The 279,419-nt window shown below is 46.1% G+C and overlaps 2 protein-coding genes, 1 long non-coding RNA gene and 1 other non-coding gene across 4 annotated transcripts; 1 reads left to right on the plus strand and 3 right to left on the minus strand.

Moving 5' to 3' along the window:
* Positions 1 to 1,205: 1,205 nt before the first annotated feature.
* Kif13a (kinesin family member 13A) lies at positions 1,206 to 174,942 on the minus strand. Its single transcript, XM_026402179.2, is given in 41 exon segments — positions 1,206 to 3,957; positions 3,959 to 4,741; positions 10,199 to 10,240; positions 10,615 to 10,713; positions 11,233 to 11,384; positions 13,055 to 13,160; positions 13,809 to 13,856; positions 17,710 to 17,787; positions 19,236 to 19,388; positions 19,718 to 19,810; positions 20,486 to 20,662; positions 20,880 to 21,004; positions 23,619 to 23,674; positions 25,451 to 25,577; positions 27,030 to 27,129; positions 28,706 to 28,744; positions 32,422 to 32,568; positions 32,738 to 32,870; positions 34,157 to 34,308; positions 36,655 to 36,828; positions 37,641 to 37,802; positions 40,268 to 40,417; positions 41,125 to 41,265; positions 42,820 to 42,982; positions 46,905 to 47,118; positions 51,821 to 51,987; positions 52,084 to 52,170; positions 53,006 to 53,136; positions 56,102 to 56,236; positions 58,174 to 58,284; positions 60,407 to 60,619; positions 61,419 to 61,530; positions 72,485 to 72,597; positions 73,214 to 73,348; positions 74,922 to 75,009; positions 77,048 to 77,228; positions 78,422 to 78,514; positions 93,612 to 93,672; positions 107,969 to 107,981; positions 174,480 to 174,570; positions 174,827 to 174,942. Coding segments are annotated over 41 exon segments (5,439 nt in total). The 5' UTR covers positions 174,882 to 174,942; the 3' UTR covers positions 1,206 to 3,918.
* Positions 49,624 to 49,752, minus strand: LOC113192164 (small nucleolar RNA SNORA42/SNORA80 family). The gene has a single exon (XR_003301985.2). It is a non-coding gene; the product is annotated as a small nucleolar RNA SNORA42/SNORA80 family (small nucleolar RNA).
* LOC113192149 (uncharacterized) lies at positions 174,746 to 183,013 on the plus strand. The gene is made up of 3 exons (XR_003301980.2): positions 174,746 to 174,870; positions 177,247 to 177,394; positions 180,568 to 183,013. It is a non-coding gene; the product is annotated as an uncharacterized LOC113192149 (long non-coding RNA).
* A 90,110-nt stretch (positions 183,014 to 273,123) lies between these two features.
* Nhlrc1 (NHL repeat containing E3 ubiquitin protein ligase 1) lies at positions 273,124 to 274,460 on the minus strand. Its single transcript, XM_026402195.2, has one exon. The coding sequence runs from the start codon at positions 274,447 to 274,449 to the stop codon at positions 273,262 to 273,264; it is 1,188 nt and encodes a 395-aa protein (XP_026257980.2). The 5' UTR covers positions 274,450 to 274,460; the 3' UTR covers positions 273,124 to 273,261.
* Positions 274,461 to 279,419: the final 4,959 nt, after the last annotated feature.

The following is a 279,419-nucleotide window of genomic DNA, read 5'->3' on the forward strand; positions in this document are numbered from 1 at the left end:
CAACATCATCTCCATTTGCAGGAGAGTTTTACAAGTGAAGACACGACAGCAGGGTCGTCCGTATTCAGCCGTCTGCTGCAGACACAGTGTCACGTGAACCGGTGAAATTCATATAGAGCTCAGTCTGCCTCTTCAGCATTTTTCAGAATCAAACAAAACAGCAGCAGCAAAACCACACCACAATGAAATCTACCAATCCCCGACCAACCCGCAAAACCCCACATCAGCACCCTTCCCCAGCACCCACCCCAACTCGAAGTCCGCCCTTTGTTGGCTCACATGAACACTGCTCTCTGCATCCCACCTGCCACCGTAGGAGGCTGGGCTGGAGCCAGGCCCCAGGTCTCCTCAAGGTTATCATACAATGTCAGGTCAGCAGGTGTCAGGCCGGTGGAAGACCAAAGAATACAGCTGTGAGACTCCTCAGTGTGCTTGTGAAACAGAGGACAGAGAAGGGCAGCACGGTGGCTTGGTAGCCAAGGGAAATATGGCACCAAACTTGCAGTCAAACGTATACGCTCACACAAAACAAGAGGGGACAGCAAAGACGTGCTGTCCCGGGTAGGTTCTTTGGTTATAAAGAACAGCGATCTGCAACCTTTTCTGTAAAGAGGGATTTGCAACCTCTTTCTTAGGCAATAAAATCTTTTTCATCTGCTCATGGAGAAGCGATGGCCGAGTTGCTTTGTAACAAGGTCCAGTACCTTTCGATTTTCTGGATCTGCCTTTTACTGTGCAGCCTTGTCCGTCTCTGAACAGACATACTATAGATACACATTTCATATACATAATATATATTATTTATAAAACAAAACACATTAGAGCTTGACTCCAGATTCTACCTTAAGAACCGATTAAAACTGTACAAGAATACAGTCTGTTTGACTCTGTAGAGGTTCTACACAGCAGGATGTGTAGGAAGTGCAAACAAAAATACTGTCACTTAGTTAATCCAGGAGTTCAGTTCTCTTGCTCTCTGGAGAAAGCAGAGGCGAGGATTCACCCGAGGGACAAAGTGCTGATTCTCCTGCTGGGGAGGGGAAAGCACGAGGGTCCCGACGCTGGTCTGAAGTCGGCCGCGCTGCAGCGGGTCTTAAGATGGGCTGGTGCTTTCCTGGCCACCAGGTGAGCAGAGCTGCCCAGCTGGAGCCAGCAGAGGATGCGCTGGCTGCCTCTCACCGTGCAGCCCCGGTGCCCTGGAATGCAGAGGCTGGTGAGTCCAGGCTCCTTGTCCCCACTTGTCCACCTCCCTACAGGGCCCATCCGTAAGGGATTTTAAATTTTGGGTTTTTTTGGTAGTTGTTGATGGAAATCATGCCTTTGTTTTGTTTATTTTTTATGTGGTGCTAAGGATCCAACCCAGTGCCTCACACATGCTAGGTAAGCGCTCTGCCACTGAGCTACAACCCCAGCCCTGGGTTGGGTTTCTTATGGAACCCATTTCTGGAATTCACACCATGCAAGGCAGAAGCCAAACCTTGAGGTAAAACCTCAAGGCAAAGCAAAGTCAGCAAAAAAATAAATAAAAATTTAAAAAGTTGCCTCTGATCCACATTCTAAGTCATTTCGGGGTTAGAAATGAAGTAGAATTTTAACACAGAAAAAGTTCTCAAATACACACTAAAACTTCCTAAACAACTTACTGAAACCAACATGGGCTGGAGGTGCAGCTGAGCGGTACAGCGCTTGCTCAGCGCCCCACCCAGAGGCCCTGCGTTTAATCTTCACCCCTGCAAACAACAGCCAGAAGAGACCTTCTGAGCGCTAAGGCAAATGCCTAGGGGAGAAGAATCTCCATCCTCCCATTATTCGGAGGCAGCAAACATTTCTGTATATTCAACTTTTTTTTTCCTTTTTTCTTTTCAAAGAAAGGGAGTGGAATCCAGGGCCTTGCACACACGAAGCAAGCATTCTGCCACTTGCTATTCCGGGACCTTTCGCAAGTGAGACCTTTCCTGTTTGTCAGGTTCTAAATAATCTAGGCAACAAGCCCTTGAGGGGGCTGTAGGCCCCTCCCTTTTGTTTTAGGGCCACCCTGACCGCCTCTCAAGTGACCTCTACCACTCGGAAGCAAAGTCTTGGTGCTGAGGGACTCCTGGGATTTGAAAGGCTCTGACCCGGCCTTCTGAATGCAAAGGTGAAGCAGGTCATCCATGCTGATCCGGCTTCAAGGTCAGCTTGCAGGAAGTGGAGGATTTTTCAACAAATGCTCGGTTTGGTGGCAAGAACAGATACCAGCAAGGAGGGACTCTGTTCTCTTGGAGCTGGGGATGGAACCAGGGCCCCATGCACATGAAGCACCCACTCCACCACTGAGCCAAGGCCCCTATTATTCTCATATGGGGGAAAGAAGCCTTTTTCTTATTGCAAAAGGTCACTTTTGCAGTTTATTTATGGAAAATGACCCCACACTGAAATGCAAAGGGCTGGTACAGAAAGCAGGGGGAAGACTGGGGAGAAGAGCCGCCTCGTTGGAACGGCACCTTCTCCCCAGGCTTCTGAGGGTGTGAGTGACTCTGTGTACCACCAGGGCTCCTTCATAGCTCACAGGGGTATGGGGCCAAAAATGTCATGAGAATAAACCTGGCGTGGTGGCACATGCCTATAATCCCAGCAATTTGGGAGACTAAAACGGGAGGATCATAGTTTGAGATGAGCCTCAGCAACTTAGCAAGATCTTTTCTCAAACTAAAAAAAATAAAAAGGGCTGGGATGTAGCTCAGTGGTCAAGTTCAAGTACCCCCGAGTTCAATCCCCAGTGGCCCTCCTACCCAAAGTTATGTGAATGGGAAGAAGGGGTGGTACTTGGGAATACAACACTTAAAGGCTGATGATCTCTTGTTTATGTGATTTGTTATGTTTTCCTTAGCAAAGATCTATTTTGTTTCAATCTGGGTAACATCCAAACTTTAATTGCTCAGGAAGTCTGCCTGTATTTCCCCATGAAGCACAGTCCCGTAAGGGTACAAGATTACTGTACTTTATCAACTCTTCACCACCTATGTTTCCCCTTCCACTGTAACATGTCTAAAACTGGGGTGTGTCTTGCAATTGCTGATAGTCATTTCTTTTTTTTTTGTGATGCCGGAGATGGAAATAGGCATGTTAAATAGGCATCTTCAACTTATCTACATCCCTTGCCCTTTTCATTTTATTTTGAGACAAATTGCTCAGGCTGGCCTCAAACTTGTGATTTTCCATATTTAGCATCCCAAGTAGCAGGGATTACAGGTATCCACCTTGGCACCTGGCTGTTTCTTTCTTTCTTTCTTTTTTTGATACCGGGGATTGAACCCAGGAGTATTTAACCGCTGAGCCACATCTGCAGCCTTTTTAAATATTTTATTTAGAGACTGAGTTGCTAAGTGCTGAGTTGTTTTGCTCAAACTAAAATTAAGTCTTGCTGAGTTGCTAAGTGCCCCACTAAGTTCCTGAGGCTGGATTTGAACTTTCGATCCTCCTGCCTCAGCCTCCCAAGCTGCTGGGATTATAGGTTAAGTGCCACTGCACTTGGCTATTTTCCCTTCTTAATGATATATAAAATAATAGATCATATAATAATCAAAGGAATCATAAATTTGATGAAATAGGATAGATGCTACCAGATGACTTTGAAGAGCTAATAGCTAAACATCTCAGAGAAAGATTATGAGGTGAATTGATCCTGATCCACCTGGGTGCTCAATTAACACCAACTCATATGCTAGTTAAATAAAATAAAAACCCACCGGTCCTATGTATTTCATGGTTTCACTGTGGTTCCCAAAGCCAACCTGCTCTGACACACAGAGTGAGCGGGACAGGTTGAGAGCCTGCTCCCCGGTGGGCATCTCCCCTGTTGGAAATATCAGGACGACTCTTTCCCACCCGGTCCCTGCAAGGAAGGGCCTCTGGAGCTCTGGGTACAATCCGCCCTGCTCACCGACAGCACAGGACCCAAAAGGCTGCCTCTGGAATGTGTTACCTGGTCATTCTCTAACTTGGAATTCAGCTGGCCAGTGTCCCGTGGCCCCTCTGGGACACTCTTACTGTCTGTTTTATTTGGTAGGTTCCTCCTGTTGGAGGCCTCTGCAGCAGAAGAATGTGTCGGACCGTCAAAGTCTCTTCCATCGGACGCACCCATGAACTCTGTGAAAGAATGATCCTCGAGGATGTTCGTGGTGTGTTCAACTGTCACCTCCCTTGGGCAGAACTCCTTGGCTGCTTGGCCGTTTTTGCTGGGACAGGCATCCGGCTCGGACCATGAACCAGTCCTACACAGCAGTCTGGAGCTTTTCTCGGGGGCGCTCGCTTTGGCTAAGGCACTGTGTTCCTTGAGTGGCACCGTGTTCGTCTTCTCCTTTCCCAAGCCTCCTTCTCCTTCTGGCAACTCTCTGTTTGAGGGTAGTCTGGAATCGTGCCCAAGTGACGGTCCGGAATGTTCGCTGGAGTCTGGATCCTTCGTCTGAACGGCTAGCTGGTCTGAGCTGTCACTAGTAGGGACCACCATGTCCGACAGGGTGGCATTGGAGGCACTGTGGGAGAAGTAGCCACTGGTAATACTGCTGGTGGTAGGGCTGCGAGACACCTCTTTCTCCAGGACCCGGGAGTTGGTCAGATCTCCTTTAGAAGAAAACCATTCCCGGTTCTCCAAGCTGGCGTTGTAAACACTGAAGTCGGCAAACTCCACAGGGACGTAAGGCTGGGAGTTCATCAGCTGCCTGCTCATAGCTTCCAGCTCGTTCTCCTCCTCCTCGGAGTCCTGCAGAAACGAGAGTCAGCAGCTCACCCCGCAGCTCTGCGGCATCGAGACAAGCTCAGCACTACTAAAGGCCCCCCGTCCCATTTTCAGTTCTGTTTTATATTTTCTTCCTTCTTTCCAAGTGGGTCAAATCTTATCACTTATTGTATACAAAAGTATATTATTCTTCTCAGAGACCTGTGAACCCATGATCACCTAGTAGGAAGCCATTTATTTTTTTCCTACTCACCCAATGCTACTTGGAGATCTTTCCTTCCCTGGATTAAGGGATGGGACCGAGGGCAGTGGACCCTTAATTAGTTACTCGTGATTAACAGCAGATGTGATGTTTCCTCTTTTTCTCATTAAACCAGCAGAGGGAAAGCTAGAGGGAAGAGCTGCTCCTTGCTTTGGTCTTAGAATCTTACCTTGAGAAGCCAGGTACAGGTGGCTCAAGTCATTTGTGAAAATCTGAGCTATTTTATAGGGAGAGAGGGCAGTAAAATAGAGACCCCCCCAAGAGCAAAAACATGCAGTATTCCACTAAATAGTATAATATCCACTAAATAATATAATATTCCACAATATGAACAATCAATTACAGTTTTCTAGGATCACTGAGAAGCCCAGATGGAGGATTGGGCTAGAAAACAAGGAGGATAGATACTGAGGTTTAGATGAAAATCTCTTTCATTAAGTAGTTTTAATGAAGATTTGGTTTGCAAATATGGAAAAGTGGTGTTATCATCTCCCCAGACTCTCTCCAGATGAATGACTTTTAATTTTTGGATGGTGCTGGGGATGAAACCCAGGACCTCACACATGGGAACTATACTCCCAAGTCATAAATGCATAATTTCATAATTATGCATAATTTGATAGAAAATGTTGTAAAACACATTCTAATTTCATATTCAAATGAAATAATATATTATCTAGTCCTTTTTGATTAACCTCATAAGCAATTGATGCCACTACAAATAGTGCTTTCAAAAAGTCATTTTCATTCAAGAAGTATTCATTGAGCACCCCTATGTGCCCGTCATTGTCCTGAGGATCTGGGAGCACCAGTGGTGTTCCCTGCTTCAGGGAGCAATGACTTTGGTCCTTGCCCTTGGAACAACCCTGAACTCTGCTTGGATGAATGAAAACTTCATTCAAAATAGAACTTATAAACCTTAAAAAGAGGTAGCTTTTTTACATTGGTCATCTGGTTTAACAAGATATTTATTTTTTTAAATATATATTTTTAGTTGTATATGGACACAATGCCTTTATTTATTTATTTATTTTTTATGTGGTGCTGAGAATTGAACCCAGTGCCTCATACATGCGAGGTAAGCACTCTACCATTGAGCTACAACTCTAGCCCTAATAAGAGATCTTAAATGTCTGACTGCCAGGTGTCGTGGCACAAATTTATAATCCCAGCAACTCAGGAGGCTGAGGCAGGATTATAAGTTCAAGGCCAGCCTCAACCACTTACGGAGACCTTGAGCAACCTGGTGAGACCCTGTCTCAAAATAAAAAATAAAGAGGACTGGGGATGTGGCTCAATGGTATAATGCACCTGGGTTCAATCCCCAGTAATAAAAAAGAAAAAAAAAAAAAGAGACCTCTGTTATAACAACAGGGTGACTGTAAAAACCTACAACCAAATATCAGCTTTAATCATTAAGGTTACATTTTAAGAGAGAGATCAAGAGAGAGACAGAGGCAGAGAAAAAGGCTTATCTAAGAATGTGCAAGAAAGATAGACCATTGTACCGTGGCAGGTGGTTCACAAATGAACGGAAATTTCCTCTGTTGAATTTCATGGTAATATTTTCTTTTGTATCACAGAAGATGCTAGACACTTCAAAAATAGTTCAGTACTCTTCAATGCTCTTAGTTTAAAAAATAATTTAGTTTTTATTTATTCATTTTTATGTTATTTTACTTTATTGCAGTGCTGGGGATTGAACCCAGGGGCTGCACACATGCTAGGCAAGTGCTCTACCACTGAACTACACCCTCAGCCTTCATTTAGCTTTTAGAACAGTATTTAAAATGTATTTGAGGGCTGGGGATGAGGCTTAGTGGTAGAGCATGTGCTTAGATGTACAAGGCCCGAAGTTCAATCTCTAGCACCAAAAAAGGAAAAAAAAAAAAAAAGAAGAAGAAAATGAAAAGTTTTTTGACTATAAATTAGCTAAAGAAATCAGTAGCCTTAATTCCTTGGCCATTAAAAAGTAAATATCAAACAGCAGTCATAAAGTTCCTGAAATCAGCAAAACAAAAACCTTGCCAACACTAACTTCTCAGCATCTTATCTTTAGCTGCTTTCTAAGTTAAATAGCACTGGTAAAGTGAGTGGATTGGAGAATTATTTAGGGGGAATATTGGCAAAGGAATATTGGACGGAATCGTGTAATTCAGTAGGGCCTGCCTGTATTTTCTTTTTTGCTTTTTTTTTTTTTATTAGTTGCTCATGACAATACAATGATCTTGACATCTCTGCTTGTCATGTTTAGACTCAAAATTGAATTTCAAGTGTTTGTATCTTATACCTCCTTTAATCTTAGCTGGCACAGAAACACAATCCTCCAAGCCCTAAAGTACCTGATGCAACTAATTACTAAAAAGATTACCTCTTGCAAAGAAAAACTAATTTGTAGATGAGAATGAGTAACTTGGGGCCCGTTTTATGCCTGGAGGTTATTTCTTCTCAAGACTAGGAAAGGCACGTTATCCTAAAATACAACTCTGCTGAATGAAATATGCAACCATGAGTTTAACAAGTAGAAATAGGTATCAATTTATCAGACTCACAAAGATGAAAATCTCTTCCTAAAGGATCTTGCATGATCTTAGTAAAATCAAAGAATCTAAAGAGATTTAAGTTCAAATAGGAAGCAGTCTGCAGTGATATACTTAGGGAGGGAAAGGGCCTCAGGGGCCCACAGGGACAAGCTAAAGGAGCAGGGACAACTTATTCCAGGAAAAGAAAGCGGAGTAGAGATCAGACACTTTCTAAACATAGAGGAGACTGAAAGGTTATGGAATTATTGTCTTCAAGGAAGGAAAAAAAAAAATAAGAGGACTTCAATAGCTTAAAATGAATGTTTTGAGGGAGTTTGGTTAAATAGACTTTTCATACCAGAAGACTCATTGTTATCATTCTATCTTACAGGAGACTACACTAAGCACCTTCCTACAGTGTCTTTAGGCAAAAAGGATGAAAACCCTACCTAAAAGTGGAGCATGAAGTCAAGTTCTCAAGCTTCTCTATAGCTACAGTCTTCCATGATTTGATTTTTGCGATTTAACTTAGGCAGCTCATATTTACCTATAGACAAAACACCTTGATTTTAAAAAGGGGTCACAACCCACATTAAAACAGTGACTCTCTGCAACGAGTCTCACTCGATGAGTGTGACTTCCACTCCGACTATAATCAAGCCTGTGCAGGCCTCCAGACAGTCGGCTTTCAGGATTGTATCTGCCAAGGGCTCTCGGTACTTCTGTCCATGGTACTGTGGGCTGGCCGGCTGGCTATCACACTGCACTCTGGGGAGCATGCGGAATCAGTACAGTCAGCCCAATCTTGCTGAAGGATGAGGGGTTGTTTGTCTTACACTATCATTAGCTGTAGACCTTGGGCAAGTCGGTTAATAATTCTAGACCTTTGTTTCTTCTTATAAATGAAAGAAATAAACCACACCTTGTCCATACAAGGCCTCAGAGATGGGTCATATGGTCACTCTATTGCCTTTATCTTAATTTACACAAAATAGGAAAAACACCTGTATATCTTCCCAAATTATGAGACAACAAAGTGTGGCTTTAAATGTAAAGCACAGCAATATATGCCATAGTTTCATTATATTTTCTGTAATTACAGAAATTCCTTTGGTAATTCAGTGGGTTTAAAAAAAATAACAGGAATAGTGTTTTGATAGTACTTTTCAAGAATAACTGCAATTTTCCTCCATCAGTCTGAACCATGATTCATGCTCTGATTTTTCAAGAGTGGAAGAGAAAAGAAAGTGAAGTAGGATCAAAGGCAGATAAGAGAAGGAATAGTTTCCTAAAGAGAAACTGAAACCTCTGATCAAACAAGCCACATACTGAAGTTCTATCAAAATATCCTGGAAAACTACTATCTGGAAAAAACTGGGCAGGAGCCTCAAGGGATGACAATGGAGTAGCTGTCATCAGAACCTGGCAGGAAAATGGCCCCATTCGACCCACGTGGCACACTTCAGGCTGCATTCGGTCGGAGTCTAATCGCTGCTTGAGATTTCCTGGGTGGAGAGAATCTGGTTCTGTCCCACGCTCTCCCAGCCGAGTGGTTTTAAGATATTTAAAACAAAGTGAAGAAAACAACTGAGGCAAGCCATCAATAGCAAAACCGCCCGTGGGGCAGTTCTAGAGACTCACTCAACAGTCACTTGATGGTATTGTACCACAGCAGAGCATCACCATAGGTTTGAATCGTGTGCCTGTGCAGTCCAGTGATGTCCACAAAGATCCATGCAGACAGGGCGCCAGAGAGTCCGAGGGGAAACGGCACAGCCATGTGGCCCTTTTAGCCCTTGTTAATTAGGCAGGGGGTGGCCAGGAAAGTGGCTGGAGAGTTCATTAAAATTCGCAGAGATGAAGGAGCAGCTGCTGCTATGTGTCCTTTTCTCCATAAGGAACTAAGATAGGGTCTTTGGGATAGAGGGACAGAGGAGGCCAACAGAAATGAAGGGAAAAGGGTGCATTTCTTCTTTATGTGAGGAATGAGGAAGTCATTTCCTAAGATCCAAGCAAGCAAGGAGTGGCCTGCTGCACGCCCGGGTCAAGCTGGGGTTACTTCTGCAGGGTGCGATAGCAGCATATTTTGGAACTATTAAAGGATCACACTAATGAAGCTTTGGAATGGGCCTGAAGTGGAATAGCTGGGAGAGGAGACCCCCTGCCCCCCGACTCGGCCCCGCAAAGCGGATCACAGGCAGCCATCAGCAGCACAGCCTCCTCCTGCCCCCAGCTGGCTTTACTCCTCTCAAGTCTGGGAAGCCACAGGAGAGAGGAAGCTGGGACAGGATTAGGGAATTCTTTCCAGACTTCAGAATATATGGGTTTTCAAATATTTTTAATTGAGGTAGTAATTTAGAATCTGAAGTGTCTGGTAGGACACCACTTAAAAAAAATTCTCTCAAATGCATAATTTTAAAATCAATGGCTGGGGAATGAGGTTCGGTAGCAAGAGTTTCAACCTACCTGTGTAAACATAGGTAAGCCATCTTGAAAGCAAGGCTGAGAACAAGGGAGTTAGACCATATTCTGCCAGCTAATTAACAAAGGCTACTTGCACAAGAGCGATGAGGATGATGCGTACGGGAGGATGAGGGACCACAGAGCAGCTACAAACTACAGAATCACCTTGGCAGGAGCTCAGGCCACACAAAGAGGCTTCCAAACACACCCATGGCTAAATGCATGGTTACTTACTCCAAGTAAGTGCAATTCCTCTAGGTAGATTAACTTCAGGATCTGGGTAATACGTACAGGCACATTAAAAAGGTTTCGGTTTTAATTAAAGTGATCACTATTACTTTGTGGGTTTTTTTTTTTTTTTTTAAGTAAAGACCAGAATCATCAAAGGCGTCTTTCTCCCATTTTTAAAGCAAACCTATCCAAAGCAAAAAGAAATAAATAAAATAGAAGGAAAACTTAGAAAAAAAAGAATAGGTCATGTCCACAAGTACACAAAATTTCATTACCAAGGACCACTTTAAAAAAAAAAAAAGGAAAAAAAACAAAGATTTATCACGTCTTAATTTCTTGGAAAGCTTTTGTAAGACGATCTGTGAAAGGGCTTTACACCCACCACCAGGCAATATGACAGAAATGGTTCCAGAACTTACAATCTTCTTCTTGCTATGGTGATCTACGGGCATGCTGCTGCCATTGCTTCCAGGGGGGACAATGCAGCCAGGGTTAAGTGCCTGAGATGGAGGCATGCTCTGCAAAGGTTAAGACACACAGACGCATCACACACAAAGGACGACGACAGCGAAATACATAGTGAGTACATGCACGTTAGAAAAGCAATGCCAATGCCTAGATTACACGTGAGCAACGCAGCAGCCGATTCTGCAGAGTTAAACTACTGGTGAAATCTGACAGGACTACACAGATTCAGTGGCAGAAAGCACCATTAGTTTTATTAAAAACTGAATAAGTAAAAGCTTTTAATATTTTCAAAAGGCCTAGGGGACATCTTTTTCTCACTTGAAAGAAGAAAATTACTTGGAAAAGCCATCAACACAGAGATGTAAAACCACAACAATTAACAATTGAAAAAAAAATAGCCTACCACAGCCCTGTGTGTTTGAGGAAAGAGGTACCTAAGAACAGAACCACTGAGAAATAACCCATAAGTGTCCACATGCAGCGTCCGACTTGTGAATGCAAACTGCTGTTTCCCCGAGACGGGGTGACACCACTCTGATTTGCAGGGTTCAGACAAGTCAAGCATTTACCTCTTGGCTTAGAAGAGGTCTTGCTTCAAGAGCCGTCCTTTTTTTATGCTCCTCTTTGACAGGCATCAGGGGCTTGAAAAACTTTGGTGGTTGAGGAGAGAATGCTTTAAAAGGGCTCACTGTTAAGGCATGAGGATTCTCCGAGGCACAACCTGCGGAAGACAAATGGCATGAGTTTACAGCCACAGGGTGTGTTCACAGGCACCCAGGAAGGGAGGCGAAAACCTCGCCAGAGGACCACGTGGTGTAATGACGACACGAAGACATGACTATCTGGTTGAGCATTAACATGGACATAGGCAAGAACAGGGATAAATCTATAAAATCACAGAGTTACCAAAGGGCTGGGCAGTGCGAGAGAAATTGGAAACAAAATGTTCTACCTTCTTTCCATGACCCAGCTTTAAGTACCACTGAGCAGAACAATCTCAGCTCATGGACTTCCCACCTCTGAGTCCTCAGGCCCTTGTCATCTCTACATGCACATTTGCACTTTAACACTGAATGTTTTGTTATATATCTTATTTCCATGGTTACATTTTTAAAATATCTTTATTTTGTTTATTTTTATTTTCATGTGGTGCTGAGAATTGAACCCAGAGCCTCACTCCTAGGCAAGCGCTCTGCCACTGGGCCCCAGCCCCAGCCCCATGGTTATATTTTTAGAGAGCAAATAGAGGTTCAATAAGTATGCTCAATGAATGACTGTGCTCAGTGAAGGTGGACTGCCTGTGCCTTTCTGCCCCAGGCTACCCAGCCCCATACCGCTAAAGAAAGGTAACTCTTGCTTGTTCTCTCATGTTACCTTGTTCGCAGCCTCTTTCCCCCTTCCATAATTTCTTCCCTATTCTTAGCACAATGACACTTAGTAAGTAAAATATAAACTATAAAGTAACAGATGATTGATACTTCCTAGAGAACACTGTTTTCTTTAAGGCACTGGGAGGACTAAAAGTGAAGGTAATATATTGCCACTGATCAAATTGACTTTTGATCATTTTTGGACTTTAGGAATCAGTCATAATCCACGCCCCTTCTTTTGTGCTGGGGATTGAATCCAGGGCCTCAAGCATGCTAGGTAAGTGTCCTATGACTGAGCTACACACATCCCCAGAACTTCTTTTTTTTTTTTTTAAATTTTATTTTGAAACAGGGTCTTATTAAGTTACCAAGGCCTCTCAAGGATTAGAGGCATTGTGCCCAGCCCAATCGTATTCTCTTAAAAAACTCCTTTAAGCTGGGAATGGAGCTCAGTGGTAGAAAACTTGCCTAGAATGTGTGAAGTCCAGGGTTTGAGCCCAGCCCTGGAAAATACATACATACATACATACAATAAAATAAAAACAAGAACTCCTTTGATTCAAGCATAGTGGTATACACCTGTAACCTCAGTTATTCAGGAGGCTTAGGCAGGAGGATGACAACCTTGAGGCCAACCCAAGCAACTTAGCAAGCTCTTATCTAAAAATAAAAATGGCTGGGGATGTAGTTCAGTAGTAGAGTGCCACTGGGTTCAGTCCCCAGTAACACATATACACAATCCCTTTAGGAACACCAAAAAGAAAGAAGAGATTTGAAAAATCTGAAGTGATATGCAATACACAAAAAGCATGCTACTATTATTATTTGGATATGGTGAATGGAAAGCAAAATGGAAATCCAGTAAGAGGACAGATGGCTTCCATCCACGAGCATACTTTGGTTCATCTAGCCAACAAGAATCTAAGCTTTGTAGGTCATTAGGTGATAGCCGTGGAAGACGGTGTATGCTGTTCCCAAGTAATTAAAAAGAAGCGTCACCGCAAAACCATGCGACCACTACCTTCTTTGCTCCTCCGAGGTGAATCCCTGGGTAAGGTTCCGTAGCACGCCACATCTTGGTAACTGGAGCTGTAGTCAGACATGTCTAACTGGCTCTCTGGCCAACCCTACAAGGTAAAAGTACAGGCTCACTGTGAGGCAGTCACTCCAAAAGGAGGAGAAAGAAGCCTAGATTTGAGTTTCTCCTATGTTTAAAGGCAGTTATGTGCTCTTTTATTATGACGTATTTCAAACAGAGATAAAAGCGCTCGATATAACAAACACCATCAAACCCAAGGTATCATACCCCAGAGTAAAACATGTTGATTTTATTGTATTTCCGTAGGACTTACAAACACAGTGACATCCACTTGTGAACCCCTTTCACAGGCAGCCCTTTCTATCAGTCTGGCCTACATCTGTGGTGACTGGATGGTGCAAGGACGAGCCCTACACACTTGAGAGTAAAACGGTTCCATTGACAATTCTGCCTGGTAGTAGCCCAAGTTAGCACTGAACCCGGCAAACTAGGTGGTGTGCTGACTTCATGTATACCTGAGACTCAAGGTGCACTAAGTGTACTAAGTGGTGTACTAAGGGAGAAAACTTACATGTTGTTTGAGCTTATCTACCCGATTTCAACTTCTTAGGAGTGGGCTACCTCTGAGGAATAGACTCTGGATTTCTTGAGGACATAATCAGAAAGTATGAATACCAGTTATGTTCTCAAGAGCTTGGATCCTGCTACTGACCCAGCAACGCCCACAGATGCATACCTTGTCATCTTCATCGAAGCCAGAAAGGTCTGGTCGACTAGAGGAGACCTATAAGAGATAAGTAGTTTTTATAAACGTGGCTCATATAGTTAACATAATTGTCTATTTTTACATACATATATTTTTTTAAAAATAATATTTTTAAAATAAATAAATAAATTAGAATTATGTGCCAGGAATTGAATCCAGGGGAACTTAACCACTGAGCTACATCCCCAGCCCTTTTTATTTTTTATTTCCAGATAGGGTTTGCTAAGTTGCTCAGGGTCTCAAAAAGTGAAGCTGGCTTAGAACTTGCAATCCTTCTGCTCCTGAATTGCTGGGATTACAGGTGTTAGTCACCATGCCCAGGTATAATCTTTTTGTTGTTGTTGTTTTTCTTTTTGTCAACAGGAATTGAACTCAGGGGCATTTAACCACTGAGCTACATCCCCAGCCCCTGCCACCCCCCACCCCCCTTTTTTAAAAATTTTGAGACAGGGTCTTGCTAAGTTGTTAGGATCTCACTAAGTTACTGAGGCTGGCTTCGAACTTGAACTTGTGATCCTCCTACCTCAGCCTCCTGAGCCATTGGGATACAGGCATATACCACCATGCCCACCTATAATTGTCTTTTTATAGAAAGAAATGTCACACCACGGATGTCCTGAATGCTGTGTGACCTCTCTCTTCTTTCATTTCCCTCTCCAGGAATAATGACTACACTCAATAAGAAGTTACTTCCACACCTATGTTGTGTAATTACATGTGCATACACAGATAAACAATGAATAGCAGCCAGGTGCAGTGGCACAAAACTGTAATGCCACCAACTCAGGGAACCGAGGGAGGAGGATTGCAAGTTCGAGGCCAGCCTCAGGATCTTAGTGAGACCCCTCAGAAACGTAGTACTCAAGATAAAAAGTAAAAAGGGCTGAGGATGTAACTCAGTGGTGCAGTGCTCTTGGGTTCAATTCCTAGTAAAGATAAAGGGGGAAAAAAGCAATAATCAGTATCTCTGTAGTCCCCACCCCAGCCCCCCACTGCTGGAGATGGAACCCAGGGCCTCCTGTGTGCCAGGCAAGTGCTCTACCACGCCCATTTTCCATATTTTTGTACTTCATGTAAGTGTTGTCTTACTACACTTGGTCTTACACAGCGTGATGGATTATTTTGTTCCATTCTCCTGTTAACGGATATTGAGGCTGCTTCTAACTTTTTTCTATTAGAACTCTGATGAAAACACCCCATAGCCAGGCATGGTGGTGCATGCTTATAATCTCAGCTACTCAGGAGGATGAGACAGGAGGATTGCAAATTTGAGGCCCACCTGGGCAACTTAGTGAGACCCTGCCTCAAAATAAAAAATAAAAAGGGCTGGGGATGTAGTTCGGTGGTAGAACACTTCTGGGTTCAATTCCCAATACTGACTGAAAAACAAAAATCCATCTTCTCATTTCTAATATTTGTATCTTTTCTCATATTTTCTTTTCCTCCCCAATGAATCTTTTTTAAAAAGCCAGTCCATGTGACCAGACTTTTTAAACAACCTGCTTTTCAGTTTTGCTGATTCTTTATTTTTCTTAAGTTTGTTCTAATATTATTTGAATATGTTATTTTTCTGTTCTCATATTTATTTCCTTCCTTACTTAAATGATTCTGGTTTTCTTTTTTCTAACTTAAAATAAACTGTATCTATAACTCTTTGCCTATTATTTTTATTTTTTGCAGGACGGGGTATTGAACCCAGGGGTGCTTTACTATGGAGCTACTTTACCAGCCCTTTTCAATTTAATATTATTATTTTTATTTTGTGATACTGGGGAATGAACCCCAGGGCACTCTACCACTGACTTACATCCCCAGTCCTTTTTATTTTTTGAGATAGGGCCTCGCTAAGTTGTCCAGGCTGGATTTGAAGTTGTGATCCTCCTCCCTCGGGCTGGGATTATAGGTGTGTGCCACTGCACCTGTCTTATCTATAAATCTGTAGAATATAAGGAACTCTTCCCCTCGCCTTTTTAAAAAACCATAACCACAATACATTATCATTTCTATACAACTTAGGTGATTCATAGATACTATCAAATATACAGTCATGTTCAAATGTCTCGTAAACATTTTCACAATTAATTTATTTTGGATCTGAACCAAAGTAATTCATACATTGCAATTGACTGATATATTTCAGTGTCTTTAAATCTACGAGTTCTCCCTTTTCCTAAAATTAATTTTTTTTGGAGTTTTATCTGTTTTTAAAACAATTTAATTTGTTTAAAAAAATTAGGTCATTTCCCCTGTAGTTTCCCATAGTCCGGATTTTGCTAATTGAATTTCTGTGGTGGTATTTAACACTTTCATCTGTGTTCTTTGAAAGTTAGTAGCTAGACCTGGAGTCTTTTTTTTTTGGGGGGGGGGGGTTGGGCCGTGGGGGGGGCAGGGATTGAACTCAAGGGCACTCAACCACTGAGCCCATCCCCAGCCCTATTTTGTATTTTATTTAGAGACAGGGTCTCACTGAGTTGCTTAGTGCCTTTGCCGTTGCTGAGGCTGGCTTTGAATTCTCGATTCTCCTGTCTCAGCCTCCCAGGCTGCTGGGATTATAGGCATGCACCACTGTGCCTGGTTAGACCTGGAGTCTTGATTAGGTTAAGGTGTAAAGAAAAAAAGAAAGAAAGACATTTAGATTATTTCGTGTTTTTTGTTTTGTTTTGGTGTTAGAGACTGAATCCTGAACCTTACACATGTCAATCACACACTCTATCACTGAGCTACATCCCCCAGCCCGTTTACCCCCCTTCCCCCTTTCTGAAATAGGGCTTAATATGTTGCTGGTCCCGAACTCTTGGGCTTAAGAGACCCCCTCCCCCCACTTCAGCCTCCTGAGTAGGTGGGACTTCAGGTACACACTACCATACCAACCTCCCCCTCCCCGCTCCTCCAGTTTTAACGTAAGAACCATAAATTTCCTAATAACTCTCACTCTTTCATTTTATCTATTGTCTAGTATTTTTTAAAATATTTCTTTTTTTAGTTGTCGATGGACCTTTATTTTATTCATTTATTTATGTGTGGCGCTGAGAATCAAACCCAGTGCCTCACATAAGCGAGGCGAGCATTCTATCACTGAGCCACAATCCCAGCCCTACTGTCTAGTATTTTATGTATAAATAAGAAGAACAGGGAATTTAGGGCTCATCATTTCCATTTAAATACCACTTGAACTGCATCCTATAATATCAACATATGCCTGTTTTTATTATCATTTAGTTGTAAATACTTCCTGATTTCTATCCTGATTTCTTCTCGGGTTCATTATGCAGCAGGACCGAGTTTCCTCTATTACAGCTGTCTGAGTCTTATTATCTGTCCTAGGGCCTGCACTGTGGTCAGAGGCAACGCCTGGGACAGAGCTTACTGCTCTCTGTTGTGATTTCCTCTGTGTGCTGTAAGACAACTTTGCAAACCTTCACCATGGTTTAATAGTTTTCTGGTAATTCTGGAGAGAGGGAAGGCAAATAATCCTGTGCTTTTCCTTGGGAGGCTCTCACTTCTACTCTGCTGCTTCTGGGAAGAGAAAGCTTTGAAACTGGTCCATGCACTCATCTGTCCTTTATTCCCATGACAGTGTCCCCTCTGCCAGAGGCAATTTCTGTCGACTGAATTTTCTAGGGGAATTGGTTGAGAAAGATGATCAAAACAGTCAAAAGAAAGACTAGGAACTGAGAAGCAAGGATACGTTGAGCCTGGCTCTCTGCTGTGTCCCTGGTACAGAGAAGCAGGCTCAGCACTCTGGGGGAGGTGCTCCCATGCCAGGAGTGACAGTCCCACTGTGCCAGCCCCAGCCTCCCATCCCTGAGGCCCCCACCCAAATCCTGAGGCAGGTCATGCAGGAAGCCGGTCCCCGCCAGGGCGAGCTTACATTGTGAACATTCGGTGTGCTGAGGCTCCTCCGGATGTGCCGGGCTCTGGTGGAAAGTGCCTCTTTGACCGTGACGGCCTGTCGACGTATAATTTAAAGACAACGTTCACGAATGTCTCATCTCATTATTAAAGGAACACATGTATTTGTAGAAGATTTAGAAAACACAGATGAAAAGATCACTTTGCTAATATGGATCACACATGCGCACAAATCCACATTTACAAAACTGCAATTTTGCTATGCCCGCTTTTTTCTTTATTGGCACAGTTTCGTTGAAAACATTAAAAAAAAAAAAAACAGAAAAAATGCTGGGCAAAATACATTTCAACTGTGAATGTTTTCACACAAGTGACAGAGGAGTGCGCAGAGAAAATGAGGAAATGAGAAGATATCTTTAGCTGTATGTTTCACTTGCAAAACAACAAAGAAGTTTTATGCTATTTATGTTTCACTCAGGTAGCAATTAGGTTTCTACTAAAGGAAGATGATCCTGACAGGTGCCAGTGTGGTTTCTCCTGCTGCTTTGCTCAACACAGACTTTCCATATTGCCAACCACTTGCTCCTGTGCGGTCAACACAGGACATACACCTGGTTTTACAGTTCCAATACAGAGTGAACCACTTTTGCTTGAATGTCTCCGCTGTTACCTCAAAAATTAACTTGGGTCTCAGAATTAGGCAGAGAGTGGCAGCATGTGGTTAAACATATGGACTCTGGAATCCAGCTGCTTGGGGTTTACATCTGACTTTGTGCCCTTTCCTAAGTCGCTGTGAAATCTGTGGCAAGGAAGCTGACTTTTCTCAGACTCGATTTCTTCATTTAAAAATGGGAATTACAACAGTTTTACCTTTGACAATGAAACAACGTATCCCTAATGGTTTAGATATGAGGTGATCCCTAAAAGCTCATGTGTGGAGCATGCAAAAAAGTTTAGAGGTGAAATGACTGGGTTAGGAGAACCTTAAGCGAATCACTGCATCAAACCACTTGAATGGATTAACTAGTGGTAACTGTAGGCGGGTTAGGTGTGGGTGGAGGAGGTGGTGGGTGGGGTGTGCCTTTGGGATTTACATTTGTCTCTGGCAAACCAGAGTACCACGTCCTGAGCTGCTTACCTCCTCCACACCCTTCCGCTATGATGTGCTGCTTTACTGTGGGCCCAGCACAATGGAGTTGGCCATCTGAGGACGGAGACCTTTGAAACCATGAGCTCCTCAAATAAAGGTTTTCCTCCTCTAAAATTGTTCTTGTCAGGATTTTGGTCACAGTGATGAAAAAGCCACCAGAGAACAGTATCTAAATTATATTCCGGCACAGTGCTTGGCAGATTGGAAGTATTCGATGAAAGTTCGCATTATCTTTACTTGGGACACTATTTTGTCCAAGTCCTTTCAGTAAGGACATTTGCCACATGACTGCTCCTTCTCTGATAGATTTAGACAGGTGCTTGGTTACAAATTGGTCCCTGCTCCCTGGGGTGAAGGCTAGTGACTTCCTGCAGTCCAGCTATTCAGATACTCGCCTGCCGAAGCCGTTCAAGGCTCAGAATGTTCTCCACCTGCAGAACGCCCCGTGTGTACTTCTCGATGTATGTCTCTCCATCGGACGTGCCCTCATTTTCACTCCGGGCTGCCAGGAGAGCCAAGGTTTCCCGGTCCTCGATCTCCTCGGTTGCCTAAGGAGAGAGGAAAGAAAAGACAGTACTCACGTGGACAACGTTTTCATCAAAAGTGTGGTGAGACCAACTGCGGTACTCCCAGAAGCTCAGGAGGCTGAGGCAGGAGGATCTCAAGTTCAAAGCCAGCCTCAGCAATAGTAAGGTGCTAAGCAACTCACTGAGACCCTGTCTCTAAATAAAATACAAAATAGGGCTGAGGATGTGGCTCAGTGACAGAGTTCTTGCTTAGTTACTATGTACTAGGCCCTGAGATGGATCCCCAGCATTGCAAAAATAAATAATAATAATAATAATAATAAATTGTTTTTAAATAATATAAATTGTACCTTTGGTATGTTGGAGACTATTTCATAGGTTACACCACAGGAATAAAATATATTTTTCAATGATATTCTCCTCTTCAAACTCTGTGTAAAACTCTGGCGGAAAAGAAAAGGATAGATTAAACTGTGTAACAAATACAGGTTCAATATTTTACCAACTGTAAATGCATTATGAATACGTACGTTTCTGATATATACACACAATATTCCGAAAAACAGGAAAAAAGGAAAACCCTATAAACTTAAATATCCTGTCTATACTTCTGAGGGACAACAACATCCCGGAGTGACTTGGAGACTGCATTGCGGAGGGTGCAGCACAGAGTCTCTGTGGTGGTATTCCCCTCCCCTCTGCTAACTCCATGTAGCCTCTCCCTTTCATCAGACTTTCCAGAACCCCAGGGGGGTGAGTTTTGCCAGCAGCCAAGTGATTGCACAGGGACTCATTTGCAGTCTGTTTTGTCCTGGTTTTGTTACTAACCTGACTGGGCCTGAGACTTAACCTCTTAGTCTATGTTTCTACTTTTCAAACCATACAATGTCATTGCCAGGATGACGGGTTTCCTCTCAGCCAAGGTGGCCAAGTGTTCTGGGGAGGACATTGACCTCTGAGGGCCTGGCGCCCAGTGATCCTGGAGAAATGACAGTCAGGCTCTAACCTGGCCAGGGTGGCCACATTCTGCACTTTCCCTGTATTCACACCGTGAGACAGGACTGGGACAGAAGGAAGACTGGGACCTGGGAGACACAGCAGAGTGCCTCTGTTGCTACCTGTTTGTTGTAAATGTTGGCTGCAATCCGTTTCCTTAATACCAACTCCATGGCAGCCGGGTGGCTGAGCTGGACAGTGGTCTTCACAATCAGGTAAATCCTCTCATTCTGCGGTGTGACCCTGTTCAAGTGAACAGAGTCGTGTACTGAGGAGTCCCAAGAGGCAGTAGCGGAGACCTAGGAGGGAGGGAAAACATGGCGAGATGGGAATAAGTTCAACTCGACCTAGTCAGACAGACTTCTTTCCTCACCTATTGGGAACAACACAAATGGTCTATTTTTTGAAGTCCCTGCTCCTCCTCCCCAAAGCAGACCAGAAGGGCTTATCAGGAAGACCCCCCGTCCCCCACTGAGTGCTAATCAGAGGCCTCCAACAGACCTGGGGATAAATTACCTCATCATCGCTGTGCTTTATAATGGGCAGGTAGAAAAACTGGCTGCCATGCTCCTTGGGCAGGATGGAGTTCACGCCCGATGCGTGTGGACCCACGAGCTGCTCGTTGGCACTGAGGTCATCCGCTAACCAAGTTCAAGATTAAGGCACAGGATAAAGAGGTAGGGGAAAGATAGTTTTTAAGCAATCACCAAAATTCAAAAACATATATATATTTTTTTCTTTTTGAGGTGCTGGAGATTGAACCCAAGGCCGGTGCATACTAGGCAAGTACGCTACCACTGAGCTACACTCCCAGCCCCAAAATACACTTATTATAGAAAATGTTAACATGTGACATATTTTTTTTTCTTTCATTCTCTAGCCTCAAATTGAAATAGATACTCTAAGATCACAATGGCTTTAATTCCTTAAAAATACAACTCTAGCCAGGCAGGGTGGTGCATGCCTGGAATCCCAGAACCTTGGGAGGCTGAGGTGGGAGGATTGAGAGTTCAGAGCCAGCCTCAGCAAAAGTGAGGTGCTAAGCAAGTCAGAGAGACCCTGTCTCTAAACAAAATTAAAAAAAAAAGTAGGGCTGGGGATGTGGCTCGCGGAGTGAGGAGCGCGCACCTCAGCCATCTGGCCGTCTGGCCCGTGGGTCTGGGGCAGGTGGACCTCGGCAGGCTGATTGCATCTGCTGGACCATGTGAGGATCCTTATCACACAGGAAGAACATTTTCATGACATTTAGGTGCTTTTATATTCATCTCAAAACAAAATTCTGAACTGGGGACGTGGCAGGTACCTCTGAGCAGATTCCTAGAGCAGGTACCACTGCCTCTTCCATCAGCCACTTTCCCCACTGAAATGCGGATATCTTTCTACGGGCCACCTCTGTGGTTTGGAAAAGCCTGCTTTTGGTTTGTTCCAGCTTCCAGATCAACCAGAAACTCTTAGGATGCAGTTATCTGCTGACTTCTCCAGGAGGGGGAAAAAAAAAAAAACTGACATAGGTCTTCTGTTGCAAATTGCTTAATTATCAAAAAATTATTTTGCAAGCTGAAGGCTGATTTTAATTTGAAACAGGTGCTTAGGTCGTGGTATTTGTGAATTCTTTGCCTATTGTTCCAACAAGACTAAATACATGGCAAGAATGGATGACCTTCAGGGTTTTTCAAAACGTCTTCCAGTTTCGGCCACTATTATGATAAGCACATACTAGACCACAGCAGTAAATTCCAAACATTTGTTGAAACTTGAAAAGAAAAAAAGGGTGAAAGTCATATATATCTCAAAATCCTGGTTCGTCTTATAGCTTCATAGAACAGAAACACAAATCCAGTTTTGTAGCTAACCCTTTGATGTGATAAAGAAGCATAAAGACATGAAGATGGATTTCATATTGGGATAAACCATCAGTTTCTTTACAAATACACATTTTTATAAGTGTAAATTCATATTTTTGGATGAAAGGAGGGATTTTTCTCCTGGAGAAGGAAGCTGTTATTGACTTTCTCAAAAGTCTTGTGACATTTGCTATTTTAAGATTTTTTTTTTTTATTCTTCTACAAAAGGAGCAGATTATGCAGCAGCTGACCCTGTGAATGCACACCTACATTTGGTTGAAAGAATGGTAAAAGCAAACAGCATAGTCTGAGCCCAGTGATGGAATCCTATTCACCTCCCTGAGATGAGAGGCGGCTGTATTACATACAGTCTTAGTCATCTATTTGTGGAGTCATATAGCACATAAGACTGTTTTCCATGTGACCAAGGTTGGAAGAAAAGTAGCATGAGTGGTTTTAAGTTATTAAGAAGATATGATGGGGGATTGGGGTTGTAGCTCCGTGGTAGAGCGCTTGCCCAGCATGAGTGAGGCACTGGGTTCAGTCCTCAGCACCACATAAAAATAAATAAATAGGGGCTGGGGTTGTAGCTCAGTGGTAGAGCCCTTGCCTGGCACGTGTGACATGCTCAGTTTGATCTTCAGCACCAATAAAAATAAATAAATAAAATAAAGGTACTGTGTCCATCTACAACTAAAAAAAATTTAAAAATTAAATAAAATAAAGATATTGTATTCATCTATAACAAGCAAACAAATACATGATGGATCCTAATCTGTCTTTAACTTCAAGAAGTTTCCATATAATTCCTTTTTCCTAAGAAAAACAAAAATGTCTTATGTAGCACCATTTGACTTTTTATTGGGGGGGGGAGTTTTACATTTCATAGTTCCATTTTTTTTAATAAAATAAAAGTAACTCCCGTCAACTCCAATGGGTACTTGAATTTATTTATCTAGAGACAGGAATAACGTTCAGCTGGAAGCGCTGGGACTCAGGTAACTCTCCCCACTTGGAAATGAACTTTCTCACCAGCAAATGGGTCTTTCTCAGAAACCATCCTACGCTTCAGAAGTAATATCAACGTTTCAGAACAACTGCTTTAATATTCTTGTACATAATTCTCAATATCCCTAAAGTGGGGTGTGTGTGTGTGTGTGTGTGTTGCTAAGGATCAAGTGCTTTACCACTGAGCCACGTCTCCAGTCCCTAACTGTTCTTATTTTTTAAATTAAATATCTACATCTTTCCGTCGGTGATACTATCTGTCATGCTTACATACGTTTGAATGGACCACAATGTCACCAAGACACGGCATATGAGCAATGACAAAAGTGATATACAGATCGAAGTAATGTGAGTCTGAATACATGACAAATTTTAATTAAATGTGGCGGCTCCTGGAACTTACCATTCAAATCAAGGAAGAGAACTGGTATGTGGGTTTCCATTCCAGAAGGTGGAATCCTAAATTTAATAACAAAATTTAACAATAAGGTATCTGTCTGCTATCTTGCTGGTTTATAAAACAGGGTCATGGAAGCAGAAGAGAAGCCCTGTGGAGAGGCAGGTTCTGTGGCTGGCCTAGTTTTACACGCTCACCTCCCTACAACCCAATCCTGGGGACTACAGGATTTATGTGCAGGAGACGCCAGATATTGAAACAAAGGTTATTTGAAGACTTTCTAAAACTCATTCTAGTGATGGGGAGAAGGAACAGGGGTGTAGGTGGTGGTAATGAGATAGATCAGAGCTAGAGGAACTAGAGGACGTGAACAAAAGGGCCAACAGCTAAGAGCCTGGAGGACCACGCGAGACGTGTGAAGGAGGCGGCCTCGGTGCAGGACAAAGCCTCTCCTAGAACACGAGGGACACAATCCAGGACCACAGTTTGCAGATACTCAAGTGGCTCTGAAGTTTGAAAACATGTGAAATGGGGAAGACCCTGCCAGGGTGGAGGATGGTCTAGAGAGGGCTCTGAGAAACAATCAGGTCGGGAAGGAGCTGGTTCCCCCAAGGGGCCAGCAGAGACGGCGGGGAACGGGATTCCAGCACCAGGCGGAACCCAAGGGAGAGACGACCAGTCACAAGTCATGCACTTGCAGACTCAGTTCTCCAGTCGCATAAAACAAACCATGGAACTGGTTACAGCTCCATGCATCCACAGACACGCAGACGATATCACGAGGGTTGCTAAGTGTGTCCAAATTAAACTATCTGGGCATGCGCATTTTGCATTCAAAGGGAATCAGTCTCAAGGGCATATTTTTGTAATTAGAGAATGAGAGCAAGCAGCAGCCCTACCATGTACCGAATGGTGGTGCAGCTATTTTATGTACATCGTAATCTACAAGGAAGGCTATGTGAAGATAAGCAAGGTGTTTAACGTGCCTTCTCCCAACACCACACACACCCACACACCCACACACACACACACACACACTGAAGAGCTAAAACCAAGAACTAAATCCCAAACTATTTCACTCCAGAGCTTTGGGTACCAGGCTGTTTCTCAGGAGCATACCAAGCATTGATTATCAATCAAGTGATTGACTGACGACGTAGGCTTAAGTGCTTACTCTTTGCTAGTTACCAAAATAACACATACTAGGGAAAATAAGAACAAACAGGGTCGTGGATGTCACTCAGTGTCAGAGATCTTGCCTAACATGCACCAGGCCCCGGGTTCAATCCTCAGCACCCCAAAAACCAAACCAAACCAACAAAAAAGGCTGGGTACAGTGGCACACCTGGGTAATCTCAGCCAATGACTCAGAGAGGCTGAGGCAGGAGGATCGCAAATTTGAGGCCAGCCTGAGAAAATTAGCAAGATCCTATTTCAAAAATAAAATTCACAAAATGGGCCAGGGATATAGCTCAGGGGTAAACTGATCTGGATCTGATTCCCAGCACTACCACCAACAACAAAACCCAAAAAACTACCCTCTACACTCTGGGAATATTCTCTTTAGCCAACATGATAGGATTCCTAGAGAACAGAGTCCAAGTTCTCCTTCAGAGGAATACAGGAGTGGCACTGGATTCTTGGAGGGTCAGCAATCTCTCTGGCTTCCTGCAGGAGGAGGCTGGCTGCAGTGGGAGAGAGCACTAGGGTTGGGTGGCCCTTCCCTGACAGCTCAGTTCCTTGCCATTCACTGTGATAATCCTAGAAAGCCGTGGACATGGCTCTTGCCACAGGCAGTGGACACCCACCCCCAGGGCACAGAAGGCAGGGGGCCTCACCAGTCAGCCGGGGCGCCGGGGATCCCACTGCCCGGGGCAGGCACCAGCACAGCGTTCCTTTCCTCCGTCAGCCCCACCCACTGCTCCACCAGCCGAGCTTCCCTCTCCACATCGTCCTCTGTCTTGTCTGCAGAAGAAAAGGATAGGATGGGTGCCCAGGAGAGGGAAGAACAGCGTCCACACTGAAGACGGATGTGCACTCAGTGACACCCACATGGCTGACACATCACTAGGTCCCAAAAAAGGGTTTGAGGCTTTGAAGGTCAGGCCTGAGCATCGAGGCTGGGAGAGGCTGGACCAGCCCCGGTACCCACCACATGCCAGGAAAAGGAGGAGGCAGCGAGAGGACTTAGGTTCCTGGCACTGAAATATGGGAACGCCTTCAAAAGACAAGTCTTAGCTTCCTAATCTGTCAAACAGTGGTGACTCAGGTCAGTGTGTGTCATGACCTTGCTGAAGTGATCAAATGAAATAATGGATGTGGCATATAAAGCTAGATACCATCTTATAAAGACAGTCAATTTAAGGACATCATAAACTATGCTTTGTAAAATTGTGTATGTTTGTGCGTGTGTGTGTGTATGCGCACGTGCATGCGCGCACTGGATATTGGATTGAACTTGGGGGCGTTCACCACTTAGCAACATCCCCAGCCCCTTTTATTTTGAGACAAGGCCTCGCTAAGTTGCTGAGGGTAAAACTTTTTTCTCTTCCTTCCTGCTTATTATGAAAAGGGATTTTATTTGCTCTACTTTGGAACGCTTTTGCCATGATTCAATTCTGGGGCTCCCCAGGTGTAGTCAACGTGAGTTTTCACAAGTGGGCTGAGCACATTCCCCACCAGACACCACGAGCTGAGCCAAGATGTCTCCTGAGAGAACTTTGGCTGACTTCTGTATAAAATGGATTAACATTCAAGATGTGTGCGTTGGTGCTGGGTCAACCTCAACACGTAGACCATGAAGTCGGAGGGAGAGACTAAGGATTTTAGGAGCATATTTCTATTCCAGAATCCAAGTGGTGTGGTCAGCCAAAGCAAGCTGCAGGGAGCACCGTGACCCAGCTGAGGTCAAGGCTACTGCCCACCAGGAGCCTGGTGCCAACCAGCATGGTCTCAGAACCTTCAAGCTGCTGTGAACCCTTGACTCTGGCACCTGGCACACCTCATTCTGCTATATTGAGATCCATCACATTTTTGTTCATCGAAGCCAGATGCGAGGGGCTGGGGTTGTGGCTCAGTGGTAGAGCACTTTCCTAATGTGTGAGGCACTGGGTTCGATCCTCAGCACTGCAGATAAATAAATAAAATAAAGGTCCATCAACAACTTAAAAAGACCCCAATGTGAGTTTGACCTTTAATGTGACAATTTTATGACAAAGCTCAGAGATTTATGAAAACATCTTACTTTCAGATTCAGAGCCTTTGTAAACCAACAACATATAATGAGATTCACAAGGATCTGTGTGTCTGTTTCAAGTTCAGAAAACAAAGATTCTTCTGTCTAATCAAGGGAAGAACACAACCTGCTGCCGCTGCTCACAAGCACAGAAGCTCGTCCCGGGAGTTAATCGCACGTACCTTTCTTATTGCTGACTTTTTTAATCTGCTCATCTAAGTATTCTCGTCGTTTGATGAGTGCATCTGACCACCTCTCTCGGACGCAGTTTAAGTCTTCTTCCTGATAAGACGGAGGAAAGTATCTCCTATACAGTGCGTAGAACACCGTTTCTTTCTTTTTAAAAAGATGTTCAAATTGATCAGGAAACTTTTCATTAGGAAAAGGTCATTGAACATCGCTGGGCGATTAATAGGCAAGAAAGCAAAGAGGCCTCAGTAACACCGCATGCGGATCAAGGATGTCGGGATACAGAAATCAGAGCCCTGGATCTCCAAGAGGATAATGGTATAGAAAGCAAGATAAGCTCAAACCATACCAGCCGCTGAATGATTTTTATACTATGTGTGTGTGTGTGTGTGTGTGTGTGCATTTAAATGGTAGCTATTCACTGACAGATGTGCAATTGAAAGCAGAAGGATACCATGAACAGAGCTCAAATCACATAACACCAAGTGGAAAGGAAAATGTCAGGCATTTTCATAGTTCATAGTTCCATGGTCTAATAACATTTGTTTTCTGAAATGCAAACAGGGAACCTTTTGAAGTTGCTGCACAGACCTCATGTCCAACCTCCACCATGAGTCTAACCAAGGTTCTTCCATGCAAAAACCCAACATGCATTCAGCCATGCTTGAAGAAATCCCCGAAGCGGCTGTCGGCCTTCGCTGGGACCAACGCGGCAGGAAGCGCGGAAAAAGCCACAAGACGTTAGTCAACGGCACTGCTGAGGTCCAAGGGGACACTGACATTGCCCGAAAAGTTTGCTTTGCCTTTTTTTCTTTCTTTATGAAATTAAGAGTAGGGGGAAAAACCCATCAATTCTATTTAAAATGCTATTGGACTGGCCTGTTTTAATATAACTCTTAAGATATTACATTAGGAGGAGACTCTTGGGGTCTCCGAAGCTTTTCCCACAATGCACCCATAATTGACATACAGAAAGGCACACTGCATAAATACCCTCTTAACTTGTGTAGAAAAGTACAAACTGGGAATCAATCCCCAAAACCTTCACCTAGGTGTGCTACTTTGATCCTGACCACACTAACTGACTTTTCTGATATGGAGCCAGTTAGTGCTTGCTTTGCATGTGAATATATTTTTTGTGCATTTCCAAAAGAAAAAGCTGAGATTCAAATCCTATAGGTTGTGAAAAAACTAAGCTTAACCCTAATATGAAGAGAAAACTGGCTAAACAAAATGAAATGCATGAATGTCTCCCATTTTTCTAGCCAGTGAAGTCTTTTTAAAAGTAAAGTGGCTTATTAGAAAAATGCTGGTTCCTTGGATGTGGGAAGCACAGTGCATTTCAGCCTAGGAAAGACTACACTATGGATGGAGAACTGCAGGTCTTTTTAAGTGATAATGGTCTTGCCTAGCAGGGCTTTATAAGCTAGTGATTCCAGATGGCAGAGCACCAAATACAGTATTGGGTTTCAAATTTTGAATTAACAGGGAAAATAAGAGGAAACAGGACCGCACCCCTGATTACATAGAAAGCAAATATAAAGCAAGTGAAAAACTGCAATTTCTGGCTCCCTGGTCCTCCTTCCTCCTCCCTGGCTTCCACTTTGCAAATGCTGGCAATTAGCAATAGCTGTGCCCCATGCCACAGGATTGACAGCAGTAGCAATACCTGGTAACTATCCATATCATCACCATCCTCATCATCTCTCTGGTAGGAAAAAAATAAACACAAAGGACATGCATTTTGTTTCTCAAACAGCACACAGGGAAAATAATTCTTAGAGCTTAACATACATATTATAATGGACAGCTCACACAACGTCAGCACAACAGAACATTTCATTGAATCTCAAAAAGGGTTATGGATTTAATTCACTTGTCTAAAATTTGAAGGATTCTCCCCGCCACCTCCCGAAGTCCTGGGGATGGAACCCAGGGCCTCACACATGCTAGGGAAGCACTGAGCGACATCACTAGTCCTTTTTAAAAATTTGAAACAGATTCTCACTAAATTGACCAGGCTGGCCTCCAACTTGCAGTCTTCCTGCCTCAGCCTCCCAGGTAACTGGGATTATAGGTGTGTGCTATCACACCTGGCTTCTAGAGAGTTTTTAAAATATAGAGCAGTTATTTAAAAACAGAACTCTCTCTGATGGAGATGGAAGCCAACACCATTGGGCCAGGCCTCATACCAAAGGACAGGTAATATGTATTTACGGCTAGGCTAACCGAGATCTGGGGGGGGCGGAGGGAGACGGAATTGAAAATCCGTGAGGGACTTGAGAGATTCTTTGTGCCAATCTTGGTTTTGGTCAGGAAGAAACTAAGACCTGTAGGATGAGATGAATTAATCCTGGAAGCCAGGCTGGAAGCTGGGCCTGTCTCCAACCTCAGTGGTCTTTCCTGCACCCACCCTTACATGGATAAAAACAAAGTACCAAGGTACAAACACAGGTTTTTGTTTGTTTTATTTTATTTTGGTGCTGGGCATTGAACCCAGAGACACTTTACCACTAAGCTACAACTCTAGCCCTTCTTGATTTTTTTTTATTTTGAGACAGAATCTTGCTAAATTGCTAAAGCTGGCCTTGAACTTGTGACCCTCCTGCCTCAGCCTCCCAAGCAGCTGGGATAACAGGTGTCCACCACCATGTCCAGCAACAAAGAAGTTTTGATTAAGACAATTTTCCTGAGAAACAAGATCATAAAAACCCAATTTATAACGAAATGCTTTTCATTAATAGAAGAGATATTAACCTAAAAGTGTTTTTAAAAAGTTAGAATGATATTCACATTTATACTTCAAAATACACTACACTTTTTTTTTGAAGGTCTAGTAACCATCATTACCAGTTATATGACTACCTTATTAAATGTAAGCCTAATCTTGAAAAAATTTACCTTAAACTGATGTTGTGTTTGTGTGAGTGTGTGTGGTGTTGGGGATTGAACTCTGAGCCCTGCCCACACTAGGCAAGCATTCCACCATTGTGCCACATTCCAACCCTTTTTTAAAATTTTTGCTTTCAGACAAGGCCTCACTAAGTTGCCCAGGATGACCTTGAACTTGCACTCATTGGGCCTTAGTCTCCCCGAGTCAATGGGGTGACAGGAGCACTCCACCACACTTGGGGAGTGTAAGCTAAGGAGGGACTTCCCTCATCTGAAAACAGGCCAGAGTTTTCGTGATGTGACGCCACTGGGAAATGAGTACACTCTGTACTGGCTCCTGGCTCCTGAATAAGAATTATGAAATACTATGTCCACAAAAGTTAGTAGCCATGACCTTGAACATGGCAGCAAAGGGAAAAATAGCCTGCAAAGTGACTACACTTTTCATTAATAGAAGAGATATTCACCTAAACATCATGACAGTTTGGCTGGGTGCAGTGGTGAACAACTATAAACTTGACTAGGGAGGCTGAGGCAAGAGGATCACAAGTTCAAGGCCAGCCTCAGCAACTTGGTGAGACCCTAAGCAACTTACTGACAGCCTGCTTCAAAATAAATAACAAAAGGGCTGGGGATGTGGCTCAGTGGATTCAATCCTTGGTATCAAAAAAAAAAAAAAAAAAAAAATTTAAAACCAGTCACCAGCATAGCTGGTGCTATGCTTTTTGTGTGTGTGAATATGTGTTTCTGGGGAAGGAACACAGGGCCCCAGACAGGCTAAGCACACACTGCATCATTGAGGTATACCCCAGCCCTGGTATTATATTCTTCAAGAGAATACAGCTGAGTGTGGTGGGTGTATGTCTGTAAATCCCAGCAGCTTGGGAGGCTGAGGCAGGAGGATCACAAGTTCAAAGCCAGCCTCAGCAAAAGTGAGGTGTTAGGCATCTCAATAAGACCCTGTCTCTAAATTAAAAAATACAAAATAGGGCTAGGGATGTGGCTCAGAGGTTAGGTGTCCCCGAGTTTAATCACTAGTACCTACCCTCCACCACCTCCCCCCCAAAAAGAGAACAGAGCACTGAGAAAAGGCTAATGGTTTAGAGTTCACATTTTGATTAAAAAAAAAAAAAAGTCAGTTTTAACTCAAGAGGTTGAGCCATTCTAAAACATGCAGATAACCAATCCTTACAATCTCCCTGAAATGGGGACACTCAGCCAGTTGAAGATCCATGTTTTGTAAGGTCACAGTTTAAGACACACAAACTCAAGGGTTCATCTAATATCTGAGATTTATTAAGCCACAAAGTTTTACTGCGGAAACAGACCTCAGAGAGTTATCGTCTTCACCATCTGGAACAAGGGGGAAAAAACCCTCAGTTTTAAATTATCTGGCGAAGGCGACGACTTGGCAGAGCTGGAGAGATGACCAGCCTGGTCTCCTGACCCCCAGGTCTCTGCTCACCTCTACCAAGCCCTGCAGTGGCCCCCGGAGTTGACGACCAGCTGAGGGACTGAGCTGGGATGAGGCTCCTTCAGTCCACCTCCCTGCCCAGGCCAGCGGAGGTCGGGGGAAGCCGCCCCACAGAGCCTCACCCTCTACCCTGGAGCAGCACATCGCACTCGGGACTGGAAGGACGAGGGAAGGCGGGGTCTGGAGACGCCATCCCTTCTTAAAGCCCCAGAGTCTGTGCCCTGATTTTGGGCTTTCAGAAAAATCTGTCTAAATGCCACGAAGCCAAAAGGGTCTGAGAGGGGAGATGAAGCATTCGCAGGCGGCAGGGCTCCGGCTCCGGCTCCAGACAGACGATGAGCCGGGAGCACACGCCCTCCGTCAGGCCACACAGGGGCAAGTCCCCCTTTGAAACTTATTCTTGGGGATGAACGAAGAGGGTTTGCCTGGCAACATGAAGACCGATTCTTTGAAGTTTTCATCTTTTTTATTTTTAAGTGAGAGCATAAGATTTGGGAAATGGAGATTTAATGGACAAAAATGGTCACGAGGACAGCTTTATAATTTAAAAAAAGGAGTAAAGCTTTAAAAGAACTGGCTCATTCTGAAAGTGCACGGTGGCAAATATGCCATTAAAGTGGATCAGGCCAGGCAGTGACCTCAAATGTCCAACATATTTTGGGCCAGATATGAAATAAACCTGCCTAAAGTAAATGACTACTATAGCATTCATATGTGTGTTTATAAATAGGTTATTATTAATTAGCAATAAGCAAACACAGTATTTTAAATCTAGGGAAACAGGCAAGGGGTGGAAATGTGAATTGGGAGAAGATATGTGATTAACAAGTTCCATTAGATTCCCAAGCAGGTCCTCATCAGAGAGCATTAACTTCTTTACTTCTGCACAATCTAAGTCCTTTGCCTCAGTGCTGGGGATCCAAACTCGGTCTCATGCATAGGGGGCAAGCACTCTGCCACTGAGCCACAACCCCTACCCCGATCTTTGTTAAATACCATTTCACATCTGTGTGTCTTACCTGGTAACTGTCCAGCCCTCTTTGGAGTTTGGTGGACCTGGCAGTTACGCAGCCAATGGATACCGACAAGATGGCTTCAACCATGAGCGGCAATGTCCCCGAATGCTGAACGGGTTTCACTGTGACTTGCACTCTCCGGGAGTGACCCTGCAGAGGTGTGGTGGTGGTGGGGGGGGGAAGACAGGCATGGGGATGGGGAGGCACAGGAGAAGGAATAAGGGAAGGGAAAGTATTGGAGAACAGAGAGATGAATAATTAGAAAGTTCCCAGAAACCGTGGGAGAGTGGAAACCCGGATCGAGCAACACGCTTAGTACCTGTCTGAGCTGGAAGACGCCCCCCGTGTTGACATCTTTAGCCTGATGAAGCTCCACGGCAGCATATTCCCCTAACTCATTCAGTTCTAATATGGAGATCCACATCTCTATTCTTCGAGTTACTTCATTCCACCTGCAAAACGACCCAACAAGAAACAGTGCCATTGACCAGTATTAGTCACGGAGCAAGCCACCAGTCACTGTGCACGCCCCACGTGCTGGGCACCGTGCCACGGCCATCACATAGGTGATCTCCTATGGGCTTGCATGTAATGAGACAGAACTTACCTTCAGTGACACGCCCAGATCTCCAGCACAGAGCTGAAGAGTTTGGGCAAATGCACACACCTGTGGACCCCTCCCACCACTACCTTAGAGTTTGCTCATGTTGCTCCCCGTTCAGTCCCCTGAACCTGTGGCATGAGGCCACCCTCTCAGCTGAGTTCTTCCAATTCCAGAACTTCACATAAACGAGATCACACCACATGGACTCTTTTGGGTCTGGCTTCTCTGGTTTCATAAAATGATTTTTGATATCCAAATGGATATAAATAGTTCTTTCCTTAATGCTGAGTAAGACTCTATTGTATTTGTTTACCAATTCACCCACTGAAGGACATCTGGGTTGTTTGAAACTTCCCCAAGTTTTTTATCCACTATGGATAAAGCTGAAATGAACATTTGTATACACCTCTGTTTATGGACATAGGTTTTCATTTCTCTTGGTTAAATATCTAAATACTTAGTGGTGGGATTGTTGGGTCATAGAAGGAATTGCCAGTTTTCTCCCAGATGGTGGCTTACCTATTAATTTTCATAGTGATATGTTTAGATTGGCACAGCTCTTTTTTTCAAAAATTTTTTAGTTGTTGGTGAACCACTATTTTATTTATTCATTTATATATGGTGCTGAGACTCAAACCCAGTGCCTCCCACATGCCAGGCAAGCACTCTACCACTGAGCCAAATCCAGCCCTTGATGGGCACAGCTTTTAATTTTGATTAAGATCAATGTAAAAAATTTATTCTTCTCTGATTAGCATTTTCTGTGGCCTGAGAATTTGCGACCAACTCAAAATTGTGAAGATGCCCTCCTGCTTTCTTCCATTAGCTTTATAGTCTTGCTTTTGCATTTAAAGCTAGGGATCTATCTCATATTAATCTTTGTGTCCAGTGTGAAGTAAACTCAAGGCTGACTCCTTTTTTGCAGCTGTTGTAGTTGTATCTGTTGAAATAACCACCTTCCCCCTGTGTCTCTCTAGTGCCTGGCTGCTCCTTCAATTATTCTCACGGAGGAAGCAGGCACCGAGACTTTGAGTAACTTGTCCAAGGTGACAACTACAGTCCAGGGGTCACCGTCTGGCTTCTCTCTCACTCATGAAGTGACCCTGTGCTTCCAGCTCACAGCTGACGACGCACCTGTCGTGCAATGTTCTTGTCTTAGCGTGAAGAGAGTCCACTTCCCAGACGGAGCTGCCATTGCCAGCACACCGGTGGCCCCAGACCTCAATTGCCAGCGCTCCATCTGATATGAACTCTAGGAACTCCTCGGTGACAGTCACCACATAGTCCTGGGTAAGAAAGGAGAGCAAGACGGGAGCCATGCATAAGCAGACTGCGAAATCCCTTAGCCTTCAACTGCACACCGATTCAGGCTGGAGGCGTCTATCCTGTTTCTCCCTTATACCCCTCCCTTCTATTTTCTGGGGAAATGATAAAGAAGCACAGAATATTGGATCTGGCAGGAAACTGTGAGGCTATTTAATTCAACTGCTTTCTTTTCTAAGTGAGGAAGCTGAAGAGAAGGACTTATCCAAAGTCAAACTGCTAGCTGGTTTTTGCAGAGCTCAATCTGCATTCTCTTCCTCTTGGTTCCTTCTTGGTTCTGCAGGGCCACTCTGACTTCCAGCTGGCACGGACTCAATCAAAGGATTGCTCCTCACCATGGCTTGGGAGAGTAATAATGGAATTCAATTTTCTACAGTTATCTTCATGACTTATGTATGCTCTTGCCCTTAAGCCCTGCCACCTCGGGTCTGCATTCTAAAGCACACACAGATGACGGTGTGGAAATGGATAGGGAATTGGCTGAGAGATGTGGCAGATCACCCCGAATTATGCAGCAGGCAAAGGAACAGAGCCAATTTTCTCTCCATTAGCATCTCAGAGGAATCCCAAGTGGATACTCTCAGGTGGAGTCACTGTGTGACTGTAATTTATAGAAACAATGTGTTACACTGAGTTATACTATGTTTTCATTTTATTTGGAGACAGACCCAGAATTTTAGAAGGAAAAAAAACTTAAGGTTTCATAGTGCACCTAGGGCTGTGGACATAGTTTATATTAAATAGTCTTTAACCAGGATGCACCTAAAATTCAGACATCATCCTTTTCTACTTCTAAAGAAACCACTTGGTAGATCCAAAGAAACATGAGGAATATTTAAAAGAATGAATGTTCAGAGGGCTGGAGTTGTGGCTCAGCAGTAGAGCATTCGTCTAGCATGTGCGAAGCCCTGGGTTCGATCCTCAGCACCACATAAAGATGAATAAATAAAATAAAGGTATTGTGTCCAACCACAACTAAAAAATAAATATTAAAAAAAAAAGAATATTCAGAGAACAGGCTGAGTATGATGCACACACCTGTAATCCTAATTACTTGAGAGGCTGAGGCAGGAGGATTGCAAGTTAGAGGCCAACCTGGGCACCTTAGTGAGACTCTGTCTCAAAAAATAAATAAATAAAAAGGACTGGGGATGTAGCTTAGTGGTGAAGCATCTCTGGGTTCAATCTCTAGTACAAAAGAAAAAGAATATTCAGAGAATAATAACAAAAGAATGATTGATAAAGATTTGGAGAACAGACTTGCTAAATACCAGTAAAGACATGAAGGCTACATTTAGAAAAAGACTTGACAATCTTTCCCTATGTGAAATTTGATAGGTGGTGATATGCATGTGTTTCCCGAGTGTGGAGCCGGAAAGAACAAGCACAATTATATTGAAAAAGAAAGGGTCTTGAATATCTATTGTCCAGGAAAAGGACGATTTCAGAGAGCATAGAGTTGGTCTTTCAGAAAAAGACCACTGCTGGCAGTGCCTCCCCAAGGTCAGTCACCTGCACTCACCATGAGCTCCCCTGTTCCATTTTATATTTTCTTTAAAAATTCACACAGAACGCTGTGCTTAGAATATCATGCCACATTCAAAAGAATGAGAAGTATCTACAACAACTCACACATCAAGAGGCTCACAATTCTGCAGGGTCTAGTGTGATTCCCATTTTGTAAAATATTTTTAAACCAAATTACATGGGCATGATGTAAAAGTGTACATCTATGTCCATTTATGTGTATATGCACATGTTCATCCTACACAGACGAGAGTTGCAAGGCATAGAAAATATTTTACTAAAATACATTGCAAGGTGCAGTGGCATACATCTGCAGTCTTAGCTACTCGGGAGGCTGATGCAGGAGGATCTCTTGAGCCCAGGAGTTCACGGCTGGCATGGGCAACACAGTGAGACCCTGGCTCAAAAAACCAACATAGAAAACTGCTACGGTAGAAGCAGTAGTCTGTAGAATAAGACTGCAAGTTGAAGTCTTTCAGATTTTGTTTTAAATATTTCTAAATTATTCAAATTTGTAAAAAGTTCATTTTGAAGTTAAAAAGTCCAATAAGATGTTACGTTTAATGAAAACTCTTACAGGGAAACCCTGGAAGTTATGATTGGATTTTATAGCTGCACCTGACTCCATTGCCCAGACATAGTTTGCTTTGTTACTTTGTTTTTCTGCAGTGCTCAACGCTGACCCCAGGGCCTGGAACGCATACAGTGTACAGGTGTACAGCGAGGGCTCTAGCTCCGAGTCACGCCCAGCCCTGGAGCTCATTTTGCAATGGCATCTGTACCTTACAGTGAGAGAAGGTCACTGTGTACTGGGCATCCTTGGACTGTGGGGAAGGCACATCGGGGTCCACCACCGGGGCAGCCACGGCAGACTCACACTGGTCCCAGAAGGTGTACTGACAGAAGACGAAATTGGACAGGCTTAAGGGCAGCCCAGTTGCCTCTTTGATTTTGACCTGAGGAGATTAAAAGATGCAAATATGACTCCTTTAAAGAGAACATTAAGTCACACACTATTGTCTCCAAGTGAAGAGAAGGTGACGAAATGAAGCAGTCATCCATTTGTCATCTGAGAACATTTGACGCTATTTCACTAAGGGTTCTATGTAGAGTGAAATCTGTACCAGAGTTCTCTATCCACAGTGGAAAACCTGGTAACAAGTACACACATCCCTGCAAACCTTCCTACTGACCAAGTTTCTGATACAGATGTGACCTGACTCACTAAGCAGCACACACTCCCCATGAGCCCAACACAGGTGAGCCAACCACACCTGTGGGCTAAACCGACAGAGGACTGAAAATGTTTGAAAAAATACCAAGCCTGTGCAGAACCCCTGGAGATTTCTTTTCTTGTCATCAATTCCTAAACAACACAGTAGAATAGCTCCTTATGTAGCATTTTGCTGTATTACTCAGTGTATGTGATCCAGAGATTAAAGTCTATGAGGGTGCACAGATTATATGCAAATCCTCCTCCATGGTAGATAAGGAGCTGGAGCCTGCGTGGACTTTGGTATCTGTAGTAGTGTGTCCTGGAACCAACTCCCCAGGGGTAGTGAGGGAGGAATACGTGTGCTTTTGGAATTTTATCCAACTGTCTTCAGAAAGCGTGCTATGCTTCTGGAGAAGATGTCGCTCACGGTCCCATCTGTTTTCAGACAATTTAAACTTTATGACTCTGGGTGAAAAATTCTCATAAACTTCTCGACCCTTTGCCCGCACCCCAAAGGTCATCTGTGTGTGCCTCCTGGGCTGCCCCGCTCACCCGGCACGTCAGCTTCTTGACGCGGTGAATGATCTCTCCGCTGCCATCCACGACTTCCAGGCTCCCGCTTTCGCTCGAGTTCTCTGAAGAGTCATCCTCCACCACGCGCTCGGGAACAGCCCCTGTCACCCGCATCACCTCCACATGCAGGCGCCCTGCAACCTGGGGACCGAGTACCGTGAAGTTACAAAGCTTGCCACCGGCTCACTGACATGACTCAGAAACCCACCTACCAATGCCCGGGAACATCTCTGCGGCCCCCACCTGGCCATGTCCAGCGATGGGAAACCCACCATGCCCAGAGCCCGGCGCCTGCAACGTCCTGCCTTACTTTGAGCTAAATTTGCCTCCTCGCGATTTGCCTTTTGGAAACATCCTCAGTCTTACCTTTTTTACTTCAGGTCCACCCAGGAACAACTGGAACTCTCTATGCCCCACGTCTGTTTATACATTTGTGCAGGCATTTATTTGACCAAATGCTTCCAGAACTTGTTTATTTCAAACACCTAAGCTCATGGGACACCAAGATAGAGATACAGGCCCTGCCATGAGGGAACTCCCAGTCACGTGGGAAGAGACAGTGAGAAGTCAAAACCCAATAAGAATACACAGATAGAGGGTAAATATGTCCATTCATGGACTCCACAAGTATTCACTAAGAATGGATGGTGCCAGGGAAGGTGCTAAGCCGTGCTCACAGCCGTAAACCAAAGAGACGTGGCTCCCACACTCGTGGAGCAGAGAACTGTGCAGCTCAGACTGGCCCGAGGGGTGCTGATCCCAGATACACCTGTGTCGGGAAGAACAGCCTGAAGAAAGCCACGCAGATATAAGAACCAGCTCCATTACAGCTGTTTCTCATTCCCCCAGGTGGTGGTAGTTCTTGGATAGGGGCCGGTTCAACAGCGTTCCCCCTGAAGTCGCTGGTAGGGAACTGAACTAGAGCACAAGGAGGATGCTCAAGGGGTGTTCTCAGCGCCCTTCTGCAGCCGGTCACCCTCCAGCGCACAGGTCAGGTCAGAAGGACTGCCCAGGAGGGGGCCATGTCTTCCGTGCTGCCACCTGGGCAGGGAGGGTTATTTGGAAAGGTGGCTCAGACTCAGCTTCAACACGGCCACTGGCACCGAGAATCTGAGAGAAGCTAATTGATGATATTTGACAAGTGAGACAAACAGAAGTGGTCAGGAGGAGGAGACAGGAAACATGATAAATCAGCCAGAAGATAGTGGGTCAGATGGTATTCTTTGATTTTTTTGGGGGGGGGGGAATCTAATACATTTGTAATGTAATTTAAGGGGGATTCATGAAGTATCACAGCCTACCTCAGACCCCAATTTAAGAACCCCTGAGCAAGGGTCTCAGCTATTAGATTCCTTTGCCACATGAGCTGTATAATTTTGGGGTGGGGTGGGGTACTGGGGTGGGAGCCCAGGGCTATTTTACACTGGGCTACATCCTAACCTTTTTATTTTTCATTTTGAGACAAGTTCTTACCATGTTACTGAGGCTGACTTTGAACCTGCCACCTTCCTGCCTCAGACTCTCGAGCCTCTGGGATTATAGGCATGAGCCACTGTGCCCGGAGAGCTATGTATTTTTTTTCCGCCCCCCCCCCAATACAAGGAATTGAACGCAGGGGTGCTTAATAACCGAGCCACATCTCCAGCACTTTTAATTTTTGATTTTTAGACAGGGTCTCTCTAAATTGCTTAGTGCCTCCCTTTTGCTGAGGCTCTTTGACCTCTCAATCCTCCCTCCTCCACCTCTCACGCAGCTGGGATGACAGGTGTGTACCACCACGCCTGGATGGGCTATGCATTTTTTAACATGGGAAAAAAGCAACTCTGGCTATTGGTCCAGAGCCGAATAGGTGGGGGGTTACTACACACAGACGTGGGCCGTGGACCTGCAGCCCACCAGGGCACTCGGGTCTGTTTCCCAGCATGGCTCTGGGAGAACGGCATCTTATCCCCAAGCTGCTCTGAGTCACAACACAACTTGGTACTTCAAATTTGTAGTTATGAAGGACAAGCTAGATAGTAAGGACATTGCTAAGCTAAAAATAAAAAACATCAGCTGATGAAATGATCTTAAAAAAGAAAAGGTTTGAACTTGAACATTTTCCAAAATGTCTTAGGCCTCTAGCAAGCCACTGTATCTAAATAACTGAAATAGGAGGATTCCAAAGGGGGTAACAATGGGTTATTTAAATCTGTTATTTTGAGTATTTTGGGCTTCATAATAATCCTCCTAAGTTATATCATCTTATAATCATCATTTAGGGGTCATGAAGGAACTACAGATATGAGATTGCCTTTTAAAAGGGGAAGTAATACGGGGCATGGAACTGAATCTTGTTGCCAAAAGATTTCCAGTTTAGTTAAACATACACACCACACACACACACACACACACACACACACACACACAGACTTGTGAACCACAAACATCAACTGTGTTATAATTACCTTTTAAGACCATGACGTAATCTTGAGAGTTTCTACTAGTGCCAGCGATTAGCCGAGGAAAGAGCAGGCAGATGGTGTCCTCCTGCCCTGGTTTCTTTATCTACCTCAAGATGGCTTTAGAAGAAGTCAGACCTCTATTTTGAGGCGACCCGTCCTTACCTCCCCCTGCTGGCTGATGATGGGGACTGCGTACTGCAGCTTCACGTCACAGAACAGGCACTCCAGGAACACGTTGGCCACGCCGATCAGGTTGTGGTTCTCCTGGGCTTCGTAAAAAGGGTCCCCTCGCTTCCCGTAGAGCCTCTTGGCCTGAGCAGTAGGGAGGGCAGGCGGTGGGTGGGCAGGAGACAAGACATCAGCTTTGTGTTATTTAAAAACAGCATTGGAAAAAAAAATCATGCTTTAAGGAAGTTTTAGTGGAAACAAAGAAGTAAAAGAAGAATCATGTTCACGTCATACAACAGCATCAGCATGTGAGATGGGCTTCCTTGTTGGGAACTAAGGACCGCATGGAGGATTCTCAGCTGCTGCTCATCTTCTCCTTCACAGCCACCTGCAGGTTCTCCACCCCACACCTCTGCTTTGCCCGTGGTCTTTGCCACGCCTTCTCTTCTATTACTAACCTCCAACACAATGGATTACGTGCACAAAAGTCACTCTCCCAAGCCCACCCAGCCAAGGCCACCCCTAGGGGCACATGCACACACAATGAATGCAAAACCCGTGCTGCCTCTAGACAAACCAATTTTCAGGACACCGAGGCGACAGCACAGGTCCAATTCCGTCCCGTTCACGAGACTTGAAAAGAGACAGTGCCCATCCTGCCATGCTACTGCCGCTACTAAAACTCTTTCAAAATCACTTTTGTTTTTCCCTAGTGTCACGGGTGTGCGTGCCTGTGTGCTTGTGAGCACGTGTATGTGCATGTGTGCACGCAGGTGGGTTTCTGGTGATGACGTCATCTGTGGTCTTGGCGTTTGATGTGACCCAATTTCCTTTATGTGTTGTCCTTTTACCTCAGGGACATTCTCCTTCCATTCTTGATAGAGGTCTCTCATGTCAATTAACTTGTTCTCCAGCTTCTCAATGGTCCACACTTGGGTGCTCTTCCCCTTTCTCCTCACCTGAATAGCAGGCTCACTCACTATCGCACCTCTCTGCAGGACGAAGAAAATCAACAAAATGAACATTGCAGCTTTTTAAAATTGTTAAATCCTACACACACACACACACACACACACACACACACACTCACACTAAAGTAAAGAGTTTGCAGAACACATAAAATGTATACAAAAAAAGATAATATTCTCATCATGCTAAGTGAAATAAGCCAATCCCCCCAAACCAAAAGCCCCATGTTTGCTATGCAGATTCTAATTCACAATTGGGGAGGGGTGCGGTGGGAAAAATAGAGTTACTTTAGGAGTGAGGGGAGGGGAGGGAGTATGGTGGTAGGAAGGACAGTGGACTATGTAACTATATGACTGGTGGGATTCTACATCATGTATAACAAGAACGAGAAATTATACTCCATTACATATGATATATCAAAGTGCATTTTACTGTCATGTATAACTAATTAAAACAAATAAAAAATTTTTTAAAAGCTAACATTCTCTTACCTAGGAAATACTGCAGTTTATTTTCTATCTTCTATGCACACCCATGCACACACTTGTCATTTATCTTTTTGTTATTTATTTGGCACTAGGGATTAAACCCTGGGGTGGTTAACCATGAGCCATATTCCCACCTCTTTTTATTTTTTCATTTTGAGACAGAGTCTTGCTAAGTTACCTAGCAACTCACTTAGTTGCTGAGGCTGGTCTTGAACTTGTGATCTTCCTACCTCAGGCTCCCCAATCACTGTGATTACAGGCGTGTGCAACCACACCTGGCTATACTTTTCATTTTTATTATAACCAGGATCAAACAAAATATCTCATATCCCAATTCTCTCCTTGTTTTTACATTGTTATTATTTTCTTAATATTCTTCACAAACGTGATTTTTAATGGCAACAGCAGACCACCATTTGGACTTACCACACATGACTGATTATTCTGTTGTTGAGCATCAAGGCTGTTTCAAGTTTTCACTACTACAAAGGCCGCCGGACACAGCAACCGTGTATACGAAGGACATAAAACTACATACCCTTCTAGGCCTATGTACTCAGAACTACTGGGTCAAAAAACTACAACCTCGAAAGACCGATGAGGTGCTCCCTGACTCCCTTCCTCACTAGCTTCCTGGATTGAAAACAAATGGATGCAGGGCTGTTTTCTTCCCAGTTTCCCCTTACAGGAAGAATTCTCCAAGTTGAAATGACAGGAAACCTCCCTTCCTCCTAGGATTCACTCTTTAAAAGGTATTGTAACAAAATACAGATGGCCCCCATTTCAGGAGGGGACGTTTCTGTGCAAGGGGAACGCAGGCTTGATCACTTAAGTATGCTTCTGTCAGTAGGAAAGTATTTAAATTGGCAATTCCTTCAGCCGCCCAAACCCTGCAGATCCAGCTTAGAGCATATCTAAAGGGTTTGTTTAAGGAGCATTCTTACCTGGAGAGGGATACAAAGGAAGGCTTAAAAAGGAATGAACACCTTGGGTCACATCAGGATCTCCCGAAGGTGATCTGCGGATTTTAGCTCACGGTGCTGCTGACCACCGTACGACCCGCTCTCCTTCTTTCGGGGACATCCTTACCTTTCTGTTGGCACTGAGGTTTGCAGCAGGGATCTGGAGAGTCACTTGGTAATCAGTGAGTTTGCTCATTTCTTCAGCTAAGAAGTTTGCTTCCCGCACCAGGGTATTAGCTTTGACCAGCTGCTCTCGTAGTTTGGCCAGGCTCTGCCGGAAGAGCTCATCCCTGTGGGGTCACAGACAAGGAAATGAGCTCATCTCAAACAAAACCATAAACCTGTTTGTAAGTGAGTGGACTCATTGGAAAATGGAGAAAACTTCTTTTAGACAAAATTTTCCAACCTGTTTGACCAAGTCCCCTCTGACCCCTCCAGCCCATGCCTGGGTCATCTCCTGGAATCACCGCTGGGGTCACAGCTGCAGGAACACAGAAGTAAAACCCAGGTTTGGGGGCTGGGGTGGTCGCTCAGTGGTCGAGCGTTTGCTTAGCAGGAGTGAGTAAGGTCCTGGGTTCAACCCATAGCAGCAAAAAAATGAAAGTTATGTTTAAAAAACTACCCGATTTTGACATGAGGATTTAATTTTTTTTTTTTTTAGTAAAGAAAAAGAAATGACGGTTATGACTTTTGTGTGCTGCAGGCTGGCAGAGGCGGGGGTGTTGGGTTGGGAGGTGAGAGACCTGGAGTTAGAAGAAGAAAGAAACTGAGGATTTCTTCAGCTGGTGAAGGTCACCGTCTCTGCAGCAGCAGGGATTCTTTTTTCAACTACACACAATAGCACTTGGTGATAAAAAGCTTCTCCAGCCACCTGACTCGGTCAGAACCTCATGACTGGCTCTCACAGCTCCACATCTTTACCTCCACATCTGTCACAGTCAGGACTTTTCATTTACCTGCATCAATTACTTGATTAGGCTGTAAGCGCCCCTCGGGCAGGGACCATGTCCTTTTTGTTTCCGCTACACTTAGTTCCTGGCCAAGTGCAGGGCCCAGCAGAAGACACTTAAAAAGCCCCACTGCATGGAAGAAACGCACACTCCTGGATTTCACTTTTGAATCTGGGTTCAAAGATAAACCAGATGCACGACGGCTCTGTGCCTGCCCAGCGTGGAGGGCTTCTTTTCTACCCTTCACATGCCCCATCCTTCCTGGGAGAAGATGAGCTCAGAACACACCGTCCTGCTCCTTTCTCGCCCCCTGGCAGGCGACATAGGAGGCACACTGGAGAGTGTGCACATCCCCAGGATGGTTCCAGAAGGGCATGTCCATTTCCAGGCGCCCACCCTGGCTCTCGCAGGAAGCTTGGTCTCTTCTCTTTCCCACAACATCCCGAGCCCTGTTGATGCTTCTCTGAAGCATTCCTAAGCCCCTCTCGGCTTCTTCAGTTCCCTTCTCTACAGGGCATTCTCCTGCCTCTGCCAGGCCACTCTCTGGCTCAAAATCTAGCTGGGATGCTCTTCTCCCAGGGGATAAATCTCAGACATTCACGTCTGTAGGTCTCCCACAGGTTGTAAGAGTGTTAAAATTAATTCTCCATGCTTCTCTATAAATCACCATCTGGACTAAACAAAACAGTGCCGCCTTCCCCAAACATCTCCATTGCTTCCTATCTGTTCATGCCAACCCACACCTGCCCAGGGACCTCCGACAGGGACGAGGGCTATAGCTAAGTGAGAGTGGACATGCTTAGCAGGGGGATTGAACCCAGAGCCTCCCACTGCTTAAAAAAAAAATAAAGGAAGGAAGGAAGGAAGGAAGGAAGGAAGGGAGGGAAGGAAAGAAAATAAGAGAGGGAGATGAGGAAGGAAAAGATATGCCCTTCTCTGTTTTCTACCTGTTCAAACTCCATGTTCCAAACTCACTTGAAATCTTGCTTTCTCCATGAAAATCTCTGCAGAAGACTCCACATGGCTGGGGTCTCATCCTCCACCAAAGGACCATCACCCTTACCATGCCCTTGCCCACAGGGTGACCACACACCTCCTAGCCACGTCAACAAACTCACACGACCAACACAAACAGTATCTACTGGTTCCCTACCAAGGGACAGGGTTCGACGCACTAGAGACACTTCCATGAACAGAACAGATTCCCTGTCCGCAGGACGCATTTTCCAGTGGAGAAGACAGAAAGCAGATAAATCAATAAATATAAAGTCACTGCCTTTCCCACTGTGGAATGAAACCGTTCCGTAGCCTCCAGTTATGATTCCAGTTTTCCTATCACTGTCTGGCTCCACGTTACATCCCACGTGTACAGAGAGCATCTGAAGCTTTCTCTGCAGCTCTCTGCAGCTCTGGAACATACTTGATCCTCTGCTACAACATGGATGTGGACAGGAGGCTCAGCCTCTCATCACCAGCCACACTTCTTCACCTGGTGAAACCCCATGAAAGCGAGACGACAATCCTGCTTATCATTCTGAACGACATTCCCCAGATATCTGCTTCTCCAGTCTTTCTTAAGAATCTAAGCCTCCAAGAAGACCCACTCTCTCCCTCGAGAGTCTCCCCCTTCCCTTTCTCATCCCTTCTAATAAACTCAGGCCTGTTACTCTGGAGGGAAAAAAAAAATTAAGGGAAGTGAAAAAATTTAGATAATTAACTGAAGGATGCTATAATTAAAGGCAGATCCACTTTCTCTATCAGGTACCTTTCTTGTCTTTAATACTCTTGACTGAACAGAAAGGGCATCAATGGGAATAATTACACCCAAACCTTCAAAAGCTGGTGACCTGCTCACAGTAGACGCGGGAAAGGTGGCTCTTGGGAACGCGCCACTGGGTCACTTGTGTCAGCTTCTCCCAGGGACAGTAAAATAAAGAGTAACATTGACCCTTGATGAGCCTTCACAGCCGGGCATCGGGACAGATGAGTCAGCAGCCCCTGGGAAGACGCAACCGACTCCTTTCTCCTGGCTCGGCACAGCCCGGCACCAGAGCACGAGGTGCAGGGCGCGCTCCCCTTCTCTGGGCCCAGCTCCCTGGATGGGGCTCCTGTCCAGCCTGTCACTACCAGGGACAGATGCGGAACGTGTGGGCCAGAGTCAAGGCTCCTGAGTCAGACTGCCCTGGCTCCAACCCCACGGCTCAGTTTACCAGCTAATTGACCTTGGGCAAGCCCGAGCCTCAGTTTCCTCCTGTGTAAGAGGGTGAGCACAGCCAAAGACAATGGCAGGTGACGATGACAGGAGGGAAGGTAGAGCACTTGGTGCCCAGAGCACAGTAAATACTCTGCAAAACCTCTGTTGTTAATTGTAACACAGGATTCGTCCAGGAGTGTAGACAGACCTGGATTTAAGCTCTGGCTTTTCTACTTACTAGGTGATGGGAGTTTATAAAGCAGGAATAAGCTGGGTGTGGTGGCACACGCCTGTAATCCCAGAGGCACAGGAGGCTGAGGCAGGAGGATCTTAAGTTTGAGGTCAGCTTCATCAATTTAGCAAGGCCCTAAGCAACTTAGCAAGACCCTGTCTCTAAATTAAAAAATTAGAAGGACTAGGAATGTGGCTCAGTGGTAAAGTACCCCAGGGCTCAATTTCTGGTAAAAAAAAAAATAATAATAAATTTTAAAAAAAGGCAGGAATAATAGTTCCTATGCACAGTGCTGTTGGGAGTGTTGAGTAAAATTAGCGCCATGCCTAGACTGTGCTGTGAACACAACGGAAATCGGTGTCAATTCACTGTCTCACTGTGGTGGCCGTCATTATTGTCATTTCTTCCACCATTGCCTCCTTGGAGAGGTCTGATATAATCATTTTAAATCTTACGTCCTGAAAATTCACGTTTAGATTTCTCTACCCTGAAGTTAAATTTCAATAGAATCAAAAGCTTCTCTACCTTGAGGTTAAATTTGAATAGAATTAAAAGTAAAAGAAATAAAAAAGAAGAATCTGCTTTTTGTTAAAGGCTTATTCCCACTCATCCTCTTTCAACACCAAGCAGCGTGGGCCTCCTACGCTGGCTCCTTGTCCAGAAGGGTAAAGTGTGGGGTCTTTCTCAGGGCGTGCTGCGGCCCACACCCCCGACACATCTGGGGTGGACGGTGTCTCTGAAAGGAAAAGCCACTGCCCAGCAAACTAGGTGCCCCTTGGGCAGGCCTCACGAGCCCCTGGCGCCTGGCCCTGGGCCGCCCGCCCGCCAGCTCTTACCTCTCCTCTGCCCACTGGGTCACCTTCTGCTGGGCGGTCTGGCTGCTGTAGGACAGGCGGTCGGGGCCGCTGCTCGGGGGCTGCCGCTCGGGGGAGAGCTGTTGGCGCAGCTGCTCCAGCTCCCGCTCGTACATGAGCCGCTGCTCCTCCAGGGCGCTTCTCTTCTCTTCCAGGTACTGCTTCTCCAAGACCTGGACCACGTTTTGCACTGGGTCTGGGGAGTCAAGAGACAAGGCAAGCGTCTTGAGTGGAGGCCGAGGCAACACCCAGGCAGCCTGCCGGGGCTGCTGCGGCTAGGGCGGTCACCCGCCCAGGTCCTCGCCCCCAGGCCCCTTCGGTGAGATGCCTACGGGCTCACAGGTCAACTCCTCTCCGTTTCCTTTTTAACAGCATTTTGGATAAATGCCTCTTAGGTACACATTCTTCACATCCACCCCGTGACTGCCTTCAGGTTCGGACAGATCACCCATCTCCTTGAGAACAACGTCATGAAACCCAGGACAGCGCCACAGATAACGGGATCTTTGCTGACTTGGTTTCTAGGCACCTCTAACTTCGATGTGAGTATGTCAGAGGGTTTATGATTTCTACTACATACCTCATTACTCTTGAATTTCTCTAAGAGGAGAGGAAACCGAAAGATCACAGCATATGTCTGAAAATATGGATTGAGTGTATGGTCTGGCCGTTTCTGAGGTGGCAACAGCTAATACGGTCATTAATTTGCAAAGCTAACAAAACCTGCACCTGCCATCATGCCGATCCAGGTCTGAGCTCCCACGACATACGTGTGCACAAGGGTAGACACACAGATGGACTGCTCAAAGGGGCCATGTGATGACTAGTGGTGGCTGTGGTGTAGGTAGGATTTGAGCCCAATGAGATGACTGGCTGAGCAGGACATGAGCAGGCAATGACCACGGAGCTGGGTGCCATGGAGACAGATGAAGGCGCTGACCACATGCACCAAGGTACAGGCATCCCACGGGGACAGAGTGGCCTACAGGGGAGTGTGCCAGACCACCTCATGGGAGAGCAAGACCTCACCACTGTGGTGAACGCCTCCGGAAAGGACACGGAAGCAAGAGGAGATCACTTCTAGACCTGCCTGGAACGTAGTTCCCCCCTGTGCATCTACGCCCTGGCCTGTACTCAGCGCACTATGTTGTATACCACACTTTAGTTCTCAGTTCAATTTACCAGAAAGAAGCTGGAAGTTAAAGTGATGCAGGAGGGAGCTTTGTATCATCTGATTATGGCACCGACTGACTTTTCCAAAATTCCCCATCAGGTTGTGAAATAAACACTTAAATTGTACCAATTTTTTATATGAGCGTTAGGAGAAAAGGTGACATGCTAACTTTAAAAAAATGAGGTTAAGTAATACAAAACAGAAAGAAGCAATTTTTTTTTTTAAAAGTCACAAGATACACTCAGTATGGTGAGTTGTTTTAATGAAACACAGTGGCAAAATTAACTCTACCCGCTACATCTCAAGCAGAGGACTCCTGCCCAGCATGCGGCCATCTCTTGAAAGCCTTACAAAAGCCCCCAGGTGGACTTCATCCTGGTTTAAAGATGAAGAAGTCGGGACTCACAAAGTTTAAGTAGCTACCTAACATCACAGAGCTAATAACTGATAGATAGGTTTGAAGTTCAGGGAACTAACTGGCGGATTGGCTGGGTATTAACTTGGTAAATAAAATGTCTTATTCTTACCCCCAATGTTTTGCTTAGAATCAAGCACTCTGTTAAAAAGCACACTCTTGAAAAAGAGAAAAAAATATATACCATTCTTTCCTGACATAAAATTCACCACCTTCTTAAGCAGCAGAATAGTTTCATAGAGAAATTGCACTATTAGGGTTTCCACTGCTGCTCAGGGGCCACACGACTCTGCACTCCTCCCTCTGAGCCTCAGTGGCTGGCCTTAGAGGCCTTGCCCCAGGGAAGGGCTTTTGTGGAAACCCCTTTCTCGCAGACATTTGTGATAACTCCCTCTCCCCAAAGCGTCCTGTATCAAGCCTCTGCCACAATTCTGCACCTTCTTAAGTCAATCATCTTGACCAACAAGGCCATCGACTCTATGATATGGCCCCGAACAGAAGCCAAAGACCATGTGGCCTGTTCTCCAGTGGCTGGATTGAATATTAGAAGATTATCCAGTTTATGTTTTCCTGTCATTTTCCTCCTTTTAAATTTTCTCTGTGATGGTGAAGTTGTCACCCGGTGTCCTGTGCATGCTGGGCAAGCACTCTGCCACTGAGCCCTCTCTGTGGCTCTTGAATGAACTGTTTTAAAATTCAGTGAGCCTAGTGCCTCAGGCCAAGATACCAGAGAGCTAAGTCTTTGAGGAAGAGAGAAGGACCACAGTGATTGGGGGGATATAGAGCCCTCTCTTCCTCACAAGTCTGTGATTTCCCTGGTAGGAAATACAAAATGAGCCCAGACCAATCAGTCCTGCAGAGAGTGGGAGAGAGGATGATAGTAGTGTCGGCAGAAACCCTTCTTATGTATTCACCTAAGAAAAAGTATTAGGATTAACTTGCACCAACATGGCCGGAGCACTGATGGGAGGGGAGTAACCCTATAGAAGAGTGAAACCTTTGAGTCTTAGGTGGAATGATTGGCTCCTGACCCCTGCTGGCCCCTTAACAGTTCTTTACTTTAGAACTAGCTAGAAATTAGGAAAAGAGGTATTTTTTTTGTTTTTTTGTCCTACTGTGCAACTCGCTTCTGTGCCAGGAGCCTACAGGCCCAGAGGCCAGGTTCAGGGCCACAGGATGCTCTGGCATGGGACACCATGAGAGGCCCAGGGGATGCGGCTGCCGTTAATCCAAATCCATGTGTAAGATGAGTGTTAATTCCTATTGGAACCCTTGGGCAGAAGGCACCATTATTGATGGGAATTAGATTTTTCTTTTACTTTAAATTCTAAAGGACTGGGTTTTAGATCAGTTTTTCCTCTGGAGACCCAGACGCCTTACTCTCCTGTATCACCAGGATAGTGGAGGGGAGCGCACTTCTGGAAGCATCACGGCCCTGCTGTATTGATCCTGGGCACCACCAGTCACCTTTGTCGGTGCTCTTGGACCTGGGGACAAGAGTGTCAAGGAACTTTAACCACTGATGAGGGAGTGGAGCCGGGACAGGGAGGGGCAGGACAAAACGGAAAAGAACATTTTCCAGTCAAGAACAGAGTACATAGCCAGTCCTGGTTGGGAACACCCAGGGTCCCAGCAGCTCAGGAGGCTGAGGCAGGTTCAAGGCCAGACTCAGCAACTTAGTGAGCCTCTTGTCTCCAAGTAAAAACTTTAAAAAGGGGCTGGGGATATAGAGCTCAGAGGTAGAGTGCTTGCCTAGCATGGGGCAGGCCCTAGGCTTGATCCCCTAAACCACGAGGGGGCAGGGAGAGAGAACACAGAGCACCTCTGCCAGGCAGAAAGCTCCAGCTTCTTGCTGATGTCAATCAGATTCGGCCAAAGCGGCAGCACAAGCACCAGACAGCAGCCCTGCGGAACAGCAGCCAAGCCCCGCATGCTGAGGCCAACCGGCTAGGAACCTCTGTCCCATTGTTTGTGGAGGAGCTTCGTCTGGAACCACAGGAGAGGGAAGAGAATCTTCAAATAGGACCACCAGGGGGAGGACCACCAGGCAGACAGGCTTACCATCGGGAAGCCACCTAGCAGCAGAGCGGAAGGCGGTGAATGCCATGGGGCCACCAGCCCTGTGGCACGTGCACCAGGGTGTGCTGGTGTGCCCTGGAGGCAAGTGCCACTGACCAGTGGATCTGGACACTGGAATAAAGACTGTGACTTTTTTATTCATCTCTCTTTACTTGATGCACCCCCAGTTCTATATGCAGAACCCCCAATTCCATATGCCAGAGGTCCAGCCATGCCAACCTCCTCCGGAGGCTTCTTCCAAGCGGGAGCGAGAAAGTCACTCTCTCAGGGAAGAGCTCCACTGTGAATCACAGGGCTGCCCAGGGTCCTGGGAGGCAAGTGGGAGAGTGAGCTTGGCCACACCCACAGAGGACCTTCTCGGGTGCTCCTGAGTGTAGCCCTGAGCTCCGGCTTGGAAACAATTCTAGTCCCTGCGGTGCTTCTGACGCCAGGCCACAGGAAAACTGTCCTGTCTGCTGTCCCAGGCCCCACGTCTGGGGACTGGAAAACTGGGGACAGGAAGAAGGGGCAGTAAATCAGCAGACAAGGGAAGCCAACTGCAGTGGTTTACTAGACACACACAGGTGTGCACAGCCCAGAGGGAGAGAAAAGGAATCTGTCCCTTGGGACATGGAGGAGGAACTTGACATGAACATTGAAAACCTTCTGCAAAGAGGGTCCCGGCAATACTGCTGCCAGGAGAGAGCCTTCTTCAGAGATCCGAGGCAGACGGGGACGCAGGTCAACAGGACCCACGAAACGCTTCATTGTCACTATCATTTGTAATGAGGTTACTTGGGCTTATTTATCAAATAAGTCTTTTGGGGACTTATGGTTTTCAACTGAGTTTATGGTAAAAGGCGATAACTTCTATCTCCCCATTAGATTCTATTAAAAACTCCTGGATTCCCAACGTTTTCTTGGGAGATTTTCACACTCTCGTGAGTTCAGAAATGAAAGTCTCAGTCGCGGGCAATTGTGATAAGAAAGGCTGTCGAGGTCATTCAGTAAGAACCCGAGGACCAGGGGAAGTTATCGCGGTCTGCTCGGGAACAGCGCCTGCTGGCTTTCTGGTTCTACCCGAGGCAGAAGACCATCCCCAAACCCGCGCACCACGGCCGGCCTCACGCGTCAGGACTAGCCATTTTGTGGGTCTAAATTTGAGAAAGACACTTCCCACTTCCCGACTCCTCCCTGAACCCCCGGGGGAAGGCCGGGCCCAGGAGGCTGGAGGCTGGAGTCGGGCCTCACCGTTGCTGTTGAGGGTTTTCATGATGACCTCCATCTGGGCGAACTCGTAGTTGTAGTCGGGCTCCGAGGAAGCCTCGCTGGCCGCGTCCAGGTCATGCTCTGCCGGGCTCGTCTCCTTCTCCAAGTCTTTCAACCAATCTCGCCGCTTCCTCTTCGGTAAGTTGATCCTGTGGGGTTTTCACCGTTGGAGAAAGTCAACTCCTTGGATACTTAAACAGATAACAGCGGGAATCTGAAAATACTAGAGAACGGGAAGACGTTACCTAAAAAAGTGGTTATTTCCCCACAGGATTCTGTCACCGTGCCACAGCTGGGTGGCAGTGCACACAAGAGCACCGTTCACACAGGACCTGAAGAGGCAGAAGGACAAGGTCAGGGGAGCAGAGAAGAAAATGAAAACCAGTGCAGTACTCAAGAGAGATAACTGGGGGAACCGTCTTAGAAAGTGTATTTCAAGTAACAAGGGAAGAAGGAACCAAAGAATTTGTTGTAGAAAAGCACAATCCAGTAATGAAGACCCAGGGCTGCCAGCATCCCCCAGAGAGTGAGTCTCACGTGGCGTGCTCCCAACCAAGACGGAAGCGTACCTGATGGAATATTCGGTCATCATTTGCAAAAACCAAAAATGTGTGGGGCTGGGGTTGTGGCTCAGTGGTAGAGCGCTCACCTAGCAAGTGTGAGGCCCTGGGTTCGATCCTCAGCACCACATTAAAAAAATAAATAAAATAAAGGTATTGTGTCCAACTACAACTAAAAAAAAAATATTTAAAAAAACCTAAAAATGTGTATTAAAGGAACAGCTCAAAACAAAAAGTTTTCATGGTAATTTAAAAACCTTAGGGGAAGGTATAAATAATTAAAGACCAGTCTGTTAAGGGCTGTCAAGTCTGATAAAGGAAAATAATGGACATTATTTTGAGTTTTAATTTTCCAATAAGTTACTTCTCACATATAATCTCATTGTCTGAGTCCTGTTCTTTCTAGACTTCTAAGGCTCAGAGGGAAATAAGCAGAACTGGAGTTCACACATGCCAGGAATCACCACTCCCCTTCATAGGAATATTTCAACTCTGGTTTTTTGACCATGACAGAGCTGGTGCTCTTCAGTGATACTGTGCCAATTCCCACAAACGGTGGCCTTCCCCTGAAAGCAGGCCCCAGGGAAGCGTCATCATCACTTCTTACCTCGCGTTTTCTTTTGGAGTCAGAGTGACCTCTCCGTCGGAGGCGATATCGATCTCACAGTGCTCAGGCTGAATCCCTATCCCGAAGAGCTGGATATCCTGAGAGGTGTCTGCACCCACCCTGGTGTGATCCTGGTGGGGTACATCACAGGAGAATGAAAGCCCCGCTTTATAAAGTGGCTCAGTTAAAATTCATCACCACCAGTCTGAATAACGCAGCAGCCTATGTAGGACGTTACGTGAACGACGCCAGGTACCTGGAGTGTCAGGGGTCAAAGCTCACCTGAGCACACTATAGTTAAAAAACGTTGAAACGTTATAAAAAAACTTCTGGTCGGCAGTGATCGTGTACTGTTTTAAAACACGAGGAAACTGGACTTGAAAGCAGAATAAGGTGAGTCCCAATGATAGCCTATTTATTACCGTCCGAGTGACCATGAGCCATTTCTCCCTCTGAGCGTAGGTTTCTTTCCCTTTTTATTAGGGTGGGGAAGAGCCGGGATAATATCTATTTGATCTACTTAACTATTGGATAAAATTCTGTTTAGAATTATCTGAATTACCAGTGGGAGTGTTTTGAAAACAGCTAAGTAAATTTTAAAACCACTAAAAAGCAGTGTTAAGGAAAGTTATGTCTGTCTGTCTACATAAAACTTTTGCTCTTTCATGGGTGCTGGGATGGAACCCAGGTAAGCACGGGCTCTACCGCTGGGCGACACCCCAGCCATGTGTATACATAACATTTAAAATGATGCACGTAGCTGTTTTTCTAATATGTATATGATACAGAGTACCGAAGGTCACGAGTGACACGTGGTACAGGTGAGCTGATTTTAAGGTCCCTGAACCTCAGACACACCAAAACTGTAACTCCTGGTGATTCAGTCGCTGTTCATTCGGATGGTAATTTTTTCAACTGCTCTACCACTGATTTAATCCTTATGATAATTATCCTAGTATGGATCCAGTCTTCCCCCAAAGGCTCCTTTGTTGAGACCCTTGGTCCTCAGCTGGTGACACTCTGGGAGGTGGTGGGAACTTCAGGAGTGGGGTCTAGTTGGAGGAAGGATGTGACTGGGCACATGCCCTTGAAGGGTATGACCCTGCCCCTGGTTCTGTTTCTAGGTCACCAGGAGCTGAGCAGCTTCGCTCCCCGCCATGATGCTCTTGCCTCAACACAGGCCCAGAAGCAACGGGGCCAAGTGACCAGGGGCCCAAATAAAGGTCCCTTCTCTAAGTTGCTTTCCTCAGGTATTCTGTCACAGTGGTGGAAAGCTGACTACCACAATGAGACTTCCCTAGGCATCAGAAGAAGGGTTAGGTCTTGGTTCTTCAAAATTAAAATACCAGAAGTAATTCCTCATCTCTTAATCATTTCCTTAATAAACAGACCTTAAATCTGTTAGCAGATTCAGAGGCAGAGGCTATTGTACCATATTTATATCTCCGGAAAAAAGAGAAAGCAAAAGGGTCACAGACGATTGAGCTCCTTGCTTCAATTCTAGCTTATTGTCCACTGTATTTTATCAGTTTACTAGGCAGACCAGAACCCGTAACCAGTATCCATCTTCACCCTTCACAAGCAGGGAATTCCTCTACACTTGGAAATTCAGGCATGTGGACAGTGCAGTGAGTTGCCTTCCAGGCCCAGGTGCTCAAGCCCGACAGTTACGTCAGTACTCCACATATATATATATATATTTTTTTTCTTTTTTCTTTTTTGGCACGGGGTGTTACTGGAGATTGAACTCAGGGGCACTAAACCACTAAATCTCATCCCCAGCCCTATTTTGTGTTTTACTTAGAGACAGGGTCTCACTGAGTTGCTTAGCTCCTCGCTTTTTGCTGAAGCTGGCTTTGAACTCGCGAACCTCCTGTCTCAGCCTCCTGAGCTGCTGGGATTACAGGTGTGCATCACTGTGCCCAGCCTACACATATATTTATATACTAACATAATTCAGAGTTTGTGTGCATGATTAAGTGTGCTCCAATGGTCAGCTGAATGTCCTAGGTCAGCTGGGGTGCCCCATGTCAATGTTAGGGGCCTGTTTCAGATTTCTTATTTCTTACTGAGCAGAATAAGCCAGCAGTTCTAAAAGCATGTTCATGACAACGGGTACGGAGGCCCAGGAGCTGAAAATCACTTCAATAAAGATATTACTGGGACTGGGGATGTGGCTCAACTGGTAGCGCTCTCGCCTGGAGTGCGTGCGGCCCAGGTTCGATCCTCAGCACCACATACCAACAAAGATGTTGTGTCCGCCGAGAACTAAAAAATAAATATTAAAAATAAAAATTCAAAAAAATATATTAAAAAAAAAAAAAGATATTACTGATTTCCTCTGCTTTCTCATTCATCACCACGGACAGTAGAGTCTTTGAAGGCCATTGATGGGTGATGAGGCAGCTCTGGAGAGGAACTGCTGTTATGTTTTTTAATGTTCGACTTTTAAGATGTCTTCAGTCTTAATGTCTAATGCAACACACACAGATAAAACCTACAGAGTCCTTGATACTTTTAAACATTATCATTGGGTTCCAAAGCCAGGGAGTTTGAGAACCACCATCATAACTTAACAAACACGGTCAGTGAACACTCTGAGGTCAAGGTGCCAACGGGCTGATTAGAGGACCAAGAGTCTCTTCCTGAGGATAAAGGCTGAGAGACGACAGACCCGGAAGACCCTTGCTATCTCATCTAGAACGACTGCAGGTGGATCTTGAGATCTCCTTAGAATGATTCAGAAGCATAACAGAGTCTCCAGGGCCTCTCAGGATCTTTGTGGCACGATCTAATATTCTTAGTCATCTCACTGTGGAGTCTTCCCATAGGTGGGGCTCGCCTGGACACCCTCAGGTGCCCACTCGTGGTCCCTGACAGCTGCCTAAGGAGGGGATCCTCACCCCCGCTGCCCAGCCCCAGGTGAAACCAAGGAGATGCTTCTCTTCTCCATGGAGATGAGATTGCATGCTCTAGTGTCTTATTCCTAATGAGAGTTTAGCTGGATACAAAAGCAAAATCACAGAGACAGGCATCCAGGTCAACTGGGAGCCGTCCGTGGACGACTCAGGAGCTCAACTCTTCAAACACTCTCACCTTTAAATAATACACCAGAAGCTCGTTGAGAGCGGGGTCTGCGTTCAGGTTGACCAAGTAGCACTTGTCATCCCCCACCTTGATGCCGGACGTCTCCAGAGAAATGCCCATGCTCTCCAGCTGTCGTTGTCTCTCCTGGGCACACACAAAAAGACAAAAGCAGGAACACCATTTGTTGCTGTATTCACAGGATGTATCCATGGAAAGAGTAAGTCACCGTTTCTGGGGGTGATGCCAATGAGATGACACATTCTTCTCCACTGAACCACGTTTATGGACAGCCTGCCACGGCGTGACATCTCGGGTCAGTGTCACAGGGGCACCAAGGGTGAACCAGACACATCTCAGCCAGGAAGGAGGTAAAGTCCTGGCAGAGGAGACAAAAGCACATAACTGAATCCAGAAGAGGAGAGCCCTGTGCCCCGGGGTACTGAGAGCTGTAGGAGTCACAGGAGGGAGACGGCTGTAGGAAGAGGCTCAGGGAAAGTCTGTAGGGGGAAGGCACGCTTGAGAGGGTTCCCCAGCATGAGAAGAATTTCAACAGGAACAAATGAGGGAGCAGCAAGACCAAGGAGGGTGTAGGGAAGCCCAGGACAGACCCTGGCACAGTGGCTGGCCTCGGGGACCGAGAGACCCCAGGGAATAGGGAAAGGCCCTGGAGACAGGTGGAACAGCAGGGTGAGGCCTTAGATTCCAGGCCTTGAATTCACTGGTGCACTAATTCAAATGACAGTTATCCTATTCAGAGTCTCAAAGTGGCAGGTATTGATGGAGGGCTGGGAATGCAGTAGTGAGTGTGACAAAGTCCCTCCTTTCTCTTCTAGTGGAGGAGACAGGCTATAAAAACCAGACAAGTTATTGACAGACTTCGCAGTGGAGTTAAGTGCTCTGGGGACCCATGAAGTAGTGTGGGAGGGATAGGGAGGGGTGTGTGAGCGAGTGTGTGTGTGTGTGTGTGTGTGTGCATGCATGTGAATTTTTTCTATAAGAAGCATTAGCGTACGAATATTTTCTTTGATATAAGGAGGCTGATTCATAGTGGAATGGGGACAGGGAGCATGGGAGGAATAGATGAACTCTAGGTAGGGCAGGGGGTGGGAGGGGAAGGGAGGGGGCAGGGGGTAATTAGTGATGGTTGAATGTGATGATCATTATTATCCAAAGTACATGTATGAGGATATGAATCGGTGTGTGTATACTATATATACAACAAGAGATATGAAAAATTGAGCTCTATATATGTAATAAGAGTTGTAATGCATTCCCCTGTTTTATATATGCATCAGCACAGGATGGACTGGGTTCTAGTGATTGTTTTTAAACTACTGGATTGGCATAGTCCAATATTTCCATGTGGTCAGTAGGATTAAAAATGTTCATGAGGGGCTGGGGATATAGCTCAGTTGGTAAAGTGCTTGCCTTGCATGCAAAGGCCCTGGGTTCAATCCCCAGCATAAAAAAACAAAAAACAAAAAACAAAAAAAACTTCATGAAATGCACAGTGTAGAGAGACTCACAGCATACATACTCTGTAGAATTAGTCCTTGCTTTATTTTATTTCAGCATCTTCTTTCTTTCTTTTTGGTGGTACTAGGGATTTAACTAAGGGGATTTAACCACTGAGTCAAACCCCCAGCCCTGTGTCAAATTTTTATGTTGAGACAGGGTCTTGCTAAGTTGCCCAGGCTGGCCTTAAACTTGCCATCCTCCTGTCTCAGCCTCCCAAATTGCAGGGGTTAGAGCCCAGAGAATCAAACACACTGAACAAATCATTGTTATATGTGTTATAAATTCGGGGCCTATCGAGGCTCTCAACCTCGTGCTTTGCCAGGTGACCTAAAAAGCACAGGACAGGCTGTGGACGAGGGCCAAGCATGAGGGCACCTCCCGAAGCCCAGCCTGCTCAGGGGCAGCACCTGACACTGCAGACAGGTATGGACCAAGCTGAATCAATGAAAGACTCGAAGCTGGTGTCTAAAGCTGAGCTCAAAGCCTCAAGCTGGGCAGGGACCCTGAGGACAGCAGATCTACGTGAGAAGAACCCCCGTCCCCCGGCCTCAGTCAGCGGCTACCTGCGCGATCTCTTCCGTCTTCCTCAGCTTCTCTTCCCACGTCACTGTCAGTTCTTTTATCAGCTTCTCAGACTCTTCGAGCTTCTCCTTCAGTTCAGGAGCCTTCATGGCCTTTAAAATGAAAGCAGAGACGTGTGACTTTCAGAATTCTCCCAGCATTAGGTACAAGACCCATACGATGGTGTCCTCATGTCCTTCCGAAGCAGGCACCGATGTCTGCTGGAAGCAATTAAGTCACGTACTGTCAGGGTGGGGTTTAGACCTCTACCAATCACACGGAACGGAAGAGGGTGTGGCTGCTCCTGCTTCAAGGAAAAGAAAAGACACCAGAGCCCTGAATGAAAGCGGGGCAGGTCACAAGAGTCATCTCAGGGCAGAGGGTGAGTGCAGTGGTAGGGTGCCTGCCTGGCATGCACGAGGCCCTGGGTTCCATTTCCAAAATCACTTCAGCTATCATGCTCAGAATTTCACACCTAAAGACCTAAACGCTAATATTTATCTTTGAAACGTTAAAGTGGGAAAAAAGGTCACTGAAATTCCTTGTTCATTAAGACAAAGAGAGCAGCTCGTACCACCAGTAAACAGACGAACTACATCAACTGACCAAGAAAGGTGATGATTCCTTTCATTTATTTAAAAAATCTGACTCTGGGCCCTCTCAACAACTTTTCTCCGTGGAGGGTAATGGACATTTTGCCAAGTTATGATTCACTTGGAACCAGGACGTCTGAGAAGTTCCCCTCTGAGTTTGTTCAGTAAGAATAATTAAGGGGTCCGAACAGAGATACCTGCAACTTAAAAACTTGGGGGGCTGTGCTTGGCATGGATGGCTCTGATACTCTGCAGCATCATGAGCCTCTGAAGACCAAAGCGCTGTGAACTGTTGCGATGGCGGAGCCCGGTCTGGCAGCGGGGCTGGTGATGGCCTGCTGGCTGAGCAAGCCAGGTCTCCAGGTGCCACCAGAGGCTTGGGGACGTTCATTGCTGGATACAGAGTGATTGCCAGGAAACTCCAGCTGCACCAGGGGGCTCATCTTCTCTCCCCCGACCAGGCACTGCTCCGGCTATCTGGTCTGGATCATACGGTCACAGTGGGAAGGCAAATCCAGAAACTCTGCCTCTGAACAAATTGCAGAACAAATACACGTTCCTCCTGGGATCCTGACTCTTTTAAAACTTCATCAATGTTTCGATTTTCCTGGTGTTTTGCTAACCCTTCTTGGCATCAATAAAGAGATTCTGCTTTATGGTAAAACACAAACCAGCAGCACTTCCCGGGCCGGCTGGGTGAGGAGTTAAGGATAAAAAAAAATGAATAAAACAAAGGCTTCCTGCACTTTAAGAGCCCACAGTCTGGAAGAAGACAAGGCAGTAAAGAAAGAGTTACCCCGCAAGGCCACGGTCGCCAACATCGGTGTCTGTTCTGTCTCTTGCCGATTACTTTTTAATTAAATAATGTTGACAGATAAAGAGTATGAAAAGATGCCCGGCACATAAGCAATCAATAAAGATGGCTATCGCCCTCCTCCTTCATTTCCGACTAAAGTGGGGTCAGAAGACAGCAGCAGGAAGAAACGTGAACGCAAGTGTCAGGTGCACACTTGAGCCCTGCCGTGAGGAAGCTGATGGCTGCAGCTATGGCCTTTGGCCTCCATCTCTGTCCCCTCACCTAAGCCAAATGAGGTGGTGCCACGCCCAGCAATCTGCAAAGACCAGCACTTGTCTATGAGAGCACATGGTTATTAAAGTTTCAGAAAAGCCAAGGAAGATGGTAACAATGTGAAAATACTGATTTGTTGCCTGATGGAGGCTGATGTAAATGAAAAAGGAAAAAAAAATTTCTGAATCATTCCTAATGCTTCATTACCCATGCTCACAGCATGTGCAAGACTCGACATGGAGATGATACCCAGCTTCTTTGAAAACTGCAAGGCCCTGTGGAAATCCAGTCTACGATATTGGTAAAACACCACACTAGATTCTCAGGATTTCACACGGAAGTACAAGGGCCAACCTGTTGACTGGAGGGAACAATCAAGAAGTCCCAGGAATGTCCTTGTTGACTGCACTGCTAGGACAGAAGTCATGGAGGTCCTCACGATGCTCGGCACAGAGAAGACCCCAACCAAAACTGCAACGTCGAGTCACAGGGAGCTAGACCCAGAGCTGCAAGCAAGCACGTCCTCACCCCGTGAGGGAAGAACTCGAAAACGGAGCATCTCCCCGACTTTACCTCGGCCTGGGAGAGCTGCTCCCGCAGCTTCTCCACTTCCTCCCGCAGTTCTCGGATGACTTTGGCATTGGGGTCCTCGTTCACCACGGCATGGTTCACAATCCGCTTGGCTCGGTCTGCGTATCTTAACGTGGACAGAGTCTCCTCGTAGTTGTCTGCTGCGGGGCTGATGGTGGCAATCATGGAGGTCTGGCTATTGCCCCCCAAATTGTCCTGCAAAGCATTTCAAATAGCATCTCAGGGAAGCCCACTTCAGACACAACACATTTGATGAAAGCAGTAAATATGCATCTGTGACATTACTCTGTTTTTCATATGGTACCAGGGATTGAGCCCTGGGCCTGGTGCCTACTACGTAAGCACTGTTCTACAAAGTCACACCCCCAGCCCTTTTTATTTTGAGACGAACGCTCGCTAAATTGCCCAGGCTGTCCTCAAGCTTGGAATCCTCCTATCTCAGCCTCCCAAGTAGATGGAGTCAGAAGCATCAGCCATCAAGTATGGCCATGACATGACTCTGGATAAAAATGCTATGGGGAGACGTGTTTGCATTTCACAAATAATTTTTATGACAAGATAAAATGTGACCTCCTTATAATCACAGCAGCAAATAATGCCTGTCAAACAAGGTTATAATAGAATAAAAAGCAACAGAGAGACCTGGCCCTGCCTTCCTGGGACCTTGGACGACAGTGTTGCCAGCACAGATCCCTGTGCATTTGGTTGGTTCTGCACACATTTTCCAACTGTCACATCTGATATCTCCAATTTTATTTTCCTTTTAACTTTTGGGAGGACTGGGGACTAAACCCAGGGGTGCTCTACCACTGAGTTACATCTCCAGCCCTTTTTATTTTTTGAGACAGGGTCTCACTAAATTGCTGAGACTGGCCTCAAATTTGTGATCCTTCTGCCTTAGCCTCCTGAGCCACTGGGATCATAGCGTGCACCAGTGCACCCTGCTGAAATGGCCAACTTTTAGGAGGAAGAGAGCACCAGAGCCACGGGTTACCTTAAGAAGCCAAGTGAGGACCGAGTCTCGATAAGGCACAAACTTGTTTTTACCCTTGCCTGCAGCCTGGTCAGCCAGCGATGATATAACAAGCCCTAAGGTTGTCAATGATCTGCCGAGAAAAAAAGAAAAGTTACTTCACAAAACATGCACTTTGCTTTCACAAAATGATTTTCTTCTGTGTATGAAATTTGCAGAACAGGCAGAACAACAAGACCTTAAGGTCAATGCAATCAACTTGCCATTAATTTGCCAAGAATCAAAGAAAAACAAAATGTAACTCCATTAGTTTTTGTTTTTTTCTTTCTTTCTTTTGTTTTGTTACTGAAGATTGAACCCAGGAGTACTCTACCACTGAGTTACAGCCCCAGCCCTTTTTATTTTGAGACAGGGTCTCACTAAGTTGTTTAGGGCCTCGCTAAGTTGCTAAGTTTGGTCTTGAATTTGTGATCCTTCTGCCTCAGCCTCCCAAGTCGCTAGGATTACAGATGTGTGCCACCGTCCCCAGCGTAACTCCATTAATTAAAAATAAATAAATAAATTTAGAATCCCAAATAAGAAAATACTGTATTCAATCTTAGGACCTATGTGTGAAACACAGGTATTTTAAAACTTGGAGACATCTGTTTAAAAGATCACATCAGTCAATTTTAACTTACTGCAAATATTACAGTTAAAACTCTGAAGCATTTATTTACTTATTCATTTATTATTAGTAGTGGTGCCGGGGATTGAATGCAGGGGCGCTTTACCACTGAGCTACATCCCAGCCCTTTTTATTTTGAAACAGGGCATTGTTAAGTTGCTTGGGGTCTCACTAAATTGCTAAGGCTGGCCTCAAACTTGTGATCCCCCTGCCTCAGATTCCTGAGTCATTAGGATTATAGGCCTACGCCAGTGTGCTCAGCTTTATGCATTTATTTTGGACCATATGGTTGTACAAAAACAAAGAACTACCCAAGTAGAGAAGAGCATATGACTCCCTTTTTTGTATGTGGTGCTGAGAATCCAACCCAGGGCCTTCTCCATGCCACCAAGTGCTCCACCACTGAGCTATACCCCAGTTCCACGCCTTGTCTTTCACGCCCTGCTACTCAGAGGCCATGGCATGACCTGGGAGCTACTCAGATCCTCTCAGAAGCGTTCCCCAGCCAACCGAATCAGACCAGCACATTAAACTTTGAGAAGTTCTAGCTGAACAATAATCCAGGAAACACACTTTAGTTGTCCAGGCTTATCATTCTCAAAGTGTGGACCTGCAACCAGCAGTAACCCCATCACTTGGGAACTAGTTAGAAGTGCAGATTCTTGAAGCCAACCCCAGATCTTCGGGCTGAGAAACTTCATTTACACCCAGCAGTGTGCATTCTGACAAGTCCTCCAAGTGACTGTGATGCAGGCTATAGTTTGAAAATTACTAGCCTCGGCTCACAAGCTTTCTTCTTTGGTGGCCAACACACCTTCTCTGCACCTGAAGAAAAAAGTGCTCCAAAAACAACAGACCCCTGACTCTGGTGGATGAAGGGATCCTCTTGGGTCACAGGTGAGTACCCATTACTCCTCTGAAAGGAAATCGATTGGATCATGAGTTGAGCACCCAGAAAACAGCAACCTGAGCTGATCTCAAAGGACTACAGGGAGGGTCACATGATCCCACAAAAGGAAAGTGCTTTGTAAACGGCTAAAAGAGCTAAATGATACTGTTTATTTATAACAAAGAAGGGCACAAACCAGCAAGTGAAAGACCGCAGCTTTCTTTCTACTGTTAGCAAGAGATTTCCACTGAATACGATGAAAGAAAGCAGAGTTCCCGCAAAACATAGCTAAGTCCCAAAAGGAAAGTCACCGAAACGTCACTAAAAGATAAAGCAACTTCAAGAGGCAGAAAATGAGCCAGAGCTCATTCAAAGAGAATGGCAGTAACTACCACCCATTACCTACCACAAAACGGCACAAACATACACACCATACTTGGCAGATTAAAAACGTTAAGCAAGTTTAACACAGGAGAAATGAAAGCATATATCCACGCAAAAAACTGATACATGCATTTTCAAAGCAGTATTATTAACAAAAGCCCAAAATGCAGAAACAATCCTAGTGTCCATCAAATACTAAAGGGATGAATAAAGACCTAAATACACACAGTGGAATATTAGTTGGTCACGAAAAGGAGGAAGTTTGGGATGTAGTTCAGTGGTAGAGTCCTGCCAGAGCATGTGCAGGACCTGAGTTTGATTCCTATCCCAACACAAAGTCCCAAAAGAAAATGAATGAAACTACAATGTGGATGAACCCTAACACCGTACGGTAAGAAGCCAATTAGGCAAGGCCACTATCCTGGATCAAATAAGCATTTCACAAAAATCCACACAACCAGAGCCTCAGAAATAAAGGCAAGTATATACTGCTTACATTCAGTATACACATTGCTGCCTTAACATAGAATATAGGACATTTTTTTTTCACATTTTGCAATCATTGAAATGAAAACATCAGTTGGAAATGGCTCTTCAAATAATTGAAGACTTATTCCATATATTTTACTAGCAAGTGCAGAAGAATTTTTTTCTTTTTCTTTTTTTTTTCCCCTTTTTTTTGGGGGGGGGGCAGGGCAGGGGGGAGAGACTCAAGTCTTATGCATGCCAGGCAAGTGCTAAACCACGGAACAGCATCCCCCACCCAGAAATCTTTTTAATTAATAAAAACTCTAAACAGCTCTGTGACTCAGGAGTCACCATGGCAACGTTATGGTTGACAGTAACCTTATAACAAGGACACGGGTTCCTCATCTCTGAGGATTAAAGCCTTGGCATCTCTGCCTCCATTTTGCATCCATGTGCTTTGCTCTAAGTGACCTTGGATTCCAGGAACAAGGTCTGAGTTGATCAACATCTTGTGATGGGCGGAAGCCACCCCCCACCCCCACCCCAGGAAACAGCAAGTTTCTTATCTGGGACAAGCTCTGCCGGAGACAGATGGACAGAGATCACCTGTGAAAAGCCTCCAGCTCTGCAAACCCCCAACCCCTGCCCTCATCCTCCTATCTAGAAAATCTCCAAGTTCCCTTCACTCCTGGAAGGCAGGGCTAAGGACCCGTCCTCTTGTCTTCCTGTGCAGCTGCGCTGACCAAGGTTCCTGTCCTGCTTTCTACCATCACCTTTGCTGTTTGCCTTTTGGGGTGAACGGCCAGGTCTGGTTTGTTGGCTCCCTGAAGTCAGGCCTCTAGCCTGGGACTCCAGTAAACCACTCTCACATGAAAACACGTCTGGGGCACGACACGGATTTGTCATTGCCGAGGAGAGATTCTACTCTGTCTTGTGGCAACTGCTTCTATTTTTCTAATTTGACAGTGTGGGGAGACAAAAAGGAAAGTTCTGGGTACCCCTAAACAAAGAAACAAAATCCAGTTAGGACTTTGAGAGAAAAAGGAAAGGATGACGCAGCGTTATCGAAGGGTACCAGAACAGGCCACTCCAAGACGCTGTACTGGGCAGAGGGGTCATCTGGGGCTAAAGGACTAAGGGAAAGTCTTAAGAACTGGGCACTTTTGTCTTTCTGCACCAGGAAAAATCCCATTTCTCACCAATGGAGAAGTCAAGGCTGTAAATCTGCATAACGAACCTACTAAGCCCAGGCTCACTGCTTTCCCTCCTCATCTGCCCCCAGGAGCTCCCAAGCCTCTCCTTCGCCTTAGTCTGTACCCCAATTCTAACCGCCCCCCAGCCGGGGGGGTTACTGTCCCTGGGAGCTTACTTGTATAAACAAGACGCCTGGGCTAATAACCAACCCAGTGCAGCGTTTCCGCAAATGTGTCTTTGACCGGTTTAATTTCCAGGGGAACCTAAGAGGGCAGAAGCGGGTCTCACCTACAACAATGCTCAGTACAGCGCTGTCAGAGGACGAGATGGAAGGGATTGAAAGATCTTACTTTGCTTAATCTCTGATTCTAGATGCAGGCGACACTTCATTCCACAGAATAGAATGAAGGTTCCAGGAAGCTGAGCACAAGAGGATGGTTTTCTTAACAGAAAAAGTGGCTGAAGAAAGGGGGTCAGAGGGATCGATAAAGAGGACTACTGCCATTTCAAAGTCGGTTTCCTTAGAAGACAGGGAGAGCCAGAAAGAACTACAGGAAGAAAACCGATTGACACAGGCTACTTTTTTTGTGTGTAAGGTTCAGGGAGAGCAAACGTCATCATCAGGACAATTCACACTGGCCTGTTGGGGAAAGCGGGCTCTCTCCATGGCTGCCCATCTCCAGAGGTCACGTGAACTGCTGAGCTTCAGGGTGGTGAGGTGCAATTCCAGGGATTTCATTTTGATCTCTAGCCTACTCTGTTGGGGTCCAGGGCAGGAGCTTAGTCCAAAACAAGGGCTTCCCTATAATTTATGTTTAACAGCCTGTAGGCATTAGAGGTATATGGAAATGGTTATCGGGCTCCAGTTTCCAGGGTATCCATGAGAGATGGATTTCAGGATGCCCCCTGCCATGGGTACCAAAATCTGCAGATGCTCAAGTCCCTTATATAAAAGGCATGGTGTTTGAATACAATCTACACGTATGCTCTGACACATTCTAATTTTTAGGTGTGTGTGGGAGAAACTCAGGGGGCTTTGACCACTAAGCCAAATTCCAGAGCCCTTTTACTTTGATTGATGTACGTACACACCTATCTACCAGGGATTGAACCCAAGGACGCTTAACCACTGGGTCACATCCCCACCCCTTTTAACTTGTTATTTTGAGACAGGGTCTCACTGAGTTATGAGGCTGTCCCTGAACTTGAGATCCTCCTGCCTCAGCCTCCTGAGTTGCTGGGATTCCAGATGTGCACTACCACACTGGACTCACTCATATGCTTCAAATCTCTTTTATACTGTCTTGTTTAGAAAATAAAGACAAGAGAAAGTCTTGTAAGTGTTCAGCACAGATGGAACTTTTTTCTATAGTATTTCCGACCCGCCACTGGCTGGATCCGTGGTCGTGGAAGCCCTGGATACAGAGGGCTTCTGGTTTGCTCTGTAACACATCCAGCCCAGGAGGTGCATTATCAGTGGAAGCCACACCCTTCTACCCAACAGCCTTTGCACACTCAGTCCAAGAACTCCTCTACACCCACTAGGATCACCATGGAGCAAAATGGAAGTGCAGGGCGAGTGGGACTCCCTGTGACCAGTGACGGGTCACCCAGCCTTCCCGCCCTCTCAGGTTCCACCCAGGGGCGGCTAGAATCCCCCAAACCCAGGATTCGTGGTCTGAAAGTTGACAGGCAGACTTACATACTTAAATACGAAAGGTTTCCCAGGGAGTTTGGTGACTTAACAAGACCACTCATCTACGGGTCCTGCTGTCATCTTCGCAGACCGGAAGCCAGAGGCCAGCTGTCGGCCCTCACAGGGTCCAGAAAAGGGTGGCAGCTGTTTGCCAATTTTAGAGGCAGAAAAAGTTATATCAGGAATCTCTCTAATTCTACCAAAGTGCTGCTCCACCCTGGAACCGCGGGAGTCAGACGCAGTCAGGAAGTCCCTGATCTCTCAATCTCACAAGTTCTTGAGAAGGGAGGGGAGGCAGGAGAGGCTGCCTGCCTGCCGAGGAAGAAAGAGCTGGGCTAGGGGACAGCATTTATAAACAGATGGTTTTCTTTCTTTGGTACTGGAAATTGCAGAGGCACTTCACCACAGAGCTACATCCCAGGTCCTTTCTTTTTATTTTGAGACAGGGTCTCACTAAGTGGCTGAGGTTGGTCTCAAAACTGCAATCCTCCTGCCTGAGCCTCTCAAGTCACTGGGATCACAGGTGTGTGCCGCAATGCCTGGCTCTAAACTAGGAAATAAATAGGGGGAAATAAGCAAAAGAGATGAAAACTAGTCACGAAGGAAAAAGAGAGGATCGAGTCACTCAAACTGTAAGAAGTATCAAGCTTATACATTATTGTAACAAATGATATGGCACAGTTTCAGAAATGCCATAGGTGTACATCCGTGAGACAAGTGTTCAACAGAACCCATTTTGGGGTGATATAGACTTTATTCCTACCACAGTCATTAAATGGAAATGCGACGGGAACGATCCTCATCGGTAACGGGTGCTTCCCTTTAGTGCCAGGCTACTACTGCCGAGAGGAGGGCATCAGAGGGTGCTGCGGGGTCTCAGTGGGTTCGTGGAGAAGCAGGAGCAGCCAGACTCCATGAAGAGGAGCAGCAGGCTAGTGTCACCCGCAGCCCCCATGAAGACCCCGTGCACAAGGCCCGCACCCTCGCTCTGCAGGATCACGGCCAGACGGCACCTCGGCTCTTCCAATGAAGGGCTCAGAGTGCTCCGATGCTCTGAGGAGGTGGAGGTTTTAAATCCACGGCCGTCAGGCAGACGCGGGCTTGGGTGAGGTCCTGGGGGGTCCGAAAGAGGGCTGCTTAGACTCCACCCAGAGACGCCAAGAAGAGACAGAGACGCTTAGGGAATGCATCAGAGACCTCTTTGAGTTCTAACACTCCACCGGCCGCCGCTCATGAGGCTCAGAGAGCCCCGTGTGGGGCCGTGGGGCAGGAGCGCCAGGCTGCTTATTAGCACACACTCATCCCCACAGTCCTGAGGGTCCAGGCGCTTTACAAAAAGCAACTCATTTGATCCTCAGGATGACTACTCACCGAGGAGTCCCCTCGGCCACACGTTACAGACGAGGAAAGTGAGACCCAGGGAGGTCACGAGGCTGGTTCATATGACCAAGAACTGGGGAGTACCTGCCGTGGGAGCCTTTCCGGTGCATCCGCGGTTACACACCCGGGCACCCACTGCCACCCCGTGTCCCTGGCACTCAGCGCTCTAACACAGCCACCCAGGTACCCTCCTTCCTGAGGCCAGTCTTACTGCACGTCTTGCCGCGGCTCGTCAGTGTTCACCAAGATGGAATTTAAAGGTGCGTGTCTGTATCTCTTTTCTGAAATCCCTGGGTCTACATGTGTCTTGAAGTTCAGAATACTTGGGATTTTAGGAGTGACCCCAGTGTGGGCATTACCGGACCTCCCAAGAGGGCTCTGAGACAACACCCATAATAAAACACAATAAAAAGTGAGTAGAGACTGAAAATGCACAGAAAGACAGAGGCAGCCTCAGAGGGAAGTGACCCTGACCTCCGTCCAGTCAAGGAGACCCTCCTAACTTCTTAATCCTGCAGTCCTTGATCCTGGGTGTCCAAAATATCCCGTGTTGGGGGGTCCACACTCCTACTGGAGGCTTCAAGGGAGGACGAGAATGCTGACCTGCTCCAGCTCCTCCAGGCTGCCCTCATCCTTCCGTCTTCCAGCTAACAATGCTGTCGAGTCGCTCCCACCCCGTGTCACTCTGCCTCTTTTTATTTGTAAGGACACGTGCAGCTACGCGGGGCCTACCTCAATAATCTCCCCGAGCCAGCAGCCTTACCTTGATCACACCTGCAAAGGCTCTCGTTGAAGGTAACATGGATACGGGTTCTGGGGGTCAGAAGGAGGACAGGTTTGGGGTGGAGGTATTCTGCTACCTACCACAACGTCCAAATTCCTTCTGCATCCTCGCACCTACTGCAGTGCCAGACACGTAGGAGAGGCACAGCTAATGTCCGATGGGCCTGCATTTATGATATTTGATGTCTCCAAGTTTCAATTTTCTCATCTCTAAAAAACTCTTATGTTAACAGAGATAAAAATACCTGCTGGGAGCTCTGTATCAAATAATGCCTGTGAAAGTGCTCTGAGCACTATTAGGAGCTCTCAAAAGAAAGGGCCGATCTCATAAACTAGGAGGAAGGAATACTCACATACATTTGTAAAAGATCCAAGATGTACATTAGGAAAGACTTTTGATGCTAAGAGATTTATATTAATTGAACAACTCCTTAACTGAAAGAGCCAGTTGCTGGAGGAGTAAATCATGTTATTACGAGGCCTTGAGGTCATCTAGTTAGGGACAATACATCTTTTTCTTTTGTAGCAGGGCTGGGGACTGAACCCAGGACCTCCCACATGCTAGGCAAGTGCTCTACTACTGAGCCTCACAGATAGCCCTCTTCAGCTGGTTGTTGAGACAGGGTCTCACTGAGTTGCCCAGGCTGGCCTCTGTCATCCTCCTGCCTAAGCCTCCCAAGTAGCTGGGATTATAAATGTGCACCAATGCACCTGGCTAGAGACACTATAAAACAAAGGTTCCAAATTTAAAGGGACACCATTGCTATTTACTATGGAACAAAAATTTCAAGTAGCCTCTTCCAGGTAACAATAATGCCTGGGCACCCCAATGCAGCACAGTGGGTAAGTCTGGGCCCCGGAGCCTGCATATAATCTAATCCAACTCTCGCACTTGGAGCTTGGGGACCCAAGACATATCACCATCTTTATTCTTTGGTACAAAGGACTGAACCCTGGGGTACTCTACCACTGAGCTACACCCCCAGCCCTTTTTATTTATTTATTTTTTAAATTTTAAAACAGGGTGTCTCTAGGTTGCCCAGGCTGGCTTTGAACTTGTGAGCGTCCTGCCTCAGTCATTGGGATTACAGGTGTGTCCTAGGGCTTCCGGCTCCTGAGACAGTATTAAAGTGCTCTCTGCCTTGATTGTACATCTGTACACTGGGTTGATAGGACCCATTTCACAATGCCAGTGGGAAAACCACATGTACCACTACACAAGGAGCATTCAGAATAGCACCTGGCACTAGAGAGAGTCTGATAAGTCAGCTGTACATACACGCTCAAAATTTTCATGAGCTGACAGCAAGAGCTTCCTGTGTTGGCCCCCTAGCCCTCCAGCGGACAAAGGGTTGGCCGAGCTCAGTACCAGAAAATGAAGCTCCAGGACAGGTGACTTTCTCTCCTCCCTCCCGCCCCTGGCTGCACATTCCCAGAGTACATGGTGGAACAGAGCTGCGGTGCCCGACTGGGATCCGGCCACGCTTTGTCATGAGACACAGGGAAATCCCTTGTTGTCAGAGCAGGAGACAGGATGCCTGGAAGATTAACTCCTAAAGCAGCAGTCTGTCCAGCAACTGCAGCTCTGTCTGTCTGATAGAGGACGTAATAATGCTTTACGTTTAATTTTTTAAACTTTCGTATACTCAAATCACAGCAAAATACAATGCCAACATCACCGTAAAATGAAAGCTGTATGATCATTCCTGAATATATTTCCTCTTGTCCCATTTTGTCCTAGACAAAACCCCATAAAAAGTTTTGATGGCTCAACAGAAACAGATTACAAGTATAGACGAATCTCCTTTGTGTAGAACTTGGAAGAATGATAGTGATTGTGCTTATTATGAAATTAAAACCAGAACAGCTGGGTGCAGTCATGCAGACCTGTAATCTCAGAGACTGAGGAGGCTAAAGGAGGAGGATCACAAGTTCAAGGTCAGCCTTCATAGTTTAGTGAGATTCTCAGCAACTTAGTGAGAGCCCACCTCAAATTTAAAAATATATAAAAAGAACTGGGACAGCAGCTCAATGGTAAAGCACCTGGGGTTTAATCCCCAGTACCAAAAAACAAGACAAAAAGCCAAAGCTAGAACAATTCATCCTTCCTCCTGTAGTATTCATACATGCTAGACATTTTCCCAAGTGCATTACAGGCATTTCATCTTCAATAATTCTATGAAATAGACACCATTGTTATTCTCGTTTTACAGATGATGAGAAAAGTAAGGCAGACTGGCAAAAATCACTGGCTCAAGATGCACCTACCCAGTAAGTGGTGGGGGGTGGGATTAAACACAGGCATTTTTAGATACAAACTCAGGCCCACCTCAAGTTGGAAAGCAAAGACTCCTCCCTGCTTGCCCAGAGCTGCCTGGGACCCTGCCCCCACAGAGCCCTCTGCGTTGAAGGCCTGCATCTCCTCCATCTCCCTGACAAACCCCCACTGCTCGGCACCCTTTCAGCCTTTACTGCAGCCCCAGGCTCTCTGCAGGCACTCGAGGCAAACAGCAAGATTCCAGTCTGGCCACAGTTCAGCTGTTGTTAAACTTTTCCATGATATTTAAACAGTGTTAGCCTCACTAAGGGATGCAAAGCAGATTTTCAGAACAAGCCAAGTTTGATTTAAGATGTGATGTGATTGATTGATTAATTTTTTTAGTGCTGGGGATTGAATCCAGGGATGCTTAACAATCCACGTTCTTGTTTATTTTTCGAGACAATAAACACCATGTACTCTGTGGGAATGCTCATTAAGTTGTTCAGGGCCTTGCTAAACTGTTGAGGCTGGCTTTGAATTTGTGATCCTCCTGCCTCAGCCTCCCAAATTGCTGGGATGACAGACGGGCACCACCACCACCACCACCACCACTGGCATGATTTGATTTATAAAATTGTGATCTACACTTTACCCAAGACTGTTACAGATGCTCCTTGACTTAGGACAGGGACTAGGTCTCAATAGGCCCTAAATTGAAAACAATGTGAGTCAAAAATGCATTTAATCCAGCCAGGTACAGTGGTGTACACCTACAATCTCAGCGACTCAGGAGGCTGAGGAAGGAGGATTGCAAGTTGGAGACCAGCCTCAGCAACTTAGTGAGATCCTCAACCACCTAGGGAGACACTGTCTCAAAATAAAAGAATAAAATATGTATCCATTCACCTCATTCACAGTGGTAGGTAATTTGTGGCTCACTGGTAGGTAAATTGCCCCTGGGTTCAATCTCTAGTACAGTCCTGACAGACTCTCAATTACGGACCCCCTGCCCCATGCCCCCTCATCAGTGTGATCAAGCCACTGGGCTCTGTGGTTGCCACTGTCCACTGTTCCGAGAAGATGAGACCAAATGTTGCTAGCCTAGAAAGAGATGCAAATTCAAAATCTGATGTAGGTTCCCCTTGAAGATGAAAATGCCCAGGGGAACCACCCTAAGCCGGATCTTCGCCTGTGTAGATGACACATCAGCCCTGGAGCATCTCTGTGCACCTTCCTAGGGCACGCATTGACTTTCCCCACCCCAGGGTACTAAAGCTTGGAGCCGCCTTGCCTGGGAACCTTCGCACCCTTAAAACACAACAAACCCGAGACAGGATGACCCTCGGCCGCCAACTCGCGTCCCTACTTGTTGATGTTGCTGCCCTCCTTCAGTCGCTCGCCAGCAGCTCCGGTCTTGGACACTCTTTCGCTGCCCGCCAGGTCTACCAGGCTGACCTTACTGACTTTCTCTCCCGAGTTCTGGGGTGGGGAACAAGAGAGAAACAGCACGTTAGTGCAGAAACCACAGGGCTGCGCAGGACCCAGGGCCACTGCGCAGGCACCCAGCGCTCCACCCCACAGCGAGGTCTCGGGACCATGGGAGGGTCCCAGAGTCAGGGGAACCAGCATTAAACGTCACAGCCCAAATGTGAATTGCTGGGGAAACGCAGCTGGACAGCTCCCACCCAGCTTCCCAGAATCTAGTGAGAAGTTGGAGACGCTATGTGCCATGAAGGAATTGGGGGACACAAGGATCCCTGCATACCTGGGTCAAATCTCTCCTCTCCCGAGTGTGACCCATCGGCCAAACGTCATGGCTTTCACTTTAACGCCCCTCAAGGACTCTGAGTAGACTGGTTGTTTGGGGGTAATTCCGGGGTGAATGGATACATATTAGAAACTACATGGCGATGGCCTCGTGTTCTTTAGGGAGTTTACGCACAAAATCCAACTTTTAAAAAAACGAGGGTATGAAAGGAACCCCAGACTAAAATGCTTTAAGAACAGCAGCTTGTTGAGTAAGCAAAAGAGCCAATGAACAAATTCCCAGCCGCTGGATCCACCCAGACCCCCGTCCCACGTGGACACCGCTCACCCCGGACTGCAGGTCGTACAGCGTCTGGGTGATGATGATGTTGAACACGGCGTGGGAGCGGCTGCTCTCCTCGTTCATGTTGGTGGCGGCGACGGTTCTCGACTTATTTCCCTCAGACATCAAGGACTCGATATCCTGGAGGCAAGCACGGGGGACACACTGTGAGCAGAAGCCCCTGCGCCCAGGACGTGCGCTCACCAGGGTCCCTCTGGCCTCCCCACGCCCTCCGTGGAGACCGCTGCCTTGGGGGCAGCACCGTGAGCTCCTACCCCCTCAGAACCTTCTAGTATATTAAACGCTTCCCCCGTCTTCTTGGCCTTTATCAGGAGTCTCTTTTTCCTGTTAGGACCCCCATTTCTCCTTTGGAGGTTCCAAAGAGAACCCCCCTTAATGGAGTTCTCAGATACTAAGTAACCGTGCGACTGAGCCCTAAGTCTCCTGCCCTCCGCAGCCTGCTAGCGGCCCACCTCCCGCTTCTCGCTCCCTCCTCCAACCTGAGGGGACAGTGGGTCCCTGCGTCTTCTCTACACGTGTACGCGCCCGGAAACCAGGAGGTCTTAGCCAGTGTTGGCTGAATGAACCTTACGAAGCCAGCACTTTCCTGATTTGATATACAGAGAAGCTGAAATTCATGGAGGTCAAATTACTTTCCCCACATGTCCCAAGAGGCAGAGCTGGGATGCAAGTCAAGAGCTCCTGGCTCTTACAGGATGACAGCCACACTGACGTCACACTGAGCTATTGGATGTCACCTTACTGATGGTGCAGGATGAGCATCTTTACATCAGGGAAGTTCCTGCTCCTTTCAGAATCCTACTATGTTCAAAGAGAGGACTGCGCCCTCTAACCTGAGAGACACCATTTGTATCTTCATTCAAATACCTAGAGTCAGCTCCCAGGTCAATTTCAGTCATACCAAGTCTGAAGTGACAGCAGGTCAGCCACGTCCCTCAAATAGCACAAGTATAGGGATTCATTTATTCACTCATTCATTCATCCACTCACTCACTATTCATCCACTCATTTATTCATTCACTCACTCATTCATTCATTCATCCACTCACTCATTCACCATTCATTCATTCATTCATTCATCTACTCATTCACCATTCATTCATTCATTCATTCATTCATCTACTCATTCATCCATTCATTCATTCATCCATTCATTCATTCATCTACTCATTCACCATTCATTCATTCATTCATTCATTTGCATTCTTCAGCAATAGAGACAGGAGTTTGTTATATGAGATTTTCAAAATAATGATTATAGTAATAAGGACAGACTATTGAGTCCAGGGATAAAAGTCAAGAAGCAGGAAAAGGAGAACAGGTCAGTCAATGGAGGAGTGAGTCAGACAAAGGGGCCACAAGTAAAAGGAGAAAGAAACCAAGACAGGAGACCCTCCTAACAAGATGGGGCTGAGTGACCACCAAGTACAGCCGAGACTGCTGGGTCTGTCTGGAAGGACCCCCCGAGGAATCGAGGGAGAACCGTTTCCACAGCGTGGTACGAGTGGACCTCAAACTGCGGGGCCCCTGGCCACACTGTGAAACCTTGGGCACAGGGCAGCCTGGTGCTGTGTTCTGGGGCCAGGAACGGTATCTCTGTACTGTAAAGGATCCGTGTGAAAACACTCCCCACATCCCAGTCCCTGATTCACTGCCAGTTTTTGTTGTGACATTTTTAAGAAATGGCACTCACCTCAAAACTGGTGACGGCCAGTTGAGATAAACCATCTACATAGGGTCCCAAGACTTTATGTTCTCGAACTTTGAGAGACTGTCTACTCCTGCAGAAGGGGAAAAAAAAGGAATGAAAGAATTTGACTAATCTTGGAAGCTTTTTCTTCCCAAGTACTCAGAACTAAGATTACAATTTCAAGACTTTAATGATTAAAAAAAAAAAAAAAGTATCCTAAAAGCTACTTTATTTGGATTAGTGGAACAGCATTCCGTATGAGGAATGTCTCTTATGCTCTGATTTCTATTTAAAGTAACATTATTTTAAAAATCCTATTTCTAGTCCTAAACGAAACAGCTGGGGCATAGAACTCAAGCGACCTTGTTTCAGTAGATGGACTTCAGTTTCACATAAGGGAAAACAAGACCAAAACAAAAACAAACAAAAAAAAAGGAAGCAAAGAATGCTCCAGGTCAAATCTAACTACGGCTATTTTGTAAGATAGCACATCCTCTGAAATGTCTAGAAGTTCTCTAACAAATTTTGAACAATGCTAAAACATTTTTAACCTCAGTTTACTTTTTCAGGTTGCATTGGATCACGCTGCTTCTATGCTAGTAATTTTATATAGAAAGTGAGATTACAGTACAGAGATTATAGTCATTGATATTTATCCCATATTTAGACTGGCTCTGCTGGGGAAGATCTGTGGGCTCTTTTGCATCTTTAAATAACAGCTGTGGTTAGGGATCCCTTTGAAGAGCTTATCAACAGGTGATTGAGCTTAAAAGCAAAACTGTATCTGTTTTGACTGTATTGTGTATGTCATCTTTTTCATGATACTGGCTATTAATCATCTTTCATATTAAGAGTCAAAGGTTGTAGTTGGGAGTACTAGCATACACCTATAATCCCAGCAACTTGGGAGGCTGAGGCAGGAGGATCATAATTTTGAGGCCAGCCTCAGCAACTTAGCAAGGCCCTAAGCAACCATTTCAGACTGAAAAATGTTAAAAACGCCCAAGAATGTAGAACCCAGCACCTTTGCGTCTAACTCCTGGTACCAAAGGGAAAAAAAAAGTCAATGGTTAGCTTCATTTCAAGTGTGAAAAAAAGAAATTCAGATTAATGACTGCTTCCAGGGTCTGGGCATTGCTCCCTAAGCACTTTTCAGCCCTCCCATTCAATCTTACAACATGTACACAGCAGGTTGGCTGTTTGGATTCTGCAGCATGGCGGACAGAAGGTGGCCCTTGAGCGTGCCAGGCAAGCACTCTGCAACTGAACTACATCCCCAGCCCCCTAGTAGGTTTTACTACACGTAAGGATGAAAAATTCAATGTGACAATGAACAATTCGGCTGCACTGTGCAGGGACCCATCACGGTGCCTAGCCTTAGTCACTGAATGCTCATGAGCAGCACACTGGATCCTCCATACAACCAGAGATTCTACGATGCTGCTATTCAGTAGCACAGAGCTGGGGACTGAACCTAGGTGTGCTCTACCACTGAGTTGTCCTGAGCCCTCTTTATCATGCAAGTGATCGGGGAAGGGATAAATTTACCGTGTATTCATACATTGAAATACTAAATAGCAGTGAAAGGTAATGCATTATTACTTTAAAAATGACAGTGAATGAATTATTGCATGTGTGTTGGAGGGCAGATCACCAAAGAACATATGTTCTATGATGTTGTTCACAGAAAGTAAAAACTTGTGTCAAATTATGTACAAATGCTCAGTAAGAAGAATGACAAACACAAAGTTTCTGCTAGCAGTTATCTTAGGGAGGGGGAGGCAATGGAATGGATCCAGGAGACACACAGGAGGTGTGGCTTTACAGTATGAACACAGTGAGCAATGTGTCAATAGTAACTCAACTTCCATGAATGGCTCAAGGAGTCCTGGATACGATATCAACAGTACTTTAAATGGCATATCTGAGCAACTCTATATGAACGCAGGAAAAACCAAATGCAAACTAGGTATACCCATATACAGGTGTTGTGAAGCCACTGAATTCTCGGTAAATGAACTAACCCCAGAGTCGTGACCCAGGGCTGAAACACACATACCCCCTTGTGTATCTTCTGACACCATTTAAAATAATTACTCCTATTTGCAAATTTAATTTCAATGACTTACCCCTTGGGGTCTAAAAGATCCCGAACTTTCTCATTATAAATTTCCATATAGGATACTTCGACCTTAAAAGTCTGTGACTCATTTTGCTCCAAAGAGATCCTTTTAAATAACGCACAGCACAGCCTTGGAATGAGGCCCAGCTGCTCAGCATGGCCCATCATGGAGAAGGACTTTCCCGAACCTGGAGAAGGACAAGCAAAGGGACGAAGGCAATAGGGGGTGACAAGGACACGTCGACCCACAAGTTCTCGCCATATTCCAGCCACCGCTGTAGAGAGAAAAGGGATCAACCTGGTCCTCAAGAGCAGACCCTGGGTGTCACAGTTACTCTCCTTTCCATCACACCTGCACCTGAGTCTGCCTCTCACTGTGAGATCCAAAGAGCCCCCGTCGGGGGTGGATGTTACAAACGCAACCACGACAAAGGCTCAGGGAGCCGGGCACAGTGCTGCACACCTGCAATCCCAGTGGCTAGGGAGGCTGAGCAGGAGAATCACAAGTTCAAGGCCAGCCTCAGCAACTTAGTGAGGCCCCAAGCAACTTAGTGAGGCCCCAAGCAACTTAGTGAGACCCTGTCTCTAAATAAAATATAAAAAAATGGCTGGGGATGTGGCTCCAGGATAAGCACCCTGGGGTTCAATCCCTGGTACCAAAAAATAAAAAAATAAAAGTAAATTTCCACCTGTACATTAAGTAACAGGAGCAGTACTTTACTGTTATGCCTACCATACGTTATATCAGACAGCTGCTCCCACTGGGTTCTCCTAGTTATCATGAGATGGGAGGCCCCCGCTCTGGTGATTTACTTATTTATTTCCATCTTATAACTGAAATCATCAGGGCTCAGGGGTCACGGCGGAGCTATGAGTATGTCTGGTTTTGTCTGTTTCGACCCCTGCTCCACCAGCCCTGGCTGCATGCCCCAGCGCCAGTTTTGTATCCTAGGAAAAGGCCTCCGTGGGAGAGGGCTCCATGGGGTTTTCTGTAGTTTTCACTGAAACATTTATTTCAAGAAACTGGTCATTTATTTTTCTAGTTCAGATTCAGGTTAACACTATAATTTAGGAAAATGACACTTAATGGTTTGAAACTAGCTTTGCTCATTAACACTGAAATTACTCCATTTCCAGATCTGTGGCACCTTCAAAAAGGGGTTTCTTTGGATCATCTGATTCAGCTAAAATCCATGAAGTCAAAGCATTTTTCTGTTGCTTCTCAAACTTTTCTTCCAGTTTTTTTAAATGTTAAAAAAAATACATATTTAGGGCTGGGGGTGAAGCTCCTCAGTGGTAGAACTTACATTTAGCATACATAAGGCCCTGGGTTCAATCCCCAGCACCACCACCCCCCAAAAAAATAAGAACAACTTCTTACCTGTCTGTCCATATGCAAAAATACAAGCATTATACCCTTGAAAGGCTTTTTCAAGAATTCCTTCCCCAAGGCACTTGAAAACCACTTCTTGTCCTAGAAAACAAGACACACAAAAATTAAAACCAGAATGCTTATTTCCTGACGTATGTGTGCTAACATTCTCTCGGTGCCCTCTCCCGTGTTGAAAGTGTACCCAATGCCAGAGACTCGTAGGGCTCAGTTTTAAGGGACCGATCAGTTCGATTTCTTCCTTTCCACCTGGACGACTGGGTCTCGCTATGTTGCCTCGGCAGGTCTTGAGCTCCTGGGCTTGAGTGATCCTCCTGCCTCAGTGTCCCCAGCTGCTGGGACCACAGCCCGTGCTACTGCGCCCGGCTTGCAATTTCATCTTTGCTTCTAGAGTCAGTGCCTGGATAAACTTACGACCCCATAGTTTCCCTCTTTGGCATTTCTCTGGGCATTGAAATTTCTTTCCCATTGTAAGCGGGCAAGATGAGAGCACCGTTCAGATTTGGTCATTTCTTCTTAGGACTTAGCCTCCAAGGCATCATGAAATATGACCTGTCTGGTCTCCCCATCTGGATTCAGAGCTTCCGATGATGTCGTACACATGATGTGAGCCCCCGCAGCACCAAGCCCTGTGCTGAAAACTGCTGCTCGCTGCCCACTGCCCACGGTGGAGTGAGTTGCTGCTGCCAGCAGGACCCCTCACCCCCATTCCCACAGGGGCACGAGGACAGTTCCCTCATCCAGGGGGCCTCGTCACGCACTATACCGTGGTAGAGTGAAGGTGTGACAAGCTTCTTAAACACATAGGGGAACATTTACTACCCTTTGAAATGGACTCCTTTATAGCATCCATTTCCCATCGTTAAGAGAATTAAAATTATTCTCTCTTTCCTCTTGCTCCCAAGTGCTTAGAAGAGTCACTACTAGGCACCTGCAGAAACTACTGGCTTTAACCCCGGCTTCCCCCACTGGATTGAGAGTCCCTGATGACAGAGACTATAATCTCTTTATCTTTGTAATCCTGGTTTCTAGTGCAAAATACTTAGTAAATGTTGGTTGAAGGAGTCAGTTTAATCGTTTTATCCTGCATGACATTTGGAAATCCTTTTGCGTTAGAAAATAATGTAACATACCAATAAGCTTCTTTTTTTTAAACCAATAAGCTTTTGGTTGTATATTTTTTATTTATACAATGCTGAACCCAGTTTTAATGTTCCCTTATACATCGTGATTGCAAAACAAACTCTTTAAGTGTGTTGACATGAAACAAGAGTTAATATTTTCAATCAATCAGTATGTGTGCAGAATTTTTTTTTCCCCTTTGGGTACTAGGGATTGAATCCAGGATGCTTAACCTCTAAGTCACAACCCCAGCCCCTGGTTTTTGGAATTTTTAATTTAGAGACAAGGTCTCGCTAAGTTGCTTAGGCCCTCACTAAGTGGTTGGGGCTGGTCTCAAACTTGTGATCCTCCTATCTGTGACTCCTGAGTCACTGGGATTACAGGCATGTACCACCAAGCCCAGTGTGGCATATCAATACATTAAGTGGTTGTAATCCTAAGAGCCTTTTGTAAACACACAGTGGAGTGTGAAGATTGCCCCCAGATATGTGAAGGCACTCACATATGCTCTAAGAATAAGGTACTATCCACATTATCATCTACTATATATACACTTTAGAAGTTGCTTTTATGCTACAGTCAAATACAAGAGTTTTGTGTTCACTGAAAAACTAATCTCTGCGGTACTTAATTTTTTTTTTTTTTTTTTTTTTGGTGGTACTAAGGATTGAACCCTGAAGTGCTCTACTACTATTACATCCCAAATCCTTTATTTTTTATTTTAAGGCAAGGTCTTGCTAACTTGCCTAAGCTGGCCTCAAAACTGTGATCCTCCTGCATAAGCCTCCTGAATCATTGGGATTACAGGTGTGAGCCACCACAACTGGCTAGTGCATGATCTTTCATACACATCAGTATTTCTTCTTCTGTTTTCTCAAAGGACCTTTCCTAGTCAACATGTATTCCCAAGTCCTGTGCCAAAGGCAAGCTTTACATTGGAGATGAGCCCTATTTCAGACGTGATTCAGAATCAAACTCAGCCTGTTCCTGGGCTCGTTAGAATTGCTTGTGCTCCTCAGCCAGACTGAGATGCCACTCTAACATGTTCCAAAGGCCCAGGCTTTGCTGGCACAAGTGGCTGAGTGGAGCAGTCCTGTTTGATCCGGCATGCTGGTCAACCAGTCCCCAGGAAAGAGTGAGGTCAGGGTGGACAAAGCTAGGTCAAGCGTCCTGACCACAGTTCATGAGTTCAGTTCTGGGCAGCTTGTGAACAAGCAAGAGCGCAGAGAAGCACTGGGGTGGAGATTTTATCACGACTTCATAGAGCCTGTGGTTGTTAACCCATCAGACTTCCACCTATCTGTTTCCTATCAGGCAGGAAACGCAGTCACTAACCAATCAAAGAATTTCTATCTGTTCCCACAGCGGATAGGAAATGTGATACTACTGACTTCAGCTCCTGATGCTACGAGTAGACTGGAGTTAGGAGGGATTATTTTCTCTACGTTCTTTCAGAAGTAAATCATAATATATCTTTTTCCTTGTCAGGAAATGACCCTTTAAAATAATTTTCCAATTATTAGTTGGAAAGAGCAAGAAAGTCAAAACGAACCAAGATGTGTATGCTAAAACTGCATGGAAAAAGATAAATGATCAAAGAATTCCCCGGCACGCATACAAATGAGAATAAATTTCAGTTTAGCCTATGTCCAAATTAATTCAAACACTAAGAAGGACATGAGCTGACCTATTTAACCTGGATTTATGATACTAAGGAGCAGAAAGAGAATTAACTTTTATCCACTGGACACTGGTAATGCACCTTTCATATTTTATATCATCAAACCCTCATAATACCCAGGAAGGGCAGGTATAAATTATGGTCAATAAGGTGATTGGGGCTCTGAAAGGTTAAGTCACTTGCCCAAGATCTCTTGCTAGTGAGTGGCCAGCCTGGCTCACCTGACTGATGCCACCATCGGCAGTCATGCTGTGGGACACTGAGCACAGTGACTCCCAGCCTGTCCCCTAGGTACTTTCTACAGATGCCAGAACTTATCCCCTGCACCGTGTGCCTGTGTGTATGTATGTCAGTGTGTGTGTGTGTGTGTGTGTGTGTACACACGCGCGTGCACACCTCGACCACTGGGCTGTGAGCTCCTGCACCCGGGGATGTTGAGCCTTCCCAGAGTGCATGGTCTACACCAGGAGTCGATATTTTCTGGATTATCCTTGTAACTGACACTACTGTTCTCAGACTAAAGGATTTTTAATTGAGGACCCGTTTTCTCTTGACTGATGATTAAGTCATCAAAAGACTGCTCTTTGAATATAAAGAGGAATGCTCAGGTATAGTACTTTATACTTTGGTCAAAGCATGAACTTCTAGTGACCCCCTAAAAACCAGAGCAGGCCTTTGTCAAGATGCCAGTGGGCAGAGGGGCCAACCTGATATGCCAGGCTACCTGGGCAATCCTGATAAAAAATTATAAATCACTCTTCCTGATACCCACAGTCACCTCTTAGGCATTAATAACTTTATATGACAAATAAATGACTACCACTAAATACACACACACACTCACTCTCTCTCTCTCTCTCTCTCTCTCTCTCTCTCTCACACACACACACACACACACACACACATATATATATATATACACACACACATATGATTTCAGAAATAATCATTAAGTATAATCATGTTTGAATATAATTCAGACTTACATTTAATAAAGTTTTATATATAACTGATAAAAGAAAAATTTGAGAAAAATGGTATTTTTAAAAAAGAAAGAAAAGGGGCTGAGTTTGTGGCTCAGTGGTAAAACGCTGGCTTCCCACATGTGAGGCCCTGGGTTCAAGCCTCGGCATCACATAAAAATAAATGAACAAAATAAAGGTATTGTGTCCATCTACAACTAAATATATATAAAGGAAGGATGGGAGAGAGGGAGAAAGAGAGGGAGAGAAAGAGGGAGGGAGGGAGGGAGGGAGGGAGGGAGGGAGGAAGGAAGGAAATTAGCCTGGTACCGTGGTGGACTCCTATAATCCCAGTGATTTGGGAGGCCGGGGCAGGAGAACTGCAAGTTCAAGGACAGCCTGGAAAATTAGTAAGACCCTGTTTGAAAATAAAAGAATTAAAAGGTCTGGGGGTGCAGCTCAATGGTAAAAGTGTTCCAGGTTTTAATCAATGAAGGGAGGGAGGGAAAGACACAGTTGAAGTTCCACAAGGCACAATTTATAAAAAGATAAAATGTAAAAAACTATTGTGAAGTTCATGTAATCTTACTAACCTAAGCAAGACAGAGTGGAGAAGGACTGGAACACACTCTATTACCACGGCATCATGTGCTAAAGGAGATTTTCTCTTAGACAAGACACGATCAGCACTTTCCCTTCTCATCCGTCAGCATTTTAAACAGCTGACTAGCTTTCCATTCTGAGTAACTGAGACAGCCAGCTCCCTGCTGTAGATGACTTCCTTTTATTTTTCTGAAATATTTATCCATACCTGTTCGTCCCTGTGCATGTCCCTCTGGGCTGCAGCCTGCAGGACCCGAAACACCAAGCGGCTGGGCTCACAGGCCCCGCACCAGCGCCTGTCCCAACAGCCACCCGGCACTGCTGTTAGCACTCTCGGTTTTGACCAAGTCAAGAGCGGAAAAAGTCTCTTGTTTCATTAAACCAATTTTCCTTGATTGGTTATCGTTCATCTGTATTTAACCTTTAGTAAATGGGCTACCTTTTAAATAATTTAATTTTTAATTAATTAGATGGTGCAGACACTGCTTGTCTTATTTTAAAACATTAGTCATATATTAATGAGATGAACCTTTGGTCTGTCACCCCTATGGCTAATCCCATCCCCCCCCACACACTGTCATTTGCCTTTCAAGTCTTGCGTCACTCTTTGTCACAGAAAAGCATCTGGCCTTTCATGAAACTTTTTCCCTTTTCCTTTATGATTTTTGCTCCTGGTTCATGTTAGGCTTCCAAATGCTTTTCTAAGCCCAAATTTTGCAGAAGATTCACCTACATGTTCTTCTAGTTTTGTGGTTTCGAGGTTTTTAAAATTTCAACCCTAAGCTCTTCCTCTTCCCAGTCAAGTCACCCTGGCAAGTTCCCTTTTCTTCGTTAGTAAGGCAGGAGCCATGGCTGCCCTTCCTGGGGGCTGGGATGGTTCCCCTGTCAGCCCGCAGCCCAGGGAAAGGGCTTCCTCGGTGCTCCCCAGGGAAGTCAGAGCACACTAAACTCTTATGGGTTATCACCACGTCCTTTAGGCCTCCAGCTATCAAACCTTGGTGCAAAGAAGGAAGTCCTCATCTGATTACCTTCCTTTGGACAGTGCCTCCATCTTTTCAAGAATTCTGCGGCCAGACCCAATTTCAAGATAAGAAAGAAAAAAAGAGAAGACCTTTGTTTTTAGGAACTTTCCCTAGTACCAGGGATGAGACCCAAGCCTCGTCCTTGCCAGGGAAATGCTCTACCGCTGAGCTGCGCCCCAGGGCCTTTTTTTATTTTTTATTTTGAGACAGGGTCTCACTAACCTGCCCAGGCTGTCCCTGAACTCGTGATCCTCCTGCCTCAGCCTCCTGAGCAGCTGGGATGACAGGTGTGCGCCACTGCGCCCGGCAGGAAGATTTTTGAAAGTCATCGTTTACTGGTATTTTTCTGACTCACCCAGAAGTCTTACTTTTAAAGCACCACCAAATATAACAATGGTGACTCTTAGAAATGATGGCGAGAGATGAGACAAGCCTGTGCAGTGGGTGGTGTGTGTGTGTGCTTAAGCGTGTTAGCACATGGGTGTGTGTGTGCCCAAGTATGCTTGGGGAGGATGAGAAGGAAAAAAGAGTACTGCTATTTGGCCCAGGGTATACTGCCCAGTAAAGGAAGAGTATCTCCTGTTCTTTTGAGATACTGAGAAGAAAGTCCTAGGGGGAGGGGAGGGGACAGTTTAATAAATCACAACAATAAAACTGGGAATGGGACAGGTCCCACCAAGTGTCCACTCTTTTCCAGTGTGTGGCAGGGTGGTTGTAGCTGTACGAACCCCTGGCTGGGGTTCTTTCACCTGATGTCCTTGTGGGCACCAACATTATAGTAAGAAAAGCTACAAAGAAGTCACACTGTCAACCAAATCCTGAAAATGTACTGTGGACTCATAATACAGCCTCTGCCTCTTCATCAACCAGCCGTCTGCGAAACACACTCGGCTGTGCTGCACGCAGCCTCAGAACACAGGAAGTATCAAAGACCCCCACGTGGTCTCTTAAGGACCCCAGGTTACCCAAGAGCATGGAGGCTTTCTAACATTTTGATTGGTTCGCTTCTATTTTTAAAAGTCCCCGTTCTCAGCAGAGGAAAAAATGACCTGCCCATTGCCCTCTGAACCTCAGTTTACAAGAAGAGAAGCTGCTCATGCTGGTGGTGGGAATCAGAATCCACACAGTGCATGGGTGGGCCCCCTAAAATTTGCAATCTCCTCACCCTAAATGTTTCCCAACTACAGTTTATACTCAGAACAAAGTGCTGTTTTTCTAGGGGAAAGCCCTCGGGGAACATTCAGAAGTCCTGTGGGAATGGGAGGACCTATGAGCATTTGTCCCCATCCTAGACAAGCCAAGCAAAGCCGCCACATTGCCAAACCCAAGAGCCCTGTGGCTTTTTAGTTAGGACCAACGCCAGAGGGGAGGTGGCCCTCTGCAGCCAAGCCTGCTATTGGGTGAATACACAGGGCGAGCGAGCCTGACCTCACTGTTAATGGCCATGACTGTGAGGCCAATTTCCTCTGGGGTTTATGATCAGACCTCCTATAACCATGCGGGCAAGCCTTAGAACACAGACATGCCCAGAGAGACTCATTACAGTGTCAGAACCGTCAAGAGAGCACCTGTGTAAAATTTCTACAAGCAAAATCACAGACATGAGTCACCCAGCCCTGAATCACATATGACACAGATCTGTGGAGAGAGAACAGCCTTGGGCTCCTGGTCTCACACAGTCTGCCCTCTGGGAGCAGCAACAGACTCCAAGGTGCCAGGCTGTGTCCTGGGAGCTGGGTAACCAAGGCCATCCTCCCTGCACAGCACAGCCCCAAGAGCAGGGCTCCAAAGGACAGGAACCAGGGCGAAGGGAAAGCGCATCTACCATTCATCTGATGAGTGATGAAGGGAGTGTGTCCTAGGAAGAGGGAGAAGGAAGTGGGTGGTGGGCCCCCCTGTGCGGCTGGCGATCTGCTCTGAACGCAGCAGACACGTAGACAGCGTGGCCGGATGAAATACCACGCAGAGGACGCACCAGCTCAACTACACACAGAACAGTTCTGGTTGTCTAAAGTCACTGCTGGGTAGAGGGGCTGAGGTTTGAACACTGCTGTAGTGTGGATTTCCATTCCCCCACACTCCCATGTGTGAAAGGCTGGTGCTACTGGGAGGTGGTAGACTCTTTACCAGGGCGGGCCTAGCAGGGGTTCCTGAGCTCACTGTGGGCACGTCCCTGAGGGCACTGAAGGACCACAGTCTCCTCCTCCTCCACAACTCCTGCCATGATGCATGGCCTCACCACAGGCCCAGAGCACTGGGGCCAACCCACATGGAGAACCACCAGAACTGAAAGCCAAAATAAACCTTTTCTCTTTACAAGCCAATTATCTCAGGTATTTTGCTACAATAACAGAAAGCTGACTAATACAATCAATCAATAATTGTATCAATTTAAACAGAACTCCTAATTTTCCTTCTGTCCCCGCTACCTTTGGAATGAGACGAGAAAAAGACTAGGCTCAACATCTGTGATTCAGAAATCCTGAGCCTCCTATCCTTCTGTGAAGGTGTTTTTCCACTTCTAAACCAGGCTGACAGCCACAGAGATTTTGATGAGTCTGGACTTGGCAGGTGGCCCAGCTCCAAATCAAAGCACCTGGACAGTGCAAGAGCAGACAGGCTCTGCACACATACCTCGGGGGGTGAAGAGTGCTGGAGAAGTGGATAAGGCTGACATAAATTCCTTTCTCAAACATTTTTGGTGTGTGGAAGTGTAGCTCTCAAAAATTCACATCTATGACTTCAGACCAGGTTTATACCAGATGCCCCAACCTACAGAATTCAGATAAAGAAAGGCACTGAGGCGTGGCGTGGTGACGCAGGATGCGACTTTTAATCACCTGCAGAGGAGCCTGGAAACGGGGCCCCGGGGCCCCGGTGTGGCGGCAAATCACGGGGTCATTTTCCACAGCGGTTTCCCTGTGGGTCTCACTGCGGCTTGCCTGGTGTTTGTACCCCAGGGACAGCACTGGGCTGGCAGGAGCGCACCTGGCGTTCTGTTGCTGGATGAGGTAGTGGCTCACCGAGGACAGGGCCGTGCCACCGCTGCCCTGGCCACTGGTGCCAAGGACAAAAGAAGAAAACAAAGCCTCCTTGTCCCCGAAGACGGCCCTGGAGCTCATGGTGGGGTCCCCGGGAGGGGGCTCTGCTCCTCGCCCCCGGGCCCAGGCCGCTCGGCTCAACGAGTCTCCCACAGTGCGTGCCCGCGTGGTGCGCAGCCTTCACAGCCCTCGAGGGGGTTAGAACAAAGCCGGGCCCAAACGCAGCATGCCCCACTCCAGAGGGAGAAGGCTGTCCTGGCTGGGTTCCACGCGGGAGCACTCCCACGCGACCCCCTTCACACCACCTCTCTCTCGTGAGAGAGGAGAGAGGCGCCCGGGAGGAGGTGACTCCACGCTCTTCACTGGCACACAGCAAAGTCACTGCTACCCCGGGGTCCCACTGCCTTCAGCTCTCACCCATGACATGGGGACAATAGCAGTTCCCAGCTAACACGGTGCTTTGATGATGATATTATGTCCTGCGGGTAGTGGGATCAGCACGGGGCTGGGCGTCTATTTTGTGCTGTGGTTACTGTTCCCTACTCCCCCAAATACACTGAATCAGCTGAAGTGTTGTCTCTGGAGCCAACAAGTAGTCTAAGGAAAGTGAAAGAAGGGTTGGGTAGGAGGAAGCACGGGAGTGGAGGTGAGAACAAACATATCTATGCCATGAAAACATCACACATGTGTACGATACACATACAAACACTCTTTTTTAAAAAGCTGATGAGATGAGATTAGCTCATTTATTTTGGACATCTTTGAAGACAAAAAAACTTTTTTTCTTGGTACTGGAGATTGAACCCAGGGTGCTTACCTCTGAGCTACATCCCAGCCGTTTTTATCCTGTCTCACTGAGACTGCCCTTGAACTTGTGATTCTCCTGCCTCAGCCTCCCAAGTTGCTGGGATTACAGGTGTGTGCCACTACAACCTGTGGAGTTACGTTTTTGTAAAGGGTCAGTTGAGTCTGCTCCCGAACTGGTTTATGTCCACTGTGCTCTGTGATGATATAATTTAATTAACAAATGCAAAAAGAGAGTTGCTGATTCTAAGAAAACTTAGTTGAATGCTTAGGAACGATTTGATAAAGATGAGTCATGAAGGAATTGTCAAATCAGGTATAGGTGAGACAATTTATAACAGGCTGTAAAAGGGCCAGATGTGGTGGTGCATGCTTACGATCCCAGAAACTTGCGAGGCTGAGGCAGGAGGTTCACAAGTTGGAGGTCAGCCTGAGCAACTTAGTGAGAAACTGTCTCAAAATAAAAACAAAAAGGGCTGGGGATGTGGCTCATGGTAGAGCTCCCCTGGATTCAGTCCCCAGTACTGGGGGGTGGGAGGGAAGACTGTAAAAGAAAAATAAAAATCTAGAAGGATTCTATATTCAGATTTTTTTTCACAAACATCTTTTAGGATAACATTTATCATTTATAATGAATTGTTCTTTTAAAATAATGTTCAAACAGCCAACTACTAAATTTTGGTTTAAACGGAAGGGCTAACAATTCTCCATGTGTCCTCTGTGCAGGAACCTTGCTGAGCACCTCAGACACATACTCGGGTCCCGTCTGCCCCCGTCAGACTTCTAACAAGGAGAACTACTCTTGGTGCTTCCGGCCACACCGCTGGGAGGTGCCAGGGCCAAGACATGAGCCCAGGATGTCTGACGCCAGTGCCTCTGCCCTTCACCCTAGAACCCAGGACAACACCTTATGGTCTAACCAATTAATGTTGCGGAATGAACTCCACTGAGAACCAGTTCCTCCTGACTTTGTTGATTTCTGGAATGTCAACTCTGATAGACATGTGTCGTCTCCTTACTAGTCCTGCTTTGGTTAAGCAACAGAAACAAATCATTTCACCTCTGATCATAAAAAACTCCCCATCGTGGGGACACAAAAACCCATGGCTGCCCGCACAGCCCTGGGCCTAGAGGCGCTCACCCATCCTCCCCAGCAGAATGCAATGTGAGCACAGTAGGAATCCGACAGGCGACCTTCCTCCCGAGTCGCAGGGTATTAACAATGCCGGAAAACACATGGCTTCGGCCACGCTGAGCCCCATACCATATGGCAAGAATTGTTACGTAATTTCTAAGTCCACAGTTCAGACTCTCTGGGGCCAGAGAAGGTTCACATCCACCCTGACCCCAGCTACGCTGTGGCACAGGCTTTTGTATCTGGTGTGAAGATTTATAGAAAACCAGGAAGGAAATGAAAACCGAGGTTACTGGATGTCACCGTCATCTACCAACATGGAACAACATTTTAGGAATTTTTTTTTATATACATGTAATTGATTCGTTGTCCAGAATGTGGTGATTGCAATCTGCAGTGATGGAAACATTTACGAAAAGCACTTGGGGTTTATTAGCACTGACTCTCACATGGTAACTTCATCACCTCTGACTCGGACCTCGCCACGTGCGCAGGCACACGCGAGGATGCGGGCTCATGGGGCGATGCCACGCTTGGGGCCCAGCGCTGCCGGCTGCTCAGGATCTTCTCAGTCCAAGCACGAGTATTTCTGCTTCAGACGCAGGCTTATCTGCCAGACTCGCTCAGAACTACCTAGTCAAAGGGCAATACAGGGAAGAGGTAATACATTTAAATGAAAAATGCCCCAAAGCATGGTTCAGTGCGAGGCGGAGCGCCTAACAAAAAAGGCTTTGATTTTCTTCTGAGAAGTCCGCTGGCGCAGCTGGACAGTCTGCATAAAATGTCCCCCCTCCACCCCGTGCCTTTTTTTGGTACTGGGATTGAACTCAGGAGTACGTTACCACCGAGCTACATCCCCAGCCCTTTATTTATTTATTTATTTTTTATTTTGCAACAGAGTCTTTCTAAATTGCTGAGGTAGGCCTTGAATTTGTGATCCTCCCGAGTCACTGGGATGACAGGCATGTGCCACTGGGCCCATTTCTAATGTGTTTCTTTCTTTCTTTCTTTCTTTTCTTTTTTTTAAATCAGAGAGCTGGAAGGGATCTAAGATCATACCAGACCAGTATCTTCTCTGGTCACAGATGAAGAAAGAGACCCACAAAGGTTATCTTGCCCAAAGTCTAGCAGCTTGTGATAAAACCAGGTCTCATTAAATCCCAGTATAATGCCCTTTCTTTCCAAAGTACAGATGCGACGACTACCCTGGTTACTGTCACAACGAGATGACAATAATGCACATCAAGGGAGGGTGACCGTGCGCTGGAGACTGCCTTATCACCTCCAGTTACTGCGTGGGGAAGCAGAGGTCAGCGAGAGGCAGTGCCTCACACTGACAGAGGGCGTGGGGCCGGGACTGACCCAGACAGTCTGGTGTAAAAGCCCATTTCCTTGGCGGCTCCACGCAGTCGGGGATTGTGTGCTTCTGCATGGAGAAGACCGGAGGAGAGGCTCTTGCTCTAGCTTTTAACCAACAGCGGAGCATGATCGGGAACACAGCATTTTCACACACCACGTGAACGTGGAGAGCTCTCGCCTCCCCTGGCCTCCCCTGGCCCTCCCAGTCCACTCGCTCATCCTCTCCCTCCCCAGTTCTGAGAGCGGCTTTGAGAGGCCGGGTTGGGTATCAATGATGCCATTATCCAGGGAGCCTGACAAATAGGTTGGTTTCAGGAAATGTGGGCTCCCCCTTCCGTTTCCTCCGTTTCCCACCAGAGAATGGAAGCTTCTATCTTAATGTGTCTATTCACTGCTAAAAACTGAATTCTTTTTAAATGAAGAAAAAAGGAAAATCGAATTAGTATGAAAACCCAGCAACTAACCTACTATTAATGCATTTACTAGACGGATTATTTATGGCGGATGAAAACTTGAGAGACACGCAACCAAGAATCTCACGTTTTTGGTAAATATACAAAGGGTCTCTCTCTCTCTCTATGAGCCAAGAGACCCTCGTTCAGGTTTAACTGAAACATAATCTTGATGTGATCCTATAGTTAAAAATGTAGTAAGATGTAGCCTATCAGCCCATTAGAAATCACTTCTGTCTTTTGACGTATTCCCAAACATGCTATTTGTAATGAGGCGCTACAGAAATCTCTTAAGTCCCACCATTGAATTTTATCAGCTGTACTTAATAAAGTTACATCTAGTTTGAAAAAAAAAGAAAAAGAAAAGGTTTGTCCTCTATGCTGGCACATGAATGACCCATTGCAGAAGGCTGAAGTGGCCTCTGTGGGCCACGGTGGAAGATGTGATTCCAGCAGGTGCAGAAAAGAAAGAGGACTATCTTCCCGAAGCATGATTCTAACCACATGGCTCCAACAGCCCTTGTTTTTTTACCTTATCAGTACCATCTTCTTAGTTTAGCTTCCAGGACTTCCTGTTATCTGGCCTCGATCAACACGTACAAATAGGTCTCCCACGGCATCCCCCCACATGCAGCTTCTGCTCAGCCCATTTTTGCATCTTCCCTTATGGAAAAGTGAGATGAAGTATCATTTATGGGTACCTCCACTAAGCAGCAAGCAAAGCCACCCATTTACCACGACCACAACCATATGACACAGGTGCAGTCATTTTCATCTTACAGAAAAGAAATGGTAGCTCCAAGAAATTCATCGTCCAAGAGAATCAAAGCACAAGCCCTGAGATGCAAACCGGGTCTGACCTCCAAGTCGCCGAGCCTGCCTTGATCCCACGTCATTTCCTCACCTGGTGCCTTCTGTACCCGCCTTTGACTGAGCTTTATGTTTCACTTTTCCTTTTTAAAATGATAAGTAAAAATTGTACATATGTATGGTGCACAACACAATGTTTTGATAGATGCATGCCTTATTTTACCACGTGATCATTGAAGATTTTTATGCCCAATTTTTTGCAAAAAAAAAAAAAAAAAAAAAGTGGAGAGTAATCATTAGGTGAAGCTTTTCCAAAATAGAAATCATGTCAGTATTATTTAAAAATCAGCTATAACTAAACTGTCTTGGGTGCAACATTAGGACGCACGGACACTTGTGACTGAACATCATACGATGCCGATGATTATGCAGAGAAGCAGAGTACAGGGTGGAAGGGCTAAATCAGGCTGACGTCACAGCCCCTCAGATACTCCTCAGTTTTCCTCCTCAGCTTGGCCTTTATGCTCAGTGTCAGTCCCCTCACGATGGTTTCCCTGTAAACTTCAGCCTGTCCATATTTAATCTCTCTTTGGACTTTCCATAGTACTTAAAACCTATAAAGTGAAATGCTGTTTGATAATGCACTGCTATTGCTTCCACGTATATTTTTAGACTTCTCCAGGGCTCCCTGGGCTCCATGCACAGCAGGGGTTTCATGAATCCTTCAGGGATTATTCTGAGGTGTTCTGGTTTCCTGGTGGTATGAGGGGAACTGACGTGAGAGGCCAGGCTGAGGCACAGACTGGCGGTGGGAGGTCACAAACCAGAGCGTGGGAGGGCAGGCTGGGCCTATCTGACCAAGGAGTGCAGTCCAAGGAGTACAGATCCCCAGGTGATGAGCGTCCCTGGAAAGTATGTGGGGACTGCACAGGAGAAGCTCCAGCCGAGGCAGAGGTATCTGGCTGCATTGTGGACAACCGCAACTGGACAGGGAGAGACACTGGGCTTTGAGTGGCTAGAGCACTTGTCCCCATTCGTCTCTGCAACTGTAGGAGATATTTTATTTGTGTCGATTTAAATCTAAAAGCACGCATCCAGAACAAAAATACACATAGTGCTACCAGTCAAGACAAACGACTCCACACTCTGTAGAATTCATGATCTAAAATCCCAAAAGGATGATTTAAAAAAAAAAAAAAAAAGAAAGACAATTACAACCAACATTAAGCACTAGTTACCCGTTTTAATAAAATACTTTGCTGAAGTTGCAGGAATGATGTTTTGGACAGGCTGATTTTACCTAATGTGAGCAATAGAAGGAATCTTCCTGGTTCATGATGATTAAGATTGGAAAAGATTATACGTCAAATAATTTTTTAACAAGTTTGCTTTAGGTAGAAAGGAAAATATGTGAGATAATTATAGTCACCTTGATTTAGGTGTTCACTACATATATATATATTTTTGATATATATATATCAAATATATATATATATCAAAACATCATGCTGTTTGTGATAAATATATGCAAACTCTGTCAATTAAAAGTTACTTAAAAATATTTAGGGACACAATTAGAAGGAAAGGAACCAATGACTTTCTTCACCAAAACAAATGCTTCCCTCCCTAATTAAAGCAAACGTGACGGATGCCTAGCAGGGCCAAGATTCACCAGGGTCACCAGTTGTGTAACACAGCAGCAGGCAGGAGTGCCACGTGGAATGGGGTGAACACGTCAATGGCTGTGAAAGTGGGGTTGGGGCAGCCTTTCCCTGAGGAGCATGGAATTCTGTCCCTGTGACCAGGGACTGCATTGCTTGGGACCCCAGTGGGTCTAGGAAACCGGCAGCCCCTGTGCTTTGCCCACACACGTAGAGAGAGCAGGAGCTGCTGAAAGCCAGCGTCGGGGAAACCCACCGTGGAGGACCCAGTGTGGCTCCCTGTTATCCCCAATGCTGAAGACAGTGCTGCCCCTTTACAGGTGATGAACTGGACGTCCACCTCCAAGGCTGCTAGGCAAGTGCGGGGCAAAGCCAGGGCTTGAAAACAGATCTACTGCCTTCTAAGCCCAAGTGCTGGAATTCGAAAGATGGGTGTGAATCATGTGGGGGCACAAAATTCCAGACATCATTAGAGAAAACAGAGAGGAGGCAAGAAAGGCCAGAGGACCAGGGGCAAGGGCCAACTTACCGGCATATTTTGAGGTGTTAGACTCATCCATGGACCAAAAGCAATAATCAAAGGCAAATACCTGAATGGGAGAAAAAAACATCAAACTTGAAAATTAACTCTTTATGAGTGAATCTGGCTTCAAATAATAATAATGATGATGACAATAATAATGCACTATTGAAGATGAGCAGGTGCCCGCTGCATCTCCTGGACACTGCAGCGGGTGAAGTGCCGCTCAACATCCCTTCCCACAGGAGAGTAGCTGGTATGTGAATATAACTGCATGTCCAGAATCCAAAACCCAGACACCTTAGCCAGATTTAAATACACACACACACACACACACACACACACACACACACACACACTAAAAAACACAAAAACCTCCAATAACTCTCTTCCAAATATAGTCCTAGTGTCTGCTAAAACCTTTGGCTGGATATTTCCAGGCTTCTCAAGTAAGACTATAATGATAAACGTTCATTTAAACCAATTGTTTCTCCATAGTGAAGCTGAAAACTCCCCACACCCCCCGTCCTGGATAATTCACCTTTGCATGTGTTAACTTTCCAAATAGCTACTGAGCGCCTACTATACACCAGGGCAACTGATGCTTCTCCCTCCAACCACCATTTCCATGCACAGTACCACCACCTGGGTTCCAGCATCATTATCAAATGCTCACAGCACTGTTGCCCAAAGTGTGTTCCAAGGAGTGGTCGTTTCATGGGATAGTCCATGGGAAAAAACATCAACTCATCGGAAATGGTGCACATGTTACTCTGTTGGAGATTCTCAATGCAGTTCTTAACATTAACAGCTCTGAAAAGTTCTCCAGTAAAGAAACTCATTTGATGGTTGGGCTGTTTTGATTTCCCTGATTTGGTGAAGGTACGCTTTTTGGGGAATACCTATTACATGCCTTGAAACTAGTGTTTCTCAGTACGGCCCTTATGGGGGCAGGAGCCATATCTAACTCATCTTTGAAATCTGCACTGTTCATAGTAGTTGCTTTAGAATTATTACTTGTCTAATGATCAATGGCACCAAAACTTTGCAAGGAAGCAAAGTGTTTTACGTCACAAAAGACTGAGTTACACTCCCACAATTTCACCACTCCACCTACTTTATTTTAATGCTTTTACAACTGACTTGATTATAAAACTGCATCCCATTTACATCATGAACCCCAGATTCAAATTCAGTTTGGATACGTACACAAACATTCACTCTGGCCTTATGATAGCCAAGTTCAAATGAACAGTCTGAAACAACCGTTTGGCCAATGGACTGCGGAACATTGACTACATTCCTGACTTCTCTACCACCCAGGCATAGTCCAACTAAACTTCCTGGCCCTGAGCAGGACTGAGCTTCAACCCTTCTCCCAGGGGATGCAACATTGTGAGAACACATTTTTTCTTTTTAAACATCTATCCTTTAGTTGTAGGTGGACACAACACCTTTACCTAGTTTTTATGTGGTGCCTAGCATGGAACCCAGTGCCTCACACAAGCTAGGCGAGAGCTTTTGCTCTGAGCCCCAGCCCCAGCAGCCCCACCACCACCCTAGAACACTTTCTGTAAAGGGCTTCCCACCTCCCCAACTAGCAAAAGAGCCAGAGCTACAGCTGTTCTCCAGTCCTCCTTACAACCTGAGAGCCACTGTTGTCCTTGTTTTCATCAAAATTCCACCCACCATCCCAGAACCCCGCTGCTGCCTCCACTCAGGTGAAGGCTCTGGCCAGTGTTTAATTCCCGGGAGCTTGCCACACACCTGCTGCACCTCCATCTGCCTCTTAACCACGTGAGCTTTGCATCTCTGTGAACCGCTGAACATCTAGTAAAGTTACCAAAACGGCATTTAATAAGACACGTGTTGAGTGACACTCTGTGGCAATGGAGCCCCAGCACTCGCAAGCAGGATGCACCTGGGTCAAATTCCATTCTTTTCAGCAAAATTCAATTTACAGTTTAAATAGATGGAAGCAGTATCTTCTATGTTTCCTGGAGGAGTAGCAGGCACGGGCATTCTAAGGAACATCACCTATAACTGTTTTTCTGGTCCCTAAAAAACAAAAGTGAAGGCACTTCCAATGGTGTCACCTCTGTGCCCTTCCAAGAATCCCTTCCCAGCTCTGTGCTTTCCTGTGTTCTCCACCTGCAAAATGCTTCTTCTAGAAAGCAATCTGCAAATACCTGCTTGCCACCTCTTTTTTTTTTTTTTTGCTAGAGGGAACTCAGAGATGTTCCTAGGTATGTGTCGTGTCCTCTAGTTGCTGAGGATCTAGCGAGGAAGACAAAACAGCAAAGCATCGTTCCTGAAGATGCACATGTTGTTTCTAAAGCCACGTCAATACCTCCCGTCTCCTTCCCAGGCACAGTGTGGTTAAGCTAATACTCAGGTCCACATAGCTTCATCTGATGTGAAGAAACACTTTGAATAGACACATCAGATTTCTGCAGTGAGTCAAAGCCCACCCTATGTCAACTGCTTTCTTCATTAAACTCTTCCAATGTCCTCTCAAATGTCACTCCCTTATGAAAGCTTCACTTAAGGATACTGCTTCTGATGACTCTGGATCCCACACCTGCCTGACAAGATTTCATGTGTGTGTGAACGTGTGTGTGTACGCACACATCTGCGTAAGATTCCCTTTGTTCTATGTTATTAGTTCTTAGAGGACTACGTCTTGGTTTTCCCTAATCTTTCACTATTATGCCAAACAAAAGTACTCTGAGAATTTACACCTTGGAGGAACTTGCTGATGAATTACCTCTGAATTAATCCTGAATTAAAACTGCATTTTCACATATAATCACTGCTTCAAATCACAGCACAGAGCAGTGAGTGCAAATCCTCAGGAGTCTGGCCAGACTTGAAGAGGTCAAGACTGGTGTCCCCTGGAGTGTCTGTGTTCACTGGGTCTCAGTGCTTTCCCGAAAACACGGGCACAAGCCACCCATTCATCTGTATATGTGTCTCTCGTCGGCCACCCCCACAGGTCGCTGGGCCCCACCACTGACCACGAACTCCTCCAGGTATACTGAGCGCCGTGAGACGCTGAAGGAGAAAATGAGAAACTGGAGAACTGTGCAACCCCTTTCTTCTACCCATCACCTCCCTGGCCAGCGAGGCGTACCTCACTCTTGTACCTTGTTCCTAGAGGTCAAAGTCTTGGTTTTCCAAACGCCACCTCCTCCAACACTCTTTGACTTCCGCTGTCGGGTAATTCTCCCCTTCTCTGTGCTACCTTGGCCAACAGCTGCACCACCCAATACACACTTACCGACCCAGATAAGTGCACGCAGTACATGAGGAGGGGATTGCGGGAACTTAAGCAAAACGCCTAATACAATCCTCCGCACGGAGCTCAGCTCGGGGGGCACCTGCACCCCAACCCACACTAACATCAACCTCCGGGCGTTCCTTAGGCACCACCCGTCTGAGGGCTTTGCCCGCTCACCCAGCTAGCTGGGAGGTTTCCTGAGCCAGAGACTGTGCAGGACACAGGAGGTAGGTGCTCTGTATTTACTGGATTAAATACACAGAGAAAAGTGAACTGGCAAAGAAAAAAGAAGAGTTGTTACAGACTGTTTAGTTCTGCATCAAAATATCCATGCAACACATGCACTTCCCGGCTCCCGAATCCAAAATCCAAGGGGCTTCCCCCAGGGGCTTCCCTGGGGGATGCGTCTGCCCTGAGGACTCGCCCTGCTCTGTGTCTCTCTCCTCTACGCTGTCTCCATCCTCTTTGAACAAGGGGCCCACTGTCCCCATCTGCGGACCCAGCTGCTGCTTGCTGCTCGCTCTCCCACTCTTGGAAAGCTCTGCGGAGATCTTCCAGCAAATCCCCCTTTCTCCAGTTGTAGGGATACTGGTTCGTCAATGTCCTGTTTTGTGGTTACTTCTCCACTGCCGATTTGCAAGACTACACTTACAAGACAATGAACGCACTATGTTTCATTTCCTGTTGAAATTTCCCTTCTCATGCCATGCTTCAGTCCTCCGCTCATTTTCATCTCTTTCCCCTAACATCCGAGACGTGAAGAGTCATTTAACAATGAAGAGCTGCACTTCACTCACCATGGAAAAGCTGGACTGAAATCACACAGGAAGCCCCGCACCAAAAGCCTGCCCATCGCGGGACTGTCTGACCCGCGGCTGTTGGCAAATGTCACTCAGCCAGCACAGACTCTGGCCTGTGGGAACGTGTCTGCCAAGGGCCACAGAGAAGGAGAGCCGGGGCCATCACCCTTGCTGCTAGTTAGCTCTATTGACAGACCTACCTTCCTGTTGACAGATCTGTCAAGTAACTGCTGTCTTTCTGTGATGTCATTAATCATTTCCTTTCTCTATGTCTCTGTCTACATACCAAACAATGAACTGGGTTACACAGTCGACACTGCCCGGCTGCGAAGGTGTCGATGCATCTCAGAGATTCACAGCAAGCTGGCGTCATCCTGAACTCGGTGAATTCACAACAGCTTCAGCAGGCAACGATGCTGTGAAATTACTGCACCGGAATGTGGTTCAAAGTCCTCAAAGTGCAGAGAAAATTCCCTTCAAAGAACGCTTCCATGCTTGTATTCATTTATAAATTTGAAAACAGGAAAGAGTTCTCTCAGAGTCTAGACCAACATTATAAAAACAGAGCTTCCATTTAACACTACGCACATGTAAACTCATGGTGCTTCAGCAACGGAGCACTGACTCAGTTTTGACTCTTTCAAATACCGTACGCCTTTCATGTTTAATCCTTCATGGAGCATTTGCATTATCTGTCTCTCTGGTAGCTGAGGGCTGTCACAAATGCACAATCTGTGGTTATTTCTCATTCTTCCATGCTCTGATTACTTCTCCAAAATCTAGCCCCTCAAAGAACTTCTCCACCAGCACATTCCAAAGGTAATGTGAATATCTTCAAACACAGAATATCCCTTCTTCAACAAACAGCCGACAAGGTAAGCGGCAAGTGTCTAAGCAAGTACTATATTATCCTACCCACCGTCGCTGACAAACGGCTACTGAGGCTCATGACAAAAGAAAAAAAGAAAACTCAGGCACCCAGCCATCACCTGCCATGAAGGATACCTGGGTCGGTTCAGGGCATGCGCTCAAGACCTTCGTCATGAGCTGTCACCCCTGCTGGACCAGGTCAGCACACCCAGCCAGAGAGAAGGAGGCTGGGCTGATCCAAGGTCCCAGGTCCCCAGGGCCTAAAGAAGGCAGCTCAGGGGCTGTGAATACTGACTCTCAGCAGCTCACACTAGGAGCTGTCACAGAGGTCACTCTGCAGCGGATGATTCCAGGACTCTACAGGGTCCAGGAGGCTTGCGCTGTTCTGGACAGGGAGATGGAAATCTGTTCCTTTTGGGACCCATGACCCGAGAACCTGGTACCCCACTGGCTGGACCTAGAGGCATCCATAGGCATAAAGCCATGAAGGGGACATGGGCTCTGACACAGCCAGGCACAAGGAAAGCAGAGGGAGGGAAGTCCGGAGAAATACCGAATATAGAAACAGCACTACGGTGCGCTGTTTCTGAACATTTTTATATTTAAAAAATAAATAAAACCTTGGGAAATGTTTTGAAATGTGGTTCAGGACAAAGCGTGATAAATTATGTCCTCCCGTAGAGGACCACCTGTTCCCACCTATTGCCATGTGACCTGTAGGGCCTGCAGTAGAGAGGGGGAATAGAATTCCTGACCCTACTCGTCAGAGGCTTGGTCGTATGACTTGCTCTGGCCCATTAGTTGCAAAGTCTGACTGGCAGTTCTGAGCAACAGCTTTACCTTCAGCCACCACCTGGTGTGCCCCCACCCCGCCCCCCACCACCTCCATCATATAGCAAGTCCTGGACAGGGGCTGTCCTTGAGATTGAAGCCCAGACTAAAGTCACATGGTGCACAGTCATAGCCAACCTCAGCTGACATGTGACAACAGAGAATAGACTTCTGTGGTCTCAAGCCACTGAATATTTAAGGCTGTTACTGCTGCATCACCTAGCATAAGCTGGCTCGTGCAAAGCAGCTACTGTAAGGTGGGTCCAGAATGTTGTCTACCCAATTTCCACTCGGCAGTCTATCCTGCATCCTGCAGCCAGGCGAATTTCTTGCATGTGCGGTTTTGATCACGTAACTTTTCAATACAAAATTCCTAAATGATCTTCCTAGCCCACCAGCTGAAAGTCTGACTCCAAAATCCTCCATAAGCTACTGCTGTCTCAGTTTTTAAGACACTACTGTCCCCTTCACCTGCCTTGTACTCTAACCAGAGTGCGCAGTGCGTTACTTCCCGACACATCAATTACTGGCTTGTTTCTGTCCCTTACTACCATCTTGATTCCTGTCCCAAATTCGGCTCTTGGAAACCTTGCCTGTGCTTGGAAGGCTTCCTGAAGTTCCCAAGTTGCTACGAATTCCTTCTTCCTCTGAAGTCGCAACGGACTGAAGCTGTGCCCAGGGACATCTACCATAATCTGTCCTCTGTTCCTTGGACCTCGCTGTGAGATCATTCTCACTGCATTAGGAGTTCTGGAGAGCAGAAACTCCTCATGGAGCTGCCTCTCGAGCCCCAGGACCTCCCCGACACCTCTCGCAAGAAGTCCTCATTTACTGTTTGCCTAGTCGACGAATCTCAAATGGATCCGTAAAAATGATGCCGCGGGAAGCGAGATCAGGAAGGCTATGGCGCCACGCAGTTCACGGGCTGCGGCCCTCCTGGGCGGACACAGAGGCGCAGGGGCGAGGGAACAGCAGAGCTGAAGGCCAGATGCTGGCACAACCTCTGATCCCAGCCCTGGGTTTGCTCTCGAGTAGCTGAACGATAGATAGGAAGATGATGCAAACCACAAGTCATTCAAAATGTCCCCCCACACACATTGAAAGTAAAGAGATAGAATGATTTTAATAACATTCCATAATGACACAGGCATATAACACAAAACATTTATACAAAATGTTTTAAGTCTAACTTTTAAAAGCCCACACAACAGTTAGGAAAAAATCTCTCTCAGGATCAAAAGAATCCTAACTTGGAGAGAAGGGTAAGGATTCTCAACCCAGCCACCTTACAGAGAAATATCCAAAATATTTCTCTGACATGCGATGTTTCTCCCCTGTAGGAAGTTCTAGAAATCTGGCGTGGGCTTCACGTTCACCACACATCTCAGTTCTCACCAGCCACGTATCACAGGCCTCAGAGCCACATGGGGCTAAACGGCTGCCGCACTGAATGGTGCACGTCCAGAATTTGCTTCCTGAGAGGCCTGGTGCTTTGTTGTCGGAAATTTAATCAGCAAAACAGAGGAGGCAACAGAGAGGGAGGGCAGTCACGACGGAGAGCAGACGGAACCCACCACAGCTCAGCAGTCAGAGCTGGGCCGGGCTTCCCTTGCTCTCTGAGCAAGTTTTGCAAAGGCAGGTTTCTGGTGGACAGGGTGAATCTCCTTAAAGGATACGGCCTTCGGGAGGATGAGGCCTTCGGGAAAGAGCAAGTTTATTTTGCTCCGTTGTCAATATCTTCAGCTCCCAATGGTATCAACAAAGTAGACACATAAAAGCAGGATCAAACACCTGGAGGTGGAGCAGGTCCTAACCCACTTATAATTAAAATAAAAGGAAAAGCCTGCTGGAGCACACGGGAGTCCTGGGCATCTCTCATGATCTGTCCTCTGTCCCTTGGACCCCGATGTGTGATCATCCTCACGGCGTTAAGAGTTCTGACGAGCAGAATCTCCTGGGGACTGGGGAGGCGGTGGCAGCAGGACCACAGGCTCAGGGTCGGCCTGGGCAACTGTCAAGACCCTGTCTCAAAATAAAAACAAAAAGGACTAGGGGCGTTGTTTAGTGGTAAAGAGTCTTGGGTTCAATCCCCCAGTATGGAAAAAAACAAAAATTGAATTCACAAGATTGAATAAAAATCATGAGTTTAAAAATGAATAAACTGGGTTACAATGATTCTAAACAAAGTGCTTTTGCAGATATTTACATTTTCCTCAAAACTCCACCTTCTCACCCCCTAACTTACCCTTTACACCCAACAAAGAAACTCCCCTGCTCCCCGTGTGCCACTTCCTGCCAAAATCCCCAGCTGATCTGAAGGTAGCTCAACTGAGCAGCCATTTCCCTCTCTCTCTTGGGCCTCTAGGACAGAAAGCTTAGATCACTTCTGCAGTCACAAGGAGCAGGAAGGACACACCTACTTCAACTCTGACAATGACGTGACAAAGGTTCCTTATTGTCTTTAACTACAGGAGAGGAATGGAGCAGGTGTCTCCAGGTTTGGCCCAAAACCTTTTCTTTCTCTTCTTAAGGGAAGCAGAACTCGTTCCCAGAAACACTGCAGGACGTGCACCTGGCCCAAGTATCCAAAGGTCTGCACACTGCCTGAAATACATGTTCCCCAGGCAGGAGCCCAACCTCATAAAATGGAATACTTATCCAAGAGAAAAGTCCAGGGATATGGCGAACACGACCTATACCGACACACCTTTGTATAAATTTCCCTTTTCATTTTGGCATGCAATATTACACAGGCATATTACACAAAACGTTAAACAAAATGTTGTAAGTCTACCTTTAAAAAGCCAACACAATAGTTAGAAAAAATCTCTCTCAGGAACAAAAGAATCCTAACTTGGAGAGAAGTGTAAGGATTCTCAACCCGGCCATAGTAGCAGCAGGATTTTTCTTTTCTTTTTCTTTTTTTTTTTTTGTGGTAGTGGGGATTGAACCCAGAGATGCTAAACAACTGAGCTACATCCCCAGGCTCTTACTAAGCCCAGCTGAGGCTGGACTCGAATTTGTGATCCTCCAGCCTCAGCCTCCCCAGCTGCTGGGATTACACGTGTGTGGGAGACGAACCTTGCATGTGACTGAGTCACACTCCCCGACTGGGCCGTGAGGCGCTTAGTCACAGAAATGTGGCAGAGCTTTCCCCACCCTTCCTGGGTCCAAGGGTCAGTGTCTCGTGCATGGGTGTGTCTTGCTACAGCCCCAGGGGTGAAGCTACACTCGCCTGTTCCTTTGTAATATCACCCCTTGCCCTGTTTAGGATAGTATATTCCATGGAAGTGCCTTGTGTGTGTCCCCTCCTCTTACTGTGCCCCTGGGTGTGGCCTACCCAGGTGTCAGTCAACCTGCTGACAGTGGACATCATGAAGATAGACTCAGCCCCCTGAAACCTGACTCCTTGCCTCATTTGAATACTTCTCCTCAATAAAAGAGGTCAGCGCGTGCTCTCGCCCTCTCTCTTCCTGAGGACCCTTAAGGTCAGAGGAGCCGTCACAGCGACCCCAAAGAGAAGGGTATTTGTGTCTCTTGTGTGGTTATCTTGTGCAGCCCAGTCAGCCCAGTTCAACTGGAGTGACCCCTGAGCCTTTTAGTCGCGGGAACGGAACCTGGCAGGTGTGCACCACCACGCCCGGTCGGCAGCCCCACTGTTAACTAGCAGATCTGTCTTCATCTTCAGTGGCTCTCCCTCCTTTTGCCCCTGCCACAGCGGGATGAGTCCCATCAGCACTTAGAACAGCTGTGAGATAACTGCTGAATCCCTACCCATCACAGGACGTAAGTGCACATCACAGCTCGGTGATGGTTACTATCTGCCACCGTCGCACGATGATCGACACAATTTCAACCACTGTTCCAACAGATTATGTGAATATTCCTGGGAAAGATCACAAATCAACCACAAGAGGATCTCAATGGTGAGTCTGCCCCTTCCAGGCCAGGCCAGGGTGACGTGCACAGAGGGATCCTCAGGGCCCAGGCCAGCCAGGCGGCTGGGTCCTCCCGAGGATGGACTCAGCCCAGCAGGCTTTCTCCAGCCCACTCTCTGGCAAAGTGGCTCCGTCCATCGCCGAGGGACTTGAACCTTCTTTCTCCTGTGCTGGTGGGAGTCCTCCTGCCCCAGCCGGCCCAGCTGCCTCCCTGCCTTTCGTCCTCTTCCTCTTCCTCCGTTGGTTCAACAGTCCTGGAGCAGCTCCCGTGAGCTGCGGGTACTGACTTTGGGGACCCAGTGGTCTTTTTAATGAGTGTATAGTTTTTCCTTTTCCAGAATATCACAGAGATGGAACTGCACAACGTACAGCCTTTTCAGACTGGCTCTTTCACTTAGCCACACGGGTTTAAGGCCCTTCCATGTCTGTTCATGGATGGAGAGCTCATTTCCTTTTTATCACCGAGTAATATTCCACCGCATGGAAGTTCTAGCGTTGGCTTACCCTTCACCTGCTGAAGGACATCTTGGTTGCTTCCAGGCTTTAAAAAATAGGAGTGAAGCTGTTGTGTGGGATTTTGAACAGACATGCCTCATCTCATCTGGGTAAATAACTCAAGTGACGTTGGGTTGTATGGAAAGAACACGGCTGGCTCTGTAAGAAACTGCAGCCGCTGTGTCACTTGTCACTTGCACCAGAGTTCCCGAGGCTCCATACCCTTCCAGCTTGGATGCTGTCAGATTTTTCGATTTCAGTCATTTTAATAGGCAGGCAGTGACATCTCATTGTTTTAATGTGCATTTCTCTCTCTGATGTTGAACATACGGTTACACATTTATGTGCCACCTGTAAGTCGTCTTTGGGGAGATGTCTATTCAGATCTTTGGCTCATTTTTAAATCAAGTTGTTGTTTTCTTACGGCTGAGCTTTGAAAGTTCATTGTATATAAGTCCTTTATCAGGTGTGTTTTACAAATATTTTTTAGTTTGAAGATTTTTTTTCACTCTCTTACCATCTTTGGCAGAGGAGTGTTTACTTTCAATCAAGTTCCACTTATTAGTTTTGCCCCCATGGGTCATGCTTTTGACATTCTGTCTAAATGATGATCACCAAACCCAGGATCAACTAAATTTTCTCTTCTGCTTATCTTCTAAAAGTGTTATAATTTTTGCATTTTATATTTAGGTCTATGATCCACTTTGAGTTAATTTTTATGAAGAATGTAAGGTTTGTGTTTACTTCTTTTTATGTGGATATCTAGTTGTTCCCACACCACTTGTTTTAACATTTTAATATTTTCTGCCAACTTACCTTCCAATTATTTGATTCTCTCTTCAGCTGGATTTACTTGCCGTTAAACTCTAATACTAAGTCCTTAATTTTGAGTTTTTCAGATTGAGAATTTCTATTGGGTTGTTTTCCAAATGTTTGTATAAATTTTAGTTCTCTTGAACATTCTTCAATCTATTGTTTTATCTCCTTAAACATAGTAAGTATATTTATTTTAAAGTCTGTGTCTATTCATTTGAACACCCGAGGCATTTGTGGTAAAGTATAAAAAATATCTCTACTTTTTATTTTTCTGCTAGCTCTTGTTTTATGTCACATTATTTTGTCATACATCTTCTTTATCTTTGGTTCTGTGCTGGATATTGCTCTTTGTGTGTGTGTGTGTGTGTTGCTGGGGAATGAACTCAGCGTCTCATGTATGCTATGCAAGTGCTCTACCACTGAGCAAAACCCTCAGCCCCAGACATTAGACTTTTTTTTTAATATGTTTTTTTTTAGTTGTAGTTAGACACGATACTTTTATTTTTTTTTTTACTTATTTTCATGTGGTGCTGAGGATTGAACCCAGGGCCTCGCATGTGCTAGGCAAGCACTCTACCACTGAGCCACAACCCCAGCCCCAGATATTGTACTTTTAAAAATGTCTGTGGAATCCTGAATGACTTAGGGTTACACCTGCTTCCCTCAGTACTTGTGGGCACCTGCATCTGGTAGTGAAGAATTACTAGATGAAGTTCTAGAAGGAAGTGAAAATTTAGATGAACTTTGATCCAATTTTATAGCGTGAGATTTCCTGGATCACACAGATAACTTACAGCTCCTTGGCAATCCATGTGAGGGCTGATTTACTTTTATTTCTCATTCATAACCCAAGTCTGAATCTCAATCCATTTTGCCAACCAAAAGAACAAGAAGATTACCAAGGACCCCACTCTGGCAGGACAAGGACTCTAACACTTCTGTCCCCCGTGGGTCTCACATAACTGTTGGCAACACTACTGTGGCTAGAGATCATTTATTCCTTTGAAAAGTACTTCCCAAAATACTATTTTAATCCAAATTTTTACTTCCTTTTAGAACTTCATCTAGTAATTCTTCACTAAATTTAGAAAATCTCCAATGCCATTAAGCACAGGTTCTTAAACAATTTCTCTACTTCTAACAATCCTTCCAGTGGGAGAGGTAACACTGATTACCTAATCTGTCATTTCTTTTTTTTTTTTGTATTGGGGATTGAACCCAAGGGTGCTTACCCACTGAGCAACACCACCAGCCCTTTTATTATTTTGAGACAGGGTCTTGCTAAATTGCTCAGGGCTGCACTAAGCTACTGAGGCTGATCTAGAACTTGCGATCCTCCTGCTTCAGCCTCCCAAACTGCCGGGATTACAGATGTGTACCACTGTGACTGGCTCCTAATTTGTCATTTCTGACTGCAAAAGTCAGAACAAGAACTTTTATCCTATGAATTTCACACATATTTTGTCTCTGTGGCTTTTAATACAATTGATTTTATATTATCGTGGGCATGTATTCCCTACTGGCCTGCACCACCAGCACCAGCACAAATTCCATTCTTCTATAAGCATCGTCAAAAGCATCATTCCTTTTCCTGTTTGTTTGCAACATCCTGTGTCATTGTAAATGTTATTCTATTGCATCGTGTATTTGAATTCAAATCGATCTTTATTCTTTCCAGATGTGCCTTATAGTGCATGTCTACAAGACATACTTAAAATACCCATTTTTTGTATGTATTAAATATTTAAAAGCTATATTAACATGACAACGGAACATTCATTTCATCTTGAAAATTTTGTGACACTTCTTAGAAACTCTCGTCAAGAACACTTGGCAAAAACGGAGGTTGCCAGCCACAGGCTAGAAAGTCACCAGAACACTTCTGTGTGTAACGTGATAGTGATCTCGCAAAAACATTTTTGTGCCTCTTTTCAATTTCAGTTCTTTTTCTTCACTAAGCAGCAGTACATGGAATTGTTCAGTATTTTCCTGCTCCCCCGCCCCGCCGGCCCCCGTGGGGAAAGAAGTCAATATATCATGAGATTGACGGTATGTTTTGAAATTTCTGGGAACCAGTGGTAAGGGAAAGAAGGGCTACATAAGGGGCATGCATCTATCAGAAATAAAGATATTCTCTAGGTTGCAAATTTCATGGATAATATTCATATCAACTCAGGAAGAATTTATACTGGTCCCCAGACTTGGACAGCATGCCTGCCTGGTGCATACTTCTATAACAACATATTTCCTCTTTCTTAATGCATCTCAGAGCATTTGTTCAAGGCATACCTTCCTTGTTGGAGTTGAAAGTCTCAATGCCAAAGGTAATTCCCCTAAGTTGCCTTTAGTAAGTACAAAGCATGAAATAGCATTTTAGTGGGTTTCCATAATCCAAGAGCTATAAACTGGATTCTCCTTCCTAACCCAAGGGAAAGTAAGCCTGGCCTGTCTGGATCCCAGGCCCTCACCCAGCATCTTAGACTCTGACCACTCATCATGTGTAGGAATAGCCTGTCCTAAGCTCATCTCAAGAACTGTGGCCCTCATCAGCATCACGGGCTGGACTCTGGTCACACTTCTTATTTTTGGTGCCAAGTCTCCCTCTGAAACTCAACAGAATGCTCACTGGCAACAAAATCAACCTTCAATCACTCAGACGCTGGTCACCTCTGAAGATATTAGCTGTTCTTAGCAGGGCACAGAAAGGAAAGCCTGCCCCATCCATATCACCATTAACACGCTCTCATTCTGAGATGCAGTTTCTGTCCTTCTGCCTTCTGGTCCCCACCCACTCACCCTGGGAATCTTGCTGACCCTGTGTCCTCATCAACAAAACAGAACAAGCACCTGAGAGGCCAGTCTGAGGACTAGGGCCCTCCTGCCGAGAACGGATGTGTGGGAAAGTCTCCATAGAGGCACTCCAGCTGGGCGCTATTATCAACATGAGTTGCCTGCTCATGGCTTTAGTTTTAATTAGAATGCTACTTTTTTTCTTCCTAAGAAGACAGGTAGATAGCATATGTTGATTTTTGTTTTGGGGTTTTTTTTTTGTTTGTTTGTGTGTTTGGTTGGAACTAGGGATTGAACCGAGGGGCACTTAACCACTGAGACACATCCTCAGTCCTTCTATATTTTATTTTGAGACAGGGCCTCACTAAGTTCCTTAGGGCTTAGGCTGGTCTTGAATGGGTGACCCTCTTGCCTCGGCCTCCAAAGGGATTACAGGAGGGCGCCAGGGCACCAGGCTCTTACATGTAGATTACTGCAGCGAGTTAAAGACCCTCCATTTCTGCACACCAAGCCAGTACACATGCCCAATTTCACATCCGAGCTTACCTTGGGAGGTTTCCTTAATGATGGAAAGAAAACATTTCAGCGGCAGAGATACAGAGGGTGGTCAACACAGCAGCCACATCGGGGGAAACAATGAAAGAGAAAAAACAGAAGGTGAATTCAGCACCGTGGTCACAGATCTGCAAAACACTCCACTTCCTGAGGCGCAGGGGCCCATCCAAACACATCCCTGCCTGAAGGAAAGGACTGCCTGAAAGGAAAGGCCCACACGTCATGAACTTCCCCTGTCCTGGCTTAACAGAGCAGACCCAGACTGTCACAGCGACGCGTTTTTAATGATTCTAAGAAACGGCAATGGATGAGCATTGCGTATTGTCCAGCGCTTTTAAATCAGTTTTCACATTTAACATTTTTCTTAAAATTGGCATTGATATATATGCATTTTTCCTTAACAAACTATTATGTATTAGGGCATTTCTCATTTGAAAAGCATGGTTCTAAATGATAATAGAATAGAAACTTAAAAGCCAGTTATCCCCTTTCACTGTCAACAAGCACACATACACACTCTTTGTATGATGACCATTTTTCCCTGTTAATAACTCCACAAGCACTGAAAACACACCGGGAGGGAACTCGGATGAGGATCAGGTTTTCAAAGACACAGAATATTAGGTTGCCTTGCTTTGTAAGTATTTTCCCATGCGCGAAGAAACCAAGGAGCTGGTCTTAGATTTCTAAGGTGGGGGTTCCTACGGCAGTTCTTGGCCCTCCCGATGTCATTCTTGGTCAACCTGTGATCATCACCGTTCATCAACTGAAATGACTATTTCCCAGGGCTTTACTCCACCCTCACAGGGACAGCGTCACAGGGACATGACAATAGATTTCCCAGGCAGAAGGCATGGGATAGAAAGGCCCCTGCATGGCACCTTTACTCATCCTTGGTCTGGACAATCCCGCAGAGCTCAGCAGCAGGGGAAATGCCCTCTGACACCACAGTCAGGTGGACATCCTCCATCTCTAAATGCAGAGAAAAATCACAAAATTCCTATTGTGGCAGAGCTGAAAAGCCATTTTCTTGGAATTCCACGAGTTAGCCAAGAGGAAACGGGTTGTTGGGCCTTACGTCATTATCTTGGACAAGCACAATGGGAACGCAATTTTTGTCTTCAGGTTTTTTTGGTCTAGAATAACTGGTATCCAGCAAGTCTCAACATATTCGTGTGTCTATCCCTTAAAACGAGATAAATATTTATAGATGTTGGAGTAAAAAATGCATGAGTGTTTTTAATTCTAAAAAGGTCAGGAATTTTCATTCTGTATACAAAGTCTGAGGTTTTTGCCAAGAAAATTTCCTTAAGTGGAACACTGCTCTGGCAGGCATCTGCTCAGAGCAGGTAGGAGGATAATGAACACCTCACACACTACACGCTTTGTCCCTGGGATGGGGACTGAACCCAGGACCTTGTGCTTGGGAGTCAAATGCTCTACCACCAAGCTACACCCCAGCCTCGGCACTGTATTTTTGACTAGGACTTTTCTCATTTTGCTTGCTTTATGTAACAAAGGAAGGAAATGTCACTTGGGTTACAACAAAGCAATCACCTGAAACGGCATGCACCACGTCAGTAAGACACAGTCGTTCCTAGGTATCTATGAGGGGTTGATACAAAATCCACAGATGCTCAACTACTTTACACATAATGGTGTAACATCTGCATGTAACCTGTATGCATCCTGTATAATTAAAATCATCTCTAGCTTTCCTAATATAATCTAAATGCTCTGAAAATAGCTGTTATGCTGTATTGTTTAGCAAATGATGACAAGATTTTTTTTAAAAAGGCACACTTTCTTCCTGAATATTTTTGTTCTGTTGGTGGTTGAATCTGAGAATGCAGAACCCACAGGTGTGGAGGACTGATTGTCTAGTTTCCTTTTAAGGTTTCCTGATAAACCATGTAACCCAACAGAGGTGGGACAGGCTAGCTAGATCCCAGGGAGCTCTCCAGAGTTCCTGTGTGTGTCCTTTACACTAGAGCCACACAGTACTTGCCCCCAGCAGCCAGGAAGCGGGGCTGGTTGGCAGCCAGTATCAGCACATTGATCTTGTTAGCTGCCAATAAAAAAATGATCCTTTCTTCCCCGACATTCTAATAGGCTTTTTTCATTCTTCCTAGAAAACCTAATCCTATTTCAGCCTTCTAAGTAGTTTAAAAGGGTACTCCTTTCACGCCGAAAGCACAACATATGCTAATAACACCACAATTCCGCCAGGGTCCTTTGTGTTGCTTATAACCAACGGGTGGGGGCTGGGTAGCAGGGAAAATGGAAACCGCGAGGCTCATCTGCTTCTCCCCACACGCAGTCATCATTTCGCTTAGAACCAGGAGTCCCATTAAAGAAGAGAGAGCCGCGGAGGGCCTCACAACTGTGCTTTATTAACTGGCCCACCTTTCTTAAGATGTCAATCAGGTGATGAGCAGAAGTGGACTGTGGTTCTAAGGCAGAACCAGAGTCCACTGCCCAAATCCCTGGAGGTTGCACGTCAATCTTTGGTAATTGTGAAAAAAAAAAAAATTTCCCAGTGTGAGTAGTATTGACTCATGTGATATTATAATGTAAAAATAAAAGGTTTCAAGGTTTCATGTATATGCAGGTAAACTATAAAAAGAACAGGAGGCCACTAGGAGGAGATGGTGCCAGTGCTCTGGGGCTTCTACATTTAGAAAATGAACCAAGTCCAGACAATCGAAAGAGGCTGAGCATTAGTTATTTAACCAGGAACATTCCAACCAGGACAGTTCAAATAAGGCAACTCCTCCAACTTGAACCAAGCAAGTAATTCCTCTGCTCAGCCTCAAGTTCACCCTGCAAATGCTTTCCCTTGGTGTTTCTTTGGTGGAGCCCCAAGCCACTTCCCCTGTGGAGCCGCACAATTCATGAAGCATTATCTGCATAAGTAAACTCTTAAAAACTTTAATGTGCCCATGTTCACCTCTTAACGATATGGAAAAGAAAGAGATGCAGAAGATTCATGTAAACACCTATGTGATTCCATACCATCGATATTAAATACAGTCATATACCAGAGTGACAGTTAAGTCCATGACAGACACACAGACAATGCTGGCCCCATAAGATAATGCTGCCCAGGAACACCACAGCTGCCTAATTTGTGGAAGCACACTCTATGGTGTTCAAACGAAAATGAACTCGCTACCAAGGCCTCCCTCAGAACTTCCACTCTCTCAGCCTGTGCTCCTGCTGTGGAGTGGCCCTGCCTGGGTGTAGATTTAAGGTTGTGGCCCTTTGCTGATGACATCAGTCAAAGCCATGTCCCTATGGTTGAGAAACCTGTGTGGCTCTGTTGCGGAAGGAGGCAGTGTTTCTGCTAACCAACTGTCTAGTGAATCAAGAAGAGCATTCCTTCAAACAGACCTCAATGAATGACCCCAAGACGCAGGTGTGGTTGCCGACTCCTTAGCAAACATTTGACTGCCACTTGCTTGAAAAAGTGTAACTCCCAAGCCTTCTCGGCTGCCTGCTCTCATTCATTCTCCAAAAAGCCCTTGTTTTTAATTGCACAAACCTCTGGAAGGGGAAGTAGATTTTTCTGTGTATGCCAAAGAAATAAACTGAAAACAACTGGAGGTTTTCAAAGCCAGCCAAGTAATCTTGTTTGCAGGTCTCGGGATTTGGAGAGAAAACGAGCAGATGTGGCTCTACCCTGACTGTGGCACTACTTGTGCAAGACACTGAAGCTCCTCCCCGCTCCCAGGACAGGAGGGTTGATCTCTCTGCACCAGGTGTATTTACCACACAGCTCATGCAACTTGCATGCCCCTGACCCTCTTCTGTCCCCCAGCTCTGCCTGACCCCTCAGGCGACTCGTCAAGACCAGTTCAAGGCTCAACTCGGTCAATTCCTCAGCACTTGGCCCTCACTGCCTCTAACGCTCCAGGGTTCCTATGTCCCACAAAACAGCTTAGCGCCTGCTGGCACACACAGCTGGGGAGCCTTGTAGTCAAGTCTTCTGTATCTTTAAAATTTAAACCCCTTGAAAACGAGGCCATGCTACACTGCTTTCATCACCCCCGTCCCCCACTCCATCTCACCCTCTCAGCACAAGAACTCAGAAATAATATTTTGCCTTAGAGAATTAAACGTAATCCAGATGTGGAATTTACTTAGATCACCACCAGGGTCCCACAATTTTGGGGCAAGACTGCCTTCACTTAGCAGATAGGCCTTCAGAGGGACCAGGAGTGCTGCTCAGGGGTCAATCATGTGCTTAGCATGCAGAACCAAAAACATCTTCAGAAAGCACAGACAACCTCTCATGGTTTATTTAAAAACAATATTCCTCCCGGCCCACATTACATACAGAGTTGATGTTCTATGGGATTTTAACAAAGGTCAACTAAAAAGTTCTGATGTCATTAAATTGGGAAATGCACTAAGCCCAATACGGGTTATTTGACGGCAGAGCTTTCTATGCTGATGTATGTCTCTGACGTCACTGAGTAAATGCAGCATTTCAACAGCAGCATTTCCCAACGTATTTGACCACAGACTTCTTTGAGAGCAATATCTTGGAGCATGTTTTGGGAAACACTTCTCATTGACTTCAATGGAAAACAACCAAAAAGGCTTTCATGAATGCAATGAGATTTCAAGTCTCTGCCAAAAACACTTCCACCATCAAGATGTGTCAATTTTGCAATAGAAACAATAAAATTCTGAAATAAAGTGATTAACAGCATGTTACTATTCTCACCAGGAGTTTTCTATTCAGTTCAAGTTTTATAAATCAAGTTCATTATTTGAAAATTCTGATGATTCAAAAAAAAATGTTTTGGAGGTATAATAGCTTGTAAACATAATACAATAAAATTCCAATTTTAAATCATTATATTTCCTTTCTGCACTGGTATAAATCGGTCTGCCATCCACTAAGATTCAAGTTTTTCTTTTTCTCTCTCCCTCTCCCCTGACCCTGCAGGACTAGCGATTGAATACAAATGCACTCTACCTCTGAGCTGTTTCTCCAGGCTTTTTAATTTTAGACAAGGTCTCACTAAGTTGCTGAGGCTAGCCTCAAACTTGCAATCCTCCCACTTCAGCCTCCTGAGTAGCTGGGATTACAGGTATGCACCAGTGAGCCTTGCTAGACTCAAGTTTCAATGATACAAAACATACCATCTCCACTGGCTAAACAGTGAAACCCACAGTAGTGACCCTCTACTTGGAACTGACCATAGTTCTAATGGTGTGTGTCCAATGCCTTACACAATTTTCATACAATAACTCTTGTGAAAGGAACCAACCAATCAACAAGTTATCAACATTCCCTGCTCTCCGGCTTCTCTCCACTGTGACAAGTAACTGTGAATATGCTTCTGGTAAAGGTCTTGGCTAATAGAAAAAGACAATCAGATGTCAGCTTGAACCTAAAGTCTAAGATACAAAAAGTCCCTTGGTAATTGAGGTTTCATCATTTGATGAAGTGACAGGAGAATATTCAGGTAATAAACTGGGTTCTAACCTCCAGTCTGGCAAGGGCACCAGTGGCCCCACCTGCTGGACAAGCAGGCCAGGACACAGACAGGACAGGTGCACTTGGAGTACCTGCCCCTCTTCTGCTCTTCCCTGAGCCCTCTCCAGCATTCAGCAGACACTCAGCAAAATCCACCAGTAAGCCAAATGACCCTCCACATCTTTACCTGAGGCACGGCCTTTTTGACTTTCACCTTGTATACATTCAAGTTTCTTTTTTCCATCTCTGAATTCACGTTGGATTTTTAAATATCTTACAGTAAGTCAACAGATGGCTGGGAGAGACGGTCACGTGAAAATCCACACCTTCCCAGCCACGGTCTGGAAGCCCTGAGGAGGAGTTACTTGCTTCTCAAGCCCTCCTCCCCATCCAGGCTCCGACCCTAATGGAGAAACCCCCACAGACACTGATTGCAAATATGAGCACACAAAGGAGGACTTGTTGAACCTCTAACTCCCCTAATTCCCCTTTCTGCATAACTTCTGCATGACTTCAGGCTTCCCGAGGCGTCTCTCACCCTCTCACCTTATAGCTTCCGAATCACCCAAGACCGGTCCCTTTTACCAAAAAGTTACTCTGAACTCAGAACAGCAAGGGCAGGCAGGAGCAGGAGCCAGAGGTAGATAGTCCCAGGACAAACTTCTGGAACATCCTATAAGTTTTCCAAACCACAGATCTGGAGAATTACCAGGTCATTATTCTTATGGAGAGGAGGCACTCAATAATTGAGGTCTTTCCTTCTCAGTAAGTTAACTTTCTTATTAAAATAATCCCGGATGGGCAGGATATTTCAACAGGCCTTGCTCTCACAGCAATTTAGCGACATACAACTGCACGCTGTTCTGAAAAATGCAAAACAGAAAAAAGCTCCATCCCTGCTCTCCCAGTTGGAGAAGAGCAAGATTTAGAAGCCACGTTGACATTGTGAGGCAGGTGAGGTCAGGGAGCTGCCTGCATCTCGGTCTCTGTTATTTCAAATGAAGAACCAGGAGGGAAGGACAGCCAGCCAGCAGAGCCTGGGAGAAGAAGGGGGCGTGTCGGGCAGGGAAGGAGGCAGGGGTGTGCAGGGGCAGGAAGGACTGAGCCAGGATCCTGCGAGTCGTGGCTAATAAGCCAGTCACTGCCACCTCCTGAAGCTGAAAGCAGGGCCACAGGGTTGGGACTGATGGGCACAAAACTAGACAGAAAGAGGGGTGAGGAGGGAAACCCGCTCTCTACCTAGACGAATCCGCCACACCACCCGGCCCCGCCCTCCTCGAAGCAGGCTGAGCGCCGGTGCCAGGCCACAGCTGTTTCTAGGCCAGAGACCTCTTCCAAGGCACTGGCCTCTCTCTTGCTTTCTTTTAAGGGTACGATGTCACAATGCTTTCGTCCCCCCCCATCTACTAAAGTGTCAGTCCCTGACTGGCTGGAATACAAGGGAAAACAAAAATAAAAACTATCTACTTCTGATTTTTCCAGAAGCACCGAGTTCAAGGACATTTCTAGTCTATAAAATGCTCAGGTCAGAAGCCAAACATCAAATACCTGTTACCGAATGCTAAAAAAAATAAAAATAAAAAAATAATTTGTTCTTGCTTTTTAAAACTACATTACTTGTAGTGACCCTTGTCACCAAATAAGTGACGTTTTCTCTCCTGAAAGTGTTTAATATTGCTGCCTGTAAGCTGAGGGAAAGTACTCCAGAATAAAATTGCATTTCCTTGTAATTAACTGGCTAATAAAAAAATTGCAATAAAATACAAACCTTGAAATAAATACTCATGAATAGACCACAATAACTATTGGTGTCACATAATGATGTTCCTGCGGCTTCTATTTCCAAAATCAAAAAGGCTCCACAAAGCAAATGGAGGGTCACAATTCACATGATGTCCTTTACATGACCACTGTCCATCATAACTGCTTTTCTGCCTTTTTCCTAAACCTGCCCAGCAACCCTGGACCCTTCCTCCTGACTAACAATCCAGCTGACCCCAGCCGGGGCTCAGGGGCACAGGCAGGGAAGGCTGAGTGGAGCTTGCTCCAGGCCGCTTGTCCCTCCTGCCCCTGGAGGCCATGCCTGCAGTTACCCACCCATAGAGCCACGAGCTCACACCAGGTGACCTAGACAAAATTAACAGAGGAACGCGGCTCTGGTGTGGTTTTCTTGTCCCATCTTCAAAAAAGTATCCTGTGTGAATCTTTCCCAGTGCTACAGCAGGGAGTTCCAAGTTCATATTTAAACATCCAGAATGCAGCACCTCTGTAGGTCACCCTCAGGACACAGTGTACCCACCCAGCCTCGGCCACTGCTGGAGACCTGACTCCAGGTAATGTGCCTTTGGCTACCTGCTTCTAACTATGCAGTTTCAGTTTTATTTCCTAGATTAATTTGCGATTTATGTGAGATCTTATGTCTAACCATAAAACATGCTGCTGCATAACCATGGTGTAGAATTGTACCATGATGATACGTTAGACTTTTCTGCACTAGGCAGAACCTGACCTTGTGCTCTTGAGACAGTTTCTTGATAGCACTGATGGTTGCTGAACAACCTTAGGTCCCTGTTGACACCCACAAGTGGCCTTTCGTGATAGCCAGTCCAACACGGAGGTCACATGCAGGAACACAGAGGCCAGACTGCCCGCTTCCATGCTGCCTCACTCCCTGCATGACGCAGCGTGACCTTGGACATGGCATGGAGCTGGCGGGAGGGTTAAGTGAGTTGACACAGGGAAAGCTTTACAGACGTGAGAGTAATAGAGAGTAGGTGTCAGCCACCTACTTTACCTACAAACTCTGCCCAGAAAACCTCCTCTCCATCTGCACAGAAGCACCTGCTGCTGCAGGGCCCGAGACCCCTGACTCGGCAGCCCGCTTGCTCTGTGCAACAGACTGTGCAGAACCATCTAGTTTCAAGGTCATGGTAAGTCAATCACCAAGGCAGGAAACTGTGTCTCTCATGAATGACTTTTTAGGAGGTGTGATGGCATGTCTTCCCCATTCCCTGTGAAGGAGCCTGCCAAGACCATGTCTTCGACCCAGGTCACGCTAGTGATGAGCACTCCTGGAAATACTGCTCTTTAGGTTAGGAAGTGTAAGACAGCAAAATAGCAACCGTTTAAATCTAACCTACTGAGCAGCGGTGAAGGAGGGTGTTGTGGATTAGATGTGAGGTGTCCCCCCAAGGCTCAGGAGTGAGACCATGCAAGAAAGCTGAGAGGTGAAACAATGTGTTAGGAGAGCCTTAACCCAACAGTGCATCAAGCCACTTGAATGGATTAACTGGGTGGGGCCTGAAGGCAGGTGGGGGTGGCTGGAGGAGGTGGGTGGCTGGGGGTGTGCCTTTGGAGTTTGTATGTTGTCCCTGGCAAATGAGCTTCCTGTCCTCAGCTGCTTTCTTCCACCACACCCTTCCACCATCACGTTCTCCAGAGCAACGGAGCCATCTACAGACTGAGACCTCTGAAACCAAGAGCCCCAAAGCAGCCTTTCTTCCTCTAAAATTATTCTCATCAGGTCTTTTGGTCACAGCAACACAGAACTACTAAACAGAGGGACCTACAGATCCATTCAAAATTACACCCACCTGTGCTGCAAGGGGGAAAAAGAATGGGTAGGAACAGAGGGGCCAACTCCTTTTGAACCCTCACGGGTGTGTGATCTCCCTAGGGTGCCCACCACCTTGTAGAGCTAACTCCACGAGGCACGTCTGAAGCGTGGCTAAAAGGGCCAGTACTAGAATGGGCCAGATCAACCTCCAATGGGAAAAAAAGAATTAAAAAATAAGAAAGATTGACTTGGCAGGGGGAAAAAAGGAAAAGAAAAAAGTTTCCACGGGTGGACACTGAACCCATGACCTTGGGGGGCCGACGGTGGGATCAGCGATGCTGTCCCCGAGCCCACCAGAGCCTGTGCTGTCTCTGTGGCACCAGGACAATTCCGAGCGTACTCGTGCGTCTCTGAGGAGGGCAGAACTAAGGCTGCTGAGCATATTCTGTCCATTACACCTGGCTCCTCCGGCCCGGCCTGATCCATCAGTGCTCACCCCAAAGTCAGGATGGCAACCTGGCCTGGGTCTTTTGAGCTGTTCCCTTAGCTCCAGAGCCCACCTTGCAACCAGTGAGCTCTTGGAAATGCTTCCTCCCATGCCCAGGTTTAAAACCCTGCAACCATCTCATTACACTTGGAAGAGCAACCAAATTCCCGACTGTGTCCGCAGGACATGGCAAATGCTGTTCCTCCTGCCACCTGCTCCCACCCACGTAAGCCTCTCTCCTACCTTGCAGCCCTCCCACACGCTGCTCTCTTCCAGAGCCCCCAACACAGCCCCCTGGCCCTTCCTGCCCTGCAGAGTGGCTCCTCCCCAGGGGCCTCTTCCCATGACTCATGACCCCTGCTGGCAGCCTTTGCCATGGCGCCCTGAGGCTGTCTCTCTTGCCCACTGTACAGCAAGCCTCGCCAGGGCAATGCCTGGGCCTGCTTCTCTCTGCCCTCCACCCCTCGCTGCCACGCGGGAAGCATCTGGCCTGGTTAGGGCCCCACATCTCTCTGGTTACGAGTGCCCTGCAGGCAGAGGCTGGATCACACCCACTCCGGGTTCTCTCCTGCTGGGTCTGGCTCAGGGCTTGGTGTGCAGCAGAGGATAAATGTTTGCTGGATAAATAAACACATGCATAAAAAGAATCTTGGAACGGCATACCAAAGGATGTAGGCAGTCCACATGGCTACTTATCACAAGCCATACTTGAAGGGCAGCCTATTTTTATATAAATAATGAGGTCCATTTATTTTACCACTACTGAAAACTGTTTGCTTTGTTTTACTGCCAATCCGAGAGTCTTTTAAGAAGGACACATTTACCATCTTGTTCACTGGGTCACTGGACAGCTCTTAAAGCAGCAGGTAGCGAAGGGGGGAAGCCAATTCTTAATTCTGGGCCTCAGTGACTGCACGATCCTGTTCTGGGTCTGTCCTCCTACAGCACAGAGGCGGCCCCCAGAAGAAAGCATTTGCAGCAAGGGCCTATGCACAGGCTCTCTCTGCCTGGACCCCCTTCCCTGGACTCACCCAGGGGACAACCTTCCCATGAGCTCTCCCTCCCTGTCACTCAGTCTCATGTTCCCTGCTTTATTTTCTTCACAGCACCTTTCAGGATTTTAAGCCCTCCCATTTTCTCCCATTTTCTTTCTTTTTTTTTTTTTAGGGGGTGGGGTACTGGTGATTGAACTCAGGGGCACTCCCTATTTTGTATTTTATTTAGAGACAGGGTCTCACTGAGTTGCTTAGAACCTTGCTGTGGCTGAGGCTGGCTTTGAACTCACAATCCTCCTGCCTCGGCCTCCTGAGCCGCTGGGATTACAGGCATGTGCCATTTCTTTATTTGCCTAACTCCAGATCTTCTCCGCTAGACCTGATAGTCACAAGGTCTCTGGAAGAGGAGCCTTGTCCGCTTGTGCCCTGTTCCGTTCCCAGTGCCGAAAACACCAGCAGACATTGGAGCTTCCTATTAGATGCCTGCTCCGTGGAGGGATGGAGTCCTTGGCTCACATCACCAGGTCACCAGTAACGTCTGAGACAACACGGCCAGTTCCCCGAGTTCGCTGCTCCTTGGGGTTTGTTTGAACACCAACCAAACCTATGTGCAGCACTGTGCTTTCCCAAAATGCTTTATCAGTGAGAACGCCGACACACACGGCCGGAAAGGCAGGGCCTCCCCTAACGGCACAGCAGCATCATCTTCTACGGCGGCTGCCAGCCCTGGCTGCCCTCTCAGGAAAGGACCTCCGTGTGCTGAAACAAGGCTTCGAGAGAACTTAGAAAGTTATGCCCATGACTCACATTCAGTTTCCAATTTCCAAACTTCCAAAGGGCACAAACCATTGAGAATAGTAAGGGCTCCCTTTCCCAAAGACCTTAACCCTCCTGTACCCAGAAGTCAGAAAGCCTCTGAGCACCTAAAGATGTCCCACAGCCCTGGGTCGACCAGGTCCCCCATTCCTAGTGCCCTGAGCACTGCTCTGCGCCCCAACTTGACCTCCCCCATTGTCTAGTGTTCCTGCACACACAGCCCACAGGACAGCCGACCGGCCAGACTGGGCCGGGAGGGGGCAGCAGCAGAGGGTGCCTCCCCAGTCCCACGCTGTGTGACAGCAGAGGCAAGCAGTCACATCCTGAGCTCCAGCAGCCTCAGCTTGAATGGTTAAGGACCACGGTCTGAAAGTCCAAACTTCAGTTATCTAGAAAATTAACTTAGAATACTCTGGGGGTGGGGGATGGGGCTGGTATACCTGGTAGAGAGAGGAAAAAATTTTTTTTGTTGGAATAGGAATCATTTTAGATAAAGATGCCTGACAATTTTCAACTGCTCAAGAATGAGTTTCTCTGGTTGATGTTTTAGTATTTAGCTGAAAAAGATGTAATTATATGTAGATTCCACTTCAGGCTCTATGATAGGTTCAAGGTCAAAAGAACGTGCAGGAGTGACAAACATCCTCCTTCACCATACTCTCATTTAAAAGAAAATACTGGGGAGAAAGAAAGAAGGAAGAAAGGAAGGAAAGAAAGAAAGAAAGATGCTATTTAGCATAAACTTTCTAAATCAAAAGTGAACCAAAAATAAGTCTGCCCCTAAGGTTCACACGTCCATCAAGACAAGCGGCACATCTTAAGGTGCTAGAGAAGTTCCACTGCACTCCTGAGGCCAAGGTGGAGGGGACCACTGGGGTTAGTGGGAACTAGTCAAATGGTGCCTTTTCCAGAGTGAGCTCAGAGGGTTATCTGAGATGGCGTGCACAGGCTCTGAGCAGTCCTGCATTAAATAAACTCATTTTATTTTCCCCATCTGGTAAACATGCACATCCAGTTCAAGGGCACCCAAGCTGAACAAATTTCAATAATAACCAGCTAACACAGGCAAATACACCTTGGGTCTTACTTTATAGAGGAGGAAAGACATACTCAAAGACCTACTTTTTAAAATGTCAGAGGACAATGCCCTTAACAATGATGCAAGTGACTCTCAGTGCAATCTTTCCAGAAGAGTTTTCTAAATTTGAAAATAAATGCAAACAGCTGACTTTTTTTTGTTGTTTTATTAGTTCTGTGGTCATTTCCATAAGGGTATTTTAAAATGAGACACGGGGCGTGCCCTCTGCGGACTCCCTCCTGAGGACACAATGGAACAGAACATCTGCCAATAACTGGGGAGGAGCAAGGTGGGTGGGAAGAGGGCGAGGCCCGGGGAAAGCCTGAGCAGGAAGAAGGATGCTCTGGGAGTCTTCCTGTGATCTCAGACCAGCCTGCTTCCAGCCACCTCATCTGGGGTTCCAGGCTGGCCCCCATCTCACTAGCACTCAGGGTGGGGGTGGGGGGTTAAACCCAGAAGGAAGGATCCCGTGGACGGCTCATCCCTGCAATTCTGCAGAGAACAGGGCTTCATCTCCACATCTGGGGGTGCGGGTCACGAGCTCGCCCTCTCCTGGAAGGTCTCCAGAGACGGGCAGGTCCAGTATTCCCACCAGGGAACGCGCACCACCAGGAAAGTCCAGCCCGACGTGCCTCGGCCACAGGAGCCGACGACCTTGAGACCTTAAATGGCAGCTGACCTGCAGAATCTGGGCTCCGAAACTGTTCTCCAAAAGCCAATGGAAAAGCAAACCCAGAGAAAAGAAAGAAAACCGTGATGGTGCGGACACCTGGACGCTTCTCAGCAGGCCGGGAAGGTGCGCTGAGGTTCCACACCCCAACTCCGAGGAACCCCGACAGCCGACGCAGAAGGCCGCAGCAAGTCCCTGGATGGCACTGCCAGCGCGATGCCATTGATGCAAGCTTCTGCCACAAAGGGCAAAGCTAAAAATAAACTGCCCCGGGGTGAGCGGCTGAATGTGAAAGCAGTTCATAAAAACGGAGGAGGGTGTGCATGGAAGTCAGAGAGGCGCTGGGGGCGGCTCTGGGGGTCCGCCCCTCTGCACAAGTGCGGGGTCAGCTGCTTCAGAGGGGCACGGGCTGCAGGCCCCTCGTGTCCCCTGCTGTTCTTCGTCCGCACACGTTCTACACACTTTTGTGTAGGATGCATTTTGGAATTTAAAAAAGCAAACAGCCTCTCCCCAAAGCTTAAAGAAAAACAGAATTAAAAAATAAAAGTGGATGAGCCGGGAGACTTCAACGAGAAGGGACTCATCCACCCAGGTAAGGTCAAGTAGTGGCCCCTGGAATTCAATAAGAATTCTTAATTAAAACAGGAAATTCCGTCACATCCCTGTTCCAAAGCCCTGAACTTGCCAGGCATGAATCTCTCTCTCTCTCTCTTTGTGGTTGGCAGTCTAGGTCTTTTCCTGTGTGTGGAAAGACAGTCGTTGGTGACCGGGGGTGACCCTCCTCACAATCACTGCACTAAGAAACACAGATTTTCACATGAACCACCTACACAAGTGATAAGTGCAGCAGCCACACCACAAGCTGGCCTTGTGGACTGCAGGAAGGCTCTCTGCACCTTCCTGCTCCCTCTGGCCTGGTGACCAGTGTCTGCTGGCGCAGAGTGGGAAGGACTTCTTACGTCAGGACTCAACTCTCAAAAACCTTTCCCTAAGACTGTCCAGCCTGGCACCCCAGGAGGATAACAACCAGAGTTCACACATTCTGGCCTCTGGGGTCAGGTCTGTGTCTCAACCCTGCACAGCATACCTATCAGGATCCCATACACAGAGGTGCTGGAAAATCTTTCAGGGTACAATTCTAGAATTTTAAAATAACTTTCACTTAACACTTTTCGTGATCTCAGGGTTACTAAATACATGTATGTTGATACTGTAAAATGTCATGGCTGGAGATGATAATGACACGTTTTGAGATGGGATTTACTAACATGCTTAGAAAAGTCACATTCACAGGTACCGGCAAGGTGGATTCTTGATCTGGAATGTTTTCCTGACAATAGTTAACCATCCTAGGTAGATTTCCTTACAACTTGGGGAATTCCTGAACAGCTTCTAGTCTTGAACTTGAGATAGGTCTAGTTGCTACAGGCCTGTGTGATACGATATGCTGTTAACTAAAGTTCACTGCATTGCTGTGCTTCATGTCCCTTCTCTGACTTAAAAGCTGAAGTGGATTAATTGGATTAATTGATAAAACTATTTTTGCAAGTATATTCCACAGATTGTTTTTTTAGTTTAGTAATAATAGGTCTTAGCGGTAAAATAGAATATCTATAGACAATAAATAAGATCTCTACCAAGGGCAGCCCCTCCTAAATGAAGCCTGCACTGAGGGTGGATTCCACAGCCCTTTTAGCCCAGCTCTTCTTTACAGGCACTTCCCCCCCTCTTCTTGCTGGTTGTAACTGGACATGAAACAAAAGCTCAGCTGGGTTCAAAGGTGACCCCAACAAATTCCTACAAAACCTGGTTAGCTGGTTCCCCGCACCTTACGTAGTAGAATATCTAAGAAGACAAGATTAATGGAGATGCTAAGGCCACTTACCACCTTTCTATTCAGGCTCCACATCTGATTCAAATTAAGTTCACTCCTCCCTGAATACCCTCCAGATGAAAATAACAGAATCAACAAATGCTTCAGATCCATCCCTCGGCTACCTGGGGAAGAACCTCCAGGGTGGAGGGTGGCAGGTGACAGAGCCAGGGCAGGGCCAGAGGGGCCTGAGGATGAGCTGATTGGGGGACGGGCAGGTGAAAGAGGCACCCGGGGACAATCGGGGCCAGAGGAGAAGAGCCCCACCTTAGGGACGCTGCAGGTGGGGCTGGTTTGCTGGAGGACAAGAGGACACTGGTGGTGGACACTGAGATGCCCTTAAGACTCCCTCGTGAAGCAAGCGAGCTGCAGCCAGGGACCCAGGAGTCTGCAAGGCTGAAGCTCCGGGCAAACACCTTCTCCATCTCCTGTGGGCAGGCTGGCCGCCAGGTGGCAGGGAGTAAGTACCGTGGCTTCTGAGCCGTCAGTGAGAAGAAGACATCACTGTGTCTTTCACAAGAGAAAGCACAGGATTCCCTGGACGCTCGGCTAGCAGAAAACACAAAGTCCCGTGGGAGGGAGCAGGTAATCAACAGTAATTGTGTGCGCAGGTACAGTTCTCAATTACGGAACCCTTAACTAAGGAATGTGTTTGATTGGCAGCAGTCATTCACAAAGAATGGAGTGGTCAGAAGAGCAACAAAGGCCAACAGTGTCCCCTGTTGGGAGGAGCAAGGAGACACCTGGAAATTAGTTACTAATGAGGAGGATACTTGGCCAGAGGGAGGTGAATCAGAAAGAGAAGCTGTTGAATAGCACATATGGCTACATGTACTAAAGATGCCATTTATTCTCATCCTGTCCCTAACCCCTAGGAGGAGCGACTGCCCCAGCCCAGAGCAGGCTTCTTTAGGTCATCCTTGTGTAAAGGACTCGTCTACGATGGAGACGTCAGAATCCAACACGTAATGAAAGCGGTCGTCATGTCTAAGTCACTCTCAGTTCTGAAAAGAAAATGTTCATCTTTTGTTAAAACACAAGACTGCTGGAAACAAATCCCAGTTTTTGTGAAGTTCCAAGACTTATTTCCTGGTGCATTTCTTAGGACACACTTAGAAGGTTTTCCTGGTATTCAGAACAGCTTCGCTAGCTGCTGCTTGGCTGGGAGGCGTCCCCAGTTACAAACTCACTGAAAAAGCAGAGGGCTAAGGAGGAGACTCAGGGGCCGGGGTGCAGCTCAGTGGTACAAGAGCAAGGCCCAGGAGGGACAGGACATTGAGGAGGGGGAGGAGGAGACTGAAACTTTGATGAAAAAATGATTTAGAGTTTAATTACTTGGAGAATGCTTAATTAGGGTATATTAATGATTTTAAAAATTACGGTCAGTATCTAAAAGTACCTTAAAATGTAATCAGAATTCAGTAATCCCACTTTCAGGAATATACTCCAAAGAACTGAAAGCAGGGCCTTGAACAAATATTTGTATACTCATGCTCATAGAAGCATTACTGACTATAGCCCAAAGGTGGACATAACCCAAGAGTCCATCAATGGAAGAATGATAAACGAAATGGGGTATATACACACAGTGGAATATTATTCAGCCACGAAAAGAAAATTCTGATACATGCTATAAAATGGATGAATTGCAAAAACAGGTTAAGTGGGTTGAATGAGGTTGATAATGGAAGAGATGATGAACGAGATCACTTCTAGTTTTTATGCCCCTCTGTGCAGTTACCTACGCTGTGATTAATGAGCTAGAAAGAGTAAATTTGTCTGTAGCTCAGACACCCAGAGCCACATTCACTAAGGCTGAAAAAGAAAATCTGGGTCTCACACAAGACATTATGAAAATTTCAGAGGAAAAAGGTATACAATTTGGCCCTGTGGAGAACCTTCCTCAGATGGAGAAGAATATATAACTGAACAACCGAGCCAGAATTCCAAGATCTAAGTGAGAAGGCCCAGAACTTAAGCAGATTCTCAGTAAGATCCCAGCCGAGACCTATGCCAGAGCAGTTTCTGCAGACGAGCAAGGATACAAAGAGTGCAGTTTAAGAGACCTTCTTGAAACAGTGAATAACGTTGTCAAGAACCAGCAATGCCAATCTGCAGGGCCCCTGAACGCCAAAGGAAAGACTCTAGTGTATTCCAAAAGTTCCAGCAATACTCTGAAAATGTATGTTAATGACATCAAGGCAATTCATGTGCTCAATGTGCCAACCCGCCAATTCATCACCTGCTCCGATACTTCAGACCTTCAAAACTGTGGCCTGAAAGTCAAATACCTTAAGATATGTACATCTCAGTGGCAGAATTAAACTGCCTCCATCTCTCCGTTTAAAAGTCTGACTGTATTAATTATCAGTCCCTCCCGAAGGGACCCAATTCAGGATGCTGGATGGGGGTTTGCCATCTCACACCTTAAATTTTTGCAAAATGTAGCTTCATCATATCTCCTACAAAACCTGGGTTAGCTGGTTTTACATCACTTTTGGTACTATCATTCTTTTAAGAACAATAAGCCAAAAGAATTTGCACCTCAATGTGTCATTAGATGATTCCTTAAGAGAACTGTAAATAATGGGGTTTGTTTATGACACTTTAACTTGAAAGTGATATGCTGCGAGATGATATACTGAATAATATTTGGTGGCAACTATTCAATAAACAAACATTTCTTTACTTGAAAAAAGGTGTGCGTGTGTGTGTGTGTGTGTGTATCAGAAGACCAAGATGATTAACTTGATGTAACATCTAAAAAACTTCTAACAAGAGTTTATTAGCAGTTATTTAACAATAAAGCAATAAGAAGTCCTTAAAAAAAAGTGAAATTAATCAGACACAAAAGAGCAAATATATAAGATGCCACTTACATGAAAACTACGAGGAATCAAATCCATGGAGACAAACCCACAGGAGACCAGAGGCCACCCTGCACCAGGGGGGAGTGGGGGGGTTGTTATGGAGTGAGTACAGAGTTTTCTGTTTGAAATGACAAAAGAAGTCCTTAAAATGGACAGTGGCCGTGTTTCCACACTGTCCATTAGGTACTGAATTGTACACTTAAAAAATAAGTTTAAATGATAAATTTTGTTGTATATATTTTACAATAATAAAAATTCTGGTCAGGGAAGAGCAAATTCCCTGCTTCCTTGGTTACCGTCACTGAGGTGGAGTGACAGGGAGACGGCTCCTGGAGCGGTCAGGATGGGGAGGACACAGGAGGCTGGCCTGGGAGGACACAGGAGGCTGGCCAGGCACAGACTCCTGGCCCGACAAGCAGCTGGCTCCTGCAGGCCAGGAAGAGGGCTCCCACAGCCTGGGTCCCCACAGCACCAGAGCCCCAGCCCAAGACACCCTGGAGCAGTGGCTGGCAGGCCCCACGACCCCCGGGCCCCCACAACCCTCACATGACGTGAGAGAGGCGGCAGAGTCGCCCTGTCGGGTGCAGTGTGCAGAAGTGAGGTTGCCAGAGTTAATCTCAAAGTCCAAAGTGCTCAGAATCTGAAGCTTTTTGAGTGCTGACCCGATGCTACAGGTGGAAAACCTACAACATGAAACCTTGCTTCACGCACAAATGGAACACACTGTGTCGAATAAGCTTCGGGATATAAGGGCCATCTCTATATGAAATATGAATGAATTTTGTGTTTCGACTTGGGCCCATTCCCAAGATAGCTCATCAGGTAAGCACACGTTCCAAGATCCAAAAACTTGAAAACCAGAAACGCTTCTGATCCCAAGCATTTCAGACAAGGGATGCTCGACTTGCAACGAGAGTCAGGACCTCCTGCAGAAGTGTGTGTTTCTACCTGTGGGTTTGGGTTATTATTTGGGAAATGAACCCAAGTGTGCGAACCCACTCACCTCCCTCAGACTTGGCTCAGTCCCCTTGGATGGACTGAAATGAACCCCTGTCCTGGAGGCATATTCTCTCCACTGCTGAGGCATTCTGTGTGAGTAAATATTTGGAGCTTCTCGTTTTCCAAAATGTTCAAAACACTGTAATGCTGTCTCAGATGAAGTGTAAGGAGATCTTTCCACACCAGTCAGAGCAGATCCCAGGGAGGCCTGGGGTGGTGGCGGAGGGTCCACACAGCTGCAGAGCCTGGGAACACTGGTTTGCCAGCTGCCAGGGGCTGCCACCAAAGGCCACAGGACCAAGAGTCAGCTCCGCTCCCTCTTGTTCTGCGCTATCTCGGATGCTACATGTAGATGACAAAGCCGTGACAGTCCTCCCATAAATTCCCTCTCCCTGCATCTCTGTACTGCACTGTGCAGGAAATCCTGACGTCAGAACAGCACAAAGTAAGACACTGTGTTTTCCGGCTCTGAGTCAGGTCACGTGTGCTCAGTGTCATAAGATGACCCTCCAAAAATCCATCGTGCTTAAAAGGATGTTCGAAAAACACAGGGAGGGGTCCCGGGGAGCCCTGAGCTTCAACTTCAGAACGACGGGAGCCCTGCCGATCACCCAAATGTGAACTCGGACTGATACACAAGGGAAATGCTGAGAGGGACTTCAATGTCACAAGGCAGACGCTGTAAATAACGGGAAAGCTAAACACAAGATTACAAACAACTGGGTCCTGAAACTCAGAGGGAAAGACTGCGTCCATGGCGGCTCCACCAGGGCAAGGGCACAGGGAGACTTCAGGGGACTTTGCTAATCCGCCCCTGACTGGCCAAAGTTGGATTACAGTCTGACTGAGGCTAAAACCCCACTCCCGGACACCTGGGGCTTCCCTCTGGCCTCCTGCTCCGGCAGGGACAAAGCGCCACAGGTGGAGCCCTCGGCGGCCCTGGCCAGCCATCCCTAGGGCACACGGCAGCCATGACGTGAGACTCAGTGGACCTTCATCACAGAAAGGGAATTAAAAACGGGCCCAGGCTCCCCGAGGCACTTAAAGAGATGCCATCCACCAGTGTGCCACCCCTCGGCTCTCTGAAGGACAGAATGAATTACCAGGGGCCCGAATGTTGGCCTCTCCTGGAGAAAGCCACCGCGAATTTGGGACTTTTGCCCACGCACGTCGAAGCACGATGGAGTGCTCCCTTAGAGGGAGACGGAAGAGCAGCTCAGAGAGCTGCCAACTACCTGAGACCCGGGAGGGCGGCCACCGATGCCTGACGCCTCGGCTTCCTAATACGGCCCTGAAGGACGCAGTGACAGATTCCTCAGGTGAGGTCATTCCTTAGTATAACAGACTCACGGATTTCCAGAGACAGTAATGGCTAGGGCTTCCTGGAGACGCCAATAGGAAAGGACTTCAGCGTTACCAGGACCAACACGGGCCGCAGCTGAGTGACCTCAGCCAACCACGGCTGGCTCACTGCCAAGCGGCTGGGCAGGGCGGAACCTGGGTCCACCCCGCTCTGCCACGCCTTCCCAGGACAGGAGATGGGCTTCAGTGAGTCACCACAACAGACGGGAGGCTGGGGGAAGAGGGGCAGCCCCCACCACTCCCGCCCACCCCCCGGCTCGGGTCACAGCCAGCTTGGAGTTGAGGGGGCGTGAGGTGCTCCTGACCACCTCCTCCAGCTTCCACTCCCTGTCCCCGGAGTCAACCCACGGCACCCACAAAGCTGACGCTTCCACTTAGGCACGAGGCCTGATCCAAGGGATCAAGGCACTTGCTTAGGATCTGCAGAATTAGACCTAAACCTCAGTTCTCTGGACACTCATTCTGGTGTTTTCTGACCTAGTCGACCCGTAAGCTAACTGCAACAGACAGAAGGCCTTCCTAAGACATCACACGGGGGAGCGCGGCATTCCGGAGACGCCTGTCACTTGTGGTGTGGCACACGTGACTCCCGTAGCCGTGAAGGCACACACACGTGACTCCTAGATCGCAGCGAGCCCCCCTCCTGCTCCAGAGCCACTTCTAGCACCAGGGTTTTGCAGGGGGTCGGAGGATCGTCCTTGTGGCCTTGACTTATTTTGCGACCTTAGAAGAACTCTTCACTCTCCTCCTCCCGTCTGTACCCCTGAGACGGCCATCCTGGGGCGGAGAGAAGCCGACTGGTGTCAGGGAAGGGAGGCTATGGGGGCTGCGGATACACGCTGCTCATGCTTCCCGTGTGCCTGTGCTCCGTGTGACAAACAGGCCCCTCTCAACGCCACCTCTTGGGACGGTGAAGTAGGACTCAGGGACACAAGTACACTGCTGGGGCCTGGTTCCTACAAGGACAGTGTGACTCGAGTGGACAAGAAGAACCATGTGCTCCTGATGCCCTGAATACCCGAGCCTCAAAAGACTTTTGAAAGCTGCTTTTTCTGAGAATACGACGACTACTTCATCCCTGGGGTGGGATCAATGCAGAAAAGTATAAAGGAAAAATGAAGAGCCCCGGTAACCCACTGCCCGGGATGAGACGACGACTGTTAACGCCGGGGAATCACCCTCTGGATTTCTTTCTAGGCTTTTCTCCACCATGGTTCTCAGACTGGGGTCCCCAGACCACCAGCATCAGCCTGTAGCTGGAAACAGGTCAGAACAGCAATGCCCACCGCAGACCTGAGGAACAAGAAATTCAGGGGTGGGGCGTGGCAGTGCGCTGGACAAGTCCTCGGGGTGATGCTGACGTACCCCAGAGCTGGAGAACCACTGACACCTGCCCCCCACACACACACACATCTCTGCCCCCAAAGTGGGGTTAACATACACCTAATGTCTTAAATTTAAAATTCAGATTTGGCACCAAGCTTTTACTTTGAAAGTCACCTAAACACTGCACACTCTACTGCATGCCCAAAGGCCTTGCACACGGGTGAGCAGGATGGCAGAATGGTTCACATAACAAATGCAATTACACACCAGGAGTCAGCCAGACTAAAACACTCCTGGGTGAATAAACCAGACTCTTAGCAATGTTGGGATCTAATAAAAGCCAGTTTTTAAAAATAGCCACATAGTTCATATAAATTTTTTAGATTTTTTTTTTTAAATAAGGAATATCTGCATTAGCCTCTCTATTCCTGTCTATGAATCTTCTTAGAAACTCGCTTTTTCTTTCCAACATTCCTGCACGGAACACACACACACACTTCCTGGCCTGTCAATCTGAGGCAGCGGAACTGTCACCTGAACACTCTGGCTGTGTCGCGGGGACCCCGCCCCGGCAGAACATGACTACACAATCCTAGAACAGCCCTGCAGGCCCCCGAAACTCACAGCCAGGACTCCCAGAAGGAGGGCCGGAAAGGAGGGAATCTGTGGGAATGGGAAAGAAGAAAACTGGACCACGCACCCACCGCATCTCAGGAGATTTTACTTCATTTGGAGAAATTATTTCTGCAGTTTGGGAATACCTTTCCAAAACCTTTGCCAATCCCAGGGAAACCACCATCGAATAAAGCTGAGTAAAAAGTCAAGCTTTTCCATTTGATCAAGGTCACTCGAAAGTTTATCCTAACTAGGAAAAATCGATTCATAGTAAGAAAATCCCCAATTTTGTTAGTCTATAAAAATTGCCAGCTTTGTGATCTTGGACGCGACATTGAACCTTTGGGCCTCGGTTTCCTCTTCCTCGGGAGGGTGTGATTAGAGGGCATGCATGTAGGAGCTACCCAGCCCCAGGGGCAAAGGAAACCGAAGCCAGGGCGAGCTCAACGTGAGTGGTTAGCATCTGCGAAGGACTGACTGGCTAGCAGTCTCTCCTCCACAGCAAAAGAAGAGGACATTCCAACTGCGTCCTGTATCAGAACCTCCCGAGTAGGCTAGACCCCCAGAACAGGCCAGCAGGAAAGGCATCTGGAAGGAACAACTGACCCCAGATGGGGTCGGCGTGCCTGGCCTGTGGGCAGGAGACCACACTTTCTGGCTGGCTGAGGGGGCAAATCACTTAATCCCATTGAGCCTCAGTTTCCTTGTTTAGAAAGTGGATTTCCAGGACCCTGTGAGGATTAAATGATTAGGTAATATGCTCCACATAAGTCCTGGCTGTTATTAACTACCAAGTATTGGTTCTTATTACCAATATTATTGGTAATTCTGAAAGCCCTATTCAAGAGGGAGTGGGTAAAAGGTGGCTAGGCTCTGCAAACATCATTGAGACATAAAATACACCAAAAGACAGAAAAAAGTGCCCATGTGACCACAGAAAGCCATTTTATTTGATTCTACAATAAAATCTCATTTTCAATTTTAAATTATCCTATATTTTGATGCAATTGTTTACTGTTTTTAATGGCCAAATTAATTTCTCACAAATGTGAATGAGTTTTATTCGTAGGAGGTGCGACTATCCGAACAGGAACTCTTTAATCCTGACATTTTGAAATTTAAATCTTACCACTTAAAACACCATAAGTATTCCTTCAAATTATCTTTGGAGTCCTACAAAGCAAACATTAATGAAACGTATGATATTACTATAGTTATTTTCCTCTATGGAATCTAAACATAAAAAACAGATCGAAAATACAACAACTTACAGGATAACAATTTACAGGGTTGTGTTTGTTAATCATGTTATTTGTGGTCACAGTGACTTTAATATTGAGAGAGATCCTGTGAGCCACAACTTCTGTGCAGACGGACGCTGAGTAGGAAATGATGGCTGGACTTGAGTCTCCTTGCTGGCACGCACCATCCAAATCCATGCACCATCAAGGCGAGGTGGGCTGGCCTTCTCGGGCATCCCCGGCCTGCAGTCACTGTCTGCCAGCAGGCCTCTCCCCTGCTTCATCTTGTGGGGAGGGGGATTGCTTATGGAGCTTCTCAGTAAAGTTGTTTAAAAAAAAGGAAGAGTATCCCTTCTTATGGAAGACGAGCTCGTTTGAGAAGTCATGATCCTACCTAGGAGGAACCGTCAGTTCTCTTTCTTACAAACTGAGGCAGCAGCAGAGACCCTCTTTTGGACACCTTTGAGATTGTTCCTGAGGTTCAGTCTCCAGTTGGCCGACTCCACAGCTCTGGGCCCAGGGTGAGGCAGAACATCATGGCAGAAGGACGTGGTGGAGGAGTGCAGCCAGCAAGCAGAGAGCTGAGACCTCCTTTCCTTACAGCTGTTTTCCCTGCAGCAGACTAATGTCATTCACAATAACTTAAAATCCAAGAGGACTGGCCACGGGAGAACGGCTTTAAAGGAACTGAAGAAAGCCGAAAGAGGGAATGGAACTATATATAATAATTGGGCCACAGCTCTGAAGAGGAAACCAAGATTATATTTTATGTGAAAAAGATGAAGAGTTCTGGCTTTGACTCAGAGCAGATACCGCCTGGGATTGGTCTCAAAAATAAGGAACTCTAAGATAGTCGTTGTCTTCTTTTTCTTTCTTCCTTTTTTTTTTTTAAATTTTTTTGTAGTTGTAGATGGACAGAATGCCTTTATCTTATTTATTGATTTTTATGTGGTGCTGAGGATAGAACCCAGTGCCTCAAGCATGCTAGGCGAGCTCTCTGTCATGAGCGACAGCCCCAGTCCCTTACTCTTCTGAATAATTCAATCAGGTTTTCCAAACCTGTATTGACCTTGACATTTTGTTCTATTTCATGCTCTTTTAATTTGATGTCATGAACAATAAATGACATCCCTGCCCTGGTTGAGGGAAATGGGGGTAAAAATTTAAAAAGCAACAGAAAACACCTGTGGTTTTCTTATGAACTTGAATAACTATGCTTCTACGCAGCAGATTTTTTTAAAAAATGATAATCAAAGTGATCAGTAATTGCATGAATGGTAAAACCTCACTAATAGCTTGCCCAAAATTCAGCTTCAAGTTAAAAACCCATCTGCTGCTGGGCACGGTGGCGTATGTCTGCAATCCCAGCGGCTCAGGAGGTTGAGGCAGCAGAATAGTGAGTTCAAAGCCAGCCTCAGCAAAAGTGAGGCACTAAGCAACTCAGTGAGACCCTGTCTCTAAATAAAATGCAAAATAGGGCTGGGGATAGGGCTCAGTGGTCAAGGGCCCCTGAGTTCAACCCCGGGAATCCTTCCCTGCCTGGAAAAATATCTTGTCTGTGGTGTCATTTGTGTTTTCAAATACAGCACAGGGAACACAACAGCCAAACTGCGAACAAGGAGAGAGGCTGTGAAACTCTGGGTCCCCAGGAAGCAGCACAAACTAGTTTGCAAATCTCACTCAGAGTCATATAAACAAGTCCGTCTACCAGCTGCAAGAGCCCTACATTTACACGGGTCAACAGAAAGGAGGTAAAGGTCCACAGACCCAGGTGAGGTTCTCCTACCTGTCTGTATCAAACCTACAGTGGGGCTTTAATCTCTCTTTGGAATTTTTATTCAAATCTAGACAGACACACACACACACTCACACACACACACACACACACACACACACACACACACCAGATTTTATACCAAATCTGTCATTTCTCAGATCAGATTAAATTTAGGAAAATAAAATAAACCAATGTAGCCTCACACAGACTGTCCAGTTTTACTATCATAAAACAACAATAAACACTTCAAATGGAAACACTATTGCAGGGCTTCTTGATCACGTAGCCCTTCCTTCCTCTCCCCACTCTAGTTCTCAGTATTTTCACTTGTCAATCAAAGAAGCACACGACATAACTGATGTTCATTTAAAGCTCCCCCCACCAAATAAAAATATCACTTAAGCAGAATAAAAGAAATAAAAGGCTTAGACCAGGTAAAACACACGCAACCTAACGTCTCCAGTATTTTTTAAATGTATCTTTTAGTTGTAGATGGACACAACACCTTTGTTTTATTTATTTATTTTTATGTGGTGCTGAGGATCGAACCCAGAGCCCCACATGTGCTAGGCAAGTGCTCGACCTCGGAGCCACAACCCCAGCCCTCCAGGATTTTTTGAATAAAGAAAATGATTTCGTGAATGGGAGTCAGAAAGGACCAGGAATCACAATGACCAAACCAGTGATTTGGACTTTTCAGTGCACTGAGTTCCTGGCATGGGGGTGAAATACCCCGCACGGCTCCAGAGGAGTGACGTTGGCCCACGTGTTCTAGGGGTGGGTGAGCCCCCGACAAGCCTCCCGCAGCCCTGGTTTAACTCAACACCGAGCATCAGAAAAGCTTTTCTTCAGCTGGCCAGCCCTGTGAGGGAGCCCTGGGGGCACCTGGCACCTGGGTTCTGGGTAGGGCCTGCAGAGCCCTCAGCCCTGCTTCCGTCCAGCACAGAATCAAAGTAACGGTGCAAACTGGCTCTGCAGCTGGGTTTCCTCTTATAAAGATGGGCCTTTTATAAACTCAGTTCATCGAAACTGCATCCGCTGAGGTTGACATTTATTTTTTTAAGGATGCAGGAAAAAATAAGCATTGGAGTGGAAAGAGTTAAAAAAAAAAAAGCATTTTATAAAACCCAGGGCAGATTGCCTTCCACCGGACAGTGAAGGCTACATTTCCCTCTCGTGCTCTACTGTCTACATGGCCAGAGGACACTGGCCTGAAGTGACCCTAGTGAGGTCAGAGCAGAGGGTCTGGCTTGCAGCAGTCACTTGCCGACGGGTGAGAAAGGAGCCTGGGCCAGCTGCCCAGTGGGGACAGCGGCGGTGGCCATTCCTCTCCTAATTAGGAACTCCTGGCTGCACGCTCCTGAAACAGGTAGCATTCTCCCATGAACGCAGACCGCCAGGAGTGTCACAATAAAAATAACCCTCCAGTCACGTCATAACATGGCCACTGCGCAAGGTAGGACGGGAGCTGACCTTCGTTGGCAAGAGCTAAATATAAACCCCCACATCCCACACCTTGTACTGGGGATTGAGCCCAAGAGTTCTTAGCCACTGAGCCACATCCCCAGCCTTTTATTTTTTACAAGGTCTCACTAAATTGCTTAGGGCCTCACTAAGTTGCTGAGGCTGGCCTTGAACTCATGATCCTCCTGCCTCAGCCTCCTAAGTTGCTGGGACTAGAGGCATGCGACATTGTGCCCAGCCCAAATATAAAAACTATCAGTCTCACAAGCATCCCTCAGCTTACCACCAGGTAGATCATGCATGGGTAGGTTATTGCCACACCTGAAGCAAGTTCCTTCGTACCCAAGTCCCAGACTGCTCCTTACTCCAAAACTTACGGCAATTGCACCTGTTTGCCCCAAATATTCTAAAAGTTTACTCAGAGCTATTTTTGTTATTTTCATCACTGACCTGGGAAGGAGGAGTGGTGGTTTTCTCATTAATGGGGAAGGATTGGAAATATTTTTTTCTTATTGGTACTGTTTTTACAATTCACAAATTTTCTGCCACAAACTTTCTCAGGCCTTAATCATGTCTTTCCTCTTTCTGTCATTCATTCAAAAAATCAGTCACTGTCCTGAGTGAACATCACAATCAGATTCTGAGGAAACACTGTCCTTGAAAGAAGATAATTCCCGTTGGGGACAGTCAATGGGAGGCTCCAGCCCTGGAGATAAATGAGGGAAGTGCATTGCACGGGTTGCTGGGGGGAGTGGGGTGCAGGGGAGGCAGCCCCCACAGTCATGCAGGTGGGGGTCCTCGCTGTGGCCCACCTGGCCCCCAGGTCCTGGGTGGCATGTCCGATTCTCTTCTATCCTCTCATTGACCAGGAGGTCTGGGGCTGCAGCCGTGGCTGTACCCAAGTGACCTGGAGCTCCAAAAAAGATACTCCAAACCGTGGATCTCTGACATGCTGAGCTGGACAGACTCAGAACCAGGCTCTCTGAGCTCCCCCCACTGCCCTAGCCTCAGCATCTTGGATCCTCTTTCTTGCAAGTGCAGGGAGGGGCTTCCTCTGGACTTCCCTTATCTACCTTAAGACCTGATTCACCAAAGAGGAAGAGGAATGCCTTCAGAGGTTCTTCCTGCAATTTCCCCAACCAAAGACGACTACACCCACGTCAGAGAAGAAGAGACCCTCCACAGCAAACCCCAAGCCCGGGGGAACTCTGTCCAGCCCACTGTCTGCTCTCCAGTCTCATTCATTTCCCCTAAAAATTATCTGCTCCCTGCTCTAAAAGCACTACATCCCCATTTCCCTGTCCCATGAGAAGAGGCCATTTCAGCCTGAACCAGCTCACTCTTCTTTGGGCTTCATGTTTTATATGGCTCCTGTGCACCCGAGGGCACTTGCATGACTTCTGTCCTGTTTACCTGTCGGTTTTTGTGTCCTGTGGGGTGGCTTCAGTAGACTCAATCATGAAACTTTCAAAGGGAAAGTCTGGGCTCCCCACAGCTTCTGACATGTGGCCATGCTGTGGACCACCGCCCTGGTGAGTCCAGGGACCACCAAGCACCAACCCCCACAAAAAAGAGAGGGAAGTTCAATTCATCTCTCTCCCTATGTGTAAGAGGAAGAGAGTGGGGGTCCCCTTGACAACCTCACAAACATTGCACCTTGGATTTATACAGGTGTGTAAAGAGCTAGGTACTTTCAAAGTCCAAAAACCAATTTAATAGACATGCCAATTGATTGGTATGAATGGAGCTTTTAAAAAGATAAAGTACACTTTTCCAACCAGATTACTGATGCAAGATAAAATCCCATGGCTTAACTGGCTTTAAAGAGATCTTGAAACCAGTCTCCCTCCTCTCAAGCCTTAGCTCCTCTTACTTGATGCTGAGGGCATGGAAGTTGTGTTATAATGAAAGCAAAAAAAAAAAAATTCCTGAGTGAGAACACATTAAAAAACAAAGCAAAACAAAAAAATCCACACTGACCAACACAAACAAATTTGAATGATTAACTGTAACTTCATATCACTCACGTACAAGTCAACCTTAATTTAACACAATTAGAACAGCTCAGCCAGGGAGAAGGCTAAGCCTCTCTTCATTGCCCTGAGCTTTCAGTGAATGTGTGTCTTCCTCCCCTTCTCTCTCTCTCTCTCTCTCTCTCTCTCTCACACACACACACACACATGGATGCACAGTCCCAAGCAAAACTGTAAGAAAAAGGCAGCCAGCGGAGTTGCAGGCACCACATGCACGGCTGGAGCCAAGAACTTCCCACACAGCTTCACTGAGTGACAGTGAAGTCACCTGTCTACAGAGTGGGTCCTCTTACCCCAGGTCATGGGAAGTGAATGAACAGCGTGAAAATCAGCAAGTCCGCATTCAACAAATCCAAACACCTGTTTTCACAAGTAACACTAATGAGAGAAACACCAACATTATTTTAAAACCACACATCATTCATTTCTGACACGCATAACAGGATTTCTACGAAGCAGATTTATGTGCCACCTTGAAATGTTTTTGCATTTCCACAGGGGGAGAAAAATGCAGGTAGCAGCAACCAGAAAGTGTTAGGTAAAAGGAAAAGGGACTCTGGGGCCAGCATTAGCCACCAAAACCAACGTGGGGAACAGTGCCTGGTCCTCTGGAATTCCAAGAGTTCTCTGTGCTGATGGGTCCCATATCCAGGGACGTCCACTCTCAGCAGGACCCAACTCCAGAGGCAGCACTGACCCAGGCAGTGAGCTCAAGTTGTTTTAGTCCTTGGACCTTACAAATGTTTCTTCCTGTAACTGTCCAAGCCCCGCTTGAAATAGTTTATTCCACAGTCCTGAAGACATAGCAAATCTGTGTTGCTTGGGAAGAGGGCAGGAAGTGTCTTCATGCAGTCATGGGTAGCAAAAGGGCCTTCAAAGAAGTGCACTGGGTGGCTGACAGAGGACTCTGACGAGTGAAATCACTGGATTCCAGAGTTGGAGACCTGTGCCTCGAGCAGCCCTATCCATTTGAGCACTGGGAATGCAAGATCAGATGTAAAAGAACCTATTCTGCTTTTAAACAGATTTCTGTCCAAGTAGGAAGCACAGTGCCTGATATAATTGCTCAATAAAGACAGCAAAGAGCTGCCCAAGGAGTGATAAAAGGAAGGAAGAAGAGTAATGAAACCAGCATGCAGAAACAGCAAAAGAGCACAAAGTGCGACCAAGGAAAGGCACGGGTATTCTTGGAGTTTGTCGGACGGAGCCCCTGCTCCAAGCAGAAGCAACCGTGAAGGGCTCTGAGATTGGGATGGCCCTGGAAGACAAGGCTCCCATCTCCTCTTCACTCATGAAGAACTTAGCTCATTATAACGTGGCACCTTGAAAACCATGCTTATGACTGGATCTACACAAACTTCATGTGAAGAAAAGGGACATTTAAATAACCTTTCCTTCTAGAAATGGCAACTAAACTGGACATGGTGGCACATGCCTATGATCCCAGTGACTTGTGAGGCCACGGAAGGAGAATTGCAAGTTTGAGGCCAGTCTTAGCGACTTAGAGAGGCCCTGTCTCAAGATGAAATCTTTTGAAAAGGGTTGGGTGTACAGCTCAGTATAGAGTGTTTCAATCCCCAGTCTTACAAAAAGAAAAAAGAAAAGAAACGGGAACTAAATATCCTTGAAATGTCAGAAATCAGTGTCTGTTTTCTGAGCTCCAATGGATTCAACATGGTATTTTAAAAAACAAAAAAAAAACACCTCTTTCCTTCATTCTTTTGCATATGTAGAGGTTTTTCTTAAATCAACTTGGAACTAGAAGCCTTAAGAATTTCTCTGTTGGACGTGCAGGTTACGCGTCCAACAAAGAAAAAAGACTGTTGCTATCAATGGGACGTACTTAGTTAACTTTTATTTACTTGTTCAATAAAACCAGCTCAACGTGGTCAATCAATCTCATGAAATTTCATAGCCTCGCATGCCAAAAATCCCATGATGGTAAAGGCCTGGATCATCCAACTCCTAATACATATGCAATTGCTGTCCAAGAACTTGGCAGAAAGCCCTTCTGCCACAGTGTCCACTTGATGCTTTGAGTATAGCCCTTGCTGCTCTGCCTCCCCAACTTATTTTTAAAATGGACATGTTAAAGAAAGTTCTTCCTTTCTCTCTGCTCCTCCCCAGTCTCAGGGGAAACCGGGTTACCTTTCTGCCCCATCCTAGGCAGAGTTGTCTGTCCTTGAGCACACACCCACCACAGGAAAAAGTAATTCAGACTTGGGGATGGCACCAGAAGATCCCAGAAATGACTATCTCCCAAGTTAACAAGTGGATTACAACTCTGGACAAAACACATGAATCACTTCTTTAAAAGGCCCCTGTTCCCCTTGATGGGCAGAATCACAGCCTCTGGGACAGGAGAGTCCCTTGTGTCTCTCCTTTGTAGCAAAGCAATAAACCTTTTTCCTTTTTCTCAAAACTCTGGGCTCATTATTGGATTGGCTTTGGGGTTAAGGACAGTAACACTCCTTTGCTAGGAACCTAACTGAATCACCATAAAAACAGAAACAAGTTCGAATCAGGGAAAAGCTCTCAGGTGCTCTGTGGTGCTTTCCCGCCGCCTCCCCACCCCCGTCGCCTCCCCACCCCCGTCCCCGTGCATCTGCTACCTGGTAACAACCCTAAAACAACCCAAGACGGCTATCAACAATGTTTCCTGCTAGAAAGGCATCACACCTTCTCCGCACAGCTTAGGGACAGATGTTTTGGTGCATCTGAAACCCAATATCCTGCCAGGCAGGGATGAGGTGCTCCACTGTAACATGACAGGGAAATATGCTACACTTGATTTGTTTTTATTGGTAATAGCTCCTGGAGGTCATTCTAATCCAAGTTCATCGTTCCTTCAACACTTGCTGTCAGAACTCAATCTCCTTTAAGAGTCAAGGAGTCCAAGCATTTGAAGAGGACATGAAGTCTCACAGAGGCTGTCTTGGAACGCCGCAGGCACTCACAGGGTCAAGAATACTAACGACAATCAGGTTGGACTTCAATTCATGTATGTGCACTGTGCGCAAGTCAGCACAGCTAGTCAGTGTGGGCGGACCAGAGCCCGGGTTCTGGAGCTGCAGGCACAACTCACAGGAACACACCGTCAAGGCACACAGTCTTCCCAGGGAGGAGGCCCGAAATGCATATTGTGAGCATCCTTATGGCAGACAAGCAAGGGAAGGATTGGAGGGTTCACGGACACTGTTCCACACCAAGCTTTTACGGAAAAAAAAGTGTCATTTCTTGTTTGTTTCAGAGAGGGGTTTAAAAGTTTGGGTAAAGGGTTTGGGGGGCTGATCCATCTGCACTTAGGGTGGGCACTGCTTGTCATTCACCTGCACACTGGGCACCTCCCCAGACTAATCAGTGCTGCTTGCTATGGCTATGACATCAGCAGTGAGGGTGGTGGTCACAATTAATAAAACAAGGACAGCAGTCATGTGACTCACACCCTGCCCAGGCCGGCTCTAAGGATGGTCACACATTTGCTCCTGAAACTGTCCACATAAGGCATCGCCTTCACTTATAAATGAGGAAACTAAAGGGAAGAGAAGGTTATCAGCTGGTGAGTGACAGAGCCAGAGAGAGTCCCTGAATTCTGCCTAGAGCAACAGTGGGACATTGGGACAGAAGGGGAGAGGAGGCAGGGTTCCACTGCAGGGGACTTTTAGCGCAAAAGGCCAATTAAAGCGCTGCTACCATCTCCATGCAGAGCCATGCTTCTTTTTGTTTTTAAATATTTTTTTTATTGTTGTAGGTGGACGCCATACCTTTATTCATTTATATGTGGTGCTGATGATCAAACCCGGGGTCTCACACACGCTGGGCGAGCGCTCTACTGCTGAGCCACAACCCTAGCCCCAGAGCCATGCTTCTTCTTCTTCTTCTTCTTCTTTTTTAATTTTTTTTTTTTGTAGATGGACACAATATCTTTATTTTTATTTACTTATGTGGTACTGAGGATCGAACCCAGGGCCTTGTGCATGCAAGGCAAGCGCTCTACCACTGAGCTACATCCCCAGCCCCAGAGCCGTGCTTCTTAAACTTGACTATGTACACAGATTGCAGGAGAATCTTTTTTAAAATGCAGAACTTTGATTCAGTAAATCTGGTGCACGTTCTAAAAGTCCGAGGGTTTTTTTGTTTTGTTTTTTGATGTAGTGCTGAGGGTTGCTGACCCAGAGCCTCCGCAGGCTGAGCAGTGGGCACAAGCTCTTCCACGAGCTCCGCCCTGGCCTGCGACTCTGCATTTCTAACAGGCTCCCGAGGTCACTTCAGGTCCACCAACCACACTGAGAACCACTGGACCTGAGCGTGAAAATTGTGTGTACGGTGAAGTGTTCCCTGGCTTTGCCCGAGGGAGGTCAACACTGAGGTCTCAACCTAAGACGGGGTCAAAGGTCAGACATACAGAACACAGGTCACAGGTCGTCCTTCCAGTCACTGTCCCCTTTCAAGATGTGCCAGCAGTGAGGTCAGAGTGCTCTCTCCCCTGCCCAGACTCTGCAGCCCCGTTTTCAGGGAACAGACCTCACAGGGAGACGACCCATAAAATACAGAGAAGCAGGCTTGGACTTAGGGCTACATAATTAATTTGATGTAAAGCAACAGGATGATTTGCATTTCAAGTGCTACACATTTTTACCCCCCTAACAAGAATTCCAGGAGTCAGCAGGTTTTATTTTATGACAAACTTTTTAATTGGATAGGACTTAACATATGTTAATTCCAGATCATCAAAGAAAGCTTTAATTGGTGCTTTAAGAGTGGAGTCCATTCTGTGACTCAAACACCCTCCCCTCCTAAGCCCATTAAGAAGCTGGTTTGCTGTCACTGCACTTCCAGTGCCCTGGGTCTGAAAGTGAACTCAAGAACTTGCAAATCTCCAACCAAAGATCTTGACCTTTGGGAGAAGCTCCGAATACCTAAAAAGCATCTTGGATGCTCTTATGGACCCAAGTGTGTCCCTCCCACCCTGCAGGCTGCAGTCCCAACCCCCAGGTGCTCAGAAGGGAACTAGGTGGAGACAGGGCTGTTAAAGAGGCAACTGAGGCAGAATGATATCATCAGAGTGGGGCTCCTTCCACTCCCCCTAAGGACAAGAGGACACAGACACAGGGAGAGAAGACCCCGGCAGAGCACAGGAGAAGATGCCATCTGCAAGCCCAGGGGGGGAGCCTCAGGAGAAGCCAACTCTGCCCATAACTTGACGTCAGACGTCAGCCTCCGGAACTTGAGAAAGCAGAATGCTCTTACCTAAGCCCTCCAGTCTGTGGTGTTTTGTTATGGCAACCCCAGCAAACGAATACAGGCGTTTTGTGCTCTGATTCTCAATTCAGAGCGAAGCGCAGCCAAGACACACCTACAACTGGGGAGAGGATGCTCTACCCATACTATTTATCACCAGCATTACTATCAGCAACGCTGGGACAAGGAACAGCCCTGTGGGCGTTGAAAGGCCTCGGAACGGCTCCCAAATTACCTTGCTCTCCATACTCAGTGATGGATGGTATTCTATACCCACACAGGCATCTCCCTTGATTACAGCTAGACTACGCCACAGGAGGACAATCTGAAGCCCACCTAGGTTTAAATTTTGCTGTTGTCATTTAATTAGCTATATGATCTCTGATTTTATCCCCTCTCATCTGTACAATGGGACTGTCTCATGAAGCTGTGGCAAGGATTCAGTGGAATCATGTATTCCTCATATTCTGTCTGTCTCTCTTCCAGCACAGACTGATGCCTGTTGGCCTAGTTATCAGGTTTATCAGTCAAAACCTCTCCCTGCTGTGGACCGCTTCAGCAGCCAGACAGGACTCTGAAACAGTGAAGCAGAAGACAGTACAAACGGACACTTGTACTTTTAAACATGTTTATGTTAATCAGAATCATAGAAAAGTCCCTCCATTCACGGATCTTCGGATGTGAGATGAAGCCATTTCTCTGAGGGCTCTGCTAACTGGAGTTCCGGTGGTACCTTCTATGTAAACTACACCGTGACGCATGAAGAATTGTCAGTGTGTTTCTTTAAAGAGGATCAAGAGCTGAAAAATAGTTGGAAAACAGGCCGAGTGCAGAAGCCGCCTTGTGTTTTTACAAGCTCTTTCCCTCCTGGATGTCACACAACAGTAACATTTTTAGTTGGTGGTTCTCAAAGGTTAGCATGCTCCAGAACCACAGATTTCTGGGCCTTACCCCTAGTTTCTGAGTCAAATAAGTCTGGGTGGAGCCCGAGAACCTGCATTGTAGACAAGTTCCAAGAGGTTGCTGAATGTGGAAACCAACGTTTTGAGAACTCACCTCCCCTGATTCTGTCTTCCATAGAAAGCACCTTTTTCTATATTCATATTTCATCAATTTATATAATTTAATGAAATTCCATAACTTATGGATAGGCCATACATAGTTTTTTAATTTGTGTGAGTGTGTTTTTTTGTCTCTCTGTTTTTGCGGTGCTGGGGACTGAACCCAAGGACTCCTACAGGCTAGGTTAGCACTTTACCACTGATGTACCTGCCCAGCCTTATTTATGTATTCCCTCATTTGTTTATTGGTACTGGGCCCAGGGTGACTTTACCACTGAGCTACATCCGAGCCCTTGCTTTTTTTGAGACAGGATCTTGCTAAATTGCTGAAGCCGACTTCCAACTTTCAATCCTCCCGTCAGCTGGTATCACAGGTGTGTGCCACTGTGCCCAGCACCACTGATTCCTGATAACTTACAATTCAATTAGAAGGAGTGGAAGTGGGTGGACATCCAGTTGAGATGGACATGAACACTGGGCCCACCTTGGGCATCAATTGGCATGTGTTACAGGAGGATGGAGAGCACTAGTTAAGGCAGTCATTAATGCCATTGAGATACCTTCAATGGCATTCATAAGTTGATGTTTACATCTTTCCTGCATGCCCCCAACACAGAGGAGGAAAGAATCATGAGCCAGAGACATGTAGTTTTCTAATAATCACATGCCTATGAGATTTTTCTCATTGCTGGGCATCTTACAATTTAACTATGTCACTCTACAGGGTGATCATTCTGGCTTTAATTTGTAAATACGAAATCCCCTGCTGAGGGCCAGGGCGTAGCTCGGGGTGAACTCTTCACATGCCTAGCATGCACAAGGCCCTGGGTCAAACCTTCAGCCCTTAAAAAAAGAAAGAAAAATCCCCTGTTGAGACTTGACACCGGAGCCTTACTGCCTTGACCTCTGACGTCCTCTGAGAAATCACACTGTAATTTATGACTCAATATTTTTTGTGACTCTAGCTTGCTTTTAAAACCCCACCCTGTTTCCCAGGAGTTCTAATGATCCATGCACACAGCAGTCCTGGACATGCCACCGCAGGACAGTGGAATTTGCTGTGCCCTTCTGGGCTCACCATGCCCCAAATTCATTACATTCAATTAAGTTAGTAGCATATGGGCCGGAACACAAGTCACCATCCCCCACCATCTCTTGGACGTGCAGCTGCACTGATAAGCCAAGGAGACACTAACCAATTCTGACCACTTGCCAAGACCCCAGGAAAAAGATGCATCTGCACACACATGAGAAGGAAGCCACGGACCAAGGTAGTTTGCCACCCCTGCCTCACTCCTCCCCAACTGGCAGCAGAACCTCAAAGGCATTAAAAAGAAAGAAAGAAAGACCTAGAAACTCCAGCTCAATTTTACTTCCAAAGTCTTTTTTTTAAAAAAATAACTTTTATTTCATTTTTATATGTGGTGCTGAGGTTTGAACCCAGTGTCTCATGTGTGCTAGGCGAGTGCTCTACCACTGAGCCACAACCCCAGCTCCACTTCCAAAGTCTTAGGAAAATCATCTAACATTTATAAAGTATAAACCCCCATGATCTTTACATCTGGCTTGTTTTGTATTTGATCAAAAGAAATGAAAAATAAATAATAAACAAAAAATTATCAGCAAACAAAATTGGTATATATAAAGAAAATCCAAACAATCTGCCAGGAGGTCGAAGAATTGGCAAGAATTTAGCAAAGTTACTGCCTATGAGATCAGTATATAGTGTAAGAGTCAATGAATGGTATTTCTAAGCTAGCTACACAATAACAGAATGCAACTTAGAATGACCACCTGCAGGGTGTTCACACAGCAAGGAGAATGAACCGTCTACAAATAAATGACCACAATATAACCCTGGGCCAGAGAAGCTAGACACAGGAGAGTGAGCTAGCTCTCTGACTCTGTTTATGTACAGCACCAAACGTGCCAAACTAGACCATGGCTTCAGGAGTCAGGGCCAGCAGCTGGGGATGACGGGGGAGTAACAGGAGGACGAGGAGGGGGACTTCCAGGGAGCTGCTCCTCTCCATCTGGGAGCTGGCATTCGGTGTGATATTTCAGCAAGCTGGACACTTACATAGACAGAAAAACGTATGTGAGATATTGTACTGCAATAAAAATTTTAAAGAAACCACTTAAGATAGTAAAAAACAAAACACACACACCAAAAAAATAAATAAATAAATAAAAAGAAGAAGAAAGAAACTGTGCTTAGATACAAATCCAACAAAAGATATGTAAGAATTTTACGAAGACTTTTTACATGTAAAGTTCTCATTGTTGAAGAAGACCAAAGTAAACCAAACGATATACCACATGCTTGGATCAGAAAATCTAATACTATGAAGATAACAGTTCTTTCTACATTGGAACATACACCCAGTGCAATCCCAACCTTATTATTTATGTATTTATTTTTGGCAGCACTGGGGGTGTAACTCGGGGCCTCCGGCATGCTCCCTCCAGTGAAAACTAAAAGAAGGACCAAGCCGTTCCACAGTATAGGAGCGCCATGGGGAAATCAGTCCCACAGTCAGCAGCGATGCAGACCAGAGGGTTCTGCCCTGGGGACAGACAAACACTGAACTAGAACAGAGTTGGAAGAAGGATCCTCAGGTACTTGGAAGCCTGATACAGCAGAACCAGTATGACAGACAGGGAGAAAGAGTGTACTACTATTCAGTAAATAGTGCTAGGGCCATAAGCGGTGGGGGGGAGGGGGGGATGAATCCCTACCTCACACCAATTTTTCAAAAATCAGTTTAAGGACTTAAATGTGAAATGTTGAGCTTTAATACTTTTAGAAGTATATATAAGCTTATTTTTGTGCCAGGAATTGAAACCAAGGAAGGACTCATGTATGCTAGGCAAGTGCTCTACAGCTGAGCTACAGGCTCCAAGAAGAAACCGCAAACTAAGGAAAGATAATTGCATGTGACAAGAGATTAGTATGACAATATGTAAATGACTCTTGAGAATCAATTAGAAAAAGGCAAAAAGTTAGCAGAATGAGCTAAGAGAAGGGGCACCTTACAAAACAAACTAATGAATGTCTAATAAATACATACCTGTGACTACAAGGGACAGGCACCCAGAGCCTTACTGCCTTGACAGAGGAACAAATGAATTTTTTTCACGAGAAGGGAGACTGGGAGGCATTTGCACAACTATCTATCTAGAACCCACGTTCATCAGGTAAATTGCTATTTTCTGTGAATTCACACACCAATAGAGCAGTTAAGTAAAGCGGGGAAGCGCAAGGAGTATGATCTCATTTACAAAAAAGGAATTCAAAATTGAGCATAAAATTAAATGCAGTTAAATTATAAAGAAAATTATGGAAAAGAAATACACAAAATTCAGAAGAGATCTTCCCTTTCACAGGAACAATGGGAAACCAGAGACTGAGTAAGGTCACAAGAGACAAAAGGTATGAGTTGGTTAGGGACAGAGGGCACTGACATTTTCCTTAACTGTTTAAAAAACAGACTATCTTCTACTTTGTTAGACATGCAATATTTCAAACATTTCAAAAAAAAAAATTTAAACGGTTCCATTTTAGTGAGACCAATTTAAAGAGAACAAATTTCTCTGAGCAAAGTTTGATAAGTAATAATTGATGTTGGCTACTTTGTTTTACTTCCAGATTCCTCCTGAACTTCAAAATTCCAAAATCCCGTTGTCTATTAAATTTTCTGTATTTGGCAATATTCTTAGAAAATAAACCCTTAAGTACACCCACTCTCAGAAAGTTCAAGTCATAAATCATATATGTTATTTCCACAAAGAAATAATGGTACAGCAAATGAACCAAAGGTTTAAAATGTGCACGTTTGCTATTCTGACAACTGGGCACTTTTTTTCAAAAGTTTAAAAAGTATGTTGCCCAAAGAGAGACTGAAAACTCAGGGTAAGGGACCTCACTTAGAACTGAGAATACACCTTTGCTTCTCCCCTAATCCTGCTCTCCCTACAACTGGCCTGAAGAGGCGCTGGAGTGGCCAAGCATCAGAACCTCAGAAGAGGTGAGCCTGTCTGATCAAGGGACACCAAGCATTCACAAATTTTGCCTTTGTTTATTTTTATGTGGTGCTAAGGATTGAACCCAGTGCTTCACACATGCTAGGCAAGTGCTCTGGCATTGAGCTATAGTCCCAGCACCGCCCGCCCTTTCTTTTAAGTTTTGAGACAGGGTCTTGCTAAATTGCTGAGGCTGGCCTCGAACTTGCGGTCCTGTCTCAGCCTCTCCAGTTGCTGGGATCACAGGTATGCGCCACCACGCCTGCTCTTCCTTCGCTTCTGATGTGGCACAGAAGAGCAGGGCAAGAGCAGGTGGACAGGAGCTCTTTGAAAACCAAATCCACCCGCAGATACTTTTCAACTGATAATAAGCGGGTTTTTGCATTCTTTGCAACATTATATTCAAAATTAATATATAAGTCACATGTACAATACACGACATGACGGAAGGAAAGATAAGACCAAATGAGAGAGGTCTGTGCGCCAGTTCAAAGAAGATGCTGAGACTCGCCTGCCACATATCACAGCTCCTTACGAGTTTGCATTAGTCTCCTCTGGGTCAAAAAAAATACTCTGCACAGAAAAATTTATCGTGCTCTAGTGTACCATAAAATAGATCTTTTAGGAAAAAGTCACCAGAGTGTACCATAGCTCATGGATAAGTTAATTACTAGTGAGCCAAGCATGTGACTGAGGGCGCTGGGGGAGGCTCTGCTTAGCATTTCTTACAGTAACCACAAAGGCCTTCCTGCCATGAATTAAAACCACCCACAACATTTTAATTCCTGCTACTGAGTGATCAGAGAGATAATAGGTAGCTGCTGATATATCTTGCACTTTAATATAAACAACAGCGACAGCCTGCAGACCTTGGCTGGATGTGGGATATCTGACTGCATTCTGGTGTTAGCGCAGGCCTACGGAAAGGAAAGAGGGAGACAGCAGGAAAGACAGAAACGAAATGTTTTTTCTAAGCCAGACCATGGCCTATACCTGACACCAGTGTTCTCAGCTTTCTGCAGGTGTGGAAACCTTACGGACACTTAAAAATTTTGACCAAATGCATGAATGAGCTCTCATCCCCGGGGAGCGCACACAGACATACTATTTTACCTTTAATTTCAGGGCACTCGCTGGCCCAGTTTAAAATGTCCTGCCCTACACAGAGTGCCATAACATGGCACATAAGGTGAAAAGGTGAGTGCCAACAGAAGCTTCTGTGCCTAAGGAATGACAAACCAACCAGCCAACATGAATCACAGTCAAGAGATGACAAACACAGTCCTGGCAGGGTTTGAAAGCAATCATTACAATGGTTCTTGCATTCATAAAACTCACTGATTAACTTACATGACAATTTCCTACAAAAGGCAGTCACCAACTTTTTTTAGCCAGCTCCCTCCTTCTTAAACAAAGACTTGCACGAAGACAATAATTAATTACAACCAATTTACTGGGCCTTCACAGCGCTGAAAACAAAAACTAGTGACCCAAATAGCTCTCCCAGGATGTACTCTGCAGCACCCTGCTGAGACGGTTTAACTTCACCCGGTTCTGCTGTAATCCTGTTCAAATGTAAATTACATCTGGCGCTGCTCAGAGTGTGCATGCAGGATGCAATCTTTTCTGTTGATCTCCATAAATACAAAATTACAAATCCCTGCTTCCTTGCCTAGGAGTAAAAAAAAAAAAAAAAAAAAAAGAGCTGAGAACGAGCTGATTCAGTTTTAACAAACGAGAGGGGATTTGAACAAATCTGAGTGCAAACTTTATATTTGATTAGAGGGACAGAAGATTAAAAGTATAATTACTGAAATGCATCTGCTGCTATAAAATGAGTTGTTAATGGATTACCAAGTAAAGCTCCATGATTATGGATCTCACTGGTCAAATTTACCTTCTTACTTTCTTTAGGACCAAGGAATACATCACGCACGAGGAAGCCACGCTGCTTTCTTACGGCCTACTTGCTGGATAAGTGCCCTACAGAACTCCACAGAAGCACCGTTTATTCAACAGTTGAGAACCTGACAAAATTATAAAGCAATAACCAACTCTCAATCTTAGGGATTTGTCTTTATTTGTCTATTAATAGTCCTCAAATACACTCTTTTATTATACCTAAAAATATCCTAATGAACCATAAAATGAAAAAACCAAAAACGCTTATGGATACTTAAAAACAACCTTTAACCAACCACCTAAAAACAAACAAAAAACCCTCTAATTACTAAAAGACTTAAATTTCTCTTTAAAATAATGCCTCACATGAAATGCCATCGATTGCCAAAGACTCAATGTGCGGAACACAGCCCCTCAGCACACCTAAGGAGTTTGCATAACTGCAAACTTTGCCGAATGCCCCCTTCTTCACAGGAGAGCTGGAGAGAGGCTAAGGCAGTTCCCTCCTCAGGATCCCCCAGAGAGGCCAAGAGCACAACCACAGCCCGGACTCTCCCCCATTTTTACTTAAACATGACAACAACGAATCTACCCTAGAATTCATCAACGGGCCACCTGTTTTCTCCATTTTTGGAGCATTCAGATTAGCAACAGACCAGGCAATGTTTCATGTGGACCGTTTCCTCTCTCACCTGCACATGTGGCCAAATGACCCCCAGAGGAAACGAAATCGTCCCTGTCATTCCCACAGATACACTTGAACACGTGCTCTTCTTGAATATACATGACGACGTACATTCACCACATTATATATCGTGCAAAAAGTCACCATTTCTGAGTTGAAATCTGTCTTTCTTCAGTACACCAATGGAACCAATCTTCAAGATTTGGCTGTTTGGAGAAGATAACAGCTGGGGAAAGTCGAGCTGAGAGGATCACCCAGCAACTCCTGGTGGTGCTCTTGGCGAAGTCCTGGGATCAGCTCGTACCAGCTCAGGGAAGGTTGTTTTCCTGCATTAACTTGTGTGGTCATTCACACCAATTTGGTGTTCGTGCATCTTCACTATTGCCAAAATACAAGCCAATTGACTCATCATGCCAAACATGGTCATTTAGACCTCAAGCCAATGTTTCTTTCACTAGAGTGCTTTTTTTAATATTTTGTTTTGACACAGGGTCTTGCTAACAGCTAAAGAGTTAAGAAGGCCGGCCTGGAACGTCAGGTGATGGTGACTGCTGTCCTATGGACAGGTTAGCCTGAAAAGACTGCCAGATGATAAACGTCATTTTTTAAAAAAATCTATTAACCTTGCTTTAAATCTTACAGTCTCGCAACTTGAGGGTGTCCAGTACCGTGAGGTGACAGGTTCACGGTGCAAGGCTCTGCTCCGAGCACTCAGGCATGACACATGCGGACACTGAGGCTTGGAGAGGACTGGTAACTTGCCCAGAGCCACACAGGGGTGTGTGGGAAAGCTGGGACTTAACCTCGGGGTCCATGCCTTGAATCACCGCTCTCTACCAACCTTAAAAAATGGGTCCATTGTGAAGAAGGTCTAGGAAAGTCCAGAGTGGGCACACTTTTTCAAAGAGGTGCATGGCTGGGTGCCACCTGCCTGTGGCCCTTCCTTTTCAAATTAAGTACCCAAAAGCCTCATCCATCATCTTATAGTGCCAAGCACTCTAAGAACCGCAAGATGGAAAGAGGAAATCTAAGGCAGGATCCCAACATGCAAGACACTTGCGGCCTGACTGGGGAGACGAGGTATGCCTGAACAAAGCAGTGAAGGCACAGTGTTTACCACAGTATTCAAGACAGGATGGGCCCGGGTTACAACAGCCAGGTGGAGCTGTTTGGGATTTTCCCTCTTCACTTTGTTATGAAGTTTAACATCACAGTGGCTTCACTGTTTTTTCAAAAAAAGCTTTAAGATTAAGAGACCAGCCTCCTTCTAGAAAACATTTGCAACAGTGAAATGTCTGTAAAGGCTCTCTCAAGCCAGGCTGTTCCAACAGCTTTCTGTCTGTGAGCCTAAAACAGAACGGAGAGCTCTTCGTGTGACCCACGCCTGCCTCTACAAGCCCTGTGCTTCCAACCACAGTCTCAGCCAGGCCTCCAGCACAGGGAAAGATTTCCCAAAGAACCATCACCCACCATTGGTAACAGTGATTTCATCTACTATTGCTCCAAGGTCACCAAATCCATTAAACTCCTCCTGACATACAGAAGGGGCTTACAAAGAATTTCTCCAATAATTTTTCTCTGGTTTCCTGCTCCTCTCAACAGAAATTCTTCTTCTAATAGCTTTTTAAGAATATCAACACTTGCAGAGGGTGTTCTGGAAAGTACACTTGGAACCATGTACCTAGTAAGAACGAAACACACCAGACTTTTGAATATCTGAAATTACTAAGAAAAAGGTCTATAAATATCCAAATACATAGTTTGTTGCTCATAACACAAGTTCACAAGCTATAAATAGTAAAGATTATTCTCTATAAATGTAGTACAGCTGTTATTTGAATTTTGAAAGGTGGAGACTGCAACAATTGGGCATTCTAAAACCAATTTACTTTTTCCATCAACTCTCCTTCTAATTCAAATCAAGACAATTTATTCAATTCCATCACCTTCATTTTGAACATGTGTAATGTGAGATTTTCAATTATTTCCTGATGTATGATTTACTTAACTTTCACTTACTCCACTTAATCCATTGTTCAATATTTTTATTCATCCAATCACTAAAATGATATACAGCTACCTCTGAAAAATCCAATTACAATATCATGTGTGCAATGCATCATTTATTTCTAAGTATATAATTATTGTATTGGTAAGCCTCATACAGTTCACTACTGAAGGAGCTACATATACCTTACTATTCACTCAATGTTCATTGTATGCCTTTGAGCTCGGTTTACAATGACCCAAGACTGGCAAGATGCCTGAGGCTTTGTTAGAGCTTCTAGAGACCACCTCATTTGTTTTTATAGGGCCTGGATGGAAAATTCATCCATACTCCTAAGAAACTGTGTATTTTATGTACATTTTCAAACCGCTTTTGATTAATCACACTACATGGTGTTCGAGGGCTGCAATACAAAAGTTCTATAAAATATTCAGTTGCCACCAAAAATAAAACTCTCAGATTACCAGATGTTTCTCTGTGTGAACACGTAAGAGTCCAGAACTGGAAAGCAGGAGAGGAAAGAATGCATTCTTAGGAAAATAAACAGGGGGGGAAACAGGCGGCCAGCGTCAGCAGCCCTAAGACACGGGGCAGCCTCCACACCTCCCGCATCAGGTTGGGGGGACTGTCTTGCAGCAGGAGAGATCAATTTCAATTCTTACAATTAAATCTCCATGTTGATCTAAAAGCAAACAGAAGTCAGAGGCATCTGCAGCAGATTTCCTCATGCCATCATGAGCTCCCAGTCTCCACCCAGCCAGGAGCACTCCCGGGAGGCGAGGGCTGAAGCCTGTTTGAATGGCAGTTGGGATCCCTCTAGCAGTGGGCAACCCTCAGGACATAAAAGTCACCAACATGGTGGAATCTTAAGCAAAGGGCATGAGTTGATGGGAAAATTTCTGTCCAGATATTAAAAAAAAAAAAAAAAAAAAGAAAACTTGCTTCAGAGTGGGGAGCCAGGAGAAGCAATCCTGGAAACATTAATGGATTGGCCTGCGGACAGGACGTTGGCTGGATGAACTCAACAAATGAATTACGACTAAAAATAACAGCCCTAAACTTCGAGATGCCATTGCTGAGCAGCCAAATTCTCTCCACCAACAACTTCTTTCCTTCTTTATTCTAAATATGCATTTATGAATGGGAATCAGGTTAGCCAAAAAATAAGTGACTGTTTCAGAGTCATGACCTTGGAGCTTGCTCCCTGAAGGACAGAGTCCTACATCAGTTATAGCCGTCAGGTGGCTACAGGCGGGCCCCTCCCTTTCCCCAGGAACACCTCAGAACATCATCTCTGAAAATGGAGGTGAGACTTTTTTAAGTTGAACATACTTGGCAACGTGCTCTACTGCTGAGCTCACCCCGGGCCTGAAAAGTACTTTTATGGATCAGTACTCAGAAATGTACCTCCGGGACATCGAGGAAAAGTGATGGATTGGGATGTGCACCTTGTGCAGTGTGTGAGAGGGCAAAAGTGAACGGAGCCGGGAGGAAGGCCTCGTGGAGCGCCATCAGCGTCCAGGCTGAGCATCTCCCAGCCAAAACCTAGAGTCTGAATGAAAAGCTTCAAATTCCAAAGACCTTTTTTTTTTTTTTTTAAGTGCTAGGGATCAAACCCAGAACCCTATGCATGCAAAGCACACTCTCCAACACTGGGCCACAGCCCCAATCCCAAACTTTCTGAGTGCCAACATGTCACCAGGTGCAGAGAACCCCACACCCGACCACATCATAATGGAGTCATAGTCAAAGGGTGCACTAAAAATATTGCATAAAATCCTCATGATACATATGCAAATATCCCCCAAATTTGAAAAAACCCGGGATCCAAAACACCTCTCATCGAAACATTTCAGATAAGAGTTACTCAAACTGAACAGCGTTTTTTTCCAACTTTTAAAATATTTTCGAATTTGGGCTGGGGCTGGGGCTCAGTGGTAGTGCACTTTCCTGGCATGTGTGAGGCACTGGGTTTGATTCTTAACACCACATATAAGTAAATAAAGGTCTATCAACAACTAAAAAAATTAAAAATTAAATTAAAAAATGATGTATTTTTTTTTTTTAAATTTAGGATTTGGATTCACCTAGCAATCAAGACTTAATGGTTCAACTGGCAATCGTTTCTCTCTCTTTGGGGGCACCTACATACTGACAAATACAGGATGGGATTCTTTAGGAAACGAATTCGAAATAACCACAAAGGTCAAGCTTTTCCTACAAATGCTGAGACACAGGAAAGAAGTAGAAAGTCACAACAGAGATCATACAAAATAAGAGCAAAGAGAAGATGAAGAGATGGGCACTGCCTTCCAGGAAGGGGCAGGAGCCAGAAGGACTCACTTGGGAGGTTGGGCACTGCCCTCAGGATCAGCTGAGAGCGAGGGGCACCCGAGTCTGCATCCGTCCCACCCAGGTGGAGGCCAGGGGTCCTTTCACTCTGCTCCCGGTTTGCCCATGTTGGAAGTTATCGTGGCCAATCTGCACCTTTCATTCCATGGGAATCCTCCTCCTGCTTGACTCAGGGTGACTTCTTCTACTAGTTCTGGCTTATTAGGGACAAGGTGATGGACAGAATCCTGTGAGCAGCCAGCCCCATGTTTCTTACAGGGATGTGTTTATTCGATGATGTAGAACCCAGACCTATCCCTGCTCTCTCCTCCTTCACCGTGAGCTTGACGTACACGAAGTCAGTTTTTTCTTCCGTATTGTACAATGACATGACCAGTGGGTCTAGACGTCCAAGGGTTTGGCTCCCCTTGAAATGTTGGGACTAAGAGAAACGGGGTGGACGACCAAGGGTGACAACACGAGAAAAGTACCCCGGTGACAGCAAGGGTCCCAAAGAACTATTTGGGGGAAAGAAACTTTCCACGTCTTAGTGATGATAGGGGGTTACACAAGCGACTGTGGAATCTCAAGAAAGGGCATCTTAAAGTGGGTTCATTTCATCTTAGAAAATTCACCTCAATAAAGATGATCTGAAAGTCTATTATCCCGGCAGTAATAACTATTTGGTTTCGGTCAAGTCAACTCCACTAAGTCTCTTCACTCTGCCTTCGCTCCCCTCGTTGTAAGCCTCCCCATTCATCCTCAGAAGACATTCTTGGAAATGGTACACGAGAGGCAGATGATACTCAAATCAGGCCGATCTACTTTTGACAAGCTGTGGTCATTTCCCAGCCTGAAAGGACGTTTTAATAAATCTTGTTTGTGGTTCTTGAAAGTTGACATTGTTGGCTAGGGATTTAGCTCAGTGGTAGAGTACCTGCCCAATACCTGTGAGGCCCTGAAATGTAGAAAAAGCAAAGATGAAAAAAAAAAAAAAAGTACCAAACCCAGTCACTGGATAAAGTACAAGGAAGTCAAGTTGATAAAAGCCACAGAAAACATCAGAGTCACAATGAAGAAGGAAATACAGGTGGAACTTTTTTTTTTTTTTAATACACGGAAAAGTAGACAAAACAGAGACTACCTTCGTGAATTTTTCATGTGCTCGGGTGACACTGTAGAGCTTCATAGTTGGCTTGATTTCAGCATAGATTAATGTTTTTAGAGACCTGAAAGGTAGCTGGGTGTGGTGGCACACGCCTGTAATTCCAGCGACTCAGGAGGCTAAGGCAGGAGGATCACAAGGTCACAGCCAGTTTCACCAATTTAGTGAGGCCCTCAGCAACCTAGTGAGATTCTGTCTCCAATAAAAACAAAAAGGCTGGGGACCAGGCTTAGTGGTTAAGTGGCCCTGGGTTCAATCCCTGGGGGGTGGGGGGAGGAGAAGAGAAGAGAAGGAGGAAGAAAGGTAAATGGATTTAAAATATAGATAAACATCAAAGGAAATGTAGGTGTCCTAAAAGCCATACGCTTGCCTAGGAACCTGGGTGACTTTTCTCTAATAGTTCTTAGTTTTGTGCTTGGACACATCCTGGTCATGGTTAATCTTTAGATATGCTCAATCCACAAATTTAACCAGGTAATAAAAGAAATAGATATGGCTTCCACCAGGGTGAGCCCTGGAACACTTGACTACCTAAGAATAGTTTCAAGCATGGAAATCATGGGTGGGGAAGAGCAAGACCTCTGCTGCCTTTTATCAACTCTCCTACGGGTCATTTTCATGGCAATAGTTCAACAACGCTTGAGAGACTCCGAGTTCCAATGTAGACAGTGGTTCTCTGGTCCTTGCAGAATTCCTCCCAGCTTTTACTGAGTCAAAAGTTCCATTCTCTTTTTAGCAGCAGGAAGGGAAAAAAAAAATATCACAGTGACTCAAAACAAAGCAATTTAACTGTGCTTCATTAGTGGCGTGTTCTGAGCCCACAGCACTGAAGATATCTGGGCTGTTTCACATCCAGAACTGTCATCAGGGCTGATCCTGGCCTTGTCATTTTGGTTTTAGAATCACCTTGCGGTGACAAATGACACATTACTTTTAGTCCTAATTTTAGATTAAGGAATAACCACAAACTCACTAAATTAAAAAGAAGTACCCTATTGGTTTGGGTGAGGAGTTAAAATTTCTCAGCTAGGTAGGTGGTGGGATAAAGGTTAGGCTAAAATGAAAATTATCACATCAACTCATAAAAAGCATGGGTGTGTGTATTATTATTATCTTACAATTCTACCTCTAAAGTGGCCTAACAGCAACTTTCATACTCAGAAGAAATGACCAGATGTGCCCCTGAGAATTTGTCCTTCATTTTCACTAAAAGGATTTTTATCTCAAAACAGTAAGTATTCAAGATTCTGGAGCATATTTTTGCCAGCAAGTAAGTTCAAAAAAAAAAAGCTAAAAAAAAACTCTCACCAGTCAAGTAAGATAACCTGTGCATTCACTAACAGGGGAGAGGGAGGAGGGTGGAGGTCTCCTGCATCCCACCCAACTCTACCCGATATCGGCCTGCTGATGCCAACAGGTGCCGGCACAGATTCAGGGGGCCTCCTCCCCATCGGGAAATTCAGAGAAATCATCAGGAAGTGTTTTTATTGCAGTCTCACTGTGCATTCTGCTATTTCAGCATCACCCCACGGTCTCATCTCGTGGCCCCGACTGCTGCATTAATAACAATTAAGCCCCAGGGGAAATAATGACATCACTGGGGGTTCACCGGAGCTGGAAAGGAAGGCAGAGCAAGTCAAGCTGCCCACGGGTTCCCCACCACCACCCCGAGAAATCCACACCTAGGGGCGCCCCAGTCTGTGCTCCTAATGCTGCTTCCTCCGTTAGGGAAAGAAGATTCCAGGACGCCTTCAGGTTAGTGGGCATTACGGCCCTCTTGGCACCTGCCCTTGCTCGGGGGAAAGGCAGCCTGGGAAGAGGGAAAGGTGGTGAAGGGAGATATTACAGATGAAGAAAACCTCGGAGAGACAGAACTTGACTTGGACTAGGCGTTTAGCTGAGCTTAGTGTGGTGAATATTTGGACAGTGTTACTACCTGGAGGTAATATATAATTGCTGCTTTCGTAACTTTAAGAGTTATTCATCTCAGGAGTATAACATAGTTTGCACAGAAAAATGGGAACACAGCAAAATGTTAACAGAATAATAAGCAATTTGTATTTTGCCTCTAATCTATATTTTTTCAAGAGTTCAACAGAAAAAGGACATCAGGTTTACACTGAGAACCAAAGTTGTCAGGCATGACGGTGCACACTGGTGATCCCAGAAACTCAGGAGGCTGAGACAGGAGGATCACAAGTTTGTTTTTTGTTTTGTTTTGTTTGTACCAAGGATTGTGCCCAATGGCATTTAACCACAGAGCCACATGCCCCGCCCTTTTTAAAAATATATATATTTTATTTAGAGACAGGGTCTTGCTAAGTTGCTTAGGGCCATGCTAAATTGCTGAGGCTGGCTTTGAACAATCCTCCTGCCTCAGCCTCCCTTACAGGCATGCTCCACCATGCCCAGCTAGGGTCACAAGTTTGAGGCCAGCCTCAGCAACTTGGTGAGACACTGTCTCAAAGTTAAAAATAAAAAGGCCTGAGTATGTAGCTCAGTAGTAGAGCATCCCTGGGTTCAATTCCCAGTACAGAAAAAAAAAAAAAAAAAGAAAGAAAAAAGTTACTTAAGATTTCAAAAGAGAAGGAAGGAAATGTGGTTCTCACTTCCCCTACATGAGGAAATGGAGCCATGCAAATGTTAGCTGCAAGTCCCTAAAAAGTCACTTAAGCATTTTGATTAAAAAATCATAAAGTGGCACAGAGGTGTAGATCAGGAAGAGTAGGTGCTTAATGCATGCAAGAATTAAGGTTCCATCCCCAGTACCAAAAACCATACCAAAAGTACAAGAAAAATGATGTTACTCACTGTTTTGTGATTCGGAAAGTTCTGTAAATAAGGGAAGACAGAAAGAACCCATCTCCCATTCATTCACTCAAAGATGGAAAGCTAAAACTTGTCTTGAGGGAAAGAAAACTAATGGAAGCCTTTCCCTAAGACTGTGGGTTCCAGGAGCCACGGTGCCTCATCCCCAGAGTCAGGAAATACCCCACCACACACAATGCGAGGCCACCATCTCCTAAAGCTGCCCATCTTTAATAAAGACCTACAGCGAAGGTCTCCTGCTCTCAGTAGGTCAGCCAGGAGCCCTCTGCCTTCCTGCTAAGACTTCCGAGCCGAGACTCCACCATGGAACTGGGACCAGCTGACACCTGGTAATCGCTGTGAAACGTCACCAGTAAATGTTAAACAGGTGCTTATCCAATAAAGTTTGTAAATGTTTACTTGTGACGTCTTCCAGGTCTCAATAAAGACAACAAAATCTGCACATTTACTTAGAAATACAATAAATTCAAAGCCATCCTCAGGAGCAGAATGCCACTGCCCTGGGGCCTCCACTCCAACGTGCAGTACCATGAGCACGTGGAGAACTGCCCAAACGCTCCCTGGGGCAGCGACAAACTCAGGGGCATCATTAGATGTGAGCGCTGCAGAGGGGGAAATGAAACGGGGACAGCTGCCACAGGGGCACGGGGGAGATGGAGAGTCCATTGGACTGCCATGGAGGACCAGAGGATGGAAGCCCCAGAGAGGCCCTTCCTCCCCAGGAGGACGAGGAGCGAGGGGACCAGCAGCTGCTGCTGTCCTGACTCACAGGCAACTGACTGGGGTGCAGCCGAAGGGAGGGGCCCAGCACCAGCCAGCATCTCTCCCTCCTCTCCACCCCTTCCCACCTCCCTTCCCAGGACAACAGGAAGAACCTCCTGTTCTGGCTCACAGGGACACCCACGGTGGCAGGCCCACCCGTCGGGTCTGGGAGGACACATCACCTGGGGGGCAGTCATCAACTCCGGCACTGGAGGACACGAAACATTCCTGATCGCGTGTCCTCCTCTAGGACAAAGTTCTCTCCCGCTCGTCACCTGTTCAGAACTCTGAGCTGCTGCGAGGCAGCTGGGTGGGTTACGCGGCCCATGTTTAAAAGGCAAACTTTTGCCAAGGACTGGGTGATTCTTGGCTGGATGAGCCATTGCTTATCTCATGTAGTGCAGAGCCGTGACAGCCTCTGACCGTCAGCCCCAGGCAGCGGCAGTCAAAGTTGGGAGGATGGAGAGCTACATTTGTCCTGCCGTGATCCCAAAATGCCACTCGGTGGCCCCCGAGCCTGTCATTATGTCATACTCTAATGCAGAAATGAGAGGTCTCCCAGGGCCCAGCCTGGAAGCACAGAACCACAAGAGATGAGGTAGGAAGTCTGAGGAACACTCCACCAGACTCCCGTTCCTAGGAAGCCCTCTGGAGACATTTATTTCCATCTCTTTCACTGCGACTGATCAGGGGACATCTAGAAGCCACGTGCCAGGTACACCACACGTGTGAGCTGTTGAGAGAAGAAGAGAGGGGAAAAAATAGATGCTAAAGAACATGAGGGCCTCTGCCCTCAAGGAGCCTGCTGTCTGTCGGGGTGATGACCCCTGCCAGGCACAGATTTCCCCAGCACAGAACTCACTGTGGTGCCTTCTTCAGGTTGGGCCATGGAGACGAAGAAAGGGCACCGTCACATGCAGGGGAAGGGACACCAGGCCTTTAAATGGTCACAACTATGTGTGCTCACTACTCCCACCTGGACCTGTCGCTGACACCACTAGGAAGAATTTAGTCACTGAGGGGTTTGGGGAGGAGTTTCCTGTCATTAACCCCCAGCTCTGTCCAGAGTCCCACAGTTGAAGTTAAGGACTGAGTTACATTTACTACTTTAATATTAAAAAAAAAAAAAAAAATGGCAACCCAACCAGGCAAACTACTGGAAGCAGGTAACTGATCCGAAATCTATTCACTTCCTCCGCGTCAATGAATGTCTTCTCAGAATCCTGAGGACGTACAAATGCTCCTAGGCATTCAGAGTCACACTGTCATACTTCCTGCAGGCTCTGACCTGTGCTGCTGAATAGCTGCCTAATTACTAAGGATGATTCCACAAGTAAAAGGCTTTGTCTCTTTCCAGTGTAAAAACCAAAGACGACCTAATGCACACCCCACACGCTTTACCACGTGCCACTCACTGTAGGACCTTCCTGCACCCCAGCCGGCTGTGAGGAGGGACTGGAAGTCAAGGGCATCAAGATGCAGGCCTGTCCTCATCCCTGACTCCTCTCTCCAGCGTCCTGCTTTCCACTCCCTGCAGGGAGAGGCAAATCGGAGAACCAGAGGCTTGTACTTCCCTTATTTACAAAGCCAGGGCTGCTGAGGAGTGTCCAAGATGCTTTATATGCAAAGGAAGGAAGAAGAGGAAAGCAAACCCAGGCTTCAAGCTCCTTCACGTGAGTGTGAAGCACCCAGCACAGCAAGCAGGCTGTGCCCACCGAGGTGACCCACCTCCAGCCCCCTTCTTCCCGCCCACACTTTCCATAAAGTGTCAAACCTCTGTCAAGTACATTTACCTCCCACAGACATCCACATACGATTCTGGATGTAAATGTTTTACCCAAATGAATGATGGCCAAACAGCCAGAGAGAGACCGGTGAACACCTGCCTGCTCCAGAGAATTTCCCTCTCGAAAAAATCCACGGCACCCATCTCAGCAAAGCAGTGTCCCTGTGCGCCTGGCAGCCGAGCAGTGAGAAGGGCTTGACGGGCATCCCAAGGTCTTCACAATGTACACCCCGCGAAACATGCCCACTGAGCCCAAAAGTCATCCGGAAAGTCAGAGGACTCAAAAACAAAATTCTGAGAGCTTTTTTTTTAAAATTACTGCTTTTAGATACTAAAAAGAAACTTCCTTTCTTAAAACCTGAACAAGTAAGAAGCAATATGAAAAAACAAAGCCAAGTCGGCAATCTGCAAGTGTCCCAGGTAGTGAAAAGGATAACTCTGTCAGCACCTGGTGCGTGCTAGATGCTGGGCACCAGGACAAGCCGTATAACCCTGCACAGCCTGGACTTCCATTATTCTAGTTTTACAGATGAGGAAACCAAGGCACAAAGAGTTAAGGGATTTGCCCAAAATTTCAGATTCAAGCAGCTTATCTCCCCAGTCCATGCTCTTGGCCATTATGTAATCCTGCAATACCATTTGAGAGTGTTTTATAAAACAAGTTATTTATACCCCACTGATGTCTTAAAAAAACACTGCAAAAGACAAATATGAAATTCCTCTTCTTCCAGTGTAAACGCTGGGACTCAGATACAGACTGAGCACTCCTAATCTGAAAATCTGAAATCCAAAATCTAAGACTTTGAGTGTCTACACCATGCCACAAGTGGAAGATTTCACACCTGACTTCACATGATGATTCACAGCCAAAATCCAGAGCACAAGACAACTACCATTTAAAATGGCCTTCGAGGGCTGGGGTTGTGGCTCATTGGTAGAGTGCTTGCCTGGCATGTGTGAGGCACTGGGTTCAAGTCTCAACATCATATATGAATAAGTAGAATTTTAAAAAATAAGATAAAATAGCCTTCAAGCCGTGTGTGGAAGGTGCATATGAACCATAAATGCATTTCATATTCAGACTCAAATTCCATACAAGATCTCTCTTTACATATTTACAAATACAGAAAAAAATACCTGAAAAAGTCAAACCGAAACACTTCTGATCCCAAACACTTCAGATAAGCGACACTCAATCTGACCATGATAACTTACAATATGTAAAATTTTTAAATTTTATTTAGGCTAGGCTAACTTCTTAAAAGATTGGCAAGGCTTTTTTCAATATACCAAACTATGAAAATGAAGATCTAACCTGCCATTTAAACAAATAAGGGAGACTCTGGTTTTCTTGAGGTTTTATTTCCCCCTGAAGATGGGGGCTTAGGCCGAGCATGGTGGTGCACTGCTATAATCCCAGCACCTCTCGAGGCTGAGGCAGGAGGATGGCAAGTTCAAAGCCAGCCTCAGCAATTTAGCAAGGCCCTAAGCAACTTAGTGAGACCCTGTCTCAAAATAAAAAAAATAAAAAGGATTGGGGGTGTGGCTCAGGGGTTAAGCATCCCCTGAGTTCAATCCCTGATATTAAAAAAAAAAAAAAATGAGAGAGAGAACAGGTCTTACTATGTTGCCCAGAATATTTGCCAACTCCTGGGTCCAATGACCCTCATGCCTCTGCCTCCCAAGTACCTGGGACAACAGGCATGTGCCATCTGCCAGGGTAGTCCAGTTTTATGGGCAGTAAGGGGCATTCTTTAACCATTTATGATACACGTTGACCTGAAGGATCAAAAAAGTTCAGGAGGCTCAAAACTCTAGCAGATGATAGAATATTAGACATCAGAGCTACCGAGGGCATCCAATCACACTTCACAGTTCAGGGGTCACCTGTGGTAATGTTTCCATCAGTTCCCAGGAAAGGGGGAAATCGCTACGTTTTTCATAAGATTAAGAGTATCCAATGTTTAAATTCTGTATATCCTTCCTCCTGTTCTGATATTGAAGGTCCTTTATTTTATTGAATGAGGTATCAAGATACAGTGGTGTTCTTATTTTAGTTCACTTATTGGTCACATTGAAAAGAAGCTGAAAACTCTTTATCCAAGTATATATTCCCTAAATTCTCAAGTCTGGGAACCAATGAGCAAGGATAGCTAAAAAGTCACTCTAGGGAAAACTAGTTAAATAATAACCTAGCTAGAGAACTTTAAAAAAAAAAAAAAAAAAAAAGTCCCTTAGGATTCTAGTAGACCAGCAATTTTGGAAAATTTATTTCCACTGCATAATTCATTATGAAAACATAGACTAAACTGTCATCCTGAATAAAGGAACACTACTCAACCCAGGCCTGCCTCAAGGCTCCAGAAACCTGCAAGTGGCATGACCATGCTAGAGTTACCCGTTTGTACTGTAATTCTAGCTTCAAAAGCAGATGTTTAAAACTGAATACGGCTGCTCAAATTCAACACCAGGATCTTGATAACGTCCCCTATCACCACACTCCTCCCTCCTTACTCAAAACACCACCCTTGACACAGTAATTGTGAGGATCCTTCTCAATGTGACAACGTAACCATGTAACCAGGAACCACCGGACCATTCCATTCAATTTGCACAGTGAACACACTTTAATTAACTATATAAATAGAAGCAGTTAAGGATAAATAGGAAAAACAAAACCAAAACCCTATTCCACTTAAAATCTTACAGTTTAAAATGTTCCCACCAAAACTTCAAATTCAGCTAGATCTCTTTGCATATTTTGTGTAGCTGATAAGATAGGTGGTTACAAAAAGCATCAATTGTGAGCACTGTTTTAATAAACCCTGGAACTGAGTGTCTGCGTGTGTGTGTGTGTGTGTGTGTGTGTGTGTGTGTGCAGATTTTTTTTTTTTTTAACCCAAGGATGCCTTACCACTGAGCTATATCCCTTTTGATTTTTTTTTTTTTTTTTTTTTTTTTGAGGCAGGGTCTCACTATGTTGTACAGGCCATCCTCCTGTCTTGGCCTCCCAAGTTCTGCGATTACAGGTGTGTACCACTGTGCCTGGCCAGAACATAAGTATATTTAAAGGCTTGTTAATCTTTTCCACAAACTACAAATTGACTTCCACAATTTGGGAAAAATCTACTAACAAAAAACTCCTGTGCAGTCCACCATCATTAGCCCCTCCTGATTCTCCCCTGGGACCCCCTGCCTGAGCATGTGGATGTTTGTGGTCACTCATGGTGGGTGTCCCCTCCAGGGAGTGTCTCTTCCAGACAACACAAAGAGCCAGAGGCAGAGGCCAAAGCTTCCCTTTCCTCAAAGGCCTCCTTCCTGTCCCTGTCTTTTAAAACAGGAAGCCTCTTCCCCTCAGGGAATGGCAAGCAGATGCTCTGCCCAGGCCTCTGGCCTCCTCTGACAGCAGCAAAACTCCTCGACACACCTGCAGACCAGACTCTGAAGGGCCTCGTGGAATCAGTAACTCCACTGTGCTTCCAGAAGTCAGGGGACAAGGGGACACACAAACCAGAGCTCACCCCACAGAAAGACAGAACCCTGGGGTCAACTGGAGCTGGGCAGGTTGTGCTGGAACACCCAGAAACAGGAGGAAGAGCCATGCCAAGAGCTCTGGAAATGCCATCTCTCCACCCCCACACACACAGCAGGACGGCTGCCAGGAAAGCTTAGAAATCACTGCCCACCGGCCAACCCCCACGCTGGACGCACACACGTACAACATGTTAGAGGAAGACTACTGAAAAGTTCCACATCCAAGGGCTTTTATAATGTCCTCCAGGCAACGTGCCTGGGGTAGGAGCTTGCATAATGCCTGGGAGAAACCCAGGCTCGTCACCAGCTCGCTGATAACGACTTCAGATACTTGGAGTCCTGCTGTCTTATTTCACCTGACACCTTCAACCCTCCCATCAGCCACTGCAGACTGACCAAACCTCCCAAGACCAGCCACACTGTCCTCTCCGGTTCCCCTAATGCTCTGACAAGAAGAAAACTGGAACCCCTGCAGTCCTTATAGATGTGATCTACTCTGACTGAGCTCTGCGTGTAAGTAAATTGGGATAAATCCGAATGTTCGAACTAGGGGGGGAGGGGAGGGCTTTTAGATCATCTAGTCCAGCTCTCAGTTTTAAAGATGGGAAAACTTAAGAGGCTAAAGCGATCCATCCAAAGTCAGCTCAAAGACACAGTCCACGACACTGGCAGAACCAGGCGGCACCCTGAATTCGAACCGCTCATTCACTACAGCATGCTGCTTCTCCAGGGCCCAGATCCCGTCATCTGCACGGACCACAGGGATTCACCAGAAGCCAGGAACGAAGCCCTATAAGGCTAACCGGAAAAAGAAAATGTGCTTCCCAATAAGTCAACATCAGGTAAAAGGACAGGCAAGTTCCCAGCTCCTCGGTACACTCCCCATTCAAGTAAAAATAAATAACATTTTAATTAGACACACCTGGCTAGTTGGCCCTTAAGTTGTGAAACTGGGTTTTCAACCTTGGCCACTCATGAGAATCAATTGCCAAGTCTGTGAATTAAGAAAAAGAGGTATAATTTAATTAAGCCTTTTTGATCAGAGATAGTTGCAAAAGCTGTTAATGCTCTTGGATATGAGCCTGGCCAGGTCATCGGGTGGCTACATCTCTGAACATGATAAAGCAGAGAAAAGTGATACCTGCTTTGCCCCATCTAGATTCCTGACCCACAGAAGCAATCCATGGGCTTAAGAAAATGTTATTTTAGACTGCTGAGTTTTGGAATGGTTAAGCAACAATGTTAAATGGAACACTCAGGAAGCTTTTTAAAAACCCCAAGGTCCAAAGTGCACTATGGCAAATTAAGCCAGCGTCTGCAAGGGTGGAACCCAGTCCCAGGTGATTCTAACACCGTGGCCAACATTGAAAACCACCATCTAAAACTGCACTGTTCAGTGCAGCAGCCACCTGTCACCCGCAGCTGTTTACATTAATGGAAAAGTAGAGTCTGCAATTTAGTTCCTCATTCCCAGTAGCCAGCGTTCAGGTGCTCAATAATCACATCAAGCTAGTGGTCCACACTGGACGGTGGAAATAGAGAACCATCTCCGTCATCAGCAAAAATGCTATTAGATGGTGCTAGTCTAGATCCGTTCCTCAAAGTTTGGTCCTGCACTACACCAGGCACCAGCATCCCCTGGGAATTGGCTAGTATGCACTTTTTCTTTTCTTTCTTTCTTTTCTTTTCTTCTTTTTTGATACCAGGGATTGAACTCAGGGGCACTTGACCACTGAGCCACATCCCCAGCCCTATTTTGTATTTTATCTAGGGACAGGGTCTCACTGAGTTGCTTAGGGCCACACTGAGTCGTGAAGTCTTTGAGGCTGTCTTTGAACTCAAGATCCTCCTGCCTCAGCCTCCTGAGCCAGTGGGATTACAGATGTGCACCACCGTGTCTGGCTGATATGCACATTCTCAAGGCCCACCCCAGACCTACTGAATGAGAACCACCTGATTCCCAAGCACACTCAAGTTTGCAAATTAAAAAAGAAAGGGACTTGAGAGAAGCTTGTCTTCTTACTGCCCCCACAAAATCATCTTTTCCATGTCCTCTCTTGTCTTACTTTGAGCCTCACTGTAGCAAAAGAGAATAGCTATGTTGTCACAGAATTTCAAACACAGGTTTTGGGGTTAACAAGCTTGAGAAGAAATCTTGCCTTTCAATTAATAAGCATGGATTCTGAAGAGAGGCTGTTTTTATAACTGCTAAGAGAAACAGCCCTGAGGTCTAACAATATGGAAATGGTTACCAATTAGGAGACTCAACAGACTACATTCAATTATGAAAGTTAAAACTGTGAAAGCTATGTAACATGACACAATATAAATGGGAGAAACGCTACACACAAATATTTACATTACATGGCAAGGACAAGAAGGCGGCAGAGGAAAATTCAGAACGATCGTTTTCCTGGGCTTGGTAGGACCAGGGCTCTCCTCTTCCCCTTCAAGTCTCTGCCATGCTCCTTATAAAGTAACTCAGGCAAAAAACATTTTAAAGTATTGAAGCACCGGGTATGGTGGCACACACCTATAATCCCAGTGACTCAGGAGGCTGAGGCAGGAGGATCATGAGTTAAAATCCAGCCTCAGCAACTCAACAAGGTGCAAAGCAACTCAGTGAGACCCTGTCTCTCAATAAAATACAAAAAAGGGCTGGGGATGGGGCTCAGTGGTTAAGTGCTCCTGAGTTCATTCCCTGATACCAAAAAAAAAGTATTGAAGCAATTTTTTAGAAAGATACAGTTGTGCTTTGATGTGAAAAATCCTTTGAAAGGATAATTTGGTAAACCAGTTCTACTTCATCAATGATACGCTGGGCGTTGACCTCACGGTGACATGAAGTTGCCACTCAGTTCGGTCAAAGCCCAGGCTTGGACTCCCAGGTTCTTCTAGTCCTAAGGGTCTGGGAAGACTCTCCTCTGTACTTCTCCTTCTGAAACTCAGGTCTACAATCAAACATCAGAATCATGCATTATTTTACAAATTTTAAAGATGTGAAAAACAGACATCTTTGCATGTGTTTAGTTTCCATTTGATTTCCAAGGAGGAGAAAAATCTTTGCACATTTGGAAGTGTAAATTTCCCAGAATATTTTGTAGAGTGATCTTCTTTTATAAAGACAGCTCCCGAATCTCACATGAATCAACTCTTGGTTGTTTTAATATAAAATTTAGCATTTCTTCTTTATGGACCGCTCTGTTGCCAATACACTTCACTTCTTTCATTGTCAAGGTACCAAGTAATCGGAGAGTTTCCTGCCAGTCTCCTTGACATCTCTGCTCTTCGTTTCCTTTGCAGGTAGCACTCTGAAAACTCCTTTACACTCTAGACACACACAGACCTCTGCCCCGACTCTGGGGAAGACCTGAGAAGAGGTGACTTGGTTTGTGCAATTCTGAAAACGATGGAGTCTTCGGGATGCCGCTATTTGAAAGAAACCTGGGTCTATGAATTTTCCTAAAAACATGAATGCACGCAAGTGTAATTTTACTACCAACTTGAAACACTCCACGTTTTCTACTTCCCTCTTACTAGATTTTACCAGAAAAGGCTAAGTGGTAGGATGGTAAGTAGCCAACTTGGTATCATTATAAAAATTTCTTATGACATTTTCCCCCAGCCCAACAGATACACACCTCTTAAGGTGGACAAAACAACTTCTTAATTAAAGTTTTTGCAACAGTGGTGCAAAAATATGATTAAAAATTGCACCCCACTCCCAGCATTTTGTCCTAACCCCAGTTAATTACCTTCATGAATGTGGGTAATTAAGAGCTGTCTACAGCAGCAACTATGTTCAATTCTAGCATTTATCTATCCCTCTTATGAAAAAGGAAATCATTTATTTTTATTGCTGCAAGTTAAATGGAAAAGGGATTTGACAGGCATTTTTAATCATAATAATAAATAGTAATTGCAGAGAGAATTTACAAAATGTTTTCTGTGTGCTGGAAATTATTGAATCCAAGTACTGAAAATACAAAAATAAATCATATAGAGCCCTTGCCCCGCAGAACCCCCAGAGCCTGGCTGAGATACTGCTACATCTGAGAAAAGTCCTTAACATAAAAGAGACCCCAAAAAACAAAACTGTGCACTGTAGGAAAAAGAAAAAAAAAAGCAGACTATACAAAGAAAACTATCATTAATGTCCTTTGTCAGAAGATATCACAATTGAGAAACATGAATAGAATGCTATTAAAAAAAAAATCAGAGACCAGAAAAAGAGCTCTTAGAAATTAAAAAATATAATAGCAGAAAAGAGAAATTAAACATTGAGGTTAGAAGATGAAGGAAGGAAATGTCCCAGAAGACAGGACAGAGAGACAAGAAATAGAAAGGAAAAATTAAACCACGAAAGGTCCAGTTCAGGAAACACCATGTCCAAATGTGTGTTCTGGAAAAGAACAAAGATAATAAAGAGGAAATAATCTGTTTTAAAAAATGATTCAAGAATTTTTGTCAGAACATGACTTTCCAGGTCAAAGCTCTTTAGCAGGAACAGTGGTAAGCACCTGTAATCCCTCCTTGGGAGGCTGAAACTGGAGAACTACAAATTTGAGGTCTGCCTCAGCAACTCAGTAAGACCAAATAAAATTTGAAAAGGGCTGGAGATGTAGCTAAGTGGTAGAGCCCTTGCCTAGCATGCACGAGGCCCTGAATTCAGTTCCCATCCAGTACCACACAACTAACACCAAAAAGGCCCACGGTGACTTCACACATTAGGAGAGTAAAGACTCTTCCACAGACTCCAAAGAGGAAAAAACCAGGTGGCATCCAAAGGATTAGAAATTCAAACAACTTCTCAACAGAATCACTGGAAGATAAAAGACACTGGAGCAATGTCTTTAAAGCAAAATTTGATACCCATTCCAACTATCAATGAGGTAAGTGGGTGGGATGAAGATACGGTCAAGGGTTCAAAAAACTATCCGCCCCAAGCTCGCTGTCTCGGGAAGCTGCCCAAGAACAAGCTCTGCAAAACCAAGGCAGTAAACCAAGAAAGAAGGAAAGGGAGACAAGGAACAGCAGATTCCACACGGATGTAAAAGGAACCTGGAGAATGAGGGTGAAGGGGAGCCCAAGGAGAGGCAGCTACTCCCAGCAGCACAGCCACCAGTCCCTAAAAAGCCATCGGAGGGCAGAGGAGAGACCTCCCATCTGACCTGCAGAGCACACCTGCGAGGGGGCAGGTCTTGAGGGCAGCTTTGGTCAAGAGGCCGACAGTTTGCTGAATTCCTAAGTACCCAGAGAAACAGGCAGACTAAAGAAAGAAAAAGAACTGTCCACTCCAGGGAACATAAAAGGTTTTGTAAGACAAGATGATCACTCAGGGGAGATGACAAGGTCCAGCTGAAAACAGTGTTCTGTGTGGTCAATATAAATTACACAAACACCAAATACTGATCCAACCAAAGGTGCCAGACACTAGAGAGAGAAAGACTCTGGAGCAGGGTAGAAAAATCAAATAAAAGTGTGGCACTACCAGTATCTCTTCAGAAACAGGGAGGGAAATTCCAAAAGAATGATCTAAAAATCACCAAAAATGGCTGGTTGCCTCTGGAGACAAGATATAAAGAGAAGGCGGCTGCTTCTTCTTTTTTACTATAACATTTATAAATTATAGAGCTTCATACACTTTACAAATTATGACTTCACACTTCACACTGATTTTAAAAAGAAAAAAAAAATGAGAACACAAAACAAAAACAGAGCCCAAACTCTTACCCACTAAACTTGTGTTTTCAAATTATCCATTTGTGACTCATTAGTGGGTTGTGAAATCACAGGTAAGTCACAACCATCTTTTTGTTTTGTTTTATTTTGGCACGAGGGATTTAACCCAGAGCGCTTTACCACTGAGCCACATCCCCAACCCTTTTATTTTTGAGACAGGGCCTTACCACATGGCTGTGGCTGGCCTAGAACTAGTGATCCTCCTGCCTCAGCCTCCCAAGTCACTGGATTACACAGCACAACTATCATGTTTTAAATGAACAGAAGAGAACAGAAAATAAGAAAGACACTGTGTATATTTAAGACTATACTTCCATGAACATTTAAAATACACATACACACATACAGGGTTTATTTCAAAATGTAAAAGGCATTTTGAATCATGGACTATATCAAAATAATTTTCAAACCACTCTATACTGCTTTATAATTGCTTTCAAACTTGTTTTAAAAAGAGATTTCCATGTACATTTATTTTCAAACAAACTGAAGACATTGACAGCTAATAAAAATATCTGATTGTGATACTCTTTAAAATCCCACTAATGACAAACCTGAAGAATGCATATTTCTATATTAGTGAACCCTAAATATCCTTTACTTTTATATAGTATACTCTACAATAAAGCCAGAGAGAAGAGTAACAACACAGAAAACAACTCAAAGTCCCTAAAAATGATTTGATGATAATGTGGAATATTACTGTTTCTTAGGTGATTTACATTTCTAATTTTGTGTGACTTTCACTAATTTTTAAATTTGTGGTCTATCCACAAAGACCCTTGAACAGGAGGAAATATCCTAGAAGACTCTGGAATGGCAAGTGAAGTCAGCTTTTTATTTCTAATAAAAACACAGAAGTATAAACTAGAAAATATACATGCAGGTGACCAAGGTTCGCTTTCTCCCACCAGACCCTTCCTCAAAGAGGTAGTAAGGTACACTACACACCCCGCAGTGTGGAAGAAAATCAGAAGTATAAAACTCTGATGTTCTTCTACTAAGAGCCCATATTAGGTCCAATATTTTCTTCTTACTTAGGCTCAATACACACTTTACTGTAGATGCTTACCTTACAATTCACTTACATACAATAATGACAAATTCCTGTAGAAAGCAAGTTCCATCATGCACTTTTCCTAATAAAGCTTCACTTTCCAAAAGTTATAAGGATCAGATTCTGAGGCTAATGATCTATAGTTAAAAAAAGCAAAACAAAGCAAAACCTACCACTATGGAGCTAGGGGCATAGCTTAGTGGTAGCATGCTTGCCTAGCAGGCCCAAGGCCCTGGGTTCAATCCCCAGCATTAGGAGAAAAAAAAGAAAGGATGAGTAAGTCTTCAATACATGCTAGTATTGAACAGTAACAAAAGTATTTGTTACAATATACATATGTATGTATACATATACATACTTGCAAGGTATACTTATTGCATATACATGTCAATATAGACTATATAGGCAAGAAAATTCATGAGAAATAGATGACTGTGGTAATCCTTTTTTCAAAGAGGTAAGATGAGAAGAGTAGAGGAGACACTTGGGCACATAAGGAATTCTCATCCATCCCCCCCCCCACATACCCCCTACCAGCAAATGGCCTTTTTCCACATCCTAATCCACACCCCACACTCATACTCACATGGTATAATCACCCAGAAGTAATCTGGCAGGCTTGCTTTCACTTTTATCCACAAAGGACTTTACCCCACCTTGCACAAGACCAGCACAAATGCCACCTGTCTCTGCAGGCTGCCAGAACCTAAGGGGCTTGCCTAGTCTTTCTCCAGTGCTCACATCACTCTGGAGAAAGGTGCTGAGCGCCTGCTCTGTGCCAAGCACTGTGCAGGGAAACAGGGCACAAAGGGTACAAGGTACCTGCCTTCAGGAAGCTCGAAGCCTTCAGGGCAGGACAGGAGAGAAAGCAGGCAATGTCCAAATGATAAGGTACGTATAATAGCAAAAGTATATGCCCATGTAATTACCACACTATATTTTAAGTATTTTTTCCTCTTTCTTCCCACTACTCTCAAGTTGAGAACCTCTGGAATAGGCAGCAGACCTGCAGTTATCTCTGGATACCCTGTGCCAAGCATAATATTCATATGAACGCTGTAAATGGCTCCCGAATAGCAAGGCAATGGAGTTTTAAGAAACAAACTCCTATATCTTACTGTTCAAGTCAACTATTAACCTGGACCTACATCATGTATAACAATCTTAGAATTTCAGCACCAGAACAAACATCTTTACCCTCAGAAGTCCTCTGATCTTCTAGTCCTAACTAAGCAGTCTGGCCTTTGATTCCATAAAGGGGGAACATTAAGAAAGCTAAGCCTGTTTCTTTTTCTGGAAGTCAATGCATTCTCACTTTCTCTTGCTGGTAAGACTGAAAACTTTCACCCAGTAACTCTGAATTGCCACTTGTGACTAATGCATTGGTGATTTCTTGCAACTTTCAGAAAAACAGTAATTCTCAATCTGACACAATTTGGCCAATATTATGTAAGGGCCTCTTATACCTTAAAACTTGGATTTCTAGGTATGAGAAATAATAAATATTCTCAGTATACAACTGGTTCACACTTGCCCTACCCAGAGCTCTATCCACAAACAAATGATAGAAATGAATTGCAAATATAACATGAAGCACTATTGCAATTAATCAACCTAGAGCCCAAGGGAGTAATTGTTTCTATTTTTAAAAGCACTGTTGCTTTAAGGGAGAGCTCCCTGAAGAAACATGAACCAAGCTGCATAGTGAAAATCAAAATGCACTTGGTGTCTTCATCCATGCAAAGACGGTAATTTTCATCTGCAAGTAGCATCTACAAGTAGTGGGCGGACTCTCCTGCTCGTAAATGGAATGGCCAGGACACAGGCAGAATCCCACCAAAAGGGCCCATCCACCAACACAAAGCATCACAAGGATGAATGAGAGCACCCATATTCCAATGCTACTCTCACAGCTCCAGACAGGGGCTGTCCCAGTAAGAAAGCCAATGGAAAAAAAAAAATACCAAAATCACCTCTGAAATCTTTACTGAAAAGATCTGATCAGTGACTAATGTGGCACTCCCCAAAATGATCAATTGATTATTCAGCACAGTCTGAAGTTACAAATTCTATCCACAAAATTAAGCCTGTTTCTCTGCACAAATGACACGGCTTCATTTCATTAAATAGTAACTAACAGTAGTGCTCCTTATGGAAAGAGTGACAAGGAGAAGGTGCCACCCCAGCTAGGATAAGATAAGTGGAAAATACAGGAGTCAAAATATTATACCTGTTTCCCAGACTGCCTTGAAGAATGTGGCCCACCAAAAAAATGTTTTTTTCTCTGAAATAATAAAACAATATCCTTTTTCAGGGGGTAGGGAGACTTTAGTGTTGTGTTCACATAATATGTAAATATTTTAACTTAATTGACTTACTATCACCATGAAACATACTATCTACTCTGCTATATCTAAAAATACTGTAAAAATATTTCAAATGCATCTAAAAATACAGCCCAAGGATAAATCCATTACTTAAAAGTATTTAACATAACATTTTAAATTTAATATCACCATAAGAATCTGCTATGGGTAGCAAAATATTGTCAAATCAGATTAAAAAATTGCTAGGCTCAACAAAAAAAGTGAAGAATCCTAATCTTACCTTTTCATAATGTCATTCCCTCAATTTAGCAAAAGGGTGCCTGATACCACATTATTACTGAATAGGAGCAGCTGCCTCCTTTAGCAATAAAGTAACAAACACTACTTCAGAGCCTCTCTTCAATGAAAATCTCTTAAGAGCAAAATCACTACATTGTAGCTCATCAATCAACAGGTGACTTTTAGAAACAAACTCATACTCATTTCCAAGAGGAAATAATTTGGTAGAATCCCGGTTTTTCTTTGATATTTTTTACAAGCTTCTGAATTGCCATACTGAATGAATTCCAACACATTTCTTCTCCAGGGCTTACCAGAAAAATGCCAAATATTCAAATTATTTTAGGGCATTTTCCCATAGTACTGCATGGAACACAGCAGAATTAATAAGGATCCAACAGTTACCACTTTTCAAATGCAAATATGTTACGGTCTAGGAAATGCAGCCCCCTTTTAAACATCCCTCCAGTGTCTACACAGTTCAGGGCTCTACTTTTGTTTCCTTGAAAATCAAAATTCGCGCATTACATTCAGGCATTATCTCAACTCAACACCAAAAAAAAAAAAAAATAGATTTTAAATGGTCCAGCCTGAGCCTGCATCCTACAAGACTGTTTCTGCTTTAGCCCCCGCCCCCCCCCATCCCCATCTTACACACAATGTCCCTAAACAATTCTGCCAAAGGAAGCCCAGAAGGAAAGAATCACGGGCGCTGGGTGCCACGGAGGCCGTGGGCTGGTCACTGGCCACTTCGGGCCTCAGTTTTCTTATCCATAAAATGTGGCCACTGGACTAATCATCCCAGGGTTCCACCCGTCCCCCTAGCTCGGAGTGCCTGCCGAGAAGCCCACGGGGACGCAGCTGACCGGTGCTGCCGGTGGCCGGAGCGCCGGCTCTGAGTGACAACGCTCGGGAGGGGAGGGAACCGGCAGCGGCGGGGGTGGGGGAAACAGAGGGAAGAGAGGAACTTGGACTTGCAACCGCTTCCAACGGCAGCGTGAGACAAACTTGAAGCCGCCCTCTAACAATGGGAAGGCGCACTCGCGTTTTCCTGGCTCAAACTTGCAGGACCCTGCGAGCTGGGTCCTCCCGCCCGCCCTCGCGGAACGCGCCTCACCTTTCTCCCTGTTTGGTGTTGGAAGGAGGAGGGTGCAGGACCGTTTGGTTCCCTTCCATCTCCACCACGCACTTGGTGTTCAGTTCCAGTTCTGAAAGCACAGGGCACACCAGCGTCGCCACCTCGCCCCGCGCTGCCTCCCGCCGCCGCGCGGTCCCGGGAGGCGGCCGAGCCGGGGACCGAGCCCCGGGCGCCGGGTGGCCGAGCCGCTGCGGGCGCCGCCTCCGCCCGGCGCCCGGGCCCCGGCCGCGCTCTCGCCGCCCGGCCCCGCCGCCCCGCAGTTTCCAAAGTTGCCCCCGCCCTCGGCCCGCCCGGGCAGAAACGGAAACGCGCGGAGAGCTCCTCACCTCGTCGGTTCATGGGCCGGACCCGGACGGCAACTTTTACCTTGGTATCCGACATGTTGGCGGCGCCGCTCGGCCAGAGGCGGCCTCACGCGCCGCGCCGCCGCCGCCGCCGCGCGCCCCCCGAGCGCGGCCGCCGCTCCGCCGAGTGCTCCGCGAGGCAGCGCCGAGGCGCGCGGGCCATCCCGGGGGAGCGCGACGCGGGGCACGGCCGCGGCCGGGGAGGGGCGGGCGCGGGGCGGGGCGCGGCGGCGGGCGGGGAGGAGGCCGCGCCGCGGCCCAGGCGCCGCTCTAGCCGAGCCGGCCCAGCCGAGCGCGCAGCGCCGCGGCCCCTCGCGGCCGCCGGGGGCCCGGCCGCGCCGCCATCTTCCGCCCGCGCCACGGCCCGCGCTCCCCGGGGCCGCCTCGGCGCGCGGCGCCCACCGTGGCCGGGCGGCGGGAGTGCGCGCCGCGCGCCTGCTCCTGCGGGGTGGGGCCGCCGCGCCGAGGCCGCCCCGGCGCCTGCGGGGACCGGGGAGCGCGCCGGGAGCTCGAGTCCCCCTCGGGGGCCGCTGTCACCCGCAGAGCCGGAGCCCTGGGCGGAATGCAGGGCGCGGGCACGCCGTGCCAGGTGGGCAGGCCTTGCCCGCCGGATAAATGCGCCCCAACCGAGGGCCCCGGCCCGCCGCCCCGCAGCGCCCCGGCCGAGCTTGCAGCGGGATTCCAAGGTCCCTGTGGGGAACCGACACTAGGAACGAGTCGGTGCCTCTGCCACCAAACAGTGCGTGTTTGTAAATAGTGCACTCGCCCCCTTCCCTTCCCTTGTGCAGGGATGTCAAGTGGGCCGGAGGGTCATTAACTCTTACATAAGAATTTAATAGCAGTGGAATTCTGTCATCCTGCCAAACGCAGACCTCGCGCTGCCAGGGCGGAGCTGGGAGAATCGGATTTATTCTGTTTGGTTCAACAAGTGCTCACTATGTGCCAAGTGTTTTGAAATGTACACAAGTCTAACATCCAGAGTTGACATCCAGGGACACTTTCAGCTTTGCCTAAAGGTAGAATTCCATTCATTGGTACATTCATTTAATGGATGTTGTACTGAGGGCCTACTGTGTGCAGAACACAACCACCAGTAGGGTTACAGAACCGCACTCCAGAGGCCATGCTAAGGTGGAAGAAATGGCGGTAGACACACATTATGGTGGACAGACAGTGTGTGGCAGGTAATGCGAGAACGAGAGGGATGCAGTTTACCTCCAACAGGTGCCAAGTGATTAGCCTGACTACGCTTGTCCCACGCGCGTGGAATCCAGAACCTGGCACACGAGCTCTTCCACTCAGCCACCCCTCCCCCCCACGACCTTGAGCCTGACTTTAAGTGGTGCAGTACTTTCTTACCCTCACCTTGTTACAGGGCCACCTGTCACCTCCCCTCTGAAGGTTCTGTTGCATTTTTTTTTCTCCTCCCCATTGGTACTGCGGCAAGCTTACTAGGTCCATCAGTTCAGCTGTTCCACTATGTTTGGAGCATCCTAGGATGTGACACTCACGATGGACAGTGAAGACCCCTGGGCTACTGCTGGACAAAAACAGAAAAATTCCTAGCCCCCTGGGCCTAACAGTCTGCTTCTCTGCCCACTTTCTCACCTTTGGGCTATGGGGATATCTATCAACTGACCTTCTTAGCTTTACTTCCAATTATCTGTCCTATATCCATCCAACTTCCATATTGATCTTGACATGAGATTAAAATCCTGTCCTTCAATCATGCATGCGCTTCTAGTGTTCAAAAACTTCTCGGGCCTGTCCAATTTGATATTATTTTCCACCATTCCTGAAATTCTACACTTCACCCAGGACCATTTCATAAACAAGTTGGCAGCCCTATGCTACATCATTGCTTGGGCAGTTTCCATCCATTAGGAATTGTCAGGGGGTTCAGTTATATTCCCCAAAAGATCCAAATCATAGCTCCCAGTGCTTGTGAATGAGGCCTTATCTTGAAAGTAGAGTCTTTGCAGATCAAGATGTGGTCATACTGGGTTAGGAAAAGCCCTAAATCCAATGACTGGACTCTTTGAGAGAAAGAAGGAGGTGGGCACACACACACAAGGTGGAAGGCCATGTGAAGATATAGGTGGAGATTGATGTGGCTACAAGCCAAGGACTTCTGGGACTGACCAGAAGCTAGGAGGCAAAGAAGGATTCTTACCTAGAACCTTCAGAAGGAACAAGGGTCTGCTAACACCTTGAATTTGAATGTATAGCTCACAGAACTAGGAGACAACAAATTTCTGTTGTTTTATAATACCCAGTTTGTGGTTTATTATGGCAGTCTGGAGATACTAATGCTGGGGTTATAGGAATTAATCAATTCTCCCTTTTCTAACTCTATCCTCCATCTCTGTCTCTCTTTCTTCTTCTCCTTCATTCTCTGCCAGATTGTGAAAGCCTTGAAGGCTGAAGAATTTGCATCTTTGTCCCAAAGGCAATGGGGATTTAATGAATTGAACTTGGGGCATTTCCTTAGGGTCATGAATTTGGCAACAGTCTATCTATCCAGAGTGGCCGCAGTCACCCAGATGAGAGGTGAGGATGGAGTGAACAAAGCCAGGGCAGGTGCAAACCAGGAGAAGAGACAGGTGCAGCAGGCAGTGGGGTGTGAGCATGGAGGGAGACCAAGGGTTGCAGTACCTAGGAAGGGTAATGGCCCATAACCCCCAGTGGACGAGAACAGGGCTGAAGGTGAGATGGGTGTGATTGAGTTGGTGGTTAAGAAGTTCCCACTGGTCTTTTGCAGAGTGGCCCTTCCTTCTGCTTTTCCAACACTTGTCCTCACCTCTTCTAAGAAGAGCTTACTAAATGTTTTTTTCTTCAAAACAATTCACCTCCTCTTATTGGGAATTATATATTTTTAGAGTTGGAAGCTACCTCTGGGGGTCTTCCAGACCCCTCTACTACAGTCTTCAAAATGACCATCTATCCTCTGCTTGAATGTCCAGTGACAATGCTCAGATTTAGAAGAGCTGAGCCAGGTGTTTTGGTGTACACCTGCAATCCCAACAAACTCCAGAGGCTGAGGTAGGAGGATTGTAGGTTTGAGGCCAGGCCTCAGCAACTTAACAAGGTCCTATGCAATTTCCTAAGACCTTACTTAAAATAAAAAGGGCTTGGGATGTGGCTCAGTTGTTTGATCGAACCCCCACTGGGTTTGATCGCTGGTACCAAAAAAGAAAATAATAAAACAAAGAAAATAATAAAACAAACTATTGAGTGACTCATTCTAAAATTCTGCACTTAGAGGTCTCCATGAAAAATCAAATTTACCTCCTGCAGGTTTCACCTGCTACTCCTTCGTTTCTCTTGTACAGAAAGGCTTTCAAAACACTGCAGGTGGTTCTCATGCCTTTCTGCTTGGAATGAATTCCCTCCAAGCTTACACCTCAAAACAACACCAATCATAGCATCTCTCACAGTTTCCGTGGGTCAGAGACTTGAGAAGGGCTCACGTGGCGATCCTGCTCTGGTTCTATCATGCTATGGCATTCAGATGGTAGTTGAAACAGTGGTTGGCAGGAGCCACTGAGGCTGGCCAGACATTTCTGTCACTCCAGGTGTCTCAAGGTTTCTCTGTATAGTCTGTCTGCCTGGATAGGTGCTATAGTTTGGATCTTGAATGTCCCCAAAGGCCCCTGTGTTAAAGATCCCGTTTCCAGCCCGTGTCTCCACTGGGAGATGGTGGGACCTGTCAGAGACAGTCCCAGTGGGAGGAAGTTGGACATTGGGGGTGTGCCCTTGAAGGGGATCTTTAGACCCTGGGCCCTCCTGCTCCCTCTATTTGATTTTTGGCTGTCAACAGATGAGCAGCTTTGCTCTACCATGATGTTCTGCCTGGTCAACAGGCTCAAAAGCAACAAAACCCAAAGACCATGTACCGCCACTTCTGAAGCCAAGAGTTAAAATAAACCTTTCCTTCTGTAAGTTGTTTATCTCAGGTGTTTTGTCACCATAATGAAAAGCTGACTCCCAGTCGGCGTTATGGTGGTTGGGTGAGAATTTTCAGGGAGCTAGCAGAAGTTCCCTCATCTTTTATGATCTGATCTCAGAAATCCTACAGTGTTGCTTCTGCCATAGGAAGAAGCCCTCATAGATTCAAGGGATGGCCGTAGTCTCCTTATCTCCATGAAGGAAATGTCAGTTATATTTTATGAAGAGCATGGGGTGGGAGATACTTGTTGCCGTGACTTTTTAAATACTTTTCTTTTTTAGTTGTCAATGGGCCTTTATTTTATTAATTTATATGTGGTTCTGAGAATGGAACCCAGGGCCTCACACACGCCAGGCAAGCAATTTACCACTGAGCCACAACCCAGCCCTGTTGCAGATTTGGGGCAGTACAATCTGCCACATAATGCATTTCTACAACTCTCCTAGCATCCTCTGATAGCTTGTTATCATTACATAAAACTTAGGAATTAGAATCTTGCCTCTGTCGTATGCGTAACCTGAAAGTTATTTAATCAGTTTAGTCTTAAATCAGTTCCTGAGTAACCAATGGGGAATCTGAACTCTCAAAACCCTGATGTAGAAGACGGCTTTTTGAATACATGCGAGACAAATAATGTCCGACTTTCCCAAGTACTTCTGTTCCTTCCTCCCCCACACTGCATCTCTTGTGTGCTCGGGCAGCCCTGTTGGTCTATATAATCCCACCTGACTGGTACAGCTATTCCTACTGCAAACGGAGCCCATCAGACCCTTCCCTCTGGAAATCTTGGCTTGGGGTTCAGAGGATGGTGATTAAGGTGTGGCCATCAGAATCAGACTATCTGCCACGAATCCTTCCCTTTCTGAGCAAGAAAAATCCATATTAGCTTTTCTAAGTCTCCACTTTCTTATTTAAAAAAAATAGGATGAGGTGATGATAATAGTTAAAGTACTGACTTTGTTTGGTTTTTATGAGGATAAAATGAGTTAATGCCTGCAAAACTCTCACCACAGATTGTGAACAGGGGCTGGTACTCCCTCAAGTTGCCTGGAGGATCATAGAGTCACAGAAAGCTACTCTGAGGGAAGAGAATCATGAAGCATTGTGCAGAGGCAGTTAGGGAAAAGAGAACTGTTCTGGTTTCTAACAACCTTCCAGGTTTCCCTTCTAGGCTCTGCCAGGGTGGAGCTGCATCCCTGTCCCCAGATCCCTTACGGTGAGTGTAGAAATAAGATGATGTTATGCTCGAGATGTAAGGAGTCCCCCCAGAACTCACGTGTGAGACCAGACAAGAAAGTTCAGAGGGGAAATGATTGGATCCTGAGAGCTCTAACTTAATCAGCGCATAAATCCACTTGAATGGATTAACTGGGTGTGATTGTAGGCAGATAGGGTATGGCTGGAGGAGGTGAGTCACTGGGGATGTGCCTTTAGGGTTTACATTTTGTCCCTGGTGAGTGGAGGTCTCTGTTTCCTGGTGGCCCTGTCCTGAGCTGCTTTCCTCCACCACACTCATCCCCTATGATGTCCTGCCTCACTGTGGGCCCAGAGCCATGGAGTCAGCCATCTATGGACTGAGACCTCTGATACCATGAACCCCTAATAAGTTTCTCCTCCTCTACATTGTTCTTGTCGAGTCTTTTGGTCACAGCGACAAAAATGAAATAAAACAAGATAAAATACAACTAAGTAAAACACACACAAAAAAGAGACTGAGAAGAGTAGAAGACACTCGAGGAATAGATGAATAATCGTTGTTGTGTTTTGTCACCAGGGAGAATGTTGATGAATTCCACCAAACAGTGCTGTCATTGCTCACCATCCTGTAAGTCCCTCTAGGAAGGAGGATATTTAGAACTGGATGCAAACATGACAAACAGGAGTAATGAAAGTGATGAAAGTAATGTAGGGCACAGAGGCTGGCTCTGAGTCACACTCCCAGGTTCAGACTCAGCTCTGCTGATTGTCAGAGGCAACCTTGTTCAAGACAAGGATCCCACCTCTGCCTCCACTTCCTCATCTCTGAGACGGTGATCACCAAGGCTCTTGTCTGGCTGTGTCAACAACACAGATTAAGTAAACATCACCTGGTGTCATCGTCCTTGTGGTTGACAGCGTCAACATCATCTCTATTGCTATTGTCACGGCTGATCCAGGACTCTCTCCGTGAGCTTAGATCACTGGCAGCGGATGTGACATTTCCACCTTCTTTAAGTGTCATGCCCAAGGCTTGTCAAGTGGGAGACAAAGAGCAGCCTTGCAAAGGACCTCCAAGAGGGCAAGCTCCATCAACATCCCTGGAGCCCCTCGGAAGAGCAGATCACCCCATGGAGCCACAAATAAACCTCTTGTCCCTCTACAGCTGGCTTTTTAGGCCAGTTTGCTAAGGAGCACTAGGGTCACCCCAGGGCACTTCTCTTGAAAGAAGGTCCCAGAAGACTAGAGGGAACCCCAACCTCAGACATTTGCAAGCAGGAATTCAAGTGGTCATCCATCCAAGAGAGAGTCGTAGATCTTAAGTACAACAGGAATTCTAACTGGACAGACCTCTTATGAGAATCTGGAGCTTTTGAATCCACCCATGCTTGGTCCCCACCCCCCAACCATCCCTGTTTATTTAATTGAATTAACCAGCAAAAAATGGCTAATAAAAGAAAGCAAGGTTTTTCTCTAGCAAGAAGGTCTCTAGGAGATGGACAGACAGTGGCCCATTCTGTGGGTAGGGCACAGCAAGCACCTCTTTGAGATGGAGGCATATGTGGAGGGCTAAAGTCCCACTGCAGAGTTGGCCTCACCTGAAGAGGGACTCATGGTTTGGATGTGAGGTGTCCCCCTGAAGCTTAGGTATGAGACAATGCTGGAAGATTTAGAAGAGAAATGATTGGATTATGAGAGTCTTAACCCAGTCAGTGATTTCATCCCCTGGTGGGGTTCACCGAGTGGTAACTGAAGGTGGGCAGGGTGTGGCTGGGGGAGGTGGGACCCTAGGATGGGCCTTTGGGGTATATATTTTGTATCTTGAGAGTGGAGTCTCTTTCTGCCTCCTGATCATCATGTGAGCTGCTTCTCTCTACCACATTCTTCCTCATGATGTTGTCCCTCACCTCGAGCCCCAAGGAATGGAGCCAGTGTCTGTGAACCTCTGAAACTGTGAGCCTTCAAACAAACTTGTCCTCCTCAACAATTGTTCTGGTCAGATCTTTTAGTAACAGCAGCGACTGGGTAAGCTACGGTAGGGCTTCCCTCCCAGCACAAACTGACCTGGACACTCTTCTCAACAGACCCACAGTCCCCAAAGCCCATATAACCAACCAACACAGCTGTGCGTGCTCATCACTGGGACAGCCCTGAGCTATGCACTTTAAGCCTATGCTTCCTTATCAAGAAGAGCTGGTTAAATGACTTGACTTTAGAAATTAGAATGAGGGAGGCTCTAAAGAACTGGCAGACAACTGATAACAAGCATCCCAGGCACCCTGGAGCCATTCAATTTCTATTCCAGTCAGAAGTAGGCTGCCAGGCTCACCTAAAAACTTACCAGTGTTGTAGGTCTGCAAAGAATCAGAGAGTAATCCCAGAGCCGCAGATACTTAAGTAAGAGGCTTTCTGTAAATCTAGCTTAACAACTCTATCAGTCAGTATAGGATAAGCTACCCCGTGGTAACCAACAATCGGGGAACCCCCGGGGCTTACAGAAGCAAAGCTCTGGGCCTCACCTACAGGATTTGTCCATCACAGCCAGTCTGTGGCTCTGCTCATCATTTTCATTCTGAGTCTCAGGCTGACAAAACAGCCCTTAGCTGGGACAATGCTAGTTTTGTAGCAGAAGTTAAGAAGAGGTGGCAAATCACAATGGCTCTTTAAGTTTGGCTCGGAAATGGCGCCTGACAATTCTTGATTTTCATTGGACAAGGCAAGTCACATGGTCAAGCCAACCATCACTGGAGCAGAGAATAATAAATCTCCCCTGGAGTGGGGCTCCAAACCATCTATCACAATTATATTTATTTTTCACAATAGTTAACAGTAGAGAATATTCATTAAACCTTGACTACTTACCATCCACGGGCTCTATTATTTAATTCTCACAAGAATCCTATAGGGTAAACACTGTTATTACCATCTTTCATTAGAATGATTAGTAAAAAATGAGGAGAGAAGATAAATAAATTTTCCAAGGTCACATACCTGGGAACTGATGACCTTGGCATTTGTGTGAAGGTCTTTGAAAACCACAGATTTCTCTTCTACACTGGAACTTCTTCAGATGAGTTGTCCAGAATACAACTAGCAGGGCCATCGCTCAGTGGTAGAGCACTTGCCTAGTAGGTGTGAGGCCTTTGTTCCATCCTCAGCACTGAAAACAAAACAAAACCCCTCAAAATAATGGGGGAGACCTATGTGATCGGGACATGCATGTGAGTGGTTTTTCTGAGGGTGATACTGAATTTTCCCGGCTCATCTATATTTTCTATCACCAAAAAATGTGATAAGCCATATAAATAAAAGTACGTTAGTATCATGGTTTACAGTTTAGTGTGATACGGACTCTCCCCAAAATAGCTGCAAAATACCATGGGAGGTAGAAGACAAGGCAGATCCTTTGACAGCAGCTTCCTGGGACAAAGGAGGCAGTATTTACCAATGCCACTGGATTCACAGGGTGTCACGGAAAGCTGACTTTGATGTCAGACCCAATGTGGTTTGTTTCCCACACCTGAAGCTGCCCTGCCATATCTGCCTTGGACATTCAATTCTTGGGTCTCCAGTGTATAAAACGGATATGACCATTTGTGCTTTACCGGATCATGATGAGGATCAAATAAAATATATCCATAAAACACCTGGTTTGGTAACTGGTCCATATGGAAATAGAACAACTGGTAGCCTTTACTGTTGTCACTGACCCTGCTGTCGAGGAGAGGACGCACCTGCACAGGAGCAGGTGTGGAGGCAGTCTGGGTGGAGCAACCTGCAGGGAAGAAGCCCCGAGGCAGGAAGCAGGGAGATACTGCATCCGGCCCTGAATCCTGGAAAGGTGGGCCCAGGGATAATTCAGACGCTGAAAAACATTTGGGAATGGACTGTCCAGCCTGGGAGTGAGGAGGACAAGAAGGGGAAGAAGAGCAGGTACCAGGGTGAGGAGGAGAAGTCTCAGGACACGTTCCTTGGGCATCTCCGTCCATACCACAGGTCAGTAGCTCTCTCTTGCCTGGCCTTCTGAGCAGGACCAGCAGTTGACCAGAATAGAGTCTGCAACTGTCATGACACCCAGACGCAGAAACCAGCCTGGTAAGCACAGAGATGTAGCCAGGACGACCCAGCAGGACGGACCACCCTCTGCTGCTGAGAGAGGAATCCCCGAGTCTCCCCTCAGGCTGGTTTAGTGGGTCTGGGCTGGGCTGATCCTGAAACAGCCCAGGCCTGGAGTGGCATTTGGGAACAGACTAACTAGACCCCCCCCCCCAGTCACACGAGCTGTAGCCCACCCCTGAGAGGACAGAGGGATTGTCCTGGTCATGGCACAACCTCAGTTCTTGAACATGGTGGGCTCATGGAATGCTTTGGAACTAGCTGAAAACAATCCAAAGTGAGAGGAGGGAGGGAGGCCCAAACCAACCAGAGGCCTTGACCTGAGGGATGCATCTAGACAGGAAGCTGGCAGGTTGGAAACTGGGGAACTCAGCCACCTGTGCCCCAGGAGCAGGGGACACAGCCTACACGAACGTCCACAGAGATCTCTGACAGAGAGTGGGAAAGCACCCTCTACCCGTCTCCTAGCGTGAGGGTGCTCAAGGAGTCGAGGGAGGAGCAGGTGGATGCAATCTGCACCCAGCGGGGCACACGCTCACTGCTGTGTGAGCCAGTTGGTGGGAAGCAGTGATTCCCACCCCGAGGGAGACCTCACACTGGAAGGGACACTGCGGCTGGAGAAGGCTGAGGTAGTTTGCAGTCCGGGAAAGCGAACGTCCTAGCCTGGGATCATTCTGGAGCAAGAGACAGGTGACCATGTTGGAAGAGCGTAGCTCTCGGGGAAGGGCTGCTGACGGGGTCCGGAAGGTGGGGAATCTAGGTCACTGTCTGGTTTCCTTAGCCCTGTGGTCTTTGGTCCCATCTCCCCCATCCCATTTAGCCATCTCCCTCTAGATGAGTTTCTTCATCTTCCACGTACACATGCGGAAACAGCCACCTTGAACCTCTGTGTGTGTGGCCTTCTTGTTTCACTTCCCAATAATCGTCAACCAGACAGGACAGGGAGAGCAGTCATCCCTCTAGACCCCTGGGGGAGTGGTTCCAGGACCCCATGAAGATACTACCATCCACAGGTGCACAATCCCTTATGTGGTATTTGTGTGGAGCCTACGCACATCCTCTTGTATGCTATAAATCATCATATTATGATTATTTTTAATACCTAATACCACGTAAATTCTATGTGAGTCATGGTCCTACTATATTATTTAGGGAGCAATAGCAAGAAAAAAAAAAACATTCGTATGTATTTAATACAGATGCAATTAAGAATATTTCAATTCACAGTTGATTGAATCCATGGGTGCAGAACCCACGGATATGAAAGCTGGCTGCAATATCTTGTCTTTTAAGTGGATTCAAGTTCAAAGTCAGAATGTGTGTGGGTAGAGGAGTAGAAAAGGGCTTAGTGGGAAGACAGCAGAGACAGAGGAGCCAAAAGTGTTGGCAGACCAAAGACAAGGCCAATCTGCTGGATCCGAGGGATGACAGCACTAGAGCAAGGGGCTGTTCAGCAAAGTGGAGAAGGAGAGGGCAGAGGAGGATGGGGGAGGGTCACGGAGGAGGGAGGGAAGTTAGGGATGGCATTTGGGCTTTTTAGGCCCTGTGTGTGTGACAGCTGGTAGTTCGCTTCCCCAGGTTCGCCATGCCTGCTTTGTGGCTGTGCCACATTCAGAAAGGATAATTTTTTTTCCTCCAGTAGAAAAACAGATACTGACAGCATCTGCACATGACCTTCAAGCATGGGATCATTCAGTCAGACTCCTGCCCCTAGGATCCCATCTGATATTTCCCTTCCAGATGGGAACCATGTCTAATCAGCCACAGGAAGTGGCCAAAGGAGGAAGGAGGAGCTCCGGGACAGGTGTGAGGGGACCAAGGCTGGACTGCCGCTGCGCGTCCTCTGCCTGCTTTCCCTGTGTTGGTGGCAGGAGGACTGGTCTGGAAATCGTGGGGCAGGACATGAAGGTTCTCTTGACCTGCCTTGTCACCTAGGAGTCATATATAAAACATCCTGTCCCCAGAAGTTCTAGCACCTTAACTCATAGAAATGGAAGGAAGGGAGGGACAAATGGGCCCCAGGGAAAGTCCAGGGCTGGAAAAGCCTGTCTTTGGTGCTGCCCTCATCTGCACTTTTCCAAAGCCCCTTTGGACGGCAGCGCCCCTTGCCCCCTTTCTTCGGAGCCTCTGGTCTGATTCTCTGCTCATGGGCAACCCAAGCCATGATACCCACACAAGGCTCGGGTATCAGGTCGTGGGAGGACCTATGACATCTTCCGCTCTCGTCCATTGCTTCTCCTTCCGCTTCCGCTCTTATTCCTCAGGGGCAACCATTTTTCACCTATGCGCCTGCTTTCTGCATGACCTTGGACAAATTAGATCTTCTCTATGTCTCAGTTTCCTCGCCTACAAAATGTCACTAAAAACAAGACTACTTCATAAGGTCATTGGGAGATGAGATGAGATAATTCCCTAGTTGGGGTTCTCTAGAGAACAGAGCCAATAGAATAAAAGATTTATTATAAGGAAATGGCTCATTATAATCCTGTAGGGTTTAAAATGTTCAGTGACCTTGCCTGTGATCCAGTTCCTTGGGAGTCTGGGGCAGGAGGAGCTCGAGTTTGAGACTGGCCTGGAGACTTGACTCACATCTATCTCAATAAAATAAAATAAAATAAAATAAAAAGGGCTGGGGAGGCAGCTTGGTGGTAGAGTGCCCTGGGATCCATCCCCCATATGAAAACAAACAAATAAACAAATAACAACAACAAGACTTCTGATCTTCCCTATGCAGCTAGAGGCCTGAGAAGCTGCTGATGTGATTAGGATCCAAATCTGAAGGGTGTAAATCTCAGTCTGAGATCAGGGAAAGGCTGATGTGGAGTCTGAGTAGGTAGAAAGAGCAAATTCAACCTATCTCTGCCTTTTTACTCTACTCAGATCCACAATGGATCGGATGGTCCACCCTGGATCCCACACTGGGGAGGACATTTTGTTTTATCAGTCTAGCAGTAAAATGTTGATCTCATCTAGAATCACCCTCTCAGGCATCCCCAGAAGTGTTTAAGTGTTTGTATTAACTTGGTACTATTGCCATTGTGCCTTCACATAGTAAGTTTTAACTAAAAGTTACCTATCATGATCACAGTGCAGTGTAACCCATTGATCCAACTGTTTCCCATACTTGACCGTGAGCCCCTTGAGAAATTAGAATGTGATAACAGCTCAACAGGAAAAACAAACAAACAAATAACCCTATTGAGAAAACTCAGAGGACCCAAATAGGCATTGCTCAAAAGAGGACAAATGGCCACAGATATATGAAATGAGCTCACCATCACTACTTGTACAGCCATGATGGAAAACAATATGACTGTTCCTCAAAAAATTAAAAACAAAAGTGCCGTATGACCCAGCAGTCCCACTTTGGGGTATAGATCCAAAGGAAAAGAGATCAGTATGTTGAAATATCTGCACTCCTGTGCAGCCCTGAGCTAAGGTGTGGGCACAACTGAGTGTCAGTTGATGGAAGAATGGGTAAAAAGGGTGATTGACGCACACAAGGGAATGCTTCCATTCAGCCCCAAAGAAGAAACACTGCCATTTGTGCCATGGATGAAACTGGAGGGCGTTACGCTAAGTGAAATAAGCCAGACAAAGAGCGACAAATACCCTATTATATGTAGAATCTAAAAAAAAGTTGAGCTCTAGAAACAGAGTTGAATGGTGGATACCAGAGGCTGGGGGAGGGGGATATGGAGAGATTTTGGCCTAAGACTACAAACATTCTCTTATAAGTCCTGAGGATCTGATGTAGACCATGGAGTTAGTATTGCCACACAGGGGCTGGGGTTGTGGCTCAGTGGTAGAGCGCTCGCCTAGCACGTGAGAGACCTTGGATTCAATCCTCAGCACCACATAAAAATAAATGAAATTTAAAAAGGTAACGTGTCCAACTACAAATAAAAAAATAATTAAAAAAATATTCCCACACAGTTTACTTGGAATTTGCTGAGAGAATAGCACATAAGTGTCCTCACCACCCTGCTCCAGCCTCCCAACGACCCATATCTATATGTTGCCGCAGTCCGGCTGCAGCAAAATAACCGGGGGGTGATGAACAACTTGTGTACATTGATGCAGCAGGAGTGGGAGCCGTTCATTGTAGGACAGGAGGGGTATATATACATTCCACACAGCTTATCTTAATTAACATAAACTCAATACAGCAGTCAACCAATAAGGAATCTCCACACTTAATGGCTCGCTGGTCTTACTTCACAAACCACTCCCTCTGCAAAATGCCAGGCACCATCTTAACTTGTTTACAGACCCTAACAATATGTGGTGAAGGAGGTATTAATTAACTCAACTGTGATTACCATGACATAATGCATGCATTAATCCAATCATCACATTGTACATCTTGAGTTTTTATTACTCTTCAATACAGCTGGAGGAGAAGAAATTCTAGTGCATGAGATCCTCGTCCAAAGAAGAAGCTCTGGGGAAGGTACTTTTTTTGGTGGGTACTGGCGATTGAACTCAGTGCCACTCCACCACTGACCCACATCCCCAGCCCTATTTTGTACTTTATCTAGAGACAGGGTCTCACTGAGTTGCTTAGTGCCTCGCTTTTTGCTGAGGCTGGCTTTGAACTCACCATCCTCCAGTCTCAGCCTCCTGAGCTGCTGGGATTACAGGTGTGCACCACCCGCCCAGCCAGGTACTTGTTCTGCTGTTGGGGAGGGTGGAGAACTTGCTGGGCCCACCTGAGTGTCCCAGCTCCTGTCATGGGTACTGGCAAGTAGTTCCTTCTCATGGAGTGTCCACTGGATGAATTAATTGAATAGTCAGATCTCTGTTCTTTTCAAAGTACCCAGAAGGAAACCGTGTGCACCTCTTCTTGTGACATTTTCAATTTTCCCCCACTCAGAGCCTGTCACACATTCTTGTGACTGTTGCCAACACTGGAAGTCTTTGTGCATCATCTAGTGCTGGGATCTTTATGCTAGAGCGGATCTTAGATATCTTTGAATCCAAACACTTTGCTGAGGACAGATAAACAGGGACTTGAGATATTAGATCACAGAGTTCAGGTCACACAGCCACTTGGTAACAAAGCCAGGAGATAGGCTTGTTCTCATAGCTGTAAGTCATTTGCAATTAAGTATGGAGGTAAAATGGGTGGATTCAGTGGGAGACATTGGTTGATTACAAACTGAGTATGAATGAAGATAAGCCAGACTGCCTCGTTCTCATGGCACTGAAGGTGATCCAAAAAAAGTCCCCTACCAGCTGGGCACGGTGACCCATGCCTGTGACCCCAGCTACTAGAGAGGATGAGGCAGGAGAATTACAAGTTTGAGGCCAACCTGGACAACTTAGCGAGACCCCGTCTCAAAAAAAATGAATGAAATAAAATAAATAAAAAGGTCTGTGGATGTAGTTCAGGGGTCGGGGGTGCCTAGGTTCAATTCCCAATACTGAGAAAAACAAAAAGCAGAGCCCCCCCAAGGGCTGCCTGGAGGCAGGTGCTTTGAAGGAGGGTGTCCCAGTCAGTCCTCCCCCTCCTCAGCAGCACCCAGGCTGTTAACCCCTGGAGACCCCACAGGGATTTCATTAAAACTCCTTTCCTTAGAGGTCGCAGGCCTGGAGATTCGAAGCAGCCTTACTGACCTCAGCTCCAGACGTTCTGCCTCGGCCTCTCCATCGGGCCCTCTGTCCACCCTTCCTTAATTGACGCTCTGAAGACTTTTCCAACCCGTGTTCCTCCCTCTGAATCACAGATCACAGAAGGTGGTTTGAGGGACTCTGTTCTTGTTTCTCCCAAGGTTGACAGGCACCAAGCACCACTCTGGACTTACAGGCGGGAAGTTCATTCATTGCATACGATGGATACCGTGGGTCTTTAGGACCTGTTTGTTCTTTAATGAAGCTGCTGGAGAAAGGCTCTAGCAGATTGTCCCTGTAATTCTCATTGGCCAGCCTCCAGGGTGTCCTTGCTCCACGCCCCTGGAGATGCAAGTTTCCACCACTCACCCCCTGCTATGGTTCGAACAGTTTTCCCTAAAGCGCTGAAACTTAATCCTCCTATCCACAAGCTCCTGGTATATGGAGGTGGAGGTCTGGGGGAGTCTTTAGGATCAGATGAGGTCAGGAGGGTGGGGTTTGCAAGAAGAGGAAGAGCGGCGGAGTTCACCTGCTTGCTCTGCTGTGTGGGCATACAGCACCCAGGCCCTCACCAGATGTCCCACTGTGTCCCTGGCTTCAGCCTCAAAAGCCATGGGCCAAACAAGTCTCTGTAAGCCAAGAGGAGCATCAGAAAACCCACGAGGAACTCTCCCTGCCCCTGCTCCTGCCTCCCCCAGCCTCACTGAGCGTGTTCCGTCCACACATGCCCAGCTCGGTGAGGACTGAGTCAAAGGCCGCTGAAGCTTAAACACTGTTTCCTTTTTCTTGGCAGAGAAAAGACCCCTTTCCTTCACTCTGCTCCTTTGAACTAGGATTCCTCACCTCCGGGGCCTTGTTATACCCTCTGCACATCTTTGCCTGCATGGGCTGCGTTTTCTCCTACGTGGTCTCGGAGGTGAAAGGCAAACGTCACTTGCCAAATCTTTCTCCAGGGAAGGTGCCTCTGGTGCTCCAGGAGGAGTTGAGGCTTCCCCACGAGGCGCCTGCTGACGGATGGTGGGTTCCCTTGCTCGCTGGGGCTGCTTTCCAGGTAGTGCTGCAGGTACAGCTTTGTAATTCTAGAAAGTGTTGCGAAAGCCCTCGCCAAAAGTCCGAGATGAGTGCAGGAAATACGACCGTTCCCTTCTGTACCAGGGCATCCCACGTTGGTGTGCAGGGAGCCAGGCTCAGTAGAGGCAGCCGGCAGGCGCGTGTCCCAAAATAGTCTGCAAGGCAGCATGTGAGGCTCCTGAGAAGCTCCCTGGTTGTGTGAATGGCTTCTCAGATGAGCCAGAGTTCAAGCCCCTATTGACCTTAAAAAGCTATAGCTATATAAGTATATTTATTGCCTCCGCCATCTATGGAATTGTTGTTGTAAAAAGTCAAATACCTTCGTATATTTGAAGGAGAAAGAGAGGAGTGATAATAAATTTTCCTGCAGGAGTTTTTAATTCAAAACTTAATCAAATGTATTGCGTAGAGTGTTGGACTGACAAGAAGCAGGTACCTGGGGGTCAAGCAGAGAAATTAAATATGGCTGAGGATTAGATGATGATTAAGGAATTATTTAACTTTTTGAGGTGTGATATAGTATTTTCATTGTATAATTAAATGTCATTTGGAGGAAGATTAAAAGCAAATAATGATGTCTTCGATTTGCTTTATGTAGCAAATTGCAATAAATGATGCAAAAGAATGGCCAAGTTTCAATAATGTAAGTGCCTGTTATTTGGGGGTTTATTTCTCCTGATTTATAAATGTTTAAAAGTATTCCATAATAAAGTGTTCTAAAAATAAATACAAATACATTTTATAAGAGATATTTTAATACTACAAATAGGTAATTACTCACAAAAGAAAAAACACAGTTTTGTAAACAAAATCATGCACAATGAGCGTGAAACAAGTTGTTTGTAAGCCCTTGAAGTAGGTCATTTGTAAGCCCAGTGAGAAGCGAATTAAGTTTTTAAGTGTCTTTGTCAATAATTCATGATCAGACACAAGTTGGTATTTAACACATGAGCGTGACCTTGATACAGAAGTTTCAAATATCATAAAACACAATTCACTTATATAAAGCCCAAAGTGTACTTTTAGATGAAAAAGAAAGTTCTTAGATAAGAACAAAGTCAGCATTTGTTTCTTAGTATTTCTTTGATAATTTGTAAAAAAACAAAACAACAAAAAAATGGTTCTTGTTCGTGTCAATGAACTATAATCCTCCTATCTTTTCTATTGGTTGATTTTTAGAAATAGGTGGGTTCTGATTTATGGGTTCTTTAGTGAATATTCCCTAAAGTGTCGGAAGTGCAGAATCTCCGCCAACCCGGAGCATGGGAGTTGCATTGGTGCCCAACACAGTAACATAAGATCCCATAGGGAGCTGTGTGATCACAGTCACAGTGTCTCTCTGGTCGGAAGAGGAAGAATGCTTCCTGGGTTCCACACCGCCAGCGAGCACTCCACGTAGGTTAACCTGCAGTGCAGCCAGAGGTTAGCCACAGCCCTGCCGGAGCAGGGGAGCATCCACAGTGTTTTCTAGAAACCTCGAGGACCTCTGTGAAGGAGGCCTGTGTGGAGTGGAGCTGAAGAGCCCCTCCGGCCAGAGCCAGACACACTTAGTCATTGGAAGACAGTGAGGATTCTGAACAGAACGGAGTGTGTTTGGATCTGATTCTTGGTTGGAGATTCTAAAGATGAAACATTGGCCCCTGAAATTAGGATGACTAGAGGGGAGTTTGGGGACCTTTGATAAAGGGGTGTTAAGGGGAGTCACAGAGACAGTCGGAACAGGGAGATCTACTGTGTTTATACCCGTATATGCTCACAGATAGATCCTTGATTGACTGATTGAGAGCTGCCGCAGGGACCCGACATTTTGCTGAGGGCCATTGCCAAGTAGGATTGACGCATCGAGAAATATCCTTGCCAGCGTACCCCATGTTGCTTAGAGGACATTCACTGGGACATTGCATGTATGCTTTAGTAAGGTGACCTTGCTCAAGGACCAGGGCGGATCCGGGTTTAGAGCTGATCAGGTTTTAGGGAGTATCCCATCCTTGGGTTTAAGGCGTTCCCGGTTTAAGACAATATGGGCTTTAGGGAAGTTGGAGGTTGAAGATTATTGCTGCTGGGAATAGGGTGTTCCTGCTGCTTGAGTTCCTGTTGTGTTCTCATGAGATTCAAAACGTATTTGGAAAAAAAAAGCCTCGTGGAGTAGGTGATTTGGGACATGAATTGTGTGGGAGAACTGAGATTTCCCCAGAACGTGTTTGTACAGGGCCGGTGTGAGTTCGGGAATAAAGAGTTGCTGTTTGAATCTACAAGGTGTGAGTGGCTCGTGATCTTGTGCCCAGCCAGACTGCGGCAACATTTCATAGCTATGGGAGTGACGAAGGAGTCTCTCTGTGGCTGTGGTCTCCCCGTGTGGTGCCTTGAAGTCCAGGGAGCGAGCAGGTGGGTGCATGTGGAGCAGTGAAGAGCAAGAGCCAGTGCTGGTCACTGATAAAGCCAACACCCTTGGGAGGACAACTGAAATCACGTCAGCAGACTCTGTCTGGGGACCTTTGATCAAGGGGTACTTCTGGGTGGGCACCCTGCCGAAACCAAGGCTGTTTGTCTCAGGGCTAAACACATATATCTGGCCCAGGCCGAGGGAGCTGGAGACAGAGCAGTTGCTGGCCGCTGTGTCCTGACTGTGCGGTGAGCTAGCACACTGGCCACCAGGTGTGTGACTTAGAAAAAAGTGGCCTGGTTCCTTTCCACTGACAAATTCTCACGAGGAACACAGGGAGAAGGGAACTCTGGGACATCGACCCTGGCTGACGGGACCCATCAAGCATCCACAGTGCTGTTCTTGACTATGGTCTAGGTGGCTGACACTCAGAAACTCCCAGATGGACTGGACACCACTTCCAGAGTCTCCAGGGATCTCTCTCGTGTCCACCTCTCCTTGGGCCAAGCACACCGCTCTGAGGTGTGGCCATGGGTGTGTGTTCTCAGAGGTATACCTGGAGTTTGGACAAGCAGGCAAGCCCACAGAGGTGTCCCTCTGTGTGTGTGCAACACTCACAACACAGGACAGGTAGGGGATTCATTTTCTGAATTTATGTGATTCACAATGCAAAAGGAAAGAATGATGCTGAAAAGTATAGATCCATAAAAATGCCTGTTTCTCATGGCCCCTTTCAGAAATATTACAAGTTTGTACATTTATATCCCCTCTTTTAAAAATTTTAATCTTGGGGCTGGGGATGTGGCTCAAGCGGTAGCGCACTCGCCTGCAGGCATGCAGCCCGGGTTTGATCCTCAGCACCACATACAAACAAAGATGTTGTGTTCGCAGAAAACTAAAAAATGAATATTAAAAAATAGTTCAAAAAAAATTTTTTAATCTACATTTTTTGCAAAACATTTGTACTATTATTCATCTTGCTTTACAAATTGTTTTATCAGTACATGAAGAAATTCCTCCTTCCTTACTTATAGTTATATAATATTCATAATTTTTTTAACTAGTTCTGCATTAAGTGTGCACATTTGTGGTTACCAGTAGTTAGCTATTACAAACAATGCCAGAGTGAATACTTTTGTACATGCAATTTAATAACAACAATATTATTAATTATAATTAATTATTATTAGTTAATAATAATAATTATTATTATTATTATTATTTTGTGGTGCTGAGGATCAAATCCAGGGCCTCCCACATGATAGGCAAGCACTGTACCACTGAGCTACATCCCAGCCTTTGGATGTACAACTTTACACAAGTAAACATCTCTCTAGGAAGAGTTGGTGGAGGTAGAATTTCTGGCTCAAATGCATTGTACGTTGAAAATTTTTATTTTTATTTTTTTAATTTAAAAATTTTTTTTTAATATTTATTTTTTAGCTTTCGGCCAACACAACATCTTTGTTTGTATGTGGTGCTGAGGATGGAACCCGGGTAGCACGCATGCCAGGTGAGCGCGCTACTGCTTGAGCCACATCCCAGCCCTTGTTGAAAATTTTTAAAGCACTACCAATTGCCTTCCACAGAGGAGCTTACCCCAAGTTACCCTCCCACCAGCAATGTGGGAGAAGTCTAGTTCCTCTGTCTCTGCTCACAAAGAATGTGTGATGGCCTTGAATAGGAGCCACTGAGACTTTTTGCTGCAGGAAATGTAACTGCTGCTGTGTTCGGAATCCACCACTGTGCACACAAGAGACCCAGCTTCCCACAGCCTGCTCCCAGCCAGGCAAGGAAGGCAGCCCGGGTGCTCAGGAGGAGCCGTTCTGCAAGATCCAGGACTCCTCGGGTAGGTGAGTGCAGCTCCAGGACTATCAACCCAGCCACGCTCTCTAGGGATCAGCTCCCACCCTGGTCTCCCTGACTCTTCCAGTTTCCTTCCGCTCTTTCCTCTCTTCTCCCCACCTGTCTTCTGCCTGTCGAATCCCATCTTGGTGCCCATTTCCTGGTAGACCACGCTGAGGCAGCCTGTTGTTGATCTCTACCAACTAGTAGAAACTAGCTCATCAGGAAAGGCTATTTTCTCACTTTTTAGCATAATTTGGCACTTTTAAAGTCTTTCAAAACCATATGTATGTTTTTCATATATATTCATCTCTTGCCCATTTTTCTATTGAGATAATGGCTTTTCTTATTGACTTGTAGGATCTCTTTATATTTTAAATAAATTGAGCCTTTGCAATATGAATTGCAAAATTCCTTTATAGTTTTTTTTTTTTTTTTTGAGTTTTGTTTAAGGTGTTTTTCCCCCATGCATGACCTATTTATTTATTTATTTTCAAATTTATTTCTGAGTTTTGGTTAACATGGCATCAGTTTTGCTGAACATTTTGGAAGTCCTGTGCCACTCAAAAAGGATTTAAATTTCTCCCACCAGTACTTTGATTTTCAACATTTAACTCTTTAATCCTTCCTGAAATCATGCTGGTGTAACCCATGAAGTAAGAATCCAAACTCATTTTTTCCCCATATGGCTACCAGGTGTTCCAACACAATTTATTAAACAACCCTTTTCCTACCAATTAGGAGTGCCATCTTTATCATGTAGTAAATTTCCATTTCTTTAAGTTTTTTTTTTCTTCCTGTGTTTCTCATGATTCTACTGATCTGCCTCAGCCAGATATTTCAGCCTGTATTTTATTAGTCAAGGCATATAAAAAATAAATAGGCAGATATCCAAGACTTTGGCACGAATTGACTCACACTCCATTTAGAGCAATAGAGTCAAACAGATGGATTTTTCTTTGGGGGGAATTTTCTAAAATCCAACATCTGCTAAAATCCGGTCTCCCCATAGATTGAGGCTGAAGTCCAAACGGTAACTATTGTTGGTGTTCGTCCATGAATCTCGACTTCTGTGGTCAGACAGCTGGTGTGCTTGGCTTGGATCTGTGGGTCGAGTCAGCACCTTGGTAGACGGTGCTGGTACAGTCAGGGGGAGAAACGGAGTCCCCCGCTTCTCGGCTCCCTTTCTCGTTTCTCCCAAGTCATGGCTTTTGCTTTTGCTTTTCCTAGACACCCGGCGTACACTTGATTTACCTCGTAACCACAAACCAGTGGCATTTTGATTTGTAGGCAGCTTTGGGACGACCACAAGGCTACGCCTCAAAGGCTTCCAAGTTGGGGAGTGTGACTGACCAGGACCCAGCAGCGGGCCTTGAGCTCTACCCCGTGTTGTGCTGAGACACTGCCTCTCAAGGTGCCAGGTGCCAGGCACGAGGAGGGCACCAGGCTGCTGGGGCGGCCTTGCTGGGCCTTCGTTTGACTTCTCAGTAGTCCAGGGCTCTCCGGCCCAACCTTTCCTCCATCCCTTCTTCACCCCGGGTCATATTTTCCTGGTGGAGCAATGGATCTCCAGGTCTTACCCCCGTTTCTCCTCATACCCCCCCCCAATAAAATCCTTGCCCATTGAATCCTGATTTGACATCTGATTCCTGGAGGACTTTGACCAACACAATAGCCATTTATTGTATTTGTTGCGAGTGTCCTTATAGACCCATGTGGATAGCAGGTCCCTCTCTCCCCATAAGAAATAGTTCTTCTTCCCAGTTGAGTACCGCATGCTGCCTACCGCGGAGATGCCGTCGGAGATCATTAAGTTTGTATGGCCTTAAGTTAGCACTCTGAGACTTCAGTGGTCACCGAGCTGAATGAATGGGACATTCATCTTCAGAACAATAGGAGCCTGACTCATCCTACAAAGAGGTGATTTCAACCTGAGTTTCACAGGGAGGGGGTGTATCCAGACCAGGGTGCTCTTCCCCAGGCTGACTCCGCTTCTCCTGTAGGTGAAGCCCGAGTGACGCATGGTCCTGATGAGTGATGGACAGGCACACCCTTGAATTTAGTGAAGTATTCACCACCACCACCCCTTCTTCTGCCCAAGGACCTCAGTATTTCTGGTTTCATGATTTAATCGCAAACTTTCCTCTTTCCAACTTCAGGAATTCTGATATCCTGGAGAAATCAATCGTTATCTGAGGGGTGAATCTCCATTATTCATCCTTTCCCGGAGTTCCAGGACAATGTCACTAGCTTTCAAGTGCGAGATGCTCCACTAGACAGCTGTTGACTCCCACTCTGGCCAAACCCTTCCCTGCTGCTGTGCAGGATGCACAATCCTTCTGGAATGCGTCTGAGAGGACTTCTGCAGGCGAGAGTCTTGCCTCGGAGTGTCTTGGGGCTAGATCAGTCATGCCCACTTCAGGGCTGATGAGCTGTTTGGGTGAAAAGGAATTTTGAAATGGCTTTCTTAACAGCCCTGATGAACATTGAACGTTTGGATCCTAATGTGTCAGTTATAGACAATTAATCTCTCATCATTAAAAAGCTCTGTTTCTTGAGTTGAGCAGAGAAGGATTTCTGTGAGCAATGTATGGGTGGAGTTGATCTGAAAAGGAATTTAGGGAGGGGAAATTCTGCGAGCTCTCATTTTTTCAGGGAGAACCTAAATCTACCTCCCTGTGAGTACTGTGCTGCTTTGCTCAAAGTTCCACTCAGTGTACAGACCATCTCAGTTTGATATTTATTATGGCTTGAATGTGAAATGTTCCCCGAAAGCTCCCATGTGGAGGGTTGGTCCCCAAAGCGGAGTTCAGAGGTGGAACATGCTGGAAATCCCTCTCCCCGAAAGCTACTTCTCCAGCCCTTGTCCTTTTTATTTTGAAACAAGGTCTGGCTAAGTTGCCCAGGCTGACCTCAGTCTCCTGCATGGTTAGTTTCAAGGCGTGCATCACAGTGCCCTGCCAGGACCTGCCTGATGCAGGGTCCCCAAAGAGCCATTGCCTCCTATGGGTGAACGAGAGTACCGTGGAAAAGACGAGTCTTCCAACACTGCCTGAGAACTTGCCCTCAGCCATTTCATCAGCTTTGAAGCTTGAACGCTGGGTGCAGTGGTTCACTCCTGCTATCCCAGCCGCTCAGGAGGCTGAAGCAGGAAGATCACCAGGTTCAAGGTCAGCGTGGGGCAACTTAGCCAAACTGTCTCAAATAAAAGAAAAAGGTCTGAGGGTATAGCTCAATGGTAGAGCACCCCTTGATCCTAATAAACTGAAAATCACCACCCATCCTCACAGCACCTTTTATTTGATAGCTGTGAAATCCACTGCAACCTGTGCTGATACACGCATGTTGATTTCACATAGCAGGGAATCATATCTTCTTCATTTCACTCGTTTCAATGGCATACCCATATTTATCATTTTAATGGCTCTATCATATCCCTTCATTCATATGAAATTTACTCACTCCCAATTGCTGAACGTTTGTGGGTTTTGTTGGTTTGTTTGTGGGGGTACCAGGGATTGAACTCAGGGGCACTCAACCACTGAGCCACATCCCCAGCCCTATTTTGTATTTTATGTAGAGACAGGGTCTCACTGAGTTGCTTAGCACCTAGCAGTTGCTGAGGCTGGCTTTGAACTCACCATCCTCCTGTCTCAGCCTCCCGAGCGCTGGGATTACAGGCAGGAGCCACTGCGCCCAGCAACATTCTTATTTTTTAGGTCTCTGATTTTTAATTTTGTTATAAATATTATTATATATAGTTTTTAAAAAATAGACAAATAGGGGCTGGGGCATGTGGCTCAAGTGGTAGCTCGCTAGCCTGGCCTGCGTGCGACCCGAGTTCAATCCTCAGCACCACATACAAACAAAGATGTTGTGTCCACCGAGAACTAAAAAAAATAAATATTAAAAATTCTCTCTCTCTCTCAACAAAATGGACAAATAATAACTGGACATATTCATGGGGTGTGATGTGACAATTACATGTGTATAAAATGTGCAATGCTGAAGTCAGAATACTTATTTTTTCTTTTCAAGTATTTATCATTTGTTTGTGATGGGAAATTTCAAACTCCTTTTTTTATTTTTAAAAAATTTTATATTTGGGCTGGGGATATAGCTCAGTTGGTAGAGTGCTTGCCTCACATGCACAAAGCCCTGGGTTCAATCCCCAGGAACACACACACACACACACACACACACACAGAAAATTTTTATATTTGTTCTTTTTAGTTATATATGTCAGTAGAATGCATTTTGACACAGTATACATGCATGGAGTATGACTTCCCATTCTTGTGGTGGTCCATGATGTGGAGTTTCATGGTTGTGTATTCATATATGATCATAGGAAAGTCAGGTCCAGTTCATTCTATTGTCTTTCCCATTCCCATCCCCCTTCCCTCCCTCCCCCTTTCTCGAACTCCTTTTTGAGTGCTGTATAAAATACACATTGCTATGACAGTAGACACCCGCTGTGAGGCGGAGCACATTAGAACCTACTCCTCACAGGTAACTGCATTTTGACACAGTTCTTCCTCTGATCCTCCTCCTCCCTCCTCTTCCTGACCCTGTTCTACTCTCTTATACATAGCTTCTCCAAAATGAATTTCCCTTCTGATCAATTCTCAGGAATAGTCTCCATGAATCAAAACATGGACATATTTTAATGATTTTTGATAGGGAGCCAAATAATCCTGCAAAAAAAAATACAATATAGATTTATAAGACCACCGGCCATAAATAACACGTAAGGCATGCATTTTTAAAAATTCATTGTGTGTTGCTCTCAAACACAAAAAAGGGAATGACAAGTGCCATTGAGGAGTTCCGATTAGCAGGACCTGAGGAGGAATACGCCGCAGGACAGGCAGAGGCTCAGAGAACCTTGCTCTCTCCTAACTGAGGAGTCCCCAGTGCAGAGACTGTTGCCGATGAGGTGTTAACCAGTCTGCCTTGTGATCTTCTCTCTTTTTATTGCTCTCATTATTTTAAATTTTGAGACAGGGTTTCGCTGAGTGGCTGAGGCTGGCCTGGAACTTTTGAACCTCCTGCTTCAGCCTCTCAAATCAGGGATTGCAGGAGCCATGCCATGCCTGGTTTAGACAGTCTCTTCTAGAGAAAGAGGAACTTGAAGAAGACTATGGTCTCACATCAGAGGAACTGGAGGAGGGCAGCGTGGTGTAATAGGAGCAGATTTTGGATCCAGAGAGACATGAGTTGAAGTCCCAGATCCACTCTTTAAACTGTGGCCTTGGGCAGATTACATGCCCTTTCCTGGCTTTATGGAGAGCTGTCCTGAGGATGAGGGATGGTACCTGTGAAGAGGGAATGGCAATAACCCAGGAGCATCAATCAGGGACAGTCTGACACCGTGGGTGCCAGAAGCAGCACAATAAAGAGATTGTCACAGCCTTGGGACAAGAAAAAGCGTGTGAAATGCTACAGAGGAAACACAGGTAAAAAGGAAGAAGAGAACAAAGTGGGGTCATGAAACACTGTCCTCGTGTGATCCTCTGGGGGAGGAAATAAATTCTGTGCTCCCGTCGTCACTCGGTGCTACATTCCCAACAGTAAGGACAGTGTCTGGGATGTAGTAGACACCTAGTAAATAGTTGTTAAACAAATGGAGCACATTTGGGAGAAATGCACACATCATTCGCTCTTGCAGAGCAGTGATGCACAAGGTACTGAAGAGTCCGGGAGTAAAGGAATCAGTTATTAGTCAGCTGTCCGTTACTGTGACAAAATACCTGAGGTGATCAACTTAAAGAGAAAAGGTTTATTTTGGCTTACAGTTTTGGAGATTTCAGTCCACAATCAGTTGATTTGTTGTTTTGAGGCCAACAGGAACGCAGTACACCATGGAACTTGTTCACCTAATAACGGATGGGAAGCAAAGAGAAAAAGAAGAAAGGGTAGGGGTGGAGTACCAATATCCCCTGAAGGGCACACCCCAATCAACTTCCTCCCACTGGGCTCCACCACCAAAAGACTCTGCTACCCTCCAATAGCACCCGGGCTGGGAATTAAGCCTCCAACACATGGGGCTTTGAGTCACACTGATCCAAACCAAGGGGTAACTGCCATTCATTCATCCACCATTTCCTAGCGTCACATATCTTTTTTGCATAATATTAATATATATCCTTTCGTTCTTTTCTGCTGCATAGGAACATTTGGGATATGCTAATCTGATCCACTCATCCTGCTTATTCTGCTGGTGAGTCACAGAAGCCACATAAAGAGTTTTAAACCAGACCCAACTGCAGTGAAATTCAAAAGTATCCAAATTGCAAAGACCTAAACCCCAAGAAAAGCAAGGTTTATGATTATAATAAACAATAAAAGCTTGTGTGTGTGTGGGGGGGCGATTGCCCCCTGGTTTAGATGGAAGCAGCTGTCTGGGTGGCCTGCTGCACCTAAGCTGTTCCCTGGCTCGGCAGAGCTACTTCCCCCTGGTTGCCCTCGGTTCGCAGGTTTGACAACCTGCCCGATGCTTGCTTTGTCTTACTGACCTGGAGCCGCCATTTGGAAGGGAAAAGCCCTTTTTCTTACTCCTAAAGTTGAGGAAAGATCCCGAGCACCTCTTCCTCTAGTCGAGGATTCACTGTGAAGAATGTGGCGTTTAAGACCAGGCCCTTCACTTAGGCCTCTTTAACAATTTCTGGTTTTCAATTTCTTTTCTTCTGTTTTTGGTGTGGGAGATTAAGTCCAGAGCCTTGTACATGCCGGGAGCATGCTCTATCACCCTACCCCTTCACCCCTGTATTCTCCTTCTTTGTTTGTTTTTTTAATTGTCAATGAACATTTATTTTATTTATTAATTTATTGACGGGTGGTGCCGAGAATCAAACCCAGCGCCTCACACATGCGAGGCGAGCGCCGTATCACAACCCCAGCCCTGTACTCCCTTTCGAGCCCCTGAATCGCACTTCAGACCTCATGCAGCTTGGACCCCACACTCCTTGGGCATGGTGCGCTGCCAGTTGGAAGCTGCCTGAGAGCAAGTGCGCCCCAACCCCGCATTCAGAGCCTGGCTCCCATGTGATAGGAGCTCAGTAAACATTGTTGAGTGTTTAAGGATCATGGACTCAGCCCTTGGCAAATAGTACTCATTCAGTGGAGTTTCTAGGAATGAGGAGCCAGAGGCAGAAAGGAAGGAATGTGTCCAAAGGTATTTACATTCAGAAATGCACAAATGTGATTGGTTTTGAAGTGACTCGTAATACCTACCAAGACCCTGCAACATCCTAGGAATGCATTGCAGGCTTAGGAATGAAAAGTTGCCCCATTTTTCTCTTTCCACCAGCCACTGTCATCTGAAGTCTGCCCTTATCGGCAAGAGCATGACAAAGGAGGTTTTTTTTTTCTTTCTTTCTTTTCTTTTTTGGTATCAGGGAGTGAATCCAGGGGCTCTTAACCACTGAGCCATATTCTCAGCCTGTTTTTTTTGTTGTTGTTTGTTTCCACTTTTGATTTTGAGACACGGTCTCCCTCAGTTGCTAAGGGCATTACTAAGTAGCTAGGGATCCTCCTGCCTCAGCCTCCAGAGCTGCTGGGATTATAGGAGTTCACCTTGGCAACCCACTGGCCCCAAGGGGGCTTCGAGGCAAGGTTTAACCATGTTCTAGCTCCGCACCCTGCAGGTGAAATCGCCCCAACAGCAAACCTCTGACATTCTTTAAGAGACAGATGCTTTTCTCACTTAGTGCCCAGAGCGGTTCTTTGGGGGAATGATGGGGTGGGGGGTGGCGCCAGGGCTCTGGAGGTCGCTGAGGCGCGGGCGGCTGGAGGAGGAGGAGTGTGCCTTCTGCACCGGGAGGCGCCCTGCCACAGCTCCTCTGTAGGAGGCAAACCAGCGGAGGCACCGTAACTAACCGCAGCAGCCAGGGCCCCATGGGCAGCGAGCAGGAGCGTGGCCCTTCTTCCCCCACCTTGGGCAGAGGCCCTCCTAGAAGACGCTGGACCTGCTCGCCATTGTCACCAGGAACGGCTGGAACTAACCCCTGCTGTTCCATTGTCTGGGCCTCAAACACTGCTCCAGTCTCCTCAAAGGCGACAGGAGCCCAGGGACAGCCCAGCCTATAAACACTGGGGACAGGACGCCAGCGCCATCGCGGTCCCGGAACACTGGGCCATTTGTCACACAGAGCCCCATCTGTTCCCGGCAGAGGATTGCTATTGGCTTGGGAAGGAAGGAAAGGGAGAGTGGACAGCAGTCCTCCCGAGCTTTTTCATTAGAGAGTTTGACAAATAGCCCTTCCAAAGAAAGACACCTTTATATTCCAGCTGAGTTATGAACTTAAGAGCAGGACTGCCCTGAGGGTCGTCATCGGCACTCGGGGAGCCCCAGGAACAGAAAGAGGGCCTCCAAGCCCTCCCCTGGAGAGATGGGCTCTGTTTCCTGAATGTGGCAATTTTTCCTTACAAAAAAGGACGGGAGGGGTTGGCTTATTCCATAGGAAGCGGAATCTGAAGGGCAAAAGGGTGGAAATAATGATCTTGTGGATAGAAGAATATTTGCAAACTGCGCGTGGTCCTCTCCATCCTGGTGAGGGATGTCTTTGAAGATGATTATCCAGAACCAACCCACTCTGCCCTTCGCCCGGTTTGTGGAAGTTCATGTTTGCCGTCGGAGGACGATGGCTGTGGTTGTCTTCATGATTACACTGGACTTTGTAGTCCTTTAAATAGGGAATTGTCCATCTCACGGTTTTGCAAAACATCCCTTCATTATTTTTTACAGTTCTCTCCTTTCCTTCACCCCATTCTCTCCCTGTGTACCTATTTGCTGGATTTTGTGCCTCTCGGAATAATTCTCTAATTTTCCTCACATTTTACTGCTATTCTCCATTCTGTTCTACATCCTGGGAGAGTCCACTAACATTAGTATCCAACATTTCTATTAAATTTTAAAACTTGGTTAGTCTTTTTTTTTTTTAATTTCAAAGAGCTCTTTCCTGAATTTTGTTCTTTTGTCTCAGCATCCTGATTTTTTTTTTCTCTCTTCTTTTTGGGGGGGGGCGGTGGAGGATAGGGTGGGATGGGGTGGGTACTGGGGATTAAACCCAGGGGCACTTGACCACTGAGCCACATCCCAGCCCTGTTTTGTATTTTACGTAGAGACAGGGTGGCACTGAATTGCTTACTGCCTCACTCTTGCTGAGGATGGCTTTGAACTCACCATCCTCCTGCCTCAGCCTCCCGATCCGCTGGAATTACAGGCGTGCGCCACCTCACCTGGCTTGTTTTCTCTTATTGACTCTAGTTTTGCTTTTATGAGTTTTCTCCTGTTCTTGTCATTGTTTTTGTCTCTTCTGAGCCGTTTTGTTTGTTTTGAATTCTCTTGTGGCCAAATCCTTAGCCATCGATAGAAAAGGACTTTTCTCTCTGGAAGCCCCTCTTTCCTGGTAGAGTGGACGATAGGACCTCCCCTTTGAAGCCCTGCCCACCAGCGGGCACTCCCTCCCTGTTCCCTCCCTGCCCAGTCCTGAGTGGGGCCATAAGGTGGCGTCCAGCTGGTGCCGGCATAGGGTGTGAAGCCACCTGAGACGCACCCTGGAGTTTTCTTCCTCAGTTTGCTCCTTATTACCAACTCCAGGGAGGCCCTAGCCACGGGGTGAGGAAAGCACCAGTGCACCCGAGGAGGTGGTGTGGAGGTTGTGCCAGCCACAGGACCTTTGTGAGCTGCTCCGGGTCAGTCTTGGCGACACCACTTCCACGTGATGGCAGGAGAAGCCGTCAGAAGCCGACTAGCGGTGTGTGAGAGGGGTACTTTTCAGCTCCTGGCCCTCAGAACAGTGTGACCCTGCGCCCAGTCTCTGCTTTTTTTTTTTTTTACCAGAATAAACAACAAATGTCAGTTTGTAGAAATTTTTTTTCTGGGGTTACTTTTTTTTTTTTTCCTTTCCACATTTTTTTTTATTGGTGAATGATAGTTGTACACAACGATGGGATTTGTTGCCACCTATTCCTACATGCACAATATAACAATATAATTTGGACAATTTGGGGTCACGTTCTATCAAAAAAGATTCCTCCAATTTACTTCCTAAAGAAATCTCTTCCTGGTGGAATACGTTATTTTCGTTTGTGTTTCTGGTACCACAGGCAAAGCATTCTGACAGATACGGTCCCCTTTCTAGCTTCAGAAACGATGATCAGAGGCACTGAAGGATGCCACCACAGTCCTCTCCTGAGGTGGCAGGGTACTGTGATATACGGATGTCTTCATTTTTGTCCTTGGTTTCTGGCTTAGACCCCAAGGCCGGTTGTAGAAACCCTCATCTTCTCCTGCCCTTAGCTGCCCATAAATTCTCTGACCTGCCTTGTCTGATAGTGGTTATGAGACCTTCTGCTCCAGACCCTGGAGGAAGGAAGGCCACCCAGCGAGGCCAAGAAGAATATGAACAGACAGGCCTTGCTGGGTGGGCTTCCCCACCCAGTCTCTCAGCAATCATGTCTGCGTAAGGAAGTCTCCGTGAAACCCCAAAGGAGAACACCAGAGACCTTGCTGACACATGGAGGTTCCTGGAGGGCCCTGTGCCAGGAGGAAACATGGATGCTTGTGCTCCTTCCCCCAGACCTGGCCCTATTCATCTCTTCATCTGCGTCCTTTATAATAAACCAGGAAGTGCATTTACCTGAGTTCTGTGAGCTGCTCAAGCAAATTAATTGAGCCTCCAGAGAAGGATGTGGGAACTCCAAATAATAGCCGATGGATCAGAAGCACAGGAAAAAAACACCCAGGACTTGGGATTGGCAGCCGAATTGATGGGCAGTCTTGAGGACTGAGCCCTCCACCGGCGGCATGTGACAAATATCTCTTGCGGTTCTGCAAAATCAGAGGGTTCTGGATAGATCTTAATGGTCCTTCTCAAGGCAGCCCTCTAAGTAACGACCCCAAACCAACTGGATGGTAGAATAGAGGTAGGTTGTGTCAGAATTATGAATTGCTTACTTTCTGGTGGGGACAAATCTCCCCCATATCTGGGGTCGGAAGTCTGTGTAGACTGTGGTGTGAGAGTAGAACAGACTCTGTTTTTCCTAGAGCCACAGGTACGTGGTTGTATCTGGGTCATTTATCTTGCCTGCTTCTCCCCTTCCCATGTCCTCCGTCTGCTGTTATGTGTACCTCTGCATCTTCTTAGGTCCCCCATGCTGCTGCCACCAAGAGCAAATGTATCAGCACTCAGCCTGCCTTCTGTGCCCAGAAACATGGTGGATTAAGATAAGTCTCAGCAATCTTTTGAGTACATTTCCTTCATTTTATAGATGAAAGAGAGAGAGAGAGCTAGTGCCCCATTAAGCGTTTTTTTCTCAAGATGGAGATTTTTAGGGAAGTGTCCATAGACAGCTGGTCTCCGGATCTGCAGTCCATGTTGGTCTCAAGAGAGAGCTGGTGAGCCCTAGGATAATGGTCATGGCCTAAGGATGTGTGGTGACCTTGGTGTCAGAGGGAAGAGATTTGGTCTGATAAAAAGATAAGTGAAGCCATTGAGAGAAAGTGGCAGCCCCTTTGGTTTCTTCCACATCACTGACGATCCAGGGATGCCTCCCGCCTGGGATCCTAGGACCATTAGGGATAAATAGTTCAGGTTGGTTTTGCTCAAACCCCTGGATCTGTAGCCCCCCTTTCCTAGTGGTGTGCTCTTCCTCTGCCCCGTCTCTCCTCCTTTCTTCTTGCCGCTGACACACCAGCATCTAGAGGACTGGAAATGAGGGCTTGGAGCAGGGATGATAAATGGGTTTCAACCTGATTATCACGCCAGTTGCTTTTTCGTGTTTATTTAGAGGGCTGTTTTGAGAAAGACCCTTAAGATTGACACAGGCTCAGGACAAAAGAAAGCAAGTAAACATGGCTAATTAGTCATATATTCTGACATGGTCACTCTTTAAGGTGGGTTTCATAGAAACAGATTCTCAGAGTCAGAGAATCGATCACAGGAGGTTTACGTATTAGGGAGGACCCTTGAGAACAACCCTTCTAAGGAAATGAGGGAGAGAGATGAGATACGCGCAGTCCAACAGAGGCTTGACCGGTCCCATGGGGATCTCTGGAACTGGGTTGTCCCAAATGAGGCCACGATTCTAGGCTTCAGCATCCATCGCTTCCCCTCACTCCCTTCAATTTCCCCATGGATGGCTGCAAGCTTGGGCAAAGCAACTCCCTTGGACCATGGTCATTCCTCAAGAAGGAGGCAATTATGAGCTTCAGTGGCCCACCGTCCTGGCAGACCAGGGAATGAATGCCTGGGGACAGAAAGGGAGATCTGGGCAGCAAACCACAGTGTCCACTACAGCCACAGAAGCCCACGACAGCCCCCTGGTGCGTGTACAGTCATGGCCTTTTTATGGCCCAGGGAGGAAGACTAAAGAAATGACTGTTGTGTTAAGTGTGAACTGAAGGCCAGAGGGACAAGATGAGCGTGCAGCACCCAAGTCCAGTCCATCTCCCTGGGAGGCGATGCTGAGGTCAGGACCAAAAGTCTTGTTGTCATAAAATATCTGTGTTGGTCAGCTTTTCATTGCTGTGACCAAAAATACACGACAAGAACAACTTGGAGAAGGAAAGGTTTAGTTGGGCTCAGCGTTCCAGAGGTTGGAACCACGGTTGTGAGTCCGTTGCTCTGGGCCCAAGGTGAGGCAGAACATCACGGTGAAACCGGTTTAAGATGGAACTCGATTCTCCACTTCTGCTGGCAGATGGAGTCCTCATAAGCCGCAGCTTGGGCAGCCGAGAAGCCTGTTGTGGTGTGAGCCGCTGATCAGGGCTGGGAATGCCTGCTGGCGCCAGCCCCGAAGGATGCAGTGGGTGAAGCTCGATTCTCCTTTCTCCGTTCTCCATTCCACCTTTGAGTGGCGTGCTGCAGTTCCTCATGGTGGGCTGTGCCCTCCAATGTTGCTGCAGACCCCAGAGCTCACCCTGACTTCTATTTATTTATTTATTGGTGCTGGGGATTGAACCCATGGCTTTGTGCATGTGAGGCAAGCACTGTACCAACTGAGCTACATCCCCAGCCCTTCTTTTTTTCTTTTTTAAATTTTTTTTTCTTTATTTTACTCATTAATTTATGGTGCTGAGACTCGAACCCAGTGACTCACACATGCGAGGCAAGCACTGTACCACGGAGCCACCACCCCAGCCCCATCACCCTAACTTCTTTACAGGTTTTTATCCTTGAATTTGAAGAAAAAAATTCCACATGAGGAAGAGTGGGTGCAAAAGAGTGGGATTTATTCATGTGGAAAGAAAAGGGACGGAGCTCTCGGAGGGCAAGAGGAGACCCAATCAGGGCTGCCACTTGAGTGCGCTAGTCTAGGTGTTTCTCTAGCGCTTGGGTCAACGCTTGGGGTCCAGATTTATGCGAATAGTGTTGGGGAAAGTGCTGATGCCATGGGTGAACCCTGAGTCTGCCCCGCTTCCATTTTCTTGCCACTTGTTGCCATCCCAGCTTCCCGGGAAGTTGAGTTGGGGGTGGTGTCTGCTTCGGGGTTCTGGGACGCAGTGCTGCGGGCAGTGGACATTCTCACTGGGCCCGGGTTGGGCGCCCTGGCTTGCTTCAGCCCTGGACTCTGTGCCGCAGGCTCACGCTGACCTGGCAGGCTCCATGCAGCTGGGCCCGTGCTAGCCACCGGGGCTCCAGCCCACTGGGCTCCAGCTCCAGGACCACGTCTTGGCTTCAGTGGTGGAAAGGCTTGGTGGAGGGCCACTGCTTCCTTCATGGCAGCCAGGAAGGGGGGGTGGTGATGAACTCTTCCAGGTCATGCCCCCAGTGACCCACCTGCTGCAGCCGTGCCCCACCTGTCTACGTTACCACCCAGTGAGTCCATTCAAACTAGGAAGGACAGACGAGGGTCCAGTTCTCACAATCTCATCATGGCCCCTCCAAACAGCCCTGCCTTAACAGGAGCGGTTAGGAGTCACCTCATCACGTTCTTCCTGTGTCCGGCTGTGCATGCACCTCCCCGGGGAAGCTCCATGGGATGACAGCTGCTTCATTCACAATTGGAGATCTAGGAATGGGACCCTGAGTTCTTTGTCATTTTTCTCAATGTCTGTCCGCACTGTAGATGTGACTAAGATCTACTTAACGATAGCTCGTCCTAACTCGCGTTATGATTCTCCTTGGCTTTCCCACCTTGCCTGTCTTCTGTGCTTCCTGGCTCTGGAAGGGTCCATGTTGGAGGGTGTCAGGGCTCCAGCTCTGACCAGTCTTCAGGGACTGCAGACGCAGCCCAGAGACAGGGGTGACTCTGAACCCTGGAACGAGATTAATTTGAAATCCAGGGTTTTCTGCAATTCTATAAATTTTCCCAATCCCCCCAAACTCTTTAAATCTCCCAAACCATTAACTCTACCAAAGCCCAGGTATAGCTCATCAAATATCAGGGTCAAACTTTAACATTCCCTAATGTAAATAATGAATAATCACATAGTTCACCGTTTATACTGCTTTACTGAAGAGTAAGTTCTTTTCCCCTTTTAGTGAAGGAGAAGGAGGAAGAGAAGGAGGAGGAAAAGGAAAAATTATCATAGACCTAAATAAGAAATCCCAAGACTTCCAGGAAAAACCATAGAAAAAATATTTTCATAATAGGAAAGTATTTCTTGGATAAGTTACAAATGCATAGAACATAAAATTGAAAAGGGGACTTGATTAAAATTTAAAATGTCTGCCCCTCAAAAGATACAGCAAAGAAAATAGGTAGGTTTGGAGAAAAGACCTGTTGGACTGCCCGGTGAGACTTAGGTCAATGATGGAGCACACATACAGTGGTGGTCCATAAGATTGTAATTGAGCTGAAACATTTCTATCACCTAGTGACATCATAGCTGTCACAGCATAGAAGCAAAATGTATTACTCAAGAGCTTGTGATGATGCTGGTGTAAACAGACTCTGCTGCCAGTCATGTAAAAGTACAGCACATGCAATAAGCATCAGTGCATGATACTTGGTGAGCAGCTGTGTTACTGGTTTATGTATTTTATGTTTATGAAAATAAATATATGTATAAATAAAAATAAATATAATGATATATAAACATATTTGTATATAATTTAAGTATATATAAATTTGTATGTTTTATATAAATATATAAAATATATGGGCTTTTTTTTTTTTGCAGTGTAAGGGATAAAACCTAAGGTCTTGTGCATGTGAGGCAAGTGCTCTACCATTGAGCCACATGATCACAAAGAGAGGAAACTGATGCTTTGTATCGGGCTGTGCTCCTGAGCCAGGTTGCTGGCAGGGCAGGTGGAATCAATGCATTTTTCACTTACAATATTTTCAACTTATGATGTAATTTGAAGAGCACATGTACACATTTAAAAAAAAAAAAACTCCTAACAACACTACTAATAAAAAGAAAATTTCACTTGGAAAATGAGCAAAAGATCATCACAACACAAAGGGAAACTGAAAGGCTATAAAGCATAGGAAAAGATCCTTGGGATCATTATGCATTAGGGAAATTCAAATTAAATCCTCGAGATATGACTACAGACTTTGCAGAATCAATAAAAACAAACGAGGCTGGTGGAGGATGAAACTGCTACCACTTTGGAAAGCTGTTTGGCCATTTCCAACCCAGTTAAACATATGTGTACCTTAGTGTTCAAGAATTCCATTTCTGGATATTTATAGTCCATATCCAAAGGTTCTACATCTTTAGATTCAGCCTATCAAGAATCTAAGATATTCAAAAAGAAAAAAAGATTGTGTCTGTATGGAACATGAATGAATTTGTCATTATTCCCTAAATGACACACTGTAACAACTGTTTACATAATATTTACATCACATTAGGTATGAGAAATAGTCTAGAGATGATTTAAGGCTTACAGAGGGTTACTTAGATTTTGTATTACACAAGGGAATTGAACATCTATTCGTTTCAGAATCCAGGGGGGAGGACTGGAACAAACATCCACCGATGCTGAGGGATGGCTGTACTCATAAATTAGTGCGTATGTGCACAAAAAGGCTTATACGTGAATGTTTACAGACAGATGCTTTATTCATTTAAACCCCAAACTGGAAACAACCAAAATGTCTATCAGTAAGAGAATGGATTTGCAAATTATGGTAAATTAATACAATGGAATACTGCCTTAAAAAGGAACAAGCATTGCTTCTAGTAACAAAATGGAACACTTTCAGAAAACATTAGACTGAGTGAAAGAAGTCAGACACCACTAAAGAAGATATTTTGTATGATCCCATTTACACAAAGTTCAAGATTAGAAAAAAACTAATCTACAGTGATGGAAGTCAGCAAGCAGGTAGGCGAGTATTAACTGAAGACAAGAGGGAAGTTTTGGGGTGATGAAAATGTGCTACATCTTTATCTAGTGGAGTCATGTAGAGGCAGGCATATACCAAACTTCCGTAACTTTTCATGTAAAAATTCATTTTAAGATTTATGCTTGCTTAGGCTGCATGAGATCATGGGTTCAATCCCAGAACCACCCCCCAAAAAATTATGTATTTTGCAACAAATAAGTTATTCTTCAGTAAAGTACTGATAAATGAGTATATGATCTTTGCATAAAAATTGAAAGTAAAAAAAGCCAAAAAACAACTGTACCCAATCCGATCATCCATGATCACTTCTCCCATCTGTTTCAATGTGCGTTTTTGTGTGGATGAGATATTCTGGCACCTAGATATCTCATTTGGCTCTTCCTCCTTCCCCTCGCATCATAAGCACTTTCTCATGACACTAAGAGCTTCCCACAAACACCATTTCCGGGGCCCTCCGCACCATCATCAGCTACACGTGCTGTAAATAATTCACCACCCCATTAATGGGGGATTTCCTGTGCTTTGGGTTTTCACTGCTGTAAATAATGCTTAGATAAAAAAAGCTGTGCACAAAAGTTTTCACATACGTTGTGTGTGTGTGTGTGTGTGTGCGTGTGTGTGTTCGAAGATGGAACAGGAGCCTTGAGAATGCTTGGCAAATGCTCTCCCACTGAGCTGCATCCCCAGCCCTGAAGTTTTTATTTCCCGAATTTCAGGTTACGTGTGAGGTCATGTTCCAGATCTGCATCTTTTTTGGTACTGGAGACTGAACTTGGGAGTGCTCCACCTCCGAGATACATCCCCAGCCCTGTTTATTTTTCATTTTGAGACAGGGTTTCCCTGAGTTGCCTAGGCTGGTCTTGAACTTGTCACCCTACATCTGGAATCTGCGCCTGGTCGCTGAGTGCCTCGGCACCTTGCAGGGAATTCCAAGCCAACTTCTCCTCTCCTGTGACTTGCTAGTGGAGCGCCTCGGCCTCTGCCGAACCTGGGGGGAAATCAAAGCAGATTTAGATGGGATGGGATGGTCCCTGCTCTCAGGGAATGATCACTAGGAAGAGGGGAGAATGGAAGCCTTCTCAGATGACGTGACGCTTTCACCAGGTCAAAGGATGTAGGGTACTGCCACCTGGGAGGGGAGCTATGGGGAATGAGTAAAAGGGTGGACGCACGGTGTCAGCCGGTATTAGAATAAGGAGAGCATTGAAGCATCGAAGGGTTTAATTAAATTTAAGCTTTAAAGTGACAGCATCATAGTTGTGATTTGCAATTGTCTGGCAATGTTCCAGATCCAGGATGGATTGAAGTAGAGGTGGATATTAGGGTTGGGTAGAAAAACTCAGGCACTTGGGGCAAGTAGGCAGGATTAGTGGAATTGAGATGGAAGGAAAGTATCTGAGAGGGGTTTGGGAACAAGACTTTAGAACAATGAGTGTGGGGACAAAGAGGAGAGATTTTATTCAAAAACAACTTCTCGCGAGGCTCTGCGGCACACACCTGCAATCCCGGAGACCCGTGAGGCTGAGGCAAGAGGAGGGCAAGAGCAAGTTCGAGGTCAGCCTCAACTTAGAGAGACACTGCCTCAAAAATAAATAAATGAGGCTGGGTGCACGCAAGCCTGTAATCCCAGCAGCACGGGAGGCAGAGGCAGGAGGATCGAGAGTTCAAAGCCAGCCTCAGCAATTTAGTGAGGTGCTCAGCAACTCAGTGAGACCCTGTCTCTAATAAAATACAAAATAGGGTTGGGGATGTGGCTCAGTGGCGGAGTGCCCTTGAGTTCAATCCCTGGTATCCCTCCCCCAAAATATAAATAAGTAAAATAAAAGTGACACTTTGAATAAATAAATGTAATAAAAAGGACTGGGGATGTAGTTCAGTGGTCAAGTGCCCCTGGGTTCAATCCTCAGTATAAAACAAAACACAAAAGAGAGAGAGTAAGCCTTCCTCCGAATTCCTGAATTTATAATCCTTGCTACGCTATTGACTAATTGTATGAATTTCATGCTTCTTTGGGGGCATTTCTAAACTGTAAAATAAAGAGATCAAACTAGATGGGGCCTATAGCAAAGGCAGATGTTGCTGACTGGACAAAATCTCTTCTCCTCTGAGCAGGGAGAGGGCTCTGGGCAGCCACACTGTGATGAGATTTGGAAACAGTGAAATCTACATGGTTGCCCACGGCCTGTGAATCTCCAGGGTTATTCCTAGTTCTGAAGATACGATTATAAATTATTCATCACACTCTTCATGTGGGAAGTGGAATTAGAAAAACTACTATTAAATAAAGACCCCTCCTTGAGATAATGTGAGCTTGTTCCCACGCTCTGGGGACTTGATAATAACAGGAGAGATTTCCCTTGGAGTGTAAATAGTAATCAATAGTAAGCCATAAGCACGGCAGTAGATCCCTCCAATTAAGACCCTTCTAGGTTCCTGTTATCTTCTCAGTCGGCGTCTCAGCTGGATGTAACATCTACAAATACACACAAACAGCCTTTCTCTTGAACTCATTTCATTTATTTGCTTACTTAATTATATCTGTTTTTGTTTTTTTGTTTTGTTGTTTAAGACAAGTTACATTGAACAATTCATTAATTTGAAGGCAAACAAAACCAAATGAAAAACATGGTGTCTCTTCTTTTCTTTTTTGAGGCGGGGTCTTGCTGTGTTTCCCAGGCTGGCTTTGAGCTCATGGCTCAAGTGATGCTTCTGCCTCAGCCTCCTGAGTAGCTGGGACTAGAGGCTTGCGCATACCACCCTGCCTGGCTTATTTTATGTAGATAACCTGATGGATTCATAGAACTTTTGCATTACTGAGAACTGGACCCACATGCTCTGCCATTGCTCTGCCACGGAGCCTCATCCTTGGCCTTTTTTATTCTTTATTTTGAGACAGGGTCTTGCTAATCGTGCAGGCTGGCCTCGAACTTGCAATCCTCCTGCCTCAGCCTCCTGAGTAGCTGGGATTGCGTGTGTGCACCACCATGCCTGATGTGATATGATATTTTTGAAGGAGGGAATGAGATGTTTCCAAAACCTAAGTGGAAAGATGACTTTTTTCTTCAAATAGAAACACATCCCTAGTTTTTTTGCTTTTATCATGTAAATCATCTGTTTTCACTGTTGGCTCCTGATAACCAGATGAAAATGAGAAGAGCTCCATTCCTATCCTTTGGTTTCTAAGAGTGAGGAATGTTGATCGGTGGATGGACAAACCCGGCTTGATCACGTCTCTCCTGCCCAGAGGGTAGAAGGCACCGTCTGCGGCTCTGCCGTCTTTCCTGGTGTAAATACTTTCCTCTGTGGCTGACTTCAAGTTGGCCCCTCACCTCACTGGACAGGAAGTAGGGAAGAGGTGCCCCGTGGGCTTGGTCACACCAGTACCAGCGAGGGGCCTCCAGGTGGCAGCGAGGGCTGTGAGCCTTCCCTTTCCCTCTGCTAGGGGCTCCACCCTCCTGCACTGGGGCTGAACCCAACCAAAGGCGCTCTGCAATGAGCCATGTCCCAGGCCCTTTTCCTTTCTTTCTCTCTTTGTTTTTAATTTTAAGACAAGATCTCACCAAGTTGCTGAGACCGGCCTGGAACTTGAGATCCTCCTGCCTCAGCCTCCTGAGTTGCTGGAATCACAGGCACATGCACCACCGTGTCCGGCTTGCTAGGCTCAGACTGTTGGCTAGCCGGAGGAAGCACTGTGTTTGTGTTCCACAGAAGTTTTGTTTTGAATTTGGATATCAGTGTCTTCAAAGAGAACGTGCTGTCTCCCCTGGCCACAGACTCCCTCATTCCTAATACCTCACTTCCTAAACCAAGCCCACCTGGTTCCTGAGACGTTGGAGTTTGGGACCCCTGGCTCACACCACGTTGTCTTTCACCAGCAGCTCCCACATCCCCCTGTCATGGTCCCCGAGGCTCTGTCCTGGGAGCACTGGAGCATTCTGTGTCCTCTGTGTCCAGAGCTGGTGTATTGGACTCTGAATCCTAAGGGCTTAACAAACACCTGGTGCAGTCTGGGTCCTGGATAAATGTAATGAGTACCTTCATGGATAAGTAAACCTGGGTATGTGGAGCCCTGTGCTTTCTAAGAAATGACTCCTTTGAAATTTGAAGGTCCTCTGGAATCTTCCAGATATTTAAAAAATCCAACAACAGCTAAATGAAAGCACACACATTACACAAGACCCACTTATCTGAGGGCATGTCTCCACCATCATCCTTTTAGCCTACATTAGATAAAGATACCCAAAGCTTCACAAATAATGACACTATCTGATGTTTAATCACCAACAAACCCACAAAAAATATCGCGCAATTAATAACAGTATGGGCAGGGTGGCACTCGACGGTCATTCCAGAAGCTCAGGAGGCTGAGGCAGGAGAATTGCAAGTTTGAGGCCAGCCCAGGGAACTTAGCAACACCCTGTCTCAAAATTAAACAGACAAACAAACAAAATGGTGGGGGTGCGGCTCAATGTTGAAACACCCTGGGTTGGATCCCCAGTACTGCCCAAGAAAAAAAAAATCAAGAAGCATATCCCCATCCTCCCATCCTCCCATGATGACAATGGTCAACAAGGCCAAGGGGTAGCCAAGTGGCAGAGCCCTTGCTGAACACATGCAAGTCCCTGGGGTTAATCTCAGCTCTGCAGAAACCAGCAAGAAACGGGAAAGAGGAGGGAATTCCTCGGCCCACTGAAGCCCGTGGTGAAAGACCTGCAGCTGCACCACACTCACGGGAAGAGAGGGGACAGGGCAAGGCCACTCGGTCCCCCCAGCCTGGCTCAAGGCTACTCGGGAGCCTTCACCAGGAAGAGGCAAGAGAAAGAGGGAAAGGCACCGGGTTGGAAAGGAAAAGACGCAGAACTACCTCGGCATGAAGAAAGTACCAAGCCCACAGAAGAGGAAAACCAGCGCTTCTCACGCGTCAGATGAGCAAGCGGCGCCCAGCACGCAAAGTCCCCGAGGGACTCAACAATCAGCAGGAAGAGGAACAGAAAGTCCATTTTAAATGGGCAAAGGATTTGAACAAGGTTTTCTTCACAGGAATACACAAAGAACTAATAAGCCCTGAAAAGCTGTTCAGTATCTTTAGGCAAAGGTAGATCAAAACCACAGTGAGAAGCCACTTCATTCCTGGAGGCCATAATCAGAAAGAGATAAAAAGCCTTGGTAAGGATGGGGAGAAATCCGGGTCTTCCTAGTTGATGGTGCCACTGTCAAATAGTTTAGCTGCTTTGGAAGATAAAGTTCTTTAAAAGATTAAGCACAGAATGAATGTATGACCCAGCGACATCATATTCTTCTTAAGTGTATACCCAAGAGAATTGAAGCACGTGTCCACACAAAAATTTATTCATAACAGCATTATTAACAAAAGCCAAAACAGGGATGAATTGTGAAAACATGCTGAGTGAAAGAAGACAGACGCAGAAGTGATGTGCTATAGGATTCCACTTCTATGAAATGTTCAGAACATGCAAATCCACAGAGAGAAAACCCGTTAGAGACTAGCAGTGACATTGACCCCCTTGGAACAGGTTCATATTTGTCTGGCCAAAGTCCTATGAATAAATCACACGCTTAACATGAGCTAGATAAAGAAACTGAAGATCAAAAACTAGGTGTGGGTCTGGGGGTCATAGCTCAGTGGTAGAGTGCTGGCCAGCCAGCGCGTGTGAGGTTTGATTCTCAGCACCGTATGTAAATAAATAAAATAAAGGTCCAAATATTTAAGCACCTGCATATTTAAAAATGCATTTTAGTCATGTATAACTAACTAAAAAAAAAAACAAAAAAACAACTGTCGGGTACAATGGCACACACCTATAATCCAGGTGACTTGGGAGGCCGAGGCAGGAGAATCAAAAGTTCGAGGCCAGCCTCAGCAACTTAGTGAGGCCCTGAACAACTTAGTGAGGCCCTGTCTCTAAATAAAATATGAAAAGGGCTACAGATGTGGCTCAGGAGTAAAATGCCCCTGGTTCTGGTGCCAAAAAATTAAAAAGTAATAAAAAATTGTTAAATTAATTTTACCTAAAGCAAACAGCTAATAGGGGGTATGAAGTCGAGCTGAGACCCTGTCTACGTCTTTCAGCACATGCTTTCCACTAGGTTATCGGTGCCCTGTTTTCTCTCAATACAATGTTCATCACAGCAGGATTTACAATTGAGGAGACAGCATCTACGGAAGATAAAAACAAAGTTTAAAAAATAAATGGATGTACATTTTTTACTTTTAAGAAAAAAAAAGATGGATGTGTATAAATTTGTAGGCTGATTATTGACTAAGCAGAAGAACTTTTCACTATTGAATGAATTGTTTTAACACTTAGATTCGAGGAAAAAAAAAAAAAAAACCCAAAGTACCACTTGTTGATTTCTGACATTTCTAATTACCGAGCGTCCGGATTCAGAGGACCATCCCGCGGTTCATCGGGTTGGGTCTGCGACCTTGGGTTGTGACAGCTGAAACGAGTTGCTCTCTCTGAATGCCAGTGTGGCTTCTGGGATCAACCTTCACAGGAGGTATTGGACAACTATTGTGTTCTTAGGGCGACTAATGCCATTAGACTAGAGGAGAGAGATCTGGAAAGGACATAAATCTGTCTCCCCCCGTGAGCCCAAGGAAGGGCATCCTTGAGGGACAGCGAGGGACAGGATTCAGAGCATGGAGAGGGAAAGAGGAGGGGCTTCCCACTAAGATAAGTGTCCACCATAGAAATGGGTGGGAGAGGCCAGAGGGACCGGGGCCCAGGGGCATTAGCGGCTGAAACCTGAACTGCAGCATCTGAGTTAGATCTCTTCAGGTGAAAACAGAATTTCTCAACCTTTTAAAGCTCTGCTCCTCTCAGATAGAATTCCACCTCCGCTTCTCGTGAACCCCATTCCCCCCCCTGACACTGTGACACAGCCTCCCGGGGTAGGGCCGCCCTCAGCACTTTGCCACCAGCCAAGATTCGCTCCGTTTTACAGTGGGTACTTTGTATTCCTTTCTTTTTATTTGCTGGGCAGGGGCTCCACCACCCAGCCACACCCGGCCCTTGGATTGCTTCTCAGTGTTCCCATCGGAGTTGGTGCCATGATCTTCCTCAGGCTCAGTTCTTTCCAATGACCTGAGCCTCTCCAGTCTCCTAGCAAAGAGGGCACTGGCCTTTTATCTCCTTTTCTGTCTCCCTTCACTCGGTTGTTTGAAAACCAGGAATTAAGAGATCATCATTCTTAACACCAAAAAACCCAAATGGCCTATTCCATAAATGGGCAAAGGAACTGAAGGGGCGCTCCACAGAAGAATCAATACGATTGGTCAACGGATATATGAAAAAATACTCAACATCTCTAGGAATTAGAGAAAGACAAATTAAAACCACACTGAGATTCCTTCTCTCTCTAGTCAGAATGGCAATCATCAAGAACACAAGTAACAATAAATGTTGGTGAGGATGTGGGGGAAAAGGTGCACTCATACATTGCTGGTGGGACTGCAAATTGGTGCAACCGCTCTGGAAAACAGTATGGAGAGTCCTCAGAAAACTTGGAATGGAATCACCATTTGACCCAGCTATCCTACTCTTGATATATACCCAAAGGACTTCAGATCAGCATACTCCAGTGACACAACCACATCAATGTTTATAGCAGCTCAATTCACAATAGCAAAGCTATGGAGCCAATCTACTAGGTACCTTCAACAGATGAATGGCTAAAGAAAATGTGGTACATATACACAATGGAATATTACTGGGCCATAAACAAGGATGAAATTATGGCATTTGCTGGTAAATGGAAGGTTCTGGAGACTATCGTTCTAAGTGAAATAAGCTAATTCCCCCAAATCAAAGGCTGAATTTTCTCTCTGATATGTGGATGCTCACACACAATGGTGGGGGGGGGGGAATAGAAGTTCATTGGATTAGACAAAAGGGGAATGAAGGGAAGGGAAGGGAGGGAAGCTCTGCCTGCCGGGCTGGTTCACAGCTCCTGCTCCTGCTCCTTGTCCTCTGTGGTCAGACCTTCGTGGTCACAGTCTCCCTTGGGCACCAGTCTCTGCCCACTTTGGGCTCTGCCCGTCCTAAGGCTACCCTCTCCTTTCTGTGGAGGTGGCCGTGGAGAGAAGCTGCCAGGCCCTGCTCAGGTACAGGGCACATTAGACCCAGGCCAGGCCAACTGGGACCCAGGGCCCTTCCTGGCCCCTCAGCCACTCCAGAAGGTGGAGGTGGAAAACGTGGCCACCTGACCTGACCATGCTGGCCGGGGTGGCCTGCCCTGCTTGCCAGTGCTGTTCCTGGCGTAGAGATAACGGTGGCACTGAAGCCTTCAGCTGCGTCACCCCTGCTCCATCTCAGGGCTCCAAGTTTGGGTGGATCACGCGGTGGGAATCCCACAACAGCCTTCTGTTTGCTTCAGCATTAGCCTCTTAGACTGGGGAGACTCAGGCAGTTCAGCAGACGGTCCAGAGGGACAGCCAGCGCACAGAACCTAAAGCAGGTGCACATTCTGTCATGTGGCAAGTCCCTGTTGGGCCTTCCTTACTGTGGCCAAACACTAAGATGGCAGTGCAGGTTGTGCACTGCACAATTCCAGGTAGTACCTTTTTACATCATCGTTACGGTTGCCTCACCTTTGTCCCCTAGGCCACTCATCCTTTTCCAGTTGTAGAGAAAATGTGAAAAGGAGCATTCCCATCCTTCTTGTCCTTTCCATTAAAAAAGTCTTCCTCCAAACACATGCCAGCCCATTGCTAGCCTACCCCTAGCCCTGTGTTTCTGTGTCCTGGGCCAATAGGAAAAGTTCCTCTCTGTAGGTGAAGTAAGGAAGGGTGTCCCCACCACCTTGTGACCTCAGCATCTGGAAGGATGCTTCTCCCAAGGGGGACGAAGGTGCTAGAAAGCAGATGGCGAGAGGCCGACCTGACACACCCCCTGCCACCTTGGCCCTGCCAGTCACTGGGAAGAAACCCCATGTCCTTGTGCGCGGTTCCTGACAGTGTCTGGGTCTGTCTGGGTGACGAGGAAGGGAGCCAGGTCTTCCCGGTATTCCCTGTTGGGCCACATTCCTCACTTCCGTGAACTTACCCAGCACCTTCTGCCTCCGACTCGGGAGTTCTCTCTGTGAACACTGTCATGTCCAGAGATGAGCAAAATGGAATTCTCCTCAGGCCAAAAACATTGTTTAAAAATTCCTTTTAGCATGAGAATCTTTTTAAAAACATGAAAACGGAAGGAAGAGTATCACATCCTTAGGAATGGGTTGATGGAGGCCTTCAAAAACCGGTGTCTTAACCCTGAGAATCTATGAATGTCACCCTAATTGGACAGATCATCCTGCATTATCTGAAAGGCCCTGAATCCAGTGACAAGCAGGCCTGGTGACCAGGGCACATGAATTAGAGCCAGGCCACTACAAAGACCAAGAGCCCCTCAGCCACCCACAGAGGCTGCAAGAGGCAAGGAAGACCCTCCCAGACCTCCAGAGCGTGGGACCCCCAACACCTGATTTCAGACCCTGGTCTCCAGAACTGGGAGAAATAGATTCCTGTGGCACTGGACCTAGGTTCCCCAAATGGCTCTTCTTTTCCAGAGAGATTAATACTGGACCTTCTCCCTGCTGCCGGGGTAAAGGGGTAAAAGACAATCGATAGTTCTCACAAAAAGGCAGGATTAGAGCCGGGTGCAGTGGTGCACGCTTGTAATCCCAGCTACTCGTGAGGCTGAGGCAGGAGGATTGCAGCTTCCAGGACAGCCAGGCAACTTAGCAAGGCCCTGTCTCAAAAATACTTTTAAGAGCTGGGGATGTCGTTCAGTGGTAAAGCACCTGCCTAGCAGGCGTGCAGCCCTGGGTTCCGTGCCCATAACCCCACCCCTGCCTCCAGCACACACACATACACCAGGGGTCTCAGCCATCAGGTCAGTGATACGGCACAAAGTTCCTAGGTAGGATCCTCTGCCACATTCACCCACGTTCACCGTGCACACTGGGGGTTCTAGAGAAGGCACAGTGACCTTCTCGCCACCGCTCAGCCACACCATCCTGAGTGATCTACCGTGAGTTAGTGGCCATCTGCCTGAAAACTATCAAGGTGCTCTTGGACTTGTGGTGGGGTTACCTCCTGATAAACCATCCTAAGCTGAAAATATTTGTAAGTCAAAAAGAGCACACCTTCACCTCGCCTTCCACAAACACACTCAGAATACACCAGCCCGAGATCGGGCAAAATCTTCTCCCCCAAAGCATATTTGATAATGACCTATTGAAGGTCAGGCAGCTACTGCACAGAAAGGGAGAACCAGGGTGGATGTGAGGGTGTGGGAGAGACGGATGGGCGTTCTGTAGAGATGACAGGACGTGAAAACACAAAGCACACTGGCAAAACCGCACCCCGAAGAGTGTCAGCCGTTTCCACGTGTGATCGTGGGGCTGCCCGGGAACACACCTCCGCTACCCGACACAGAGAGAGGGTCGCACTGCGTATGGCTGGCCCAGGAAGTCGCCCACGTTCACCGTGCACACTGGCGGTTCTAGAGAAGGCACCGTGACCTTCTCACCACCGCACAGCGACACCATCCTGAGTGAACCTCTGTGAGTTGGTGGCCATCTGGACTTCCCTCCTACGCATTGTCTAAGACACGCCTTTGTCCTCAGTTACCTTTTGTCACAACGTGGTGCTCCTTGGGAAGGTCGGGTTTTGCACGTTCTGAAAAATGGTGGTGATGTGAGCCCAAGGGCGTTGATATCAGCAGCTGATCACAGGCAGAGAGCCAGCTTGTACCAATTGGGTTCTGGGCATTTGGGGAGACAGAGAGAGGGTGGTGTCCTCACGAACCTTAAAACAGAGAAGCGTCAGGTGCCAAAGAGAAGTCCACTTACCACTGTCCCCTTCGGACCTCCCTGCGCCTGGGCTCAGGGCTGGCTTGGCCCCTGGGGCACCGGCTGACGGGCAGCTGGTCTGTCTGAAGCCGTCATTTGAAGTGGGCTTAGTCAGAGCTTGAGAGAGAGCCAAGTGACTCCGCCTCGCTCCTCTCCACTCCTGTGTACTCCATGAATGGCTGTCTTTCAACCCGGCAGCTACATCTGCCCTCCGTGGGCTTTGAAGTCCTTGATTGATGCCACTTGTTTGTTCATGCTCGAACGAAGCCCTGGGCAGAGCAGAGGAGCCAGTTCCAAGTTTCTTTCCCTGGTCATATTTTCTTCTATCGTAACCCAGCGAGGTGCAGGAGGAGGGTAGCTGATAGGCACAGAGTTTACAGCAGAAAGAACTGGGAACCAGGAAGGATGCCCTCTAAATTCCAGCACCTTCCACCTTCTCTGGTCACTTACTTGTTTTCTTGGTACTCTACAAAAGGGAAGGGAAAATAGAACAGGAGAGGTCATCCAAAATACAGGAGAGGCCTGGGGTCAGTTCTAACAGGACGGAGCTTGGACACCATCACTCCTGTCCTTACAACAAGAGAAAAGAGCTGAATAAATTGAAAATCCATTACTTTCCTTGGACCCATCAGAGAAATGATCTCACTCTCCTAAAATCTAGAGAGACAGGTGAATACAGAGGCTTACCTGGAACAGAAGCTGCTAGAGCTGTAAACAGGTAGGAACACTCAAATGATCATTTGGATGAATTGCTAGGGAAATTCCTGGCTTCCAGTCCAGAAAGACCCTCATACTTTTCTAGATTTTGCCGACAGTAACCCCACCAGGCTCTCAGGATGGAGACCTCAGAAAAGTTCCATGTGTTCTGGCAGGAGTCATGAGAAAGTAAGTGCTATGGCTTGAAGCTATGTCCCCTCCAAAATGCATGTTGAAACTCTGTCCCCGATGCAACAGTCGGAAGGGGTGTGTTTTTTGGAAGGTGATGCATTTCTTCCCTCGTAAATGAGATCAGCACTCAAATAAAAAGGCTCAAGGGAGCAGCCTCTTGCCCTTCTGCCCCCTGGCATGTGAGGACACAGCACGGAGGCGCCATCTTGGAAGCTGAGAACAGCCTCACCAGACGCCAATCCAGCTGGCCTCTTGGTCTTGGACTCCCCCGTCTCCAGAAACAGGAACAATTTTCTATTATTTATGAACGACTCAGTCTCTTACAGCAACACAAATGGACTCAGACAGGCGCCATCTTGAAATTTGCTTAGAATCTGGTTCCTAACAAAGTCCTCCTCTCCAAGGATAATGCTTTCTACCAGAGCCTGTCTGCCTCAGGGAAGGGCACCTAGCCAACTTCAGCCCTCCCTTGCATTCTGTTTACCCAAAAGGGAGGGGAAAAAGGATAAGAGACATATCGAAAGGTCAAAGCCCAGGGACTTAGGCCCACTCAAAGACTGGGACTTAACTGTCAGATTCTAGAACACTCCTTCCCTACCCCTTCCTACTAATTAAGCAAGGCTCTGGCACAGAGACAGTACAACCCAAAGAGTTGCCAGACACAGAGCTCTGTAGGGGGTTCTTAGGCAAACCCAAGAACACAGAAAATAACACGAAAGGAAACTGAACCTTCTGACAATGACATGGACATAAAACATGAAACACATCCTAGCCAGATGAGCACACAGCCTCACGCAAGCCCTGTGCAGTGCTGTTCTCGTGAACCAAAATGTCAACTACTTTTAGCAAAAAATGACAGGCTACGCTAAAAGGCAAGAAAAATACAGTCTGAAGAGAAAAACTCACTATCAGAATCAGGCTTTGGACGTGATACCAATTGTGGAATTGTGTCCCAGGGAATTTAAAATAACTACGATTACTATGCTAATGGCTCCAAGAAAAAGTTAACATTGCAGGAGAACCGATGAGTAAAAAGATGGAAATGCACCGGGTGAGGTGGTGTGCATGCCTGAAATCCAGTGCCTGGGGAGGCCAAGGCAGGAGGATGGCAAGCTCAAGGTCACCTGGACAATTTAGCAAGACTCTGTCTCAAAATAAAAAGGGCTGGGGATGTAGCTCAATGGTAAAGTGCACCTGGGTTTAATCCCTAGCAACACACACACATACTAACACACACACACACACACACACACACACAGAGATGGAAAATGTTTTGCTTTTATTTTTTTTTCATTTTTAAATTTTTAGTTAAACATGACAGTAGAACATATTTGGGCAGAATATACATACACAGAGTGTAACTCACTCTATTGAGATTCCCACTCTTGTGGTGGTACATGATATGGAGTTACCCTGGTAGTATATACAAATACAAGGCTAGGAAAGTCATGACCAATGAATTCTACTGTTTTTCCTATTCCCTTCCCCCCTCCCTTCCCTTCATTTCCCTTTGTCTAGTCTAGTGGACTTCTATCAGAGATAGAAATTTTAAGTAAAAATCAAAAGGAAATGCTAGAAATTGAAAACACTGTTTCATTTAGAAATGAAGGAAGAGTAGAAATAAAGCAAGTTAAGTCTCAAATGGATTTATCTCAAAATGAAATATAAAAAGAAAAATGAATTAAAAAGCAAAACAGGGCATGCAGTAATTGTGAGAAAAACCACAAAATTATAGCATACGTGAAATTGGGATATTAGGAGAATAACTAAAGAGACAGATGAACTATTGAAGAAATGATGACTGAATTTTTTCCCCAAAATCAATGACAGACACCAAACCATAGTTCCAGGAAGCTCAGAGAACATCAAATAGGAGAAATACCAAAAAAATTAAAATGTACACCTAAGTATATCATATTTAAAATGCAGAAAACTAAAGACAAAGAGAAAAATCCTGAAAGAAGCTAGAGGCACAAACTAACTTAACCTATGGAAGAATTGGAATTAAGGATTACCTAAAATTTCTCATCAGAAGCAACATCAGCAAAAAGTGAATGAAATAAAATATCTCAAGTGTTGGAAAAATCCCACCACCCTAGAATTCTGTATCCAGTAAAATCATCCTTTAAAAATGAAGAGGAAATAAAGACTTTCTCAAGCAAACAAGAACTGAGGCCAGGAGTGGCAGGACACACCTGCAATCCCAGTTACTCGAGAGGCTAAGCCAGGAGGATCACAAGTTCCAGGCCAGCCTCAGCAACTCAGCAAGACCCTGTCTCAAAATAAAAAAATCAATCAATCAATAAAAGGGCTGGGGATAGAGCAGCCCTGGGTTCAATCCCCAGCACTGCAAAAAAAAAAAAAAAAAAAAAAAAAAGTAAAAGAATGTTAAGAACTCCAGAGAGAGGGAAAATTAAATAGATCAAAAATTTGGATCTATGTACAAAAAGGAAGAGAACTACGGGGGGCAGGGGGGTGGGATGCTGGGGTTGTGGCTCAGTGGTGGAGTGCTCACCTAGCAGGCAGGGGGCACTGGGTTCCGTCCTCAGCACCACATTAAATAAAATGAAGAGAAGTAAATGAAGGTAAAATAAGTTGTTTTTATTTCTTAATCTAATAGCTATTCAAAATAATTATAGTAGCAATGTTTGGGATGGTTACAGTGTGCTCCCTACACTACTTGTGAAGCTGTGCAGTATTATTTGAAAGTGGAATGAGACTGATTATAACATATATTGCACATTCTAGGGAAATTACAAAAAAATTTAAAGAAGTGTTTTTGATTTCCTAAGAGAAAGAGAAGATGGAATCATATAATAGGCTCAATTAAAATCAGAGAAGGTTAAAAAAAAGAGATGATAAGAAAGAAACAAAGAACAAGAACAACAAACAGAAAAAAGTTATAAATATGGTAGATATTACTCCAATTATTTCAATAATTGCTTAATTTGTGGAGCATCTAGATAATACAAAGAAGAAGAGACTGTCTGGATGGGTTATAAAAAAGTCCTAACTGTCTGTTGTCTATAATAAACCCACTGCACACGTAAGACAGAGATAGGTCAAAAGTAAAGGGATAAAGATACACCAGGCTAACATCAAGACCCCCAAAGCAGGAGTAGTTACCATTTCAAACAAGGTGGACTTCAGAATAAGAAAAATTGTCATAAAAAGGGGCATCACACGTTGGTCAGAGCACTGCTTCTTTCAGAAGGCTTAGCGATCTTTGATGGATATGCACCTAAGAACAGAGTGTCCAAATAAGTGAGGTGAAAACTGGTAGAACGGCCAGGAGACAGGGAAGAAGCCACGTTTACAGTTGGAGACTTCAACACCAGCCGTCAGCAGGCAGACAGGAAAGACAGGGCTGAACCGAATCCCGTCATCCCTCCACCAGACCTCATTAACAGTCACACGATATAGGTCAGCCTGACTTTCAACGGAATTGGAAATCTGAAGACACACAACTGTTCAGGTTTGAATATGAGGGGACCCCGTCAAAGCTCCCGTGTTAATGGGGGACACTCAGAGGTGAAGTGATTGGACTGTGAGAGCTGTGGCCTCAGCAGTCCCTCCGAGTTTGAATGGACTGGGTGGTAACTGTAGGCAGGCCGGTCCCTGGGGCTGCTCCCCTCCCTCCCCCTCCCTTTCCCCACTGCTGCCACCAACGGAGCAGCTTCCCTTCATGTCGCCCTTCTGCCATGACACAGAGCTATGGAGTCAGCCCGCTGTGGACTGAGACCTCTGGAACCATGAGCCGAAATAAACTTGTCCTCCTTTAAGTTGTTCTTGTCAGGTGTTTGGTCACAGCCATGCACAGTTGACTAACACACATACTTTGAAAACCAGCACATTTAGGTGTGATGATTCATTATATGGAAGAATTCTTCAATGTCCTGAGTCATCTCCCTTCTTTATTTCACCTAAGACCTCTTACAGAACACCTGTAAACATTTAAATATGAGTCCATTTGTAAGTTTACCTTATCAGAAATTGAATTGTGAAATACTGGGAAAAGTCATTCCATAACTTTCAGTGGATGTCATTCTTGATGACATCAGCAAACAAGCCCCATAGAGCCCTAGCCAGGGGGGTTGTCTTGTAATTGTGTGTGTGTGTGTGTGTGTGTGTGTGTGTGTGTGTGTGTGTGTTTCTTTCCTGATTTAGAAGCTTGAGTCATAGCAGGGTGCTCTTCTGCCACACCACCGTCCCACTGTTCAATAGCAGCTGGGGGAAGAGAGGGCAAAACACTACTCCTTATACAGAGTGTCTTGTCTGCTCCTTATTGACCCCTGACATCCATTCTTTCCTTCTGTGACATTTCCTGAGCACCTGCTGTAGGCCAGGTACCACCTAGCTGACCACAAGATATTCAGATCCATGGGTGGATAATTAACATCACTAAATGCATCAAAAAAATGATGGCAGATTAGAAAAACTGGAAATTCTCCGTGTGAGTTGTCCACGCAGCGTAGAACCCGGTGTCAGCTCTAGGATTCTCGGGGGGATGGAATAAGAGTTGCGGCAGGTGGAGCCCGTCTCTTCATCCCTTTCTTTTTCTCTCTCTGCGGAGGCTCCCGTTCATCAGGTGGGACTTTGATTCCTGGGAGAACTTTCAAACCCTGGGTCAGGCTTCCTCTAGGATTCTGGGTGACTGTGTTGAGGCTTTCCTCCATTCGGTAATCACTAAGCACAAGACACAGTGGTGGGGATTACTGCAAAGACAAAGGAGCAGATCTCAGCTGCTGCCCTCTCCTGGTTTGCAATCTACCATATTCCTCCTGCATTTCACAAACTTGATTCCTTTCAACTAATTATGTTTTCTCCCTCACTTTTCAAATCCTCTAGAAGCACCATACATTGTACAGTAAAATAATATAGCTTTCTATCTTTATGTTTGTGTGTGTTATTCTTTAATCACTCAATCAAAACAGAACCCTCCTTGAGGCACAGACTTGAGAATCAGATCTGGCTGGAGCCCATCTCTGCCTGTGTGGCCTTGGACTAGCTGTTGAATCTTTCTGAGCTCAGCTGTATCACCTAGAAGTCAGGACTACATAGTTCTGCTTTATCTATTGCATAGTGTTTGTGTATGTGCAGATCAAATGAATCACAGAATGTGCAGTCATTTTCTACAATATAAAACGACACGAAGATGTAAGTTGTTATTGTTAAAAGTTCGTAATGGACTCAACCTCAGGGTTTGCTTATGTGTACAGTACAGATGCCATAGAAATAGTAACTAAGGGCAGAAATTGGCCCAGGGTACGTTACTACAGCAATTAAAAAAAAAAAAAAGACATAAGGAAAAAAAAATCAAAGACTTTTCCTTCAAAACAGAAAACTTTCAAACAACAGTCAGTACTTGCCAAGAACATGGTTGCTAAGTGGATCTCTGTAAGGGAAATTCAGGGGATGGCAGAGAGCTTTAGAGAACAAGAAATCAGAGACAAGTCTTCAATGTTATCGTCTTCCTCCTCCACCCTTACCGCCTCCATCAGAGCCCTTATCTAATCAACTGGAGACACACATCTTAACAGTTGAACAATAAAAATGGGATGCATTTTAAGTATGGAGGGTTACAGAGGCCAAAAACAACATTCTGGCCAAGGTGCCACAGAGTGGGCCAGAGGACCCTGGACTCCACTTTCACTTTCAAGGGAACTGCAAATGAAATTCTTCTTTTTCCTGAATTTCAGAACTGGTTTGTGATTAAATGTGGTTAAAACCCTAAAAACTACATTATGTTTACAAAACCTAGCAAAGAAACAAAGTTTATGTTCAGTCTCCCGGCTGTGTACGAACTGGCACCAGTACAAGGACACATGGGGACAGAAGGGCCTTGGCCACTCCTAATTTTTCCAGCCTGGACTCCCATGTGTTATGGTTAGTTGTAGAAAAGTAGAAATAGAAGTGTTCAGTGGTTGTCTCCCTGGCATAGAAATGAGGATGGTGGAAATGAGAAGAGTGAAGAGAATTGGAGGGAATTAACTAAAAACCACAAAGAAAATCTCACACCTACAAGCATGGTACTATAAAAACAAACAAAGCAAACAAAACAAAGAAACAGAAAACAGCAAGTGTTGGGAAGCATTGCAGTATTGAAAAGTCAAAAATCATGAGTCAAACCATGGTCAGTTGGAGATTGTCTGTGTATAGCACAGAATGGGAGCTTGGGTCTAGCACAGGGGTAGAGCATACAGTTAGCATGTGTGAGATCCCATGTCCAAAATCTAGCAAATAGAAAAAAGAAAGGGAGGGAGGGAGGAAGAAAGGAAGGAGGGAGAGAATGGGAAGCAGATATTTGAGATATTTGCATGTCCATGTTCATAACAGGTAGAAATAACTCAGGTTGGCAGGTGAATGAATAAACAAAATGTGTTTTTTGTCTAATGAAATGTTGTTTGGCCTTAACTATAAAGGAAATCTTGTTACATGATACAATATGGATGAATCTTGAGGATATTATGCTTAGTAAAATAAGCCAGGTACATGAAGACCAATACCACGTGGTTCTATTTATATGGGTACCTAGAGTGGTCAAATTCAGAGGCAGAAGGTAGAATGGTGGTTGTTAGGGAACTGGTTGTCAGGTGGGGAAACAAGCAGTTGTTGTTCAATGGGTATAAAGTTTTAGTTTTGCAAGGTGCAAAAGTTCTGGGGATCTGTCGTACAACAATGTAACTATACTTTTAATTTTTAATTCTTTAATTTTTTTTTGGTACTGGGGATTGAACCCAGGGGCCCTCTCTCAACGAGCTACATCCACAGCCCTTTTAATTTTTAACTTTGAGACAGGGTGTCATCACTAAGTTGCTGAGGATCTCACTAAGTTGCTGACTGAGGCTAGCCTTAAACTTGAGATCCTCCTGCCTCAGCCTCCTGAGTCTCTGGGGTCATGGGTGTGCACCATTGTACTGAATGTGACTGAAACTGATTTAACAATGGTGAGAGGGCAAGTTTTATGTTGTCTTCTTTTTATCACAATTAAAATTTTTCTAATCATTTTAAAAATTGAAAGAATGAAAATAAAACCCGGAATGAAATTCTGATGGTTTTCTTCACCCTGTATAAAGTCCAAGCTCCTTAGAGGGACACTGTAGGCCTCTAGAAATGGCCCCAGTGACCCACCAACCCGGCCTCCCCTGGCCCTGCACTTCTGGGCACTGACCGCCATGCCCCTTCCCTCCAGGGCTCTCTGTGCAGTGCTCGCCAAGGTCGCCTCCCGGCCCCAGGACCCTTCCTTGATCACCTCCCAGGGCTCTGCTTCCCCTTGGCTGGAATTCATCACGTCCCACCTTGGTGGCTTTGGGACTAGATCTCTCAGGAGCAGCTCGGCCCGCAGGCAGGTTACTGCCTAACTGGTGTGGCTTCTTCCCAGCTCTGGTCACCAGCAGATGTGTCCTGTCATCCTTCTGTCGAGGCTCCTCCGGCAGGCACAGTGCCTTAGACAGGACCTCACCACGATCTCCCTGTGGGCATCCTGCTTCTCCTCTCCCCTCCACCATCCTGCCCTCCATCCATCCCTGTTCCCTGGTCCACACAGGCTCACCTCTGCCTGACGTCCTCCCCAGTCCTGCTCATCTTTCCGCTTTACCTTCCCCTGTCTTGCCTGAAAGGCACACCCTCCTTTGTCCTATGGTTAGACTCCTAACCTTTCCTCCAGGGCTTTTACCGCCAAATGACTTGCATTTCATTTATTTGTTTAGTCTTTGTCTCTTCTTTGGGGTGTGAGCTTCATGAGGGTTGGTATTATCTTACATTTTGATTCACTGCTTTTTAAAAAACCCTCAGTATGCAGTGCCAGCACATAGCACACGTGTTTGTTTTTGTTTTGTTTTAATTTTGAGACAGGTTCTCACAGTTGCTCAGGGCCTCATTAAATTGCTATGGCTGTCCTTGAACTTGCAATCCTTCTGCATCAGCCTCCTGAGTTGCTGGGATTACAGGCGTGTGCCCAGCCCCCGTACACTTTTACAAAAAATTATCTAATCATGTACAACCACAAAAATGGGAAGTTATGCTCCATGTGTATATGATATGTCAAAATACAGTCTACTGTCATGTCGAACTAAAAAGAACAGATAAAAAATTCAAAAATTATCTAATTAAATGAATAGATGAACAGAGAAATCACTTGCAATATAAGATAACTGAATAATTTTGAATGGTTTACAATCTGAATATTATTTCTGGGAGTGCTCATCCTGAACTTGGGGGGAAAAAAACACACAGAACTTCAGAATACAGAGCCTCTTTGTCTTTACTCCACAGGGTTTAACCTGTACTAAGTAGCAATTGACTGAAGTTTTTCTGTTGGCACTCTCTTTAATAATTTCCTGCCACAAACATGAGTAAAGGTCAGGTTGGGAAAGCACTCAATTAGGTCTTTACACAATGATGATGTGTAAACAGACGAATTAGTCTGCACATGTATCTAATCCTCACGAGACTGTGCCGGTTGCTTTAATGCTGGGAAAAACGATCCTTGCTAAATTGCTACCAGTGTTCCACTGTGGCTCCCAGTCCTTACTGAACCCCTCTCCCCAAATTTTATTCTGAAAAATGTCAGACATAGGTGAACTGAAACATTTTATGATGACTCTCCATGTACCTGTCCTCTAGATTCTGTTATTGGCATTTTAGTATCCCTGCTTTAACACTCAACTACATCCATCCCTAAGTAAATTATTTTTGGCCGGGCGTGATAGCGCATGCCTGTAATCCAAGCAGGTCGGAGGCTGAAGCAGGAGGATCGCAAGTTCAAAGCCAGCCTCAGCAACTTAGTGAGGCCCTAAGCAACTCAGTGAGACCCTGTCTCTAAATAAAATATAAAAAAGGGCTGGGGATGTGGCTCAGGGGTTAGGCAAGTGCCTCTGGGTTCAATCCTAGGTACCAAAAACAAAAAAGGGACTGGAGACGTAGTTGGGTGGTTAAGTGCCTCTGGGTTCAATTCCCAGTGTGATGAACAAACAGGCAGACAAGTCAGTCAATAACTTTTAGCCATTCATTTATCTATTTAAGTTTTCTTTACCCTAAAAGTATAGTTATAGGTTAGAAACACACTATTTTTTTTGGTACTGGGGATTGAGCCACATCCTCAGTGACCTCCTTTATTTCTTTATTCTAATTTGTTATACAGACATCAGAATGCATCTCAATTCATAGTACACGTATAGAGCACAGCTTTTCATTTCTTTGGTGACTCTACACAAAGTAGAGTCACACTATTTGGGTCTTCATACATGTACCTAGGGTAATGATATCCATCTCATTCCACTACCTTTCCTACCCCCTGACCCCTCCCTACCCTCCCTCCTCTTTGCCCTATCCAGAGTTCCTCCATTCCTCCCATGCTCCCCCCTACCCCATTATGGATCAGCATCCACATATCAGAGAAAACATTCTTTGGTTTTTTGGGATTGGCTTACTTCACTTAGCATGATAGTCTCCAGCTCCATCCATTTACCTGCAAGTGCCATGATTTTATTCTCTTTTAATGCTGAGTAACATTCCATTGTGTATATATAACACAGTTTCTTTATCCATTCATCTATTGAAGGGCATCTAGGTTGGTCCCACAGTTTACCTATTGTGAATTGTGCTGCTATAAACATTGATGTGGCTGTGTCCCTGTAGTGTGCTCTTTTTAAGACCTTTGGGTATAAACTGAGGCATGGAATAGCATCCCCAGCCCTTTTTATTTTTTTATTCTGTAGTTTGAGACAGGGTCTCGCTGAATTGCTTAGGGCCTCACTAAGTTGCTGAGGCTGGCTTTGAACTCACACTCCTCTGCCTCAGCCTCCTGGGTGGCTGGGATTTTAGGCCTGAGCAACTGTGCCTGGTTAGAAATACATATTCTTGAATTTCACCCTAAACTTACGGAGTCCAAATTTTGTAGGAAGAACTGGGTGGTGGGGAGAGGGAAGAGGGACCACAGTCTGATTTTTAAGGAAATTCTCCATGTGATTTGGGGGCTGGCTCACGTCTGGAAAGCACTGTGTTCCTAAATTTCCTTTCCTTTCCTTTTTCCTTCCTTTCTTTCCTCGCTGTGCTTTGCATGTGATGCAGCAAGAAGGCTCTGGGCAACTGTGGACCCCTCAGCCCTGAACTTCTGCTGCAGTCTGGCTGGGCACAAAATAACCGAGCCGCCACGAGGCACTTGTAGGTTCAAAACAGGAACTCCTTTATTATCCGAACTCTGGCGAATGCCACCCACCCGGCCCTTCCAGGAACCACCAACCGGAAATCCCTCCTCCGGCACTTCCCCAACCGATGCGAACTCTCCAGGAATCCCCGGGAGAACTCCAAAGTAGAGGGCCAAGGCGGAAGCAGGGGTCTAATATACAATTGAATACACAGCTTAACATACCATCATCATCTCAACAGCTCGCTGGCATCACCTCTCAACCAACTCGGCTGTGGCTCTCAGCAAACTCCTCAACCTCCATAACCACAAGAAATAAAAATCTGTCCTTTATAAATTACCCGTATGCATGTGTTCTGTCACAGTCTCACAAAACACAGGATATTCTGATCTCAGCCACTAGTGTGGCAAATATGTGTCATGGGGGTAAGCTGAGCAGGGTGGTCCCCAAGCCGGCTCTCCCTAGGTACACACACCTACACACAGGCCCAGTGATCTCAGCTCCAGTCTCACCATAACAGAGCCTGTATTTTTATTAGGTGTCCCAAGTGGTTGTGATGTGTTTCTCTACTAATCAATTCAAACCCACAAATTTAGGAAAAAAAAAAACAAAACTTCTGCTAGGAAAACAGTATTCTCTGCATGAGGTCCATACACACAGCAGAATAGCAGCATATGGTCATTATTCGGTGTGTTCAGAGCAAACTACACCTTGGGAAGGTTTAAGAGGCCTTGAAAAATGGAGTCCATGAAGCATTCATTAATCAAACATTGGTGGAACGCCAGGTACAGCGTTTCTTTAATAGTTGCTGGGGCGACAATTGTAAGCGGGACATAAAATCCTGCCCTTAAGTGGGGACTGTAGTTGTGCAAACTCGAGAGTACAATATGTGGAAGGAGTCCCCCGAAGGCTGTCAGCCCAGGGCAGGCTGATAAGAGGGACACCTAACCTTAACCTCAGCAGTAGTCCCTCCTTCAGCGTAAGAATTTTGGAAGGCCACAATGGGCCCATAATGCCCTTCTAACACTGTCTTTTTTTTTTTTTTTAGCACTTTATTTTTTTTTTATTTTTTTTATTTTATTTTATTTTATTTTATTTTTTTTTTGACATCAGTTTCTCAAGTACTAGGTTGATCTGCTCGGTTGATTTACAGGAGATAAAACCAGGCGAGGTACTCAAATTGACCTGTGACTCATCTCTCCCTGTTCCATTCTAATTCCATAAATCCAACCCAGTAGTGAAAAATGCCTTAAACATGAAATAAATCTCCAATTTCTTGAGTCATCCCTAATCCCTCCAAAAAAAAAAAAATCACTATACGGGGATATTATGGCACAGGCAGCAGCAAGAAACTAATAGCTCGTTCCCATTAGTGTCCTCTCTGGATACGGCAGATGACCCTCAGGTCAGCATTATTTCGAGGATGCTGGACATGAGGCAAGCCAGAGATCTGTCCTCTGAGCCTGATACTGGGAGCAGTCCTCCGAAGCCAAGATGTCAGGTGCATAGCTTGCAGCCCTGTGTTGGGAAGGCTGTGGGGGAAGAATGCACTCCAGGAGAAATGGGGTGATGTTGTCATTTATTGGCTGACATCTGAATACTGTTGGCAGAGTCTTAGGAATATTTTGCCTTAATTAGTAGGAAAAATGCTTTAACGGGTGCCTTTTATTTACAATTGTCAGCATTCATGTCTGTGGAAAGTTCCGCCAGCTTCCGACTTCATAATTTCTGGGGGTTTGGCAGCATAAGCAGACCCGCGACTGCTTCCGTGGAGAGGAATCTTCTCTCACTCTGCAGACATACTGAACTGCCTGGGTGATGGCTCTCCATTAACACTACCTGGCAAATTCTAATGTGATCCCTCTCAAAACTGTTTTTTCTATCATCCATTGTTTTTAAAGGTTTGTCATCACTTACTGAATGCCCACTGTATAATAAATTCCATATGAGGCTGAGCTTGCAGACACAGTCTTTGCCTACAGTACATGTGTTATTATTTATTATTATTACTGCTATTTTGTTTATTTGAGAGACAGGGGTCCCACTATCTTGTCCAGGCTGGCCTTGAACTCCTGGATTCAATTGACCCTCCAGCCACCTGAGCTGCTGGGGCTGCTGGAGCTACAGGTGTATACCATCCCTCCTGGTTCTACTCCTCTATCTATCTATCTATCTATCTATCTATCTATCTATCTATCTATCTATCTATCATCTATCTGGTTATTTATTTTGGGATACTGGGGACTGAACTCAGAGGTACTCGACCACTGAGCCACATCCCCAACCCTATTTTGTATTTTATTTAGAGACAGAGTCTCAGTGAGCTGCTTAGCGCTTTGCTTTTGCAGAGGTTGGCTTTGAACTCCTGATCCTCCTGCCTCCTGAGCCGCCGAGATTACAGATGTGCACCACTGCACCTGGCTTATTCCTATTTTTTAAATTAGAGTTTCTTAATTTCACAAGAGTTGCCTGGTTATTTTTTTTAAAAATTTGACAAAAGGTATATAACATAAAATTTGTCATTGTAGCTATCTTCAGTGGTACAGTTCTGTAGCATTCATTATATGGACAGTGCTGTGCAGCCATTACCAACATGGATTCCAGATTGCTTTCATGACCCCAAGCAGAAATGCTGTCATCATTAAACAACACTCCTGTGCCCCTTCACCAGCCCTTGGTGATCTCTGTAATCTTCTTCCTATCTCTATAGATTTTCCTAGTCTAGGCATTTCACATAGGTGGAATCATGCAGCATCTGTCCTTTTGTATCTGGTTTATTTCACTCTGCATAATGTCTTCAGGGTTCATCCATATTGTTGCAGGCATCCGAACTTCGTTTCTTCTTAGGGTTGAGTAATATTCCTTTGTAGCTCTGTGCCACGTATGGTTTTTCCAATCATTCATGGGTAGACATTGAGCTGTTCACGCTCTTTGGCGATTGTGCACAGTGCTACAAGGAATAGCGGCTTACAAGATCTGTTTGACTTTCTGTTTTCTGTTCTTTTGAGTCTGTGCCTAGAAGTAGAGTTGCTAGGGCTTCTGGTCATTCTTCATTTACTGTTTTAAGAAATCACCAAACTTCTGCAATAGCTGCACAATTCTATATTCCTGCCAGTGATGTTGAAGAGTCTGCAGTTCCATACATTCTCAACAATTGTTTTCTGCTTTTTTCTGCTTTATAGCAATCCTAATGGGTATGGGTGTCTCACTATTTTGATTTTCATTTTCCTAATAGCTGGTGACACTGAGCATCTTTTCATGTGCTTATTAGTCATATATTTCTTTGGGAAAATGTCTATTCAAGTCTTTGCCTATTTGTTTATTAGGTGGGTTTCTGCTGTTGTTACATTGTAAGAATTCTTTTTATATAGTCTGGATGCTAGATACTTAATGACATCTAATTTGAAATCATGTGTCTTCCATTCCATATGTTGTCTTTTCACTTTCTTGATAATGTCCTTTAATACACGAAAACTTTAAATTTTAACGAAGGGCAGCTCATCTGTTTTTCTTTTGTTATTTGTGCTTTTGATGTCATATCCAAGACATCGCCAAATCTAAGGATATGATGATTCACTCCATGTCTCGTTCTAAAAGTTTTACATTTTTATCTCTTATATGTAGGCCATTCATTTGAATTAATTTCAAAAAAATGTTTTTTTAGTTGTAAATGGACACAATACCTTTGTTTTATTTATGTTTTATGCGGTGCTGAGGATGGAACCCCGTGCCTCACAAGTGCTAGGCGAGTGCTCTACCCCGAGCCCCAGCCCCAGCACCTTGAGTTAATGTTTGTCTATTGTGTGGGTCCAACTCTGCTCCTTTGCACGTGGATATCCAGCTGCACTGGCACTGTATGTTGAAGAGATTCTTCTTTCCCCATTGCAAGTCTTGGTATCCTTGTTGAAAATAAATTGACCACAGATGTCTGGATTTGTTTCAGGACACTCAATTTAACCCCACGGTCTATATGTTTCTCCCAATGGTGACATCATATTGCTCAATTCTATCTTCTGCTGGGAATGTTGGTTCGACCTGTATTCCTAGCAACACAGGAAACCGAGGCAGGAGGATGGCAAATTTGAGTCAGCCTCAGCAATTTAGTGAAGTCCTAAGGACATAAAAACAAAAAATCTAAAGATGTGGCTCAGTGTTTAAGCACCCCTGGGTTCAATCCCCAATACTTTAAAAAAGAAAGAAAGAAAGAAGGAAAGAAAGAAAATTCTATTTTCACCTTTGTTTTTCTTTTTCCAATACTGTTCTGTCAATAATTTGAAGCCCCTTGCATATCATATGTGAATTTGAGAATTTTTTTTTTTAATTTCTAAGGGGAAAAGGCCATTATCATTTTGATGGGGATTATGGACTGTAAGGGTTTGAGTAATTTTGACATCTTAACAGTATTCAGTCTCCAATCCACAAACACAGATGTGTATTTAGGTAAGTATTCTTTTATTTCTTTTGGCCATTGTCTGTAGTTTTCAGGCACAAGCTTGACACTTCCTTGGTGACATTTATTCCTAAGAGTTACATTCCTTCTGATGTGATTGTAAATCGCATTATAAAATCCACTCCTTTTTGGTGTAAAGTTTGATAAATCCCGGAAAATGTATGCTGCTGTGCACTCTTCTCCGTAAGTGGTTTTAGAATATTCACATCAAAGTTCCCTTAGGACTATTTCCTCACAATCTCTGCACTCACCTCACACCCAGACAACCTCAGATATCTTCTGTCATGATGGTTTTGCCCTTTTTTGACAGGTCATATTAGCAGATACGCAGGCGTAGACTGCCTTTTTAAACAACACATCGTCTCCTTCTCTTATTCCTTTTCTTTTTCTTCCTTAGGACACAAAAACACTTCTTAGTTGGTCTATGTCCTGACCTCTCCGAATGACCCCACCTTTTACAGCATCAACTAGCTACCAAATGAGAAGTCTTGGCTTGAATCTGTGTCAAGAAACAAACTAGCCAGAGCAGGCCCTGATTGGGTTAGTTCTGGAGAAAGCACCAGGCAGTGTCTCCATGTAGTGGAGGGATCCGAGCCTTGTGAGTATGTACCGAGCTTCTGTTTTACAAATCTATTACAGAGACTTCGGAAAACCAAGCTGTTTTCAAACCTGGTTTGGTTCTCAAACCTTGTTGAAAAATCCAAAATTGCAGACACTGTTCAGTCATTGTTTAGAATACATTAGAATCTGCTGTGTGCAGTTAGCTTGTTAGAATAAAGGCACGCTGCTATGAGGTTAAAAGCTGTGTGAAGCCAGGCACAGTGGCACACAGCTATAATCTCAGCTATTCTGAAGGCTGAGGCAGGAGGATCTCAAGTTTAAGGCCAGCCTTGGCAATTTAGCAGAGACTCTGTTTTGAAATACACTTGAAAAGGGCTGGTCATGTAGCTCAATGTTAGAGAATTTACATTGGCTGTAGTAGGCCCTAGGTTCAATTCTCAGTACTGTAAAGAGAGAGAGAGAGAGAGAAAGGAAAAGGGAAACGTGTGAAATGTGAGTTTCTATTATTGCAAGTTATATTTGTCTCTTTTCTGTTGCTATAACAAAACACCTGAGGTTTGATACTTTTTTAAAAAGAGGTGTATTTAGCACACAGCTTAGGAACTGAATGTCCAAGACTAGGAAGCCTCATCTGTTGGCCTCTACTGAGGGCCTCCTTGGCTGTGAACTGGAACGGCAGAGAACTGGAAAGGGAAATGGCTGTTTGCAGAAAGGGCTAGGACCTGGGGTGGCCTCAACTTATAACCAACATCTCTCTCAAAACCTCGTTCACTTTGCAAGACCATGGATGTCTTCCTAGAGCGGGGCCCCTCGCACTGATTACCTTGTAGTAGGCCCTTCTCCTTCAAGGTTCTACAAACCTCAATTCTGCCACACTGGGGACCAAGTGAGCCCCCTAGCTTGTGAACCTTGGGGGCACACGCTCGAACCATCACCAAGGCAGGGCACAGGTGAATGAAGTGCAGACAAGGACCAGGCAGATGACTGGAGCTGATGACCAGCTGCCAGTATCCCAACAACACCAGAGTCCAAACCTAGAGCTGCTGAAAGGTGTCCTGGGCCCCCCTAAAACTACCTGCTTCCTCCACCCCACGGTCCCCTGGTAGCCTTTGCTGACCTTCTCTTTGAAGCCCCAAGACGCCTTATTTGTAGTTTTGCTCCTCAGTTCTCCTAAGGAGGGCCAGCCTTGGCTAACAATGACCCAAAGTGCTTTCCTTAGCTCAGATAAAAAGCTCAGTGACGCTAACCCACTTCTTCCTGCCAACTACAAATATGATACAAGGCTCGGCTATTACTAGAAGTTTCTCAGCACTTTTCTATCCAAAAGAATAAGAATACCAGGTTTCTTAGAGGATACCGAGGCTCTTCTCTTGGGGTTTAATAGTTTGTTCAAAGTGTGGGAGATGGGGAGGAGTGTGGAATGGGGGAGGAGCAGAGGGCCTGGAGTTTTGATTTGTTCAAAATTAATGGGGAAAACCTGAACCAAAGTCCATTGGGGTCGTTGCTGCCTCCATGTCCACTCTCTAAGATACAATGAATATTTACTGAGAACCTACGATGTGGCAGGCACTCTTCTAAATGCTGGGGTTATTGCAGTGGGTCAAACAGATAAAAATCCCTGCTCTTTTTTTATTTTTTATTTTTGTGGAGCGGAGGATGGAACCCAGGGCCTCAGACAGGCTAGGCAAGTGCCCGGCCGCTGAGCTACATCTCGAGTCCTTTTAATTTTTTATTTTGAGACAAGATTTCACTCAATGGCGTAGGGTCTTGCTAAGTTGCTGAGGCTGGCCTTGAACTTGTGGTCCTCCTGCCTCGGCCTCCTGAGTCACAGGGCTCACAGGTGTGAGCCACCACATCCAGTTCCTGGTCTCCTTCCATTCTGGCGAGAGGACGCATGACATTCACACAACAGATCAGGAGATCTCAGTGGCTATGGGGGCAAGGCCACAGCGAGCGCTGGGAGAGGGCGGACGGGCCGTGCCTGCCATGCTGAAGAGGGTCGTGAAGGGCTTCGCTCAGAAGGTGGACGGTGCAACAGGCTGAAAGGTGAGGAGGCAGCATGGGGGGAGCGAGGGGGCCTGGAGAAGGAGGAGCAGAAACAAAGTCTGCCCTGCAAAGGAGCAGGGAAGACGGAGGGAGGGATGGGAGGGACCCGAGGCAGCAGATCCCACGGGGACTTGTACCCCTGTGACCACCTTTGCTTTTTCCTGGGGGGAGATGGGAGCCACCCGAGGGCCAGGGTCTAGGTCTTTTCTGGCTGTTGCGTTGATGCATGGACTAAAACATGCATCAACACAACAGCCTCCTGCTGGGCACATAAAGTGCCTTCAGGGGGTGCTTGTGTGCTACGAGGGCAGGCCAGTCACCCTGGAGTGAGACACGGGACCTTTCCCCTCAGAACTCTGCTCCTGACGTGGTGCTGTCTTGAATGTCTGGACTTTAAACCTTGAGAACATGGGGCCATCCCTCTTCGAACCTAATGTCATTATTAGGAGTCTACAATGTGCCAAGCGCTGGTTTCAACAGCGGGATGCAGGGTGAGGGGATGAGCCAGAGACCACCCATGGCTCAGTGAGGCCTTTGTGGGGGGGGGGGCTGGACAAATAGCACATCAACACATCACACAGGTTGAGTAGCTCTTACCCAACATACTCCGAATTTTGGAATTCTTTGAGCGCCTACTGCAAGTGGGAAATTCCACACCGTGAAACTTCGTTTCATGCCCCCAGTTGTTTGAAAACTCAGGCTATGTAAACTCAATGTCGATGACACCTGAATGAAACCCAGATGTCGACTTGGGTCCCAGCCCCAGGATATCTCACTGTGCATACGCAAAGATTCCCAAATTAAGAAAAAAATAATCCCCAATCTAAAACCCTCCTGGTCCCAGCATTTCAGATAAGGCAGCCTCAGTCCGTGTGTGTAACTCATCGGGTTGTGACAAGGGCTGAGAAGCCAAGGCAGTGAGGGGCGTCAAGTGGACATCGAGTGGCAGAGGTGAGGGGCTATTTTTAAACACCACGGCAGTGATCTGCTTCTCCAGCTCAACACACTGAGACATTCGCTCTACGATTCCAGCCCTTGAGGGACTTCAAAGCTGTGGACAGCAGAGTCCTAGGGTGTGACTCAAGATCCTTGCCCGCCGGAAGGCACACACTGTATAATCCCCAAGACTCATGTTCTAGCCACTGGACCAGGTGGTGTCATGCCACACCGCTGCCTTTAAGAAAGAGGCTGTGTGGGTGAGCCTGGCTTAATCAGATGAACCGTGTTAAGAGGCTGGGCTCCTAGGAAGAGCTTTGAAGCATGAGAAAGATTTGTGCCAGGAGGTACCTCCACTGCTGGCATTGACCTGTGAGCCTCTGGGCGCAGCCCCAGTCAGTAGCCACCAATAATAGAGGGATCTCAGTCCTGTGGCCCCTAGGAACCCAATTCTGCTCACATGAGTGAGTGTGGGGTGGATTCTTCCTTACCCAAACCTCCTGAGGGGAATTCAGCCTGGATGACCCCTCTGTCCAGCCTTGTGAGGACCTGGCAGAGAACATGGGTTGCTGCGCCTGGACTTTGGACCAACAGAACCGACAGGCAGTCAGTGAATGCATTCCTGAGGCGGGGACAATCTGCAGGACTGGGGATGGAACCCCAGGGACACCTCACTGAGCTACGTCCCCAACCCTTTTTTATTTTGAAACAGGGTCTCACTACATTCTTGAGGTTAGCCTCAAACTTGCTTCAGCCCCAGGCTGCCGTCACCGATGGGTGGAGCAGCCCACCGTCCTATACATGGCCGTCGCCCCCCTCCTCCTGTCACCTACTCCTCAGCCCAAGGTAGAAGAGACTGGGGGAGCTGAGCCCCAAGGACACCCACACTCTGAAGAAGCAATCACAGCATTGTCCCCTCCCTGCCTGAAGGGTTCAGTGGCCTCTTCGTTCCTATTCTGAATCAGGTCTTTAGCTCAGTCACCAAAATCTTCTGAGATATGACCCCAAACATAAAACTACCTCCTGTGACATTGCCCCTCGGGCAGGATGTCGCCCCGCCCCGGCCTCGCCCAGCACCTGAAACTCTGGTAGCCCCAGCCTCGCCCCGCCCCTCTGCTCTGGGCTCAGGTTCCTCTCTATTTCCACAAGGCCCTTTTCCTTTTATCCATTGACTGAATCCTGAGGCTCCGGGAAGTGCTCGCTCGGGGGGCTTGGGAAACCCCACCTTCCCAGGGAGAAACGCGCTGACCAGGACCCATCGGTTCCTCTTTCTTCCTCCAGGATAGTTTGATCCTGAATCTATCCAACCCTGCCTTATCTTTTATGTATGTACAGATGTTAGGAGAGATCTGTGGGTAAGCACAGACGATCAGGTCATCTAGGCTCAGTCTGGCTCTGTCACACACTCAGTAATTTAAGAAAAATTATTGGTTCTTTTTAGCTATACACGACAGCAGAGTGTATTTTGGCATATCACACACACATGGAGTCTCACTTCCCATTCTTTGGCTGAACATGATGTGGAGTTACGCTGGCCATATATTCACATATGAATGTAGGAAAGTGACTCCAATTCATCCTACTGTCTTTCCTATTCCCATTTCCCTCCCTTCCCTTCATTCTCCTTTGTCTAATCCAGCGAACTTCTGTTCTTCTCTCCCTACATCTTATTTTGTGTTAGCATCCACATCCGCGTATCAGAAAAAACATTTGGCCTTTGATTTTGGGGGGATTGGCTTATTTCCCTTAGCATGATAGTCTCCAGATTCTTCCATTTACCCACAAAAGCTATAACTTCATCCTTCTTTATGGCTGAGTAATATTCCCCTGTGTGTGTGTATATGTGTAGGTGTGTGTATGTATGTGTGTGTGTGTGTATATACACATACACACCACATGTCTTAGTCAGCTTTTTCACTGCAGTGACTTAAAGACCCAACCAGCACAATTGTAAGGGAGGAAGAGTTTATTTGGAAGCTTATCATTTCAGAGGTCTTAGTCCATAGAAGGCTGGTTTCATTCCTTGGGGCTCGAGGTAAGGCTGAACATCATGGCAGGAGAGTGTGGCAGAGGCAAGTGGCTCAAGACATCACACCAGGAAGCAAAGAGAGAGAGAGAGAGAGATTCCATTCTCCAGATACAAAATATATACCCCAAAGTCACACCCCCAATTAACCATGTCCTCCAGCCACACTCCACCTGCCTCCAGTCACCACTCAGTTAATCCCATCCACTGGGTTAGGACTCTCACAAGCCAGTCACTCCTCCTCTGAACCTCCTTGCATAGTCTCACACGTGAGCTTTTGGAGGACACCTCATTTTCGCTATCCATTTGTCTGTTGAAGGGCACTTAAGTTGGTCCCATCACTTAGCTATTATTGTGAATTGACAGTCTGTGATCTTGAGCAAGTAAGTGGATCTCTCTGAGCCTCAGTTTTGTCACCTACAAAATGGGACATACGAAAATATCCACCTCCCAGGATTCCTCATCAGAGAGTAGCTTCCTTGGTGTTAAAATGGACTTTTTCCTTCCTCTCCTCTTCTTCCTCCTCCTCCTCCTCCTCCTCCTCCTCCTCCTCCTCCTCCTCCTCCTTCTCCTTTTTATTTGTTGGCTTTTGACACAATAAATCATACAGCTAAAAAAAATTGCTGGTTAAATGACATCCACTGCGTATTTTTGGATTGTGCTGTTTGTTCTTTCATCTTTATGATTTTTGAGTTTCTTTTCTTATCAAGTGGCAAGCAACAGTCTGGACTCCTTTTCTTCTTGAAATGAACACCTGCTCCATGCGCAGCAGGCCTCTCGGAGCCTTTCCTTATTCTCCAGAGTCATCCTAAGGAGCTCCTCATTCTGGAGGCCCAGGGGCACTTCCCTCAGGAGCCACAGACGCCCTTTCCACGAGGGACCTGCCTTCTTCTGAGTCTAGGAAGAAAGAGGGTGCTGCCCGGAGGCCACCTGGTTTGGGGACGAAGGCCAAGTGGTGCTTTTTAACACTAGGGAAAGTTTGCCTCTTCTCCTTTATTTAAAATAAGAACTTGTTTCGACAGGTTCTTAGAGGGTTGTTCTGCCAAGTGGTGGTTCTATGCAGGATATTGAGCTCGTTCTAGGAGATGTAGCAGGGACAGAGCCACTAGCTGGTAGGAGGCTCTGTAATGACTCCCCAGAAGGACCACCCTCGTGCTCAATCCTGGCTCAGTGGGACTCAGGCTAAGGATCGGAGGCGCACAGAGGTGGGCTCTCGCTTTGACCTGCTCTTTACAAGCTGTGTGACCTGGGGGACACTCTCTACATCTGTTCTCTTAGTTCTAAAGTGCAAATAATCGCTTGTCCCAACCAAGTCACAGACTTTTCCTGAAAGCCACAGGTGAAAGAATGAATTGTAAGTCATTTTAGAAACAAAATGATATAAACTATGAGAAAGCACTATAATATGACCAAGTTCAAATCTGCACGATTGTAACCTCCGCAAATTCTGTACAGAAGTAGGGTAGAAATCATGTAAACTGGGCAGGATAAGATATTTAAGGTAATAACATTCTCAGTTTATCTTGTGGGAAAATATTTTATGGTCATAGATCACATGCATAAAGACATTTTCCTTGAAGAGCACAAACCCAGTGTTACTAGAGCTTTGGAAAGAGTCCGTGGTTGTGATTACAGCTTGCTCCACTTGGCCAGGTTCATAGAGAATCTGGTTGCCACATTTTACTCTTTTGGAAAGCAGTATTATGTAAGTTTTCTATTTGGAAGGCTATATGTGATCTTAGGGGGGATGGAATTTTCTCTGTAGTCAATAGTAGATAAAAATAGGGCTGGCAGATTCTGAGACAATGATACAATTATCTTCTGCTCTTATTAACTCACCATTATGAAGCAGGTGTGGAAAGACCCCGAGAGAGACCCCAGGGTTCCCTGCCTCCTATTCACAGCTTGGGTTATTCCCTGCCTCTGTGGGTGGCACGGACTTACCGACTCACCTTCAAGGAATGACATACAGCAGAAGTGAGAAAAGTCACTGTGATGTTAGGTTATAAAAGAACTGTGGCTTAGGCCTGGGGGTGACATTTTATATAGCAACAGAGAACTTACATGGAAGCTCTATTTATGTTTCACCAGAAGGAAAAGATACATGTTTAAAAAGAAATATCGCCAGCCACAAAGGCTTGCTGATACCAAGGAATACAGGACCAGAGCGTGCAATGGAGAAAAATTAAAGAAATTTGATGTTAGAAAACATGAGCTCTGCCGAGGTCGTGACCTTAGGAGCTTCTGTAGAAAGTTGTGGGGAAAGTGTCAAGACGCCCAGTTGTCGGTGCGTTAGGCCCACGTGAAACTGCAGCCTGCTGCACTCTGCCAACTTCAGAAAAAAACTTTTGGAGGAAGAACGTTTAAATAACAGGACACTGAAACGAGACCCTCTGGCTTGGTTTCAAAGGAGTTCGCCCAAGCCCAGGACAACATAATAGTGCCCAGCGACACGAGTGAACTTGGCCCAGTCACACGGGGCTCGTTAAGAGGAGCAGAGGCCAGTTGCTCGTGAAATATCCCCTACTCTTAAGACCAGATTTCAATAATTCCTAGAAGGAGGGTGACTTGGGTGACAGTGATCAGTGTGCTGGGTGTCCCAACCCCACAGGTAGGAAGGCATGTGCTTCAAGTTGAGCAAGGGGATTTGGGAAAAAAAAACTCTTGAGGAGTTTGTGGTTTGGGGCCAAGAGAATGAGCTCTGACCCGGGCCCAGGGACATCTGGAGGTCAGAGAGCAAGGCTGGCCTGCCCCTGGTTCACAGTGAAGACCAGCTGCATTGCTATCACGTTTTTCTCTCCTGTTCCTGTGTGTGTGTGTGTGTGTGTGTGTGTGTGTGTGTGTGCGTGTGTGTGTGAGTGTGTCTGTGTGTGTCTGTGTGTGTGCGTGTGTGTGAGTGTGTCTGTGTGTGTCTGTGTGTGTGCATGTGTGTGTGAGTGTGTCTGTGTGTGTCTGTGTGTGTGTGTGTGTGCGTGTGTGTGTGTGTGGCTGGGATCCACCAGGGTCTCAGGCAAAGCAGGTGCTCTGTGCTTGAGCTGCATTCTCAGCCTTCTGCATTTTCCTGGGTTCTGGATTCCAAAGCAGCCAGCCTGGGATTTGCTTCAATGTGACTCTTCTCAGCAGGGCTGTCCAGAAACAGTGTGACCCAGGCCGAGGGTATAGGCTTGGAAGGGCTAGAGGTCATGGGAGGGGTCCGGGAGTCTTTGTCTCCATCAAGGACTAGATGAGCAGATCTCTGAGGTGACTCTCAAGGCTCATCAGGAGAGAAAGCATTTGCCATGGCCAGGGGCCACAGCTGTCCAAGAGCAAGGGGCTGAGTCCCTATCCTGCATCCTCTTTCCCCAGGACCCAGCCCTGGACACTTACCCACAGCAATGCATACAAGGGAAAGCAGGAGGACCACAGAGAGAAAAGAAACTGAGTCAACTCTGCCCCCCCCCCCCAGCCTCAGCCAGGTCCAAAGCAGAGAAGGAAAGAAATCTGTTGGGTAAAATCTGGAGTTCTAATTTTTGCCCTGGACCAGATTGGAATTACATGAGTATTAAACAGACTTTATTTCTTAATGTCCAAACAAAGGACTTTTCATTGATTCTCAGAGATGGTTGGAGAAGCCATGGGACACGCCCACAGTGCTGTCCTGGGGCGAGGAGGAATCAGAGCACGGAGCAGTACGAAGGCTTCTTCTCAGAAAGAAGAAACTTATTTTATGCTTGTGACCCACTAAATCCAGCTCATTCAACATGATTACCAGTGTTTATGGAAAGCAGGCAGCAGAGGGGCCCTGCTGCCGGCACCTGCCTCCACTCACAGGGGATAATGCATCCCTGAGGATAAGGGGTTCCCCGTGAAGAGCTTTGGAAAGCATCTGCTTGACGAGAAGCATGGCCACCCCAGGGTCCAGGCCCCACAGAGCAGTAGGAACATTTGCAAAGGGCGTTTATCCAGGCTTCTGCCCACCTCGTCCAGAACTGTATAGGTCAAAGTCCATAGCAGTGTTTTCAAAAGTGTTCCCACAGAGCGTGACGTCACAGGATATGAGCTGCCATCACCAAGGAGAGGGCTCCACCGCCCCAAACTTGGAAAACGTCGATTTAAATGAAGATCAGCAGTTGCCTTTCCCGCAGGACTTCACAGGGCCCCAGGAATGCCAAGGGACGTTGCTCTGGCTTCTGCAAGAGGAGACCACATGGCTCAGCATTTCCTCAGCTGTATTTTCTACGGAACAACAACACCTTCCCTTGTTCCCAGGAATATACCTTAAGGAACATTGGTTCAGGGAGTTGTGCCCAGGAATGGTACTAACCAGGTGGCCCATAGCAGATGGAGAGCAAACCTTTTATTGGACTTTCCTTGGTTCTTGGAATAGCTTCCTAGCGGTACCTGCTTTTTTATGATCCGGCCTCAGAATTCCATGCCTTCCAGTTCCTTCCATTGGTCACTGGTTTAGTCAGCTAGGGCTGCCACAGTTAAAACCATAGATGGGTGGCTTAGACCGCAGACATGTGTTCTCTCCGTTCTAGAGCCCGCAAGTCCAGGATCAGGGTGCGGCATGGTGGGGGTCTGGTGAGGGCCCTCTTTCTGGCTGCAGACGACCTTCTGCTGTGTGCTTTGATGGGGGAGAGTGAAAGAGAGCTCTCTGATCTGACTTCCTATATGGGAATTGGTCCCTTCATGAGGTCCCACCCTCAATACTTTATCTAAACTAGTGACCTTCCCAGGCTCCATCTCCACATAGCAGTACATAGGCAGCTTGGGCTTCAACATATGCATTTGGGGGACACGATTCAGTCTATATCAGTCCTACCAATTAATGCTGCTTGATGTTGGATGGGGCGATGGGGAGAGGACAGCTTGTGAGGCAGAATGGATCAGGGACCCTTGTCCCAGGCCCCACCCCACCTCGATTAGCAGAGCTGAAGTGAGCCTAAGGGATTTCCTTTCCTCCTGACCTGTCACGTTATTGGAGGAGCAGATTTCCCCCAAGTGGGAACAGCAAGATCCTGTTTTCAAAAGATTGCCCAGCCACCCAAGGAGCATGTGCAAAGACCCAAGTTCCACCCAGAGTAACCTTAAAAGGGAAATCCCCTGTCAGAGACCTCAGACATATTACTTGCATCCAATGTCAAACCCGGGGATGAACACTTGGCACATTTACAGCAAGGCATTATGGGGAAGGCACAGGAATCTGTCAACTACCCCTCGCTCACCATAAACCACTCCTAGTAAAAAGCCCACCAAAGGTGAACACAGAACTCAGGCAGCCTCTGAGTCCACAGGCAGATGTCTCTGTCCTGTCCTGCCTGTGCTCTCCCGGTGTATCTTCCTCCAATAAACTCTCTTGACTGCTTCTCTCTGTCTTGGTAAATTCTCGCCAGCCATCGCCCACAGCCCAGCCATGTCGAGGACAAATTTTGTCATCAGCTGGCTCCCTGTGGCTCCCAGCTCAGTTCCTGGGTTTTGGAAGCCCCAGCCCCAACCTCTATTGGAGGTCCTTCATCCTTCCAAGTAAACTCTTGGTGGGGTTCATTAGCACCCACTCAGGCTGGCTCCCTTCTGCAGGTCTTGGGTCCTTCCTGGGAAGGTGCCTCCCAAGTCGCAGAATCACAGGTGCTGCTACTGCACTAGGCTTCTACCGCAATTCTTTTTTTTTTTTTTTTGAATATTTTGTTTTGTTTTGTTTTGTGGTTGTAAATGGACAGCATGCCTTCATTCCATTTGTGTATTTTTTTTATGTGGTGCTGAGGATCGAACCCAGTGCCTCCCACATCCAAGGCAAGTGCCCTACCACTGAGCTACAGCCCCAGCCCCTTACCACAATTCTTAAAACCTGTGGGTATATGAATAACAATTTTTAAATCTCTCTACATTTTATGCACAGGATTCTCATGCCCTGCCCTTGGCCTTCATGGTTACCCATCTTTCTAACTCTGAGATGCCATTTTTGTTCTGTGTAACGTAAATCAATTGTTGTGCTAAGTGAATTCTATTTTATGTACGCTTGGCCTTGTTGTGTAATTTACAGCTAATGACAACAAATACGGGCAGGCATAAGAATAATTGCCACTTATTGAATACTTAATATATGCCAGTTATAAGCCACAATTCAAAGTAGGTATCAATGCTTCCACGCTACAGATAGCGAAGGTGAGGCTCAAGGAATTTAAATAACTCTCCAGAAGGCAGGTGTCTCCATCCAACCACCCATGCTTTTAGACACTAGGTTTTTGTTTTGTTTTGTTTTTACTTGGTTTGTAAAAAATAAAATAAAAGAAAGAAAGAGAGAGAGAGAGAGAGAGATCGATTCAATGTTTGAGGTGTTATTTGAAAACCTTGTTACAAAAGTCTCCCCCAGCCTGATTTCTTAGGGGTCCCGTCTAGTTTCTATTGCATCTTAAACTTCTACTCACTTTAGAGCTAATATACTGGTCAGGAAAAGTACAAGCAGGAGCAGCTGAAAGACCTTTGGGGAAATCATTTCTTTGGCAGAGCTGCTGGAAAGCAGCCTGCTGGTCGAGTCACATGGTAACTGTGCCGGGTCCTCTGTGGTCGACGCAGCGTTATTCTTTGGTCTGCAGCGCCAAGTGCTGTCTTCCCTCCTGCCTGTCTCCTCTACCAGACCCTTCCTCCGGTCACTCCTACTCCCCCCCTGGAGCCTCTGTGTAGACATGCTTTCCTCCAGGAAGCCTCCAATGCCCTCCCCGACTTCCCAGTCCTGAGCTGGTGCCATGATTGAGCATCGCTCCACGGTGCTCCCCAGTCACTATGGAAACAGGCTGCGGCTGATCTGCCTCTCCCGCGGCACGGGGGCTCCTTGTGATGCTGTGTTGATCTCCAACCTCGCACACTGCACATAACTGTGCCTTATGCACCCTGTGGAACGCTGTCTGACAGGCTCACTACCAGTAGAATACAGGGTCTTGGCCACCAAGCCTGCCCCAGAGGGGCTGCGGCTGCATGAGGAGCTCAGGTGGATCTCCTGCTGGTGGGGAAGGGGCAGCTGGTCAGAGCCCACGGGTGATCTGAGAGGGAACGTTTAACATCAGACACGCCCTTGGGCTCGGCCAGTTCTTCCTTATTTGAGGGTGTGCCTTTCCCTTTTGTCAGGGGCCACTGTCCAGCCAGAGGTTTTATGGGCTTCTATTTTAAATAAGGAAAGAAGTAGGTGCCCGAGGAGGGTCTCTGGACCTCTTTTGAGAGCTATCTTTTTAGATCACTTGGTATAATGGACTTAAATGAATATAGGTCCTGCCTAGGAATATGAGAAAAACCGCTTGGTTTATCACACCTCATCCTTTAGGCTTGATTGACAGATTCGAGAGTGGACAGATCCTAGGAATTCACATAGCGATGGGCTTTCAATTAACACTGGATTCAAGCCAGGTGTGGTGGCGCACACCTGTAATCTCAGTAGCTCAGGAGGCTGAGGCAGGAGGATTGCGAGTTCAACGCCAGCCACAGCAACTTAGTGATGCCCTAAGCAACTTGGCGAGACCTTGCCTCAAAATAAAATCTAAAAAGGGCTGGGGATGTGGTTCAGTGCCCCTGGGTTCCATCCCTGATATCAAAAAAAAAAAAAAAAAAAAAAAAAAAACAACAATAACAAAAGCCAAAGCTGGATTCAAGCTCCAGTTTCTTGGAGTTCTTAGGCAAGTCACTTAACCTTGCTCTATCTTCCCTTGATAGACTGGGAAGTAGAGATTAAAACAGACCCAATTTTGTAACATTATTGTCAAGCTTTTACATTTTGTTTTGAGATAGGGTCTAGCTATGTTGCACAGAGTGGGCTTGACCTTGAAATCCTCCTGCTCCAGTCTCCTGAGGAGCTGGGATTGCTGTCAAGTTTAAATGACATGAGTTACATCAAGGTACTTCAAGGAGATAATAAAAGCATGTCCCCTGGGGCTGGGGATTGCTCAGGGGCAGGACACAGACTTGGCGTGCAGGAGGCCCTGGGTTCAATTCCCAGCACATAGAAAAAAATGATTCTCCTCCTTTGCTTCCCTGCTTGTTCAGCTCAAGGTCATTCACTGGCAGTTAATCCCTGGCCACTTTATCCTTAAAGACTTGCTGTCAATCTTCACTGGTTTAAGAATCACCTGGGATCCTTGTTTACCGGCTACTTCCCAGTCCAGAGATTCTGATGGGGTAGATCTGTAATAAGAGTCCCAGGTAATCCCGAGCCAGGTGGACTGCTGTCCACACTTGTGCAAACACAGTTTGAAAACTGCAAAGTCTTTCTTTAGCATGAAGACTCTTTTCCTTTCATCAGCCATAGTCTGAAGAAAAGCCCTTTTAAGCCAAATGCTTCATGATATGTCCCGCCCTGGGAGGTGGTGAGATAAACAGACAGTAAACAGAGGAGGTAGAGGAGGTGGAGGATGGGATGGAGGAGGAGAGGAGGATGGGGGAAGTTGGCAATTTTCATCCGTCCACAGAGCAAGCCCTCCATATTTTTTGGGGAGCGGGGGACAGGGAGAAAAGGAACAGATGGTCTGCATTGCTAGTGGGGTTGCAGATGAGGCTGGAGGGCTTCCAGCTTATAGCAAATCAGCACGTTGAGCTGCAGCTTTATTATCTTACATTAAGGGTTGCAAATTTCCTGCTAGGCCCATTCGGATCTCAGCATCATACTCGTATATATCCCTCAGCCAGATATTGGCCGTGTTGCTATTAGCAATGATTTTGGATTGCCCACTCCCTGTGGCCTCCATTAGAATGGAAAACGGAGGAGCAGACAGCTGGCCAGCCTGATCCTTGCAAAAGCCCCACCGAGTCCTGGATAGATGGGGCCTCATCCTGCCTCACCTTGCAAGACACCTGCCAGGGGCTCCCAAGGAGGTGGTGACTAACTAGGTGTGGGCTATTTCTGGAATTTCCTTGGCAATCCTTGTTTTCCATCCCTCCCCCTCTCTTGAAGTATCACTGGAATCTGGAATTATTACCCTTTAAAGAAACGCAATCTGTTGCTTTCGGAGAGCTCCTGGGGTTGCTTTTCCACCCTCGTCCTGTTGTCTTAGCTGCTGGTGTAGAGGGCGCTGGCACAAGTTCTCAGCTCTGCATCGGTTCCACGACCACTTAAAACTGTGGTCAAACACACAACATAAAATCTATTGACCACTTTTAAGTGTCATACTCAGTGGTGTGAAGTGCTGCTACGGTTTTGATATGAGATGTCCCCCCACCAATGCTCTGGTGTTTCTGCAGAAGTATTCAGAGGTGAGATGGTTAGATCTTGAGAGCTGTCACCCAGTCAGTCCATCCTAGTTTGAATGGCCGACTGGGCGTTGACGGTGGGCAGGTGGGTCACGGGGCCTGCCCTGGAAGGGTACAACTTCCTGGTCGCTCCTTTCTCTCTCCTCCTCCCTCTGCCCCCAGCCCCCCTGCTTCCTGACCACCGTGAAGCGAGGTGATTTCCTCCTCTGGGCTTTCCCACCAGGATGTGCTGCCTCGCCTTCTCCTGGGAGCAATGGAGTTGGCCATCGATGGACTGAGACCTCCCAGACCCTGAGCCCTAAGGGAACTTTCCCTTTTCCACGTGGTCCTTGTCAGGCAGTTTGGTCACGGTGACACCAAGGCTGACTTACAACGAGTACATTCATTGTTGTGCAACCAATCTCCAGAAATCTTTCCATCTTGCCAAACCGAAACTACCCACTGAAGGTCTCTCTGTCCCCCTGCCTCCCTCCCTCCCCCCAGCCCCTGGCAGCCACCATCTCGTTCTCTGACTGTGAATCTGACCACCTGAGGTAGCTCATGCAAACAAAATCACACCATGTTTGTCCTTCTGTGACTGGCCTGTTCCACTCACTGTCACGTTTCCAAGGTTCGTCCATGTCGTCATGTGTCAGAATTTCCTTCTAAGGCTGAATAACATTCCCTGGTACATGCGCATCTCTATTTGGTCCACTCACTCACTCATCACCGACCTTGACGTGCTTTCACCTCTCAGCTGTTGTGAACAGTGCTACCACCAACCTGGGTGTGCAGATACCTCTTTGAGAAGTTGCTTTTAATCGTGTAACCAAATTTTTCAGCCCCTGCTACTGTGGTATTGCAGCAGACCCGGGCTGCTGGCCAGTGACTTCCCTCCAGGGCCCTGTCTCACAAATTTGAAGAGTGAAATCCGAGGACAAGAAAGAGTGACCGTAAAAGAGTAGGATTTATTCAAGTGAGAGGAAAAGAGACAGAGCTCTTGCCGGGCGAGAGGGGACCTGATAGGAGTTCCATTTACGTGTGGTCATCCAGGGGCTTCTATAGCTACGGGGCAGGGACATTGGTCAATGTCTGTGCTAAGCCTGCTGGTTCAGCGTGCGACATTCTGATGAGTTAGAGGTGGAGGCTGGAGCCTTCACTCACATCTGTCCTGCCTCCCTTTCCCAGCCGTGCGGGGACAAAGACGTTGGCTGGAGGGCTTGGGACATTTCCTCAGGTCAGCTTCAAGGAGTGGCCTGTTCATTTAGAGAAACCTCTTTTTTTGGGGCGGGGGGTCCTTCACTGCCTGCCTGTTCTCCTGTCTATCCCGTCTTATTCAATCACCGAAGCTCCGTACTTAGAAGCAGAGCTGCCAGGTCTGTGCTGATTCTATTTTTAACTCTTGGGGGAGCCACGGTACTGTTCTGCATGACAGTGGCACCGTTTCACCTTCCCACAGGCAGTACCCCCGGGTTCCAAATTCTCCCCACGCCAGCCAACCCTTGTTTGTTTCTGTTTTCCCTTTTTCTTCTTCTCTTGAACCTAGGGCTCCACACATGCCAGGCAAGGGCTGAGCCACTGAGTGGTATCCCAGCTTCCATTGTTGAAAGCAGGCATCCTAGCGGATGTGAGGTGGCGCCTCCTCGTGTGTGTGTGGTTCTTATTTTTGTTTTTGTTTTGCACTGGGGATTGAACCCAGGGGCGCTTAATCCCTGAGCCACATCCCCAGCCCCCTTTTATATTTTATTTAGAGACAGGGCCTCACTAAGTTGCTTAGGGCCTCCCTAAGTTGCTGAGGCTCAATTTGAACTTGCTTCAACCTCCCGGGCAACTGGGATTATAGGATTTGCCATTGCACCTGTATCTATTCTTTTTTTTTTTTTTTTTTTTAAAGAGAGAGTGAGAGAGGAGAGGACAGAGAGAGAGAGAGAGAGAGAGAATTTTTAATATTTATTTTTTAGTTCTCGGCGGACACAACATCTTTGTTGGTATGTGGTGCTGAGGATCGAACCCGGGCCACACGCATGCCAGGCGAGCACGCTACCGCTTGAGCCACATCCCCAGCCCTGTATCTATTCTTTAGGGAAATTTAAAAAGCATTTAATTTTTTTTTCTGTGGACTTCACGTCTGTAGCAAGGACTCTTTACTTTGCCTGTCCAAGGTCCATGGGTGTCTATAACAGGATTAAAGACTTGGCATCTCTGTCTCCATTTACGTCCTTCCGCTGTGCTCCAAGTCTCCTTGGATTCCTGAAACAGATCTGATCTTTGTCTGGTGGTGAGGGGAAGCTCTCCTCCAGACCACGGCAGCTTTCTTATCAGGACCAGTGCTGATGATGGGCAGATCACCCTTGATCAAGATCACCTGCTGCAGCCACCGTGCAAAGCCCCCAGCTCTGTAACCCCCCCCCCACACACACTTGACCTCATTCCCCTTCCCTATAAAACCTCAAACCATCTTCTGCTCCTGAAGGACAGAATGAAGGACACAGGTCCTGGGTCCCTTGTCTCCATGTGTAGCCACACTGATTAAGGTTCCTTTCGTGTTTTTCACCGTCACCTTTTCTGACTGGCTTTGCGGTGACTGTCTACACCTGATTTTTTGGATCCCAGAGTTGGGTCTCCAGTAACATAGGCATAAGCCATTTCTTCCTCTCCTCCTGACCAAGGTTGATTTTCTTATCTCCCTGACATGACTCAACGGCAGTTCTGGATTAGTCGAAGTCAGCGGTGCCCAACTCTAGCTGCATAGTAGAGTCACCAAGGGTAACTTTTAAAAATACCCAGAGAGATGGAGCAGCATGGTGGCTTTGACCCTGGGATCATCCCCAGACACACCAAGTGGAACAGCTCTGCACACCAGACCACCTTCACAAGAGCTAAAGAAATCAGGCGAGAGGCCACGGTGCCTACTTCAAGCAAAACAAAACAAAAAGTCTTATTGAAACAGGCAGCAAGGAAGGAGAAGCCTCCAGCAACCCTCCTCCCACTCCAACATGGAGCAGGTGGAAATTTCCACCTGGGGGAGAAGAGAGAATGAAATCCAGGCCTTGGACTTGGTGGGCAAAGGGCTGGGCCACTCTACCACCCTACCATCAGGCTGATGCCCATGGACCACACCATTGGGATCGCCACAGGCCGGGCAGCTGGCTGCCTCCGTCAGCCCACCTCCAGCCTCAGCCACAGAGCAGGGAGCCGGATTTTACCTCCTGGGAGCAGGGCACAAAAGCTAGCAGAGGGTTTGGGTTTGGAGCCCAGGGCCAGGCCAACCAGGGTGAGGCCCAGCACCTGGGACTCAGGCCAGAGCTCACAGATGAAGCCTCTAGGCTGCCCCAGCACCAGGAGGAGACGTGTGTGGGGGACAGACCCAGTTCCAGCCTTGCACCCATTCCCAGGTGGGTGTACCCCAGGTGCACCCCTCTCCACTGGAGAATGCAGGCCCCTGTCACCTGAGACTCAGGTGCAACCCAGCTTAGGGTCAGTCTTGGTGGTCACAGGGCTCTCTCCACTACCCATCCCCCAGCCTTGGGCAGCACAGTTATCTCCAGCCCAGGGCCACAGATGGGGCTCTAACCCAGTCCCAGGCAGAGGCCTGCACCCTGGGCCACAGACTTCTGTTTCAGCCTGCATCATCCAGTCGCAGTGCTAGCCTTGTGACCATGTGGCACCAGCACGACTTGGCTAGCATCAGCTTAGGTGGCCTCCAGACTGCCTTTGCCAACATTACCCCAGCCTCAATCAGCACAGCGTGGTGCAAGACCCCATGTGCTGGGGGTGGGACAGGATAGTCAGTGCAAACCACGTACACAGTGGAATACCACTCAGCCATAAAAAAGAATGAAATCCTGTCATTTGTGGAAACATAAATGAAACTGGAGGTCATCATGGTAAGTGAAATAAACCGAGCACTGAAAGATAGGTACCACCTGTTCTCATTCATATGTGGAATCTAAAAAAAAAAAAAAAAACAAATTGATCTCCCCAAGTGTGGTGGCACATGCCTGATCTAGAGGCGGAGGCAGGAGGATCATAATTTTGAGGCCAGCTTCCGAAATTTAGCAAGATCCTGTCTCAAAATAAGAAATAAAAAGGGTTGGGAAGGTAGCTAAGAGGAACAGTGACCCTGAGTTCAATCCCCGGAACCACACACCCAAGAGAGCTGACAGCCTAGAGTTGACAGTAGAGAGTAGAACAGTGTATTCCAGAGAAAGGGATGGGGAAAGGTTGAGGAACAGAAATTCTGGTGCCACTGTACAGTAAGGTGACCAGGGACAACAATGATCCTCTACGGCTCAAAAATCTGCAAGAAGTGATCTTGAATGATTTTGCCACAACTAAATAAATTTTTAAGAAGCTAAACATGTTCAACCTGATTCAAACATTATGCAATGTAGGCTTGTATTGAAACGTGACACGGTGCCCCATTAACATGTGTGGTTTTTACATATCAGTTAAAAATCAAAACTTAAAAAACATGGACGTCTGGGCCTCCTCCCCAGACCCATCCAATCTGGATTTCTAGAGGTGGCCCCAGGCACAGTATTTTTAGATGTTTCCCAATTAGCCCCAAATATTCAAACATACGGTCAGGATGAGGAGACTTGGGACTGAACCAACCACAGTAGGTAGCTCCGTGCTCTTGCCCATGACTGGGTCGGGACTCATCATGTGACACGGTTCCATGGGACGCCACGTGACAGCTTCTAGGAGAAGTTGCCTGTTCTTGCGCTGAGACGTGGGACAGGGTGGGTGGGTGGGATGAAATGATTTGCCCCTTCGCTGGACATGACTCTGAGGACAGGACATTTGCAAATGTGAGAGACCCTGGGCCCATCATGTCCCCGAAGGAAGATGGAAGAGAACCTGGGTGATCCAGCTGGGGGCCGTCCTGCCTCTGCAAGTCTCGGGACAGGGAGTAAGGGTCTTCGTACCTAAGCTCTTGGGAATTAGGCTTCCATGCCTTGCAGGTGAAAGGGTCCCCGCTTCAGTTACTACGTCGTGTAGAGGGTTTCAGGAAGGCATGAGGCTGCCCCTGTGTTGCCTGTTGTAACAGAAGGAAAGAACCCCAACGTCATCTTGTAAGAATTAACCCTCAATACCCATGTTTCTATACAAATCTCTACAATCCAGGGTTTTTAGGCCTCTTGGAGGAGAAGCCAGGCAAGGCAGGAAATGGGGACAGTTGGACAGGCTGTGCACTCAACAACAGCCGGAGGAACTCTGAGCTTCAACCCAGGGCTGGGGGCGTCCTGTATCAACACGCAGTCACCACCGCTTTAAGTAGCCCTGTGGTCTGGCCTAGTCCTGAAATCTGGGTCAGGTAGGGCCTTGAGATGCAACACGACAAGGGAAAGAGAGAGTATGCATGAGAACATTCGGAGTCCAAACCGCGGAAGACTTTAAATATGCAGTTTAACATCTTGGTGCGATACCTGAGCCCAGACAAGCGACTCACTTAAACTCATGGCCAGCCAGGCAGCGCTGATCAGGTTACCTGGTTCTCAGGTTCCCAGCAAGGGGAAACTTCTCCGGCCCCTTCTTCCCTGGAAGAGCTCCAGCGTTATCATGCAGGCTTCATCTCTACTCCAGTTTCCTTAGCCATGGCAACGCGGGGCATCCGGTCGGCTGGGCACAGTTCTCTGCCAGGGTGCCCATGACAGCAGATCTTGAGGACCCACAGACCCCAAGATAAACCCAAGTATGAAGAAGATGTCGAATGGCCTGGGCACAGTGACACACACCTCCTGCTCGGGAAGTTGAGGCAGGAGGATCTCAAGTTTGAGGCCACCCTGGGCAACTCAGCAAGGCCCTGCCTCAAATTTAAAAAGAACTGCGGATGTGATTCAGTGGTATAGCATCCCTGGGTTCAACCCGAGTACTGCCTAAAAAAAAGAGAGAGAGATGAGCAGCCGGGCAGGGTGGTGCATGCCTGTAATCCCAGTGGCTCAGGAGGCTGAGGCAGGAGAATTGTGGATTCAACGCCAGCCTCAGCAACTCAGTGAGGCCCTGTCTCAAAATATAAGAAAAGGGCTGGGGATGTGGCTCAATGGTTAAGCACCTCTAGGTTCGATCCCTGGTACCAAAAAAAAAAAAAAAAGACAAGAAAAAAAGAAAGTTTTGCTGCTTACTAACAGCACTGTGTGGCAAGAACCACCCACAGGAAGGTTTTGGTTCAATATGAAATAGTGGAAAGAGAATGTATGTCTCCGGGAGAGTCACTGGAGTGGAAAATACTAAAATCATTACCATCGACCTTTTGAAATCTGTTTTTTGATCCATTCATGGAGATAGTACTACGGTTTGAAATGAATGCTGATGAGTATTTATAAAGTTTATTCAGATTGCCACCTGTCAATAAATCCTACCTGGCCTGGAAGTTGCTCATTTCACTTTGGGGTCCCCAAAACAAAGGTGGAGGCCTGTGTTAGGATTCCTGAAACTCCTTAAAGGAGAGACTTACATGAAATGAATCTTTGTTTTACAATGAATGTGAAAATGTTGGGAAAAATGCAAGAAAGAGTAAAGGCCTGTGATACAACGTGTGGGTGTGTGTATGAGTGTGTTTGTGTATGTGTGTGTATGAGTGTGCATCTGTGTGTGTATGAATATGTGTGTGTGTGTGTCCATTTTATTGCATCAGCACTAATGTTAATTCCAGTGCTGTGTGGTTTGAGTGGAAGCCCCCGGCTCTGTCATTAGGTCTGTGAAGAACCTTGAAAATAAAGGAGTTTGATCACCAAAACTATCATACTCAGGCTGGGGATGTAGCTCGGTTGGTAGAGTGCTTGCCTCGCATGCACAAGGCCCTGGGTTCAATTCCCAGCACCACAAAGACAAACAAACAAACAAACAAACAAATAAATAAATAAAACAAAAAACCTGTCATGATCAAGGAGGATTAAGGTCAATCATTCGTATCCTCTCAAGACACGAGTCCCACCTTGGACAGAGTGCAGTTTTCCGGAAGAGCAGAGCTAAATGCCAAGTTGGAACTGACTTGCTTAAGGGCTGCTGGAGGTGGGGAGAGGGGTTCCTGAGGCTTGGGTGCCTTGGGAGGTATCTGCTGCAGGCCTGGGATGGTGAGGGTTCCACAGGGGGAAGACTGCTTTCTCCACCCTTCAGGGCCGTCAGAGACGTCTCTTTGCCACCAGCTTGCTGTGGGGTACGAGACTATTGAGATATAATTAAATCAGAGCTGATCCTCCCCCTCAGAGTGAGTCCAAGCATGGCCTTCTTCCTTAAATAAGACCTGCCAGAAGCCAGGCACGGTGATCCACACCTGTAATCCAAGCGAATGGGAAGGCTGAGGCAGGAAGATCGCAAATTTGAGGCTGGACTGCACAATTTAGCAAGACTCTGTCTCTAAATAAAATTTTTAAAGAGCTGCGGATATAGCTCAGTGGTAGAGCACTTGCATAGCATGCTCAAGGACCTCAACACTGTGAAAAAATAAAATCAATCCTGCAGAGACATTGTCTCACCATAAGTCAAAAATTTTTTTAGGGGGGGGGATTGAATTCAGGGGCACTCCACCACTGAGCCACATTCTCAGCCCTAGTTGTATTTTTACGTAGAGAAAGAGTCTCACTGATCTGCTTAGTGCCTTGCTGTTGCTGAGGCTGGCTTTGAACTTGTGATCCTCCTGTCTCAGCCTCCTGAGCTGCAGGGATTATAGGCGTGCACTACGGCGCCCGGCTCACCATCTCTCTTGATCCTCAAAATAAAAGCCACCCACAGATATTGAGGAAAAAGAAAAAAAAAACCCACAGAGAAGCAACCCAATTGAGGAATTCAGAGAAATAGGATGGATGGGAGTGTGAGAGCTGAAAGTGAATTAAGAGAGATGATCCAAAAGGAAGAACAGAGAAAAAGACATCCCTGAGTCATAGAGCAAGGTGGTTGCTCAGCCTTGGAAAATGATGAGAATGAGGTCTGTGGTAGGATAAGTTTCTAAGACTCTATTTCCCATACCTAAACCCACCCACCCTGGGAACTTAAAATGCAAAATGGCTTATTAATGATGCTGAGAAGTGCTGCAGTAGAGAAATCTGTTTAACTCCTACATTTAAAGAAACTCTTTCCACATCACCTGCTTCCAGCGACATCCTGCGGGCTAGAGTTCTACACTGCACTTTTGGTACGTGTTCCCAGAGTGTGTTAAATAAATATGGTGGCCGCAGAAGAGGTGTTAAGGAAGATGCAAAATAGAATGAGAAAAACACCAAACAGAAGCTGACGTCGGCTCTCCCTCCTTCCAATTCTGCGGATCCATGCAGAAAATATGTAACGTGCAGCTTATACAGCGGAGACTCCAACACCAGAGAGAATTCAGACGGCAGCAAAGCCAAGAATCCTGAGTAGTTTAGATGGTCTACGTTACTCAGCATCTCAGGCTTGAGCTTACTCATTTGTAAAGTGGAGGAGTTAGACATCAGGATCTCAGAGACTCTGCCAAACCTTAAAGTCTTAGGTACCAAAGGAGCACTGATCTTTTTCTTTTGGTACTGCGGAGTGAACCCAGGGGCACTTAACTCCTGAGCCACAGCCCCAAACCTTTTTAGATTTTAGTTTGACTCAGGGTCTTCCTAAGTTGCTTAGGGCCTCACAAAATTGCCGAGGCTGGCCTTGAATTTATAATCCTCCTGCCTCAGCCTCCCAATCTGCTGGGATTACAGGTTACGCCAGCATTCCTGGCTCAAAAAAATGTGTACTTTCAATTAGGATCAGGAAACTCTTCTCACTCTTGTCAAGAAAGAAAAACAAAAAACTTATTAGTTATTTGGCTACTCAAAACTGAAGGAACCAATAGAATATTTTCTTCTATTGTGGAGCTCTGAGTAGATGCTGAAAACCAGCTTCATGCTGCCTTGAGATGGGTGTAAAGTAAAATCCTTGAAATGCATGCTCTTCTCTAGGAGTTATCCACCTTGGACTCTGTTTTATTTCTTCCTGAAACAGGGTCTCACCAAGTTGCCCAGGCTGACCTTGAACTCGTCAAGGTCACAGGCATCCCACTCAAGCTGATTTAAGGAGAACAGAGAATTTGTGGGAGAGAACTATGATATCTCGGGTTGCATCCAGCTTCAGGAACAGGAAGACCTTGGGGACCCAAACAATGTTGTTGAGTGTCGCCTTCCTCGTCTCCAGCTCGGTTTTCTGCTCTGTAGGTTTCCTATCAGGCAGGCAATGAAGGGTGGCTCCTGTGGCTGTGCCAGTCATGATCCTTGACTGCCATGCTTGAGAATAGAGGCAGAGCCTGCTCCAGATATTACAAGCAAAAATAATAATCACTAAGGGTTACTGAGCACCTGACTGGGCCAGGTACTCTTCCCACACCTGGGGGTCTCCATCTCCATGGAGTGGTACTGCTACATTTCCATTCTATGACCAGAAACTAAGGCTCGGGGAGGTGAAGTGGCTTGTGTGCTGCATGCATGGTCTGTGTGACCTTCATTGAATTATTTAACCTCTCTGTGCCTCCGTTTCCTCATTTGTAAAAATGCCAACAGCGACTGTTTCCCTGGCTGTCGTGAAGATGAAGCGTAGGCCAGCACCGAAGGAAAGGACCCAACAGAACCACTGCTGACGCCTGGGAGCCATAGTTCTCGGTACCACTTCCCCTTTCCCTTCTCTCATCCCCTGCTTCTTTCCCGGTGATGTTCCCCCAAATCTCAACGCCATAACTTCTGTGAGGTGCCCCCAGGTTGACTATAGGTATCCGAAACACTTTTATATTTTGGAATATTTGCATATGACCTAATGAGCTATCCTGGGGATGAGGCTCAGGTCTAAACACAAAATCATTGTTTCATATGATTCCTCATAGACTTTGCCTGGAGGTAACTTTACACATTGTTATGGTTTGGACATGAGGGGTCCCCCAAAAGCTCACATGTGGACAATGCAAGAAGATTCAGAGGAGAAATGACTGGGTTGTGAGAGTCTTAACCCAATCCACGAATTAATCCCTGATGGGATGAACTTAGTGGGAACTGGAAGCCACTGGGGTGTGGCTATAAGGTATATATTTTGTATCCGGCAAGTGGAATCTCTCCCTCCCTCTCTCTCTGCTTCGGATCATCATGACATGAGCTGCTTTCCTCCGACACCCTCTTCTGCCATGATGTTCAGCCTCACCTCGAGCCCCAAGCCCCGATGAATGGAGCCGGCCTCCTAAGGACTAAGACCTGTGAAACCATGAGCCCTCACATAAACTTTTCCTCCTTTACAATTGTTCTTGACAGATCTTTTAGTCACAGCAGCAAAATCGCTGACTGTAACACACTTCTTTTTTTTGCATCAGGGATTGCATCCAGAGGTGCTTAACCACTGAGCTGTATCTCAGCCCTTTTTATTTTATTTTATTTTTTAAAAAATCTTTGTTTATTTATCTTTTATGTGGTACTGAGGATCGAACCCAGGGCCTCGCACACGCTAGGCAAGCCCTCTACCGCTGAGCCACAACCCCAGCCCCCTTTTTATTTTATAGTTGAGACAGGGTCTTGCTAAGTTGCTTAGGGCCTGGCTAAATTGCTGAAGCTGTCTTTGAACTTGTCCTCCTGCCTCAGCCTCCGGAGCCACTAGAATTACAGGCAGGTGCCACCCTGCCCAACTAGACATTTTAAATAATTTTGCACATTTTGACTGTGATCTGTCACCTGAAGTCAGGTGTGAAATTTTCCACTTTGGTTTTTTTGTCAAAGTTCAAAGATTTTGGATCTTGGAGCATCCTGGATTCGGAGAGTTTGGATTAGTGAAGCTCATCCCGTGCATTCGATAAAACGGAGTCTCAACAGATCATTGTAGTGGATGTAGGAGAGGAAGTTCAACGCAGGAGATGTAGGAAAAAACCACAAGCAAGATGTGGTTTCCATGTGGGGAAGGTGGGGCTGAGAGTGGGGATTAGGTCAAGACTGTCCATCTGGCCTGGCTGGGAGCCAGTCACCAGACCTGCGTCCTGAAGGCCAATCCCACACTGAGAAACCTCTAAGGGGAAGCTTCTCCTACTGCTCCCACGGGGGCAGGAGGCAGCCTCAGAGTGTGCCAGCAGGAGAGCTGCGGGGGGCAGCCCACTGTCCCCAGGAGGGAGAGGTAGTGGGTTCACGTGGGCATGGGACCCAGGCAAAGGTCAGGTCCCACAGGAAGCCCTTCCCTGATGGTGATTCCATGAAGAGATGGTGCTAAGTGGTTCTCATCAATTATCTGGCAAGTTTCACAACAAAGATAGGATCTTACGGAAAATTTAATACATGCACTGGCAACAGATGCTTCTCCATTGTGAGGTACCCCACCAAGTCAACACACTGGGAGGGTGGCGTCCATTGGAGTTGGAGAAGCTCTTCCGGATCCTTCTGGATTTTGCTGCTGTGACTACAAGATCTGACAAGTGATGGATTGATGCCTGGAATCGAAAGTATTCTACGCTTTTTTTTTTTTTTTGGTACCAAGAATTGAACCCATTGGGGACTTTACCACTGAACTACCTCTCCAGCCCTTTTTTAAAATTTTGAGACAAGGTCTCACCAATTTGCTTAGGGCCTCATTAAGTTACTGCAGCTGGCCTTGAACTTGTGATCGTCCCGCCTCCTGAGTCATTGGGATTATAAATATGTAGCCCCACAGCCAGTTCTTATAATCTTGAAACCTGGACACAGGGACACATACATGCAATCCCACTGACTTGGGAGGCTGATGCAGGAGGATTACAAATTAGAGGCCGGCCTCAGAAACTTGGTGAGACTCCCACCTCAAAAATAAAAATTACAAAGGGCTAGGAATGTAAACCCCTGGGTTCAATCCCCAACACCCCCAAAGTATTCTAAGGCTCCACATTGCTCCTGCTAAGTTCTCCTATATGAGTCAGTGTTTTTGACCTCTTTCAATGTGCAGTTCCTAACCAAGTGAGAGCTTATACTATGAAATCTTGAATATTCAGCCTCCACTTGCTCCTTTGGTGAGTGCGGGGTGAGGGCCCCTGGGCATGAAGTTGGGCGAGGGGAGGACTCACATGCTCAAGCCAGCGTCTATCAAAGTCCTGCCCCTGTTTGTTGCAGGGTGTCAGATACGAGGGCCCAAACCTCCAATGACAAGCGTCTGTGAATCGGACACCATTTGTAATGTCAACTTGACTCCTCTCACAAGCCTCCGGTGGCCGTGATGATGGGAAAGAGCCAGACACGGAGGGAAGTGGAAGGTTCTGTGGGAAGTATTTTGGCTTCATGTCACAGCATCAGTGAAACAGGGGGCGAGATGAAGCTGGGGGTCTCCTTACCAGCCATGGCATTCAGAAACTTCCTGAAGTGGACCATGAACGCCAACAGCTGTGCTTTTCAAAAGCAGGTGACATCTGAGGTTGCTGCTGGGTAACGAATGAAAGTTCTGTGGCCAAATCCAGCTCAGTGGCAGGAGAGAGAAACACGGCCCCCCTGAACAGGGTGCCTTGGCCCCCAGCCGTGTCCACCTGCTGCCCACTGTGGGGCATTCTTGCCATAGCGGGGGGAGGAGAGCAAGGCCAACCTGTTCAGGGGTCTGTTGTGGATGCCCCGGGAGCTTCTCAACTGGATAATTAAAAAATAAAATAAGTAAAAAGGGGAGAGAAGGATACTTTCTGGGCTGACTGATACCACTGAGCCTCATCACCCGGGCCCCCTGCAAACTAGCTGAATCTGCAAACTTCTCCATCTCTCAAGGGAGGAGGATGTCTGCCATTGTGTTCTCAAAAGTCCTTAAACGGAGATGGCAAGAAACCCTGGACCAAAGCACCCCGTGTTCAGTGTCTTGTCATTCTACCTGTCCTACGGCACGAATGCCCATGTGTGGCTCTAGAAATGGCGTATGGAGAAAAATAAGGACGAGGCTTCTGTGGAGCTGGAGAGAAGCCAGGCAATGCAGAGTGACCAAAGGCAAGTGGCTTTGGAAAGGGTCTGAGCCTGGGGGAAGAAAACGGCCGTGGGTACTTTTTCCTACGTTCATGCCTTGTAGCTTTAGGCAGTGTCCCAGTCTGTGCTGTTCAGGGTGACCAAAACCAAGACAGAAAACCTTTAGTCTTCATGGTCTAAAGACACCAAGGAGGGTTTCCGGCAACAGCTCGGCTGGAAAGTGGGAAAAACTGTAAAAAGAAAGAGTCCGAAAGGCGAGCCTCAGAGTTTGGGCACACATAAAGTTTGAATCCAATCGAGTTAGTTATCCTACCGACATATTTAAGTCCTTTAGGATTAAAAAGGGCATATGATAGATGACTTTATTGGCAACACATTTAACAACTTAGATTAACTGGACAAATTTCTTGAAAAATACTATTTATAAAGCTGACATAGCAAGAAAGAATCAAACAACAAAACAAAAACACCCCACTGAATTGCTCTTTATGGCTTACATTAAATTTGTAAATAATTATTTTAAAAAATGATCTTTTTAAACCAAGGAAACACCTAGCTACAAGATTTCACTGGTAAATTCAATCACTGAAGAAAAAGTAATAATGATGTTATAAGTTTTTCCAGAAATTAAAGGAGGAAACACTTCTATTTCATTTTATAAGGTCAGTGTAACCCTGATGCTAAAACCTGACAAAGATATTACCAAAAAAGATTGAGCTGGACAACTCCAGATGATAAAGGATGCATTTGGAGCTGGGGATGGAGCCGACAGTACTTCTAGCACATTCAGTAAATGTATATAAAGTCTTTCTCACTGATCTGTCAGGAGAGAGGAAAGACTAAGATTTATGTTAGTGTCTGCCGGGGACGACTGGTGGAAATTAACTCCAAAATGGAATGGAGCTGGGCTTCCTGTGTCATCAGTCACTCTGGGCACAACCCTGGGTGTTGGAAAACGAAACAGAAAACGCAGAGGAGGGAAGGAGGGTCACTACAAGGAAGGCTCTTCTGGAACACCTTGCTCATCAGAACGCTGGGTTGGGCGAAGCACCTAAATGGCTGATGTGAAGAAATTGGAGCAGGAGGCTCCTCTGACCCTCCCCCACCTGTCACCACGGAGCGATGGCTGCCTTCACGTCGTCAAAGAGCTCTCCTCCCTTGGTCCTCAGCTTGGGTTCTGTTCTCAGCAAGAATTGGTCACCTGGTCCTGCTGGCCTGCAGAGGGGCTGGGGCATGTGAAGTGCAGATGGAATATTGGGCATTTACTTCCTTTCCTCTCTCTCTCTCTCTCTCTCTCTCTCTCTCTCTCTCTCTCTCTCTCATCAAGCTTTTGTTTCCCACGTTTTAGGATCACCAAATTGAATTTCAGCGGAATGCCCCTCAAATTTCCATTTTGGCAGAAGCGTTTGCAGTTTATGTGATACATAGTTTTGTAAAGTCAGGATGCATGAAGGAATGCTCGGGGATACTGATTCCACAGTCCTGGATTCAAAAAACCCAACAGTAGCTTTTGCTAATTAAAAGTGATTAAATGTCTTCAAACTGATCTACATTTTCTAAGTGTTCAAGGAACACGTGTTGATTTCTATAATTCAAGGGAGGAAAATGACAAAGAAACAACCAACAGGAAAGAGCCTGTAACAGGAGGGAGGAGGAGGAGAGAACTTGGGGACCGCCCAGTCTGGAAAGGGTGGCCTTTTACTGGGCAGGCTCCTGCCCTTCAGCACTGGCTCTTGAAATCCCACCGACCTGAGTTCCATCCTATGAGACCATCTGAGGCCAGATAAGAAGCTCTGAAGCACAGCTGAAGACTTACATGGACTGACTTTTTGAAAATAACCAGCACACTCGTGCGTTTATTTTTAACAAAAGCATTTGGTTTAAGGGAAGGAACAGAACTTGACCCCCACCACGAAATCCTCCCCTGAGGCCCAATCACAGTCTTGCTCTTGCTGTAAGCAGGTCTCTCTTCCTAGCACCTCAGAGAAGGGGAACACAGTGCAGAGCCCGTGGCTCTCAGAGATGGACAGGATCAGCTCTGAAACCTGAGAAGGGTCTCTCCTCAAGAGCGTTACCTGGGGCTGCCGCAAAATGACGTGCACAGCACATGGAGAGTGGGTGGCACTACAAAGGGATGTTTGTGATATTTCTTAGTTTTCAAGAGCAGTGATACACCCAATGTTGGCCGCATACAGAATCACCTTGGGGGAGATTTAAAAACAAACAAAAAAAACCCTGTTCTCCTTCAACTCAAAATACCAGGACTCAGATATACCATCTTGGGCAAGCCACCCCATCTCTGTGAGTCTCTGCTTCTTTTTCTTCTTCTTCTTTTTTTTTTGGTACCAGGATTTGAACCCAGGGGCACTTAGCCACTGAGCCACATCCCCAGCTCTTTTTATCTAGAGACAGTGCATTCTTGCTGAGTAGCTGAGGCCTTAGCTAAGTTACTGAGGCTGGCTTTGAACTCAGGATCCTCCTGCCGCAGGCTCCCAAGCCACTGGGATTACAGGCGTGCCCCACAGCGCCCAGCAAGTCTCAGCTTCTTCCCTGGCAAGTCCCCTTAATAAACCTGCCCGTGTACATCGAGAGAGATGGGTGAGGATCCAACAAGCCAGCAGCCTTTTGAAAGAAACCAAGTATTAGGGAGAAGTGAGTTCCACCATCTCCTGGCAGCCAAAGGCTCCCTTGGTAACAGGGACTGGCAGTGCTGGGAGGCATCTGATCACCATGAAAGAAAGAGGCAGGGGGCACCTCGAGGGGCGGCGCCGCACCACTGGGGACTCCTCAGGACTGACTTCTCAGTGTCCAAAGAGAAGGGCCTCATGCTTGTCACACGGTCAATCTGGAAACACCGCAGCGTTCCCCTGGGCCAGCGGGCAGGCTGTTTGGGAAGCTAACTGGGCAGATGCGGTGAAGTCATAACAAGTTGATTTGAGGGACGTTGGGGCAAAGGGTCTAAGTGCAAAGACCACAGGGACTTAAAGATCAAGTGCCAGCACATGTGTAGGTGCGCCCAGGTGTGTGCACCTGTGTGAGAGTGTGCATGTGTGCACACCGGTTCTCAGCCTTTGAGTTTCCTGGTCTTTCGTGGTAGAGGGGACAAAGTGGCACACAGGAAGGTCCCTTTCCTAGTCCTGAATCCTTCTGCCCTTCGCTATGTGTGGGACCTAAACCAGTCCTCCCACTCCTGGACGCCTCCGATGGGATTCTAGGGCATTTTCAAAGAAAGTGTCTGTTTCCTTCTAATCCTAAATCTCTAAGGTCTAAGATAGTTTTATCTGATCATTTTATATGTGGCTTTCATGGTAGCTACTTTTAGGACATTGTCAGTCAACTAAGGATTTGACCAGGATTCTTTGTCAGGAAATCAGCTCCCTAGTTTATCTTTGTTTATTTGTAAAACATGAGCTGCTTGCTCTTCAATTGTCGTAATGGATACAACCTATCACACTTGTACCTTGTCAGTCAACAAACACCTGTGGCCAGGCTTCCTGGGTGGGTTGTTCCTGGAAAAGGCAAAGCCTCTTCATGTGTCTGTGATCAACCACGATTAACCCAGAGACCACTCTAACAATGGCCCAGGCACAACACCAGGTGAGGGACCCAGGAGCCCTGAGCTCCCCCTGGTCCCTGCAGATGGAGATGAAATCACTGTTGGCATTGGGGGTGGTGACTGAGGAAACTAAGCCCTTCATACGTCCAACCCAGGCTGCCACAAAGTCACCCCAAACACCTTGGTATCTCTCTGTGAGTCCCTCAGCAAACCCACCACCAATCATTTTAAGTTTAGACCAACTTCCCAAAACTATCTATGCTACTACCCTTTTACCAGAGAAAGAAATACAGAGTTAAGGAACATTCCTTTAGAAAAAGACTAATCCAATTCCTATGTTTGAATACCTACATGCCTGGCACTGTCCTAGGCTCTAGAAGTTCATCATTGAACCACACAGACACCATTCAAAGGCTTACATTCTATCTGGGCAGAGGCCGACCAAAAAAAAAAAAAAAAAAAAAATATATATATATATATATATATATATATATGTGCGTGTATGTGTGTGTGTGTGTGTCACACACACACACACACACACATGCTTTTTAGGACCTTCTTCATGGTTTTCAAACAGATTCTGGATTGTCATGATTTCCTAAAAATGTGCTGTCCCAAAATTGAGCCAAAACTTCATCTATTCTAAAATAGATGAAACCTGGCCTTCCAGCTCATAACGAAAGTGGGTTTTTGTTTTTACACTTGTATTCGCCTCTGTTTGGAGAGGAGGCTCAAATGTGTCTTACTTGTTCGTTGGCTTGACTTCTAACTTCCATTTTCAGAACCATAGCAGGTGAGCCCACCGTGTGCCCTGGTCTCAGGCTGCGCCTAGAATAAGGGTCGATGTGTTTGTGGGAGAATGTTGCTCTCTGCAGATTTAGTTTCTTACTCATGGAATCCAAATTAGCAGTTTAAGTCCAGTTTTCTCCAAAAACAAACAAATAACTCAGCAAAATAACTGGACTTTTTGTTAGGTGCTTTCTGTTACAAAAACACAGAGATCCGGGCAGGTTGGCTAAGCAAGGGAGCATGGAGTACAGACAGACCCCAAATTAGGGTGGTTCAACTTACAATTTGTCTGCTGTATGGTGATGCCAATAAGCTCTCAGAAGAATCTGCACTTGGAGTTCTGAACTTTGACCTTTTCCTAGGCTGGCCACAGGCTGCAGAATCCTCTCTGGAGGTGCAGGGTGGTGGCAGCCGGCCGGCGATCACTCCAGGGACAGCTGGTGCTCTAGGTCGCTGTTCTACAGGTGGGTGTATCCAGTGCACTTTTGACTTTCCATGTTTTCAACTTCGGAGGGGTTTATTGGGATGTAAACCCACAAAAGCTGAAGCCCCTCTGCACAGAGGTTCAAGTGGCATGAGACAGAGTGCTGGAATTCCAAGGTCACAAACCATAGGGCAGCTGGGCCTCGCAGACACAAATCGGGCCAAGGAGCTCCAGAGGCACAACCTGGGGCCTGAGACGACAGGACTCTGAGCCATCAGCTTCCCTCACGCCTTTCCCCACTCTGACCTGGATTCTTCCCAGTCGTATCTTTTCTCTGCCTAACTTCTGATTTGTGACTTGGCTTGCTCTCAGGGGCTCTCTGTGCTGCTGCAACAGAGCGTACTTTTAGAGCACGCCCCCCCCCCCCCTTTGGCTCATGTCCACCCAGTTTGCTCCATATTTCTCAATTCAAAATTTCAAGGATAAAAATTGAATTGGGCTGGGTGCTGTAAGGAGCACCACCACGTACCACCTGGTGAGTCTGGGAAAGCAAACACAGCAACTCAGGAGGCTGAGGCAGGAGGATTGCAAGTTCAAGGCCAGCCTCAGCAACTTAGTGAGGCCCTAAGTAATTCAGGGAGACCCTGTCTCTAAATAAAATATAAAAAAGGGCTGGGGATGTGGCTCAGTGGTTAAGTGCCCCTGGGTTCAATCACTAGTACAAAAAAAAAAAAAAAAAGAAGAATTGAATTGGATCTCTTTGTTCATCCCAGGCCAATTTGTAGCCAGTTTCCTGGTTGAATGAAAACATTTGTTGGGGCGCCATTGATGGGTTGGCTGTTCTTGGCTCAGGTGTGCTCCCCTGTCTCATCCGCTCTTGCTCTAGGGGATCTTGCTGTGGATGGTGTGTGCTGAGGGCCAGCTCATCATCAGGACCTGTGGGCACAGCAGATGTGACCGTCCAGTCCAGTGGCCATGGGGACTTTTGTCAGCCTCCCAATCATACTTTTCTACACAGTGAAACCACTTCTTCCTTGGATTCACCATTGCACCCCACTATTAGTGAACACTGACCGCCAGTCTCTCTCTCTTCTTTCCGAGGCAAGTTTAAAGGTTTTTAAACATTTTCTATCATCAGAGGCTTCCTCAGTTTCCTGAGATGTATGGGATGATGCTTCTTTCTCAAAGGGAGTACAACTCACTTTGGGTGCGACCTTTTTAATAGGGGCCTGGAGAGGTCTGGATCAGGGCCTAGTGGATGCTGATGGTTTGGGTCCTGGGACCCAGAGCTAGGCTTGCTGGAGGGCAGGTGTTATGACTCTGAACTGAGGTCTTCAGAGTCAGGGGAAAGGTGGAGAAGCTAAGTGCGAGCGGCAGAGCAAGGTCCAAATCGGGATCAAGAACGAAGATCAGGAACTGGCCCACCTGGATCAGATGGGGGTGCTGAGCCGACCTGCCTGCGTTTGCTGCCCAGACTCACCAGGGGGTCATGGCGGACGTGCCGAAGAGCCAGTGTCTTCTCCTTCTCCCTTTCCTCCTGGTCGAGTTCTCTGCCTCCATGTCTGATCACCCCTGCTCTCCTTCATCACCTCGGCTCCCCAGGCTTCCTGCGGGGATCACTTCTTCCTGCCCATCGCAAAGCTCTCCAGTGTCTCGACTCTCTGGGGGTTCAGTGTGACATGATTCAAGCTCCTCCATCAGCTTGCTTTAAAGAACAAACCCGGAAGACACATTTAAGGGTGGGGAGAAGGGAATTGCCCTGGAATCCCTGTTTGGAATGCACTGACGAACGTGGCCCAGGGAGCCTCAACTTTACTATTTAATGCTGTATTCTGGGCACTAAGAGCAAAAATGGGCCTTTGCGCACCTGCTCGGGAGCCCGGCTCTCTCTTTTAGCTCACAATCCCTTGGAACATATCTTACTCATAATTTCAGGGCTACTTTAGAAGGGACATCTTAGCTACTAAAACTCTGCATAATGGGACACTATTTTTGTGGATAAATCATCTGTTATTATTTAAAGCAAACTCTGACCTTTCAAGAGCAATATTTTTTCCATGAGACAATGTTTTTCTCTGCTGCGTTTGAAGGGCCAGTTATTTGGTATTATTCCAATATCCCTACACTCTAGGATAGTCGTATTAGCTGAAAAAAAAAAAAAAACCAGAAAGAAAGAAAACATTTGATTCTAAAGGAGCAGCTACTTCACCCATTCATGGACTCAATTGCAACATTAGGGCATTATCTGGGTCGGGGATAAACTTCAATTCAAGAAGTATGTGAGTGTTTACCACTGTTCTAAAAGAATCAAGGGAAGTAGTTATCGAGTACACAGTGTTTGCTACGCGTGAGACCAATTTAAATTGCACAGAGTAAACCCACATCACAAAGTGCTTCAGGTACCACCTACTATAAAGTGGCAAGCAAATTATGTTGACTTGTCTCCTTATTAACATAAAAGAGGAAACATTCTGTCTCTCACTAGTTTGTAGTGTTCTGCAGGCCTCTGTCTGCCAACCAAGAGGCATGTTCTGAGTGCCTACAGATGAGGAGACACTGCTACTAAAAGTATACCTTTTCCACCAGGTCAATTGATTTTCTTATTCAAGTGACTCAAGAGCAGCAGTAACTTCATCTAATGTGGCATTAAAGGTGTGAAAAATGAGGCTCACTACAAAATCCTTTTTCTCCCCAACTCTCTAAAATCTTTTCTTTGTGCATCTAAAATAGTTACTTGTAAACAGAGTGCCCATAGCAACAATGCTCATTCACATATTTTCCCCACATTTGATATCTTATTTAAGAGCAAGGGGTTTGGAGTCAAGTTAAAATTGAGTTGATATTGTGACTATTACTGTAAGTAAATGTGATGTTAGGGAAGCCACTTAAGCTCTCTGGGTCTGTTTTCTTATCTCTAAAATGGGACTAATAGTAGAAATTACCTCACTGGCTATTAAGAATTAAGTGAAATAATATTTGCAAATTTCTTAGGACTGGGAGTATACATTCAATAAGGCTGGATTTAATTATTATTCTTTAATAACTGGCCCAGCTTTTGTAATTCTGCCAGGCAGTTTCCATGGATGAGTCAAGTGACTTATCCAGGGTTAAACAATTCGCTAGTGACAGCACAAGGTCTTCTGACTCCAGGCCCCAGGATCCCCGCCTCACCCCATTACCCCCAGTCAGCTTTATAGACTTTTACAGAATGAGATGCAGTATCCAGCACAAGAAGAGAATTCTCCTTGGTGAAGGTCAGTGCCACAGGATGGGAAAGGCCCTCAGTGACCATGGGCTTCAATCCTGGGAACTCTTCAGGTTTTCCTAAGCACAGGATAGCTGGACCTGAGGTATCTGTCACGACCACATTCCCCTGGTGATCAAAGGTCACAGCTGAAGCAGTAACTCTGGAGGGAAAGAAGAGGCTCAGCCCAAAGGTATCCACCTGGCCGATCAGTTGCATACTTGAGCTAAACACCTTCACCCTGGTACTGCAGGTCCCGGGTCCCAGGGCCAACGGGTGCTCTAGGACCGCCACAGCCCCAGTGAGCCAAGACACTGCCACCCCTCGGGGACTGCTCAGATGAGCTTGCAACCTTTCTGTTCTCTGAAGGGCTCCTTCCAGGAAGTCGACTTCCAGCAGGTGCAGAGACCCTCCTTCTGCATCGGTTACCAGGACCCCATTCTGAGGGGTGGTCTCCACACCCCAAGGTAAGGAGAACTGGCCTCCGATGACGAGCTTGATCTGGCCAAAAAAATCAAACACTTTGATGGAGCGGTCGCCAGCATCGGTGACAACCACGTGGCAGTCATTGGTGACGGTGACGTCCAGTGGGTACCTAATGTCTTGGGCGGCGTCCCCTCTCTCTCCAAATTGATGCACACATCCTCCCCCTGAGTCAAAGATCTTGACCCGCCTCTTGCCGTCGTGCACCACCACGACCCGTCCCGTCTTGGGACAAAGTGCCAGACCCGTGGGGTTGACCAGGGTCCCCCACCCGCCAAAGGCGTGGTGGCAGCTAAGGGCCCCGGGGATGCAGGGGGCGGCGCAGGGGGCAGCTGGGGACCGGTGAAGGGTGGAGCCCAGGAGCTCCAGCAGGTGCAGCACCGGCAGGCAGTCGCTGGTGTCGCAGGCGCGGCAGGCTCGCCGGCAGAAGGGGCACTCGAGGGCCAGGGTCCGCGGGTGTGCCAGGGCGGCCACGCAGGCCAGGCAGACCACGTGGCCGCAGGCCAGGTTGCGCGGGCGCCGCTGCTGGCTGTGGCCGAACCTCTCAAAGCACACCTTGCACTCGAGCAGGCTGATCTCGGCCTCGCGCACCAGCTCCCGCGGCGTCCCCCCGCCGCCCGAGGCCTCCTCCCCCATGGCGCGCTGTCCCCGGCTGGACGCTGCCCCCGCGCAGCCCGCGGTCACGGCCACTGGGCGGGGCGTCCGCCCTGACGTCAGCGCCGCGGGTGGCTGACCGCGACCTACCGCCCCCTGGTGGGCGCGCGGCGTTTCTGCCTGTGTGGACGTTTCCGGGGCGAATTCACGTGCGCATTTTTTGTGCAGACCGGTAACCCTCAGCCGTGGGTGGATCCCCTGCATTTAACAGGGGAGGAAGCACAGCCATAGAGGACAGGGTGTCCCTGTTCTGCAGCCCATGAAGGACAAAGCAGGAAGTAGAACCCAGTATTCCAGCGCTGGAGTCCCATGGTCCCTTCATGTGAGGTGTGACCCGGCTGGGAGAACACAGACGCGTCAAGGTTAAAACTCTCAGAAAGTGAGAAGGGGTGCGCACTTCTTTGGTGTGTTTTAAGACGTTTGTAGTAAAGCAGATGTTTCCTGAATATTTATAAAATGAATTTGCATGCGGAAGAAGGAAGGTTATAGGACAATACTCCAACACACTAAGCTTGTGACTTTCAGATGGAGAGCCACGGCTGAGAGTGCCTTCCAGAGGAAGAAATATAAAATGATAAAGCTGTTAACAATTACTATAGAAATTTGCTCCATGCATGCCTTTTTTATAAAAAGGGTTTACATAGGTTATCTCTTTTAAACCTCATGACAATCCTATATGGTGTATTATTTTCATCACTCATTTTCTACAATAGAGTTCATAGAGGTTCAATATCATGTCTAGGGTCACATGGCTAGCAAGTGGCTGAGCTTCATCCCCGGAGATTTAGCTGCTCTGGGGTGTGGTCTGGGCTGCTGGGAATTGTAAAGGCCCCCCAGCTGATTATAACATACAGTCACGTCTGAGAACCAATGCACTATGGTGAGTCCATCAAATACCAACAGGTTCCAGTATTCCAATCTCAGGTAGGATTGAAAGCAAAAAAAAATCTATTACAGTCTTCCATTTGCAGGATGTTTTTACCCAAATGTCTTACTCGAACAAGGCCCTTGACATTCTGTTCACTTAGAGATCCCAATCATAACCAGTGACCCTTTTATTTCCTAGACTTCTGAGAACACAGGGTTCTATCACCTGTTAAAACCCTGGGAGAGAAACTTAATGTAAGAAAGAACATTTCCTTATTACTTGTTACATGATTCAAAGATTGTATATTAGAATACCACAACCAACTAGTTCCGTAATTTCAGAATACATTTCCATTCCAACTAAATTATCCACTAAAAACACACCCAACAGAGAGTTCTTCCAGAAGTAATTTCTTAGTGAAGAAATGCCATTCAGAACATCAAAAAATGGAATATTTTTAGAAACAGTGTTGCCTAATAGAAATATGAGTGCTACATTATATCATGCTATTTTTTTGTCGCCACACTTTATAAAAGAATCTAGTGATGTTAATTTAAGTGTCTATTTTATTTAACCCCAAATATACAAATATTGTCACTTTGATTTTTTTTTAATCATTACAAAAAATATCAACGAGATGTTATACTCTTTCTTTTGTGTGTCATAAGTAAAATCCAGTGTGTATTGTTCACTTACAGCACATTCCAGTTCAGATTAGCTCCCTTTCAAGTGCTCATTAGTCACACGTGGCCAGTGGCAGTCACACAAGGCTGGCTGCTACCCTCAGAGCAGCACAAATGCAGGCCAGGTCTGTGCTGAGATGTTACCTTCTCAAGATGCTTCCCAGCCTGACTCTGTGGATCCTTGACTTAGTCTAACTTGTCTCTTCTCCAACATTCTTTAAAAAATATTCAAATATCTCAATTCATTGTTGACTATAGCTGAGCTTTCACCCTTCAGCCTTCCTGTCCTGCCAGACTTCCAGTGTCCTGCCAGACTTCCAAGAGGGAGAGGCAGGAGGGTCCAACTCCTCTGCACACTACTTGCTAATCCTACCACCTTCTTGATCCTTTGTTGCCCCCGTGAGGCAACTAATAGTACTGCACCACCAGCTTTGTTAGCCCTTGGGGCTGCAGCCCAATCAAGGCCTCCGGGAAATACAAAGAAGCAGATGTTCACAAGACAAATCAGAGCAAGCTGCAATAATGTCCATAGACCTGGGCCCTGGGGTGCATGCCTGTAACCCCAGTGACTGGGGAGGCTGAGGCAGGAGGATCCTAAGTTCAATGCCAGCCTCAGCAACTTTGCAAGTCCCTAAGCAACTTAGTGAGACTGTTTCAAAATAAAAATTCACAAGGGCTGGGGATGTGGCTCAGTGTTTAAGTGCACCCTGGGGTTCAATCCCTGATACCAAATAAATAAATAAACAAATAAAACATGTCCATAGTAATTGCTCTACTGCATTAGTTGGACAGCATAGTCCAACTATGATGGAAAGCTTTGTGACACCCAATTTACCCTCATAATTAACTGTCAAGGATCCAGTAGTAAATTTGACATATAGGAATATAACTTGTGGCATTTGATTGGGGATTAAGGTTTTCTCAATTAAGTCCTTTTGTGATTTAGGGTCATCATATCCTGGTTGGTGCTCTTGGCTACTGTTATCTTTGGCCTTTGCTGATGCCCCATGGAGTAGCTGCTGTTTCTAATCTGGGGAACTTCCTGTCAGCAGAAGCCAGCATTCCCTCCTTTTACACTGTTCCTATTCCTACTTAACTGAAGATATGGAGTCCAGAAGACTTTTTTGTAATCCACTCTTAAAACTGCACCTTATCTTCATTCCCCATTTCTTTCACGCCTATCTCTGCAGAGATAAGAGAGTTCCACACCTGATTTTGCTCAACACTGTATCCAAGTAACTGTACTTACATTTGCTGAATGAATGCCGACTACAGTGACAGGGGAAATACAGCTGTCAAAAAATGTTGGGCTGGGGCAGAACACATGCTCAGCATGCCTGAGGCCCCAGATTCAATCTCTAGCACCATCAAAACCAAATTTTGTTTTTGGTAAAATATTTAGTAACTGTGCTATTCAGGAGGCTGAGGCAGGAAGACTGCAAGTGGGAATCTAGCCTAGTCTAGTCTAGGCAGGAAGACTGCAAGTTGGAGTCTAGTCTGTCTCAAAAGAGGCTGGGGGTATTGTTAAGTGCCCCAGGGTTCAATTCCCAAAATCCCAAAAACAAAACAACAAACCTGTATCCAGGTTGATTGAAACTTTTTGTCAAAGCACACATATAAGTGGACAAAAAAGTAAGAAAGCACATCTCCATCTTTTCAGTATCATCTCAAGCAATAAGATTTGGTTGTTTTTGTTTGTCCTTCTTAGACTTTCCTATATCTTCCAAATTTCCAGAGTATCATTTTTATTATTTATGTATAAATAATTGCTAGTATCTGATTTCTAAATACTACTTCCCTTGACCATTCTCCTCTACTTTCTGTCGACAGGTCTTACCAGTAGTGAAACCAATTTCTATCAATATCCGCTGGTTACTCACGCCTGCAATCCCAGTGGCTCGGAAGGCTGAGGCAAGAGGATCTCAAGTTCAAAGTCAGTCTCAACAACTTAGTGAGGCCCTAAGCAACTCAGTAAGACCTGTCTCCAAATAAATACAAATTGAACTGGTTATTGTGGCTTAGTGGTTAAGCACCCCTGGGTTCAATTCCCAGTGCCAAAAACAAAACAAAAAACAAACAAACAAGAAAACACACTCCACTGGTTAACAGATTTTCAGGCATATTTTCAATTTAAACACTGAAGTTACATGTAATTAAGAAATCTGGAACATGACTATTTGTCACCCACAGCACAATGACTGTGCTTAAGGTACCCGTATGGAATCCTATCTTATCTAACTCTGCCACTCTGGTGAATTTTTTAAAAATATTTTTTTAGTTGTAGATGGACACTTTATTTATTTATGTGGAGCTAAGGATCAAATTCATGTGCCTCACACTTGCTAGGTGAGTGCTTTACCCCTAAGCCACAACTCCAGCCCTACTCTGGTGAATTTGTAATATAATGTTTGGCAAAAAATAAAGCACATCAGATAAAAAGTGCTGAAAAGTCAGAGCTATAAGGATTAAAGACTATTATTATTGTTTACCTTGCAGTATTTGGGGAATCAAACCCAGGGCCTAGCACATGCTAGGCAAATAAATACTCTACTATGAAGCAACAACATTGCCAATACTTTTTAGTTTGAGACAGGGTCTCTCTAAATTGCCCAGGCTGGCCTTGAACTTGTGATCCTCCTGCCTCAGCCTCCCAAATAGCTGGGATTATAGGCATGTGTCATCATGTTCAGAAAGACAATTTTGAGTTTTAAAAAGCATTTAGTAGAAATCTTTCTTTGAAAGATCTTTAAGTGTGTGCCATATACTTATATACATATACAAATGAGCATTCATCTAGATTGTTCCTTTTATAAGAATAAAATAGTGATAGGTGTAGCTACAGTTGTGAACAGGTAAATTACTTGGACTAACATCTCTGTGGGTTAGGTTTCTATTTGCACAGGAGTCCCTTCATTTGGGAACTCTCTCACAGGTACATCTTTCAGGCTACCTTCTGTGGTCCTCTGACCATTAACCGTTCATGATGCCAAATCTCTGGCTTGACCGAGGTCAGCGTGAAAGCTTTGCTCCTATCTCTTTGTGCTTTTCCTTCCCCACTCACCCACACAGACTATTATATTCTTTTCTCGTTTCCTCCAGACTGCTAATGATAACTTTGAATACCTATGTTGGACATCATAACCCTTTGTGGGCGAGGGCAAGGCAGTTAATGAATCACCGTGTCAGGGCAGAAGGTTCAGATCTTCTGTTATTTAAAGTACAAAATGAAATAAAAGGCATTTTTAGAAAAGTCTGAGAATAATTCAATTGCTGTAAAACAATGTATATTTTTTTTAGAAAGAGAATTTTTTTAATATTTATTTCTTAGTTTTCAGTGGACACAACATCTTTATTTTATTTTTATGTGGTGCTGAGGCTCGAACCCAGTGCCCCGCACATGC

This window comes from Urocitellus parryii, chromosome 8, assembly GCF_045843805.1.
Source record: "Urocitellus parryii isolate mUroPar1 chromosome 8, mUroPar1.hap1, whole genome shotgun sequence".
NCBI lineage: Eukaryota > Metazoa > Chordata > Mammalia > Rodentia > Sciuridae > Urocitellus > Urocitellus parryii.

Coding starts and splice junctions, on each gene's coding strand:
- Nhlrc1 (XM_026402195.2), bottom strand. CDS start 274,449: ATGGGGGAGGAGGCCTCGGGCGGCGGGGGGACGCCGCGGGAGCTGGTG.